This window comes from Conger conger, chromosome 3, assembly GCF_963514075.1.
Source record: "Conger conger chromosome 3, fConCon1.1, whole genome shotgun sequence".
Lineage (NCBI taxonomy): Eukaryota > Metazoa > Chordata > Actinopteri > Anguilliformes > Congridae > Conger > Conger conger.
The window spans coordinates 34495295-34763957 of NC_083762.1; the positions used below are offsets into that span (position 1 = coordinate 34495295).

General features: G+C 42.7%; 9 protein-coding genes and 1 long non-coding RNA gene across 13 annotated transcripts; 1 reads left to right on the forward strand and 9 right to left on the reverse strand.

The window, feature by feature from the left end:
• Positions 1–1730: 1730 nt before the first annotated feature.
• On the reverse strand, positions 1731–21107 carry LOC133123089 (granzyme-like protein 1). Its single transcript, XM_061233360.1, has 5 exons — positions 21017–21107; positions 20461–20608; positions 3252–3396; positions 2547–2801; positions 1731–1974 (listed from the first exon to the last, which is right to left on the reverse strand). The coding sequence occupies exons 1-5, from the start codon at positions 21069–21071 to the stop codon at positions 1828–1830; spliced, it is 750 nt and encodes a 249-aa protein (XP_061089344.1). The 5' UTR covers positions 21072–21107; the 3' UTR covers positions 1731–1827.
• A 10135-nt stretch (positions 21108–31242) lies between these two features.
• gatd3 (glutamine amidotransferase class 1 domain containing 3) lies at positions 31243–37010 on the reverse strand. Of its 2 annotated transcripts, none has more exons than XM_061233732.1 (7): positions 36563–37010; positions 35885–35937; positions 35512–35625; positions 34591–34710; positions 34078–34170; positions 32968–33124; positions 31243–32205 (listed from the first exon to the last, which is right to left on the reverse strand). In XM_061233732.1, exons 1-7 carry the CDS (start codon positions 36677–36679, stop codon positions 32164–32166), a joined length of 696 nt encoding a protein of 231 aa, XP_061089716.1. In that variant the 5' UTR covers positions 36680–37010; the 3' UTR covers positions 31243–32163. The 2 variants fall into 2 exon arrangements, with proteins under 2 accessions (XP_061089716.1, XP_061089714.1); XM_061233730.1 differs by having other exon boundaries at positions 31243–32197; positions 36563–37008.
• Positions 37011–38933: 1923 nt separating this feature from the next.
• Positions 38934–52172, reverse strand: LOC133123339 (interferon-induced GTP-binding protein MxE-like). Its single transcript, XM_061233728.1, has 14 exons — positions 51973–52172; positions 51645–51828; positions 50723–50839; positions 50420–50609; positions 47905–48054; positions 46866–47020; positions 45088–45226; positions 44603–44801; positions 42870–42948; positions 42540–42662; positions 42272–42413; positions 41915–42073; positions 40992–41275; positions 38934–40240 (listed from the first exon to the last, which is right to left on the reverse strand). Exons 2-14 carry the CDS (start codon positions 51666–51668, stop codon positions 40007–40009), a joined length of 1995 nt encoding a protein of 664 aa, XP_061089712.1. The 5' UTR covers positions 51669–51828; positions 51973–52172; the 3' UTR covers positions 38934–40006.
• A 5509-nt stretch (positions 52173–57681) lies between these two features.
• On the reverse strand, positions 57682–78364 carry LOC133123457 (interferon-induced GTP-binding protein Mx-like). The gene is made up of 11 exons (XM_061233921.1): positions 78181–78364; positions 76006–76155; positions 74720–74897; positions 73331–73493; positions 72717–72791; positions 72417–72539; positions 72162–72303; positions 59328–59486; positions 58765–58927; positions 58306–58376; positions 57682–57887 (listed from the first exon to the last, which is right to left on the reverse strand). Exons 1-11 carry the CDS (start codon positions 78362–78364, stop codon positions 57682–57684), a joined length of 1614 nt encoding a protein of 537 aa, XP_061089905.1.
• A 7216-nt stretch (positions 78365–85580) lies between these two features.
• LOC133123340 (interferon-induced GTP-binding protein Mx3-like) lies at positions 85581–99314 on the reverse strand. The gene is made up of 13 exons (XM_061233729.1): positions 99141–99314; positions 98744–98938; positions 96759–96896; positions 96414–96568; positions 94680–94818; positions 93764–93962; positions 93555–93633; positions 93282–93404; positions 91211–91352; positions 88276–88434; positions 87582–87658; positions 87074–87349; positions 85581–86685 (listed from the first exon to the last, which is right to left on the reverse strand). Exons 1-13 carry the CDS (start codon positions 99172–99174, stop codon positions 86461–86463), a joined length of 1941 nt encoding a protein of 646 aa, XP_061089713.1. The 5' UTR covers positions 99175–99314; the 3' UTR covers positions 85581–86460.
• An 801-nt stretch (positions 99315–100115) lies between these two features.
• LOC133123342 (uncharacterized) lies at positions 100116–102958 on the forward strand. Its single transcript, XR_009708234.1, has 3 exons — positions 100116–100271; positions 100602–100828; positions 102382–102958. It is a non-coding gene; the product is annotated as an uncharacterized LOC133123342 (long non-coding RNA).
• A 2701-nt stretch (positions 102959–105659) lies between these two features.
• Positions 105660–126957, reverse strand: LOC133123458 (interferon-induced GTP-binding protein Mx3-like). Its single transcript, XM_061233922.1, has 12 exons — positions 126768–126957; positions 126540–126677; positions 120525–120679; positions 119543–119681; positions 117351–117549; positions 116997–117075; positions 113084–113206; positions 112324–112456; positions 111794–111952; positions 108985–109061; positions 106068–106277; positions 105660–105884 (listed from the first exon to the last, which is right to left on the reverse strand). Exons 1-12 carry the CDS (start codon positions 126955–126957, stop codon positions 105660–105662), a joined length of 1827 nt encoding a protein of 608 aa, XP_061089906.1.
• Positions 126958–163042: 36085 nt separating this feature from the next.
• On the reverse strand, positions 163043–186344 carry LOC133123708 (interferon-induced GTP-binding protein Mx1-like). Of its 2 annotated transcripts, none has more exons than XM_061234186.1 (14): positions 186280–186344; positions 178331–178395; positions 178000–178196; positions 177748–177885; positions 173382–173536; positions 172573–172711; positions 171535–171733; positions 171109–171187; positions 170604–170726; positions 170104–170236; positions 169600–169758; positions 166707–166783; positions 165964–166173; positions 163043–164277 (listed from the first exon to the last, which is right to left on the reverse strand). In XM_061234186.1, exons 2-14 carry the CDS (start codon positions 178378–178380, stop codon positions 164053–164055), a joined length of 1884 nt encoding a protein of 627 aa, XP_061090170.1. In that variant the 5' UTR covers positions 178381–178395; positions 186280–186344; the 3' UTR covers positions 163043–164052. The 2 variants fall into 2 exon arrangements, with proteins under 2 accessions (XP_061090170.1, XP_061090171.1); XM_061234187.1 differs by lacking the exon at positions 186280–186344 and adding an exon at positions 178918–179039.
• Positions 186345–189556: 3212 nt separating this feature from the next.
• LOC133123459 (hemopexin-like) lies at positions 189557–202801 on the reverse strand. The gene is made up of 7 exons (XM_061233923.1): positions 202733–202801; positions 196242–196331; positions 195302–195455; positions 194295–194507; positions 193410–193499; positions 193122–193252; positions 189557–189673 (listed from the first exon to the last, which is right to left on the reverse strand). The coding sequence occupies exons 1-7, from the start codon at positions 202799–202801 to the stop codon at positions 189557–189559; spliced, it is 864 nt and encodes a 287-aa protein (XP_061089907.1).
• A 26243-nt stretch (positions 202802–229044) lies between these two features.
• LOC133123407 (interferon-induced GTP-binding protein Mx1-like) lies at positions 229045–265685 on the reverse strand. 2 transcript variants are annotated; one of them, XM_061233872.1, is made up of 14 exons: positions 265605–265685; positions 249032–249096; positions 248701–248897; positions 248479–248616; positions 245169–245323; positions 244361–244499; positions 243393–243591; positions 243018–243096; positions 242461–242583; positions 241938–242070; positions 241431–241589; positions 233478–233554; positions 232795–233004; positions 229045–229607 (listed from the first exon to the last, which is right to left on the reverse strand). In XM_061233872.1, exons 2-14 carry the CDS (start codon positions 249079–249081, stop codon positions 229383–229385), a joined length of 1884 nt encoding a protein of 627 aa, XP_061089856.1. In that variant the 5' UTR covers positions 249082–249096; positions 265605–265685; the 3' UTR covers positions 229045–229382. The 2 variants fall into 2 exon arrangements, with proteins under 2 accessions (XP_061089856.1, XP_061089857.1); XM_061233873.1 differs by lacking the exon at positions 265605–265685 and adding an exon at positions 263574–263701.
• Positions 265686–268663: the final 2978 nt, after the last annotated feature.

Below are 268663 nucleotides of genomic sequence, written 5' to 3' on the forward strand. Positions count from 1 at the left end.
GGGTTTTAGCCATGGGAAAATTTAGATTTATGAACAAAACTAAAATAATATGAATATAAAAAATAAAAAATATGTTTTTTGTTAAAATAAATAAATAAAATAAATATATTTATTGTTTTTTTTAAATCTCTCTCTTCTCTCAAATTATTGGGGAGGCCAGGCCTCCTCCACCTCTATGGAGGAGCCTCCACTGGTATATATATATATACAGTACTGTGCAGAAGTCTTAGGCACCCTAGACTTTATTATATATGTTTTTATTTTTTTGTGTGTTACTATAAAAGAACACATTTGAGATTTCCAAATAGTAATTTTCCAAAAGATTAAATTTTACAGAGACATTGTTGTATTCAATGAAAAATGTATGTATATATATATATATATATATATATATATATATATATATATATATATATATATACACACACACACACACACACACACACACACGCGTAAATATCTGGTTTTAGTTGCATTAAATGAATTCCATGAGCATTCTAGTACTTGCATAGTGGTGTCATGATTTTGATAAAAAATTTAAAATAGAGAAAATGAGCGATCAACTCAGAATATTGAAATTAAAAACTGGATCACAAGTCTTTTTTTTTTTTTTACCAAAAAATATTTGCAGCTCCTCTACTGGGTGAGGGACACAGAAACAATGGCTGTATCTTAATTATCAGCAGTGCCCGAGGCTGGATACACAGATGAGTGAGAGAGAGAGATCATAATATAACTTCAGATAACAAATTAGCTAAGATAACATCCCCTTTCACGCCAATGCAGATGGAGCTGGAAATTAATCTACCCTCCCCCAGGTCAGCGGTGTGGCAACTTTCCTTTCACCGTAATGCAAGATGGAAACCTGCTGATGACACGACACACAGCAACACAACGTGGGCACATGAATTGAGCCTTGTTTTCATACTGACTTCTCAGCCCCACAGGTGTGGGGGACATTATCTTAACTGCAGGTAGCTCATTGTTCTTTTTAATATATAACACTTGTATGTGTAGCCTATTACAGAAAGGTATGCCATAATGCCAAGAGTGTAATAGCTCTTGGTTTTATAAATTGTTATTTAAAGTTTTTTTCATTTTAAATAAATGTTCTAAACCATGTTTTTTTATTTTATTTTATTTTTTATCATGATATGACAGTCTCATTATGGGGAGGAAGAAATCCAAGCAATTTTGTGAATTATTTTCAAATCAATCCACATTATTGTTCATCATCTATACGTCAGTTTTGACAAATGCATAAAAATGTAGTAAGTGTATTTCTTAAGACTAAAAATGACTGACCAATTACTTTACCATTATCAAAGATAAGCATGTCGGTAATGAAAGTCTTGTCATCTGCATCTGGTGCAAAATATATTTATATATGGATATATATATATAAAAAATAAGCATATGCTTAAATTTAGATCTGAAATGGGCCTTAAGTGATTTTGTTAGAAATGTAGACAACTAACTGAATATTTTAATATGACTATAACCTTTTTTTGCCAACGACTTACCAACACAAGTCAATGATGAAATATTACCAACCAGACAGGCAACCTACAAAAATCTGATGTAATACTGTTTACTTTGATGTGATCATTGTTATCGCTGTAAACTTTATTTTGTAATCATTTATAAATCAGTTTTATTTCTACTGAACAATCTTCTAAAATATGATTCCCTGCAGACATGAAAGTCATCAGAAGAAAAATAGAAAATGATTTAGATTGCAAAAAAAGTTTTAATAATAGTCAGAATATCTAAATCTAGAATCTAAAACTTGTATTTTAACTGTAAAAATAACAAGTGCTTGTTTTATCAGTTGCGCATGTTTTCTTCTATCCAGGGAATAAAGTATGACACTTTCATGTACACATTTGCAACCTTTTTGTCGCATGGCGTGTCAGTGAAGGAAGCTATCCCATGGGCTTTTCTGTTACAAATGAGAGGTCCTCCGGAGTCTCCCTGAAATCAACATAGCAGTTATTAGACTTTGTTGGAATGTTGTTCTGTACTAATCGAGTCACTGATAAAGGGCAAATCCAACCCAACTGGCATATACCAGCATGCTAAGTACATTCATGGACTGAACAATTCTGATTTGAGCATTCACACGAGTTCCATACAAGTCAGATGGCTGCCAATAAAATGTATTTCCACATACAGATGTGACTCCATGTGCTGTTCGCGCAATCCAAAAAAGTGATGCATATGAGGGGAATCATCAGAACTGGGTCAGCTGCTGTCTCACTCTCTCAGAAATAAATCAACCTTTAACTTAAAGTAAGTGATAAGTAACAATGTGCAACCTAACAGACAATTAAATCTATCTACTTTTGACCAGTAGCACAGCAGCAACCATTAATAACTTACTTAAAAGTAGTAAATGCATATGCTTCCCACTTAAAGTGTCATGGGTGATGCAAGAGGGAGACAATGGAGCAATTCAAGTAGCAAATGGGTTTGAGGATATAGCTTGAGATGTAGCATAGATCAATCTACAATTAACACGTTAAAAAACAAATCACACCGCTCACCTGACAGATTCCCTTGCCATCAAAATGTGTGCACATCATTCTGTTTCTAACAAAGTATTTCTTCCAATCATTTCGGCAATCATCGTTGCTCTGGACTCTGAGCGTCACATCGCGTAGGAAGTGTTCAGCCAGACCGTCAGGTTTTCTCCTCCCCCATCCGGACATCAGGCACTTGGTGTTTGCTGGCACGGTTTCCCCTTTCTCAGGCAGCGGAATGACGTTCACGTACTTGTTCAGAGTGGCATTGCGCTGGAGCTGTTACACAGACATGGCAGGATATACCGATGGGTTCGGTGGCACCGTCAGTTTAAATGCCTACGCTTGGGAATCTATTACACTAAATGGTAAATACAGATTACTATAAATTTATATTGCACCTTTATCCAAAGTGCTGTACAATTAATGCTTCTAATTCACTCATTCATACACACACTCGCACACCAACAGCAATTGGGCTGCCATGCAAGGCACCAACCAGCTTGGGGTTAGATGTCTTGCTGAGGGACACTTCGACACACCCAGAGCGAGATCGAACCGGCAACTCTCCAACTATCAGACGAATGCTTTTACCGCCTGAGCCAATGTCGCCCCGACACTAATATCCTGAAGTCAGTATCCTGAATATGCTCATAGAATTGAGGAGTGCATTATTATTATTATTATTATTATCATTATTATTATTGATTCTTATTTGTAATTATTTACCTTCAAAAGCATGATATCAAAATCCAATGGGGCTTTCTGATTGATTTGATGCTTGTAACTTTTTCTGACTGGAATCCTCTGTTGACATTTCTTCTCCATCCTTTGTAGGTTTTCAGCTCCTAGAACTGCTGTCACAGGTTCGGAGCTTAAAGCAAAAAAATTAAAGAAAGAAGATTTTAATAACTTCCAGTTGAGAAAACAGGAACAGTGAATGAAGCCTGGACAATGCAAGCGTAACCTAGGTGAACATAGGTTAAATAAATACATACTTGAACGAATAATAATAAAATACATCTGAACATTTCACCATGTTAAAATAAATATCCTGTCACTTTAACAAAGTGCAATTGTCCCAGCCAATCAGAATGGCTGTAATGTTTGCTCACGCGTGAATTCAAAAATTGACGAGATCTTTGGTATAAAAAAAAAAAGAAAAAAGGATGACAAGAGCTTCAGCTTGATTCTCTGAATGACAGGGAGAGGTGCATCTTGGGAGGACGGTAGTCTTGAGAACTGACGGACAGGGCGGCTTTTTCAAAGTTTTGTTTTGCTTTGTTTGTTTGAAAATTAATCGTGTTTGTTTTTGGATATCCTTTCCTCGGCGAGAAATAAGAAGCCGAGACAACGTTTTTTTTCTTTCAGTTTAGCAAGCTAGCTCTAGTCGTTCGGTTGGACTAATTAAAAAGTTAACTGTTGGCAACAATGCAATCTGACGATGAAGGTGGAGGGGATTGGGGAAATACTAAGAAGAAAGATAGGAAAAGAAAGGATAGGAACAATTTATCTCAGGAGAGAGAGGGAAGAGAATACCGGAGTGAGGAAACAAAAAAAGCAAGAAGTGAGATGAGTCAGAGTGAGGAGTATAAAGTCATATTTAAACTTAGGGAGGGACAAGCAGGTTTCAATTCATTTAACCCCATTGAGTAAATCGGCAGCTCAGTTGGCCAAAGCCATGGAACTAAAGGCGATTGGGAAAAAAAGAGTGGAAGCGATTGTCCCGGGGCACAAACCTGGCATGAAAGGAGTGATCTATGGAGTCTATCTAAAACTAGCAATGGAAGACTTAGTCAGAGACGTCCAAGGGGCCAAAGTTAGTGAAGCTGTAAGATTCAAAATAACAATAGACGGAAATAGACAAGAGTCTATAACATTTCAAGAGGAGGTTCTGCCTGAGAGAGTAACACTAGGATATGTGGTGTATAAAGTACAACCATACAGGAGACCTCCTCTGAGGTGTTACAAATGTCAGAGATATGGGCACATAGCAGCAGCGTGTAGGGGAGCGCTAAGATGTGGAAAATGTGGAGGTGAGCATCTATTTGCAGAATGTAAGGAAACCGTAGTGAAATGTGGAAGCTGTGGAGGGGGACATATAGCTGGAAGCTGGCTATGTGGTCAATATGAACAGGCTATGAAGGTGCAGCAATATAAAGAAAGTAACAAGGAGGTATCTTATGCTGAAGCGGTGAAAAGGGTTGCAGATACGGAAAGGGGAGTGGTAAGAGATGGGAGAGAAGGACAGGGGAGGCAGACTCCAAGAGGTTCTGATGATTCAGTGATTGTGGACAAATTTGAATTTTTAGCATTCATAGTGGAAGTAGTGTGGGCAACTAAACATGCAAAAAACAAATTGGATGTGGTAAAGGTAGTAGTTGAAGCTGCAAGTGAATTCCTGAAATTTGAGCAAGTGGAACCGGCTAACCTTCATACGTACTTATTTTCTAAAGAAAGAAGGGGAGAAAGCAATAGAGGAAGAAGAGTGGAGAGGAGTGAAGACGGATAATTATGTTTTATCTATTGCAATGGAATGCCCGTAGCCTGATAGCGAATGGTCAAGAGATTAAGAGATTTGTGGATAAATTTAGGGATAAACTGGAGGTAATATGTACACAAGAGACATGGTTAAAACCTTGTTTGGATTTTGTTATTCCAGGGTATGAGTGTTTGCATAAGGATCGAAAGGAAAAAGTATGAGGGGGCTGTGCAGTGTTTGTGAGAGAAGGGGTTCAATATAGACGGGTTGATATACAGGCAGCTCTTGAATGTGTGGTGCTGGAGATATGGTATTTAGGGGGAAGGATGTCTTTAATTAATTTGTATAATCCTTGTCGTCAGCTGAGTATGAAAGAATTAGATGAGATAATGGATCAGGTTCGGCTTCCAGTTGTATGGGTTGGGGATTTTAATGCACACAATCCACTGTGGGGTAGTGAGTCCCTGGATAGTAATGGTATAATTATAGAGGAGTTCTTGGATAAGCACTGTTTGGTAGTTTTGAATGATGGTAGGTCGACTAGGTTCCACTTAGGTAGGGATATTGTGTCATGCATTGACTTAACTTTTGTGTCAGCTGATTTGGCAAGAAATGGAGAGTGGGATTTGTTGGAAAGGAATACAATGGGCAGTGATCATATTTCTATTCTAAGTCGGTTTGGTAGAGATTTGAGAAAGGAGTTGGTAGACATGCCAAGCAGGATGGATTTCTCTAAGGCTAATTGGGAGAAGTTCAGAGAGCAGTGTTCACTATTTATGGGAGAGGTCAATAGTGAGGGTAGCTTGGATGAGTGGAATAGATCCTTTTGCTGTGCAGTAAGAAGGGCAGCTGACATGTCAATTCCAGAGAAGGAAAGACCTAAGAGGAAGAAAATAGTGCCTTGGTGAAACGAAGCATGTGATGAGGCAGTGCGGGCCCGAAATAAGGCCTATAGAAAACTGAGGAGGACTCCAGTTGAAGCATGTGTAGTAGAATAAAAGAGGTTGAGGGCAGAAGCAAGGAAAGCCATAAAGTCTGCTAAAAGAGAAAGCTGGAGGAACTTCTGTGGAACAATAGGGCCAGAAACCTCTATCATGCAAGTCTGGAGGGTAGTACATCGTATGGCAGGAATATATAGAAAGGTGTCCATGCCTGTCCTAATGGAGGAAGGTAGGGAAGCAGTAAGTAATGGTGAGAAAGCAAATTTGTGTGCTAAAACATTTCAAGAAGTGCACAGTTCAAGTAACATTGGGGAGGAAAGCTTATTAAGAAGGAATCAGATGACCATGCGAGAAAAGCACAAGCTAAAAGTAAATGAGGAGAACAGCGCTGTAGTCAATGTATTATTTACTATGGATGAAATGAAGCGAGCAATTAGATCAGGAAGGAATACTACTCCAGGAAGGGATGGATTAGGATATGAGCTTTTTAAACATATGGAGGAGAGGACACTAGAGGATATGTTATCAATGCTCAATAAGGTGTGGGAACTTGGAGAACTTGGTTCCGATATTGAAACCAGGGAAAGCAGTTGCTAGTCCTGGATCGTATCGTCCTATTGCACTTACGGCTGTGATATGCAAAATAATGGAAAGAATGGTAACTGGCAGGCTTGTGCATATGCTAGAAAAGAAAGGATATTTTTCTCCATATCAGAGTGGGTTTAGAGTAGGACGATCAACTATGGACTCAGTTTTAATGTTGGATATGGAAGTGAAGAAAGCCCTTATGAATAAGGAGGCAGTGGTCAGTGTATTTCTAGATATCGAAAAGGCATATGATTCATTATGGAAAGAAGGGCTTATGATTAAATTATATGATGCAGGTGTACGTGGGAGGATCCTAAATGGGATTCAGAATTTTCTGAGATCCCGTACTATGCAAGTGAAAGTGGGAGGGATGCTATCTGAGAGTGTTGAAATTGACAGTGGGAGGCCTCAAGGGAGTGTAATTAGTCCAGTCCTCTTTAATATCATGATCAATGATATTTTCAGTGAGGTGGGGGAAGGAGTAGGGAAGTCTTTATTTGCAGACGATGGAGCAATATGGAAGCGAGGCCGAAATGTGGAATATTTATTTAAACAAATGCAGGCTGCCCTTGATAAAGTTAAAATCTGGGCTGATAAATGGGGCTTTAAAATTTCTGTTACAAAATCAAAGTATATGGTCTTTGGTAGGAAGAGGAAAATAAATAATCAACACTTGATTTTATATGATACGCCAGTTGAAAGGGTAAGGGAGTTTAAATTCCTAGGAATATGGCTTGATGAAAGGTTGACATGGAAAGTACACATAGAGAAGACAGTGTCAAAATGTAAGAAGGTCATCAACATTATGAGGTGTTTGTCAGGTTGTTCTTGGGGAGCAGATAGATGCACAATGGTGATGATATATCAGGCAATGATACGGTCAGTTCTGGATTATGGATGTTTGGTTTATGGGTCTGCAACTGCAACAACTTTGAGGAAACTGGATGTAATACAGGCAAAAGCCTTGAGGTTGTGTTCCGGGGCATTTCGCACCACTCCAATCCCAGCGCTGCTGGTGGAAATGGGGGAGGCTCCGTTGAGACTGCGACGAATCAAACTAGCGCTACATTACTGGATTAAATTGAGAGGATTCGGAATATCCCTTCCTACAAACTCATTGTTGACTGAATATTGGGAATTCGCAGGTAGAGATGGTAGGATAAAGAAAGGTTTTGTAAATTCAGTAAGGGGGTGGGCAGAGAACTTAGGAGTTGAAAGAGTAGAAGTGGAGGCCCGTATGTGTTGGCCAGCAGTGCCCCGCTGGTTATGGCCTGAGCCCAACATAGACTTAAGACTTCTGGAAATATTGAAGAAGGAAGATGCTGGAGATCCAATATTAGTAGTAGGAAAACATTTGAAAGAGAAGTGGGCCTCTCATATTCAGGTGTATACTGATGGATCTAGAGACCCTGTTAGCAGAAGAGTAGGGTTTGGTATGTGTGTTCCTCAAATCCAGATCTACCAGGGAAGGAGATTACCAGATGGGATATCAATATATTCAGCTGAATTAATTGCTCTACTGTGGGCAGTGTGGTGGGTGGAGGAAGTGAGTCCCAGAAAAGCAGTTTTGTGCTCTGATTCAGCAGCAGCCCTGGTAGCTCTGGAGGGAGGAGGAACTAGTGCTAGACCAAATATTAGCCAGGAAATAATGCTAGGAGTCTATAGGTTAGAGAGAAGAGGGTGTAGGGTAGGATTTTTATGGGTTCCATCTCATGTAGGAGTTGAGGGCAACGAGGGAGCAGATAGAGCGGCAAAAGATAGTCTGACAAGGGAAAGAGTGGATGTTGAGGTGTCATTTGGATTAGAAGAATGCAAAAGCATGGTCAGGGAGGGGATGTACAACCAGTGGCAGAGGGAATGGGAGGAGGAGAGAAGAGGGAGGCATCTGTTTAATATACAGTCATCAATCACAGTGAGGAGTAGGGGGTGGATGAGTAGGGCAGATGAAATAAAACTGACCAGATTAAGGCTGGGGCATTGTGGAATAGGGAGTGGACTGGCATTAGTAGGCAAGCATATAAATGGTAATTGTGAAGAGTGTGGGGTATTGGAAACAGTCCTCCATGTGATGCTGCAGTGTCCACTTTATGCTGAGGAAAGAAGATAACTTTTTGTGGAGTCAGAAAAATTGGGAGTTGAGACTTTCTCATTGAAAACAATACTAGGAGAATCAAAACACCAGAGTCAGATCGCATGGTTCCAGGTTATAGACTTTCTTAACGCTACGGGCACTGTTTTGTTTTGTGGTCTAATGTTTGACCGGTGGGAGGCAGCAATGCACTGACCGTGCCTTGTCTGCCGGAAATCAAAAGAAGAAGAAGAAGAAGAAGAAGAAGAAGGTAAAAAAGAAAGACGCCATTGAAGTCGAACCTGTGAGCAACAAAAGGTTAAGACCTGAGACAAAACTGATTGTTGTAAACCTTTATTTTCCATTTTTGGAAGTGTTTCATGTTACCGTTCCGTCTATAGAGGTAGACCATGTTTTATTTGAACTACGATATTGGTTGTTTGACTGATGAATGAGTAGCCTAGAATTGCTGAAGCCGCGTTGCGCTCAACGAGAGAAGATGGCAAGCCCTTCCCAGTAGGAGAAGAACCACGGACAATCGTTGGCATCTCCCAGCTTCATCTGCATTCCGGAGAAGGACACACAAATAAAAGTTGTTCAAATAAAAGTTGTGGTAGGACTGCTAGATGCCATCATCATTATCTTGACTACGAACAAATTTATTTTTCTTTTGAGATATATCGCGGTAAGGGTGGACTTGTTCACTCAATACACGGATGGACTACACAACGTGGTCAGCTGTTAGCATAGGTTGATTGCACCGACTACAGTGTAACTTGAAATTTAAATTTAAGCTCGAATGCATTTACTACGGCTGAATGTTATTCTTGAATTGCTAAACTGTGAATACTATCTGTGAATGTTATCTTCACGATTGTTATTTTTCTTTCATTGCTATGCTTGCTGGTAATGCAAATGCATTTGATTGTGTGCGACAACTAAACTGAAGCTCACTGGTTTCATTAGCAGATAACTAGCAACTAGCAAAAGCAATACTTGACCCTTGATTTGAAAATAGGCCTGTTGAGAAAATTACAATAACTTCATGTTATTATATTAGATTGAAATAATATTTTGATTTAAATGAGAATTTGATTGAATTAAGATTTAAAACAAGATCTTTAGATATTAAGATAAGATATTAAGATAACTAATCTTAAACTAAGAGATTATGGAACTTAAACTGAGTTCACTCTTGAAATAGAAACCAAATACATATTTTAGAGAAACCTTAAATGTGACTTCAATTAAATATTTTCTCAAACCCAAATAGACAGAAAAGTGAAACTAATGCTAAGAATCATCTGATTCTATTCCTTAAATAGAATACATAGTTTACACTGGATAAATCATTTACACTGCATCCATTTGCATTTGGATGCAAATATTTTGAATATTTCTCAAATGTTGTATATGTAAAATGTTCAATGGTACCAATTTCTGGCTCTTTCTACTTCTAAATCTTTCTAAACTTCTGTATAAACAAGCCGGCATTTAAACTTACCTGATGGTCTGTGGTGTTATTTTGCTGTTAACTACTACTGCACCCTACGAACCTAGAGACTGGTCCTAACTTACTCTAGCTTAATTACAGCTTGTAGTAAGTGCTACAATTAAATGGCCAGCCAGCCAGGAGCAGTTTATTGTTAAAATATAGTAGATTATTAGCGATTTGAAGACATCTGATCACCCAGACCTTAAATTTAACCAAGTCCGGTCAAAATGTGGAAGTGGTAGAGACAGAAAATGTAAAAGTGCCTAACTCAGTAATTGTTAGTGGACTTACTGACACAGACAAAGACCAGGATGTCACTGACTACTTGAATAAATATGGATGCATTGCAAGAACACTCAGAGTAGATGACCCCGAATCCCCATACCACAAGAATGCCATTGTAGAGTATGAGACTGGAGATGCATTGAAAGCCGTTGAACTCAAGCTTCCATATGATTATGTGAGCCCCAATGAAGTGACATAGCGAATCAGTGCCCTGGCAAGTGAATATGTCCCCACTGTGACTGATAGTGCCACTGAGAGCTATTTCACTGAACTCCGTAGGATTGCTAAGCTAAGTGGCAGAACCCTTGAAGACGTACTGAGGCTACAACTAAATAGATCACCCGAGCTAGCTCAATCACCTGTGACTCAACCACAAGATGCCTCTCCGGCTAAGACAACAGTGCCTGCTGAATCTTCCAAACATGCCGCCAGAACCAGAGTGCACAGTCAGATTAAAGAGAATGAAGGCCCCATCACAACTGTGAGCTTTGCAAATCCTGCAGAGGTGCAACGTGTGATAGTAGAACACGTAGTGAGAAGTGATGCCCCAGTGTCATCGATGCATGCATCATTCAGACTCAGACAATTCTCTGGCAAACTCCTTGCCCAACTCACAAAATAGATTTTGACACATGGCGACATAGCGTTGAGCTCATTCTAAAAGATCCAGCTCTGTCTGACTTACAACGCTCAAGAAAGATCCTGGAAAGCTTAGTGCCCCCAGCGGCCAATGTTGTCAAACCCTTAGGCCCACAGGCCTTGCCTACAGCCTACCTTGAACTGCTCGACTCCGCATTCGGAATCGTACAAGACGGTGATGAACTGTTTGCTGTGTTCCTTAACACATTGCAGAATATTGGAGAGACACCCTCCCAGTTCTTACACAGGCTCCAGACAGTTCTCACCAAAGAGAGGCGGTCTATCTGCAAATGAAGCGGACCGTCACCTCTTGCGCCAGTTTTGTCGAGGGTGCTGGGATAATGTGCTGATAGCTGACGTGCAGCTTGAACGCAAGAGAGACAACCCACCTCCATTCTCAGAGTTGCTGATGCAGCTGCGCATAGAAGAAGATAAGCAAGCTGCCAAAGAGAACCGAATGAAGAAGCACCTTGGTGCATCAAAGCAGAAAGCCAATGTTCACCTCTTGGCAGCAAGCTCTCTTGAAACCAATGCATCAGTGGAGGATGACATCACTGAACTGAGGAAGTAAGTTGCTCAGCTGCAGAGTCAACTCACTCGACAAAAGACAAAGAAAGCAGAGGCCAGTGCATCTCCAGTTGAGGTTGCTGAATAAAAGAAACAAATTACAGAGTTGAAAAGCCAGCTCGCAAGCAGAAAACCACAGAAACCCCCAAATACAAAGGCCAATGTGGCACAATCCAGAGCAAAGCGCCAAACAAAGACCAAAGCGTCTGATTGCCCGTCAACTTCAAATCCAAGGCCTAGTAACAGACCAAAGCCATGGACCTGTTTTCATTGTGGCGAAGATGGCCATATTGCCCCCGCCTGCGACAATGAGCCAGATCTGGCATTAGTAGCTGAAAAGAAGATCCAGCTGAAAGAGAAACAGTCCTTGTGGGACAGTCAAAATGGTTCATCCTCTCCCCAGCGTTTAAACTGAAGTCAGCTCTCATTGCGGGACAAATGAGAGCTGAAGGGAGTGAAAACCGTCCCAACTCTAAATGTAAAGGTTTACGCAGGTTTCAGCCCGTATCTCTGCTTGCCTGAGGGACATCCAGAGCTGGATGGACAACCACCATCTAAAGCTCAACCCAGGCAAGACTGAAATGATATTCATCCCTGCTAAAACCTCTCCCCATCTGGATCTCTCCATTTCCCTCGGGGATACCACACTCACACCGTCACCCAGTGCAAGGAACCTCGGCGTGGTGATGGACAGCAGACTGTCCCTCTCCGAGAACATTGCGGCGGTGACCCGGTCTTGCAGGTTCTTCCTATACAACATACGGAGAATCCGCCCCTTTCTAACCCCCTACTCGACCCAGCTCCTGGTCCAAGCGATGGTTCTGTCCCGCCTGAACTACTGCAATTCCCTCTTGGCTGGCCTCCCAGCGTCCGCCATCAGACCCATCCAACTCATCCAGAATGCAGCAGCTCGTCTGGTCTTCAACCTTCCCAAATACTCACACGTCACCCCCCTGCTTACTTACCTCCACTGGCTGCCTGTCATGGCTCGCATCAAATTCAAAACATTGGTGCTAGCCTTTGAAGCAGTTAAAGGGTCTTCCCCAGCTTATCTACAAAAAATCATCAGACCCTACACCCCTGCCAGACCTCTTCGTTCAGCCTCCACAGGCCACTTGGCACCTCCCCCTCTCCGAACCTCCACCTCACGCTCATGACTACTGTCTGTTCTGGCTCCACGGTGGTGGAACGAACTCCCCATTGAGGTCAGAACTGTAGAATCTCTCCCCACCTTCAAGCGCAAGCTGAAGACACACCTCTTCAAGCAGCACCTCACCCCATCCCTCCCTACCTCCCTGTGAACCTTAATTGTTGTCTCTGTGACTTGCTTTGTGTATCGGTATTTTTAGTTGGCTAGGTAAGCAGTGTTTGGATAGTTAACTTTGGTCACTTTTGCTCGGTTTGTTTGTTTCTTTGTTCTCAAAAAAAATAAAAATAAAATAAAAAAAGGCTCTCGTCCTTATCTTTGTTGTACAGGTAGCAGTTGAAATTGTACTTCCCTCTAGGGTGTTTCAGCGAACTTATCCCTGGTTATGGGTATGCACTTTGTTGTATGTCGCTCTGGATAAGAGTGTCTGCCAAATGCCAATAATGTAATGTAATGTAATGTAAAGGAAAGAAGAAGTTTCCAAGCACGAGATCCAGCAATGTGAAGCTACCAAAAGGACTAGTTGGGGCTAAATACACAGCTTGTGTGCTCATAGATGGACAGACTCGTAACTGCATTCTCGACACAGGATCCCAAGTGACCACAGTCTCACAATCATTCTATGACAACTTCCCCGATTTGGAGATCCACCCCTTGAATGAGCTTTTGGAAGTCGAAGCTGCAAATGGTCAATCTGTGCCATATTCAGGATTCATAGAGGTAGACATCACCTTCCCCAAGAATTGTTTTGGCTCTGGGACTACTGTGCCAACTTCCAGAGCAAACACAGACCTCCAAGCTCTCTTCTACAGCTGCAGAGTTGTTCTTAAAGTAATGCAACAAAGAAACAAGCAAAAAGAAGACCGCAGCTTAGGGCTACTACAGCTACCAGGAAAAGATCCCACAGTTATCCCTGCTGGTGAAAGCCGTTTGATAGAAGCAATAGCTCATGTTAACGGCCAAGCTTCAGACCGATGGGTTGTAGTTGAAGGCCCCACATTGTCCTCCTTACCCGGAGGCATGCTTGTCACTAGTTGTTTACTTAGTCTGCCTGATAATCCATCCAAGATGCTGCCTGTGGTGATGCGTAATGAGAGCAAACACGACATAATCCTTCCAGCAAAAAGTGTCATAGCTGAAGTACATGCGCTGCAGGAAGTCGTCAAGAACCCGCACAGAACATTCAATACCGCACACCAAGGTAGTCCCCCAAAGTCCTCTGAAGATTTAAAGCTGAACTTAAACTTTGATGCCTCCCCACTTCCAGCTGAATGGAGAAAAAGAACAGAAGAAAAGCTATGTGCTATGCCAGAAGTGTTCACTCTACAGGACTCAGACTTTGGTCAAACAGACAAATTTAAGCACCAGATCAAATTGAGCAATGAGACCCCTTTCAAGCACAGACCACGACCCATTCGTCCACAAGACCTCGATGCAGTACGGAGTGAGGCAGGAATAATTTGTGAGTCAGAGTCACCGTTCTCTTCACCTATAGTAGTGGTCAGAAAAAAGAATGGAGATGTGAGACTCTGCATCGACAATAGCAAGTTAAATCTGCAGGCAATAAAAGATGCTTATGCCTTACCTATCCTAGAGGAGACGTTCTCCGCTCTACCAGGCTCCAAATGGTTCTCTGTCCTAGACCTCAAGTCAGGTTATTATCAGATTGAAGTCAACCTCAAAGAAGTCCTTGTCTTCTTCGATGACTTCATAATCTTTTCAGAAACTCTCGAACAGCATGAGACCCGTCTTCTCAATGTCATGAACCGTCTGAAAGAGTATGGCCTAAAACTGTCCATTGAGAAATGCAAGTTCTTCCAGACGTCTGTGAGGTACTTAGGACATATTGTGTCTCAGCATGGCGTTGAAACGGACCCCCAAAAGATTGAGGCCCTGAAGACCTGGCCTAGCCCAAAGAACCTCAAAGAGTTACGCTCATTTTTAGGTTTTGCTGGGTATTACCGGCAATTTATCCATAACTATTCTAAGATAGTTAAGCCGTTGAATGACCTCACTGCTGGGTACCCACCCCTTAGAAAGAGCGACAAATCCAAAGAGAACACCGGCCAGTACTTCAAAGCAAAAGAGCCTTTTGGAAAACGGTGGACTGACAGCTGTCAACATGCATTTGAATCTATCATTGACAAACTAACCACTGCTCCAGTGTTAGGATTTGCCGACCCAAAGCTGCCATATATGTTACACACTGATGCGAGCACAACTGGATTAGATGCAGCCCTCAGGAGCAGGAGGGAGTAATGAGTGTTATAGTTTATGCAAGCCGTGGATTATCGAAGAGCGAATCCCGTTACCCAGCTCACAAACTTGAGTTCCTAGCCCTCAAGTGGGCTGTGACTGAAAAGTTTGCTGATTACCTGTATGGGGTCCCATTCACCGTGCTCACGGACAGCAACCCGTTAACTTACCTGCTCACCACAACCAAGTTGGACGCAACAAGCTATCGATGGTTGTTCAAATAAAAGTGTGTTCAAATAAGAGTTGTGGTAGGACTGCTAGATGCCATCATCATTATCTCGACTACGAACAAATTTATTTTTCTTTTGAGATATATCGTGGTAAGGGTGGACTCATTCACTCAATACACGGATGGACTGCGCAACGTGGTCAGCTGTTAGCATAGGTTGAGTTAAGCTTGAATGCATTTACTACGGCTGAATGTTATTCTTGAATTGCTGAACTGTGAATACTATCTGTGAATGTTATCTTCACGATTGTTATTTTTCTTGCATTGCTATGCTTGCTGGTAATGCAAATGCATTTGATTATGTGCTACAACTAAACTGAAGCTCACTGGTTTCATTAGCAGATAACTAGCAACTAGCAAAAGCAATACTTGACCCTTGATTTGAAAATAGACCCGTTGAGAAAATTACAATAACTTGATGTTATTATATTAGATTGAAAATATATTTTGATTTAAATGTTAATTTGATTGAATCAAGATTTAAAACAAGATCTTTAGATATTAAGATAAGATATTAAGATAACTAATCTTAAACTAAGAGATTATTGAACTTAAACTGAGTTCACTCTTGAAATAGAAACCAAATGCATATTTTAGAGAAACCTTAAATGTGACTTCAATTAAATATTTTCTCAAACCCAAATAGACTGAAAAGTGAAACTAATGCTAAGAATCATCTGATTCTATTCCTTAAATAGAATACATAGTTTACACTGGATAAATCATTTACACTGCATCCATTTGCATTTGGATGCAAATATTTTGAATATTTCTCAAATGTTGTATATGTAAAATGTTTAATGGTACCAATTTCTGGCTCTTTCTACTTCTAAATCTTTCTAAACTTCTGTATAAACAAGCTGGCATTTAAACTTACCTGATGGTCTGTGGTGTTATTTTGCTGTTATTACTGTTTTAACTACTACTGCTCCCTACGAACCTAGAGACTGGTCCTAACTTACTCTAGCTTAATTACAGCTCGTAATAAGTGCTACACAAGGCTCTCTGCTTCAACTGGGTGTCACTGTAAATGTGCCGGCTAATTGAATTAATATATTAGTGTGCATTACAGTGTTTGTGTGAAATACTCCTGTAACTAAACTGTACCTACTGGCTTCTGGGGGCAAATAGATATCACAAATTATAGGAAACTCATGGCTGTAATTTTTGCCATAGTATTAAACCAGCGTTGCCAATAAATTCAGATTCTTTGGAAATACATTTTTTATTTGAAAAATGAACATTGGTTAATTCCATTGAATCGTTAATAAAACTTACTACTTCACAAGGCTTATGTCAATAACGGCATTATTTTTTCGTCAGTATTTTGTGCATATTTATCAAGGGTGCAAATAATTAATAATTCTGTACTGTACATGACTTGAATTTAACTCGATTTTTGTTCAAACAGATATCCTGCAGGTGTAAGGGAGGACCAAACGTGACCGAGAGGCGTTCTAAAAGTTACCCACCGGATGTGGGATAACCACTAATATGTTTTAGGGGTATCCCTAAAGATAAGGGATATGCCCTAGGGGAGGAAGGGGATAATGAGAAAGGGAATAATTAACAATTAACTCCCTGGCACCAACCAGAAGAACAATCAGGAGTCTAATCTGACTTGAGCAAGGAAATCAGAAAGGCAGGGGAACTCAACCTCACATCCTACTGATTACGGCAATAGTAAAACGAGGCGAGTAGGAAGAAGGTACACAAACAGCACCAGGGAGAAAACTATGCAGGCTCCCAACTGTGTCATAGTCTGCCTAGGACCGGGAACGGCAAAGTAATAATGAGAAGACGTACAAAATCCTGCCCTCAATTCAACTGACGAAGCATGATTACTTATACTGAGGCTAGAATATACAAAAAACATTGAAACTCTAATTCAATGAAAAAAGCAGGATTACTTATACAGAGGTAGGAAGCGACGGGGGTCTCAGTCTTTTACCTTAACCACTACGCTACAGGCCGCCCTGTAAGGAGGAGGTGACCTTCAGAAGGAGGTGACCTTCAGAAGGAGGTGACCTTCAGACGGAGGTGACCTGGCTGTAGCGGTGGAAAGCACCAGTCCAGCTGTGTGAGGCTGCAGGGGAACGTGGTCTCATGCCCAGGACAATAGCACATAAATAACATAAATACCTGAAATACCCCAGGTGAAATATGTAGACCTTTAACTGCTTTTTGGCTCGACAGCGGACAATTACCCCCATCAAGGGGACAAGGAACCCTGGGCTTATCGGCAAGTTCTCAAAGCTCTCCGCTGAGAGGAGACCATCTACACCACTTGACTTTAGGGAAGTCAAAAACCCATTGAGATTCACCTAACACTCACCTAGGCTCAACTGACCATGCAGGAGACTTACAAGTATGCTAACTAAATACACATACTGCTCCAAAGGTTGTCAAACACAGAACCCTAGGCTGCTGGCCAGTTTTTCTCAGCACTAAAAGTATGGGAGACTTGGTAGGAAGATAAGTACACGAACAGCCACAAGGATCTCCAACATAGAACTCCAAGCTATCAGAGGTTTGCAAAGCTCTCCATTAAGAGGGTGTTAACTCCAACACATGGATATTTATACTTGCATGCACTAAGACATTTGTGTGGTGTGTCTGACATTTTACGAAATAAAATGTGAAGGTGAAAGTGTGACAGACTGTCCTCACTACCCTAAGGTAACGAAGGGTTGCTGTGTGTTCCCATACCCTTCGCCACAACAGGTAAATGAGTATCGTCAGTTACATACCTCACATACTGCACACAGAAACGTGCAATGGAAAATTGGAGAATAACACACAATGTAATGTAATCTAATGTGTCAAAGAAACACGGGGCTTAAATAGAAAGACACGCAGCTGACCTTAATCGGTAGACCACACACAGAAGACAATTGGAATCAGTTGTCTGCATGAGGGTACTGATTACCCGAGCGCTGCTAATTGCCAAAGTGCATTTGAAATAACAGTAGTACATTTGTATAGATTTACTCATGTAGACATGAGACAAATAAAGTTACTGGATAAACAGCTGCCTGAAAAACACTTAGTAGTCAAAGAACTATATGCAAAATGTGATTTGATTTTAAAATGTCTTTGAGGTTAATGTTAATGTTGCTCTTTCCTTTTTTGTGCAAACAAAAAAGAAAACCCCATACACTTTGGGGGTCATGATACATATTTTGAACCTCTAGCTTGTAATCTAGCTGTTAATCGCGGATAACAATTAAAGTGATCCTTGGCAACTGTGTTTATATATGCAATCAATGTAGTAGTAAATTAGCCCCTTAAGGGTTTGCATTCATTCTGTTTTCAATGGCGCAATTTTCAATCACTATGGTAACAGGATATACTGTTTGAAAGTGTTAGAACTCACAGTTCTATCTATGTAACCTATTTAAGATGCCATTGAATTAGGGACAACAGTTCCTTATTTTGTAACATGTGGGTGGCAAAACAAGCATGGGGGTACCTCGCCTTCTCTGCATTTTGGAAATCCATATACTACACAAAATACGGTAATGTCAGTCTCCTTTTCACGGCAAGGGTCCAGCAAACCAAATGCATAATAATGCAGTTCTAAAAACTCAGAGAAATGCTGATAGAATGTTCATTGTTTGCTTAAAATTTCTCAGGAGGAATTATCATTAGTGTCATTAGCAGCATACTTTTTATACTTTTTATTTGACTAGGCTCTCTGGAACAAGAAGAGCCCACATACAAACTTCTCCATCCAGTATCCCCATCCGTGAGTACAACTTCAGCTGAACCTAGAGCCGGCTACTGGTATGGTATTTGTCACATCACGTGTTTGCTCTTTGTTTTTGAATTTTTTATTTTCATCTTACTCATCAATTTTTTAGCCCATTTACTTGTGTTTAAATTCCCGTATGTCCACGTCTTTACTTTGCTAGATTGTAATATTTCTTTGACTTACTCTGAAGCTCATTCTGACCGTCTGCTCTGTACTATGACCTGTTTCTCTTTATTTAGACTTCTGATCCCTGAAATTCGTTTTTCCTGTACCTCTCCCTCTCTGTATTACAACTTGTTTATGAACTTGCGTCCATGACCACCCCATTGCTTACCCCTGCTGTAACTGTCTGCTGGGGATAAAACTCTGCTTGTCGGGACTATGTATTAAAAGCTCCTGTTTTGTCTACATTGCGCTTGGTTTCTCTATTCCATTCTGAAAGTATTGAAGTAACGACTAGGAAGCATTTTAACTAATTACATTACTTTTCCAATGGTGTATAGTTTCTTAGGCATTCATAAAATAACAGCATTTTTTTTTGCCTGCATAACGAAATGCAGAATTTTCAATATGCGCACAAAAAGGTTTGTGATGACTACTTCTAAATAGAGGACTTCCTTTGGGGGACTTCCAAGGAATCTCTCGTCTCTCTAGCTTCTCAAATATTCTTGAGTGAATATTTCTGAGGAAGACAGTGAATACACCTTTGGCTCCACAATAGAGGTAATTTTCATCGTTGTGACCCAATATCAAATTTGATATTGTCACCAAATTTAAAAGGCCATTTGGCCAGTGTTTTGGCTCTGGCTCCACTGTGCACCACCACAATAGTCTGTATCCACTCCAAAAAAAAAAATCTTCTATTTTCACTGTGTTCTATTTTCACAGCTTCTGTAACTTTGATTTAGTAAAGGGTTACCTTTCAGAATACACCAGGATTGTGCCTGTGGTCAAAAGGGTTCAGGAATAGTAGCCATTTAATTTTGGCTATGTCATTTTCAAGCTTGTCTTAAGAAAAAGGGTGATACCTATGCCCCATAAATGTTAATAAATACCCCACAAACAATACCCAAATAACCTTATTGTAACCCCTCCCTAAGTATATTTAATATTTTCATAGTTTACTGTACTTTATATCTGTCTTTTGCCCTTCGGTTCTTTCTTTGGAATTTCTGTTCTCACACCCACATTATGAGGGGGCTTGAGAACATAATTGCAGTGCTGTTTGGACAATGTTAGCAGTACTCACCTAGGAGGAAGGTGCTATTTTCTCATTCTTTGCAATGTGTCATCATTGAACTAGTTTTTCACACCCGCAAAGTACCTGCTACTCAGTGGAAACTTTTACGTATGAAGCCATGTAGTCAATGCAAAACCTACTCATTATCTCCAGCTGCATGTACAATACAAAAGTTGTATGTTCTGTTCAACAAAGAGTAAGAACGAGAATGTAACTGCTGAATTATTGTTCAGAGAAAGGAACTGACCTGAAACAGTGGGCAGCAGTAAGGACAAAGTCCTCCCGGATGAGAAACCCCCCACAGAAATGACTTGTGTCTCTCTGAAGAGAGACCATGTAGGGCCTGGAGTGGGGTTTGGCCTTCCTCCCTCCGATAATACTGCTTTCAGAGGTTCCTGTGAACATGCAACTTCAGTTTGCCATGCTAGTATTGCAGTCTCCTTGAAATTATATGACAACTGACAAACTGTATATAAATAGGTGCTGTATTAATATGATTACATGCTGTATTGCAACATTTTAATGTTACATTGAAGCCAAAGTGATATGGAGCATCTGATTTCGATAGGTATATTTGAAAGTGCTTTAGAATTGTCGCTACAGATACTGTATGGAGTCACCACTCTTACTCATTACAAAATACAAAGCTACAGTCAATGACAGGCCATCCTGCAGGGCACTATGGGCCATCTGCATTCAAAGAGTGTCTGAACAGGAGTGTCTAACAGTATTCCTGTGTTGTTGATGTGGACACTATTGTGGACGCTCTTGTTATAGTGTTTGCTTGTAAGATGTTTGCTTACCTGTCGGAGAAAGCTGCAGCAGGAGATGCAGAAGCAGAAGAGCCTTCGCTATCATGATGAGCCACAGCAACGAAATACTGGTTGTGGTGAAGGGTCTGTAAGGCTCTTTTTATATTCACACTATTCAGGAAGGGGTGGGTAACTTCATTGAAAGCTTTTGCTTTGAGCCTACTAGCTACGTAAAGTGAAAGAAAAATGTGAGAACCTGAAATGTGGCCATGTGGGGTCTGGTAACAGCCATTTCCAAAATAAATTTTGAATGGATGCAAAACTCATTTTAAAAAGTAGTATTTCAAGATTATGTTTTTGTTATTTTATTTTAAACATTTTTATTTTATGTAAGGTTGTTGTGTCACTAGAGCTTAGAACTTGTAATCTAGGGAACCTAAGCTCTAGAGACAGCCCTTACTGAGCCAACCTATTCCTTGTATTCCTTGTGATACTCGAACTGCCACCTATTTAATAATTTGTTGTTAATTATAATTATTTGGTATTATTTGATTCCTGTTTCTGTTTCCTGTTTCACAAGAGTATAAAAATGCGATAACACGCATGCAAAATCACTTTGTCAACCATCAGCATGGGAAAAGCCAAAGAACTGTCAATTCAGAAGATGCAGATGTTAATTGACCATCACAACGTAAATGGTTAAAACATACCACTTAGCACTGCAAGGGCAATAATGAAAAAGTGTAAAACATATGGAATGGTTGCAAATTTACCAGCAGGAAGAGGATGGTAAGGAAGATGGGGAAGGAGGCCATAAGTAACCCAAGGATCCCAGTTTAAGAATTGCCAAGATTAGCTGTGTCTTGGGGTCACCAAGTCTAAAAAAAACAACCAAAAAACAACATACCAACAAACTCTTTGGAAGGGTGGAACAAAGACAGACCTTACTCCGCACAATAAACAAAACCAAGCATCTTGAGTTTGCCAAACCTCATTGGAATTACTGGAAATCTTGGCAGAAGATCTGGTTGCCTCTGCTAAGAGGCCAAAATTGTTCATAGGTAGATTGTCCCACAGGATAATGACTTAAAACATACATCAAAATCCACACAGAAATGGTAAAAACAACAACTATGTTCTGCAATGGCCATCTCAGTCTCCAGACTTGAATCCCATGAAAAACCTGTGGTCTGAACTGAAGGGGGGTATTCCAAGGATATCAATGATTCTTTTCAGGGGTGTTTGCACAAAGTAACCAGGGGTGCCAATAATTGTGGAACCTGTTTTTTGGGGGTAATATATATATCCATCCATCCATCCATCCATTATCTGAACCCGCTTATCCTGAACAGGGTCGCTGGAGCCAATCCCAGCATACATTGGGCAAAAGGCAGGAATACACCCTGGACAGGTCGCCAGTCCATCGCAGGGCACACACATTCACTCACACACTCATACCTACAGGCAATTTAGACTCTCCAATCAGCCTAACCTGCATGTCTTTGGACTGTGGGAGGAAACCGGAGTACCTGGAGGAAACCCACGCAGACATGGGGAGAACATGCAAACTCCACACAGAGAGGCCCCGGCCGACGGGGATTCGAACCCAGGACCTCCTTGCTGTGAGGCGGCAGTGCTACCCACTGCACCATCCGTGCCACCACATATATATATACGTATATATATATATATATATATACATATATATATAGATATATTTTTATTTATTTATTGTAAGACTGCACACTGCTTTACACATGTTGGAAAATAAAGCCTATGTCAATAACTATTGCTTCTGTGCATATTTATCAAGGGAGCCAATAATTCTTAACCCACTGTAGGCAAGTTTACTTGCTAGCTAGTCAGAATCTAGGGGAATACTGACATATGTGAATAAATGTCCAATTTTTGGTCAATGTAATGTCCACTTTCAGTAATCGATGGAAGTCACTTTCATGTTGTTTGTAATGAATTAGCTTTTCAATGACTTCCTGGTCTGATAGAATGGCCACCTGGTTTGATGGGGGTGAGAGAGAAAACACCCCCACCCCCTGTCCAACAACAATCCCAGTGTGTGTGGTGTATGTGCGTGTATACTCATGTTGGGGGGGGGCATTAGTCAACTTCATCCCCTCCACTGCCAAATGTATGTTCTTGCATCAAAACATACTGTACAGTGGGATGAAAATATTTGGGCATATGTGTAGCATGGTTAGCTCAGCTAGTTCACTAGTAAGCATGGTGAAGTGCAGTGAAAGCGAAGGCTGGTAGCAGGTTATCGCGACAACACTCCCCGATGACGTAACCCTCAAATTCGTTGAAAAAGAACGTTGTTGCCCTTGCCTAGAGGCGAGTTCGTCTTTAGCTGACTGGTAACGCATTCGTTCAACAAACATTTGGACAAGTGAGAGGCCGGGGTTCAAATCCAACCTCGGACTCAGGCAATTTCTCACCTGTTACATTGGTGCCATGACTCGGATCTGGGTGGGAGTAAAAAAATTAAATGGTTGCTGCGGAGTTTCACATGGAGGGGAAGTCAAAGGGGGGTGAGTGTAGCATGGTTAGCTCAGCTAGTTCGCTAGTAAGCATGGTGAAGTGCAGTGAAAGCGAAGGCTGGTAGCAGGTTATCGCGACAACACTCCCCGATGACGTAACCCTCAAATTCAAAAGAACGTTGTTGCCCTTGGCTAGAGGCGAGTTCGTCTTTAGCTGACTGGTCATGCGTTCGTTCAACAAATATTTGGACATGTGAGAGGCCGGGGTTCAAATTCCACCTTGGACTCAGGCAATTTCTCACCTGTTACAATAGCACAGGGGTGAGCCGCGGTGGTGCAACAGGCTAACAGACTTGCGGTTGCAGTTTGCTGCAGTTGCACACCGGGGACCGGGGTTCGAAGTTTGGCCGGCTCACGTGGGGCAGCAATAATTGGCTCGCTGCTCCAGAGGGAGGGACTTGGCAGGGTTATTAGATCGCCGCACAATAAGCACCTCGGGCGCCTCGGAATCACGGCAACCGGGCACGAGATGAGACGAGACGGCTTGAAGAAGGCGTGTCGTTCTCCTTCGGGCCGCCGAGGGACGGGGTACGGGCGGTACATTTAATACGACTACCTCCAATTGAATCAGACGAGGTACAATTGGCTACCAAATTGGGAGAAAAAGGGAAAAATCTGGAAAACAAATTTTTAAAAAAAACAATAGCACAGGGGCCACAGCTCGGGGTTCATAGCACAAGGGCCACAGCTCTGGGCTCATAGAACAGGGGCCACATCTCTGAGGTCATAGGACAGGGGTCACAGCTCTGGGCTCATAGAACAGGGGCCACAGCTCGGGGGTAATAGTACAGGGGCCACAGCTCAGGGGTCATAGGACAGGGGCCACAACTCTGGGCTCATAGAATAGGGGTCACAGCTCTGGGGTCATAGGCCACGTCTCAAGGAGGTCAAGGTGAGAGAAAGCTTTCCATTTTTATTCTATTCAGGGTTTTTTTTTTCGCATTTCACTTATTTTGCTCAATTTCAGTTTAAGGATATATTCTAGTTCCAATTCCAGGAGTGAAGATTCTGTCCTGGAAATCTATTCCAGTCAGAGGAAAACTTTCGGATGTGCCTCCACTTTGCTATAACAGCTTGCACGTTTTGATCTGCATTACAGCACTTTATTCTTTAGTCCTTGAATACAGTATGTTGAAGAATAATTGCAAACACTCCCAAACACTGGAAATGTTTAATCGGTCTCACTTAGCCATTCACAAAGAATTTTAAACACTATTGAATAATAGTTTATTGAACACAAAAGCTAGCTCTGTAGTGGGAATGCAGCTGGAGTGCATAACATCAACAGCAGAGAAAAGGACACTGAACAGGATGCTGGCAATCCTAGACAATGACTGCCACCCACTATATAACACACTAAACAGACAGAAGAGCATCTTCAGCAGCAGACTCCTGTCTCTGACATGCTCAACAGACAGGTTAAGAAGGTCCTTTGTTCCATGGGCTATTCAGTTATACAATACCGCACAAAACGGGAGGAGAGAATTGGACTTTTCAGCATGAGTGTCTTTCTGCTCCTTCCACCACATCACCTTGTCTACCATCCCCTATCCAATATCTGTCTGACTGTCCTTACAGGCTATATTAGCCCTTACTTTGTACTTTTGCACTACCACCATTGCACACATTCTACCATAGCACCTTATTTTTCATCTTCATGTGTGTGAGATATGTGTGTATATGTGTGTATGTATAAGCTACTGGATGCCTAAAATTTCCCTTGGGATGAATTATCTATCTATCTATCTATCTATCTAAAACACTGTATGTCAGATTGACCTGCAAAATAATAATAGTAGATAGTTCATCTGAGCTCATGTCCCTGTCCGCATACCACCACTAGTGAAAATGTTTTTATGACTCATAACCACAACCACAAAAATACACTCAGTCTCTAGAACAATGTAGAAAGAGTCAACAAAACCTACAAATATTTCCATGCAGGTCTTGCAACATTGCAATAACAAGTGGTGTGTACGCAATGGAAGACACTCACACATGCAAAAAAGTACACACATGCACACAGACAATACTAATATACAATGTACTCCATAGTGTTTGTGACAAGGACCCATCATTTACTTATTTGTCTCTATACTCCACAATTTGAGATATGTAATTTTAAAAAACATGTGATTAAAGTGCATATTGTCAGATTTTAAAATAGGGCATTGTACATTTTGGTTTCACCATGTAGAAATTATGTGTTTATACATTGTCCCCCCATTTCAGGGCACTATAACGTTTTGGACACAGCAATGCTATATAAGTGAAAGTAGTCACGTTTAGTATTCTGTTGCATATCCTTTGCATGCAATGACTGTTTGAAGTCTACCATTCAAGGAGGGGGGTGGGTTCAGATTGAGTGATTGACTTGGCCACTAAAGAATTTACCATTTTTTAGCTTTGAAAAATTCCTTTGATGCATTAGCAGTATGATTGGGATCAGTCTTGCTGTTGAATGAACCATCTGCCAATGAGTTTCAAGGCAATCGCTTGAACCTGAGCAGATTAGATGTGTTCTGCTACTACCATCAGCAGTTATATCATCAATGAAGATGAGTGAACCAGTACCTTTGGCAGCCATACATGCCCAGGCCATAACACCCCCACCAACGTGTTTCACAGATGAGGTAGTATGCTTTTGGCAGTTCCTTCTCTCCTCCATACTTTGCCCTGCTGTAAAATCCAGCTATGACCAGCTTGAAATGACCAGTTACCAGCTGTTTCAAAACAAAGCTTGAGCAGGCCAAACTATGTTGAGTATGGAGCTGATCTGAGCTGGTCAACCAGCTACCGGCTGTTTTTTTTCAACAGGGTGCTCTTGCCATTGTCAGGGTATCAGGAGTAGCCCTAGCTTGTCCCCACTATAGGTACAAGAATCCACCCACAAAAAACAACAAGGACACAGGGATAAGGTAGGCAGAGTCTTTATTACAATGTCAATAAAAAACAATGAATGCATGGACAGCCACCCCGCTCTCACCCCCCCTCCAGTCTCCACCAAACCCCCGCTTGTGTGGTACCCCCACCCACCGTCTGACCCCAGGCTGCCCGAGCCAAGCCCCAGCAGAGGGACTTTCCCACACTGCACCTCGACCCACTGCACCACACACTTGTAAATTTCCTGGTATTTACACCTGTATGTCTTAAACTACATAGAACATAGCACCTTTGGTGTCAAACATATCACCTTTGGTATAGCACCTTTGGAACATAGCACCTTTGGTATTTAATTTAAGTAAATGAAAGTAAGTAACATGTAATATTTAATAGCCTTTGCTTAACTGCATCAAGCCAGTGACCCATTGACATGAACAAACTGTTGCATTCTTCTTCTGTGATGCTTTTCCAGGCTTTTACGGCAGCCTCTTTCAGTTTGTTTTTTTCAGGGGTTTTTTTGCGTCAATCTCCTCTTCAGGAGGTGAAATGCATGCTCAATTGGGTCAAGGTCTGGTGATTGACTTGGCCAGACAAAAACCTTTCACTTTTTCTCCATAATGAAGTCCTTTGATGTGTTTCAGGTCATTGTCTTACTGCATGATGAAGTTCCTCCCAATTAGTTTGCACGCATTTGTCCATAAGTTGGCACAGAATGTTTTTGTAGACTTCTGAATTCATCCTGCTGCTACAATCATGAGTTATATCATCAATAAAGATTGGTGAGCCCACTCCAGAAGCAGCCATGCAAACCCAAGCCAAGACACTTCTCCACCATTACATTACATTATTGGCATTTGGCAGACGCTCTTATCCAGAGCGCCGTACATACCCATAACCAGGGATAAGTTCGCTGAAAGACCCTAGAGGGAAGTACAATTTCAACTGCTACCTGTACAACAAAGATGAAGACATTGTTTTTCAGGACATTCCAAGTTGTTGTATAAGCTATCCCCAATGCTTGTGCAATGGCTCTGATAGATTTCCCCTCTTTTTTAAGCTTCAAAATGGCTTGTTTAACAGGGTTAGCTCAGCTAGTTCACCTGTAGGCACTGTTTGAGGTGCGGTGAAGGCCCAGAACAGGTCACCACGACAATGCTCCCTGAGGTACCCCTTAAATTCAAAATGACTGACTAACCTTAATAAATGACTAACGTTGTTGCCCATGGCGAGGGGTGAGTTCACCTTTAGCTGATTGGCAATTCTTTGGACAAGTGAGAGGCTTGGGTTCAAATCCCACCTCGGACTCTAACTAAATCTCTAACTTGTTACACTTGCTTTTCTCCCTCTCTGGTCTTCATGTTGGTTAATCTTTTCTAACAATTAGAACACAGTCTTCACGGGCAAACCCCAAGTCTAAAACATTACACATTCAGAACTATTTATTGTTTAACCAATCAATCTAACAGGACACATCTGGGCAACAAGAAACACCTGTCAGTCGCATGTTCTTATACTTGTGCTCACCTAAGAATTGGGTGGCCTGATACAAAAGGTGATATGTTCTAAGTTGTTTAACATATCTAGATAAACATACCAGGAAATAAAATCAGAAATTGGGATCTATCGTCTCATGTACGTCCTTAGACCTCAAACTCAGTTGTCTTCAGTGTAAAGCAAAAACAAAGGAATTCACCTTGCTGTAATACTTTTGGAGGGGACTGTAAGTTAATCTTCATCTCATCAATCTAAAGTGTTAGATTGTATAAAAATAATATTTCATGAATTAATTCTTAAAAGGGCCTTTGTCGCAAAGCAGCTTTACAGAGAACCCGGGCCCCAAGAGTACGCCTAGGGCAACAGTGGCAAGGAAAAACTCCCTGGAAACAGGAGGAAACTTTGAGCAGAACCTGAACCCATCTGCCGCTGGTTGACACCGGTTTGTAGAAACAATGGTTTTAAACAGAAAAAATACATAATGTCCAATAACTTGAAGCGGAGATGAGGTTGAGGGATGGCAGGAACACCAATGGGTGGCACTGTCAGGCAAGGGGACAGCCTTGGTGCTACAGCCGAATCAGCAGTGACAGAAAGGTTGTACGGCTGGTCTTGGGCTGGAGCTCCGGGCCAGGAGGGGGTGCACAGGAAAAGTTGGGCTAGCGCTCTGGGCACCTGCTCAGCGGGGAGAAGAGGAAAGTTGTTAGTAACATAGTAATTGGTCAATCACAGCAGGAGGGAGAGGTACCTGCGTGCGATAAGTTGAACCCCGGTAGAATGTTGTACATGTGAAGCAAGTGCAATTTGATGATAGGTTATTTCTTGTTTGACGCATACGGGGTGGTGTGGGTTATGTGTTTATTTTCTGTTGGTAAGTACAGAACTGTTACTAAGGCCATCTTCGCTCAGAGCAGGAGGAGCATTACAGCAACTTCAGCAGCAATAACTGCAATCAAACGCTTCCTATAATAATCAATCTTGCACATTGGTGTGGAGAAATTTTAGCCCACACTTCTTTGCAGATCTTCTTTAATTCAGAAAAATTAGGTAGGTTTTTGAGCATGAACCGAGTCATGCCTACAATGCGGTGCCTTTTGGGCTAAGTAAAGAGAGAGTATATCTTTAAGTGTCAGAAAAACATACCAGTCAAGCTCAGACCAATATAACCATTATTCTAATATAAAATGTACCAATATTATCACAGCAAAGCATAACAAAGTGGACAATAACAGCGTGGACATTTTAAGCTAAATAGGGCTGCTACTATTCATGCGATGAACATGCTGGCAGAACACAAAGAGAAGGTGAACAAAAGACAATTTTTACATTTGAGAAATATATTTTTGAAAATATTATAATCAATTAATGTCCTCTATATTTAAACATAGCATAGTGGACATGTTTTGCTTCACTCCATCAGTCATACATTCTAAAAAATTGGAAAAGAGGTCAAATTAAACACAAATACTTACGTTGCTTCTTGTAGTTGTTTTCCCACCAAAAAATGTAGGTCACTTCCAGGAAGTGATGCAACTTGGTGAATAGTCCAGTATATTACAGGGAAATTGTGTGAGCATAACAGGGGAGACAGTAGATTGGGGGAGGCAATGAATTTCCCAAGTTTGGCCAGCTCTCGTGGAGCGGCATAATTGGCTTGCTGCTCCAGAGGGAGGGACTTGGCAGGGTTAGCGGATTGCCGCTAACAACAGCACCCCGGGCACCTTGGAATCACGGTCACGGTCATTTCTCCAAATTGGGAGAAAAAGGGAAAAATCTCAATTACAGTGGGCGCAATAATTATTTGATCCCTTGCTGATTTTGTAGGTTTGCCCACTTACAAAGAATGGAACTGTGTAGAATTTTTATCATAGGTACATTTTAACATTGAGAGACAGAATATCACAAAATAATCCAAAATAACATCATATAAATTTCATTAATTTTATATCATATTTTCACATGAAATAAGTATTTGATCCATAGAACAATAGGACTTAATACTTTAAAACCTTTGTTGGCAAGCACAGAGGTCAGACATTTGTTGTAGTTTTTCACCAGGTTTGCACAGATCTTGGGAGGGATTTTAGTCCACTCCTCTTTGCAGATCCTCTCCAAATCCTTAAGGTTCCGAGGCTGTCGCTTGGTAATTTGAAGCTTCAGCTCCCTCTACAGATTTGATGGGATTTACATCTGGAGACTGGCTAGGCCCAGGACCTTAATATGCTTCTTTTTGAGCCACTCCTTTGTTGCCTTGGCCGTATGTTTTGGGTCATTGTCATGTTGGAAGACCCAACCACGACCCATTTTCAGTGCTCTCACTGAGGGAAGGAGGTTGTCGCCCAAAATTTCCTGGTACATGGCCCCATTCATCCTCCCCTCGATACGGTGAAGTTGTCCTGTCCCCTTAGCTGAGAAACACCCCCAAAGCATAATTTTCCACCTCCATGCTTCACAGTGGGGATGGTGTTCTTGGGGTTGTACTCAGCATTTCTCTTCCTCCAAACACGGCGAGTCGAGTTGATGCCAAATAGCTCTATTTTGGTCTCATCTGACCACATCACCTTCTCCCAAGCCTCCTCTGGATCATCCAGGTGTTCTTTGGCAAACTTCAGACGGGCCTGTACATGTGCCTTCTTCAGCAGAGGAACCTTGCACGCGCAGCAGGATTTTAATCCTTCATGGTGTAGTGTGTTACTGATGGTTCTCTTCGTGACTGTGGTCCCAAGTGCCTTCAGGTCATTAACAAGCTCCTCCTGTGTAGTACTGGGCTAATCCCTGACCTTTCTCATGATCATTGATATCCCACGAGGCGAGATCTTGCGTGCAGCCCCAGACCGAGGGAGATTGGCGGTGTTTTGGGTAATGAGTTGAGATTAGGAGTGCTTCTTAATGGAAAACTAACTGGTCTGTGGGAGCCAGAATTATTGCTGATTGGTAGGGGATCAAATACTTATTTCATGCAAAAATACGATAATAAATTTATCTCCAGAGGTCAAACAAAATTTATATGTTGTTATTCTGGATTATTTTGTGATATTCTGTCTCTCAATGTTAAAATGTACCTATGATTAAAATTCTACACAATTCCATTCTTTGTAAGTGGGCAAACCTACAAAATCAGCAAGGGATCAAATAACTATTGCTCCCACTGTATTTTTTTATTTAAATGAATGAATTTCCAGCTACACTGAAAAAAAGCATTTTGAATTTTTTTTTATTCTGGGGTATATATCATTATGCTTTTATAGAGCCCATCGGATCTGATCATTCTATTATAGAGAATGGCTGTCACTTCAATTCAGGTCTATTGTTCTGCAGGACATCTGAACATTAGCAGCAAAACGCTTTTAGCCATTTGATCATTTTATTATATAGGCAGATCACACAGGTTGACTTTACATCATGTATGAGAATGCCTACAGAACAGAATACATAAGGGCATGAATTCAATCAAGATTTTTTCTTAACTGCAACTTACAAGTAAATGAGTGTTTTCCTCACAAACTCAAATTCAACAAATTCTTGCTCTTTTGTTCTGTTAGTTAAAGCTAAAGACAAACATTGACTGAATCCTAACCACATTCCCAGGCATTTCATTTCCAACCTGGCAACAAACAGGTCAGCACACCATGGGTTTAAGAATCCCATCAGGGTTTAGGTCTATATCTTATAACTAATAAGATCTGCTGGGATCTTTAATTACTCATCATGAGGCATATAATCAAACCCACCACTGCCATCATTAAGCTTAGTGTCCATTGTACTTTACAAAAAGATTGATATCACCACCTGCTGTACATTATGGAAAACTGCAGCACTGGAAACATCCATCATTAAACGTTATTGCCAAAATGTTTTTGTCTAAAAAAAACATCTCCATATTTTTCGTGTACAACAGATGTGTGGTTTACACAGCATTTACAGCACCAATTTATTTTCCTGTCACACATTCTCTGCAATAAGAAAGCCATTGCTTGATTTTATTTACATTGCCTAAAATGTAATGATTTGATGAGCTCTGAATTTTCAAATACCAGCACAATCTGAACTTGTAAAACAGACACATGAAGACAAATCGTGAAGAAAAAGAGAGGGAAGCCACATGGGCCGAACACGAGGGCAGGACCGGGGGAGTCGGCGTGTGCAGCGCGGCCCCTGGCCTCGTGCCAGCTCACTTCCCACACAGCTTCAGCACGTCCTTCACCAGGGCGCCGATCCCGTCGAAGATCAGGTGCAGCTTCGTCTCGCACATGAAGGCCGGCGATGTCACCACTTTGTTCTTCTGGTCAACGTGCGCCTCGTAAGCCGGTTAAGGAAACGGTTAAGGAAACAGCGCCCCACTGTGCGGCAACAATGATAGTTTGTACTGCACTTTTATGGCCGCGAGATCTCAAAACGCTTTACGGAGAATGCGCAAACTCCCCTAAACCACCGCAAATGATAAATGCCCACCTATGTAATGCACAGCGGCCACTTTGAGCCAGAATGCTCACCACACATTAGCTACAGTGAGAGGGTAATAGGGGTAAAGTGATTGGGGGTTTTAAACTAAGTTCAACTGGAGGAACACTACAGACTGGAGGAGGAGGAGAATTTGTCCATGGCCCTGGGGAACCCAAAAGACATCTCTACTCTAGGGAACTGGGAGGGTTTATTGAGTCGAGAAGGAAGAGTGGTGCCTACTGGCCACCTCCTCCAGCAGTTTTCCCAAGGGGTCCCATTAACCTGCCCAGGTTAGCTTCAGTACTAACCAAGACCGTGGTCACTAAGCATGAGTTGTACCCAAGCCCTGCCCCACTGCGCTTCAGTATTAACAAAGTCCAGCCCTGCTTAGCTGCTTTGCTGGGTACTCGTGCCTGACAGATGGATGCGTTGAAACATTTCAACCGGAGCTCGTTCATCTGCATCTGACGTCAATGTTACCGAGAGCACAGCCTGAACCTTGACCTGAAACAGGCCCTAGGGGCCTAGAATCAGTCAGAAACATGAGGGTGAGTGGGTCTGTTATACATGCATGCAGTTTTATAAATGGTGAACCACTTTGGGAGTGGTTACTCTGAGTGAGGATATGGTGACTTCTTTCACACAGTGTTTGGCCCCCAGAGCAGTGATGGCCTGGGCGGTGCCAGCGTACGGCCACTTTCCCCCGTCCTCCTCCTCATGGCCCACCGTCACTTCCACCCCTGGCAGGACCTTGGCTGCCAGCACTGGGGAGATGCAGCACAACCTGAAACAGGACACAACATATGTGGTCATAGCACAGCCTAGATAACTACACAACACAGACCAGTACAGCACACCTGGGAACAAGACACAACACAGGCTGGTAGAGTACAGCCGGGAATAGGACACAATACAGGCTGGAAGAACACAGCAGGGAACAGGATACAACATAGACTGGTAGAGGACAGCCTGGAAAACTACATGACACAGGCCAGTACAGCACACCCGGAAACAGGACATGACACAGGCCAATACAGTAAAGCAGGGAACAGGACACAACACAGGCTGGTAGAGTACAGCAGGTAACAGGACACAACACAGGCTGGTAGAGCCAGGGGCGCCGGTAAGAATTGTTGGCCCCCTAGAAGGTTTCACCACCAGGGGACGACAAAGCACAGTTTTTCATAAACATAGCTCCGCAGCAATAATAATTTTTGGTTATTGTGAGTGGGAAAAAATTCCTGTTGAAAAACAACATTTTCTGTGCACTTTCATGATTTCACTTGGATCTGTTTACATCTGGCATTCAACTGTTTTAGCAGCAGTTCTAGCTGCAACCTGTTTTGCTACTATCAATTGAAAGAAGAAATTAGATATGAAATCAAAACCAGATAGGGCAATGAACTAAAACAATATGAAATACATATTAGGGATATAAATGAGCAAACTTTGGGTCAATGTTCTTTACATATTCAATAGAGAACATGCAAAACATTAGCCGCATTGGAATTGACGTTCTAGAGATATTGGCTCTTAAAAAGGGGGTGCGTGGCACCCAAAAAGTCACTTGCAAGTGAAAATTGGGGCTTGTGTCGACTTTGACCCAAATGCAAACAAAATAAATGGTAGAACTTTGAAGGCTCCCCCTTAATGGTGTCCTTGGAGTTCTCTCAACCTTAGGGTGCCACTGGCTACAGCACAGGAAACAGGATTAGGGACACAGGCACAGCTGCTCACCCGATGGGCTTGCCTGCCTGGTGGAAGTCCTTCAGGACACGCGCCACATCATGGCTCACCTTGCAGTCCTTACCGTCCACTGCAAATGTGGACCTGCCAATCAAATCATCAACGTATCAGAGAGAGGGGAAAATGCAAGAGCCTGCTAATCCACTCAGGCATATTACACTTCGCTTTAAAAGTTTCAAAGAGAAGTCATACCACAATACACAGCCACAGTCTTTATCATACTAGTAAACCCTTCAAATATTTTCTGGGCTGCAAATTTCCATTTTACATGGAAATATCACATCTAATTCACAGCACTTTAAGCCACTCCTAGTCTTACTAGAAGAATGTACTGAGCGAAATCAACCAACAAGTGCTTCTACTGCTTCCACTGACCTGCCTCCAATAAGACTACGAATGCCCCCCAATTGCTATGCACTGGGAGAGTTCACTCTGGTTTAATGGGTGTCTGTGTGTTTGTCTGAAAACAAAGTGTCACTGGGGGGTGAGAGACAGCCCACTCACAAGTTTTTGGCAGCCCCAAATCCCCCAGGGAATATGACAGCGTCATGGTTGCTGGCGTTGAGCTGAGCGAGGTCGGCAATGTTCCCTCGCGCAATACGGGCAGACTCAGCCAGCACATTCCTGCAGTGGCCGGGGTGGGGTTGGGGGGCGTAGGATGAGGAATATATGAGAATACAGAAGGATAAATACAGGAAGGTACTGAAATAATACAGGGGGTATACAGTACTTCCCCACCTACACCCAAAATTGGTGGAAATTAAAGAATATGTTTCCAGCTGACTGGTTGTGGATTTGTGAACATAAGAAAACATAATAATGAGAACAGGACATTCACCCATCTAGGCTTGCAATTTATCTATAAATTACAGCATCAAGCACTGTATTAAAACCTTAAAATTATATGGTTCTAACTGACATTTTGACAAAGATTTGTTGGTTTCATAAATATGTTGTTTATAGGGCAATTTCATAGGATTTTGATATTGTACATTAAGGGTGTCGTTTTGATCTATGAAGAACTGCCCTGCATTTCAGTTTTGCTGATTTGTGAAAGCTTAGAAGAATATCTCAAAACGACTCAGATAGAATGCAGATAGAACCATATAATGAATTTTCTCCCCATCAATCAAGCTTAGATTTTCTTCCTGTTTGTAATAGCCGTAGAAAGGTATAAAGTCCAACATTAAACCCAGAAGAGAAGATTCTGAGATATATGTTATCAAACATACAAAAAGAGTCTCTGGGAAAACAAGCAGAGAATTCTGCTTAACAACAATGATCTCACACCTCAGATTTCATCTTTCATCAGTTATAAAAAGGCTTTGAAAATTGGACATTAGTGCCAAAAATATATAAATTAAAAGACTTATAACTCAGGGGTTGCAATTATAGGCCAGAAATCAAGGAGAAACCGTCCTTTACCTTGACTCCTTCTCAACAGGCTGTCCCTTGCTGTGGTCAATGACATGCATCTGGCAAATGTTAGGCGCATACATCAGCACATCTGCCCCACCCCTGCTCAGGTGCACCAGAATCCTGCATGCCCCCCACCACCAAAAAAGAAAAAACTTCTGTCAGTGCTCATTACTCTACTGTCCCACAAAGGAAGAGCTGAAAAATGTGCTGTACAGTATGTGTATGCATCATCATGGTCACACTACATTCATTTCGCTCTTATTCAAAGCAATAACAAAGATGCATGATTCCATTAAAATTAAATAAATATGAAAAAGAAAGACAAAACATGAGTCAGTAGGATAACAGTGTATTTTCCTGTGCCATCTATGGTACATACGCGGAGGCTTCGTGGATTTCTGTACCATCGTAGACTCCGCACCCCGACAGCACCTGCAGGCAGGAAACTCTGTGAACCTGCCTAAAACGTCTTGCTCAGTGTCAGAAAATATGCTAGATTCTTTCATCAAATTCTTTGCAATAAAAGGCTACATTTTACAAGCAATATTGACACATTTGGACATGAAATTTAGAAAACGGTCTAAAACACTGCGGGTGTTTAATCTTCAAAGACGTGTTGGGCAAGCAATTAAAAGTTGGCAAAGCTGTGGTTTGGGGTTGGCGGTCCTCCTCAGACTGCACAGCAACCCCGCAAGTCAATGCAAACTTGTTAACAAAATCTGTTATTAAACGTTAGTTTTCCATGCAACTTTACTTTGAAAGGTCTTGAATTATCTTAACTCGCCATTAAAAAATAAACCGTCTTTAGTCGCGAGTTAACATTCTATTCCATAAACTTAACGTAAACATGCCATCGGTTACAAGTTAGCTATGCAATGCAATCACATTTGATTCGGATAGCTTAGCAAGATATCCAGGCTGCTGTATTTCGATCTGACAGGCGTTTTGCATTCTCAATTTAATGTTACATCAACGTGCACAATGTACTCATGTAACTCAACTGCACTGAGATAGTAAATTGCAATGTAGCTACCTACGTCAGTTTTAGAATACTTACAACTGCTACTTTGGCGGCGGAACAATTGGCACTGTTGTGTAGTAAACCCACGCTCAGTGCTTTAGGTTTTATTAAAGAGAAGTAAGATTTGGAAGCAATCGATCTCACTGCGAACATCTTCCCGAATATTTCGTTGGTTAAATTAGCAAGAAGTGTTTGTTTTTTTGTGTGTGTGAAAAGCAGCGATTTAGCCGCACGTCAAACGTAGAGCGCCCAGTAACTTAAGCTAACCAGTCAGCGACCTGTCACTGCTGTGTCGCATTGCAACCGGTTGCAGCAAGGTCACAAATTAATTTTCTGAATAAAGCTAAATATAAATAAAATATCATACGCGCATGACATTTTACCGTATATACTCTCAAACTGAGACATTAAATTCAAATAGTTAAAAAGGTTAGATTGTGCCTTAGCTTGCTAGCGTAATTGACCTGGAAGATTTCTAGAAATAGCTGCGCCAGTCAGAATGTGGTCAGACAGCATGCGCAGTTTTGGTTACCATAAACCAGCGACAATACGCGCAAAATAAATATGTTAAATTGGTCATTCATAGGTTGTGACAAAAAGACAAGGGTCCAGTATTTTAAAACTTTGAATCTAGATCAGAATTATCCGGATTTTGAAATCCTATTTTTGCTATCCCAGATCAAACTGATCTGTTTTTTTAAACATATTTTTCAAATGGGATCATTCTGATCCAGATACCACAAGATGAGGATTACAGAATCTACATATGCATTCTTTGAATTTACTAACACAATGCAGGTTCGGCTCATTATAATTTGATTTACCGTTGAATTCTTCATTATCTACCACATTCCTTTTGCAGTTTGGAGCTGATTGATTCACAATTTAAAGACTAAATTGAGTCTTTAATTTGATCAGTTGTATTGCTTCTTTCTATGTAACTATTTGCAATATTACACAATACGCAGAACATGGACATAAGACTCTTATTATTCATGACTGTTTCAGACATGTTTCAGTGCCTTAAGAGGGTAAATAATCCCTCTAGACATGAAAATCACCTATATAACAGCATGTTGGAATTATGGGATTGCAGCGTGGTTAAAACAAAAACCAGCATACACAGGGAATTCCCAGGGCTGAGGTTGGGAATCACTGCTTTAAATTGTACTGATTGCATTTTATTGTATAAAATCCATTCTCTAACTTCCGCCCAGACACCACCATCATGTGCACGATCATTACAGCGAATCTTATGAACAGGGAAGGCAGCTGCCTGGGACTCCAATCACTGGTGGGAACTCCAAAGGCTGAGTTTTAGGAGTTTTGGGAAGCATGATGACAGTGGAAGTTGGTAAGAAGGGCCCCATTGGGGTCTCTGGGTGGCTCAGGCTGTAAAGATGCTCATTCAAAGATGCCCTGCAACTCTTGCCAGCTATGGCTAGTGGAGGTCCACATTGGTGAGGCAACAATTGGCTCAGCCTCGCCGGGGAATGATAAGGGGGTAAGCTGGCATTTTCTTCTTCTTTTGATTTTTATGGTGGTTGGCAAACTAAAAAGAGTGCATTACCTCCACCTATTGTATGCCATTGTCATCTCGACCCAAACCTGAACCCCGATTCCCCGAGTCTGAGGAGTCACGTGTCTGCCATTTCCATCTGACGTCAGCCAGACCAATGATCAGAATGAAGAAATGTGACCTAAGTGACTTTGACCGTGGAATGATTGTTGGTGCCAGACAGGGTGGTCTGAGTATCTCCGAAACTGCTGATCTCCTGGAATTTTACACACAACAGTCTGTAGAGTTTACAGAGGACAGTTACTCACAAAAAAATGTGAGTGGCAGTTATGTAGGCAAAATCACTTTTTTAATTAGATAGGTTAGGGAGAATGGCCAGGCTGAAAGGCAACAATAATAGGCTCAAATAATCTTGTGTTACCATGCTTTAAAAATGGTAAATGGTTGGCATTTATATAGCGCCTTTATCCAAAGCACTGTACAATTGATGCTTCTCATTCACCCATTCATACACACACTCACACACCGACGGCGATTGGCTGCCATGCAAGGTGCCGACCAGCTCGTCAGGAGCATTTGGGGGTTAGGTGTCTTGCTCAGGGACACTTCGACACAGCCCGGGCGGGGGATCGAACCGGCAACCCTCCGACTGCCAGACGACTGCTCTTACTGCCTGAGCCATGTCGCCCCCCTTTACAACATGCTTTACAGCAATAGTATGCAGAAGAGCATCTATGAACATACAACAGAAGAAAGAAGTCTAATAAGTATCTAAAAAGTGGTCACTGAGTGTATACCTGAGTGTACACTATCACAGGGGCCAGGTAATCAGTGCCCCATCAACTGATACCCAAGGCAAGTCATTTAAATAATAAAGCCTCACTTAGGTAACTTGTCACAGAACATTTTATTAAAGTATGAGTGTTACAATTTTCACTGTCAATTAAAAGTCAGAAACACAGCCTTCAAATGGACAGTTAAGGTGAAAAACTAATAATGAACATTCAAGTTAAAGAAACAGTAAGTCAAAGAAGCAATGTTTTGCTTCTATATATTGGTATAGAATGCTCAAAAGAGGTACAAAATTACTATAGAATGCTACTATACAAAATCTACACAACTATGAAAATATATTCTACATAAAGAACCAGAAGCAGACACAAGGAAGTGAAAAATGGCAGGTTTACTGACAAGGGGCAGACAGAGCATAATCGCAAACAGGCAAAAGATCAAAAACCAGGGGGTCAGTCCACAGACAAAAAAACAAAAGCTGATCCAAAAGAAGTCCAAAAATCAGGCAGGGGTCAAACACAAGAAAAACAGAAAACCAAAAACCAACTGGACAGAATGCCGCAAGGGCAAGGGCATGGGAACAAGGACGCTAGAACTGGGGGGAAGGGATACAAGGGCTCAGGACTCAAACAACAGGACAAGACAAACTACCAAGGTGCAACTGAAAAAGACAGGTAGAAATACACAGGGGAATGAGACAAACCAGGCGAGGCATGGGAGTGAGGGGGGTCTAACAAATAAACATCAGGTTAGACACATGAAAGAATAACGATACAATAACGAGGGGGAAATGAAAACGCGGACTGGATTCACAAAGACACATTTAATACAAACGGCTCCGGACTAGGGAGTAGACAATTGCACAGAATCAGAAGAAGCAGAGATACGGAGAGACAGGTGCGAATACTTCGCTGAAACTAAGCAAGTGATAGAATAGGGAGGCGGAGTTACGGAACAGAATTAAAACTGGAGATGCGTTAGTAAGTTAGTTACGTGATTTAAATGACAAATACCCAAAACTAGTAAATGTTACTTTGTTAGTTTGATGAACATTAGTGAGAACACCAGACATGAATATGAAAAAGAATACATTTCAAGAATAACAATGATAAACTAACAGACAGAACTCAGGAACATAACAGAAACATTAGTTAAGTGCCTGCTGTTGGCTAGATGAGCACAGACTTGGCAAGGAGCTGGCGGGCCTTCCTAAGCCGTTCCACACTGCCCATGAGGGCTTCCCTGTCCCGGGACTTGTTTGAGTCTTCTTGCAGAAGCCTGGTGATGACGTGGCCTTCTCCTAAAATCCCCATTGTGGCTATATGCAGACGGCCAACGTACTGGTCCAACAAGTGATACTGTATTATCAGAGGGACCTGATTGGCCAGTCGGTCAGAGGCAAGCTGCAACGTGCACAAACAAACAAAAATGCAGATGCTTTCTCAATAATTTGGAAAGCCTTTTCATCGTTATCCTCCAAAATAAAAACAAAACAAAACCAGACCATTCAATTTTTTTCTTCAATACCATAACAAAAGAATGTTTGGCATACTTTATAGGGTTTTTTTTTCCCGCTTTTAATGAAAATGGCCACACAAGCATTTTTATATTGTCTATACTCAGGCACTTCCAAATGATATATGAAATATTTTTTTCCATAAACATGGCTGAGCTCAAAGAACTGAAGCAGTAGGTATGATATAGAAATTATCATTCTAATTCCAATAACTGATTAGTTCATACTAGCCGATGCCAATTCCTCCCCATTTTATATTTGGGGTAATTCAAACTGCAACCAAGTTTCCACATAGTAAAGGCGCATTTGTATAACACAATATTTCCGCTTGCTTACTTTATTATTGAGCAAAGAGCATGATTCTATATGGCTACTGAGTCTGAACAAGCTTTGCTTGTGAGTTTGGTTGATAAAAAATAAAGAGGTTCTGATTACTGCAATTCACCTACTTTGTCACCATGACATTTTTACTAAATGTAGAGCATCAACGTAGCACAGCCTCTATGGTGCACATTCTCATATCAGCCCATAATTTCAGCAACAGTATAACCTCATTAGTCTATACCGATACATTTGTCAGAAGCAAACATTGACAAATACCATTATGACCTTGATATTAGTGTATCCATAATGTGTACCTTAAAATATGCGCTGACATGGTGTGCCATCTCCTTGAGGTCTGCATTCATTGCCAGCACAAAGGAAGTGCCCCTCTGTTTGACAGCATTCAGCTGGTAGCTGTAGAGACAGTCTTGGGAATACACCGTCTTCTCCATGCTGAACTGCCAGTGCAGTTTCTCCTCTGCATTCTTGTTCTCCTGCTCTCTCAGATCCTCCATATGTACCTTTGTAACCCTCAGTAGGTTAGGAAAAGCTTCAAAATGAGAGGTGGCTATCTTGTTCACATTGCACCTGATAATTTCTGGATTTTTACAATTGAAAATGAGAGGGAGAGAGAGAGAGGGGATTTTTTCAATTATTCATTGTCCTGTACAGGGAAATGTGTCTTGTAAAGTAAAAGGTAAAAAATAAGAAAATAAGAATTATGTCACAGAAATACAGCCTGCATATAATACAACACAGATAACAGATAATAATCTATACAGTCAGGTCCAGAATTATTGGCACCCTTGATAAATATGCACAAGAATACTGAAAACTAAACAGTTATTGACATATAGATTATTTTCCAACAAGTAACATATAGTGTGCTTTGTTAATGATGCAATGGAATCAAAAAATACTTTGATAAAAAAATATATATATATTTCCCCAAAAAGTAACCACCCCTTTCGTGCAACCACCCCTGGCAAAAATGAGGAAAGGAAAGATTGTAAGAATAGGTGTGTCTGTTTTCCTCAAGTAAGAAGGGAGGGAGACCCAGGTTTTGAAGTGGTGGGTGAATTTTCAAGGTGAATTGTTTGATGGTACATTTGCTCCATCCAATGAGATACTGAAAGTTTTTCTCCTATGAATTTTCCCATTTACTTTGGCTAACTAATCCTTCCCTCTCCCCCATAGCTAATGCACGGTGGATGCATGGACCCTTCCCCTTCCTCACCTGCAACATTCTTAAGGAGTAGAACAGCTGGCTCCTCCATATCCTGGATATGTTGCTTCACAATTCCCTCAAAGGTCTTGTAGTTGACAAATCCAGGCAATTCCTTCCCTCGGCGGGTCTGAGCGAACTCCTCCACTTCATCCCGAAGGTGTTCATCAACTGAGAGAGAGAAAGAGAGCGCGCTAAGGGTAGTTCAAGAAGTCATCAGCTAACAAAAAAGATTTTTGGAATGAAACTGGAAATGAAAGCAATTTAAATGCTAATAAGATCAATTTGCATGTTCAAAGCCAGGATCACATTTTCAATATCATTGATTAATTGAGAACGGGCTCAAGTAAAGATACAGTAGATGCTAACGTTTGTTGGCTTTCTTGTCAAGCTGTGTTTTCCACTTGCTGAATTCGGATCGGATTTTGGTAAACACCCTGGTGTTACCCTCTTCCACAACTTCCTCTGCCCGGGCCACTTCAAAGAGAAGGCTGTTGAACTTGGTAATTTTCTGCAAGACAGAAAACACAAGGATAATTACTAAGGAAGTGCTGTGTACATTTGTACAAACAGTAGTTCTAGGGTGCAGTCATGGTGTTCTGCTCAGATAGCCTCCTTACTTAGCTCTGTCACTCACCTCAATCAGGAAGTTAGTCATCTGCCCCTGATCCTGAGGCACTCCATCTCCCAGGTTCTTCAGCTTTCTCTTGGTTTGCTCCAGCTTCTTATCAATCTGTTCCTCCAGTTTTGGGAGGGATTTCTGGAAATTTTGTAAAATATCCAGGAAGAATGAACATGCAAAAATGTGTATTTCATGTGTATATGTATTTTAGAGGCAGCTAAAGGAATAGGAGTGGGAAAAATTTACAGAACCAATGAAAAGATGGGGCAGAAACAACTGTTTGCTTTGAAAGAGTGTGTGCTGCCCAGTGAGGTGGAGGCGGGGGGTGAGCAAACAACCACTCACAGCTATGTGCTCAACAAGCTCCTTGGTGAGCCTTTCTGCCAGATAGGGGATGGTGGCCTTCTGATTATCCATAAGCTTTCTAGATAATAGAAAATTAGGCATTTGGTGAGGGTGGTTTAAGGTTATGTTCCACTGAAAATGCATCTTTGGTCTTCCAGATAATTGAGGTTTGGTCTTCCAGAGGTATGGACTTGAGCAATACTTTAAAATTACAAATTTGAACATTTTGTAGCAGTCTATAATCTGTACCAAGTAAGATATCTTTATAAGTCTGTCAGATTCTAAATAAGACATGTTTAAAGATTGTTTTGAGACATTTTTTATCACCAGTACCCAAAAATTATGAAATTTCAGGACCAAACAATGAGATTTGTGATGCTGTACCCACCCCTAAAGCTTAAAACAACAAAATAATTATCTCAAAATACTCTCCAAGATATGAGGCAAAGGTTTGCAAAGGTTCATGATGGAGGATGACTATGCACTGAGATATAATTAACATTTGAATGATTGAATAACAAAATTAGTTATTTTTATTAGGGCTGAATTACATCACCTTGTAATGCCTATCACCTGGTTTGCATTTGTGATGGTGACAAATGGAAGATGGCCTTCAACACCCCTAGTGGCAACTATGAGTACTTGGTCGGCCTCACTAACGCTCCAGCGGTCTTTCCAAGTTTGTCTTCATCTACCTGGACGTCATTCTCATCTTCTCTGTCTCCCTTGAGGATCATGTCCGTCACAAGTTTCACCGCCCTACTGTCCAGTTCCTTGGTTTTGTGGACCGGTTTTCTGAATGCTTTCTGTATCATTCTGTACACTCATTGGTGCCAAAGCCCAGTTGTCCTCCGGCTTCCACCCCCAGACCAACGGCCAGACTGAGAGGATGAACCAGGAGCTTGAGAAGACGCTGCACTGTGTGGCGTAAAAGTCCCCATCTTCCTGGGTCGACTCGCCCCCTTGGGTGGAGTACACACATAATTCACTCCCAGTTTCCTCCAGGGGACTGCCTGGGCTACGCGCCACCCTGCTTCTAGGGACATAGAAGTTCCAGCCACCCTACAGCTGGTTCAGTGCGCCAAAAGGGCCAGGAAAGAGCCTGCACCATTCTGTTGCGCCACATGTCAAGATGACGAGGTTTGTGGACCGCCGCCGTCATCCCACTCCCTGCCGCAACTCTGTTGGCCAAAGGGTTTGGCTCTCCTCCAGAGACATTCCCCTCCGCACTGTCTGCCACAAACTTGCCCCCAGATTCATCAGCCCCTTTACCATCACCATCCTTACCCCATCTACCATCAGACTTTGCCTCTCACCTCCCCATACGCCGCATCCATCCAGTGTTCCACTTGCCCCGAGTTAAGCCCTATGTCACTTCCGGGCGTTTGTCGTGAAGGTTTACAGAGAGTTCCTTCATGGCTTGGTTTTTGATACGTGTTTTCTTTGTGACCGTATAAACACAGGTGTATGCCTTTCTAAATTATGTCCTATTAATTCAATTTGCCACAGCTGGACTCTGGAGTGCTACAGCAAAGGATCTGTAAACTTATGTAAATGAGAGCTTTTAGTTTTTGATTTGTAATAAATTTGCAAAACATTCTAAAGCATATTTTCACTTTGTCATTAAGGACAGAAATGGCAAAATTTTAAATTAAATCTACAACACAATAAAATGTGCAAAAAGTGAAGGGGGGTCTCAATACTTTCTGTAGCCACTGTAAAACCACACTCACCTGAAGTGAGGGTGGTCTTTAAAGAATGCCTTCTCCTTCTGGATGGCCTTCTCCAGGGTCAGGTTATCATTGATATCCTGCTGACCCCTGCACTTAACCATCATGTAGCCTTTCTTCAGGGTGACTACCAAATTGTTGACTGTGTGCACCACATTCTCCTCTGCCCCTTTGTCCACCAAGTCTGGTTTTGTCAGGACACCTGCAGTTTGGCAAAGACAGAGCACCTTAACTGCTAAACCTAAGTGTAAACAGACAACATACATAATATAAATGCCTAAGTAGATATCCAGTCACTTTGTGGGATAAAATAGAATTCCATAAGGTTATCATAGGTATCATCACAATGCCTATCATTTGTGCAGCAGAGACAAATCACACAATTCAATTATTTGAATTAATGCACAATGACCTGAGGGGAAAAAAATTTCTGCCTGATATCATAGTTCTTGCATCACACAGTACTGTGGTATGTTCTACTTCATTACCCAGAGTTCTCTGTCCACTTGGATCAACTTCCTTTGCCATTTTTAGAGCTTCTGTTGTGGCAATGTCAATGTTTGCTGGCACCACCACTAAACTGATGGTCTCCTGTTTACTGATGTAGTCACGAATCAATCTTTTAATCTGTAAGGGCATAAAAAATGGATACAGAGTTATGGGGAATGATGTTAGCATAGGCATGTGATACAACTCTATTGTAAAGGCCAGTTCTGTTCAAAACTGTTGATGGCAAGACAAGACAGTGAGATTTCATAAAGAAATGATAGCTGGGTCCCACTGCACAGTACTTCTGCTTATATTTTTGGGAGTTTTTTTTCTCTCCTGGGCAGGGAGCTCATGCCTAGATTGCCGGATGTCTGATAAAAAAAACGACAATGAATGAATTGATGCTGTAAAAGTGTTATGTTGTTCCCCGGTCTCCCTTGATCAGCGAGCAAATTAGCCTAATGAACTTCTTTGTCACTGGTGTTACCTAGAATATAAACAAAATGAAATGTTGAATAAAATAGGCAGCTCACAAATCTGGAGTGACTCAAGCTCACAGCCCAAGCCAGGTTTTTAAACTGCTGGTAGCTGATTGTCCAGATCAGAGCAGCTCTATACTGAACATGGTTTGACCAGTTTCAGCTATGTTTCCATAATAATAACATGTTATTTAGCTGACACTTTGATCCAAAATGACATACATTTGATTAGACTAAGCCGGGGATAATCCCCTGCTAGTGTGTGGGGATAATCCCCCTGGAGAAATGCAGGGTAAAGGGCTCAACGGCCCAACAGCTGTGCAGATATTTTTGGAGCAACACCTTTACCAGGGATTGAGCCACCAACCTTCCAGGTCTTAGTCCTTTACCTCAGCCGCTAGGCAACAGTCTGCCCCCCTACAGCTTATAACTGGCTGTTTTTTTAACAGCTGGTAGCTGGCAATTTCAAACCGATCATACCTGGATTTTACACCAGGGCTGAGAATGATTTTACACCGAGCCAAGCACGGGTGCGCGCAATGATTTCTGTTACAAATTACGAGATGGTGGGCAGAATGTATCCCTCAGTCACCATTGCCATCATTCTGTTGGTTGTTACAATCCTACCCAATTTTTTGTAGCTTTTCTCTATTTTTGGTGCATTCCGACAAATACTAAATATGGATTCTCTTTTAAGTTCTCAACACAAGCAAGTACACACACAGAACAATTCTGGAAGGCAAGGACAACTACATCAGTCTTGCTCAAAGCAGGTATGGGAACAGCATGTATATATATGTACATATATATATATATATATACATAGCAAAAAGTATAGCCGCAGGCAACAGCTATTTACCATTATTTCCCACCAGTTTGTTGGTCTCTACACTGCCCAGATTATGCAATCAATTGAGAAAATTGATAAAGACAATTAAGCAGGAAAGGCAAACTGAAACAGATATTTTGTTTGCTGTAGAACTACAAACTTTCCAGCTCAAACTTAATATTCAATATTCAAACACTATATTCTAAATGGCGTTATGAGTTCTGGCGCTCATCTCATCTCTCAAGCATGTGCAGCATGTAGAGTTAGTATTGGCTGTCAAGCCAAAGGTTGTAAGTGTGAATATGCCCTATATGAATAAAGGGACACCACTGCCAACATATCGCGATTAGTTTATCCCTGCGATTACCCATACCACAGCAAGTAAGACAGTCTGCCAAGATTTTTTCCAGAATCTTGCTAGTAACGACCAGATCAAAACTCAGTGCTCAATCCCTATCTCTCCCCTCACCTGATCGCCAATATCTTTCGGTTGATTACCCACAGCGACCCTAGCAATCCCAGGAAGGTCAATGAGAGTCAAATCAGGGACATCTGCGGACTTGATCTCCAGGGCGATCATTTCATTGCTGATCCCTTCTCCCTTCCCTGCGACAAGCACCTGAACTGCAACAAACGCAGTGTATATTAGTTGGTCGTTAATGTCTAGATATGAAACACAAGCAATGTTTCTCTTACTGACTCAGTTGTGCCACTGTATTCAGACAATGTATTACATGTTACTCATATACACCGTTTTACTAACATGCACAGCTTGTGCTTGCTGAGTGTTGATTTCTGTGTGTATATTATTTACTGAATTACTTAAATCAGTGTGAATGCACAACTGGAAGAAACAAAATACAAATTATTGCCAGATGAACTTAAATTATGTGTAAATCGACATTTGAGTCCAATAATCTGAAAGGCCTTTTTTTCACTTGCAGCACATCTAGCACAAATGATGATGTTGGCTTTGCTGTTGTGCACAGATCGCAGGCACCCAAACAACCAAAGGAGTCACTACTGAGCAGTGCAAAGGCAATACTATTCCAGCTGAAAGCCTCCTTCCCTGGATGTCAATACAGTGAATTAGCACACTGAACTCGACAAACAGATGGTACTCAACTGATTACAGGGGAGAACACAATGGTGGAGCAGGGCACATCACAGCTGGATGCTCAGTTCAGTTCAAGAGTCTCATTTTCTCTGTGCGTGTGTGTGGGTGTGTGTGCTTGCATGCATGTGCATGTCTGTGTGTGTGTGTGTGTGTGTGTGTGTGTGTGTGTGTGTGTATATGCATACACACATAGGTGAGGATGAATTAATTAGGCTTAATCTCAGCTATCAATCCATTTGCTATCAATTATTTGCTTGCTTCCCTTCTTGCTCCACATTAAAACACTACTGCTGGGACATATTATTGAGTTACCAGTTTTGTGTTGGTTCCATAAACTTCCATACCTTCATAAAACATCATTCCTCTAGTATCTAGATGCCGTGGTACTAACCATCTGCGACTACCTGTCCAACTTCTTCTGGAGTCTTGAGGGTACTTTTGTAAGCTTTGTTGTTAACTTTATAGGTTAGCACTCCTGCCCAAGGTTGGTCCCTCTTCACCTTCTTCAGTTTCAGAATCAGAGGGCAGCGGGTCACAATTCCTGTAGGCCACACAACATATTTAGCAATGCATAGGTGCCCTGGGCGTAGCTACTGAATTTTGGTATTTTCCAGACAAAAGAAACACACAGCTGAATCACTGAATCACTGACATACCGGCCCCAACCTCATCTGTTACAAGGCACTCTGTCTACATCTATCACCTTGTAGTCAGCCTATGAGAATTACAAAACAAAAAAAAACGTATAGCTAATGCTAGGTTTAGCAACAGTCAAATCAAACCACCAGCCAAAACAGACTTTTGGCAATCTCCCATGATTCATTGGATACAAAGAGATGGAAATATATTTCTCAAGCTCAAATGCAACCACCCAAAAAGTCTGTGTTACATTTTGCCCCATGTTTATTTTACAAATATCCACCAAGCTAAATTTGTGGAGCTAACTATGACTAATTTGTTTGTTGCTACCGATAGCGAACTGGTATTGTTTTATAACTTGATATGTAGTCTTCACTTGGATAATAAGCAATAGTATACAGAGTTTCAGTGATTTCTTGTCTGGAGTGCAATTTGGGCAGCTACATGTGAACAATCAGAATAAGCCCCCATGCCATTGGCTGTGGCAATTATAACCAATTTTCAACCAATGAGCTTGTATTATTGCACAGCTGTACAATGTTTTGGTACAGAGTGATGACCCGTCAACTGTCTATTTTGAAACCCGAATTTAAAGACTATAAACACAGGCAGAGGGTGAGTCAACATGTCACTGAGCCTTTTTCAATGATAGGAAGGGATTTACAATGGTGTTTTAACACAAAGATCTTACCTATTATACATTTAATGTATGGAATAATGTAGGCTACTTTATTTACTGCCATTGTCATATTTTGCATATTTTCAAATATCATACAGATCATACATATCGCAGAGGTATGTAATACTATATATCATGCAAAATCCATGTTGATGAGAAGCATAACAAAAATATTTGATTAATTAAATGTGACAGTTTTAAAATCTGAAAGTACTATATCATGTGAAATATTGATATTAGAGAATAGATAATCAAATGATGACAAGGACAAAATGCTTAAACTTAGCGAATCGCGTTGCATATTGTAACAGGTAGGATATGATCATCGTGTGCGGGTAAAGCATTGAATTATGTGACATACACTAAATCAAGTGAAGTACCTATAAAGCGATGTGAGTTGCATTTTCCTTTGTGCTCCACCCCTTTTTTACCTTGCCAAATGAAGAGTGCTTGACTGCGAGGTATGTAGACTCGTAAGATTCCTACTTTTACATTACATTACATTATTGGCATTTGGCAGACGCTCTTATCCAGAGCGACGTACAACAAAGTACATACCGATAACCAGGGATAAGTTCGCTGAAAGCCCCTAGAGGGAAGTACAATTTCTACTTCATGTGATTTTCTTACCCTTTGTAAAATATAGACTAACACTGGACATGATTGTAGGTTTGAGGTCCCATGAGGGAATCTGGCTTGACGTAAAGTCAAATACTGTAGTGCTGCAGGTAAGCCATTGTTGGGATACCCTAGATCATAGTTTACGTCTGCTTATTTTCATGTATTTTATTATCCAATGTTTATCTGCGTACGTAGATCAGGGTTTCAGGTAACTGTCTCCATGTAACATCTATTTGGCAGCCGGAATTAATCCCTGGTGGTCCATGGTGCACGCAGGGTGTGAACCAGTCATAGTTGTGATTTGTAGTAAATAGTTGCACTGTGTGGTGCGTGCACCATCACCGAGTGAGTGATTCTGTGCCTCATTGTTATTGTTATCGTTACAGTTACCCTTTACCCCACTATCATTGTGGTGTTGTGTTTCACGTGAACTTTCTTCACACGTCACTCCACTGCACCTTACGTAACTCCGGAGCTTTACTACTGATGGTGGGTGTATCTAGACCTGGTAAAATAGCCTGTCTTCACCTGCTGATAGTTTTAATCCCTTTAATGCTTCATAGAGATAATGTGTGTCAAAGATAATTTTCTACTATATTAAAATCATAGTCTATACCATTTAATGGGCCTAACTCCATTTCTTTCCACAGTGAAAATGTTAACCGAGCTACCTATGGGCTACCTGAAAAGAGTTTTTCATAAAGAGAAGCATTGTATAGTCTTGCAGTGTTCAAATTAAAAGACCGCAAACTAATTTTAACTGAGACGCTGATATCTTTTACTGCAATCTCTACTGTATGAATTACTTCCTTTCTCCTAGCTAGCATGGACTTGGAAGTGTAAGCCAACTTGGCATAGCTGTTTGTTCTGCCATTAAATAGATAGACAATATTTAGATACTCTTGACAGAAATTAATTGAGACCCTTAGTTTTTATATTTAATAGTGGGTGTGTGTGCACATCTCACCGTTCCCCCTGGGCAGTGCCACCCCAGACAGGGCCTCCAGTACGGAGCTCTTCCCAGAGCTCTGGTCCCCGATCACAGCGATGGCAGGCAGAGCCAGGTCTTCCTCTACCCCCAGTGAGCGCAGAGAATCGATGAGGTCAATGCAGGGACGCACCTTCTCCTCATAGTGCTGGTCCAGAGACATGCAGCTCTTTGTGCCATGGGGGAAAAGGAGCAAAATTCAATTCAGCAACACAGTCATACAATCAATGAACCAGGATGCTAATTCCTTACTATCCTAAAGACAAGCTGTGAAATACTTACTCTAGAGTTATCAGAAGTTGACTTTCGGTCCTCAGGAGCAGTGCCATTTGTCGCCACATTCATTTGCATTATGCCACTCTTTTTAGGCTTTGTCATATTGGCTGCGAAACTTGTGAACTGGGTAGAAGCAAACTCAAATTGTAGGTTAGGTTAATAAAAAATATTAACTTGAAGGTGCAATATGGAACTCCTGCAAACACGGTTTTAACCACTGAGCGGCCATCTATAGGCTACTGCAGGCTACACAAGCACATACGGTAAATGGGTCTGTTAATTTTCTAAATAAAAAAGTTAACATAGCATTTTTGTTGTAGCTTAAGTCATTTGTAAACTTGAGAAAACGATACACGATACGCGTTTTTGCTGTATTCCTATGCTAATTCATTTCATCAATCTGAATCATGAAATGTGTGTCCTGTAGCATCGATGAGCGAAATCGACCCTACTTGGAAAATAATCACCGGTCCAGCGATATTAACGTTTTCGCCGTTAGCGTGGATGATGCTTATGCTAGTTTACCGAAGCCAGCAGGCACGGTAAGCAAGCAAAAGCTTTATCGCCTCGGTAAAGAAAAGTTAAAATACTAACTCGCAACTAAATTATCACCCTTAACAAAAACAGTAATCACATCACTCATTTAAGCGTTAACATACAGCCCTGTCCGGTCTGTTTCAGAGACAGCAAAGCTAGCAATAATTTAATTTGTCTTAAATCGAAGGACTAAAACGGTTTAAACATAATCTTCCCTTATCTCGTTTATATTTATCTCCTACATTTTATTCGCTGAGTAGTGCATTTTTATTTACGCCTATTTATAAAAATAACATTTAGGCTAACCAAACTTTCCGCAAGTTTTACCAGCACATCGTCCCGCGTGATGACCAAGGTGCCGTTTAAATTCAGGCATTAATCTATAACTTACTTGCGCAGTCGCGATATTTTGCATCACTGATGGAAGGTGCTCGCTTCTTACTTCTGGAACTTTTCAGCAGACAGCAGCTGTCATCCTTTAAAACGTTGCAGTGGAAACGAAAGTAGTGTAGTATATGTTAGTTTCGTTTCACCGTCAATGGGCCGGCCAGCCTCCCCCACACTCCTATTCACTCCTATTTTTAACAAAAAGAAAATATACATTACAAGATAGGGAATCAAGTTTACAATTCATTCTTACCATACATGTCAGTGACTTAAGTAATTGGCAAAGTTATTAATGAGAACAGGAAAGGAGGGAGAGGTACCGTTCTACTTACATGAGTGTATGTGATATTTTCCCAAAATAATTACAAGGTTAACGATATCTGAAATACTTGCATCCAAGTTATCTTTAAAATATATTAGACTGAAGTAAGTAAATTAATGTATATTATCAATTTTCAAAGACAGCCAATTTTGGATATCAGACCAAAAGAATTTAGTGTATGGACAATTGAAAAATAGGTGGTCAGTACTTCTTCAGGGTATAGTGCTGATGCAATTTTAAAATGGGTTTCTTTGACGTTAGGAGCAATAGGAAATGATAAGTAAACTGAAAAGGCCTGTCTCCTTAAAGGGACCTCTATATTATCCTTTACATAGTTGAAGTCTCCAAAAAAAAAAAAGAAATAAGTTTTAATATTAGACTAATTATTCTGTTGTCACATTTTTTATCCATCAGATTCACTTCACTTACTTTAAGGGAAAGTAGAGAAGGGACTGTAAAATAAAATTGTATGCAGTTTTGTATCATATGACGTAAAGAAAATAAATTTTGTCATATCCTTTTCTTGAAATAGTGATATTATATTTTCTGATAAAATCTTCAAAGGATAGTAAGTGATAAATCATATATAAATCGTACACCCTTGTTATACTAATCAGCTTTACAAATTGATTACCTATTTATGGTAATAACCTATAGCTTAACAGGAATTTTAGATTCCTCAAAGTCACATTTAAGCAAAAAAACTTAATTAAATGTATTGTTTGGGATATGGTACCAGATAGAATGAGGATGACAGAGACACTACTTTTACTTACTTGTATGGGATTTAAAGGTACAATAGGTAATTTCGGTCTTCTGCCGGTCAAGAGAGGAATTGCAGCAACAAACACCCTCAAATCACAGCATGCCGTTTTGGAAAGTTGACAGTGACAAACGTAACAGAGCCTGCCGTCTTTTCGTAGTGTTCTAGTAAGAAAATGTTTGCCTAAAATGAAATGTTGACTTAAGTGTGCTACACAACAGTATTTATATGTTTTGTCTTTTTTTAAGTTTTTACTTTAGCTAACCAACTATATTATGGGCAAGCAACTTATTTGGCTATGGAACTAGCTGGCTATATAACTAAGATATGATAGTGTACCACAAACGATGCAACGTACAGTTTGACACAAATAAAGGTTTAGCTAAATACGCATGATTCAACACGTAAAGAGATAAAAGGAACATGTAGCTCCCCAAATTGCACTCCAGACAAGCGATCACTGAAACTGTATACTATCGCTTATTATCCAAGCGAAGAATACATATCTAGTTATAAAACGACACCAGTTCGTTATTACGGAGCCCCCAAAAGGTCACGGCGATTATTATTATTTTATTTTTTTTGGCGTTCCGTCGCAATATTTTGCATTCCCTCGCAATATGTTTTGCCTTACCTCACAATAGATTTTGCGTTCCCTTGCAGTAGTTTTGCGTTCCCATGCAACATCATCATATCATCTTAGGTGCCCAGGCAAGTTACTCATATAAACTGTGGACAGGCGGCCGATTTCAGGTAAACTTGTGTGGTTAGAATATCTAACGTAACAACCGAATGTCACCCAGCGTTGTTCTTTTAACCTCTTCGGGGGACCGCTAAGGTAAGGTACAACTTACGGGAAATGCACCCCTGAATATTTCGTCCACCACGGCAATTAATGTATAACCATCCATTTATAAAAACCTACATTTAAATTGCATGTTGAGCCATCTCGTACGCTTTTGTGGTAATTGAGTGGTAATGAGTTAACGGAAAAACAACATTTTTAAAATATAATTGTTTAGATAACGGGTGTCAGGTTTGTAAATAACAATGACTTACACATACAGTAGCTAAAAAGGACATGACATAGGCTATCACATCATCTCACCTGGATTAGCCCCATACAGCAAAACTGCACGAGGCATTTGTCCAAAAATCCTCAATCAAATATACCGTTATCTTTGAGGTCTGTCAATAGGGCTTTCCAGAACTCGTACACTGCTTTCGTAGAGATCCCCACCAGGATTCTATTCTTTGATTGGCTGTGCTAGCCCCCTCCAAATAACTGTCAATTCTTTTAGCGTGGGTGGACCAAAGTAGATGCTGAAAGTCCCGTACATGTCCATTTTCTGTGCCAAGGTCCCCTCTCACAACTTGCGGACATCCTTTAAGGCGCTCAACTGCTTCAACATAATACCCTCCGTTTACCTTGGGATCACTGTTGGTAGTATAGGCGTTGAGCCAGATGTAAATGCAGCCATTAACACAAATGCCGAAAGGCTTGAGTTTATCATAAGAGTCAATATGCAAGAAACCCAGTGAAATCCCTCTGGGATCCAGCTCTTTCATAATCAAGCGGACCTCCTCTTTTCTTACTCGTAGGCCATACTCTCTACATTTAGAATACATCCATTTTTATCCGTGCAGTTGCCCTGAGTACAGTAAATGGTCACAAATGAAACCGACAGCAGCATCCTGCAGATTACCGTACTGCTTTCTTCTGGTGAGACCTCTTGATCTAAGAATTAGTTTAAGTTACATCCATCCATCCATCCATCCATTATCTGAACCCGCTTATCCTGAAGAGCCTATCCCAGCATACATTGTGCGAAAGGCAGGAATACACCCTGGACAGGTCGCCAGTCCATCACAGGGCACACACATTCACTCTCACACTCATACTCATACTCATACTCATACTCATACTCATACTCATACTCATACCTATGGGCAATTTAGACTCTCCAATCAGCCTATCCTGTATGTCCTGCATGTCTTTGGACTGTGGGAGGAAACCGGAGTACCCGGAGGAAACATGCAAACTCTGCACAGAGAGGTCCCGGCCGACAGGGATTCAAACCCAGGACCTCCTTGCTGTGAGGCGGTAGTGCTACCCACTGCACCATCCGTGCGGCCGCTTGTTTAAGTTTACTTTCACTAATTACATAACCATGCCTATTGAGCAGTAGTACTATATCAGCATACTTAATGCCCAGTTGAAAGTAAAATTCAATGAGCTGATCCATACTGGGGCATTGCGCTGGGAGCAGCTGAGTGGAAATAAACATATGGCTCAGAAAGAATGGAAGAAGAAAAGTATTGTGAGGGAACTCAAAATATTGCGAGGGAATGCAAAACATCTTGCGAGGGAACGCAAAAAACTCATTCTCACCATGACCCTTTGGGGGCTCCGTACGTTATAGATATCTACAGAAGTTTCTGACAACTTGCTGGAGAGCATTCATAGTGTAAAGCAAGAAAATCCACTTCAAGTAACTGGTACAGCATTGCTATGCCTCTAGAATTTGTATGTGTGCATATTACCTGATTATTCTAACATTTCTGCTTTAGGATAGGATTCCCTCTCTACGTGCACCTGGCGGTCGAGCTGCACGTTCACGCCTGTTTTCCGTTCTGGTTCCTCAGTGGTGGAATGACCTGCCTACCACTGTCAGAACAGCAGAATCCCTCCCCCTATTTCGACGCAGACTCAAAACCCACCTTTTCAAACTCTACCTTAGTCCTCCCCCCTGACTTCCCCTGCCCCTCCTTTCTGATATCCCTATCCTTGTCTAACCCCCCCCCCAAAAAAAAAAAAACTTCTGATGACAACTATGTTTAGAACAGCATTTCCTGTGCATTTTGCTAGTTTCTGGATGTGATGCTCTGACTTATGGTAGAACCTATGCACTTGTAAATCGCTTTGGATTAAAAGCGTCTGCCAAATGACTAAAATGTAAATGTAAAATGTAGGATTGAACTATTTCCCTCAGCACATGTAACTGATACCATTGTGCTCAAGGAAAGAAGTACCAGTACAATATAAAAACTGATATTTACTGTGACCTTGACCTTTTTTCTGATTGTTTCTGTAATTTCCTTTGGTTATGGAATATCAAACCTATGCATGTGTCTTAATTAAAGCAGTGGACATTTGCAGTTATTGCTGCAAAAGGTGGTGAAACCAGTTAAGATTAAGGGGGCAATTACTTTTTCACAGGGATGAGATGGGTGTTTGATAACTTTTTTATTTATAAAAAATATTTTCTGTTTCCATTTTGGGCAGCACGGATGGGAGTAGCACTGCAGTGGGTAGCACTGCCGCCTCACAGCAAGGAGGTCCTGGGTTCGAATCCCAGTTGGCCGGGGCCTCTCTGTGTGGAGTTTGCATGTTCTCCCCATGTTCATGTGGGTTTCCGCCTGGTTGGATAACATGGTAAAAATTAGGAAGCGGGAAAATACTTTTTCACAGTCAATATCAGTTTTTATATTGTACTATTGTACTCCGGTTTCCTCCCACAGTCCAAAGACATGCAGGTTAGGCTAATTGGAGAGTCTAAATTGCCCGTGGGTATGAGTGTGTGAGTGAATGGTGTGTGTGCCCTGCGATGGACTGGCAACCTGTGCAGGGTGCATTCCTGCCTTTCACCCAATGTATGCTGGGATAGGCTCCAGCCCCCTGCTACCCTATTCAGGATAAGCGGGTTAAGATAATGGATGGATGGAGGTTTCCATTTTTCTAATATTGCATTTTGTCCAAAGATCTGTAACTGTAACCGTTCAATGTGACAAATATGCAATAGAGGAAATAATTTTTCACAGCACTGTATGTTTATAATTATGAATAAAAGCTACATTATGCATATACTCATGTCTTTGACTGTTTCACTTAAGATTGTAAATATCTTGAACAATTGGTATGGGCTGCCGCTCTCTGGGTAGGTTTTGGTGTCAGCCACGTTGTCGTCTTTAACCTTGTGTGCAAGTTTGTTACTGAAGAAGGGTTCTGTTTATTATGCTTTGTTGTAAATGGTAAATGGCAGGCATTTATATAGCGCCTTTATCCAAAGCGCTGTACAATTGATGCTTCTCCACACACACACACACACACACAGCGATTGGCTGCCATGCAAGGCCCCGACCAGCTTGTCAGGAGCGTTTGGGGGTTAGGTGTCTTGCTCAGGGACACTTCAATACAGCCCGGGCGGGGGATCAAACCGGCAACCCTCCAACTGCCAGACAACTGCTGTTACTGCCTGAGCCATGTCACCCCATGTTGTACCTTGATGCCTGAGGTTGCTCATGTTCGGGACCCTCAAGAATGTATTGCATTCACACACTCACACTCACACACATGCAAACACATCTTTTTGGTTACAGCTGGGTAGATGCTACACACTTTTCTTGTTGACATTGTTTTTATTGTATGCATTGTGGGTATACAGGGGTGTGGCTCTTATGAACAAAACTGGTTAAACAGGTTCCGCATATTGTTCCTTTAACAGAGGGTGAAAAAGAAGGTCATGGTCTCAGACAAAAGACAATATGTTGTACATCAAGTACTGCAGGAATATAATCCCAAGAGAGAACAACATTCAGATGGTCATTCCCCTTGTAGCAAACCAAAACATAACCCAAAGTATCTCCTGAAGCGAGACCAAATCATACCTGTCCTGTAAACTACGGAGTTAGCGTCAGTAGTACTATTCAAGGAGAATTCACAATGATCCAGAATGTAAAATGTGCAATGGTTCCACTTCCTCAAAAAAAATCATTAGTGCTGAACCACACCAAAAACCAGCACACTGCGGCCCTCCAAGACTGAATTCTGACACATGTAATCCAGAATCTACGGTGTGAATCTATGGTGTGAATGAGAGAAGAACCAGATATCAGAAATTTCACAAAAGAGAATAGCAGAATTATTTTGGTGGAATGTGTTTGAGGGGGTGGGGATTAGAACTTCATCAGGTAGTTGCGCGCCTCCGTCAGGCGCTTCAGCCGGCTCTGTAGAGCAGCCCTCTTGCTCCCGATGTAGTAGTCCTCCTTCAGCAGCAGCTCTGCGTTCTCCTTGTCCTGCAGCATCTGCAGCATCTCCCGCTGTAGCTGCGCAGCCGACTCCTGCAGCATCAGGTAGCGGATGACCGGCGGGACTTGGTCAGCTGGCGATCTGGGGTAAGAGTGGCACACGGTTAGGTGGGACCTGCTCTGCAATCCCAGTATAAGATGAGATCAATCAAAATGAGGTGAGTTTGGAAATAAAACAAGCAAGTGCCCATACAAACTGCCTAATGTATGATGTATGGAGCACAATCTCAAACGGGACACCGCTTTTATTCCTGTGAAAGACTTAACCTGAATTCCTCCTGTAAGATCCTGATTGAATGATGTACAAACAGAAAATGCTACACCCAAGCTGCCTTTGATGTAGACCCATGTACACAATAATTTTTTTGAGAGACAAAATAAAGTTCAATAATTGGGAGGTCATATTGTAAGTCATATTGTAAAATTACAGATTGTGTAGCATGAATGGAATAATTAATGGAATGCATGAAATCAGGAAAGCATTGGTGCCACCTACATGATAGTATGATTTGAGGTGGACCATCATTTCCTGAAGAGTGGCATTGCTGTCTGTGCTGTAGACATATGGAGGACGCTTTGTGACATATTAATAAATAAATTCTTAAAATAAATTTTATTTATTGATTTATTTATTTACCATTTTATTTATTTATTTATTTAAGGATTTATTTATTTAAGGATTTCATGCTCCAACATGCAAATAAGGGGGTGGGTTTCAGTTGGGCTAGCTGTTCTGATTGGACTGCAACTGATTGGACTGCAACTGAAACTGCAACTGAAACCCACCCCCTTATTTGCATGTTGGAGCATGAAATCCTTAAATAAATAAATCGTTAAATAAAGAAATCGTTAAATAAATAAATAAATAAATAAAATGGTAAATAAATAAATAAAATGGATTTAATTAAGGATTTATTTATTAATATGTCACAAAGCGTCCTCCATATAGACAGGCTTCTGGTTTTATGTTCTGGCACTGTTGGGAATGCGCTTCCTGCAACTGCCACATGTTGCTCGTCCTGCTCCTTCATCCTTATGTCATCCAGGTTGTGGCTGTAGGTGCTGTCCTGGGTGTAGACAACATTGTTTACCCCACCCCTTCTCTTTGAACATGCTGAAGTTGAAACGCCATTGGCTGTGGCAATTAGAACCAATTTTCAATCAATGAGTTTTAATTATTGTACAGCTATAGATGTTTTGGTAGAGAGTGCCGGCCCGTGAACTGTATATTTTGAAACCCGAATTTAAGGACTATAAACACAGGTAGAGCGTGAGTCAACATGTCAGGGAGCCTTTTTCAATGATAGGAAGGGATTTACAATGGTCTTGTAATAATATTTGAACACAAAAATCTTACCTATTGTACCTTTAAGAAAATCTATCAGCTAAAATGTATCAGGGTGATAAAGAATGCCATGAACAGTGGTTCTGAGGCCAGTGATGGGGCAAGGTCTAATATAATAAGGGCTCCCACTGTCTCAGACAGGACTAATAACATCATTAATAACAGTCACCTGTGACCCCCTTCAATTTCTTCACAACAGGCTCCTCCAGCTTTTTGAGATGGTCCTTCACCAGAATCTCAAAGGTCTTGTAGTTGATGAAGCCAGGAAGCTCCCTACCACGGTGCTTAACCTCATACTCATGCACCTGCTCCTCAATCCTCTGGTTGACTGCAGAGAGAGTTTACACAGCACGTATGATTTCTTCATTGGATAAACACATTTTTAAAAACAAGAAACATGAACATGAACATGAAGAAGTAAAGTGGCCTTATAAACATCATACTGTAAACCAATAACATACTGATGGTAACATATCACCGGTACAGTGACAGCATGAGTTTTTTGGAGGTGATAACACACAATGCCGTTTAGGACTAGTTTCCATTCTCAGTATGGGGCAATGCAATGCATATATACTGGCTAAAGTATGATATATAGTATGTCCTCTATATGCCTTGCTTCAGTTTTCCACCAATCAAGCAATATACAGTCCCCTCAAAAAGTATTGGAACACCAAGGCCAATTCCTTTGTTTTTGCAATATACTGAATACATTTGGGGTTGGGATAAAAAGATGAACAAAAGATGAACACAAGAACAAGTTAGAATTTCAGCTTCTGTTTCTTGGTATTTACACCTAGATGTGTTAAACTACTTAGCACCTTGGTATGACAACTTTGTTGGCAGTGTGGGTCATTGTGTCGAGGACCCGGCCCTAGGCCCCCCTGATGAGAGATTGACGGGGGATGGGTTAGGAAGGAATGCATTGTTAACCCCTCGCACACGCCATCGAGGTGGTAGTAAGCATGCCCGTAAGAGGAAAAATATGTGGTTCAGAGATAATGAGATAATGTCAGAAGAGGAGTCTGAAGTCGGGGGACTTAGATTTAGGGTTTTAAGGAGCAAGGTTAAAGTTCTGACTGAGGCCATGCATAGAATGAGTTCCAGCATAACCTTGGAGGAGATTCAACATGCTGAGCGAGCAGTCAGGGAATACCCCAACCCTATAGGGGAGGAGCACAATGCCTGGCTAAAGCAAAAAGATAAGGAAAACGGAAGGGATGTCAATACCGAAAGAATATTAAGAGGCTTTAAGGGCCTTCCTGATTATAATCTGATAATTTATTGGATAGATTCAAAGGACTGACTGTCGAGGAGTTGGGGGATGATTTACACTCAGCTATTGGCTGGATGTCCTTTGTAGTTCCCTTAAGGCGCCGCGGAGAGGGGCACCTGAAGAGTGTGTTGAGATGATGGAGGGCACTAACTTCTGGCTTGTATGAAGTCAAAGTTTGGAGAGAGTCCAAGGAGAGATTATGACAGGGAGACAAATACCAGTGATGAATAGGTTCATTAAAAAATTACATAAGAGCTAGTGTTTTTCCACTCGTATATTGAGATGGTGGAAATTCCCAACCGGAGGGGCATAAGATAAAGTATTGGGGAAATTTCCTTTGAGGTATGAGAAAATGACAGTGAGACAAACAGAAGTAATGAATATGGTCATTAAAAAAGTTGCATAAGAGATAAATGTCTTCCCACTCGATATATTGGGGACATTTCTTATCAAAAAAGGTACACTCTTATACGGAAAAAGGATATATAAGGAATAAGCTTTTAGACCTTAGGATAGCATCTTAGTATTTTGCTTCAGAAGATATCTATGGGCTGTTGAAGAGAGAGCAACGCAGGACAGCTGTAGTCAAGCTGGAGTGGCGCGCTCCCTCTGCGGGACGCGGGGTTCCTCCACGCTACAGAACACCTTCCTGCTGGACCCATGCAAGAACCTGAAGCCTCCCCCCCTAACCTCAGTGTCAGTGAGGAGAGGCATATGCTGTGGCTGCACTGCAAAACCCCCGACGTGTTCGAAGACATACCAGTGCACATCCCATACAACTGGCAGGAGAAGTACGAAGTGCAAAGTCACGTCTTTCGAAAGTCTGTGTCCTGATCCTGCCCCAGATTCCCAAACCAATGCAGCTGTTCAAAGAGCTCATCAACAGCAAGGAGGAGGGATCAAATCCCGCAGAAAACGAGATGGCTATATTTAGGGCATGGGTGGTAATTATAATCTATATTACTTGTAAAAGTAGGAAAAATAGTACATAGAAGCTCAACGTTATAAGTTTCCTTTCATTTTTATGTCTTTTATTTTTTTGTAAGATACTATATACGATATAAATAAGTAGTAGACTTTAGGGGTGTTCGTACCCATTGTATTAATGGAAGTTCAGTAGCTTTTATCTCCGTGAAGGGGGAGCCATAAGATAAGGTAAAGGCCAAAGAGGATGATGGGTATTTGAGGGGTGTACCTTGAATTTTAACATCATGGTGGAAAGGTAAATTAGAAAGAGCTAAAGGGGTATATGTAACTTGCATGTGATCAGCAAACTGAAAGATGATATATACACTGTAATCTGTATAACTCTATTCTTTTGATTGATAATAATAAGGTATATCTTACTATAATCATATGTGATAAAGATTCTTTTAGAGGAATACATTGAATACAGGACATCGAATACCAGATTTGCATCACACCCTTCACTTTGAGACTGGGCTGGAAGTTCAGTAGAACTTACCAGGACTACAGAACGTTCGGAGTACTTGAGTTCGCCCCCGAGACACCTCATGGTGAGGTACTGCTCGTGGGAACGTGAGGTCTGAGCTTGGCAAGGGGTCCGTGGCTCACGACAATTGTTTTGCTGCATGATGAAATTTCTCCCAATTAGTTTGGACGCATTCCTCTATAACATGGGTGTCAAACTCTGGCCCGCGGGCAATATCAAATTACTATTAGAGCTGGCCCGCCGGTATTAAGCGTATTAAGCGAACAGCGTATTCACCGCTAATACTACATATCCCATAATGCTCTGCTGTTGTTTTGGCGCGTCAATCAGGACAGGACCCAGACCTGCCCTCTCCTCTGTGTCAGTAGCGATCCGTGCTTCGGCAGGAAAGCCCCCGCTCACCCCGCCTCCCCGTGCCTCTCTCCCAGACAACGCCGCGACCTCATACTACAACTGTCACCGTGTTACCCCTTCCCAAAAATGTCGAAAAGAAAGGCAGAAAACAGAACTTTTCTGGACAGGTGGGAGGCAGAATATCTGTTTACATATGTAAAAGACAGACCTGTTTGTCTTGTTTTAGGGAGGGCAAAGTGGAGCTTTAGAATGTAGACCGCTGTGTGTGCACGTGAGCTCGCCAATACATTTCTCACAGAAAACGTAATTTGTCCACTTTTTTACTTCACAGTAGAGGTGATCAAACTTACAATAACTAAGTGCTAGTGTGTTCTAAGCCTTTACTGGTCCCTGTACGATGTTAGCATGATGTAGCTAGCATACGCGAATAGCACAAAGCCATACAATTTGCTTTTTAACGGCACTTGGTCATTCGAACGATATAAATAAAAGCATTCGATTAAGTTCGACGGCACCTGAATTTTCTGTCGTACCGTCCATAAATGGAAAAAATCCCACCATAGGATTTATTTAAATCTTTAAAAGTTATACATTTCGTCATTAATTCATCCTGTTTCTATCTGTGATTCGGCGTGATCGGACAGTTCTGTAGCTATGTAAATGACGTCAGAAGGATACAGCACTGTTATTTGCTACCTAAACTTTGACGCACGCTCGAGAGCGTTAATAATAAACTTAATAATAATAAACTTTATTTATAAAGCACATTTAAAACAACCATGGTTGACCAAAGTGCTGTACAAAACAAAACCAGGCAATAAAATTAAAGATAAAATGAAATAAAATGAAATGAGATAAAAAGAAATAAAATGAAATTAAATTAAATAAAATGAAATACAAGTACATCATCTGGATTCCACATTTATGTCTGACATAAAGGCCTCACTAAAAAGGTGGGTTTTTAACAGGGATTTAAAAATATCTATGTTTTGGGCATGATTGAAGTCTGACATGTCTATTGTCAAAATCCATTGAAACTATTAAAAAGTAACCAGGGACTTTGGACTTATAAGGCTGGACATACCGAGTACCCAGCAAAAATATTGACCTGGCTCCAGTCACACTTTTGACAGTTCGAACTGCCATCAACTGCCATGTATGAGCGCGTGAAGTAAACCAGTTAAAGCTATTGTTGCGTCACCATTTTCGATCTCCATAAATGTAAACAATGGAATGGCAGTGAAATCTGCCTGTTTTTCGGTGCCGTCGGGGTCCAGCATTTAACATTGATGGAACCGCCGTGTGCGCAGTTTGCTGTAAAACTCAGTGTACTCGGCGCTGAGTTTAGCCGGCGATTTGCCGACTTTGATGTACAGAAATGTAGATTTGAACTGCTTAGTAATCCCTTCGCAGTTGATATGGAAAACGCACCAACCAACCTCCAAATGGAGCTGATTGAACTCCAGTGTAATGACACGCTGAAGTCAAAGTATGATGCTGTTGGCGCCGCACAGTTTCCACAGTTCATCCCTGACACAATGCCTCAGCTCCGCACCCAAGCTGCTCAATTGCTCTCCATGTTTGGCAGCACTTATCTATGTGAGCAACTTTTCTCCTTGATGAAGATGACGAAAACATCTCACAGGAGACGTCTGACTGATGAACACCTTCGTTCGATACTGAGGGTTTCCTCAGCTCAGAGCCTGAGCCCAGACATTGATGAACTAGCATCCAAGAAAAGATGCCAGGTATCTGGCTTGGGCACATCAGATTAGATCAGTGCGTCGCAAACTGAGCAATAATTAACGTTTTCTTTATGCACTTTTTCTTGCTACTCCAAGGCCTGAATGGTTGATTCATTCATTGTTGTTATTTTATTTTCAAATTTATTAGCCTGTGGAAAAAGTTTATTTTGATATTTACCTCAGAAGGCTGCAAATAGAAAAGAGGCATACAATTTTTCCATATTCAGTGTTAAAGCAAAACTTGTTTGGGTCCATATTAAAAGGTTAATTTGTTCAATGTTGGCCCGCGGCTTTGTTTAATTTTAAATTTTGGCCCACTGTGTATTTGAGTTTGACACCCCTGCTCTATAAGTTGGAAGACAGAATGTTTTTGTAGACTTCAGAATTCATCCTGTTACATCAATAAAGATTTACATCAATAAATTGATGAGCCCACTCCAGAAGGAGCCATCCAAACCAAGCCATGACACTTTCTCCACCATGATTCACAGATGAGCTTGAATGTTTTGGATCATGAGCCGATCCCTTCTCCACACTTATGCCTTTCCCTCACTTTGGAAGAGGTTGATCTTGGTCTCAACAGTCCATAAATCTTTGTTCCAGAACTTTTGTGGCTCATCTCTGTAATTCTTTGAACGGTTGAGATACCTTCACCCTTGCCCTGTGGAGATTGTTTGTCACAGACTGATGTTTTGGGGTTTTTTCCTTCACAGCTCTCACAATGTTTCTGTGATCAAATGGTGTTGTTTTCTTTGGGCAACCAGTTTGATGTCTCCTAATCAGTATACCAGCGGTTTCTTTATTTTTCACATTCAAGTTGTTGTGCAAGCTATCCCCAATGCTATTCCCTCTTTTCTAAGCTTCAAAATGGCTTGCTTTTCCCCCTGAAGACAGCTCTCTGGTCTTCATGTTGGTTTATCTTTTCTAACACAAATGCAGTCTTCACAGGCAAAACCCAAGGCTAAAACCAAGAGTAGACATTCATAACTGTTTATTGTTGTCCCAATACTTTAGCTCACCTAAACAAAAGGCGATATGTCCTTAGTTGTTAAATAAATCTAGATAAAATACAAGGAAATAAAAGCTGAAATTCAGATTGCAAAAACAAAGGAATTGACCTTGCTGTTCCAAAACATTTGGAGGGGACTGTAGCTTTATCATACTGCTAATGAACATATAGAACCAGAGTACCACTAGGGAGTGATCCCTACCATAAGCTGTTTCGCCAGGGAAAACTCTCTCAGTCCAATTAGTGGTTTCGCTCTCAGAAGAAAGTCATCTCCCTCCCACTTGAAAGTGCACGCTATATCACTACCTCCCCCCACACTCATTGAGCACTTTATTAGGTATAATTACTTTTTTTTTTTTTTTACTTCTACTGCTGTAGCCTATCCACTTAGAGTGTTGTGTGTTCAGAGATGCTCTTCTGCATACTTGTAATGTGTGGTTATTTGTGTTACTGTCACCTTCCTGTCAGCTTTGACCAGTCTGGCCATTCTCATCTGACGTCTCTCGTTAACAATGCATTTCTGTCTGCAGAACTGCTGCTCACTGAATTATTGTCGTTCGTTTTTGCAACATTTTGCAAACTAGTGTGCATGAAAATCCCAGGAGATCAGCAGTTTCTGAGATACTGCCACCAACAATCATTCCATGGTCAAAATCACTTAGATCACACTTGTTCCCCATTCTGATGGTTGATGTGAACATTAACTGAAGCTCCTGACCCGTATCTACATGATTTTATGCATTGCACTGCTGCCACACAATTGGCTGATTAGATAATCGCATGAATAAGTAGGTGTAATAAAGTAAAAATGTTCCTAATAAAGTGCTCGATGAGTGTGTGTAATATATTAAACTTGTTCCCATTCCTCAGTTCTTCTCCAAGCGTCAGGTTGGTCATGTCCTGGGTGAAGGCAGTCACTTTCTGTAGGTGGGTAGGGGGCATGTATCATATCGGAGTATATGCTGAAAACATTCATCATAATGCAATTCTGTTTCTGAAGAAGATAATTGAAGAAAGTGAGTTATAGGAAAGCACTCCCACTCAGTAGCCATTGGGGTCTCTGGGGGCTCAGGCTGTAAAGATGCTCATTCAAAGATGCCCTGCAACTCTTGCCAGCTATGGCTAGTGGAGGTCCACATTGGTGAGGCAACAATTGGCTCAGCCTCGCCGGGGAAAGATAAGGGGGTAAGCTGGCATTTTCTTCTTCTTTTGATTTTTGTGGTGGTTGGCAAACTAAAAAGAGTGCATTACCTCCACCTGTTGTATGCCATTGTCATCTCTACCCAAACCGGAACCCCGATTCCCTGAGTCTGAGGAGTCACGTGTCTGCCATTTCCATCTGACGTCAGCCAGACCAATGATCAGAATGAAGAAATATGACTAAGAAAGTGACTTTGACCGTGGAACGATTGTTGGTGCCAGACAGGGTGGTCTGAGTATCTCAGAAACTGCTGATCTCCTGGCATTTCACACACCTGTAGGGTTTACAGAGGATAGTTACTCACAAAAAAATGTGAGTGGCAGTTATGTAGGCAAAAGCACTTTTTTAATTAGATAGGTTAGGGAGAATGGCCAGGCTGAAAGGCAACAATAATAGGCTCAAATAATCTTGTGTTACCATGCTTTACAACATGCTTTACAGGAATAGTATGCAGAAGAGCATCTCTGAACATACAACAGAAGACAAATAAGTATAAGAAAGAAGTCTAATAAGTATCTAAAAATTGGTCACTGAGTGTATACCTGAGTGTACACTATCACAGGGGCCAGGTAATCAGTGCACCATCAACTGATACCCTGGGCGAGTCATTTAAATAATAAAGCCTTACATAGGTAACTTGTCACAGAACATTTTATTGTATAAGTATGAGTGTGATGCCGCCGCTCATTGGCGTGTCCTCACGCGTCCTTATTGTGGCCGCACTGAACTTTTATATGCGTTTTTTCATAAATTATGGACTTGCGTTCATAAAGTGCATATGTTCCCTCCACTAGTATTCACTAGTACTGTGATATGTGTTACGTGTTCAGCTTGCGTGAGTATAAACGGATGGGAGCACACATGCGTTTAGATCTCGCCAAACATTTCACGCACATTCGTTCATTAAATCATTCACTCGGTTATGCAAAAGCTATGTTGTGCTCTGATAAAATATGCAGGTTACCCAAAAGATATGGGCCTTTGTACAATGTCTGTGAGCATTAGATGTTTATTTAATGTACAGTGCCTTGTTAAATGCAGTGATTAGAGACATAACTTCTTACCGCCATATCGGCTGGCTCTCTTCCTGGTGCTTCTAGGGAAGCGCGCTCCTGTCCTGGGACAGCTATATGGTTAGGTACGTTCGCGATCGGCGCATTTGCGTCTTCAGAAAAATCAATTATGAAGAGTTTACTCTGAGTTTAATGGCATGTGTCCATGTACTGTTGTAAACTTAAACGCCTGGTGTAGTGTTTGTGTAATAGCTACCTTTTTAAATGTTTAATACATATTAGTGTTGTGATATGTAAACACCCCTGTGTTTATGGAATGTCATGGTGTGTGCCAATTTGGGGGTGGTCATGTCTAGCTGTTTAAAATGAAGGCATTTCATTTGTATAGATCTCTATGGGGAAGGAACCAGTGCCTAGGTCCTCCTTATCCCTCAGTTGTGTGAGGTATGAGGTATTGTAGTCTATAGAGTTTATTCAAGTACTTTTGTTTGGCTGATGTAGCCATAGCTTTATATTACATTTTTTTATATTTTCCTTTATTTCCTTTTTGTCATTTTTCTGCATTTCCTGCATTTTGGATGCCTCAACACCTGGTGGTGGAAAAATAAATTCCAAGAAAAAGTCATATCTGCCTCACTGCTATCTTTTGTGCCAACCTAAAAGACCCTCGACACCCTACTATTTAACAATGAGTGTTACAATTTTCACTGTCAATTAAAAGTCAGAAACACACCCTTCAAATGGACAGTTACCAAACATTCCCCAATATTACTCAAGGTGAAAAACTAATAATGAACATTCAAGTCAAAGAAACAGTAAGTCAAAGAAGTCATGTTTTGCTTCTATATATTGGTATAGAATGCTCACAAGAGCTACAAAATTACTATAGAATGTTCCTATAGAAAATCTACACAGCTATGGTCAGGTCAGAGGAACCGGAAGCAGACACAAGGAAGTGAAAAATGGCAGGTTTACTGGTAGTGTCCAAATCTTCAAGTTGTCGAAAAACATCTTCACGAGAGAAAAGATGACACCACGGCAGCAAGTTCTTCAGGAAAATCCGACTTTATTAGCACACATGCATAAAACCGGATCAGTTCTCCAGAACTGAACCCCAACTGTCATTTTTACACCCATTTTATACACAGTTACTCCACCTACAACTCCTCTTCAAACCTCATTCTGGCAAATCACCCACACTGTTCTTATCGTAACTCCTCCCAAAGCTCCTCCCACAACGTCACTGTGGCAAATCGCCAACGGTCCTTATGCTCTGCCAACTCTGTACAAAGTTCAGGGCGTTCTGCCAACTACGAACAAAGTTCAGGACTCCCCCTGTCCTCACTTCACCCCGCACCTGCTCTTGGCAGAGTGGAAAACTACCAGACCTCATAAAGTTCTGGATGCCCCCCCTCTAACACACACGTCATCCATACACGTCACTCTGTATCTTTCGCTTTTATAAGACGAACTAAGCAGCAGTAATCATTGAAAATATACAGACATACTAAACATTTCATTAATATTCACTTCTAATATACCTTTCTAATATACAGACATACTAAACATTTGATTAATTATTCTCTTCTAAGGGAGTAAATGTACGTTTCATTCTTTGCATTCTTTGCTCTCATTTCAACAGTTGTCACTGTGGTTTCTTGCATTTTCATAGGCTTAGCTATAAATCATGTTCGAGGTTCATTTGATTTGATAACAAGCAGCGTACATGGGACATATTGATTATAAGTCACTTGCATATAGATACACTTCTGGCATAAAACATCGAGAGTCCCGGAGAAATCAGCTGTAAAGGCATATCTCGCTTTGCCCGTGTCCTTGACAGTTTGAGACGCCTCCCCCCCAGCTGACTGCTGTGTAATTCTAGCACAATTTAGCAGTTAATCAGTTTGAAACTATACAGGGTACATATCATACTTTAATATGGATATATTGATACACTTTTAGCATACATCATCGAGCGCTTTGGAGGAACCAGCCTGCTCACTAAGGTGGAGTCTGATTTTGACTTGTGATTGTTTATCATGCTTTTAGGAGGGAGATCTTTTGTTCTGTGAATTTTCCCCTACAGCAGATGAAGGGGCAGACAGCGTAATCACAAACAGACAAAAGATCAAAAACCAGGGGGTCAGTCCACAGACAAAAAAACAAAAGCTGATCCAAAAGAAGAGTCCAAAAAGCAGGCAGGGGTCAAACACAAGAAAAACAAAAAACTGGACAGAATGCCGCAAGGGCAAGGGCATGGGAACAAGGACGCTAGAACTGGGGGGAAGGGATACAAGGGCTCAGGACTCAAACAACAGGACAAGACAAACTAGCAAGGTGCAACTGAAAAAGACAGGTAGAAATACACAGGGGAATGAGACAAACTAGGCGGGGTATGGGAGGGCGGTCTAACAAATAAACATCAGGTTAGACACATGAAAGGATAATGATACAATAACAAGGGGGAAACGAAAACGCAGCCTGGATTCACAAAGACACACATGTAATACAAACGGCTCCGGACTAGGGAGTAGACAATTGCACAGAATCAGGAGACGTAGTGATAAGGAGAAACAGGTGAGAACACTTCGCTGGAACTAAGAAAGTAATCAGTGATAGAATCGGGAGGCGGAGTTACAGAACAGAATTGAAACTGGAGATGCGTTAGTAAATTAGTTACGTGATTTAAATAACAAATACCCAAAACTAGTAAATGTTACTTTGTTAGTTTGATGAACATTAGTGAGAACACCAGACATGAATATGAAAAAGAATAAATTTCAAGAATAACAATGATAAACTAACAGACGGAACATAACAGAAACATTAGTTAAGTGCCTGCTGTTGGTTAGATGAGCACAGACTTGGCAAGGAGCTGGCGAGCCTTCCTAAGCCGTTCCACACTGCCCACGAGGGCTTCCCTGTCCCGGGACTTGTTTGAGTCTTCTTGCAGAAGCCAGGTGATGACGTGGCCTTCTCCTAAAATCCCCATTGTGGCTATATGCAGACGGCCAACATACTGGTCCAACAAGTGATACCGTATTATCAGAGGGACCTGATTGGCCAGTCGGTCAGAGGCAAGCTGCAACGTGCACAAACAAACAAAAATGCAGATGCTTCAAGTCAATTGAGTCAATGAAGTCAACGTGCAAAAAAAATTCATAAATAAATAAAGCAGACGCTCCATTCAATTTTTTTCTTCAATACCGGAATACCCCAAGAATTTTACATAAACATGGCTAAGCTCAAAGAACTGAAGCAGTGGGTATGATATGAAATTCTCATTCTAATTTCAATAACTGATTAGTCGACTGTTCATACTAGCCGATGCCAATTCCTCCCCATTTTATATTTGGGGTACTTCAAACTGCAACCAAGTTTCCACATAGTAAAGGCGCATTTGTATAACAAAATATTTCCGCTTGCTTACTTTATTATTGTGCAAAGAATTCTATATGGCTACTGAGTCTGTACAAGCTTTGCTTGCGAGTTTGGTTGCTAAAAAATAAAGAGGTTCTGATTACTGCAATTCACCTACTTTGTCACCATGACATTTTTACTAAATGTACAGCATCAACGTAGCACAGCCTCTATGATGCACGTCCTCATATTGCCCCATCATTTCAGCAACAGTATAACCTCATTAGTCTACACCGATACATTTGTCAGAAGCAATCACTGACAAATACCATTATGACCTTGATATTAGTGTATCCATAATGTGTACCTGAAAATATGCGCTGACATGGTGTGCCATCTGCTTGAGGTCTGCATTCCCTGCCAGCTCAACGGAATCGCCCCTCTGTTTGACAGCATTCAGCTGGTAGCTGTAGAGACAGTCTTGGGAATACACCGTCTTCTCCATGCTGAACTGCCAGTGCAGTTTCTCCTCTGCATTCTTGTTCTCCTGCTCTCTCAGATCCTCCATATGTACCTTTGTAACCCTCAGCAGGTTTGGAAAAGCTTCAAAATGAGAGGTGGCTATCTTGTTCACATTCCACCTGATAATTTCTGGATTTTTACAATTGAAAAGGAGAGAGAGGGGATTTTTTCAGTTATTCATTGTCCTGTACAGGGAAATGTGTCTTGTAAAGTAAAAGGTAGTAAAAGTAAAATACAGAAATACAGCCTGCATATAATGCAACACAGATAACAGATAATAATGTATACAGTCAGGTCCAGAATTATTGGCACCCTTGATAAATATGCACAAGAATACTGAAAACTAAACAGATATTGACACATAGACTATTTTCCAACAAGTAACATATAGTGTGCTTTGTAAATGATGCAATGGAATCAAAAAATACTTAGATTTAAAAAAAAAATGTATTTCCCCAAAAAGCAACCACCCCTTTCGTGCAACCACCCCTGGCAAAAATGAGGAAAGGGAAGATTGTAAGAATAGGTGTCTGTTTTCCTCAAGTAAGAAGGGAGGGAGAGCCAGGTTTTGAAGTGGTGGGTGAATTTTCAAGGTGAATTGTTTGATGGTACATTTGATCCATCCAATATTTCTGGCAATTCCTTCCCCCGGTGGGTCCGAGCGAACGCCTCCACTTCATTCCAAAGGACTTTCTTAACTGAGAGAGACACTGAGAGAGAGAGAGAGAGAGAGAGAGAGAGAGAGAGAGAGAGAGAGAGAGAGAGAGAGAGAGAGAGAGAGAGAGAGAGAGAGAGAGAGACACACACACAAAGAGAGAGACAGAGAGACAGAGAGACACAGAGAGAGAGACACAAAGAGAGAGACAGAGAGACAGAGAGACAGAGAGACACAGAGAAAGGGATAGACAGAGACAGAGACAGCTATGGATAGTTCAAGAAGTCTTCAGCTAACAAAAAAGATTTTTGGATAAAGATTTCTCGAAGGAAACTGGAAATTACATTTTCAATATAATTGATTAATTGAGAAGGGGCTCAAGTAAAACTCAGCAGATATAGTAGATGCTCACGTTTGTTGGCTTTCTTGTCAAGCTGTGCTTTCCACTTGCTGAATTCGGATCGGATTTTGGTAAACACCCTGGTGTTACCCTCTTCCACAACTTCCTCTGCCCGGGCCACTTCAAGGAGAAGACTGTTGAACTTGGTAATTTTCTGCAAGACAGAAAACACAAGGATAATTACTGAGGAAGTGCTGTGTACATTAGTTCAGGGGTGCAGTCTGGTGTTCTGCTCAGATGTCCTCCTTACTTAGCTCTGTCACTCACCTCAATCAGGAAGTTAGTCATCTGCCCCTGATCCTGAGGCACCCCATCTCCCAGGTTCTTCAGCTCTCCATTTGTTTGCTCCAGCTTCTTATCAATCTGTTCCTCCAGTTTTGGGAGGGATTTCTGGGAAGAATGAACATGCAAAAACGTATATTTCACCATGTATTTTAGAGGCAGGTAAAAAAATTAAAGAACCAATGAAAAGATGAAGAATGTGATGGGGCAGAATCACTGTTTGCTTTGAAAGAGTGTGTGCTGCCCAGTGAGGTGGAGGCGGGGGGTGAGCAAACAACCACTCACAGCTATGTGCTCAACAAGCTCCTTGGTGAGCCTTTCTGCCAGGTAAGGGATGGTGGCCTTCTGATTATCCATAAGCTTTCCAGATAATAGAACATTTGGCATTTGGTGAGGGTGGTTTAAGGTTATGTTCCACTGAAAATGCATCTTTGGTCTTCCAGATAATTGAGGTTTGGTCTTTCAGAGGTATGGACTTGAACAATAAATTACATAAAATATGTAAATTATCTAATTTGCTTACTTTAGTGAGATATCTTTATAAGTCTGTCAGATTCTAAATAAGACATGTTTAAAGATTGTTTTGAGACATTTTTTATCACCAGTACCCAAAAATTATGAAATTTCAGGATCAAACAATGAGATTTGTGATGCTGTACCCACCCCTAAAGCTTGTAACAAAATAATGAGCTCAAAATACTCTCCAAGATATGGAGCAAAGGTTTGCAAAGGTTCATAATGGAGGATGACTATGCACTGAGATGTAATAAACATTTGAATGATTGAATAACAAAATTAGTTATTTTTATTAGGGCTGTAATGCCTATCACCTGGTTTGCATTCGTGATGGTGACAAATGGAAGATGGCCTTCAAAACCCCTAGTGGCAACTGTGAGTACCTGGTCATGCCTTTTGGCCTCACTAACGCTCCAGCTGTCTTCCAAATCCTGATCAATGACGTCCTGAGAGACATTATTTCCAAGTTTGTCTTCATCTACCTGGACGTCATCCTCATCTTCTCCGTCTCCCTTGAGGATCATGTCCATCACGAGTTTCACCGCCCTACCGTCCAATTCCTTGGTTTTGTGGACCGGTTTTCTGAATGCTTTCTGTATCATTCTGTACACTCATCGGTGCCAAAGCCCAGTTGTCCTCCGTTTTCCACCCCCAGACCAATGGCCAGACTGAGAGGATGAACCAGGAGCTCGAGAAGACGCTGCACTGTGTGGCGTAAAAGTCCCCATCTTCCTGGGTCGACTCGCCCCATTGGGTGGAGTACACACATAATTCACTCCCAGTTTCCTCCACGGGACTGTTCGGGCTACGTGCCACCCTGCTTCTAGGGAACCAGCCACCCTACAGCTGGTTTGATGTGCCAAAAGGGCCAGGAAAGAGCCTGCACCACTCTGTTGCACCACATGTCAAGATGACGAGGTTTGTGGACCGCCGCCGTCGTCCCACTCCCTGCCACTACTCTGTTGGCCAAAGGGTTTGGCTCTCCTCCTCTTCTCTACACTGCCCAGATTATGCAATCAAGTGAGAGAATTGATAAAGAAAATTAAGCAGGAAAGGCGAACTGCAACAGATATTTCGTTTGCTGCAGAACTACAAACGTCCCTCACCCACAAGCTCACACAAGCAATAAATGAAATCAAAAACAATGAACCTGTCGGAAGGCGTCAGCCGTGCACACAGCACCAGCAAGCTGAGCATCTTCCTTACCTTTTCTTTTAAATGTGAAAGAAACCCGAACCAGCACGATACCTGACTCATTAAGACACCGAGTCTACCGCGTGCATACCAGCTTCGTGCAAGAGCAAACAGTTGACACCAAAGCACCGACCGATTGCCAGCGAGTGCTTTAAACACCCACAGGAGGTAGGCTCCCCTGGCACTAATGAGGACCAGGTGAAAATAATAAATCCCTGCTGGCCACAACCGGTACTACCTCCCAACCCAGACAGATTGTTGCTCCGTGACAAGCACACATTATATTCCAAATGGCGTTATGAGTTCTGGCGCTCATCTCATCCATATCTGCAGCAGCTTTGCCCCTCTCAAGCATGTGCAGTGGTTGTGGACAAGTAGTGGTTGAAGCATGTAGAGTTAGTATTGGCTGTCAAGCCAAAGGTTGTAAGTGTGAATATGCCCTATATGAATAAAGGGACACCACTGCCAACATATCACGATTAGTTTATCCCTGCGATTACCCATACCACAGCAAGTAAAACATTCTGCCAAGATTTTTTCTGAATTTTGCTAGTAATGACCAGATCAAAATTCAGTGCTCAATCCCTATCTCTCCTCTCACCTGATTGCCAATATCTTTCGGTTGATTACCAACAGCGACCCGTGCAATCCCAGGAAGGTCAATGAGAGTCAGATCAGGGACATCTGCGGACTTGATCTCCAGGGCGATCATTTCATTGCTGATCCCTTCTCCCTTCCCTGCGACAAGCACCTGAACTGCAACAAACACAGTGTATATTAGTTGGTCGTTAATGTCTAGATATGAAACACAAGCAATGTTTCTCTTACTGACTCAGTTGTGCCACTGTATTCACACAATGTATTACATGTTACTCATATACAATTTTTTGACCGTTTTACTAACATGCACAGCTTGTGCTTGCTGAGTGTTGATTAGAAGTGGCCTGTAGCGTAGTGGTTAAGGTAAATGACTGGGACACACAAGGTCGGCGGTTCTAATCCCGGTGTAGCCACAATAACATCCGCACAGCCGTTGGGCCCTTGAGCAAGGCCCTTAACCCTGCATTGCTCCAGGAGAGGATTGTCTCCTGCTTAGTCTAACCAACTGTACATTGCTCTGGATAAGAGCATCTGCCAAATGCCAATAATAAATAAATAAAATGATTTCTGTGTGTATGTTATTTACTGAATTACTTAAATCAGTATGAATGCACAACTGGAAGAAACAACTTACAAATTATTGCCAGATGAACTTGAATTTTGTGTAAATCGACATTTGAGTCCAATAGCAGTCTAACAGTATTTCTGGCCTTTTTTTCACTTGCAGCACATCTAGCACAAATGATGATGTTGGCTTTGCTGTTGTGCACAGATGCAGGCACCCAAACAACCAAAGGAGTCACTACTGAGCAATGCAAAGGCAATACTATTCCAGCTGAAAGCCTCCTTCCCTGGATATCACTACAGTGAATTAGCCCACTGAACTCCACAAACAGATGGTACTCAACTGATTACAGGGGAGAACACAACGGTGGAGCAGGGCACATCACAGCTGGATGCTCAGTTCAGTTCAAGAGTCTCATTTTCTCTGTGCATGTGTGTGGGTGTGTGTGCTTGCATGCAGGTGCATGTCTATGTGTGTGTGTGTGTGTATGCATACACACATAGGTGAGGATGAATGAATTAGGCTTAATCTCAGCTATCAATCCATTTGCTATCAACTATTTGCTTGCTTCCCTTCCTGCTCCACATTAAAACACTACTGCTGGGACATATCATTGAGTTACCAGTATTGTGTAGGTTCCATAAACTTCCATAAACTTCATAAAGCATTCCTCTAGTATCTAGATGCCGTGGTACTAACCATCTGCGACTACCCGTCCAACTTCTTCTGGAGTCTTGAGGGTACTTTTGCAAGCTTTGTTGTTAACTTTATAGGTTAGCACTCCTGCCCAAGGTTGGTCCCTCTTCACCTTCTTCAGTTTCAGAATCAGAGGGCAGCGGGTCACAATTCCTGTAGGCCACACAACATATTTAGCAATGCATTAGTGCCCTGGGTTTAGCTACTGAATTTTGGTATTTTCCAGACAAGAGAAACACACAGCTGAATCACGGAATCACTGACATACCGGCCCCAACCTCATCTGTTACAAGGCACTCTGTCTACATCTATCACCTTGTAGTCAGCCTATGAGAATAATAAAAAAAAAAACGTATAGCTAATAGGTTTAGCAACAGTCAAATCAAACCACCAGCCAAAACAGCCAAAATTTGTGGAGCTAACTATGATTAATTTCTTTGTTGCTACCGATAGCAAACTGGTATTGTTTTATAACTTGATATGTAGTTTTCACTTGGATAATAAGCAATAGTATACAGTGTTTCAGTGATTTCTTGTCTGGAGTGCAATTTAGGTAGCTACATGTGAACAATCAGAATAAGCCCCCACACCATTGGCTGTGGCAATTATAACCAATTTTCAACCAATGAGCTTGTATTATTGCACAGCTGTACAATGTTTTGGTACAGAGTGACGACCCGTCAACTATATATTTTGAAACCCGAATATAAAGACTACAAACACAGGCAGAGGGTGAGTCAACACTGAGGATTTTTCAATGATAGGAAGGGATTTACAATGGTGTTTTAACACAAAAATCTTACCCTTTGTACCTTTAATGTATAGAATAATGTAGGCTTCTTTATTTACTGCCATTGTCATATTTTGCATATTTTCACATATCATACATATCACAGAGGTATGTAATACTATATATCATGCAAGATCCATGTTGATGAGAAGAAAAAGCATAACAAAAATATTTGATTAATTAAATGTGAGTGACAGTTTTAAAATCCCAAAGTACTATATCATCTGAAATATTGATATTAGAGAATAGATAATGAAATGACGACAAGGACAAAATGCTTAAACTTAGCGAAGACGCGTTGCATATTGCAACAGGTAGGATAAGATCATGGTGTGCGGGTAAAGCATTGAATGACGTACACTTAATCAAGTGATGTACCCATAAAGCCATGTGAGTTGCATTTTTCTTTGTGCTCCATCCCTTTGTTTACCTTGCCAAATGAAGAGTGCTTGACTGCGAGGTATGTAGACTCGTAAGATTCCTACTTCCCCATGAGGGAATCTGGCTTGACGTAAAGTCAAATACTGTAGTGCTGTAGGTAAGCCATTGTTGGGATACCCTAGATCATGCTTATTTTCATGTATTTTATTATCCAATGTTTATCTGCGTACGTAGATCAGGGTTTCAGGTAACTGTCTCCATGTAACATCTATTCGGCAGCCGGAATTAATCCCTGGTGGTCCATGGTGCAAGCAGGGTGTGAACCAGTCACAGTTGTGATTTGTAGTGAATAGTTGCACTGTGTGGTGCGTGCACCATCACCGAGTGAGTGATTCTGTGCCTCATTGTTATTGTTATCGTTATTGTTACCCTTTACCCCACTATCATTGTGGTGTTGTGTTTCACGTGAACTTTCTTCACACGTCACTCCACTGCACCTTACGTAACTCCGGAGCTTTACTACTGATGGTGGGTGTATCTAGACCTGGTAAAATAGCCTGTCTTCACCTGCTGATAGTTTTAATTCCTTTAATACTTAATAGAGATAATGTGTGTCAAAGATAATTTTCTACTATATTAAAATCATAGTCTATACCATTTAATGGGCCTAACCCCATTTCTTTCCACAGTGAAAATGTTAAACGAGCTACCTATGGGCTACCTGAAAAAAAGGTTTTCATGAAGAGAAGCATTGTATAGCCTTGCGGTATTCAAATTAAAAGACCGCAAACTAATTTTAACTGAGACGCTGATATCTTTTACCGCAATCTCTACTGTATGAATTACTTCCTTTCTCCTACCTAGCATGGACTTGGAAGTTTAAGCCAACTTGGCATAGCTGTTTGCTCTGCCATTAAATAGAAAGACAATAGTTAGATACTCTTGACAGAAATTAATTGAGGCCCTTAGTTATTATATTTAATAGTGGGTGTGTGTGCACATCTCACCGCTCCCCCTGGGCAGTGCCACCCCAGACAGGGCCTCCAGTACGGAGCCCTTCCCAGAGCTCTGGTCCCCGATCACAGCGATGGCAGGCAGAGCCAGGTCTTCCTCTACCCCCAGTGAGCGCAGAGTATCGATGAGGTCAATACAGGGACGCACTTTCTCCTCATAGTGCTGGTCCAGAGACATGCAGCTCTTTGTGCCATGGGGGAAAAGGAGCAAAATTAAATACAGCAACACAGTCAAAAGAAATCAATGAACCAGGATGCTAATTCTTTACTATCCTAAAGACAAGCTGTTAAATACTTACTCTAGAGTTATCAGAAGTTGATTTTCGGTCCTCAGGTGCCACTTGTCGCCACATTCATTTGCATTCTGCCACTCTTTTTAGGCTTTGTCATATTGGCTGCGAAAATTGTGAACAGAGTAGAAGCAAACTTAAATTGTAGGTTAGGTTAGTAAAAAAATTATAATATTCAAAATTCAAAACAACTACAAGAAGGAGGTTCTGTGTTCGTAGCAAAACGAACTTGAAGGTGCAATATGGAACTCCTGCAAACACGGTTTTAACCACTGAGCGGCCACCAGGCTACTGCAGGCTACACAAGCACATACGGTAAATGGGTCTGTTAATTTTCTAAATAAAAAAGTTAACATAGCATTTTTATTGTAGCTTAAGTCATTTGTAAACTTGAGAAAACGATACACGATACGCGTTTTTATTGTATGCCTATGCTAAGTCATTTCATCAATCTGAATCATGAAATATGTGGAAAATAATGACCCTAGTTGAAAATCACCGATCCAGCGTTATTGGCCGCGTTTCCCGATAGCGAACGTTCTTAAGGAGTTAAGAACGCTCTTAAGAAGGGTTCGGCTGAGAAGGATCCTTAAGTTACAAGTGTTTCCCGAACACCTTCTTAGTGGCTTTCTTAAGACTGCGCTTAAGAAGGGTTGAAAGAACGTTCTTAATGGGAGCTGTCCACCCCCTCAGTGCTGGATTCAAAACAATCGATGCCAGGCTAATCAATTGTTCCACATAATTACATGCTCCCAGATGAAGTTCTGATGTAACAAGTGGCGTCCTACAATAAAACAACACTGAGAATAACGCGCGGGGAAGTGAGGCGCCAGAACGCGATTATAATACTAATTGCGGGCTGAATCCACACTTTTCTTTTCTAATTTGCCATGCATAGGCTATGTAACAGGGTAGGAATTTCCTCATTTTCGGGGCAAAAAGGCCTTTGAGTGAAATAAGAGGATGTGGAGAATAAATTACTTGACTTTAAAGTTTTGATTTTAATATGAATCAGGGGTGAAAGTGGATTGAAATTCTTGCCGGTACTACTACCCCAACCATGGGGCACTTTGGCAAAGACAGACCCTATGAGACAGACAACAGAAAATTGGCTTGAAACCGGCTACGGTTTGCAAGCCTACGGCCTGGTCGCAAGAGTGCAAGAACCGGGAGAACAGCTGACATCCCGCAGGAGCCGCGAGTGAGGCCGAGGGAGGGAGGCGGAGCCCGGAACGGGACTCTTAGCTCGCTGGATTTGACATGGACTCTTTTAACACTGAGACATTTCAATCTGTTCTTAACTTGTGTTTTAGTAAGTATAATAAATCTTGTTTTTAACCTTCCGTCTGCATGTTGTTTTGGGTCAACAACTCCCCAGTAGAAATCATTGGAGTTACACTCCACACCCGTAACATTTCTAAATTCTTACTAATTCTTATTTTGTGTGCGAATCATGGCCAATTACACAAATATAACAATAATAATAAATGTTTAAACCGGAAATAAGGTGTTAAATAACTGTGGAAAGGGTGGAGATCTGATTTGAACCTGAGGCTTCCACACGAAAAACGGTAACATTAACCACTCCACCATCTACTGCCTGCCGACTCACGGAGGATTTACGCCGTAAATACACTCATCATTTGGGTGTGCCAGCTACAATTTTGGGTGGCACCGGCACACCAAGCCAGCACTGCCCGGGTGTGCCGGGCAGTGGGCAATAAGGCCACACATGTGTGGCCTTATTTTATATTTAATTGGTGGTTAAACTCCTGGATGTTTAGTTTAGGATTAGGTTTACACATTATTTTTTAGAGGCTAGTTGCCTACAGCCATAGCCTACTTTGGCCATTATAATTTAGCATGGCTGTGATTATTGTTTCCTAATAGGCTATATACATATTTTCCTAATTACGAACGTTAAGAACGTAACGTTACTGCGCACGAGTATCTAACTTTAGCCCTCACAATAAATAAAATACGTTTGCTTGATAACGGATCTCACAGTTTTGTTTATTTGACTCTTTTATTTGCACTGCAGATGCTGGTTGAGAAACGGTGTCTCATTCTCTTGTATGCAAATGCACAGTGATAAAGGAATCTTTACTCTTGAATCTTTAATCTGCCGTGCTCAATTTCATGTGTCAGTTGCCTGATGTGGCTGGATCTGCAAGCGTTTGATCGCTATGAAGCCTGTTAAGTTGGCCAGGTTTCCCGATAAAGAACGTTCTTAAGAGATAAGAAGGCTCTTAAGAACGCTCCGGACCCTTCTTACAAAGCCTTCTTACGAAAGATCATCTTAGGCTAAGAAGGTGTTTCGGGAAACACGTTTGCTTCTTTCGGGAGGCCTAAGAAGGTCCTTAAGAACGTTCTTAGCTTAAGAACGTTCTTAACGCGTTCGGGAAACGCGGCCATTAACGTTTTCGCCGTTAGCGTGGATGATGCTTATGCTAGTTTACCGAAGCCAGCAGGCACGGTAAACAAGCAAAAGCTTTATCGCCGCCGTAAAGAAAAGTTAAAATACTAACTCGCAACTAAATGATCACCCTTAACAAAAACAGTAATCACATCACTCATTTCAGCGTTAACATACAGCCCTGTCGGGTCTGTTTCAGAGACAGCAAAGCTAGCAATAATTTGAATTGTCTTAAATCGAAGGACTAAAATGGTTTAAACATAATCTTCCCTTATCTCGTCTATTTTTATCTCCTACATTTTATTCGGTGAATAGTGCATTTTTATTTACGCCTATTCATAAAAATAACATTTAGGCTAACCAAACTTTCCGCAAGTTTTACCAGCACATCGTTCCGCGTGATGATCAAGGTGCCGTTGTCGTGAGCCACGGACCCCTTGCCGAGCTCAGACCTCACGTTCCCACGAGCAGTACCCCACGAGGAGGTGTCTCGGGGACGAACTCAAGTACTCCGAACGTCCTGGAGCCCTGGTAAGTTCTACTGAACTTCCAGCCCAGTCTCGAAGTGAAGGGTGTGATGCAAATCTGGTATTCGATGTCCTGTATTCAATGTATTCCTCAAAAGAATCTTTATCACATATGATTATAGTAAGATATACTTTATTATAATCAATCAAAAGAATAGAGTTATACAGATTACAGTGTACATATCATCTTTTGCAGTTTGCTGATCACATGCAAGTTACATATACCCCTTTAGCTCTTTCTAATTTACCTTTCCACCTATGATGTTTAAAAATCAAGGTACACCCCTGAAATATCCATAATCCTCTTTGGCCTTTACCTTATCTTATGGCTCCCCCTTCACGGAGATAAAAGCTACTGAACTTCCATTAATACAATGGGTACGAACACCCCTAAAGTCTACTACTTATTTATATCGTATATAGTATCTTACTAAAAAATAAAAGACATAAAAATGAAAGGAAACTTAAAATGTATTACTTCTATGTACTATTTTTCCTACTTTTAAAAGTAATATAGATTATAATTACCACCCATGCCCTAAATATAGCCATCTCGTTTTCTGCGGGATTTGATCCCTCCTCCTTGCTGTTGATGAGCTCTTTGAACAGCTGCATTGGTTTGGGAATCTGGGGCAGGATCAGGACCCAGACTTTCGAAAGACGTGACTTTGCACTTCGTACTTCTCCTGCCTGTTGTATGGGATGTGCACTGGTATGTCTTCGAACACGTCGGGGGTTTTGCAGTGCAGCCGCAGCATATGCCTCTCCTCACTGACACTGAGGTTAGGGGGGGAGGCTTCAGGTTCTTGCGTGGGTCCAGCAGGAAGGTGTTCTGTAGCGTGGAGGAACCCCGCGTCCCGTCTGTTGGCCTCCAGGTGCAGTTCACGGCTCCAAGCATGTCGTAAAAGCCCTTTAACTCTTTCACCAGCTTTTCTGTATGATGAGGGATGCGCATGAACACCTCTTCGACATCAGTCCCACTGCCACAACTCTTGGGCTGAGTCCGCACCGCGTACGTCACTCCTCTCTCCATATCCATATCCTGGAGTGGTGCGCAGAGGGAGCGCGCCACTCCAGCTTGACTACAGCTGTCTTGTGTTGCTCTCTCTTCAACAGCTCGTAGATATCTTGCAAAATGGCAAAGTTCTAAGATCCCATCCTAAGGTCTAAAAGCTTATTCCTTATATATCTTTTTTGCATACAAAAGTTTACCTTTTTGATAAGAAATGTCCCCAATATATCAAGCGGGAAGACATTTATCTCTTATGCAACTTGTTTTTTAGTGACCATATTCATCACTTCTGTTTTTCCCACTGTCATTTTCTCATACCTCAAAAGAAATTTCCCCAACACTTTATCTCATGTGCCCCTCCGGTTGGGAATTTCCACCATCTTAATATGTGGAAAAACACTAGCTCTTATGTAATTTTTTATTAACCTATTCATCACTGGTGTCTGTTTCAATTTCATAGTCTCTCCTTGACTTCCTCCAAACTTTGATCTCATGCAATCCAGAAGTTAATGCCTGCCACCATCTCAATACTCTTCAGGTGCCCCTTTTTGTGGCGCCTTAAGGGATCTACAAAGGACATCCAGCTAATAGCTGAGTGTAATTCTTCATTTAACTCCTCCACTGTTAGTCTTTTGAATCTATCCGATAAATTATTTGTGTTATAATCAGGAAGGCCCTTGAAGCCTCTTAATCTTCTTTCGGTATTGACATCCCTTCCATTTTCCTTATTTTTTTTGTTTTAGCCAGGCATTGTGCCCCTCCCCTGTAGGGTTGGGGTATTCTCAGTCAGAACTTTAACCTTGCTCCTTAAAACCCTAAATCTAAGTCCCCCGACTTCAGACCCCTCTACTGACAAGTATGGCTGCTCATTATCTGTGAACCACATATTTTTCTTCTTACGGGCGTTCTTACTACCACCTCGATGGCGTGTGCGAGGGGTTAACAATGCATTCCTTCCAAACCCATCCCCCGCCAATCTCTCATTAGGGGGGCCTAGGGCCGGGTCCTCGACACCGTTTAAATGTAGGCATTAATTTATAACTTACTTGCGCAGTCGCGATATTTTGCATCACTGATGGAAGGTGCTCGCTTCTTACTTCTGGAACTTTTCAGCAGACAGCAGCTGTCATCCTTTAAAACGTTGGAGTGGAAATGAAAGTAGTGTAGTATATGTTAGTTTCGTTTCACCAGCCTCCCCCACACTCCTATTCACTCCTATTTTTAACAAAAAGAAAATTTACATTACAAGATAGGGAATCAAGTTTACAAAAATTGCAATACATTTATAATGACAACAGCGGAGTAAATAAAACAAAATGAATACGTAAAGAATTACATAAGCAGATGGATAGCACTAGGTATCAAAATTAGGAGACATTAAAATAGCAAGGACTTGGGCATAGATGTAAACAACCTTTTAGCTTTTTAATTCATTCTTACCATACATTTCAGTGACTTAAGTAATTGGCAAAGTTATTAATGAAAACAGGAAAGGAGGGAAAGGTACCGTTCCACTTACAAGAGTGTATGTGATATTTTCCCAAAATAATTACAAGGTTAACAATATCTGAAATACTTGCATCCAAGTTATCTTTAAAATATATTACACTGAAGTAAGTAAATGAATGTATATTATTCATTTTCAAAGACAGCCAATTTTGGATATCAGACCAAAATAATTTAGTGGATGGACAATTGAAAAATAGGTGGTCAGTACTTTCAGCCTCTGAACAACAGAAGATACAAGTATTGTAGGGAAAATTCATTGAACAAAAGATCTCCCTCCTAATCTCCCTCCTAAAAGCATGATAAACAATCACAAGTCAAAATCAGACTCAACCTTAATGAGCAAGCTGGTTCCTCCAAAACTTGATGATTTATGCTAAAAGTATATATATATATATATATATATATATATATATGTGTGTGTGATATATTGATTACAGGCCGTCTAGTGATATATTGATTACAGGCCGTATATATATATATATATATATATATATATATATATATATATATATATATATGTATACGGCCTGTAATCAATATCACATGTATGCTGCTTGTTATCAAATCAAATGAACCTAGAACATTTAATTACAGCTGAGCTTATGAAAACGCAAGAAACCAGTGTAAACTGTTGAAATGAGAGCAAAGAAAAAGCAAAAAAATGTGTCAGGCTGAAAAACCACACTTACTCACTTAGAAGAGAACATTAATCACATATTAAAGTATTGTAACGGCCCGGGGTTCTGTACCTGGGCTGGATGGGACCGGGTAGTCTGTGGCTACCCGATCGTGTTTAAAGTTTATTAGAAAATGTGTCTTAGGGCAATTTTCTATGTTTTCGCTGTGCACAGGGCGCAGCCATGTTAGAAACAGTGACGTTGTTCGCCTGTGCAGGGGTAAAGTGGGCGGAGTTATCTTCCCGCCATGTGTCATAATGTGGTGTTCAAACAGGTTGTCTGATCGGCTATTAAAAACAACAGTCGCCCGACCTGTTTGTCAGTCTGTGAATGTTTGCTGTGAAGAGCATTACTACAAGAGTGTTTTAATAAAACAAAGCTGCCAAGCGATTCGAAAAACGCCACTATTTCTCTGCCTCAGTCTTTGGAGCCTTCGCTCGCCACAGTATGATATGTAACCTGTATAGTTTCAAACTGATTAACTGCTCATTTGTGCTAGAAGTACACAGTGACCCATATGTACCCTGAGTTGAATAAAATGATGTGTATGCTTCAAAGAAACTTGGAAAAGTACATTATAGCACCATGTTGTGCATAAGTCATCTTTTTTCTTTGTTAGAAAGCAGCTGCCGGGTCCTGAACTTTGTATACAGTCAAGGACAGTTGGCAGAGCATGATGTCTGGAATACCTGGGCAATTGCCACAATGATGTTTTTACCTGTTTTTTGGAATGTTTTAGGAGGAGTCAAGATAAGAACAGGGCATATAATGGGTGTAAAAATGACATTTGAGGTTCAATTCTGCAGAATTGATTCGGCTTTGTGCACTTGTGCTAATAAGGTCTGATTTTCCTGAAGAGCTTGCTGCCGTGGTGTCTTTTTCCACATCTTTTTGGTTACTGGATTGTTTATATATTTTATATTATATGGTGACATCTTGAACAGCTGGGTAGATGCTACACACTTTTCTTGTTGACGTTGTTTTTATTGTATGCATTGTGTGTATACAGGGGTGTGGCTCTTATGAACAAAACTGGTTAAACAGGTTCCGCATATTTTTCCTGTAACAGAGTACGAGGGTGAAAAAGGTCATGGTCTCAGACAAAAGAAAATATGTTGTACATCAAGTACTGCAGGAATATAATCCCAAGAGAGAACAACATTCAGATGGTCATTCCCCTTGTAGCAAACCAAAACATAACCCAAAGTAGAGACCAAACCATACCTGTACTGTAAACTACGGAGTTAGTGTTAGTTGTACTATTCAAAGAGAACTCACATTGATCCAGAATGTAAAATGTGCAATGGTGTACATATGGTTCCACTTCCTCAAAAAAACTCCCAACACAAGAATCAGTTTTAACATCAACAAAAAGAAATACACCAATGACAGACATGCAATCCTCAGCTAAAACTAAAATCCAAAAGGAATTGTCCTGCTTGATAACTATCTATATTTCAACGGATTATTATTGACACATAATGGTACCATGAACACATCGTTATAATACACAATTAATAAACAGGAGTGAACAAGCAGGATATAAACCATTTACTGTACAACAGGAGTCTCAACTCCAGCCCTGGAGGGAGCCGCAGCGACTGCAGGAATGTCTGGTTCCTTTTCACTAGCAGCCAGCTAAGGCCTTGAGAGCAAAGGGTATAGTGAAATCATTAGTGCTGAACCACACCGAAAACCAGCACACTGCGGCCCTCCAAGACTGAATTCTGAAGCATGTAATCCAGAATCTACGGTGTGAATGAGAGAAGAACCAGATATCAGAAATTCCACAAAAGAGAAATAGCAGAATTATTTTGGTGGAATGTGTTTGAGGGGGTGGGGATTAGAACTTCATCAGGTAGTTGTGCGCCTCCGTCAGGCGCTTCAGCCGGCTCTGCAGAGCAGCCCTCTTGCTCCCGATGTCGTAGTCCTCCTTCAGCAGCAGCTCTGCGTTCTCCTTGTCCTGCAGCATCTGCAGCATCTCCCGCTGTAGCTGCGCAGCCGACTCCTGCAGCATCAGGTAGCGGATGACCAGCGGGACTTGGTCAGCCAGGCGCTGGCTGGCGATCTGGGGTAAGAGTGGCACACGGTTAGGTGGGACCTGTTCTGCAATCCCAGTATAAGATGAGATCAATCAAAATGAGGTGAGTTTGGACATAAAACAAGCAAGTGCCCATTCAAACTGCCTAATGTATGATGTATGGAGCACAATCTCAAACAGGACACCGCTTTTATTCCTGTGAAAAAGTTAACCTGAATTCCTCCTGTAAGATCCTGATTGAATGATGCACAAACAGAAAATGCTACAGCCAAGCTGCCTTTGATGTAGACCCCCATGTACACAATTATTTTTTTGAGAGGCAGATCGTGCTGATCGTCAAAAATTACAGATTGTGTAGCATGAATGGAATAATGAATGGAATGCATGAAATCAGGAAAGCATTGATGCCACCTACACGATAGTATGATTTGAGGTGGACCATCATTTCCTGAAGAGTGGCATTGCTGTCTGTGCTGTAGACAATGCTTCTGGTTTTATGTTCTGTCAGTGTTGAGACCACGTTTCCTGCAACTGCCACACGTTGCTCGTCCTGCTCCTTAATCCTTATGTCATCCAGGTTGTGGCTGTAGGTGCTGTCCTGGGTGTAGATGATCAGCTCCATCTTGAACTGGGTCCTCAGCATGGTCTCTGCCATGGCCTCTTTTTCCTTCTTGATGTCTTCTATCTTGGTCTGGGTATGACAAAACCATATGGCTATGCTGCTGAAATCTTACCCAATGGCAGAGCTGGAATTCTTAAGGAGTGGCCAATAGTGGTCCTAAAGAACACTTTCATGTGTAGTTCATTTTATTTAAACTCGCTCCTCATTTCCATTCTTCACAACAAGAGTGTAGAAAAGCCTGTGTTGGAAAAAAGTACAATGTACACTGTAAGGTTGAATCTGTACAATATATCTGCAGTACCTTGGCACTTTTCAGGAGGTTTGGGAATCCCATTAAGTTGCTATGAGCCAGCTGTAAGAACGCCTTCCTCACAATGTCTGCAAGAAAGAGTTTCAGTTATTGCAGGCTTATTCAACCCCCCCCCCCCCCCCCCAGGTAATTATTATATTGTGTTTGTGTAGGTCATATGAAAAATAGAGTTATGCAGTATGATTGAACTTAAAAGCACAATAGGTAATTTCGGACCTCTAACGATCAAGAGAGGAATTGCAGCAACACATATACTCAAACTACAACACCGTTTATCCCACCCCTTCTCTTTGAACACGCTGAAGTTGAAACGCCATTGGCTGTGGCAATTAGAACCAATTTTCAACCAATGAGTTTGAATTATTGTACAGCTATAGATGTTTTGGTAGAGAGTGCCGGCCCGTCAACTGCATATTTTGAAACCCAAATTTAAGGACTATAAACACAGGTAGAGGGCGAGTCAACATGTCAGTGAGCCTTTTTCAATGATAGGAAGGGATTTACAATGGTCTTGTAACAATATTTGAACACAAAAATCTTACCTATTTTACCTTTAAGAAAATGTATCAGCTAAAATGTATTAGGGTGATAAAGAATGCCATGAACAGTGGTTCTGAGGCCAGTGATGGGGCAAGGGCGGGCCCACTGTCTCAGACGGGACACAGTCATAATTAATAACGGTCACCTGTGACCCCCTTCAGCTTCTTCACAGCTGGCTCCTCCAGCTTTTTGAGCTGGTCCTTCACCAGAATCTCAAAGGTCTTGTAGTTGATGAAGCCAGGAAGCTCCCTGCCACGGTAATTAACCTCATACTCATGCACCTGCTCCTCAATCCTCTGGTTGACTGCAGAGAGAGTTTACACAGCACGTGTGATTTCTTCATTGGATAAACACATTTTTGAAAACATGAACATGAACATGAAGAAGTAAAGTGGCCTTATAAACATCATACTGTAAACCAATAACATACTTATGGTAACATATCACCGGTACAGTGACAGCATAAGTTTTTTGGAGGTGATAACATACAATGCAGTTTAGGACTAGTTTCCATACTCAGTATGGGGCAATGCAGTGCATATATACTGGCTGAAATATGTCCTACATATGCCTTGCTTCAGTTTTCCACCAATCAAGCAATATACAGTCCCCTCCAAAAGTATTGGAACGCCAAGGCCAATTCCTCTGTTTTTGCAATATACTGAATACATTTGGGGTTGGAATAAAAAGATGAACAAAAGATGAACAAAAGTTAGAATTTCAGCTTTTGTTAAACTACTTAGCACCTTTGGTATCACAACTTTGTTGAGTTGGCAGTGTTTTGCTGTATGATGAAATTCCTCCCAATTAGTTTGGACGCATTCCTCTATAAGTTGGCAGACAGAATGTTTCTGTAGACTTCAGAATTCATCCTGCAGCTACCATCATGAGTTACATCAGTAAAGATTGATCAGCCCACTCCAGGAGTTATGGAGCCATGCAAACCCAAAACAGATCAGCTTGAATGTTTTGGATCATGAGCAGATCCCTTCTCCACACTTGATCTCAACAGTCCATAGATCTTTGTTCCAGAACTTTTGTGGCTCATCTCTGTAATTCTTTGAACGGTTGAGATACCTTCACCCTTGCCCTGCGGAGATTGTTTGTCACAGTCTGATGTTTTGGGTTTTTTTCCTTCACAGCTCACACAATGTTTCTGTGATCAAATGCTGTTGTTTTCCTTGGTCGACCGGTTCGATATCTGCTCCTCAGTATAGCAGCGGTTTCTTTATTTTTCACATTCCAAGTTGATGTACAAGCTATCCCCAATGCTATTCCCTCTTTTCTAAGCTTCAAAATGGCTTGCTTTTCCCCCTGAAGACAGCTCTCTGGTCTTCATATTGGTTTCCCTTTTCTAACACAAATGCAGTCTTCACAGGCAAAACCCAAGGCTAAAACCAAGAGTAGACATTCATAACTATTTATTGTTTAACCAATAAATCTAACAAAACACATCCGGGCAACAAGAAACACCTGTTAGTCAAAAGAAACACATGTCCCAATACTTTAGCTCACCTAAAAATTAGGTGGTCTGAAACAAAAGGTGATCTGTCCTCAGATAAAAAATAAAAAAAATCTAGATAAAAATACAAGGAAAGCTGAAATTCAGATAGCAAAAACAAAGGAATTGACCTTGCTGTTCCAAAACATTTGGAGGGGACTGTAGCTTTATCATACTGTAAATATATTGCTGTATTGGAACATAAACATATCGCTGAACCAGAGTACCACCAGGGAGTGATCCCTACCATAAGCGGTTTAGCCAGGGAAAACTCTCTCAGTCCAATTAGTCCAGTTGTTTCGCTCTCAGAAGAAAGTCATCTCCCTCCCACTTGAAAGTGCACGCTATATCACTTCCTCCCCCCACATAAACTCATTGAGCACTTTATTAGGTATAATTACTTCTTTTCTTTTTTTTTACTTCTACTTCTGTAGCCTATCCACTTAGAGTTATGATATGTTGTGTGTTCAGAGATGCTCTTCTGCATACTTGTAACATGTGGGTATTTGTGTTACTGTCACCTAACCGTCAGCATGAACCGGTCTGGCCATTCTCATCTGACGTCTCTCATTAACAATGCATTTCTGTCTGCTGTATAATATACGCCGTATCCGTCATGTCCTAACGGACAAAGCCACCCAGCTCCTAGTCCAGGTGGACAAAGCCTCCACTGGCTTCCTATTGCTGCACGCATCCATTTCAATGCCCTAGTGTTGGCATTTCAGGCTGCTAAGGGGACTGCCCCACCTTACATACAATCCTTGATCACTCCCTACTCCCAAGCTAGACCACTCCGGTCTGCCAGCTCTGGTCGCCTTATGGTTCCCTCTCTACGTGCACCTGGCGGTCGAGCTGCACGTTCATGCCTGTTTTCCGTTCTGGTTCCTCAGTGGTGGAATGACTTGCCTACCACTGTCAGGACAGCAGAATCCCTCCCCTATTTCAATGCAGACTCAAAACACACCTTTTCAAACTCTACCTTAGTCCTCCCTCCTGATTACCCCCGCCCCTCCTTTCTGATATCCCTATCCTTGTCTAACCCCCAAAAAATTGCACTTATGATGACGACTATATGTATTTTCCTCGTTATGGATGTGATGCTTTGACTTGTGGTAGAACCTATGCACTTGTAAGTCGCTTTGGATTAAAAGCGTCAGCCAAATGACAAAAATGTAAATGTAAATGCTGCTCACTGAATTTAGTTTTTTGCAACATTCTTTGCGCCAAAATCCCAGGAGATCAGCAGTTTCTGAGATACTGCCACCAACAATCATTCCACGGTCAGAGTCACTCAGATCACATTTTTTCCCCATCCTGATGGTTGATGTGAACATTAACCGAAGCTCCTGACCCGTTTCTACATGATTTTATGCATTGCACTGCTGCCACACAATTGGCTGATGAGATAATCGCATGAATATGTAGGTGTAATAAAGTAAAAATGTTCCTAATAAAGTGCTTGTGAGTGTGTGTAATATATTCTTGAGATAAATTTGATTAAATTCCTATTATTTCTGGAGAAGAAGGAGGAAGAAAGAGAAGATTATTCCATAGGACAAGAAGAGCATGGCACACTCACAGGTGTCTCCAGAGTGATCAAGATGAGCCTTCCACTTTGCAAACTCTCTCCTCAGGTCAGAAAAGAGGTTAAACTTGTTCCCATTCCTCAGTTCTTCTCCAAGCGTCAGGTTGGTAATGTCCTGGGTGAAGGCAGTCACCTTCTGTAGGTGGGCAGGGGGCATGTATCATATCGGAGTACAGTTGCAATCAAAGTTATTCAACCCCCATTGCTCATTAAGTTTATTGGCAAAATATACAATTTCTCAGCTGTTTGCAATAAACAAATTACACAAGAACTGTTTAAGTAGTTCAATGAAACATAATATTACAAAATATTACAAGGGTTTTTATCCACATTCAACACAAAATGCTACTTTTAATCACTACTGCAGTCTCAAAATTATTCAACCCCTTCATGACAAGCATCTTCAGTACTTAGTAGAGCACCCTTTTGCTGTTATGACCTGCTGCAAATGCGACGCATAGCCAGACACCAGCTCAGCGTTCCTGAGGAATTTTAGCCCATTCCTCATGGGCAATGGCCTCCAGTTCAGTAATATTCTTGGGTGTGCGTTTGGCAACCGTCTTCTTCAAATCCCACCAGAGATTTTCTATGGGGTTCAAGTCAGGTGACTGTGACGGCCACTCTAGAATCTTCCATTTCTTCTTCTGAAACCAAGCCTTGGTGGACTTTGAGGTATGCTTGGGATCATTGTCCTGCTGGAAGGTCCAACGACGCCCAAGCTTCAGCTTCATCATAGACGGCATGAGGTTTTTTCCTAAGATTTCCTGATACTTGACTGAATCCATCGTGCCCTCCACACGCTGCAGGTTCCCAGTGCCAGAGGCAGCAAAGCAGCCCCAGAGCATCACTGAGCCACCGCCACGCTTCACTGTAGGCAAGGTGTTCTTTTCAGCATATGCTTCATTGTTCTTCCTCCAGACATACCACTGATCCATAGGCCCGAAAAGTTCCAGTTTTGTTTCATCGCTCCACAGAACAGAATTCCAAAACTTCTGTGGCTTATTTAGATGGTTTTCAGCATATTGGAGCCGACTTTTCTTGTGCTTTTGGGTCAGTAGTGGTGTACGTCTTGGAGTCCGGGCATGGAGCCAGTGTTCAGTATGCGCCTTACTGTGCAAACTGAAACCTCACTGCCTGCTGCCACCAAGTCTTGCTGCAGGTGTTTTGCAGTCACTCTAGGGTTTTTGACCACTTGCCTCCTCAGGAATCTGGTGGCAGCCGCTGATAGCTTCCTCTTTCTGCCATGTCCAGGTAGTGTAGCCACTGTTCCTTTAACTTTAAAGCGAACTATGCTTCCAACTGTATCTCTAGGAACATTCAGTGCCTTTGCTATCTTTTTGTTTCCTTTTCCTTATTTGTGCAAGGCTATGATCTCTTCTCTGAACTTTTTGGACAATTCTTTTGACTTAGCCATATTTCTAACATGCAATCAAACGTCATTCTCAACAAACCCCTAGCCAGTCCAGGTATTTATGTGTTTTATCTCAAGCACACCTGAACTAATTAGTTGCACCAGGTGTGCTTGAAACAAGGGGTTGGGTAATTTTGAGACTGCAGTAGTGATTAAAAGTAGCATTTTGTGTTGAATGTGGATAAAAACCCTTGTAATATTTTGTAATATTATGTTTCATTGAACTACTTAAACAGTTCTTGTGTAATTTGTTTATTGCAAACAGCTGAGAAATTGTATATTTTGCCAATAAACCTAATGAGCAATGGGGGTTGAATAATTTTTATTGCAACTGTATATGCAGAAAACATTCATCATAATGCAATTCTGTTTCTGAAGAAGAGAATTGAAGAAAGTAAATGAGTTATAGGAAAGCACTCCCACTCGGTAGCTGTCGGAGCTACAACAGGTCTCACCAAGAGCAAAAGTTGACTTCAACCTATTTTTAATAAAACAAGACTGCCTCTATACAAAGCTTACATTTTCACTTCTCACATTGCTGGAACTGGACATGGCCATTTGTGTCAGTTTAATGGTGGTGGGAGGAACATGAATATACTTATGAAACTGCAGCTAAACACCCCACCTTACCATTTCAAACAACAGATAACTCACGTCTATTAGGAAGTACATCCTCTTAGCAGGATCCTCAGGGGGTCCGCCCCCATACTTGTCCAACTCTGCATGGGTGTCTTCCAGCTTGACCTCAATCTGCTGCTCTAGCCGAGGCAGAGATTTCTAAAGACAATGAAAACACACGAGTAGTCATGATTCATTCACCAACAAATAAGGCACAGCAGAATGTCAGTGATAGAACAGAATTATAAAGGTTAGTCAGAAATGAGATCCTGTTCTTCTCTCTGGTGCAGCAGTGAGAGGACTCTTTACCTCAATGTGATGGACCAGCTCTAAAGTCAGCTTCTCTGCTAACTTGGGGATGGTGGCAAAGCCTTCATCAAACAGGGCACTGCAGAAAACAGCATGAAAGAAATTATAACTTAAGGAGACTAGACTACTGCTCGGCAGTGAACACTCAAGTAAACGGCTGAGTTTTAAAAATCTACATTCATAGGTATAAATTCAGCCAGATGACTGACCTGAAATGTGAGTGGTCTTGGAAGAAGGCCTTCTCCTTGTAGGTTGCCTCATTCAAGGACACTTTGTCCTTGATTTCCTTCTGACCTCGGCACTTGACGATCATGTAGCCCTTGGTCAAATTGATGACCTCGTTGTGAACAATGTCCACCACTGTTTCTTCTGTGCCCTTGTCAACCAGGTCTGGCTTGGTCAGGATACCTGCAAGCATTTGAAATTAAAACTTCTATAAATTAAATTAAATTAAAAATATGAGAAGGCTAAATGTAATGATGTGCTGCTTTTAATTGCTTTTGTCCGTCACGGAAAGAGCGTGTGCTTCTTCTGATTAGTTATCCTCCAAAACAATTGCAGAAAAGAAACAGGGAATTAAAGGGACTGCCAAAAAAGATTAAATCCCATGCAACTTCTGTGACAAACATCTAGCCATACAAATAATTACGCTTCTGGGAGAAATAAAAGATCTGTCTCTTTCGCAAAATGCGGTTTGTAGGCAGTCCCATTTGCTGATTGTGTAATGAGCTGTAGCCTTCGTAAATGAGACGTTAATTTCAGGTACTGAAATCAATCAGAGACTGCACCAGCACACTTTTGTCAGGCCACATTTTGCGCTGTGAGCTTTGTGAATCTGGCCCAATATGTTTATTCATGCAACGTCTGAATTGTATATTTTCGTTCTTATATTGGAACATGACATTGGCATCACCGTTTTGTGGTTTTATTATGTCACACTTTTTCAGATTCTATAAATATGAACCCAACACTGTATTCCAGGGTGCAAACAAGCTATACAGGTCAGAGGTGGCTCTGATTTTAGACCAGTGTTTCCATTTGTTCACTATCTGTGTGTCTGTGATATGCTCAATTGAAGAAAGGAAAGTAGCATACGCATGTGATGTTGTGTAAATACTTAATTACCCAGAGTCCTCTCTCCCTCAGGGTCCTCTTCCTGAGCCATCTGCAAGGCCTCGGTAGTTGCTATGTCAACGTTGCAGGGAACCACCACCAGGTTGATGGTCTCCTGCTTTTTGATGAACTTCTTGATCAGCCTCTTGATCTGAAAAAAAAAACACTTTTTCAATCATTTACCTGTTTGCAGTTGTAAGATGGAAATTATTATATTATTATATATTATTATTATATCTGGCATTATCACTCAGGGCTGGTCAGCCTGCTGGCTTCCTCTGGTATTGTGGCAAAATGTGGCTGTAAAGTAATTTAACCCAGGAGCATGCACCATTAACCCCCACTGTCTCTGCACCCATACGGGCAGGAGCCTGTGGGGGAAGACTCAGGCCTCCAGCCGTAAAACTCGTTACGACGGGGCAACATCCTTTACGGCACGGGAAGGTTTCAGAGGGCACGGCCTGTTGGGCCCATTATTCCCTTCGAACCCCCCTTTATTGCTCTCTCCCTCTTTACTCAGTCACTAAATGATGTGTACAGCATTGGATGTTTCATGACAAAGTCAGTTTAGATAATATTCATGTTTGGTATTATTCTGATTGTTTCAGTGCGACTGGTGCAATGGTTTTATTTCAGCAACAGCAAACCCTGGACATCATAACCAACCAGGAACCAGAGGAAAAACTGCGCTTCCTGGGGAGGCGTGGCTCCAAATTACAGATGGGTGACCCATTTTTAGGGTTAACATCAAAGGCCAGATTTTGGATTTAAGGACAGCAAACTAAGCAATCTGGGAGAATGCAATCAGCCTCCCGTGCACTCCGTGCACGTAATTTCTACGTACAGGGTGTCTGTAGCCAGACTCCCGTATGTAGCTTTTATTACCAGGTTTGACTTTTAAGACTCCGTAATTTGGTTTCCGTTATGATGTTTTTTGATTTGGAACTAGTATGTAATTACGTGTATGTAACCTGCCTGGTAAAATAAATTGTTAAAACTTGATCTGTGTGGTTTCGCTTACTGACACTCAAAGTTATACAGGGAATGCTTGGTTTACCCCCTCAAACTGGTCTAGGGAGGATGAATATTTACGCTTAATGTATCACGGCGTATAGCACCCGTAGACCTATGATGGTAAATCCCTCGCCTCCGCGTGGTAGTTCATTCATGTCGAGCACAGCCGTAGCTAGGTTGGTCTGCTTGGGTCCCTAGGCTGTAAACAGATATACCCAAGAGTAGCTATTCCTGCGACCTCTGTGATGACTACAGATAGCTAGTCAGTTCGTATATATATATATATTGGCCCTATTGTGGAGATTCTTGGTCAGCCCGGACCAGTAAAGAGCGGAAGCCAGAGTGGTACTCCTGTCTTTGTATCATGGTTTATTTATTGGCTGATCTAGACTCTCCGCATAGGGGCCACTAATTTTTAACCCTATTAGTATTCTTTCAGCAACACCAGAAGGACGAGCACGCTGATACCTTCAGCCCTCGCTAAATTCCGTTGTTGGGTTAGCGTGGGGTTTTACACAGTCCTCTCCAAAGTTCACCTGCATTGGTATGTCTTTTCAATCTCCAATCTCGATAGGCAATTGCAATACCGGTTCCTGTTTGAATCACTTTGCTGTGTCCTCCAGTATACTTGGAGAGGATACCCAATACTCTACCTCCTCTAATTCATAGATACAGAAACACAGCTGTTCTGGGCAGAACTATAGGTACGAGTTAGAGGGATGGAGCCCTCACCTGTTCTCCAATGTTCTCAGGCTGGCCCTTGACGGCGACTCTGGCGATACCTGGTAGGTCTATGAGCGTGAGGTCAGGGACACCAGGGGAAGAGATCTCCAGGCTGATGAGGTCATCACTGATCCCCACCCCGACTCCTGCCATCTCGTCCTGAGCTGGAAAACAGGGGTTTGGGGAGAGGGGCTGCTTACAAAATGTTTGTAAGGTGTGTGTGTGTGTGTGTGTGTGCATGTATGCATGCATGCCTGGGTGTGTGTGGACAATGCTGAATATCCAGAAAATATGTCTTTCTGGTCACTTTATTTTCCAGTTGACAGAATGGAGCAGAGAGTCCAACAGCCTCACCTTCTCTGATCCTCATCTCCACATCATCAGGATCATCAATCTCCTCCACTCTGTCATTGTAGCTGATTTTGGCATGCCACGCCTCTTCCTCTTTCAACCTCTTCATCTTCAACTCCAGAGGACATCTTGTCACAATACCTGTCGAGGGAGGGAGAGAAAAAATAACAGCCCTTTTCACAGAGGATGATATTAGCCACAGGCTACATTTCCTGAGTAATCTGGATCAATGTTTTAAAAACTTCATTTTTCCAATTCATAAAAAAAATCATTTTTACAAACTACATTTGAAGGCTTGGTTTTTAAAGACTTGAATTATGGGAAGCTACATTTCTGAAATGTGAATACAAAACTATCAAATACTGAGTGAATAAATTCAAATATAATAATTCCACAGTTTAAACATTCAAAGAATTCCATGGTGGCTTCATTAGCGTTATTCCCTACATTGACACATTTATTTTACATATAGCCTAAAATAAATGCTCAAATTCATACATCCCAATATAGATGTAAATACTTTCAAATCAGAGCTAACAGCGCACACTGTAACCTCATGTTCATTGGTTTGTTTCAAATCTAATGCGCTGGAGTATAGAGCCAAAACCCACTGAGACCTGAATAAAACTTCTTACTTGAAATGAAACAATGAATATAAGGTCACCTTTAATTTGAGGGTCCTTACATCCATATGGATGATTCATGTTGGAATTCCATCCATTTATACATAGTCCCCCCCATTTTAGGGAACGGAAAGTAATTGGACAGGTGGCTTCCCAGCAGTTTCTGATTAGTCAGGTGTAATCAATCGATTCGTTAGAAAGGATTCAGTATAAGACAGTTTTCAGTATACCGTCTTGAGGAGGACTGTTCTTGAGATGCTGGAACTACTATGTCTGGCACCAACAATCATACCATGGCCAAAGCCACGTAGGTCACAATGAGCGTACCTATTCTAATTGTAAAGGACCCAATTTCTGAATTAGTTCTAAAGAAAACACAGCACTATTGAGTAGTCAGGAGCTATAAATATTGCCTCATATTCTGCCTTATTTGAAGGACTTTTATGTTGAAATAATGTGTCCTACTCTAGCGAGTTCCTAGCGCGTACAAAGGAGAAGAAGAGAATGCAACAGTAATGTTAACAAAGACAGAAAGATAGCGATAAGATAAAGTTAAAGTTAAATATTGAATTGTTTTAGCACCCGCCGAAGAAGCACAAGGTCAGTGTTCATGATATAATACACGGTTAACATGTGTTAATGTCTTTTGAAATGATTTTGGACTGTAATAAGAACTTTCTTGCATGTGCTAAATTCATCAACCACGTAATGGTACCAAATGTTATGCTAGGTTAATTCATGACACTGGCTAGGTAGTTAATGCATTGTGTTTGTGCCCTGCCTATAGCTCTTACGGTGGTTTATTGGTTGACAACGGAAGGATTTAAATAAATCAAGAAAACCATCAGTTTAAGTCTTGACCATTTATCGGTGGGGATGCTACACTAATGTTTGGTTGAACAACAACTAAACCTCTTTACCATGTTATTGTCTAGATCAGGGCCAAATAATGTGCCATTGAGGGCTTAGAGTATTCCAACCAATCACTACACCAGTGGATTTCACTTCAACCAGAGAAGAGGAGACTCATTGGTGAAATTAGCTGGTGTAATGATTGGTTGGAATGAAAGTCTGCATAATCTCATCCTTCCTGGCACATGATGGGGCACCCCTGCTTTAGATATGAAGTCATACAGCCACATGATTAACTGTTTGGATTACTAATTTTGCTTTCACGAGCATGTCTATCGAATAAAATAGTCGGTATTGGCTTTTCCTCATTCATGAAGGTTATGATTGTGTTAGTACAGTTTGCATCCAACGCTGAAAAATAACTACTGTGTGTTCAGACCGGTTGTGACAATTGCATGCCGTGCGCCGTGCATGTACAAATGTATGCGTGCGCACGTGTCCGCGGACGCTCACCACTCCCCCTGGGCAGTGCCACCCCAGAGAGGGCCTCCAATACGGAGCTCTTGCCGGAGCTCTGGTCCCCGATCACAGCGATAGCGGGCAGAGCCAGGTCCTTCTCGACCCCGAGGGACCGCAGGGAATCAATCAGGTCAATGCAGGGACGCACCTTCTCCTCATAGTGCTGGTTTAGAGTGCTACTTACGTTAGCTGCGGAATGAAATGTGAGGAATATTAGCCTAATTATGGTACGATGTGGTACAAAAAATCCATGTTGGTTTAGGGTCCAAGATGTCAAGAATAAAAAGGCATTTTAACAAAACTACATTTTAGATTGTAAAATAAATATTTATTTGATGAATTGAAAAGAAAAAGCATTATGAATAATATAATTCACGTAGCATAAGCATACCTGCTTCAGTTTCCAGACCGGTCTCAGACATCATTTCTCGTGTAGTGCGTTGATACAAAGGCAGTTTCCCAGGCAGCGGTAGGCTTTTAAATGAGTTGACCAGGATGTTGTGCTGCGCCGGGGAAAACGAAACTCGCTGAAAAGTTTCGTTTCTGATAAAATTGCTGTAGAAGAGACGGGTTCTACAACAACAACCCCCCCCCCCCCCCCCCCCCAATGTTATCCTTCTGGACTACTTGGTTTATTGTGCACCTTTACGATGAGGCTAAATGTTCTTTCTGGTGGTTATCCTCACGGATTTAATATGATATCGTTATATATACGGCTATTGATAACAATGATAATGTTGTGGTGAAGATCCAGATATCTGGTTTAAGAAAGCACAAGCTCGTCTGAAATCATTTAACTATATCATACAATTCAATTGTCTGCCGTGACAAGCTTTTGAAAAACGTCGGTAAAATTATCTGCACTTAAAATTTTTCCGCGCGTCTACATTGTACTTTACGGTAAGTCGTGGCAAAAACGTGCACCAGGCAAAGTAATGACTCGCACTTTCAAGGATAATGATACTTATTTTATATAGCGTTTTCAATCATATGCTTTATATTGTACAAATACATAATCGAAAGAATAAAAAATAAGGAGCAATGATTAAAAAGCGGAATAAAAAACAAATAGCAGACAAAGAGAGGCCATATATTAAAAACAAGTTTGAAAAGGAGAGTTTTGATAGATTTTTTGAACGGGGGAAGTGAGGTGGAATCAGCTAAGGACATCAGCATCAGCTGATCAAAGGTTACTGGTGGGGGTTACCGGTGGAAGATGTTGGCAAGGTACGAGGGGGCAAGGTTATTGAGGGCTTTGTAGGTAGTAACCAGTATTTTATAGTGAATCTCTGGTATGGGTTTTATGTGATTTCTGGTATGGCACTTCCTCCAAATGTTTTTGTCTCTGTCCTCGGTCTCAGATGCCTACTGCGGGAAACATCCTGGACTAATTCCTCAAGTAGCCCAGCTGTGTGTCTACTTAACCAATAGGCCTGGTCTGCGGATTGCTCTGCCTCCTTCCTGCAAACCAAGCCCACCTGCCACTGCAACCAAATATTAAAATTGATTACTTTCTTCTACAGTATGTTAAACTATCCAATATTTTTTGATGCCTGGAAATGGGGGGACTATGTATAAAAGTTTCTATAATTTTTTAATGGTTCATCCAATATGGATGAAAATACCCGTAAATGTAAATTGAAGCTGACAGTCTGTGTTGTATCCTTTCAAACTCAAAATACCAGAAATGTGTTGATGTCCAATGAATAATGGTGCACAAAGTACATGCCATCAAGTCTATGCATTTTTATTGTTGGGATTTGGAATTATCTCCATTCATTTCAATACATAGCACCATTTCAAAATCTATCCATCCATCCATCCATTATCTTAACCCGCTTATCCTGAACAGGGTCGCAGGGGGGCTGGAGCCTATCCCAGCATACATTGGGCGAAAGGCAGGAATACACCCTGGACTCTCCAATCAGCCTAACCTGCATGTCTTTGGAGAACATGCAAACTCCGCACAGAGAGGCCCCGGCCGACGGGGATTCAAACCCAGGACCTCCTTGCTGTGAGGCGGCAGTGCTACCCACTGCACCATCCGTGCCACCAAAATTTAAATCAAACTGTTTTCAGGTAACTACCACATTTATTTGGCCAGCTGAAGCTATGTTTTGAAATGGCTACCAGCACTAGCTGGTTGACCAGTTCATACCCAGCTTGACCAACTCAATTTGTGCATTCAAAATATGATTGTTGTGCCACCTCACCTTCAGCTTTGGTTGTGCTCGTCCAGTTAGCCAGGCATATCATATTACGATTATTTACTTGTGTAAATTATATTGTTCACTGCACCTCTCACAGTAAAGCTTGGTTGGAGAAGCCATCCAAAGATCCATCCATCCATCCAACCATCCATTATCTGAACCCGCTTATCCTGAACAGGGTCGCAGGGGGGCTGGAGCCTATCCCAGCATACATTGGGTGAAAGGCAGGAATACATCCTGGACAGGTCGCCAGTCCATCGCAGGGCACACACACCATTCACTCACACACTCATACCTATGGGCAATTTAGACTCTCCAATCAGCCTAGCATGCATGTCTTTGGACTGTGGGAGGAAACCGGAGTACCCAGAGGAAACCCACGCGTACCCCCCGCGCCGAAGCCGCGGATAGTTAAGCTTAACTTTCCTTAACTTTTCCCATTCATTCTCAACGGAAGTTCTTATCACTTCGGATGCGATATATTCTTGGCCGCACGTTGATATCGCGGCGCTGTTCCGAGAAAAACCAATGACGTCCTTACTGTGCGGATTCCTTAACCCTCCCCATTCATTTTCAACGGAAGTTCTTATCACTTCGGATGCGATATATTCTTGGCCGCACGTTGATATCGCGGCGCTGTTCCGAGATAAACGAATGACGTCCTTACAGCCCGGATTCCTTAACTATTCGAAATCGCCTGGCGCGAATCATTTCCATGGGCTCCTTTTGGTAAGTCTATCTAGATAATTATTTTACTATTAACGGGTCCTCGAATGATATTTATGTTGTTGAGATATTCCCGATGTATTATTGTTATTTTGAATGTTCCAATCGTTCGTTTTTTTATGTGGGAAAATTACAGGTAAACGGGATAATGTCTCTGCATGTCTGTTTCTCAACGTCGTAGCCAGCTACATTAACATGCTATCACATTACGGTTTTAAAATATCACCGTCATTAATAGTATTGACAATTCGTATACACGTTTGATTCGTGAAGGTTTAGACATAAAATGTATTATTGTTGCTCTTATTTCATTGCCAATTGTTTATTGACATAGGCCTAACTTACTGTCATTCAGACATCTTGGTATATGTTCCTTTATTTTCCATTAATATATTATTATTATTGTTGTTGTTGTTGTTGTTAACTTGCCCATATTATGTAGTTGCCCAGCTAAGTACTTAAATAATAGAGCAGTTTCCACAATTATTATATTATACAATATTTACACCCATGTTACCTTAAATTATATGAATGTACAGTAAATACATATACTTATTGTTCTGTTTTTTCTTTGTTTAGTACAATAATGACTGTAATGCCAGGCATTACAGTATAATTAGGCACACAGTATAATTAGTACAGGTCTCTTGGTTACTTTCATACATTTCATAACTAATGTTACTTTTATATCTCCAGGTGATCAGCATGTGGAGGCGTGTATATTTTCTCCCAGGTAGGCTGCAGATGTACTTCCGAAGAGGTCTGTGAAGTCCTTGGCAAAATCGGAACAATACCAGTACTTCAGGAGACCCAGCCTTCACCTTCCCTCCTGCCCTGGCTATTCCAACTGCCCCAGTCCCAAGCCCAGTCTCCTTTAATACCTATGCATATCCACCATGCTAATATTGTTACAAACAACAATCTATAGTTATTCATTGATATTTTTGTTGCTGTTGTTGTGTTTATATGTTCATAAGAATTGTAATATGCAATGCCCTCCGTAATGCTTGGGACAAAAACATTAATTTAGCTCAGTACACCACAATTTTATATTCATAAACAAACGATTCAAAGTGCAAGTTCTCATATTTTATTGAAGGGTATTTTTATGCATTCTGGTTTCACCATGTAGACATGACAGCACTTTTTATACATAATCCCCCATTTCAGGGCACCATAATGTTTGGGACATAGTTATGTGATGTAAATTACAGTCATGTTTACTGCATATTTTCTGTATGCATGACTGGTTGAAGTCTGTGACCCACTGAGACATGACTGTGGGCTTCTGTGGACAGTAGTCTCTGACACACGCCTGCCTCCTGAAGGGTGTTTCTGATCGGTTGGACACATGTTTGGGGATTTTTCTTCATTATGATGAGAATTCTTCAGCTGTAGAGGTCTTACTTGGCTTGCCATGCCCTATGCCCCATTACATGTTCTCTCCTTAATGCTGTTCCAAACAGTTGATTTTGTTACACCTAAGGTTTGGCATAACAAAACAGACGTCTCATAATGGCTTCCTTGACATTCATTGGAACAACTCTGGCCCTCATGTTTAATGACAATAATACAAACCAAAGGCAAGAAAAAGCCTAGAAAAATATTATGTTTATTGTTACTATATATAAAACACACTTTAATTTCAATATGGTGAAACCAAAGTCTGTAAACATGCCCTTCATGCATTTTTGATTACAAATCTAAAATTGTGGAGAACAGAGGCAAAAAAAAAAGTCTTTGTCCTAAACATTACAGATGGCACTGTATATAACATTGTAATCTTTTTTTGTGTATGTAATAAATTGCAATAATTGATCTAATGTCAGTAGTGATGTAATGTCAGTTCTACATCTAAGTAGGTGTACAGGTGTTCCTAATAAAGTTCTCAGTGAGTGGATATTTTGGCAATTGTCTGTATCTGTGTGCATGGATAGTAGACAAGTTGTAAATATTGTTCTCTTTCAGTTGCCATAAAAACTTTTACCCAACATCCAACCAGCTGCCTACCTTTCATTTTATTTCCTGCTTGATATTATTAATTTGAATGTAAAGTTTGTCAGGATTAGAAGATATTAAATTATGTACTTCATTATCTGTCACGACCTGGCTCATTGGCCGTGACAAAGAGGGAGACGCACACTGACGCATTTAAAAAACAAGGTCAAATTTATTTGAAATAACCAGTTAACAAAAATGTGTAGTGTGAAAGTCAGTTGCATCAGTAGTGTGAGTGAGTGGATGTGTGAAAAGTATGCTGAAGCAATGTTGTCTGATGCAAACCCAAAAAGAACCAACAGGTATGTGGGAAGAGAGTTCCCTCCTTCAGGCAAGAGTCAGGTACATTTTAACATCTGGTCACAGGTGCTCCCAATTGCGCAAATGACCTGGTGCTCCGCCAACAAGGCACCTGTGAAGTAACGCCAGAATAAGTAGCACAGAGCAGGGGGCCGTAACATATCCCTAATTTTAACAATTTGAAACAAAATAAAAATAAAAAACATTTACAGAGTTACAATAACAGCCATTAAAAACAATGTACTTAAAACTAATTGCATATCCCATATTGTTCAGAGTGAACAGTGGGGGACAGCCAAATACCTTAATTGTATTTGAGATAACTATTAAGTAGAATGATGGCAGAAAGGATTTCCTATCCATAGTGAAATGGAGCTGGAGATCTAATGACACAACAAACATGATTATGGGACAATTCTACAAGGAAATAGTTTCCATTATTTATGTCATGGTTTGGCAAAGGGCGGATTCGAGTCGTGGTGACCATCGTAGAGCTCTACACCTACACACGGCTGGCCACACGGGGAGAACATGCAAACTACGGCCAACGGGGATTCGAACCCAGGACCTCCTTGCTGTGAGGCGGCAGTGCTACCCACTGCACCATCCGTGCCACCCATAATACATTATAACTATTTTATTTGATTATTGAAACTTAATTATTGAACTCATTGAAACTGATACACCACAACATCACTGTTAAATCAAGTTTTACAGAGTACATGGCCTCTATTTGACTCCTAATATGAATCTATAATATGAATGAATGAATGAATGAATGAATGAGTGAATAGTTTAATTATGTGTCATGCATCAGGATACACAGTCCACACTGGCTAACAAGATCCTTGTATACAATCTCACATGCAGTAAATACGTACACCAACCTCTATATACATGCCTGCCTCTTTTCTCATGCTTAAAAATAAAACTTGCAATTTTATGCACTTCATTTTGGAAAAGCCATTCCAGTTTAACATCATTACATTATATTCATTTCGCAGACACTCTTATCCAGAGCAACTTACAATAAAGTGCAAACCACACCCAGGGACAAGTGCGCTGAAAACCTGAGATGGATTTTTTTCACTAAAATAACATATTTTGCACAATAATAATTGATTGTATCATTATATCAGCATTACCTCTGATGCTAGCGCTTTTCCCAACCCAAAGACATTTTCCAATAATCTGTATACCCCTCTTAGGGGAGAAGATGCTTAGCAGTGGAAAAGTACCGGATTCTGACCTTCAGAAGAGGAGAAAAAGCAGAAGTCTAATGAAATGCAGTCAATTACTCTTCTTGGAAAAAAAAACCTTAACAGATGAAAGCCTGTCTCTGTCAATTGCTTTTGGACCAGACCACAGGACTGTCATACAATAATATTATATTGGTACTGTATGACAGGAATTTAGCCCGTATTAGGGCATTTCTTGTCATTACAATAAGCAACTATAACTCAATTACTCAATCTTTCATTTTCAAGGTAATCTATTTGATGAAATTAAAACATTATCTGTGACATCCAATGTGACTTTTCAGCCATTATGCAAAGTCTGGACTTTCCCACATTCTAAACAAATTTGAGAAATCATGAAGCTAGCATGGGAAATAAGCATGTGCGCAGATCTACGCACAAATAAGGTCGTTGTGATGCAGTGCCACCTTTTCTTCCTCAATGGAAACTGGAGAACTCTTTCTGGGCCCGCGTGAGACGCTCCAGGCGGTTCTGCATTTCGATCCTATAGCGGCTGAAGTCCGACTCCTCACGCAGGATCTCGTTGACATTGCCTCCATCCATCAGGTTAAGCATCTGTCTGCACAACATCTGGCCCGACTGCTTCAGCAGGAAGAAGAGGATCAACATCGGCACCTGGTCAGCCAGCCGCTGGACGACAATCTATAGACGCAGGAAAGGAAATAACTGACAATATTTTTGTGTATACATATAATTGAAGAAATTATGTTACTGCTCATTGTCTGAAGACTTATGTATATACAATCATTAACCATTTAAAAAAGAAGACTCCAGAGATGTCTACATACAGCTGCTATTCTAACAGTTGTTCTTACTCTCACCCACCTCATAGTAGGCCTTGAGCATGTCTGGGTAGTTGGACCTGCTGCCAAATGCTGCGCAGTTATCCTCTGAGGCCTCCTGGTTTGCAATGTCCTTCAGGGTTTTGTAGTAGATGCTGTCCTGTGTATAGACCAGCTGCTCCATTTCAAATTGTTCCATGATCCTCTCCTCTACCAGGGCCTCCTGTGTTGATTGTATGTTGTCTATCTTGTTCTGGGGACGGTGAGGAGAAGTTAAAATAGCAGGAGAAGGTGCAATCGGTTCATAGAAAAGACATTTTAAATCTGTTCTATGAACCGAAAACATTTTAAATCTCACAGCCTCACAAAATAACTACCCTGCAGTTTGACACCATTATCCAAAACATGTTACAGTCTGCAGTGCAGTGGCTCATTAGCACACTGACACAAGTAGCATGTCTAAATTATGGCAATACATTATGGTTTATAACACATAATGTTATTGTTTCATTCAATAAATGTTTAAAGGAGTAACATGGTAGTTATGGTGATTGAATGTGACACTTGCCAGTTGTCTTTAGGCAACAATCTTTTTTCTTTTTTTTTTTCAGTCATTCACAGGCAGGTCCATAAATATTTGGACATCGACACAATTCTCATCTTTTTGGCTCTATACACCACCACAATGGATTTGAAATTAAACGAACAAGATGTGCTTTAACTGCAGACTTTCACTTGAGGGTATTTACATCCAAATCAGGTGAACGGTGTAGGAATTACAACAGTTTCTATATGTGCCTCCCACTTTTTAAGGGACCAAAAGTAATGGAACGATTGGCTGCTCAGCTGTTCCATGGCTAGGTGTGTGTTATTCCCTCATTATCTAATTTACAAGGAGCAGATAAAAGGTCTAGAATTCATTTCAAGTGTGCTATTTGTATTTGGAATCTGTTGCAGTCAACAGCCGGAAGTCTGAAACGCATAGACATCACCAGACGCTGGGTTTCATCCCTGGTGATGCTCTGCCAGGCCTCTACTGCAACTGTCTTCAGTTCCTGCTTGGGGCATTTTCCCTTCAGTTTTGTCTTCAGCAAGTGAAATGCATGTTCAATCGGATTCAGGTCAGGTGATTGACTTGGCCATTGCATAACATTCCACTTCTTTGCCTTAAAAAACTCTTTGGTTGCTATCGCAGTATGCTTCGGGTCATTGTCCATCTGCACTGTGAAGCGCCGTCCAATGAGTTCTGAAGCATTTGGCTGAATATGAGCAGATAATATTGCCCGAAACACTTCAACAGAATTCATCCTGCTGCTTTTGTCAGCGGCGGCACGGATGGTGCAGTGGGTAGCACTGCCGCCTCACAGCAAGGAGGTCCTGGGTTCGAATCCCTGTCGGCCAGGGCCTCTCTGTGCGGAGTTTGCATGTTCTCCCCGTATCTGCGTGGGTTTCCTCCGGGTACTCGGGTTTCTTCCCACAGTCCAAAGACATGCAGGTTAGGCTGATTGGAGAGTCTAAATTGCCCATAGGTATGAGTGTGTGAGTGAATGGTGTGTGTGCCCTGCGATGGACTGGCGACCTGTCCAGGGTGTATTCCTGCCTTTCGCCCAATGTATGCTGGGATAGGCTCCAGCCCCCCTGCGACCCTGTTCAGGATAAGCGGGTTAAGATAATAGATGGATGGATGGATGCTTTTGTCAGCAGTCACATCATCAATAAATACAAGGGAACCAGTTCCATTGGCAGCCATACATGCCCACGCCATGACACTACCACCACCATGCTTCACTGATGAGGTGGTATGTTTTGAATCATGAGCAGTTTCTTTCCTTCTCCATACTCTTCTCTTCCCATCATTCTGGTACAAGTTGATCTTTGTTAGATGTTGTTTGGCAAACTCTAATCTGGTCTTCCTGTTTTTGAGGCTCAGCAATGGTTTACATCTTGTGGTGAACCCTCTGTATTCACTCTGGTGAAGTCTTCTCTTGATTGTTGACTTTGACACACATACACCTACCTCCTGGAGAGTGTTCTTGATCTGGCCAACTGTTGTGAAGGGGTTTTTCTTCACCAGGGAAAGAATTCTTCTATCATCCACCACAGTTCTTTTCCGTGGTCTTCCGGGTCTTTTGGTGTTGCTGAGCTCACCGGTGTGTTCTTTATTTTTAAGAATGTTCCACACAGTTGATTTGACCACACCTATATTTTTGCTATCTCTCTGATGGGTTTGTTTTGATTTTTCAACCTAATGATGGCTTGCTTCACTGATAGTCACAGCTCTTTGGATCGCATATCGAGAGTTGACAGCAACAGATTCCAAATGCAAATAGCACACTTGAAATGAACTCTAGACCTTTTATCTGCTCCTTGTAAATTAGATAATGAGGGAATAACACACACCTAGCCATGGAACAGCTGAGCAGCCAATTGTCCCATTACTTTTGGTCCCTTAAAAAGTGGGAGGCACATATAGAAACTGTTGTAATTCCTACATCCTTCACCTGAATTGGATGTAAATACCCTCAAATTAAAGCTGTAAGTCTTCATTTCATTTCAAATCCATTGTGGTGGTGTATAGAGCCAAAAAGATGAGAATTGTGTCGATGTTCCAATATTTATGGACCTGACTGTAAATGTATTTAAAAACTTATTTTTCTAAGCCTGAATTTCCCACTAAAAAAGTTCATCCAAACTGTCTGGCCATGGTAATGAGAACTCAAATGGCTATGATTGACACCCCGTGCCCCCACTTTCCACACATTGTTGTTTGATACCATGATTGATACATACTACCTCCATGATGCACTCATCTTGGGAGACTGAATTTTCACAAGCTAGCTAACTTGCTATCTAAACTATCGATAGCTAAGTTAACGATGATCAAAAATACTACAGGGCCAGGATTGGCTATACCTTTTCCAAGTTTATACAAGCATGAAACAGCATGTGATGCAATTTACCGATGAAACACACTGAAGATAAGGATAATTCACGAAGCAGGTTTTCACCACATCGTTGAACTGCTTCTGGACAGTGCCTGGTAATGAAACAAAAATAAAGGCAAAACATTGAACACAAAAGTAACATTTTCAACCCCCCACCCTGCAATCAACAAACCACCCATACATGTATAAAAATGTCTAGACATTTTTTCCTTTCCGATACCGATTCCGACACCAGAACTTGCGTATCGGCTGATACCGAGTACCGATCTGATACCTGGCATTAAACATTGCCAAAAATATATACCTACCTAGATAACGTTTAACTGCTTATGACCGCTAGGGGTCGTATCTTTTATTTTATTTTATCTTACGATATGATTCGAATGATCAATGTTTTCATCCCGCTTCCCTATGGCTTCTGCCAGATAGACTTGATTGGAATTAAATCTGTAAATGTGCTCTTGTTAAGAACTTTGGTCACGCAATATAATATGCAGGTCTATTTTACCATAGGCAGCTGGTCTAATGATTTAACTTTTACGGCAATACAGGTCTCTGTGCAATTTTATATATTTGTATGTAACGGTAAACATTGCCAATGCATTTTATATAGTGCGGGACAATAATGGTGGTGAGATTAACATGGTCCATTTTTTGCTAAGTAGCCAATTGATAATGTATTGCTTCATTAATTTGTATGTAGATATTGCATAGTGGAAAGCAATGTTCAGTTTAACAGTAGTTTGAATTGGTGCGTCAACAAATAAACACGGATGAAGAAATGCTATACAATAAGCCATAAGTGAACCAGTTACAGATTTAAAACACACAGAAATTATTTGATAACTATAGTACTTTAGCATTTAATTCCCTGCAGTGTTTGCATAAACCCTCTGAAATGGCTGCAGATTAGAATGGAAACACTGTATTGTAATATTCCGTGCAGTATTTGTCCAATAGTGTATTAGCTACTTTATTTATGTTTATGTAGATATAAAATAGTGGAAAGCTAAGTTCAGTTTTCCGGTAGTTTGAATTCATGTTCAGATTGCCGGTAGTTTGAATTTGCATGTCAATGAATAAACACGGATCAGTTTGATTTAAATTTTAATAGATTTTGAAATGGTGGTGGCACGGATGGTGCAGTGGGTAGCCCTGCCGCCTCACAGCAAGGAGGTCCTGGGTTCCAATCCCCGTCGGCCGGGGCCTCTCTGTGTGGAGTTAGCATGTTCTCCTCATGTCTCTGTGGGTTTCCTCTGGGCGTTCCAGTTTCCTCCCACAGTCCAAAGACATGCAGGTTCGGCTGATTGGAGTCTAAATAGCCTGTAGGTATGAGTGTGTGAGTGAGTGGTGTGTGTGCCCAGCGATGGACTGGCGACCTGTCCAGGGTGTATTCCTGCCTTTCGCCCAATGTATGCAGGGATAGGCTCCAGCTCCCCTGCTATCCTGTTAAGGATAAGCGGGTTACGATAATGAATGAATGTTGTTTGACCACCATTTCTGTTGTGCAACTTTGGCACCATCTGATTGTTGTAAGGAAATTGTACGCAAAAAACTTGTCTGAGGCTCATTTAAAGTTGAGATCTGCGAAATGAGATTCCCTGCTCTTTTTAGAATGTTTCATATACGTAAATTCCATGTCACAATAATGTTGATCTTGGGGTCTAAACATTTTTTTATACTCCTTTAAATGCACATTTTCAGAAAAGTAATGGTTGGCAAGTTATCCCACCCAAAGTAGATTACCTTTTAAAAACAACACCTTTCAATTAAAATTTCCACTGTACATTTACTGTCGTTCAGGTATTATCCACCAAACATTTAGCTGAATCAAATACAACACATAATAATAATATCACAGAAGAGTGAAGTGAGGTAGCCCATGTCTTTCTCCAACTACAACTTTGTTACACCCAGACATACACACACGCACAAGAGAGCAGGCAATGCTTTCTACAATAGCACAGTTGATTGGTCTGTGCTTATTCTGATCTGCCCACTGTCCAGTATGATAAAAAAGCTGCCTCATATCTCACTAGGTCATAGAGGTATGCAAGCCGCCTACCTTGCAAACCTAAAACCAGAAATAATACAGTAAAACCCTGCTAAAATGCAATATGTGGGGATCGCACTTAATCGGTTACTATGTGAACAAGTGGGAAAAAATATTTTCACTTATTGTCACCCGTGTTATTAAGACAAACTCAAAAGACTACATGTGAGGCAAATTGACTTTATTCTGTTTTGAATAATAAAAAAGGCACTCATACTCCTGTAAAGAGTTGGTTAAAATTCCTCTGCATCAACATAAAAGCCTGATATAGAAATGATAGGAAGCGTTGATTGCAATTATTGTTGCTAAAGGTGGTGCAACCGCAGGAGTGATACAGGAGTTTGATAACTTTTTCATACATAAATTAAATAATAATTTGAAAATGTGTTTTGTATTCACTCAGGTTCCCATTGGGAAATATTACATTTTGAAACCGTTATTAAGATTTGAAACCGTTCAGTGTTACAAATACAGAATGCAATAATGGAGGAAATCAGGAAGAGGGCAAATGCTTTTTCACAGTATTATGTATCTGAATTTTAGGTTATGTGTATGAAAAGCAGTATTTTTATAGGCTAAAACCGATACACATACTATTATTTAATAGTGTATGTATATTTTTGGCATGCATTATCCATGATAAATTATGACCCGAATTAGCTTACCAGAGGAAACGGGCTCATACACAGCAGAACATCATCCATCTGAGAGTGGATGCAAACCGATAAATGAAAGATATTGAACCCATAATTGGCCCTCCAGGAGCATTACCTCTGATGCTCTTCACCGCGTCTATAGCTGGCCCCTTGAGCTCCTCCACCAGCTTCTGGACAACTATCTCAAACACGCTGTAGTTGCTGAACCCAGGCAGCTCACGACGTCTGTGTTTCAGGTCGTACTCCTTCACGACTTCCTGCACCGTTTGGTGAACTAGAAGGATATAAAAAAAAAGAATTAAAAATACCATGAGCAATGTGTATTTTACAGGATTAGTACAGAAAGAAGGCTATTTTCTATAAGTGATGGCCGCAATGAATTTGCTAGTTTTACTTCATAACTAAGAGTGAATGAGACCTGCTGGATACTTATGTATGTATTTGTAAACATAGTATAACGCTCAATGTGCAGAAACTGCAGTTCTGATTAATTATATTTCATGTCACAACATGCAAGTTTCCTCTTGCCCGTTGTGTTTTTTTGACAGGGTAGATATCTGGAAAGATTCCGCTGGCACATGACAATGATGTTGCTGTAGTATAATGTAAATGTCTTTCTTTGTAAATAAGTCATAAAAGCCATACAACTCTCTTTGGCGCCATCCAGGTGATCTTTCCACTTTTTAAAGTCAGATCGCAGCAGGATGAACAGGTTCTCTTGCATGACAACCTCCCCATTGGACAATTGGCTTATCTTGCTGTTGAACTTCATTAGTGTCTGTGCAGCAAAGGGACAGGACATTAAATCAAAAATAAACAACACACTCTGCATTTTGACTGGATTTTGTCAAAATCTGTAATACATGTTTCAAAATCTATTTTTCAGTTTCCTATTCCCTTTATATTTATATTTTTAAGAAATGTATCAATCATGAGAACGGATTGAGCCAATGGAAGGTCACAATTTCATTGTAGACAGTTGTGTCTCATGCATTTATTATTTGTGAAGCTCCCATGTTGCACCATGAAGAAGTTAAATTGCTTTATATTTATATATAATGGCTTTACACATCCCACATAGAGAACAACAGTAATAATATGCATACTAGGTAAAAAAAACATGTTTCTGAAATTAGGGACTTGTAACTTGACCGAGCTTGTGAGACTTGACTTGAGACTTGCCCTTTATGATTGGAATTTGACTTGAGACTTGAAAGTTGAGACTTGAGACTTACTTATGACTTGCATAACAGTGACTTGGTTACAACTCTGGGTATTAGGGTGTGTGTGTGTTGTGCCTGTTCACAGATTACGCTGGTAGAATGGAGGTAGGGCAAAGGAGCAGGGGCTCGGGCCCTACCTCTTCACGTGCCTGAGAGGGAGAGTGACGTATGTGGGTACTTACATCGATGAGGTAGATCTTCCTCTGGAGGGGATCCAGAGGGGGCCCACTCTCCATCAGACCCAGCACCTTCCTGGTGTCCCACAGCTGCTGCGTAATTTTCTCAGAGATGAGAGGGAGGGATTTCTAGAGTAAAGGGAATGAAGACACCACACATGTTCTGATAATTACCATGAGAATGTCAAGTTATGATATGAACCTTCTCCTTGGTTATTTACATGACCCGCATATATTCAGTGAACACTTTTTTTATTTGGTATTTATTAGACTTATTGGTCTCATTGGTCTATAATTTAAACATGGTCTGTAATTGCACTTTCTGTTGCCTTTCTGTGTTATTGCAGTACCTTGGCAGTATCATTTATACATCCAAAGGTAGTTGGGAAAAATTGCAATTAAGGTTGGAAAGAAAAACATCATGCAATGAGCTTCTCCAGAACCTATGTTGGGATATTGAAAAGTGCATTTTTTCCACTAGCCGTGTGTACTCGAAGACCTCCAGGGAACTTAAGTATTGTTTCTGTGTTTTTTGCATGTGAGCAGTAGGTTATAAGGAAACCTTGTTAGTCCATCAGCAGTTGTAGATTTGTTGTCAAATTACTGCGTTACTTAGACCAGGTGTTTTGCATTTTCTGTCATTAGTTAGCAAATCTCGTGTGTTTTTTCACCAGCCGCCGGCAGTTTCACTCGGTTCTGTTATTCTGATTAGGTGATCAGAATCAGTTGGATACTTTGGACGCTGCAATTGTTAGGATAATTTTTAGATCGCTAGTTTGCATTAGTAATTAGCAGTTTATATATGCTAGCGTCGCTCCGTCCCATTTTGGAATGGTATGTTGTGTCAGCATTCCATTACGGTCTGCTCTCTCCCCTTCAGAATGCGCTTCCAGCGACGTGGCCCTCCACGACGACGGAACCCCACCAACCTATGCTACCCCTCACTGACCCCCTGTGACAACTTCACAGTTGCAGGGGGGCTATGGAACTGTCAGTCTGCCACACGGAAGGCTGACTTCATTACTGGTTATGCCTCCCTCCTGTCCCTACAGTTCCTTGCCCTCACCGAGACCTGGATTACACCAGAGAACACTGCCACCCCCGCTGCCCTCTCATCCTCCTTCTCCTTCTCACACACCCCCCGGCCCTCTGGCCGTGGAGGTGGCACTGGCTTGCTGATCTTCCCTTCGTGGAAATTCTCTGCGTTTTCCCTCACTGACCTATCCCTATCCACATTTGAATGCCACGCTGTCTCAATTACTCACCCTGTTAAACTTTATATTGTCGTTGTTTATCGTCCACCAGGTGCCCTGGGAAGTTTCCTTGATGAGCTTGACACTCTACTCAGCTCATTCCCTGAGGATGGCACCCCACTTATCCTCCTGGGAGATTTCAACAGCCACCTGGAAGCCTCCCAGTCTGCTGCCTTCTTACCACTACTTCACTCCTTTGACCTCTCTCTGCAGCACTCTCCCCCAACTCACAAGGCTGGAAACCTTCTCGACCTGATCTTTCTGAGGAACTGCTCCTCTTCTAACCCCACTGTTACCCCTTTACACAAGTCCGATCACCACTTCATTTCCTTCTCCATCCCCCTAGCCCCTCTACCTCCCTCCCCTTCTCTCACCCCCACTGTTTCTGTCCGATGTAACCTCCGCTCTCTATCACCCTCCTCCCTTGCCCCCAGAGTCACCGCTTCCCTCCCTCCTCTTGAATCCTTCTCCAAACTACCCACTGATTATGCATCTTCCGTGCTGCTTTCCTCTCTCTCCTCAGCCCTTGACTCTCTCTGTCCTCTTGTCTCCCGGCCTGCTCGATCCTCCCCTCCCAGCCCATGGGTTTCTGACCTTCTACGTTCCTCCAGGCCAAGCCTACGTGTAGCCGAGAGGAAGTGGAGGAAATCAAAAGACCCGTCGGACCTGTCTTCCTACCAGTCTCTCCTGGCGGAATTCTCCTCCGCTATCACCACTGCCAAAAGAAATTACTACAAAACAAAAATCCAGAACTCCACTTCTAACCCTCGTCAACTGTTCTCCATTTTCTCCTCTCTCCTCAGCACACCTCCCCCACCATCTCAGTCCTCGCTCACTGCTGATGACTTTACGGTATTTTTTGACGAGAAGGTTGCAGATATCCGCAGCACCTTCGCGACCACCACCACTTCTATGCCTGCCTCCATTTCTGTGTCTGCCCCCTGTTTCTCCTCTTTCTGTCCCCTTACAGATGCTGATGTGTCTCACCTCCTGCTCTCCCACCGCCCTACTACTTGTGCCCTGGACCCCATCCCCTCAAACCTCTTTCAGGCAATCACGACTGACATCCTCCCATTTGTCACCTCCCTTGTTAACTCCTCTCTGTCCTCTGGCTGCTTTCCCTCATCATTCAAGAGGGCCTACATCACCCCGCTCCTAAATAAACCCACTCTTGACCCCTCCTGCATTCAAAACTACCGTCCGGTATCTCTCCTTCCTTTTCTATCCAAATCCATTGAACGAGCCGCCTCCAACCAACTCTCTTCCTTCCTCTCTCAGAATAACCTGCTGGACCCCCACCAGTCCGGCTTCAGACCTGGCCACTCGACGGAGACTGCACTCCTCTCTGTCAACGAGTCCCTTCAGGCTGCACGAGCAACCTCTCTCTCCTCTGTCCTGATCCTTCTTGACCTCTCTGCGGCGTTAAACACGGTCAACCACTCCATCCTCTTAGCCTCCCTGGCATCTACAGGGATCTGTGGCACAGCCTTAGAGTGGATCCAATCTTATCTCTCTGGCCGGTCCTCCCAGGTGTCCTGGGCTGGAGGAGTGTCAACCCCTCGCCCCCTTGTTACAGGAGTCCCCCAGGGCTCAGTCCTCTCCATCTCACTAGGGGATACCACAGTGACCTCATCCCCTAGTGCAAGAAACCTTGGAGTGGTGATGGACAACAGGCTATCCTTCTCCAAGAACATTGCTACGGTGACCCGGGCGTGCAGGTTCTTCCTGTACAACATCCGGAGAATCCGACCCTTTCTCACCACCTACTCCACTCAGCTCCTTGTTCAAGCAATGGTCCTGTCCCGCCTGGACTATTGCAATTCTCTGCTGGCTGGCCTTCCAGCATCTGCCATCAGACCCCTACAACTCATCCAGAATGCTGCAGCCCGTCTGGTATTCAATGTTCCCAGACATTCACATGTCACCCCCCTGCTCAGCAACCTCCACTGGCTGCCTGTTATGGCTCGCATCAAATTTAAAACTTTGGTGCTTGCATACCAGGCAGTTAAAGGATCAGCCCCTGTGTATATTCAATCCCTTATCAAGACCTATACACCAACAAGACCCCTCCGTTCTGCCACTTCGTGCCGCCTGACGCCTCCCCCTCGCCACGCCTGCACTTCACGCTCAGGACTGCTGTCTGTCCTGGTCCCACGGTGGTGGAATGACCTCCCGGTGAATGTCAGAACGGCAGAGTCTCTGACCTCCTTCAAGCGCAGACTGAAGACCCATCTCTTCAGGCTACACCTTTCCCTCCCCAACTCACAATCACTGTGATTAGCCTTAGACCGTAATGGCACTTATGTATAGATATCGTTACTTGTATAGGTATTGTTGTTTTTTATTGGCTGTTGTTGTATTCTAGCTGCCAACAGTGGTATGCTAGTTTGAATGTTGATTGTACTCTTCAAGGGTTCTGAATTTCTGTATGTTTACACTAGGACTCAGAACTGTACTGTCCTCTCAGGTCTACTTTTGCACTTGTTCTTGTGATTGATTTGCACTTTGTTGTACGTCGCTCTGGATAAGAGCGTCTGCTAAATGCCACGTAATGTAATGTAATGTAATGTAATGTAATATTGAGACGAATATACTCTCAAATGCATCAGAGTGACTAAACATTGAATGTTGTGAAGCAGCTTGCCAGGATGACTGGCAAAACTCACTTTGATGTGATCCACCAGTTCCTGGGTCAGTCTTTTGGCAAGACATACTGTGCCGGCTTTCTCCTCATGCAGAAGGCCACTGTGAAAATAATCAGTTTCAGTTCCCAAATTAAAGCATATGGTAGAGGGGTGTGGACAGTTTTTTTCAAAAATGTGTTTGAACAAACTTCAAATACAAAACACAAGCTTCAATACCCATCATGATTTACCCAACATCATTTACCATCCTCTGCTCTTCCTCATCATGGTGAGGTATCTCAACAAGGCCACTATAGCCCTCATGTGGACATACTTTTGGTGAGCTAAATGGATGAATGCAATGTAATCAATGTACTTATTGTTCTTCTGTCATACCTGAAGTACTCATGGCGCCGAAAGAAATCTTTCTCTGCTCTGGTGGCATCAGACAGGGAGATCTTGTCATCAATCTGCTTCTGGCCCCGGCACTTGACAATGATGTAGCCCTTGCTGAGTGGGATCACTTGGTTTCGGACAATTTCTAGAATATTCTTCTCTGTCCCTTTATCAACCAGGTCTGGCTTGGTCAGAATTGCTTTTCAGAGAAACAACAAAATCAAACAAAAGTATAGTACAGGTGACAATGGCCCTTTCACTGTGTTGTCAGAGAGTCACATGACTAAAGAAATACTCCAGAAATACTGACAGTGGAGGTTCATTTTTGTTCTTCAAGGATCAAATTTCCTAAATGTACCCTGAAAGTACAGCAATGTTCTCTTTAGTTACAAATGAGTACTTTTTCCAAGCAAAAAAGGAACAAATTAATTACAGTGCTGGCTAGATTTTTTGAACCTATAGGGTACCACCCCAGCAACAAGCATTTGTACCTTTTTAGGCACTTTTGTACCATTATTTTAGAGAGAGTGGAATGCACTCTGCATTTGTTCCTGAGAAAAAACATACATACATTTCACACAAATATGAAACTTCAATTATATATACATATTGTGGTGGCCCGATCAGGAATCGGTACACCACTGGAGTGGAACGGCCCATGTGCCGGCGCCAAGTACTAGGACATGTCATTAACCACGTGTATTTCCCCAGTTCATATTTAACAGAGCCGGCGAGGAGAATCAGCACCATGGCCAGCGACACGGGGAAAGATGCGTGAGGAATGCGAGGAAGGAATCACTAACATTTCTCATTGGACAGGCGCAGCCGTATCAACTCCAAGAGAGAGAGAGAGACCTTACAAAAGGCGGGGCTGAGTACGGAGGGAGACGGATGCGAAGCCCAGCGATCAGAGAAACAGCCACTAACGCGAGTGATGACAACACGGTGGAGCCGCGGGTCTTCGGAGGCTCGGAAAAAGGCGTGGGCGGAACGGACCACCCACAATCACCGACGGAATTTTTTGGCCAGTGACTTTTTTCGTTTTGCTGGGAAAGCAAGTTTTGTTTGGGACTTTGTGAAAGTGCCCTCAAGGCACACCACAAAACAGCCTCAATTCTTCAAGGTATACTTGCATGCAGTTTTTGAAGGAACTCGGCAGGTAGGTTGTTCCAAACATCCACAGCCACAGTTCTTCTGTGGATTTAGGCAGTCTCAAATGCTTCTGTCTCTTCATGTAATCCCAGACAGACTCGATGATGTGGAGATCAGGGCTCTGTGGGGGCCATACCATCACTTCCAGGATCACATGGTTCTTAATCACATTAGCTGTATGTTTGTTGTCATTGTCCTGCTGCAGAATAAATTTGGGGCCAATCAGATGCCTCTCTGATGGTATTGCATGATGGATAAGTATCTGCCTGTACTTCTCAGCACTGAGGAGACCATTCATTCTGACCAAATCCCCAACTCCATTTGTAGAAATGCAGCCCCAAACTTGCAAGGAACCTCCACCATGCTTCACTGTTGCCTGCAGACGCTCATTCTTGTACCGCTCTACAGCCGTTCGGTGAACAAACTGCCTTCTGCTACAGCTAAATATTTCAATTTTTGACTCCTCAGTCCAGAGAACCAAATATTGATTCGATTTAGAATTGTCTTCTGTTCTCTCTTTTTCTTTGAGATGTAGGTTATCCAATAAACAAACAACAGGCATGCAAGAGTGGCACTATTTCCTCTCCACATCTGCAGGATACTAGCCTTTGCCTAATTAATCCTGGCTATCGATAGCTCTAAGTATAAGATGTCAGATATAAGATATAAGATATAAGATTTGCTGTCATTATACCTGCTAATCAAAGTTTATTTACTTTCTCTGTTGTTTGAAAATTGGAGTTTAGATTAATTGACATTTTGGTAATGTAAAAAATTTCCATTTCTTGGCCAACTCTATTTGCAGATTTTTAAAAATCTAAAATGTAATTATTAGTCAAAATAACTCATTTTGACTGAATCCAGGCCAGTATTTTTAAAACAAAATATTTACTAATAATGCAATAAGCAGGGGTGGGGGTGGGGTTCGGTATGCTGGGACAGAAAAAAAATGAAGAAAGTGAAAGTGAAACAGGAACACTTGAAAAGGACACAGTAAGATAGTTCTAAAAATGGACAATCAGTTTTCTTGCTTTTCTTACCTAGAGACCTTTTCCCGTCAGGATCAGCTTCCTGTGCCATCTTCAAAGCTTCCGTTGTTGCTATGTCAACATTACATGGAACCACAACTAATATAATGGTTTCAATCTTCTGAATAAAATTCAGGATGAGAGTTTTGATCTGAAATTTAAAAACAGTAAACTGTAAGCCCTTTTCAATTCATAGTCCCTCCATTATGAGGCTGAGGAATAAGGAAATAAACAGTGACAGACATAGGCTACACAAAAAGCTTACTGAGACAAACTGTTTGGAACCTCTCTAAGAAGAAAGAGAGCGCTGGTTTATGTTTGGAATCATTGTCTTGCTGTGGGATGAAGCACTGTCCTATGAGGTTGGAGGCATTAGATTGAATTTATAAGATTCTGCTGCTGCTATCAGCAGTTTCATTATCAATGAAAGCAGGTTAGCCAACACCTGTGGCAGCTATACATGCCTGAACTATAACACCCCAGCTTCGGTTATTGGGCAGTTCCTTTTAGCCTCTACATTTTGCCATTACTCTGATATAAGTCAATCTTGGTCTTATGTGTCCACAAGACCAGAACTAGAGGTTCACATCTTGCAGTGCAGCCTCTGTATATCTGCTTTTGAAGTCTTCTGCAGACAGTAACTGACACATCCATGGCTGCCTCCTGAGGATTTTTTCTGATCCGTTGGACAGGTGTTTTGGGGTTTTTCTTCATTATGGTGAGAATTATTCGGTCATCAACCGAATCACAGAACTCACTAGTTCTGGCTGTCTTTTAATGATGTTCCAAACAGTTTATTTTGGTAAGCCTGAGGTTTGGTCTATGTGACTGACTTTGGCTGTTTGTTCTCCTAATTTCTCAGCCTCATAGTAGCTTACTTGACTATCCTTGACACAACTCTGGTCCTCATGTTCCAAAATGCTGAAAGGCATTCAAGACTAGATTTTTAAAAAAGTATAATTAAAAATATATAATAACCTTGCTCTACACTCACCTGATCTCCAATGTCATCTGGCTGACCTTTAACAGGAACCCTGGCAATTCCAGGGAGATCAATCAGGGTGAGATCACACACATCAGGAGAGCTAATCTCCAAAGAGATGAGCTCATCACAGATTCCCACCCCTGCCCCAGCCAGCTTGTCCTGCGCTGTGAACAAAGAAGGGAACGTGTATTATTTTTGTACTGTTCCCAAAATTGTTGCTTAGGGTGCCTCATTAGAGGGGTCCAGGTGACTTGTCCATCATGAGTTATATCATAAATAAAGATTAGTAAACACACTCCAGAAGCAGCCATGCAAGCCCAATCCATGACACTTTTGCCACCTTCACAGATCATCTTTTATGTTTTGGATCATGAGCAGATCCATTCTTTCTCCATATTTGGCCTTTCCATCACTTTGGTAGAGGTTAATAAACTTAAGTTTTTGTGGCTCATCTCTATACTTCTTTGCAAATTGTAATCTTGCCTTCCGATTCTTACTACTGATGAGTGGTTTGTATCTTGTGGTATTACATTACATTATTGGCATTTGGCAGACGCTCCTATCCAGAGCGACGTACAACAAAGTGCATACCCATAACCAGGGATATGTTCGCTGAAACACCCTAGAGGGAAGTACAATTTCAACTGCTACCTGTACAACAAAGATAAGGACGAGGGCCCTTTTCTTTTCTTTTTTTGAGAACAAAGAAACAAACAAACAGAGCAAAAGTGACCAAAGTTAACTGTCCAAACACTGCTTACCTAGCCAACTAAATACCGATACACAAAGCAAGTCACAGAGACAACAATTAAGGTTCACAGGGAGGTAGGGAGGGATGGGGAGAGGTGCTGCTTGAAGAGGTGTGTCTTCAGCTTGCGCTTGAAGGTGGGGAGAGATTCTACAGTTCTGACCTCAACGGGGAGTTTGTTCCACCACCGTGGAGCCAGAACAGACAGTAGTCGTGAGCGTGAGGTGGAGGTTCGGAGAGGGGGGATGTGCCAACCGGCCTGTGGAGGCTGAACGAAGAGGTCTGGCAGGGGTGTAGAGTCTGATGATTTTTTGTAGATAAGCTGGGGAAGACCCTTTAACTGCTTGGAAGGCTAGCACCAATGTTTTGAATTTTATGCGAGCCATGACAGGCAGCCAGTGGAGGGAAGTAAGCAGGGGGGTGACGTGTGAGTATTTGGGAAGGTTGAAGACCAGACGAGTTGCTGCATTCTGGATAAGTTGGAGGGGTCTGATGGCAGACACGGGGAGGCCAGCCAAGAGGGAATTGCAGTAGTCCAGGCGGGACAGAACCATCGCTTGGACCAGGAGCTGGGTCGAGTAGGGGGTGAGAAAGGGGCGGATTCTCCGTATGTTGTATAGGAAGAACCTGCAAGACCGGGTCACCGCCGCAATGTTCTCGGAGAGGGACAGTCTGCTATCCATCACCATGCCGAGGCTCCTTGCACTGGGTGACGGCGTGAGTGTGGTATCCCCGAGGGAAATGGAGAGATCCAGATGGGGAGAGGTTTTAGCAGGGATGAATATAATTTCAGTCTTGCCTGGGTTGAGCTTTAGATGGTGGTCGTCCATCCAGCTCTGGATGTCCCTCAGGCAAGCAGAGATACGGGCTGAAACCTGCGTATCAGACGGCGGGAACGAGACGAAGAGTTGGGTATCGTCTGCGTAGCAGTGGTAGGATAGCCCATGTGCAGTGATCACAGGGCCAAGGGAGCGAGTGTAAAGAGAAAAAAGAAGCGGGCCTAGGACTGAGCCCTGGGGAACTCCTGTGGCGAGGGGCCGAGGTGTCGATACCGAACCAGCCCAGGCAACCTGGAAGGAGCGACCAGAGAGGTAGGACTCAATCCAGTCCAGGGCTGTGCCACAGATGCCCGTTGCTGACAGGGCAGACAGGAGGATGGAGTGATCCACAGTGTCGAAGGCAGCAGAGAGATCTAGAAGAATGAGGACAGAGGAGAGGGAGGCTGCTCGTGCGGCATGGAGTGACTCACTGACGGAGAGGAGCGCAGTCTCTGTCGAGTGGCCCGATCTGAAGCCAGACTGATGGGGGTCTAGCAGGTTGTTGTTAGAAAAGAAAGAAGAAAGTTGAGTAGAAGCGGCTCGTTCTATAGTTTTAGAAAGGAAAGGAAGAAGAGATACCGGGCGGTAGTTCTGGATCCAGAGTAGGCTTTTTTAGCAGCGGAGTGATGTGGGCCCTCTTGGAGGATGCCGGAAAACAGCCGGAAGACAGGGAGGAGTTGACAAGGGAGGTGACAAATGGGAGAATGTCAGGTGTGATAGTTTGGAGAAGAGAAGAGGGGATAGGGTCAAGGGCACAGGTTGTAGGGCGGTGGCAGAGCAGGAGTTGAGAAACATCAGAGTCTGTAAGGGGGGAGAAAGTGGAAAAGGAAGGGATGGGCCTAGAGGGGGGGAAGGGCACAGTGAGGGGGGCGGTGGTAGTAAAGGATCGATGGATGACTGTGACCTTCTCATCGAAGAAATCAGCAAAGTCATCAGCAGCAAAGGAGGACTGAGGAGGAGGAGGTGGTGCATTGAGGAGAGAGGAGAAAATAGAGAAAAGTTTCCGGGGGTTAGAACCGGAGTTCTGAATTTGTGTTTGAAAGTATTTTGCTTTGGCGGCAGTGACAGCGGAAGAGAATGCCGCCAGGAGAGACTGGTAAGTCGTGAGGTCTGAAGCATCTCTGGATTTCCCCCACTTCCTCTCCGCTGCGCGGAGGCTGGCCCTGGAGGTACGGAGAGTGTCAGATATCCAAGGACTGGGAGGGGACGTGCAAGGTGGCTTTGAGACAGGCGGACAGAGAGAGTCAAAGGCGGAGGAGAGAGATGAAAGGAGGGTGGCAGATGCAGAGTTAGTGGGGAGTTTGAAGAAGGATTCAAGAGGGGGGAGTGAGGCGATGACAGTGCTGGCAAAGGAAGAGGGTGAGAGGGAGTGGAGGTTACGGCGGGCTGAGGAAGTGTGGGTGGGAGGAGGGGGAGGAGGATGGGGAGGAAGTGGTGATCAGATGTATGCAGAGGGGTAACCGTGAAATCTGAGCATGAGCAGTTCCTCACAAAGACAAGGTCTAGGACATCGCCCGCCTTGTGGGTTGGAGGAGAGTGTTGCAGGGAGAGGCCGAAGGAGTGGATTAGCGGTAGGAAGGCAGCAGCCTGGGAGGCTTCTAGGTGGATGTTGAAGTCTTCAAGGAGAATCAGCGGGGTGCCATCCTCAGGGAAGGAGCTGAGAAGGGTGTCTAGCTCATCAAGGAAGTTTCCCAGGGGCCCTGGAGGACGGTAGATAACTGCAATGAAAAGGTTAGTAGGATAGGATACTGCAACAGAATGGAATTCAAAAGTGGATATGGACAGGTCAGAGAGGGGGAGAACAGAGAATTTCCACAAGGGGGAAATTAAAATACCAGTACCACCGCCACGGCCGGAAGGCTGGGGAGTGTGCGAGAAGGAGAAGGAGGATGAGAGGGCAGCGGGAGTGGCGGTGTTGTCAGGTGTGATCCAGGTCTCTGTGAGGGCAAGGAATTGTAGGGACTGGAGGGAGGCATACGCAGGGATGAAGTCAGCCTTCCGAGTGGCAGACTGGAAGTTCCATAGTCCCCCTGTGACAGCAATGTCCTCACAGGGGGTCAGCGGGGGGTAGCTGAGGTTTGAGGGGTTCCGACGCCGTGGAGGCCCACGTCGCAGGGGGGGTCTTCGAGGGAGAGAGCAGACTGGGATGGGGTGAAACATAACATCACAAACGGGGACGGAGCGACGCTAGCGTCGCTCTGACACGCCTATTTAAATTGCCTACAATTGCTCACAAGCAATATCAAATCAAAGCTAATCTACTGATAAATTCCACAGCTATTTCAGCTATTTGAGACAAATGTTCAATCACTCTACAGGTATGCAACCAGTAGAAGTGATTAACAGGTAGTAGACAAACAAACTGGCTCAAGCCCTAACCCTTGCTGTTCGAATGAGCAATTTAAAAATCAACGTTACCGCGTCTAGAGGAAAGTCCGCAGCGATACTAAGTGGTTTCTTTCTTTTTCAGGACATTACATGTTCTGGTACAAGCTATCCCCAATGCTTATGCAATGGATTTGTTCAATGTCCCCTCTTTTCTAAGCCTTAAAATGGCTTGCTTTTCTCCCAAAGGCAGCTATCAGGTCTTCATGTTGGTTTATCTTTTCTAACACAAATGCAGTCTTCACAGACAAAATGAGCAAGGCCCTTAACCCTGCATTGCTCCAGGGGAGGATTGTCCCCTGCTTAGTCTAATCAACTGTATGTCGCTCTGGATAAGAGCGTCTGCCAAATGCCAATAATGTAATGTAATGTAACAAAACCCAAGGAGCTAGGAAATAAAAGCTGAAATTCAGTTTATCTGTCATCTCATGTGCATCTTTTGACCTCAAACTCAATTGTCTTCAGAGTACAGCAAAAACAAAGGAATTGACCTTGCTGTTCCAATACTGTATATTGGAACAGTATATGATTAATGATTTTATGCATAATGTGTCCAAGGTTTTACACCTTAAAACTGGGAAAGTACAAGAGAGGAGCAGATACTGGGAAAATACAAGCTTAGGAAATTGGAACATTCCAGCCAGGCAGTGCCACATACAAGCAATGTATACTGTATATGCACTGGAAAATTTTACTCCCTGATGAGTCACCGTCATCGTCACCACACCACCCTGTACTATTCACATGTAAACAGCTGAAGCTAATGCATGTGGTTTCAATAACTATACTGAATGCAAATAATTAGCCTCTATACACCACTCCTTTTCCGGTAATCCGTGCCCCGACAATTGACATTATAAAACGTCTCATTCCAAATATAATGCAATATAATTGCTCTTGAACATTAGCAAAGCTCAATAATGCACATTTCAATCCAGTGCTTTAGCCAGTTGTTTACTGTGCTTGGCTTTTACATTATATTAATGGCATTTGGGAGACACTCTTATCCAGAGCAATGTACAGCAAAGTGCTTACACATAACCAGGGATAAGTGCACTGAAAGACCCTAGAAGGAAATACAATTTCAACTGCTACCTGCACAACAGAGATAAGGACCAGGGCCTATTTGATCATCGGATCATTTGTATTTTTATTTTTTTATTTTTTTAAATTGTAGTACCGTCCATCCATCCATCCATTATCTGAACCCGCTTATCCTGAACAGGGTCGCAGGGGGGCTGGAGCCTATCCCAGCATACATTGGGCAAAAGGCAGGAATACACCCTGGACAGGTCGCCAGTCCATCGCAGAGCACACACACCATTCACTCACACACTCATACCCACGGGCAATTTAGACTCTCCAATCAGCCTAACCTGCATGTCTTTGGACTGTGGGAGGAAATGGGAGTACCCGGAGAACACAGGGAGGTTCTCGCCAATCAGGATTCAAACCCAGAACTGTCGTGAGGCAGCAGTTCTACCCACTGCACCATCCGTGCTGCCTCGTAAAACCGCAACACGCAAATGTATGAGCAAACCGCTTACCTAGCCAAACACTGCTTACCTAGCCAAACAAAACATCCTAATACAAAAGTAAATACAACAATTAAGGTTTACAGGGAGGTAGGGAGGGACAGGGAAAGGTGCATCCTCAGTCTGCGCTTGAAGATGGCAAGAGATTCTGCTTTTCTGACGGGAAGTTCGTTCCACCACTGTGAAGCCAGAACAGACAGTAATATTGCATATTGAAACATCAAAAGGTACATTAGCCAGCTGTGCCAAGACATTATAAGAACTCCTTTAGCTCATAATGTCGGACTACAAAGAAGGCATCAACCCGTTGCCCCACATTACTGGTGTGCTTTGGCAGAGGCTTCTGAGAAAATTAGTGGTCCATAGACGCCCATTATATCACACTAAATCTAGAAAATGTGTCACATCTCAGCAAAACTATGGACGATAGATGTGGATGACTGTAATGTGGTAATTGTTGAACACTCCTGATCGCAAATAGATTTTTGAGTTGTCTTAACTGGTAAGAATGTACAATAATAAAGAAAATAGCACTAACCACCAGTCACGTACTCTTCCACCAGTGATGGGTCATCAAACTCGATTAATTCATCTTTGTAGGAGATAATGGCCTTCCACTGGATCCCTCCTCTCAACTTTCTCAGCTTCAGCTCAAGAGGACAGCGGGTCACAATTCCTGGAGAAGAGGTGAAGAGAATTTAAAGACATGGGATCCATGTTTTTGTGTTTGTGTGTGTGTGCATGTGTGTGCTTGCACACATCTCACCGCTCCCCCTGGGCAGTGCCACCCCAGACAGGGCCTCCAGTACGGAGCTCTTCCCAGAGCTCTGGTCCCCGATCACAGCAATGGCGGGCAGGGCCAGGTCCTTCTCAATGCCGATCGTCCTGAGGGAGTCAATCAGGTCTATGTAAGGCCGCACCCTGTCATCCAGGTGGCTGTGGAACACTCCTTCCATCGGTTGACTGAAAAAGAAATACGCAGAAATAAATTGATAAAAGTGACCATTTCTACAGTGGCAGAGAAAATCAGCATTCTAGAACAATTTTGAAAAGAATTTGTTGAGGCAGGACAGGGAAAGCAAATTCCCCTCATCAGTCTTCCGCATCTTCACAGATTTCTGTCTTGTCCATTGGTAAAAAAAACTAAATCTGAAATGTAAAGAACATGATAGCTATCTGCTCGCTCTCAACAAATATAATTGAAAAAATCCCTTTTGAATATTCAGAGATAATGACTATATATGACCAATGGAACAAATTGTAGCTGAGCAAAAATAGTATTTTATTTACATTTGGGGAAAAGGGTTTGTCTGCTTGAAACATTTTCATAAAATTTCCATTCCATTCCAAAGTGTAATTTCCTTTACCAGAAAAGTAAAGCATCAAAGCAGAAATTATTCTACTCATTCAGAAATTATTTGTGCAATGGACACAAGCTAACACTTGATTTGAGTTGCAGCCTTACGTTGCTGCACACCCTACAGTTAAAATGGCATTTTAGCTGGAGAGCATTAGTTCTGACATTCAAACAAATCGACAAGCTCAACTGAGTAGTTCATTAATTAATGAAGTAATTATGTGACAAATACAGTACCAAGTAGTGTAAGAAATGAAGTAGAAATACTTACTGTAACGTTATGGTTGGCATTTATATAGCGCCTTTATCCAAAGCGCTGTACAATTGATGCTTCTCATTCACCAATTCATACACACACTCACACACCGACGGCGGTTCGCTGCCATGCAAGGCACCTACCAGCTCATCAGGAGCATTTGGGGGTTAGGTGTCTTGCTCAGGGACACTTCGACACAGCCCGGGTGGGGGATCGAACCGGCAACCCTCCGACTGCCAGACGACTGCTCTTACTGCCTGAGCCATGTCGCCCCTGATACTAACGTTAATTTCTTTTTATTTTTTTATTTTTTTTGTAGGCTACTTCAATCAAGTACATATCTATCTATGTAGCCTGCCGGATGTTGGACGATGAGAGAGGGAAACGCAGAAAGAGGCCGGAGCTGGAATATACTGTAAATGTCGGGTCTTCCCTTGCAGACTGCCGGACTTAACGGCACATTCTAGAAAATCTACAATGAATAAAACCAGCAAGGGGCTCATAAGGACTTCCTGGGAGTCTTTCAGAGAGTCTGCTTGGCAGCAGACTTCACTGGACTTTGCCAGTGGGATTGCAATAGTCATAGCACTAAGGATGTGACGATATGAAAAAAGTCAAGGAATGCCAAAAGAGAGAAAGGTCTCCCAAATGTATGTAATAGCCAACATAATTCATGAGACCAAAATGTATACTTTATTCACAGACATTGATTTCTTTATTTTTTATTTTAAGTCATTTTAAAAGACATCGTATCCGGCAAGAACTGAGGTCCGAAGTCCAGTCTCCTTAGCGCATTTCGTATCACTGTGCCCTCACAGTCCGGCGCTCTTGCAGACTTCACGTAATGACGCTGACTACTTCAGTCAACGTCAAAGTAGACGACCTCCGGTAATACCAAAGTCTGCTGGTTTGATGGCGCTGGAGTAGGCTAAGATGATTGCTAAATGTAGGAAGGTTTTGGGGCCATGTATCGAACAGCGTCATCACGTAGGCTACGCACTGCTACATAGGATATAGCCACAAAACCATGAACAAACATATAGCCGGTTTTTTAAACATTACTCCAGAGAAAATAAACCTAATTTATCTCTTGCAATGCCCAGTCAAGATGTGGCTCACTTAACCCTGCAGAGTTTAATTTGTAATTAACATTTTTAGAAAAAAGTAGCTACATGTTTTTAAAACATGAAACTACATGGTCTTGGCTTATTTTATGTGTGGCACATATAAAAGAACACATTTTCACTGAGTAAAAATGTCTACAACACATCCCCCCTGCGTTTAGGTCTCCTGAACAGTATATTACAGTATGTTCTGACCAGGATGGATCCAGCAGACCACACCCAGCTGTAGTTCATACTGGTACACCGTGGAGCTGCGTTGGGCCGCAGCAGCAGCAGTTGGATGCAGTCTCCCAACATCTGCAGACCATCACCAGCTGCTTGGCCAACCTGACGACCACGCTCCACCCGGCTCCACCCAATCCCAGTTTACAGCCACCTACTGCTCCACCCGCTCCGAGTACTCCACCCACACCAGTACGAGAACCTTGCCTACCCCCTCCCGAGAAATGCGCCGGTGAGCCAGGAGGATGCAGATGGCGGACATCATTACACAACTGACGGGGCATGCCAAGAAGTGGGGAATGGTTGCCTAGGAGGTGGGACTCCCCTGCGTGCAGATTTCCAATCTGTTCGCTGAGGAGATGAAGTGGGTGTTTGATCGCTCCAAACACGGCCATGAAGCAGCCCGAGAGCTCCTACACATGCACCAGGAGGGATGCAGTGTGTTAGACTTTGCGATTGATTTCCTGATACTAGCGACATCTTGTGGATGGGAAACTGTATGACACTTTCCTCAATGGCCTCGCAAAGCGGATTAATAATTAGCTGCTGACCCGGGAACTGCCAGAAGATTGCAGTGGCCATCCGGGGGGATATGCATCTCCGGGATCGCTAGGGCTTCTGGAGTCTGGGTCACTCAAGTCGGTCAAGGTTCGAAAACTCCAGAGCCGACAGCTCTCCTCCTTCCTGGAGAACCCCACAAGATTTAATTTTACGCTCGCTTATCACCCTGGTCAGAAGAATGTCAAACCCAACGCCCTTTTCAGAAGATACAAGCCTTCCAGCAGGGAGATTGCATCGGATACTATTCTGCCAACCAGTTGTTTCATCAGTGCCATTCGACTCGAGATCGAGGACATCGTGTATAGCACCCAGAATGGTGAAGCTGGTCCAAGTAACTGCCCTGAGAACCGATTATACATTCCTCCTGTGGCCAGGTCTAAAGTTCTACAATGGGGACATTCATCCCTTCTTTCCTGTCATCCCGGGATTGCATGCACCTTCATCCAAAGAAGGTTCTGGTGGTCGGGCATGAGGTAGGATGTTGTGGAATTTGTCGTTGCCTGTTTGGTCTGTGCTAGAGGTAAACCTTCCCATTCACCCCTGTCAGGCTTATTGCAGCCACTCCCCATTCCTCATTGCCCCTGGTCACACATTAAACTTGATTGTCACAGGTTTACCCCCATCCAACACCTTCACCACCATCCTCACAATCGTAGACAGATTTTCTAAGGCTGTTCACTTCATTCCCCTCACTAAACATCCCTCGGCCTTGGAGACAGCTAAATTACTTACCCAGCACATCATTTGATTACACGGCATTCCTTCCAACATACTCACTGATAGAGGTCCCCAGTTCACTGCACTTTTTTGGAAAGCATTTTGCACATTAATTGGTTCCACATCTAACAGCCAGACCGAGCAGGCCAACCAGGTCATCGACACAGTACATCGACAGGCATTTATGCGAAAGGAACACTTGTTCTTGGAGTCACTTGTTGCCTGCATCAGGACCGGGAAAGCCAGCCGGCTCAACCTACAGTGTGCTCGTGCCTGGATGAATGTGGCAGCCAACCAATGTCGAGCCAAGGCACCGCATTGGACAGAGAGTTTCTCACCACCAGAGACACCCCTCTCCGCGTTATAACACGTAAGCTGGTACCCAAGTACATTGGCCCCATCCCGATAGTTAAAATCCTTAGCCCCTCCACCATGCGCCGCACCCACCTTTCATGTGTCATGGATCAAGCCAGCTGTTACCCACCCCCCCGTCCCACCCCTGAACCCTGTCCCACCCCCGACTTATCGATGGTGGAGAGGTGTAAACTGTGCAGTGTATCATATGGATGTCCGTTGTTGGGTTCGTGGCCTCCAGTATCTGTTCGACTGGGAGGGCTCCAGTCCTGAGGAGAGAAGTTGGATCCCATCAAGATTCGTTCCTCCCAGGTGACCTGGGCTGGAAGAGTGTCAACCCCTTGCCCCCTTGTCCCCCAAGGCTCAGTCCTCGGTCCCCTCCTCTTCTCCATTTACACCAGATGTCTTGGACCTGTTATCTCTGCTCATGGCATGTCATATCATTGTTATGCCGATGACACCCAACTCTTTCTCTCCTTCCCCCCATCTCTACCCATATCCAGACATCCAGACCTGAGAGAGACATCCAGACCTGGATGGGCAACCACCAACTAAAGCTCAATCCAGGTAAAACGGAGATAATCTTCATCCCTGCTCTAACCTCTTCTCCGATTTTTCCATCTCACTAGGGGATACCACAGTCACTTCATCCCCCAGTGCAAGAAACCTCGGAGAGGTGATGGACAACAGGCTGTCTTTCAGAACATTGCTACGGTGACCCAGACATGCAGGTTCTTCCTGTACAGGAAAATCCGACCCTTCCTCACCACAAACTCCACTCAGCTCCTTGTACAATGGTCCTGTCCCACCTGGACTATTGCAATTCTCTGCTGGCTGGCCTTCCAGCATCTGCCATCAGACCCCTACAACTAATCCAGAATGCCGCAGCCTGTCTGGTATTCAATGTTCCCAGACATTCACATTTCACCCCCCTGCCCCCTGTTAGGGCTTGCATGAAATTAAAAACTTTGGTGCTCGTGTACCAGGCAGTTAAGGGATCAGCTCCTGTATATATTCAATCACTTATCAAGACGTATACACCAGCAAGACCCCTCCGTTCAGCTACTTTGGGATGCCTGGCACCTCCCCCTCACCGCACCTGCACTTCTCGGTCATGACTGTTGTCTGTTCTAGCCCCACGGCGGTGGAATGACCTTCCTGTGTCAGAACAGCAGTCTCTGATCACTTTCAAATGCAGACTGAAGACTCATCTCTTCAGGCTGCACCTTTCCCACTCTACCTCACCACCATGATTAGCCTTGTATATGACATAGATTATAATGCCACTTATATATAGTTATATATAGATATTGTTGTATTGTATTATATATTGTATTGTTGTACTCAGGCTATTCTAGCTGCCAACCCTGGTATGCTAGTTTAAGTTGATGTATTCTTCAAGGGTTCCAATTGTATCTGTACGGTAACACTAGAACTCGGAACTGTACAACCGTACAATCGTACTGTAGGGTCCTCTTCACACTTGTCCCTGTGTTCAATCTGCACTTCGTTGTACGTCGCTCTGGATAAGTGTCTGCTAAATGCTTTGCAATGTAGTAATATAATGTAAAAAAACTTTCTTTTCTAAGCATGACAGGTTATTGTTGACAGATGCCTGGCTAACGATGAGGTTACATCGACAGCTGAAATGTCTTTTAAGAATTTAAAATGACAACTGACATCAGCCCCAACTTTGGGCCTTCCAACATGAAAAAACCTTATCCATGGCTGTTCAAGACCCAGACCCCCACGCCACTCCTGCCCGGAGAAGCCCCATCTCCAGCCCCACAGTGTGGGGTAACAGGAACAGCTACTGGAGAATTAAGGTTGGAACATTCGCTCTAGTTTCTGAAGCCACTGATAGTGGGGAAATAGAGACACCTGCTGGACAAATAAAGGTGGAACATTTTAGTTTATATTCTCTCTGCAGTTTGCAATGGAGACAGATTAGGACATTCAATTGAACACCAGTAAACAAAGACTGGATTTAGTTTAGGTTGATTTGTGATGGGAACTTTCAAAGTTAAATTGTATTTTCTTTTCTAACTGAATTGTGAATACAGTGATAAGAGTGTTTTGTTTCTTTTCTTAAATGGTCGGTCAACTGGATTGTGGTCTAGAAAAAAACTAACCGTTAGGATTAAAGCAAACACTTCTGGATTCAAAATAGGCCTAAAACTTGATCATTGAAATTATTCTAAAATATTGTTGAACTCAACATTAGGGTTTAACCGAAATAGATTTGAACCTAATCTAGGATTTCAAAATCATAGATAAAACTCTCATAGAGGGAACTTAAATAGAGAAACCCTAGGGATTAAAATAATCTAATTTAAGATTTATAGGGAACACCTTTTATTTTATTTTGGGCAAATATTTGTGTGTTGTGTGTGTTGTGTTGGGTATCTTACTTACTGTTCCTTTAGAGCCTAGTTATACTGGTCCTTAACCTTTTGCATAGCATAGGTGTTACAGTTTCATGTTTGTAAAGTTGTCATCCCACTGTTTCTCTGTACGGCTGCCGATGAGCATCTGGTGTTTATAAGATAACGTTAGCTGCCAACAACGTTTGTGAAGGACGAGCAATACAATTACAATTAATTCAGGTTTTGTTTTTTGTTAACTTCCTCCATGACACTTTGAAACTTATGTCGGGCGTCTCTGTGTCGCTGTCATTGACTGTGCTAAGCACCTGAAAATCCTGGACACATACGAAGCTGGCAAACTGAGTAAACCGGACTGTCAATCGCTCTCGAGGGTGCGTGAGCTGAAGGAATGTGGTGCGCAACTACCTTGTGCTTGGTGCCAATTCCTCTTTCATAACAAAAATAAAGAGTGTAATTTGTGAAGGTTAATAACGTCTCAGCACCATTTGTTACATTACATTTAGGAACGAACACTGGATACGCTGTCTACATTTCATTAAGCAATACTAATTAATGCAACATTCGAAAATGCTTAGATTCCGAGAAATTTCGTTTCATTATTTCTTCCAGGACAGATAACAAAAATCCGGGACAGTCCCGGAGAATCCAGGACGGGTGGCAACTCTACCTGTAAACGGACTGTAGGATCTGGGTTATCCTCCCTTTTAAGAATCGGAGAAATCACAATCCGTTGTGTTCCAGATTACATTTGGCATTACAGTCACAAACACAACACGATTTCGGCATAGTTAACGAGATAACTGTTTCTACACAGCTCTCATGAAATGTATTCTTACCGTGAGAAGTCCCGACCTGTTTAGATTCCGGCAGATGTGCATGCAAGCTAATCTTCGTTTTGGTCGCAGATAAAAAATAAATAAATAAAAACACAGGCTCAGTGCCCGGTTGCGTAAAACATCTTAAGTGTTTCCCTTAACTGTGACACTAAGGGTTGATTTCTCCTGAGCTAAGGGAATTACCTGAGTGTGTTGCATATAAACCCTTAGACGTTTTTCTTAGGTAATGGAAACAGTTAAGCGCTTTGCTTCAATGGTTGACGTTTTACTGTAGCGAAATTCACTGCTGTCACGCCATCTGCACTTCGAAAACCGTCGGTCACGCTCTCCGCACTTGAAATCTAGGTGCGCATCTACGTTGGTAACTCGTGTTTCGACGACAATATACAGATAAAATCTCCACGACTCGCTCGGTCAATACTCCAAATGATAACATTTGGTTATTGTAAATAACTTAAATTTGTATATGTAAATCATATACAATACGCTGCACCTCAGGACCCACCACTAGGTGCCACACCGTGCATATCGATTTTGTGCGTTTTTACAGTGGGTATTTAGAATTATCCATCCATCCATCCATCTATCCATCCATTATCTGAACCCGCTTATCCTGATCAGGGTCGCAGGGGGGCTGGAGCCTATCCCAGCATACATTGGGCGAAAGGCAGGAATACACCCTGGACAGGTCGCCAGTCTATCGCAGGGCACACACACCATTCACTTACACACTCATACCTACGGGCAATTTAGACTCTCCAATCAGCCTAACGTGCATGTCTTTGGACTGTGGGAGGAAACTGGAGTTCCCAGAGGAAACCCACACAGACACGGGGAGAACATGCAAACTCCGCACAGAGAGGCCCCGGCCGACAGGGATTCGAACCCAGGATCTCCTTGCTGTGAGGCGGCAGTGCTACCCACTGCACCATCCGTGCCGCCTATTTAGAATTATGGAATGGCAAAATATTCACTTTTGAATTCAATACATTACACAATTAAAAAATCCATGAATAAAAAATCTAACTGTTTTCAAGAAAAACCATGCTATTCTTGAAGATCACGAACCATTATATATACCTGACATTGATTATGTGAATTTTAACTGTAGGAATTTCGAATTATGGGCAATTCAATACATGGCACTATTTAAAAATCTATAAAAATTTGTATTCAAACTGTTCTATTTCCTTATTAGCTTCACTTTAAGCTCTTTGGGAATTGGATTTTATCCAATCTCAAGACTGAAAAACGATCTACGCAACGCCATCTTGATGGCCAATCAGGCTTTAGCGACCAAATTTGCATACGGTGGCTATATAAGTGACATCGTTCTTTCTTCTCAAATTTTCAGCGCAAGGTTAGCAACCCAGCTGGAAACTTACGTTTCTGCCACGCCAAAGTGCTTCGTCTGAGAGCAGAAATGCGCCGCTATGAGGAAAGAGCTTTTTTTCCCGACTCGAAGGCCCTCGCCAGACGATGTCGAGCTTGAAGATTTTGCCATGAAGCAGTGCCAAGGGTGTGACGCAGCCGTGGAGGGTACAGACCCTCACACTTCTTGCGTTATGTGTCTCGGCAAGACCCATGCTCTCGCGGCCTTAACTAAGGTGACCTGCACTGCCTGCGCTGCTCTCGGGGCGCAAGAGTTACTGCTCCAGGCAAGCATGCACCGCAAAGATGCCAGTTGGGCTGACTTCCCGGAGCCTTTTGCCATGCACTCCCAGGATGACAGACTGAACCTTCACGAAGGCAGGGTTCCGTCTGACATGGTCCATCTAGAAGAGGCGCTCCTAACCCTCGCGAACAGCTCTGGGGACGAGGACAAGGACCTCCTTCTCCACTCTAGCAATCAGGAGATCCTTCCAGAAGATAATTTGGAGCCTTCCGGTTCTGTCGCTATCCCAACAGCGACGGGTGAGTTAGAGCACCACCCCTCCCTGTTGAAAGACTTTCCAGCCGTGATGAAAGCTGCGGCAACCAGAGCAGAGCTCCCCTGGGCCCCTCCTCCTGCAGCTCCCCTGGCCCCCTCTTCCTGCAGCTCCCCTGGGGCCCTCCTCCTGCAGCGCCTGTAAACCAGCTGGTGGCTCCAGTGTACAGGCGCAACACATCGAAGCATGGTGTGCAACCAACCCCTGTGTGCCCGTCTGTATAGCACTATGTGCAGTTTACCTGGGATAAGCCTTTCTCTACAAAAGCCCGGTAGTGTCTTTTTCGTCTTTCACGGTGGTGTTAGGCCGACAAAAGCTGCAGACGGAAGGGGTTCCGCGACTCAAAGACTTTTTGGCTACTCATCTCCTCGCCCCCACAGCAAGGTGGAGCACAAGGAAGCCTAACCTTCCCACTCGGTCTGGGCAGATATCAGCTGCCTTGTCTGAACATTCATTTATCTGCGGTTCCCAAGGCGCCGATGCAACAAACAATCTTGCTATCCTAGCGATAGCACAGATGAACTTGATCGAGTCCCTCACTCCCTCCCTCACAGATGATGTTTCTGCAGAGCTAAGGAAGAACGCGGACGCAATCCTACACCTCACCCAGGTGTTGGCATAGGATTTTGGAAGGATTATGGGCTGGAGTGTAGCATCTCTCAGGCACTTATGGCTGGCCAACTCGGCACTTCCCGAAGCGGACAAGGTCCTCCTCCTTGATGCCCTAGTCTCTCTCGACAGTCTATTCGGTCCAGCGGTGACTGAAGCAATAGCGAGGTTTAAACGACTGGATGAGGAGAGACCCACTCTGCAGAAGCACCTGCTTCTTGCTTCAGAAGCAAGACACCAGGATCGCCTTTCATGGTCTAAGAATCACCGCACTCCTGTGTTGTCATCCCAGCTCTCAACTGAGGAGCAGCCCGGTGGCCGTAGAGAAGCTACCACTATTGCTAACGGCAAGGCTTGGACGAAGCTGTTCAACCCTGCTGCAACCAGGGCCCATCGACCTCAATCAAAAGCCCAGAAGCATTCCTGAATTGTGGCGGGAGAGTGTCGTAGAGGCGATCTGGTTGAGTGGACTGGACACCCCTCCTCTATCACGGACTTTGCTAGCGCCTACTCGGGAGCGAGTTTTGCAGTCACAAAGCACACTCCCCCCACTCTTACACAGACATTCCCCTTGCCCTCTGCCACAAAGCTGGCACTCAGAAGTACTTGGACTCGGAAGTGCAAGCTAACGCCATGGCTCAGTACTGTAATCAGAGTGGGCTACGCGTTACAGCTCGCTGTTGCCCCTCCTCCTTTTGAAGGAGTAAGGGTTTCTCTTCAGCACAAATTAACCTGTTGCCTACCACTGGCATGCTAGTGGTAGACAGGGTTTTCGGCTGGTCTCGAGAGGCTTCTCAGAGCTTTGTGTCCCTTCTTAACTCTCTTTTTTTCCTCCCTTTCCTGGCTCCTTTGCTCCTCTTCTTTTTCCACCTGGTTTTTCCTTCTAACCTGATGGGCTGCGAGTTTTGTTCCCAGTACGTGGCTTGACCGCGGCTGGTGCGGGCTCGCAGTTCACGGACTCCCCCGAACAGCTGTACCTGGAGTGAGGAGAGAGTACCGACCTTCAGGTACCCCAGGGCCTTTTGGGAGGAAACAACCAAGCAGGTGGCTGGAGAGAGCGGAGCGAAGGAGCTGATGCCAGAACAGTGGAGGAGAGCTGCCGTTGCCAGAGCCTGCCGCCAGAGGGAGCCGGAACCAGAAGAGCCTCGAGGATCCAGGAAGCCAGCCAGGAAGCCCGGGGTTTCACCACCTTTCCTGGACTGAGGCGGCGGCGAGGATCCTCGAGAGCCATCCAGCGGAGGCAGAGAGACGCCTTGAGGCCACCCTGCCAGAAGTCTCCCGCCATCCGGAGGAAGAGCACCACTGCTGCAGAACGCTTTCCTGCCGAAAGCCAGAGGAGAGTACAAGAGCTTCCCGGAGAGAACGCCCAGAAGGGTTGCTCTCCAGGCCTGCACCTGGAGAGCAAGGATGAGGCATGTGGAGCAGGCAGACAGCGAAGACAGCGGCGCCCTTTGGATCCGGACCTGTTTCTGCATACCGGACCAACGCCTGGCGCCTCCCCCACAGGAAGTGAGGTTCACTAGCGGCCGGGGCGTTTAACCATCAGCTCCCCCTGCATGTTCGGTCCCCCTGGGAAAAGGCCATCAACCCTCAGGTGTGTTTTTCTCTGCCTACAGCTGGAATGGCGACGGCGGCTCAGCCAGGAGTGCGGCGCCACAATGCCGTCCGGCTAACCCTCCTGAACAGCGGAGAGGGGGGCAGCAGTGACAGGGTAGGCCCCCTGGTGGAGCAAGGGGCGAATGGCGCACCTGTAGAGGGCGCCACCGAGCCAGTGTCCACCAGGGGGGAAACCAATGCTGCTGCCCCAAGTACCAAAAGCCAGAAGAGAGTGACAGGTATGACCCACCTGGAGTTTAGCCGGGCAGTGCTTCAGCGAGCCATGGGCTTTGTGCCAGGCGACCTGGACTGCCTGGTGAAAGTTCCAGGAAATGCTGATATTTTTTAAATCAGCTTCAAGAATGCTAATGTCCTGGAGAGGTTCTGGAACCTCTATAGAGAGTTGAAGGACAGGTCTCCTCTCAGTAACTTTCAAGTCGAGCCCCTGTCCGACATGTCCGACACGGAAAACAAAGTGATCACTGTGCAGTTTTTTAATGAAACTGTACAGGACCACGATGTGAGTACGTGGTTGGGCAGGTATGGAAAAGTACAATCTGAAGCCAGGAGGGTCCTGGATGAGAACGGAGTCTGGACCGGGGCCAGGAAATAGCTGGTCCAACTCAAGCCTGACCCCTCTGCAGTTGGGGGGGTATGTCACATCCCCAGCACCATTACGCTGGGGAGACACCGGGGCGTGGTGTTTTATTACAGCTTGCCCAAGCTGTGCAGGAACTGCGGCGAGTTGGGTCACTTGGCCGCAGCCTGCACAGTGGTGAAGTGCAAGTCGTGTGGCAGCGAGCACGAGACCAGGGCATGCCGTGATCTGAGGCCCTGTAATCTCCGCGGGGTGAGGGGGCATCTATTTTGTGATAGCCCTCTCTCGTACGCAAACAGGGCCCGGAGCACCGTCATCGACGGTCCCCCCGCTCCCTACCCCTCTTACACCTACAATCTTTGGAAACACACTCACTTCCATCCCCATTCACCCTGTCAACATCCAAAAAGGGCAAAAGAATGCGTTCACCAAAAGCAACAGTTAATCACAATCTTCCCACTCAGCCTACAAATCCAGCAATAGTACGCCAAACTAAATTAGCCAAAAGAGCCGTCACAACAAATTCTAAAGAAACCCCACAAATCTCTGCCAGGCCAAATTCCCTTCCACGCCCAAATAAACCAACCCCACCACCACCATCATCCGCCTCTCAGGGCCCACTAGGGGCTGGGGGGAAGCCTGGGGTAAGAACATCTGCCCTCACCTCTCCAGGACGGAGCCTCCCAGGGAGTCGGGAGGGGAGGCCTATGGGGGTACATGGTCAGGGGGTGAGTAGGCGCCAGAGATGTGACCAAGTCCCTCTTATCCAAGTCACAAGTAAGTCTCAAGTCATTTGGTCCAAGTCTCAAGCAAGTCCCAAGTATTTTTTTCTTGGGCAAGTCAAGTCAAGTCAAGTCACAGGTTATGTCAAGTCAAGTCAAGTCGAGTCCTTGGTTACGGCAAGTCAAGTCCCAAGTCGAGTCACTCCCGCAACGGTGACACAACAATAGCTTTTGCTGGTTTACTTCACCGCTCATACATGGCAGTTGGTGGCAGTTCGAACTGTCAAAAGTGTGACTGTAGCCAGGTCAATATTTTTGCTGGGTACTCGGTATGTCCAGCCTTATAAGTCCAAAGTCCCTGGTTACTTTTTCATAGTTTCAATGGATTTTGACAATAGACATGTCAGACTTCAATCATGTTAACGCTCTCGAGCGTGCGTCAAAGTTTAGGTAGCAAATAACAGTGCTGTATCCTTCTGACGTCATTTACATAGCTACAGAACTGTCCGATCACGCCGAATCACTGATAGAAACAAGATGATTCAGAAAATGTATAACTTTTAAAGATTTAAATAAATCCTATGGTGGGACTTTTGCCATTTATGGACGGTACGACAGAAAATTCCGGTGCCGTCGAACTTAATCGAATGCTTTTATTTATATCGTTCGAATGACCAAGTGCCGTTAAAAAGCAAATTGTATGGCTTTGTGCTATTCGCGTATGCTAGCTACATCATGCTAACATCGTACAGGGACCAGTAAAGGCTTAGAACACACTAGCACTTAGTTATTGTAAGTTTGATCACCTCTACTGTAAAGTAAAAAAGTGGACAAATGACGTTTTCTGTGAGAAATCTATTGGCGAGCTCACGTGCACACACAGCGGTCTACATTCTAAAGCTCCATTTTGCCCTCCCTACTAACTAATATCACCTGCGCCTATTTAGGAATCAGTCTGTTTGTTGTTTGCAACTGAGAGAGGGTGAGTCAGGGTGCCAATATTTCTGTTGACCACTAAACGCTAACACTAACATCTAAGTCCAAATGCAATACCATCTATGCAGAGCAATGTTTTGTCGTAGTATCAATAAACACTCTTTAACTGCAGCTACGGACTCATGCTCGTTCTTGGACTCGTGTCAGACAGATCTCCCTGTACTCGCCCTCTCAGCGGCTTATAGTTGGTTTTGATAGTCGCATCACAGCCACTAAATTAATCAGCCTTTCCTCCTCCACGACACCGTGTCCTACAGCGCTTTCAAAGCGCGGGGCAGGAGGTAAGTAGAAACGGCTTCTGACAAACGTTTAGTACAAGTTATGTTTATTAAATGTGTTATTTAATGTGCATTTGGTGTCTGTGGTCTGTTTTGGGAGCTGGTAATGGAGAGTATTGGGGGTGCAATTGTGTGGGGGCAGCATCACGGTCGGGTGCTGTGGCGGCAACAGAAGGACACACGAAGAAGAAGTAATGCTCACTGAGCATACCCACAGTGTTCAGACTAAAATAACCGGTAACTTTTTGAAGCAACAAGGATTCCGATCAGAGAGTAGAGTAGCAGTCAATACAAACAAATTTAGCCCAATGTATGGGATGTCCCGGCTAATACGGGATAGTTGGTAACTCTTGGCGGCGTTCCAGGACTTTTTTTTCTCCCCCTGACGCGACGGAACAGCAGCCTCTTTTTGTATCGGGACCTCCTGATTTACAAACTAAGCACTGGTTATTTCATTTTATCTGGCTAACGTTAGCTAACATGAGCCACCCCTCACACTTACCGATCCGAATGAGTCCTCAAATGACGAACAAAGTTTGATGTTGTACTCTGGCTGTCAGAAATCGTTGTTGAGCAGGTCTTGCATTCAGCAGTTCGTTTTTTTCCATCACATTTGAAATTTTTAAATCCAAAAGTGATGACTCTTGGCACAGTCGCGGTCGCCATGATCAGATCACATTCACATGACAGGGCAGTCATCCAATCATGACCATGCCATTCCCAGTGTACGCGCTCGCATACCGGTAACCTTGACAACTTGAACATTTGAATAATATTTAAACTGAAAACAAAATGAACACAAACAAAGTCATTTGAGTCATCATGTCTCAAGTCACATGAAGTCTCAAGTCTTTAACTTCCAAGTCCAAGTCGAGTCTCAAGTAAATTATTTTCTGTCAAGTCAAGTTGCAAGTCGTCAAAAAGGTGACTCGAGTCGACTCGAGTCCGAGTCACAATGACTCGAGTCCACATCTCTGGTAGGCGCCACAATAACCTGGACACAATTTTCTCCACAATAGATCAAATGTGCCATAAAATTTCCAGTAACAATTCCGGTCCACCAGACACACACCAAAAATAAAAATATTTATGACAAATACAATCACTTTAACAACACTCAACACTCACAGCAACCCCGACACACAGACAAACGTTCAACGGTTTTCTCCATTCTTTCACAGATCCCCCTCGGACGTCGTCCTGCTCCAGGAATGTGGCATTCCATTCCGGGAGTTGGATAGAGTTCTGGGGGGGAGTGGAGAATGGGAGACTCTCTCTGGTCTGGCTCAAACATCGCCAGAGCTGATGGGGTTGGCATGTTGACGAAGAACCCCTTTGTTAAAATTACAGCACGTAACATTGTGGAGAATGGGTGAATCCTCGTCACCGATTTCGATGTCGGGGGTTCCCCACTCAGGGTAGTCAATGTGTACGGCCCCACCAGTGTGCCCAAGAGAGTCTCCCTTTTCAGAAAATTACCTCCCATATTACACACCACAATGCCTGTCGTCGTGGGGGGAGATTTCAACTGTGCTCTAAGAGATGAGGACCGCAGCAAACCTAGGCCGGATTGCTCCAGTACCTTGCTGCGGTCCCTCTTAGAGGACGCCGGGAGTGCCCTCTGCGACGCCGGGGGTGCCTCTCCTCCCCAGCACACCTTTGTGAGTTCCTCTGGCTCCTCCTCCTCCAGAATTGACATGTTTCTGCTCTCCCCAGGCCTGAGGGTTCACAGCTATTCCACCAAGGCAGTGCACTTCTCAGGCCACCACATGGTAACCGTGTCCCTGGTCTGGGAGAAATCTATAACCGTGGGTAAGGGGCTCTGGCCCCTTACATCAGCCATCTCCAAGACCCCCAGGTGCGATTCTCCTTCTCGAGAAGATACCTGGAGTGGGTGAGTCTGAAATATCTCTTTGACTCCCTGGTGGAGTGGTGGGAGATGGTGAAGGAGCGAGTGCGGGGCTACTTCTGAGCAGTCGGGCGGAGGAAGGCGAGGGAAAGGAGGGCATGTTGAACTCCAACGCCTTAGCCTCCTCCAGAGCCTCACCACCCTCTACCGGGAAGAGTGGAAGAAACAGACCTTCCGCTCCAAACTCCAGGGCCTCGAGGAGGATGAGAAGTACACGCAGTTCTCCTTTCACAGGGCGCTGACCAAGACAAATAACATCTTGTCTCTCTATAACAGCAGAGGTGTGGTGGTGTCTGAAGAGGCTGAGGTCCGGGAGGTGGCCAGGGAGTTCTACGAGGGCCTTTATAGCGAGAGACCCTCAGACGGGGCTCTCATGGACACCTTCCTGGGCTGCCTGGACAGACGCCTGGGAGATGAGCAGATGGAGGTGGAGTTGAGCATAGAGGAGCTCACCAGGGCTGTGCACTCCCTGAACACACACAAAGCTCCAGGCCCTGATGGAATCCCAGCTGAGTTCTACAAGGCTCACTGGGATCTCCTGAAGGAGGACGTGGCGGAAGTGTTCAGGGCTGCGTACAGGGAGTGGCAGTTCGGTGCCTCACTGAGACAGAGCTCAGTAGCTCTTGTCCCAAAGAAGGGGGACCTGAAGGACCTCCGTAACTGGAGGCTGATCAACCTCCTCTCAGTCGACTATAAGATCATGGCGAAGGCGCTGATGAGGAGGTTCCAAGGCCTGATAACATCGGTGATCGGACCAGACCAGACCTGCAGTGTGCAGGGGAGGTCCATAAATGACAACCTGCTCCTTGTGAGGGATTTAATTATCCACTCCGAGGAGCGGAGGTCTCCCTTGTGCCTTCTCAGCCAAGATCAGGCGAAGGCATTTGACCAGGTGAGTCAAGTGTGCTTGGAGAGAGTGCTGGAGAGAATGAACATTCCTGGCCCCCTCCTGCGCTGGACAAAAATGTGTCTGACAGAGATAACGGGCAGAGTGGTTGTTAATCGGCAACCCTCTGCCCCTTTCGCAGTCAGGTCTGGTGTCAGGCAGGGGTGCCCTCTCGCATCTCTCCTGTACGTCATCTACCTGGAACCGTTCCTCCAGGCCATCAGGGCCAATCCAGGTGTGGTGGGCTATCCACTCTCTGGAGCTGGGGGGGAGCAGTTGAAGGTGATGGCGTACATGGATGACATTTCCATCGTCGCCACAGATAGTCGGTCCATTGCTTCTGCCACCAAGGTGTTGGACGACTTCTGTATGGCCACAGGCGCCCTGGTCAACAGAGACAAGAATGAACTGTTTCTGTCTCCACATTGGAGTGAGGAGCTGATCGTTTCCTTCCCTGTGTGTAGGAATACCATCAAGCTCCTGGGGGTGACCTTCCAGGCTGATGGAGGAGGGAGAATCAGCTGGAAGGGAGCCCTCTGCCACGTCCAAAACAAAATCCGGAGCTGGAGTCCCCTGAAGGCAATAGTCCTACCCATTCTGATCTATGTGGGGAGGGTGTTTCCCTGAGACTAAGCTAATTACCCAGATGGCTTTCCATTTTGTCTGGGGGAGTAACATGGAAAAGCTAAAACGCGTCACCCTCCTCAAGGAGGAGCGGAATGGGGGGCGTGCGGTCCCAGACATCGTAACCATCATTATAGTGCAGGGTGTTGTGGGAATTTTAATTTATTCTTGTAAGAAAACACTCAGAGACAAAGACAGTAACTATAATTCAATCTTTACTATGCATAGGGACCAAGTTACATGCAAAAACAAGGACAGAGGTTTCTCTCCTTTGTCTGGATATATGTATGCGTGGAGCGCAGCAAATGTACGCCCCTTTTGATTAAACATTCCCAATGATCAATATTCAAAGACAATACACCACTTTTCTCCTTACTACAGATAGTTTATTAATAATCCCCCTTCAAGGTACTATTTATGCAGATATGTGTCGCACCTGCGCATTCCCTGCGCGTGAGAAATTTATCTTATCTTGTTTTGACTCCCTATGTCTAGGGGGAAGATAATCTCCACGGTAGCCTCCATGGCGAGGACTTATGTTTTTGCTACCGCAGGCTCACAGGCACCAAGACAAGATAATACAGAACACACAGTTTTATGGCCGTAGCCTTGGAGGCCCACAGTACAGAAAGGGAGAGACATCTCAACTCACACAGTTACAGAAAATAATATCCATTAGCACAAAGCAAGTTATGATACTTTAATAAGTGTGTATGCTCTGGATCACTCCAGCATAAGCAACTAATAATAGTATAAGCAATTAATAATAGGATAAGCAATTAATAATAAAATAATCACATGAATATATAATTTCAACAACATTTCCCTTCTCTTTTTAATTGATTATCCGCTAACATGCCACTTCTCTCGATTTTCGACATGTGCTTCAATCACAGGAAAATACTTTATCGTTGAAACAGGTCATTTAATCCTATCACATCTTGATATGATTTCTCCGACGTGTCAGATTGAGCGGTCACTTCATTGACGTCCTGGAACACAAACATCTGATATTGCGGGTTAGCACTCAAGATTTTTGATATAAATCCTTTAATTATAGGAACCCCACAGCAGCTGCAGAAGAACAGTACTGCGAATCCTGTTACTATGAGGGTCAGTACAGATGTTATTGCTGCTTTCCACCCCCCAGAAATGAGCCACTGCCACCAGGAGTCATCAAGTACGTAGTCGTTTTGTTGTGCATCCGACAGGTCTTTCAAGCGCTGTAAAGCCTGATCTATTTCTCTGTTTGCTGGTATGTAAGTGCAACACGAGGTTCCCACGATATGACACACTCCCCCCTGCGCGTGATCTCTCAATTGTATATAAGCACATACCCCTCCCCAGTTTGGCGGTAATGCCACATATCCGATGTCCACACAACCAGTACCAACTGTCCACGGCTCTCGTCCCATTCCAATGTGGTGCCGATGGGTTACATAGCGTGCCATTTGGACTGTTCTCTCTAGCATTTGGACTGTTCTCTCTACCGGTGGAAAAGGACTGTTCGTCTATGAGCGGATATCCACAGAAAATCAGTAGTTTCCCCTGACACCCCCGGGTTACTCCCACAAATTCAGTGCCATTTCCCTTGACACAACGCCAAAACGTTTGCCCTGATTTATACTGGACTACCATGAGTGGAATGTTAGAAGTCATATTCCCCAATTTCAGATATCCATTTTTATCGGTACAATATTTTAACCCAGAATCCATTATCAGGTCGAGTGGGGGTGTACTGGGATCCATTGATGTTAATGTACTACGAGCAGTGGATACCGCAATAGTGCACTTTACCGTACCATTCACACTTAGCGTAGGCCCTGCGGCCTGTATCACCTCTAGCCTGGGTGTCGATATAGGGGCCGGCAATTGTGTGCACACATAACATTCAGTGCAGTTTGCAGAATGCAAACACTGGGTCTCATTCATGAAACGTGAGCTGAACGAATTTGTGTGTAAAATGCGAGTAGAGGGAAATTTACGGGTTTTAGGCATTCATCAATATTTTAGTAGCTCCGATCTTTTCGTAGCTACTAACAAAATCTACACCTGCTGCTGACCACGCGTAGTGCTTGTGTAAATTCAAGAATCCACATAAATAATGCTTGTCACTATTGGAAATTTACGTTTTTATTCATATTGCGCTCTGTTATGTAAACAATACGCAGATGCCTTTGAAACACATGATATGAACATGACAATTAAAAATATAATACATTTAGTTAAATTAGTTGGCAATTAGCAGGTTTAAGATCCAGATTAGGTTCATGATTGTGAATTATCTATGAAAATCAACTCAATAGATTACACATTATTTGTGATGCATTTGCTTACATAAACCGGAAAAACTTTCATTCCGTTAATGTGCAACTGATCTGTGAGGCACACGCTGCTACTCAGGCTGTTGTGGAGCGCACAAACAGGGTCTTGAAGGCAAGATGGATCTGCCTGGACAATAAAGGTGGTACCCTTCTTTATGCACCCGTGAAGGTGTGCAAAATAATATTAGCCTGCTGTGTCCTGCACAATGTGGCCATTAAACAGGACCTTCCCCTGCCTGAAGTCCCCAATGCAGAGGAACGACTGCCTCCGGAACCAGCTCTTGGGCCTTGAAATGCGGCTGCTATACAGACACGCCAGCGACTTGTAGAGCAATTTTAAGGTAAGTGTTGCTAAGACTGAATAAGCTGTGCACATTTTAGGCCGACAAGCTTTGCAAAAAGTTAGTTTCATTTGTATTTTGTTTTATATTTATATACAACATCCTGTTTCAGTAGGCTACCTCAGTTCATTTTCAGGTCATGCTCTTTAAAATGTATACAAATAGGCTATATTTAATTATCAGAGTAAAAGAGAGTAGCTTGATTATCTTGTAGTAAATAAGTGTTTTCCCAGGATAAACACAGACATCACACAATACTGACAACATAACACTTTATTGTTGAGGACGCAAAAGTGCCTTGCAGATTTCCTTCAAGCTGGTGTTAATTTCTTGGAGGGACGTGTTGATTTGGTTGACTGCTGTAAGTAACTTTCTTGATTCCTCAGGACCTCATCCGTAAGGACAGCCGGATCACCTCTTTGGCCTCGGTACCTGGGTGCAGCAGGAGCAGCAGCGGCGGCAGCAGGTGGTGGAGCCACATTATGGGAGGAGCACTTGCCAGCTAGAAATATGAGACAACGTTTGTTTTTTTTCGTTTTATATGTGGCTCTTTTTTCATTTGAAAGAAACATTAAATAATTATTATTATTTTTTTTTTCTTTCTCTCTCTTTCCTTGTTTGCGCCATGATGACTGACAGGTCGACTGGATGCGTCTACACCACCTTATATGGCGATCATTGTCTATTCATGGGCGGGGATTTATGCTAATTGCTGATTGCCGGGAGCGCGCTTTCACTTTACGATGGATTGGCATTCATGATCATATACACGAGTTTACGATCAGATCTGAGTTTCCGGCGGCGTTCATGAATCCGGAGTAGGTTTTTAGTAGCGTGGACGTTTATGTGCAAATCTGCACATAGACTTACTAACGTTTCATGAATGAGACCCACTATCTTTAACTGTTGGGCATACGGACTGTTATCACCCCACGGATTCAGTAAGTCGAGACCGCTGTTTGCTGCAAAACGGGTTGTAGTCGGTCTAAATATTCCAGACAGGATTAATCTTTTTTCTGTCTGCAATCTGAAATACGCGCATAATTACAATGCCCATGAAAGAAATCGCGTATACGACCTAACAATGCCATTAAGGGTCGCCAGTACACATCATTGATCAAATCAGCAGGCCTCTCTCGCCATAAATGCCCTGCCACATTTGCGGCAGCGGCTGCGTCAGCGCCATTTGTCCCTCTACCTTCCACTGCCCAGTTTCCCGCAACCTGACACCACTGTTGTTTCAATAGCAAACGCAGACAACGCTCTACTTCAGAAGCATCTAGCCGATAACTTTTGATAAAGGGTTCAAAGCACATATGAAACGCCTGATATCCTTGCTGTGGATGGGGTCAACCCTCCATAGCTGCACGCATATCTCCGACCGTCCACGCACGATACACCCACTGTGTTCCGCCAGCAGCTGCTGACGCTTCTATTTGTGGGGCTAATAGCCCCATGGGATGAAATTCATCCTCACTACTATCATCACCCAGCTGTTTTGCTTTCCGGGAGAGCCCCTTATTTATTGGTGAGCGTTTACTAGGCTCTCAAGGCTTTTTATATGGTCTAGGTGACACCAAATCAATGTAAGGTGGGGAGCTATGTTTCCCCGTTTGCGCAGATGCCTCCATCTTGACAAGTTCTGACAATGAGGGGTACAGACTAGAATTCTGCGCAGGCGCTGCAGCTGCGCCTTGATTGACGGGGAGCTGAACTCCCGCCTGAGGCAATTCGGGCAATGGTGACACAAGTACCGCATTAATATCTTCACCATCTAACTTCTTTTTAGATTCTTTTGAAAACAACTGCAATTGCTCCTTTGCCTTATCACTTTGCCGCTTAGATTTCTGATACTCAGCTTCCTCATGCCAATGAAAAGCTGCCTCATAACCAAACTTTTTCAACAACTTTTTTTCATCACCTGCTCGCTTCATTATATCACGTACCAGTTTACTCGTATGGGCAGGCTTCAGCAGCCCACTAAAACCAAATTCCTTTACCCAAAATGATTCCCATTTCCCCGAACCATTATGCCGACGTTCCACACTCTCCCCAGTCATAGTCAGAGTCACGTCATCAGTCCCATAACAGTCTTTACAACAGTTCCAACAACATCCCCCTTTACTGTTAGTGCGTCCCATCTTTTTTGTTATTTTTTCTCTCTGTCCCACATAAACACAAGCCGAATTCAGGGATACCGTCACTCACCCGCCTGCTCCTCTCTTTTGGAGAAACTCCCGACTGGCCTCCTACTTAGCCCAAAGAGCCTTGTCATGCTCCGGCTGAGGTCTTTAGCTATATCGTCTCGCAGACGACCCGTGCACGGTTTGCAGTCAGCGCTGATTCTCCAGGGAGTGCAGGTGAGGTATTGGTATCCCGGACGAGCCCCCAATGTTGTGGGAATTTTAATTTATTCCTGTAAGAAAACACTCGAGACAAAGACAGTAAATATAATTCAATCTTTACTATGCATAGGGTCCAAGTTACATGCAAAAAAAAAAAGGTTTCTCTCCTTTGTCTGGATATATGTATGGGTGGAGCGCAGCAAATGTACGCCCCTTTTGATTAAACATTCCCAATGATCAATATTCAAAGACAATCCACCACTCTTCTCCTTACTACAGATAGTTTATTCATATCTTATCTTGTTTTAACTCCCTATGTCTAGGGGGAGGATAATCTCCACGGTAGCCTCCATGGCGAGGACTTATGTTTTTGCTACCGCAGGCTCACAGGCACCAAGACAAGATAATACAGAACACACAGTTTTATGGCCGTAGCCTTGGAGGCCCACAGTACAGAAAGGGAGAGACATCTCAACTCACACAGTTACAGAAAATAATATTCATTAGCACAAAGCAAGTTATGATACTTTAATAAGTGTGTATGCTCTGGATCACTCCAGCATAAGCAACTAATAATAGTATAAGCAATTAATAATAGGATAAGCAATTAATAATAGGATCAGCAATTAATAATAAAATAATCACATGAATATATAATTTCAACAACAAGGGTCTGGCCACCCTTGTCCAGAACGCAGGGAAGGTGGGTAAGGCCTCTGGTACCTTTGCCAGGTACTATGCCACCCCCTTCCTCAGAGCAATGGGCTTGGGTGTGCTGGACCTCACCATACCCTATAGCTGGGACCCCCCCTCATTCTACCAAGCCCTGAAGGACGGGTCTGCCCAGGGCTGGCCTAACCTTGTGGAGCTACAAAATGATCATGGCTTATTTAAGATCTGGCCAAATTGTAACACCTTGTTTGTTCATCTGTCTCCCTAACCAGTTTCCTGCCAAGATCCTCCCTGATGGCTGAAGGTGTTCTCTACGGTCCGCCGGGGGGATGCAAGACCACCGAGCTCCAGCATCAGTGGAGGATCATCAACACCGTGAAGCAGGTCCTGTGGGAGACAAGGAACATCAAGGTCTACCAAAAGACATCTGTAGACCTGGTCACTCTCCAGAGGAGGATTCAGAACAGGACAGCATTCTTGTGGACATGCACTGCAACAAAAACCTGGCGAGAGAGAAGTGGGGGGTGGATCATTGGAAGGAATTCATCATATAGTACCCCAAGGGACACAGAAGGGATACAGAAGCCTCTCGGGACAGAAAATCTGATCAAAATTTACTTTGTTACTTTGTTACTTTGTATTAGATATTGATTTTGTTTTGTAAAGTTTTTCTTATTTTATTATCTTTTTTTCCAACTCTTTTTCTTAAAGTTTGCTTTCATTCTTTTGATGTCTTTGTTTCATTAGTTTAAGTGTCTCTTTAAAAGATTATTTTGATTTATCAAGTGTGTTTTAAAAAAGAAAAATGTTTCTAAATTGTAAAGAATTTCAAAAATAAGCAATAAAACCACATTTTGTCGGAGTAAGGGAAACGAATATGCCCCCGCATTTAAACAACGTACTTTCCCAAGAGATAGAGGCTCTCTTGGCAAAAAGCGTGATCTGCCTAGTCCCCAAACACGATGAAATGCGAGGGTTTTATTCTCTTTATTTCCTAGTCCCAAAGAAAGACGGCGGTGTGAGACCAATATTGGACGTGACAGCACTGAACTGTCATTTGGTGAAACAACGTTTTCAGATGCTAACACACAAGCTTTTCTGGGAAAAGCGTACAAATTCGGTCTGTCCCTAGTACCCCGCACCTTCGAAATGGTGGCGCGCGCTGCTTTCGCCCCGTTGCGACAACGGGGCATACGTGTTTTAACGTATCTGGATGACTGGCTTGTGTTACCCCCTTCCAGGGAGTTGGCTGTAAAACACACTGAGATGCTGATAACCCACATCGAAGGATTGGGTTTGATCATCAATCGCGACAAGAGAATTTTTACCCCAAGCCAGTGTGTTCAGTACCTAGGGCTCCGGCTGAGACTACGCTCGCTGATTTCTCCCATTTCTCACGATTTCTATGTGCCTGTTGTGTTTAATGGCGGCAGCAACCGGCGTAGTTCCGTTGGGATTGCTACGCATGAGACCGGTGCAATTCTGGCTCAAGCGAATGCATTTCGACCCAATGAGAGACCACACAAAGCTGTTTCGCATTCCGCAGTCGGTTGTGAGAGCACTCTCGCACTGGCGAAATGGGCGAATGCTGAGTGTCGGTGTGCCAATGGGTGCTATCTCCACTCATGTCCCTGTATACACAGACGCCTCCACCAAGGGGTTGAGCGGGATGGCGAGCGGGCTGTGGAACCCTCCTCTGCCTCATATCAATGTGCTGGAGATTACAGCAGTATGGCTTGCATTACAACGTTTCGAACCCCTTCTTCGGGGCAGACATGTTCTAATCAGATAGATAGATAGATAGATACTTTATTCATCCCGAGGGAAATTTTAGAAGCGACAACGAAGCGACAGTCGCTTACCTAAACCGACAGGGCGGCACGAAATGTCCACATCTACACCGGCTGGCGGTGAGGATCTGGACTTGGGCATACCCGCGAGCTCGCTCCTTATGGGCGCTATACGTCCCAGGGCAGCTGAACTGCGGGGCAGATCTCTTGCCTCGGGGCAGTCCCTCCTCCCTAGAGTGGTGTCTTCACCCACTCATGGTAGTGGAGGTGTGGTCACGCTTTGGAAAAGCGAGAGTGGATTTACTCGCCTCCCGACAGAATGCGCATTGCCCATTATGGTTTGTAATGACAGCAACAGGCTCACCCCCACTGGGAGTGGACGCGCTAGCCCAGCGCTGGCCCAAGGGCCTCCTCTATGCCTTCCCTCCCTTTGGTCTGATACCACAGGTACTACTCAAAGCGAGAGGAGAAGAAACCCCTGATTTTGATCGCGCCAGATTGGCCGATATCCCTGCTGCTGACCGGCATCCCGTGGCGACTTCCCCAGTGCCGGGACCTCCTGTCACAGGGGGCGGGGACCATTTTTCATCCCCACCTAAGCAGGCTACGCCTCACAGCCTGGCCCCTGTTAGGTGCAGGCTTGTGAACATGGGATTGAGCGAGGCAGCTGTAAATACTATACAGCATTCTCACACGCTCAACTATAATGGCTTACAAAGGCAGATGGGAGGCCTTCGAGACTTGGTGTCTTGAACGCTCTCAGGACCCCCTAGTGTGCCCGGTATCCGTAGTGCTCAACTTTGTGCAGAGCCTACTTGATAAGGGGTTATTTTTGTCCACATTAAAGGGGTACGTCTTCGCAATTTCTGCATGCCATACTGGCTATAGTGGCTCTCTACAGTGGCTGCCCACCCCCTGGTAAAGCGTTTTATCCAGGGCGTCCGGCGTCTGAAACCCGTGGCCCCACCCCGTGTTCCACAGTGGTACTAAAAGCCTTGTGTAGCCCTCCTTTCGAACTGCTGGAGAGCGTTGAGTGGAGAGCTTTGTCCCTTAAGGTGACGCTGCTTACTGCGCTAGTTTCTGCTAGATTTATGCGGCTTGTCTGTGCACCCGGACTGTCTTTCCTTTTCAGGATCTGACAGAGTTGTGCTGAGACCGAACCCTGCGTTTACCCAGAAGGCTATCACCACGTCCTTTCACTCACGGGTATTGGACCTGGTGGCTTTTAAGCCTCCTCCTCATGACAATGAGGAGGATGCTATGCTCCATAAGCTTTGCCCAGTGCATGCTCTGTCGATATACGTACGACGTTCGCAGCCTATTCGACAATCAGATCAGCTATTTGTCTGTTATGGCGCAGAGCACAGAGATTTCCCCATTGGCTTACTGACGCAATCAACTGGGCGTACGAGTGTATGGGCTTGCCCCTCTGGCGGCGGTTCGCACCCACTCTACTCGAGGCATGGCAGCTTCTCGGGCACTTTTTCAAGGGGTCAGTGTGCAGGACATTTGTACAGTGGCGTTTGCCATGCGCCTTTGTACGTTTCTATCTGCTAGATGCATCGACACCGTTGGTTGCATATGCAGTCCTGAGCTGCTGCTCAAACACATTATGTGCGGCGCCTCTATGAGGTGGCTAGAAGCGTGCATGTTTATATTGACCATCTCCCGGCTTGGGTATTCAGTAACTGGTTTACATGAACCGAGCACTGGGGATGGTTGTGGCTCCTCGGTTTATACAGTCCCCCCTTTTTTCATGCATGAAAAAGGGCTGGCTATTGAGGGGAGCCCCCTCTTGATTGGTTATCACTGCCATCACCTGTTGTTCTGCATCAGGGGGCTGATGTTGACGACAGGGCATGGGCTATAGGGTTCCCATAGAGCTTAAAGTAAAGCTAATAAGGAAATAGAACTTCCAGCGGTACCCATTGTTCTATGAGTTATTAGCGAGCTTTAAGCTTCCCAGGCCCTGTCTCTTTCCTTCGCTGAAAATTTGTCTCGAAGAAAGAACGACGGCCTGCGATTTCGCTTATATAGCCATATATAAGCTTAAGCTTATATATGCAAATTTGGTTGCTAAAGCGCATCTTTGCCCTGATTGGCTATCAAGATGGTGTTGCGTAGATCTTTTTTCAGTCTCGAGATTAGATAAAATCCAATTCCCATAGAGCTTAAAGCTTGGTAATAACTCATAGAACAATGGGTACCGCTGTACCCGGAAGTTTTCAGGAAATACCAGGTAGACCTTGAAGAGCACCATGTCAGGTATACATGCTATTGACTGTGTGAAAAAAATTGCAAACTCCAATTCCAAATTCCAACGGTAAAAAGTCACGCAATCAATGGTTTCTGTACCTGGCATGGTGTTCTTCAAGATCGAATAGGTCTCTTCTGAAAACAGTTTAATAAATTTGCCATGTATTTAATGCAATTACGATCTTGGAGGAGTTTGCAATTCCATAATTCCAGATTCCTACAGTAAAAAGTCATGCAATCAATAGCATATATACCTGGCATGGTGCTTCTAAATCTGTACATGGTATTTCCTGAAAATAGTTTGACTTACATTTTGTATAGATTTTTAATTAGTGGCATGTATTAAATACAATTGCTGTTTTGGATGAATTTGCAAGTCCATAATTTAAAATTCATACAGTAAAAAGTCAGTGGCATGTATACCTGATGTGGTGCTCTTCAAGGTCTACCTGGTATTTCCTAAAAACAATTAGATTTATTTTTGTATATACAGTACTGTGCAAAAGGTTTAGGCAGGTGTGAAAAAATGCTATGAAGTAAGAATGCTTGGGATAGGCTCTAGCCCCCATGTGACACTTCAGGATGAGCAGATTTAGATAATGGATGAATGGATGGATGGAAAATGCAAAGTGAGTGAACAGAAGAAAAATCTAAATCAAATCAATATTTGGTGTGACCACCCTTTGCCTTCAAACCAGCATCAATTCTTCTAGGTTCACTTGCACAATGTCAGGGATTTTGTAGGAAAATAGTTGCGTGTGATTAACCAATTATACCACACAGGAGCTAATGATCATCAATTTAATATGTAGGTTGAAACACAATCATTAACTGAAACAGAAACAGCTGTGTAGGAGGGTTAAAACTGGGTGAGGAACAGCCAAACTCTGCTTCCAAGGTGAAGTTGCTGAAGACAGTTTAATGTCAGAAGTCATACACCATGGCTAGACTGAGTACAGCAACAAGACACAAGGTAGTCATACTGCATCAGCAAGGTCTCTCCCAGGAGAGAAATTTCAAGGCAGACAGGGGTTTCCAGATGTGCTGTCCAAGCTCTGTTGAAGAAGCACAAAGAAACGGGCAACGTTGAGGACCGTAGACACAGTCGTTGGCCAAGGAAACTTAGTGCAGCAGATGAGACACGTCATGCTTACACCCATCTACTGTGCGGATAGGTCTGGTCAGAAGTGGTCTTCATGGAAGAATTGCGGTCAAAAATCCATACCTCCGACGTGGAAACAAGGCCACTCAACTATGCACGAAAACACAGGAACTGGGGTGCAGAAAAATGGCAGCAGGTTCTCTGGACTGATGACCAAAATTTGAAATATTTGGCTGTAGCAGAAGGCAGTTTGTTTGCCGAAGGGCTGGAGAGCGAAACAAGAATGAGTGTATGCAGGCAACAGTGAAGCATGGTGGAGGTTCCTTGCAAGTTTGGGGCTGCATTTCTACAAATGGAGTTGGGGATTTGGTCAGAATGAATGGTCTCCTCAATGCTGAGAAGTACAGGCAGTACCATCAGGGAGGCATCTGATTGGCCCCCAATGTATTCTGCAGCCGGACATCGACCCCAAACATACAGCCACTGTCATTAAAGAAGAACAAGGAGTCCTGGAAGTGATGGTATGGCCCCCACAGTGTAAGAGGAGAGAATAATCTCTCGGCAGTGCCAAAATAAAGCAACCCACAAAAACTGGGCGAACTCGTAAGAAACTAGAAGGAAAGGCAAAGACCTAGCTAAAGACCTCCGTTCCAACCAATGAAGTGGAAACAGAGGGAGCTGAACTAAGGAATACTTCCAGTACCCACACTAAGGAACTCAAAGGAAGCAAAAAATAACAAACGTAAAGGGGTTTGACAATAACAGCAAGGATATTGTCAGGAACACAATAGCGAGAGAGAACGCTATAGCACCGACTTCAGAATGTGGCAAAAAGACACTGAAGCGCCAAGCTACAGCCAGAGAGCATATACATAGCCCCCCCACAGCTGGTGTGAATGATGAGTGGGAGGGTCGTCAGGTACATGTCCATGAAGAAACTAAAAGGAAAATCGGATAAAAGGACAATATCGTCCCCACGGTGAAACTAACACCCAGGCAGTAATAAAAACCTGACACACAGAGCCCTGATCTCAACATCATCAAGTCTGTCTGGGATTACATGAAGATACAGAAGCATTTGAGGCTGCCTAAATCCACAGAAGAACTGTGGCTAGTTCTCCAAGAGGTTTGGAACAACCTACCTGCCATGTTCCTTCAAATCCTGTGTGCAAGTATACCTTGAATAATTGATGCTGTTTTGAAGGCAAAGGGTGTTCACACCAAATATTGATTTGATTTAGATTACATTTAGCCCCTCCGAGGAATCGCCACCTTAATGTGGTGAAGGGGTTTGTGTGTCCCGGTGATCCTGGGAGCGAGGTTGTCGGGGGCACTGTTAGCCCCCAGTAGGGTCTCCCAAGGCAAATTGGTCCCGGGGGAGGGGCCGGACTAAGAGGGATTCAAAGACTCCCATGATACGGCCACACAACGACCCAGTTACCTCGCCCGGAAAAGGGAAACCGGGGCCCCCTGCTGGAGCCAGACCCGGGAGGGAAGCTTGTCGGCGAGCGTCTGGTGGCCGGGCCTTATCCCATGGGGCCCGGCCTGGCACAGCCCAAACTGGTCACGTGGGGTCGCCGCCCTGTGGGCTCACCACCTTCAGTGGTCAGCATCGGAGTCGGGTGCTTTGCCCAACGGGCAGTAGGCAAAGGCGGGGATCCGGGCGTGCTGATCGTCGGCATCGCAGACTGGTTCTGGGGACGTGGAACGTCACCTCTCTGGTGGGGAAGGAACCGGAGCTAGTGCGGGAGGCGGAGCGGTACCAACTAGATATAGTTGGGCTCACCTCCATGCACAGTACTGGTTCCAGAACCAAACTCCTGGAGAGGGGCTGGACTCTGTTCTTTTCTGGAGTTGCTCAAGGTGAGAGGCACCGGGCGGGTGTGGGGATACTCACAAGCCACCGGCTGAGCGCCACTGTGTTGGAGTTCCACCCGGGGAACGAGAGGGTCGCCTCTCTGCGACTACGTGTCGCTGGGGGGAAAGCTCTGACTGTCATTTGTGCTTATGCACCAAACGGCAGTTCAGAGTATCCGGCCTTCTTGGAGTCACTGGGCGGCATCCTGGAAAGGGTGCCACCCAGAGACTCCATAGTTCTGCTGGGCGACTTCAACGCTCACGTGGGCATTGACGTTGAAACCTGGAGGGGGGTGATTGGGAGGAATGGCCTGCCTGATCTGAACCCAAGCGATGATTTGTTATTGGACTTCTGTGCTGGTCATGGATTGTCGATAACAAACACCATGTTCGAGCATAGGGTAGCTCATAAGTGTACTTGGTACCAGAGCACCTTAGGCCAAAGATCGATGATCGACTTTGTGATCGTATCGTCAGACCTGCGGCCATATGTCTTGGACACTTGTGTGAAGAGAGGAGCAGAGCTGTCAACTGATCACCACCTGGTGGTCATGTTCAAAGTCTCCATTGCAGAGGCGGCAAGCAGGAGCTGTGGCCAGAAGGTCATCGGTGCCTGTCGGGGCGGCAACCCAAGAACCCGCTGGTGGACACCAGCAGTGAGGGAGGCCGTCAAGCTGAAGAAGGAGGCCTTTCGGGCTTGGCTGGCCTGGGGGTCCCCTGAAGCAGCAGACAGGTACCGGGTGGCCAGAAGGGCTGCGGCTTCGGCAGTCGCTGAAGCAAAAACCCGGGTATGGGAGGAGTTCGGGGAGGCTATGGAGAAGGACTTTCGGTTGGCCTAGAGGAAGTTCGGGCAAACCATCCGACGACTCAGAAAGGGAAAGCAGGGCTTGTCTCAGGCTGTTTTCAGCAGGGGAGGAGAACTGCTGACCCGGACTGGGGATATAGTTCCTGAACCCGAACAACACGTCCTCTGTGGAAGAGGCAGAGCCCAAAGACTCGGGGGAATCTGCACCTATATCCCTGGCGGAAGTTGCTGAGGTAGTCAAAAGGCTCCTCAGTGGCAAGTCGCTGGGTGTAGATGAGATGCTGAAGGCTCTGGACATTGTTGGGCTGTCTTGGCTGACACGCCTCTTCAGTGTCGTGTGGAGGTCGGGGACAGTACCTGTAGAGTGGCAGACCGGGGTGGTGGTCCCCATTTTCAAGAAGGGGGACCGGAGGGTGTGCTCCAATTACCGGGGTATCACACTCCTCAGCCTCCCTGGGAAAGCTCACTCTAGGGTGCTGGAAAGGAGGCTCCGACCGACGGTCGAACCTCGGATTCAGGAGGAGCAATGTGGCTTCCGTCCTGGCCGTGGAACAGTGGACCAGCTCTTTACCTTGGCAGGGTTGCTGGCGGGGTCATGGGAGTTTGCCCATCCAGTCCACATGTGCTTTGTGGACTTGGAGAAGGCTTTCGACTGTGTCCCCCGGGGAACCCTGTGGGGTGTACTGCGGGAGTATGGGGTACCGGGGCCGTTGTTATGAGCCATCAGGTCCCTGTAGAACCAAAGTGAGAGCTATGTCCGCATTCTCGGCACAAAGTCAAGCACGTTTCCTGTGGGTGTTGGACTCCGCCAAGGTTGCCCCTTGTCACCGGTCCTGTTTGTGGTATTCATGGACAGGATCTCAAGGTGCAGCCGAGGTGAGGAGAGTGTCTGGTTTGGTGACCTCAGAATCGCATCTCTGCTTTTTGCGGATGATGTAGTTCTGCTGGCTTCATCGGACCGTGACCTTCAGCACTCACTGGAGCGGTTTGCAGCCGAGTGTGAAGCGGCCGGGATGAGAGTCAGCACCTCCAAGTCCGAGGCCATGGTTCTCTGCCGGAAAACGGTGGATTGCTTCCTCCGGGTTGGGAACGAGTCTTTGCCCCAAGTGAAGGAGTTCAAGTATCTCGGGGTCTTGTTCACGAGTGAGGGTAGAAGGGAGCGTGAGATCGGCAGGCGGATCGGTGCAGCGTCAGCAGTAATGCGGGCGTTGCACCGGACCGTTGTGGTGAAGAGGGAGCTGAGCCGGAAGGCGAAGCTCTCGATTTACTGGTCGATCTACGTCCCAACCCTCACCTATAGTCACGAGCTTTGGGTATACAAGCGGCCGAAATGAGCTTCCTCCGTAGGGTGGCCGGGCTCAGCCTTAGAGATAGGGTGAGGAGCTCTGACATCCAGAGGGAGCTTGGAGTATAGCCACTGCTCCTTTGCGTCGAAAGGAGCCAATTGAGGTGGTTCGGGCATCTGATCAGAATGCCTCCCGGGCGCCTCCCTTTGGACGTTTTCCGGGCTCGTCCAACTGGGCGGAGACCCCGAGGGAGACCCAGAGCCCGCTGGAGAGATTATATATCTCTCCTGGCCAGGGAACGCCTCAGGATCCCCCAGGAGGAACTAGAATGCATTGCTGGGGAGAGGGACACCTGGCATACCCGGCTTTGCCTACTGCTACCGCGACCCGACTCTGGATAAGCGGGTGATGATGGATGGATGGATGGATGGATTACATTTAGATTACGATAAACATTTCTAATTTTGAAAGCATTCTTATTTTACCACATTTTTTCACATCTGCCTAAAACCTTTGCACAGTACTGTATATAGAGATTTTTAAATAGTGCCATGTATTGAATACAATTGCCCATAATTCCAAATTACTGTGGTAAAAATTCACATAATCACATAATCTTCAAGAATAGCATGGTGTTTCCTGAAAACAGTTGACAGTGAATATTTTGCGGAAGAGTTTGCCATTCCATAATTCTAAATACCCACTGTAAAAATGCACGTAATCAATATGCACAGTGTGGCACCTAGGGGTGGGTCCTGAGGTGCAGTGGGCGGGCACAGCTGAAAACCAGACACGTGAGTCAGCAATTATCAGAAAAAATGAATCCTTTTATTTTTTCTGTTCTTTCCTTTTTTTTTTCCACAGGGTATTGGTGAAAGCGCCCCCCCTCAGGGCAAGGATAGGGAAAAACGGGAGAAATAAAAGGGGCCGTTCAGGCAAAATCAACAAAAGTTCTTCCCGGACCAGGGTATGTTCCAGGGCCTCCTTTTTCCTTCCCTCTTGGGCCACGTCAGGGCTGGGGGAAAGCACAGAGGTACAGGGTAAGTTCAAGTGGGGCTTTATTAAGCTCACGTGTCCGGCGTCAGGTTTCAGGTTTTTGGGGTTGCCGTCTGGGAAGGTGGGGTCTCCTTCAGGGCCGGTTCCTAGGGTCTGTACAGCAGAGCGTAGACGGTCCGTCGTCTGCAGGGCTGGCTCTCCTCTCTCTGGCTCTCCTCTCTCTGCCTTTCCCTCTCTCTGGATAGGTGCCAACTGACTCCGTTCGTAGCCGGGCCTTAAATATCTTCCCCTGCTTGTTAGGGAAAAGGGCTGCAGCTGGGTTAGTATTTGTCCACAGGGGTTCACTCACGTGCGCTGTCCGGGGTCCTGGACTGCAGGTAGAGGGATTTCTCTCCAGGGTGCTGATCTCCCCATCACCTCTCAGGAAGAATATACTCCTTCGCATACCTCTCCCAATGCATAACGCTTGCGTGTCTGCATTGCGCGGACCCTTCCGGGGTTCTCCACCCACGTGGCACAACATGCAGGAGCAGGGGTGCCACAACAAATGCATGCAAAGGTGGTTTTCATGAATATAGTGGAATTCTTTTAAAAAGAAAAATAATTACTATTTTGGAATATTCAATGTTATTCCTGTTTAAAACAACCAAATTGTATCATTTGGAGCAGTGAACAAGCGAGTCGTGGAGATTTCAGATGTATATTGTCATCAAAACACGAGTTACCGTAAAATGCAATGTAGATCCGCATTAGGATTTCAAGTGCCGATAGTGTGACCACAGTTCCAGGAGAGTGAGTGACCTCTCGTGTAGGACACCTGACTAACAGAAAAGAAGCATTCCTCATTCAACCTCTTCATCATTGAACTGTATCATACAATTCAATTGTCTGCCGTGACAAATATTTGAAAATACCACTCTCCAAGATCCACTGCGGGAACGCCATTTGAAAAACGGCGGTCAAACTATCTGCACTTATCTACAATGTAATTTACAGTTAGTCGTTTGTGCCGCAAATTTACAGTAGAGAAAGTAATGATTTGCACTTTCAAGAAAAATAATACATTTATTTTATATAGCGCTTTTCAATCATACACTTTATATAGTACAAATACTATGATGCTTGGTCTTTATGAAGGGGCTAAGGAGACCAGCATCAGCTGATCAAAGCTTACGGTGGGGGTACCGGTGGAGGATGTCAGCAAGGTATGAGGGGGCAAGGTTATTGAGGGCTTTGTAGGTAGTAAGCAGTATTTTATAGTGAATCTGCTGTTGAATTGGGGGCCACTGGAGGTTCTGGAGAACAGGTTTTATGTGATCTCTGTTACGGGTTTTATGTGATCTCTGGTACAGCACTTCCTCCAAAAACATTTGCAGAATACTGTTGCAGTAATTGAGTCTGGAGGAGATGAATGCATGGATGAGTGTTTCAGCAGCAGGAATAGCGAGGAATGGGAGGAGATGAGCGATATTTTTTTAATGACAAAAAGGCTGTTCTGACTATGTGATTTTAGATGAATGTCAAATGAAAGGGTGGGATCAAAAGTGACACCAAGGTTACGGATTTGAGGGGATGTGCAGACAGTGAAGCCATCAATAGCAAGTGAGAAGTTGTGAGTGGATTAGATGTGAGAGAGTGGTCCAATACTAATGATTTCCGACTTACTGGAGTTGAGTTTGAGGAAACCAGTATCAAAGTTTGTATCCAAGATTTGAATGTAGTGAGAGGTGGTTTGGGTGGAAATGTAGAGCTGGGTGTCATCGGCATAGCAGTAGAATCTGATTATCTGACCTAAGGGAAGCATGTAGAGGATGAAGAGGAGGGGACCAAGCACCAAACCTTGGGGACACCATGGGAAACCAGAGCTGTGCAGGATCTGCAGTTACAGACGTGGTCAAATTTGTTGGTACCCTTGCAGCTCATTGAAATAATAATAATAATTGAGAGAAAAGAACACCATACCTACAGTGAAGCACGGAGGAGGCTTGGCTATGTTTTGGGGCTGCTTTGCTGCGACTGGCACAGGGTGCCTTGAATCTGTGCAGGGCAGAATGAAATCTCAGGACTATTAAGGTATTTTGGAGCGAAACATACTGCCCAGAATCAGAAAGTTCTGTCTCACTCGCCGAGCATGGGTCCTCCAACAGGAAAATGAACCAAAACACACAGCTAAACACCCAAGAATGATTAAGAAAACAATGGACTATTCTGAAGTGGCCTCCTGATCTAAATCCTCTCTAACATCTATGGAAGGAGCTGAAACTTGCAGTCTGAAGAAGGCACGTTAAGAAAACCAAAATCGTAACAGCAGCTTTTCAGCGTCAGTTGCCGTTCCACGAATACAGCTCAAGAACTCAGCTCTCTCGTATACGGCTCTCTCTCTGGCATCTCTGTCCTCGGTCTCAGATGCCTTACTGCAGGAAACAGCCTGGACTAATTCCTCAAGTAGCCCAGCTGTGTGTCTACTTAACCAATAGGCCTGGTCCGCGGATTGCTCTGCCTCCTTCCTGCAAAACAAGCCCCACCTGCCACTGTGACCAAATATTAAAATTGACTACTTTCTTCTACAGTATGTTAAACTATCCCATATTTTTTGATGCCTGGAAATGGGGGGGACTATATACAAAAGTTTCTATAATTTCTAAACGGTTCATCCAATATGGATGAAAATACCTGTTAATGTAAATTAAAGCTGACAGTCTGCACTTTTTTGTCATTGTATCCTTTCAAACGCAAAGTGCTAGAGGACAGAACCAAAATACCAAAACTGTGTTGATGTCCAATGAATAATGGTGCTCATGGTACATGCCATCAATTCTATGCATTTTTACTGTAGGGATTTGGAATTATCGCCATTCATTTCAATACATAGCACCATTTAAAAATCTATTAAAATTTAAATGAAACGGTTTCCAGGTAACACAACCACATTTATTTGACCAGCTGAAGCTATGTTTTGAAATGGTTACCCAGCTTGACCAGCTCAATTTGTACATTCAAAATATGATTGTTGTGCCACCTCACCTTCAGCTTTGGTTGTGCTCATCCAGTTAGTTATCAAATTAAGATGTAAATCACGTTCTTCACCGCACCTCTCACAGTAAAGCTTGGTTGGAGAAGCCATCCGAAGATAAAACATAACTATTTAATTTGATTATTGTGTGACATTAAATCTTTTGGTTGCTGGTTGTAGTTTCCTCATTGAAACTGATACATCACAACAAGTGTTAAATCAACATTTACAGAGTACATGGCCTCTATTTGACTGCTAATATTAATCTATAATATGAATGAATAAATGAATGAATGAATGAATGAATGAGTGAATAGTTTATTGTCAGGTGTCATGCATCAGGATACACAGCCCACACGGCTAGCAAGACCCTCATATACAATCTCACATGCAGTAAATACATTCACCAACCTGTCCATATACCATGGTTTACGATCATACCTATAGGCATTCCTAAATATGCACATACATATACATACAGTAGTGTGCAGTGATGATTATACACCACCACGTTTGTCTAAAAGGGGTCCTAATATATTACTTCTTTAAAAAAAAAGTTTAAAATGTTTTGGTGAAAATGTATTGAACAATACTATTGTAGGCAATGAGAACAAAAAAATCATTCCCACAACATTGGGCTAATAAACAGAAACACTGAAAACGGAAGACTTTTGCATAGCATGAATGCAAATGATTGTTGATGCTAATCAATTTTTTTAAACTGGTTTGAAGCAACAATATTCTGCAAAATGACTTCTGATGGTCAGTTGTTCCAGTATTTAAGGTAACACAAACTTTGAGCAGTGTCACAGTGTTAAAACATGATGGCACGACGGAAGGAGCTCTGTTTCCTTATTTTCATCTACAGGAACCAATATTACATGAAATAAATATTTGAATAGTACTTGGTTTCTGTTTAAGTGTATAATCATTACTGCACACTACTGTATACTCACAAACATGTACACATATGTATTGTAAGGGTAATTTTCTCAATTGATTCTTAATTGGCAATGTGTGTTAACATCAATCATGTGGTCTTCTTTATTGTATTAGTGGCTGTCCGAGAATAATAATTTCCTCATGAAATGCAGTCAATTACTCTTCTTGCAAAAACACACCTGAGCAGATGAAAGCCTGTCTCTGTTTAACTCAATTTTAACTTAATTTTCAGCCATCATGCAAAGTCTGGACTTTCCCACATTCTACAGAAATTTGAGAAATCATGAAGCTGGCATGGGAAATAAGCATGTGCGCAGATCTATGTACAAATAAGGTTGTTGTGATGCAGTGCCATCTCTTCCTCAGAAGAAACTGGAGAACTTTTTCTGGGCCAGCGTGAGACGCTCCAGGCGGTTCTGCATTTCGATCCTCTTGCGGCTCAAGTCCGACTCCTCACGCAGGATCTCGTTGACATTGCTTCCATCCATCAGGTTAAGCATCTCCCTGCACAACATCCGGCCCGACTGCTTCAGCAGGAAGAAGCGGATCAACATCGGCACCTGGTCAGCCAGCCGCTGGACGACAATCTGTAGACGCAGAAAAGGGAGGAAGAGATATTTTCCGGGATTGTAAATTGACAATATTTTATATAATTTGCGTATTTACAGTACTGTGCAAAAGTTTTAGGCAGGTGTGAAAAAATGCTGTAAAGTAAGAATGCTTTTAAAAATAGAAATGTTAAGTGAGTGAACAGAAGAAAAATCTAAATCAAATCAATATTTGGTGTGACTGCCCTTCAAACCAGCATCAATTCTTCTAGGTACACTTGCACAAAGTGTAGGCCTAGAGTCAGGTGTGTGATTAACCAATTATATCAAACAGGGGCTAATCATCAATTTAATATGTAGGTTGAAACACAATCATTAACTGAAACAGAAACAGCTGTGTAGGAGGGTTAAAACTGGGTGAGGAACAGCCAGACTCTGCTTCCAAGGTGAGGTTGCTGAAGACAATGTCAGAAGTCATACACCACGGCAAGACTGAGCACAGCAACAAGAGACAAGGTAGTTATACTGCATTCGCAAGGTCTCTCCCAGGCAGAAATTTCAAGCCAGATAGGGGTTTCCAGATGCTGTCCAAGCTCTGTTGAACAAGCACAAAGAAACGGGCAACGTTGAGGACCGTATACGCAGTGGTTGGCCAAGGAAACTTAGTGCAGCAGATGAAAGACACATCATGCTTACTTCCGTTCGCAATCGGAAGATGTCCAGCACTGCAATCAGCTCAGAATTGGCAGAAACCAGTGGGACCCAGGTACACCCTACTGTGCAGAGAAGTCTGGTCAGAAGTGGTCTTCATGGAAAAATTTTGGCCAAAAAGCCATACCTCTGATGTGGAAACAAGGCCAAGCAACTCAACTAAGCACAAAAACACAGGAAACGGGGTGCCGAAAATGGCAGCCGGTTCTCTGGACTGATGAGTCAAAATATTTGGCTGTAGCAGAAGGCAGTTTGTTGACCGAAGGCCTGGAGAGCGGTACAAGAATGAGTGTCTGCAGGCAAAATTGAAGCATGCTGGAGGTTCCTTGAAAATTTGGGGCTACATTTCTGCAAATAGAGTTGGGGATTTGGTCAGAAATAATGGTCTCCTCAATCCTGAGAAGTACAGGCAGACACTTCTCCATCATGCAATACCATCAGGAAGGCATCTGATTGGCCCCAAATTTATTCTGCAGCAGGACAACGACCCCAAACATACAGCCAATGTCATTAAGAACTATCCTCAGTGTGAAGAAGAACAAGGAGTCCTGGAAATGATGGTATGGCCCGCACAGAGCCCTGATCTCAACATCATGGAGTCTGTCTGGGATTACATGAAGAGATAGAAGCATTTGAGGCTGCCTAAATCCACAGAAGAACTGTGGCTAGTTCTCCAAGATGTTTGGAACAACCTACCTGCCGAGTTCCTTCAAAAACTAAAAATAAACTATTAACATTTCTATTTTTGAAAGCATTCTTATTTTACAGCATTTTTTCATACCTGCCTAACACATTTCCACAGTACTGTATATAATTATGCCCAATCCTGGACCATGTCTGCTTTTAATTAAAAAATAATACATTTAAAATAAATATATTCAGTGGAAAAAACACTTTCTGTTACTGCCCATTGTCTGAAGACCCAATATACAATCACAAACCATTTTTTTAAAAAGACTCCAGAGATGTCTATATACAGCTGCTGTTCTAACAGATGTTCCTACTCTCACCCACCTCGTAGTAGGCCTTGAGCATGTCTGGGTAGTTGGATCTGCTGCCAAATTCTCCGCAGTTATCCTCTGAGGCCTCCTGGTTAGCAGTGTCCTTCAGGGTTTTGTAGTAGATGCTGTCCTGTGTATAGACCAGCTGCTCCATTTCAAATTGTTCCATGATCCTCTCCTCTACCAGGGCCTCCTGTGTTGATTGTATGTTGTCTATCTTGTTCTGGGGACGGTGAGGAGAAGTTAAAATAGCAGGAGAAGATGCAATCGGTTCATAGAAGAGATGCCAAAAACATTTTAAATCTCACAGCCTCACAAAATAACTACCCTGAGGTTTGACACCTTTATCCAAAATGTGTTACAGTCTGCAGTGCAGTAGCTTGTTCGCACACTGACACAAGTAGCATGTCTAAATTATGGCAATACATTATGGTTTTATAACGCATAAAGTTATTGTTTCATTCCATACATTTTTAAAGGAGTAACATGGTGATTGAATGTGACACTTGCCAGTTGTCTTAAAGTATTATTCAGTCATTTAAATGTATTAAGAAAATGATATTTCAAAGCCTAAATTTCCGACTATAAAAGTTCACCCAAACTGTCTAGGCTTGGTAATGAGAACTCAAAAAGCTACTATCAATAGCTAAGGTAACGATGGTCAAAAATAGCACACCTTGTGGCTCTACAGGACCAGCATTGGCCACACCTATTCTAAGTTTATACAAGCAAGAAACGGCATGTGATGCTATTTACCGATGAAACACACTGAAGATAAGGATAATTCATGAAGCAGGTTTTAGCCACGTCGATGAACTGCTTCTGGACTGTGTCTGGTATTGAAACAAAAATGAAGGCAAAACATTGAACACAAAAGTAACATTTTCAACCCCCCACCTTGCAATCACGAACCACCCATACATGTATAACAATGTCACAGGTGCAATCCATGGAATTTCACTGGGGATATAGCGTATCTTGGATAATATGAAAGAACTATGAGACAAAGAGGATATGACATGAATATGACATGAATATGTGTTTAAATCTAAACTATTTTATTTTTTGACCACCATTTCTGATGTGCAACTTTGGCGCCATCTGATGTGTTGTAAGGGAAATTTTATGCAAACAAAAAAAACACGAATAAAAGAAATTGATGCTGGAGGTTGATTCTGCTACTCATTTAAATGCACATTTTCAGAATAGTAATGGTCGGCAAGTCCATTTTTTTAGCAGGTGCAAGAGGGTCAATGATTTTTAACCCAACCCAAAGTAGATGACCTTTTAATAACAACACCTTTCAATTAAAATTTCCACTGTACATTTACTGTTGTTAGGAATGTCAGAGGTTAACGTGAACTGTTTTTCCCAGTCGGATGGTGCTAATTTGTTCATTCTAAAATTATGTGAACGCAGCATTGGGCTTCATTGCCATGGCTTTACATTACATTTACAGCTTCATTAGAAGATTTCAGGCATGGCCTCACTTTGTTTGAGGCTTGTGACACCTCCTTCTGGCTCTCTGCAAGGACAGTGAAAACGTAGCTATAAGCTATTGCTGTCACCCCCTGGTAGGAATCCATATAACGACATCTCCTATGATTTGCCAATGCGTTCCTCCAGCCAAATACAGCAGCAGCTTGTTGAAATAATCACGACGGGCTTAGCAAATTAGCTAGTTCAATAATATAAATACAGATACATTTCATAAAAATACATGAAAGAAAAGTTGCTAGCGAAGTAATAATATGTACACATAATCTATGGTTGGCGGAGCTGAAACGGTTGCCTTGCAGACATCACTGTGGGAAGGAAAGTGCCAGATGTGAAACCATTTTCTTTTTACCTGTTGCATAGTGCGTGTTACTTGAGAAAGTACAACAGCTAGGCTATATTGCCGAGCTTTAGTCTTCCACAGCTTTGACAATGAAACTGTTTACACTATGGAAATAACATACACTGATCAGTCAACCACCTGCTGAAACCAGTTTTCTTGATGAAAAATGCTTTAAACTGTGTACACTTGTTTATAAACACTTAATATTTCATTATATGATATGCGTACTTATATAAGCAAATAATCATAAGTGAATTGCATTCAAAAGTTTAATTTAAATGGAAGTCTTGTGAGCTTTATGTATATATATATATATATATATATATATATATATATATATATATATATTTATATATATAAATATTTATGTTATTTTATTGTCCAGTCTCACCACGTTTTTATGTTTTATTTCTTGTTACGTTTCATTTTCATGTCATGTTACGTTTCATATTTAGTTCTTGTTACGATGTATTTTCTATTCCTCTCACGTCACGTTATATAGTTTATTCATGTCACAGTTTTGCAAAATTGTTATGTCACGATTTATGTTTCATGTTATGTGGTTCTGTTCATTGTTTAGCATACACTTTTTCGTGTCTTTCCGCAAACCTTTCTCTCTCCCTTGCTGTCGCTCACGCTTCCCTAATTGTTTAATTTTCCCGTGTCAATTTACTAATCTACTAATGTTAGATCAGGATTGGGTAATACTAACATTCTAACCTGTTTTCCTTACGTTTCCTGTGCATGTAATTTACTAATTTACTAACGCTAGGGCAGGATAGGTTTATTTATTTCAATTCGCATGCTGCTCACAAGCCAATTATCTGACCTGTCTACTCCTGCATAAAGTTCAGTTTCATGTCATGTCTTTGCGAAATTGGTGCCTCCTGTTAGTCAGTGCACGTTTGAGTGGTTTTGGCAAGCAATTGTCTACCTGTTACGTGCCAAGCCTGTTTATTGACCAAATATTATTGACTTTTGTTTTGTTGACCACTGCCTGCCTGTACCACAAACTCTTGCCTGCTGTCTTTGTGCTTTTGCCCCGCAGAGCGGACTTCGGTCTTGACTCTTGCACCGCCTTCGACTCCGAGCCTGCCTACCGTCTGTCTGCACTTCTGCCCCGCTGACAGCTTTCATGGTTCCTGGATTTTTTGCATGGTTTACCGATTTTGAGACTGCCTTCTCCCTCGGTACTGTACTTTGGTTTTTGGCTGGATTACCCGTATATGAACTTTGCTTGTTTTCTTCTACGTTCATTGGACAATCCCTTATTAAAGCCCTGACGGGGCTTCATCACGCCTTTGTTTGAAGTTGCTTGAACTTCAATATCAGCTTCAAAGAAGCTTTTTTTTCTTTTTGACTCCCTTTAAAAAGCTGAAATTCAATAGTGTTTTAGGGGCGTCAATTTATTCTAATCAAATAAAAAAACACAAGCTACATGTGAGGAAAACTGATTTTTCTCTTTTGAATAATAAAAATGACACACATACCCCAGCAAAGAGTGGGCTAAAAGTCCTCTGCATCAACATAAAAGCCTGATATAAAAATTATAGGAAGCGTTTGATTGCTGCTAAAGGTGGTGTAACCAGTTATTAAGTTTAAGGGGGCAAATGTACATCTGAATTTTAGGTTATGAGTATGAAACTGTGTTTTTATAGGTTAACACCGATACACATATTATTTAATAGACGTGTATGTATATTTTTGGCATAAATTATGACCCAAATTAGCTTACCAGAGGAAACGGGCTCATACACAGCAGAACATCATCCACCTGAGAGTGGATGCAAACCGATAAATGAGCATTACCTCTGATGCTCTTCATCGTGTCTATAGCTGGCCCCGTTAGCTCCACCACCAGCTTCTGGACGACCATCTCAAATACACTGTAGTTGCTGAACCCAGGCAGCTCACGACGTCTGTGTTTCCGGTCGTACTCCTTCACGACTTCATGCACCGTTTCGTGAACTAGAAGCATGTAAAATTAAAAATACCATGAGCAATGTGTATTTTACAGGATTAGTACAGAAAGAAGGCTCTCTTCTATAAGTGCTATAATTTGCTAGTTTTATAGCCATAGACAAGTTTCAAAATATCTATTTCAAACATAGTATAAGTGTTCAATGTGCTGAAACTGCAGTTCTGATTTATGATATTTAATGTCACAAACATGCAAGTTACTTTTTGCCAGTTTTTTCTTTTTTACATATCTGGAAAGATCCCTCAGGCACATCACAATAATGCTGCTGCAGTGTCATGCGAATGTTGGTTAAATCTAAGTCTTTCTTTATAAATAAGTCATGAACTCCATACATCTTTCTTTGGTGCCATCCAGGTGATCTTTCCACTTTTGAAAGTCAGATCGGAGCAGGATGAACAAGTTCTCTTGGATGACAACCTCCCCATTGGATAATCGGTTTATCTTGTCGTTGAACTCTGTTAGTGTCTGTAGAGACAGGAAATTAAATACAAAATAAACAACTGCATCTGCATTTTGACTGGATTTAGTCAAAATCTGTAATCCATGTTTAAAAATCTACTTTTCATTTTGCTATTCCCTTTCTATTTAGATTTTTGAGAACCTTTAAGGACTTGAACTTGACTTGAACCAAGCTCAGTGAGTTGGGACTTGCCCTTCATGATTGGAACTTGACTTGAGACTTACTTATGACTTGCATAACAGTGACTTGTTTACAACTCTGGCCTGTTCACAGATTACGCTGGCAGAATGGGGGAGGGGGGCAAAGGAGCAGGGGCTTGGGCCCTACCTGTTCACGTGCCTGAGAGGGAGAGTGACGTATGCGGGTACTTACATCGATGAAGTACATCTTCCTCTGGTGGGGATCCAGAGGGGGCCCACTTGGAATCAGACTCAGCATCTTCCTGGTGTCCCACAGCTGCTTCGTAATTTGCTCAGAGATGAGAGGGAGGGATTTCTAGAGTAAAGGGAATGAAGACACCAGACAGTCACACATGTTCATTACCATGAGAACGACACACTCTTGCAAAGTTACGATATTAACTTTCGTATACGTATTGGTCTTATTGGACAATTTAAATATTTAAATATTGTTTTTTAATATTTTCTTTTAATTGCACTTTCTGTGTTATTGCAGTACCTTGGCAGTATCATATATATATCCAAAGGTAGTTGGGAACAATTGCAATTCAGGTTGGAAAGAAAAGCATCATGCAATGAGGTTCTCCAGGACCCATTTTAGGATATTGAGACAAATAAACTCTTGGTGTCAAATGCATTGGAGTGACTAAACATTGAATGTCGTCAAGCAGCTTGCCAGGATGACTGGAAAAACTCACTTTTATGTGATCCACCAAGTCTTGGGTCAGTTTTGTTGCAAGACACTCTGTGCTGGCTTTCTCCTCATGCAGAAGGCCACTGTGAAAATAATCCATTTAAGTTCCCAAATGAAAACATATGGTACAGGAGTGTGGACAGTTTTTAAAAAAATGTGTTTGAACAAACTTCAAATACAAGACATAAGCTTCAATACCCATCATGATTTACCCAACATCATTTACCATCCTCTGCTCTTCCTCTGGCCACATGACCGCTTTACCTCTAGTCTACTGTAAAAGCTACCAGAAATCCAGAGGTATCCTGTTCATGCTCATCATGGTGAGGTATCTCAACAAGGCCACTATATCCCTCAAGTGGACATACTTATGGTGAGCTAAATAGATGAATGCAATGTAATCAATGTATTTATTGTTCTTCTGTCATACCTGAAGTACTCATGGCGCCTAAAGAAATCTTTCTCTGCTCTGGTGGCATCAGACAGGGAGATCTTGTCATCAATCTGCTTCTGGCCCCGGCACTTCACAATGATGTAGCCCTTGCTGAGTGGGATCACTTGGTTTCGGACAATTTCTAGAATATTCTTCTCTGTCCCTTTATCAACCAGGTCTGGCTTGGTCAGAATTGCTTTTCAGAGAAACAAAAAAATCACCATGAGTTAATTTCCTCAGTATTCGAGGATTAACATAAAATCTTGAGGAAAACATCAGAGTATAGTTCAGGTGACAATGGCCCTTTCACTGTGTTGTCAGAGAGTCACATGACTGTAGAAATACTGCAGAATAAAGTGGAAGTTCATTTTTGTTATTCAAGGATCAAATTTCCTTAACGTACCCTGAAAGTTCAGCAATGTTCTCTTTCGGTACAAATGAGTACATTTTCCAAGCAAAAAAGGAAGAAATTAATTATATTGATGGCTAGGGGAACAATTTCATGTACCTATAGAGTACTGGCCTTGCAACAAGCATTTATACCTTTTTCGGCACTTTTTGTACCATTCTTCCAGAGAGTTTGGAATGTACTATGTATTTGTTCCTTAGACAAAACATACATAATGTAACCAGTGCGTGATAGAAAGACTACTGTATGCGGAGGGTACTATTATAGTAACATATTTTCTTTGCTGTCATTATACCTGCTAATCAAAGTTCATGAACTTTCTCTGTTGTTGAAAATTGGAGCTTATATTAATTTACATTTAGGTGATTTCTGATTTCTTGGCCAACTTTATTTGCAGATTTTTTTAAATCTAAAATGTAATTATTAGTCAAGATCACACATTTTGACTGAATCCAGGCCAATATTTAGTAATAATGCAAAAATCCGTTTTTTTAGTATTTTTTTTCCAGTATGCTGGGGGAAAAAAAATTAAGAAAGTGAAACAGGAATACTTGAAAAGGACACACAAATCTGAAAACAGTAAGGTAGTTCTACATATGTACAATCAATCTTCCTGCTTTTCTTACCGAGAGTCCTTTTCCCCTCAGGATCAGCTTCCTGTGCCATCTTCAAAGCTTCAGTTGTTGCTATGTCAACATTACATGGAACCACAACTAATATAATGGTTTCACTCTTCTGAATAAAATTCAGGAGGAGAGTTTTGATCTGAAAAAATAATAATAATAACAGTAAACTGTAAGCCCTTTTCAATTCATAGTTCCTCCCATTATGAGGCTGAGGAATAAGGAACAGACATAGGCTACACAAAAAGCTTACTGAGACAAACTGTTTGGAACCTCACTAAGAAGAAAGAGAGCACTCTTTTATGATTGGAATCATTGTCTTGCTGTGGGATGAAGCACTGTCCTATGAGGTTGGAGGCATTAGATTGAACTTATAAGATAATTCTGTATACTTCAGAATTCATTCTGCTGCTGCTATCAGCAGTTTCATTATCAATGAAGGCAAGTTAGCCAGCACCTGTGGTAGCTATACATGCCTGAACTATAACACCTCAGCTTTGGTTATTGGGCAGTTCGGTCATCAACTGTACAGATCTTCCATGGCTCACCAGCCCCATTACAATCACAGAGCTCACTAGTGCTGGCAGTCTTTTAATGATGTTCCAAACAGTTTATTTTGGTAAGCCTGAGGTTTGGTCTATGTGACTGACTTTGGCTGCTTGTTTTCCTCATTTCTCAGCCTCATAGTGGCTTACTTGACTGTCCTTGGCACAACTCTGGTCCTCATGTTGCAAAATGCTGAAAGGCATTCAAGACTAGATTAAAAGAAATAGTAGAATTAAAAATATGTAATAACCTTGCTCTACACTCACCTGATCTCCAATGTCATCCGGCTGACCTTTAACAGGAACCCTGGCAATTCCAGGGAGATCAATCAGGGTGAGATCACACACATCAGGAGAGCTAATCTCCAAAGAGATGAGCTCATCACAGATTCCCACCCCTGCCCCAGCCAGCTTGTCCTGCGCTGTGAACAAAGAAGGGAACGTGTGTTATTTTTGTACTGTTTCCAAAATTGTTGGTTAGGACTCAGGTCACACAGGTGCATCATAAGGGTTACATCATAAAAATAGATTAGTAAACACACTCCAGAAGCAGCCATGCAAGCCCAATCCATGACACTTTCTCCAGCTTCACAGATCATCTTTTATGCTTTGGATCATGAGCAGATCCATTCTTTCTCCACATTTGGCCTTTCAATCACTTTGGTAGAGGTTAATCTTTATCTAATATGGTCCATAAAACTTAGTTTTTGTGGCTCATCTCTATACTTCTTTGCAAATTGTAATCTCGCCTTCCGATTCTTACTACTGATGAGTGGTTGTATATTGTGGTATAGCATCAATATTTCTGCTCTCCAAGTTTTGAGTCGAAAAGGCAAAGAAAATAATCAAAAACCAAAGAAACAGAGGCAAGCTCTGAAATCAAAATAAAAGGGTGTTGTAAGAATCAGGCATACTTAAATCTCGGCACTGAATAATGATCAACGTTCTGACAACTAACACTGCAGAGACTTTTTAAATACATGAGGGAAGGTGACAATCTTGGTGGGTCTCGGGAGAAAGGTGGGTTAAACAAATAGACAACAGGTGGGAAATATAATGGGGTAATGATACAATAACAGGGGGAGATGAAAATGTGGACTGGATGCACGTAAACACACGTAAAACATACGGCTCCAGATTAGGGAGTAAATATTAGCATCGAGTGAAGACGTAGTGATAGTAAGAGACAGGTACGAACACTTCGCTGAAACTAAGCAAGTAATCAGTGATAGCATAGGAAGGCAGAGTTATAGAACAGTGTGGAAGACTATAAGATTACGTTAGTCAGTTTGTAACGTGATTAAATCTAAACTACCCAATTAAAGTGACTGTTAGTTTGTTCGTTAGACAGACAGTAAGTGTATTAATCGGTTCAGCACTGTACAATATCTAAATTAGAAGTAGTTAGTAAGAATAGTCCTTTACAACATTTAACTATCGAGAGAAGCCGGAAGTAAGGAATGCGAGGCTGGAAGACAGGTTGAAAACTACCAAAACCACCCAGTGAAGCACGCAGACAGGGGAGTGACTCGGGCTCAGAAACAATCAGTCGCAGACATGACAGGGGCTCACGAATGCAAGGACTGTAATGGGAAAAACAACCAGATATGAATAAATGACCAATAAATAACAAGAATAAACAATAATAAACACTAAGACAGACAGAATAGACTCATAACAGTTTCTTTTTCAGGACATTCCATTGTGTTGTACAAGCTATCCCCAATGCTTGTGTAATGGCTCTCATTGATTTCCCCTCTTTTCTAAGCTTCAAAATGGCTTGCTTTTCTCCCAAAGGCAGCTCTCTGGTCTTTTCTAACACAAATGTAGTATTCACAGACAAAATCTAAGGAACTAGGAAATAAAAGCTGAAATTTGAATCTGTCATCTCATGTGCATCGTTTGACCTCAAACTCAATTGTTCAGTGTACAGCAAAAACAAAGGAATTGACCTTGCTGTTCCAATACTTTTTGAGGGGACTGTATATGATTAATGATTTGATGTGTAATGTGTCCATGGTGATGCAGTTTTACACCTTAAAACTGGGAAAGTACAAGAGAGGAGCAAATACTGGGAAAGTACAAGGGTAAGAAATTGGTACATTCCAGGCAGGCAGTGCCATATCCCAGCAGTGTATACGGTATGCGCACTGGAAAACTTTACTTTCTGATGAGTCATCATCATCGCCACCACAGCTAAACAGACCTTGGCTGAGTTACTGAAAATTAACATGGCTGGGCTAAGATTGGTACTAAAACTAAGCAGGGTTAGGCTTGAATGGACTGAAGCTAAGCAGCTTGGTAATTAATTATATACAGTGCATCAGGAAAGTATTCACAGCGCTTCACTTTGCCCACATTTTGTTATGTTACAGCCTTATTCCAAAATGGAATAAATTCTTTTTTTTCCTCAAAATTCTACACACAACACAAGTTTTTTTGAAATGTTTGCAAATTTATTTAAAATAAAAAACTAAGAAATCACATGTATATAAGTATTCACAGCCTTTGCCATGAAGCTCAAAATTGAGCTCAGGTGCATCCTGTTTCCACTGATCAACCTTGAGATGTTTCTACAGCTTAATTGGAGTCCACCTGTGGTAAATTCAGTTAATTGGACATGATTTGGAAAGGCACACACCTGTCTATATAAGGTCCCACAGTTGACAGTGCATGTCGGAGCACAAACCAAGCATGAAGTCAAAGGAATTGTCTGTAGACCTCAAGACAGGATTGTCTCGAGGCACAAATCTGGGGAAGGGTACAGAAAAATTTCTGCTGCTTTGAAGGTCCCAATGAGCACAGTGGCCTCCATCATCCGTAAATGGAAGAAGTTCGGAACCACCAGGACTCTTCCTAGAGCTGACCACCCGTCTAAACTGAGCAATCGGGGGAGAAGGGCCTTAGTCAGGGAGGTGACCAAGAACCCGATGGTCACTCTGTCAGAGCTCCAGCGTTCCTCTGCGGAGAAAGGAGAACCTTGCAGAAGGACAACCATCTCTGCAGCAATCCACCAATCAGGCCTGTATGGTAGAGTGGCCAGACGGAAGCCACTCCTTAGTAAAAGGACTTTGCCAAAAGACACCTGAAGGACTCTCAGACCATGAGAAACAAAATTCTCTGGTCTGATGAGACAAAGATTGAACTCTTTGGCGTGAATTCCAGGTGTCATGTTTGGAGGAAACCAGGCACCGCTCATCACCTGGGCCAATACAATCCCTACAGTGAAGCATGGTGGTGGCAGCATCATGCTGTGGGGATGTTTTTCAGCGGCAGGAACTGGGAGACTAGTCAGGATTGAGGGAATGATGAATGCAGCAATGTACAGAGACATCCTGGATGAAAACCTGCTCCAGAGCGCTCTTGACCTCAGACTGGGGCGACCGTTCATCTTTCAGCAGGACAACGACCCTAAGCACACAGCCAAGATATCAAAGGAGTGGCTTCAGGACAACTCTGTGAATGTCCTTGAGTGGCCCAGCCAGAGCTCAGACTTGAATCCGATTGAACATCTCTGGAGAGATCTGAAAATGGCTGTGCACCGACACTCCCCATCCAACCTGATGGAGCTTGAGAGGTGCTGCAAAGAGGAATGGGCGAAACTGCCCAACGATACGTGTGCCAAGCTTGTGGCAGCATATTCAAAAAGACTTGAGGCTGTAATTGCTGCCAAAGGTGCATGAACAAAGTATTGAGAAAAGGCTGTGAATACTTATGTACATGTGATTTCTTAGTTTTTTATTTTTAATAAATTTGCAAAAATTTCAAAAACTTCTTTCATGTTGTCATTAGGGGTGTTGTTTGTAGAATTTTGAGGAAAAAAATAAATGTATTCCATTTTGGAATAAGGCTGTAACATAACAAAATGTGGGGAAAGTGAAGCGCTGTGAATACTTTCCGGATGTACTGTTGCAACTTGACCATTCTTGGATTGTTTCTGAAGTGGAGTGGGGCTTGATTAGTACTATAATGTGGCACTTTTTATGTGCACAGTCTACATCCTACAGAAAAGAAACAACAGCAAAGCACAACACTATAAAAAACAGTTACTTCTGCATGCATGTGGTTCCAATAACTATACTGAATGCAGCACCTTAATCTAATTGGCCTCTATAGAGTACTACTTTTCTGGTAATCTGTGCCCAGACAATTTATATTAGAAAACCTCAACAGCAACGTCTCATTCCAAATATAATGCCACAGTTGCTTGTGAACATCAACAAAGCTCAATAATAAACATTTTAATCCAGAGGTTTAGCCAGTTTTCTATTGCACTTGGCTTGCATATTGAAACATCAAAATGTTCATTAGCCAGCTGTGAACTTTAGTTTGTGGAATTGTACCAAGACATTATAGGAACTCCTTTAGGTCGTAATGTCGGACTACAAAGAACACGTTGCCCCAAATTACTTCTGAGAAAATTAGTGGTCCATAGAGGCCCAGTATATCACATTAAACTGCATCTCAGAAAGTCATGAAATCTAGAAAATGTGTCACATCTCAGCAAAACTATCTGAATGGATAAATGTGGATGACTATAATGTGGTAATTGTTGAACACTCCTGATCGCAAATAGATTTTTGAGTTGTCTTACCTGGTAGGAATGTACTATAATAAAGAAAATAGCACTAACCATCAGCCACATACTCTTCCACCAGTGATGGGTCATCAAACTCGATTAACTCATCTTTGTAGGAGATAATGGCCTTCCATTGGATCCCTCCTCTCAACTTTCTCATCTTCAGCGCAAGAGGACAGCGGGTCACAATTCCTGGAGAAGAGGTGAAGAGAATTTCAAGACATGGGATCCATGTTTTAGTGTGTCTGTGTGTGTGTGTGTGTGTGTGTGTGTGTGTGTGTGTGTGTGTGCTTGCACACATCTCACCGCTCCCCCTGGGCAGTGCCACCCCAGACAGGGCCTCCAGTACGGAGCTCTTCCCAGAGCTCTGGTCCCCGATCACAGCGATGGTGGGCAAGGCCAGGTCCTTCTCAATGCCGATCATCCTGAGGGAGTCAATCAGGTCTATGTAAGGCCGCACCCTGTCATCCAGGTGGCTGTGGAACACTCCTTCCATTGGCCGACTGAGAAGGAAATAAGCAGAAATAAAAAATGATAAAAGTGACCATTTCTACAGTGGCAGACAAAACATCAGCATTCTAGAACAATTTTGAAAATAATTTGTTGAGGCAGGACAGGGAAAGCAAATGCCCCTCACCAGTCTTCCACTGCAGCACTGGCATCTTCATAGAATTCTGTCTTGTCCATTGGTAAAAACTAAATCTGAAATGTAAAGAACATGATGACTGTCTGCTCTCACCGTTTTAATTGCAAACTGACTTTATAAATATTAATTCAGAAATTTAATCCTGAAATATTGACTGTGCTGGACAGCAGATGTTCGAAACTTGTGCATTCGCTTGTGGAAGAATTACAACAAATTAAAAAATATATTGAAAAAATCCCTTTTGAATATTCAGAGATAATGACCAAACATGACCAATGGAACAAATTGTAGCTGAGCAAAAATAGTATTTTATTTACATTTAGGGAAAAGGGTTTGTCTGCTGAAACTCATTAAATGTGTCCATTCCAAAGTGTAATTTCCTTTACCAGAAAAGTAAAGCATCGAAGTAGAAATTATTCTACTCATTCAGAAATTATTTGTCCAATGGACACAAGCTAACACTTGATTTGAGTTGCAGCCTTATGTTGCTGCAGCCTTATGTTGCTGCCAATTAATTAATGAATCATTCTGACAAAAACACGACCAAGTGGTATAAGAAATAAAGCAGAAATACTTACTGTAACGTTCCTTAAGTTTTATTTATTCATTTATTTATTTTTATTTTGGAATCTGTAGGCTACTTCAATCAAGTATATATCTATCTATGTAGCCTAGTAGCGTACTTTCATTTTTACTTAACTTGGACTACATTTTGAGAATACAATTGACTACTTTCTCTCAGTTACAATTTCCCAGACCACCTTTGTTACTGGCTAACGTTACATAATAAAGAATATCTACACCCACTGAGCGATGCACGGATGTCCGACGATGAGAGAGGGAAGCGGAGCTGGGATATACTGTAAATGTCCGGTCTTCCCTTGCAGACTGGCAAACTTAACGGGCGCTTTCTAGAAAATCTACAATTAATCAAACCAGCAAGGGGCTCATAAGGACTTCCTGGGAGTCTTCCAGAGACTTCACCGGACTTTGCCAGTGGGATTGCACAATAGTCATAGCACTAAAGATGTGACGATATGAAAAAAGTCAAGGAATGCCAAAAGAGAGAAAATAATAACAGAATCAGGGCGGAAAAAAACAACCAAAGAAGGTCTCCCAAATGTATGTAATAGCCAACATAATTCATAAAACCGAAATGTATACTTTATTCACAGACATTGATTGATTTATTTTTTATTTTAAGTTATTTAAAAGGGCGTCGTATCCGGCAAGATTACTGAGGTCCGAAGTCCAGTCTCCTTAGCGCATTTCGTATCACTGTGCCCTCAGCCCGACGCTCTTGCAGACTCCACGTAATGACGCTGACTACTTCAGTCAACGTCATAATAGATTACGTACAATAATATCAAAGTTCGCTGGTTTGATGTCGCTGGAGTAGGCTAAGATGATTTCTAAATGTAAGGGTCCGTTTTGGGTTTGGGTCCGTGTATCGAACGGCGTTATCACGTAGGCTACGCGCTCCTACATAGGCTATTGCCACAAAACCATAAACAAGCATATAGCCGGTCCTTAAAACATTACTCCGGAGATATTAAACCTAATTTCTCTCTTGCAATGCCCAGTCGAGATGGGCTCACTTAACCCTCCGGCCTTCAATTTGTAATTTACATTTTTATCTTTACGAAAAAGTAGCTAGCTATTTAGGCTATTTTTAAAACATGAAACTACATCACCTTGCTTTATTTTATGTGTGGGACATATAGTAGAACACATTTCAAATGTATTTTTACACTGAGTCTACACATTTATATCTGAAAATTGAACAGAATGCGGTTTTAGAAGAATGTTGTTGGCGCTTTTCGTCGATAGACTGAATGTAACCTATTCGTTCGTTACAAATAATGTTAATGTCAACTATATGACATTATAGCATTTTAGCTAGCTAACAAACAGTGCCACTTACTGGGCGAACAGGGTTTTGAATAATTTAATCATGAATGGCATACATTTTATTCGGGCAGTTACTATATTATAATGCACAATGGAAACGTTTTTTTTGTGTGTTTTTTTTTATCAGCGTGGCAAAACCAAGAAGAGCTGTTCTTTAATTTGAGTAGCTCCTGGACCGCGCCATCGTCTCTCACAGTTTAACTTGAGAATGAATACAGGTTTGTGTTTAATAAAGTTATGGAAAATGCTGGTCGTGAAGCATTGTGGTTCGTATCCACATATAGTGACCACAGTGGTTCACTCGACTTTATGGTGCATTGCGGGCTATTTCTAGTGCCCATTGTTTATTTTTTATTCAGATATTAGAACAAGATGGCTGATTGCAAATCTAGTTTACTAGTTAGTGGAAAGTGAGCCGTTTCGGACACAGCCTAAGAGTTCACCACTGTGTTACACTCCTGTCTGATTAAATATTATTCAGGTGTATTGGAGGTCACGTTAGTTAATGTACTTGTCTGGGGATCCACCCCTGTTTCCCCAGACAAGGTTCATATTATATAATTATTATCAGTAGACTATGTGTACTATGCGAGTTCCACTCAACTGATACAGTCGACTACGCTTGCAGTGCCAGTGGCTATACTGTTGTCGTCAGTGCTAGGCTACGTACCTAAATAAACTGATACAATATATCAGTCCAATTATTGCGATTCGATTACTCTCATATTCCGCAGTTATTTATTTCACAAGAAATAGTGGCTGACATTTAAAGGGACACTCGTAGTCATTCGTTGTAAGCAAATTAATTGATTTGCTTTCAGTGCATTTCCCCAAAATGAAAGATTGATTGATAGATAGATATGTAATAAACCTGGTTCGTTCGTGGGCTGGATTTTGGATGCAAGGTAGCCTACTAACTGATTATTACCAATACTAGTATAGTAGGCTGCAGTACGCCCTTATTATTATATACAGTGCATTTAGAAAGTAATTAGACCCCTTCACCTTTTCACATTCCACGTTACAGCCTTATTAAAAAATAATAAAAAAATTAAATACTAATCAATCTACACACAATACCCCATAATGACGAAACAGGCTTTTCGATTTTTTTTTCCACGTTTATTAAAACTGAAATGTCACATTTACAGAAATATTCATTTTAATGCAACTGTAGGAGCTGTACCACTAGAGGGCAACTTTCTCTCACAATAAAATTATCTGGGGTGCGTTTCCCGAAGCCTTCTTAACGCTACGTCGTTCGTAAGGTATACCTTAAGCTCTAGCTTAAAGTTTCAGCGTGTTTCTCGAAACGTTCTGAGCTAAGTATGCCTTCTGTACGTCGTACTTTCGTTGGGTTGGTCTAGACCACTCTTAGTCAAACCTTAGCGATGCTGTCAGCTCACTCCGCTAGTGGCCACCACTGTTACGACCGCAAGCCTCTGAAATCAGCTGTTGCACTTAGTTACATCTCGATCTGTACACTAATAATTCTACAGTGGTAGTTGGCTAATAATATTACTAAAATACCACATTAATGGGACTGGTTTCATGCAAATTGCACATTACGAAGGATGTATGTTGCACTTTATTGAACATGTTGCCTAATTGTCTTTTAAATAATATTAAAATAATGTTCAGCGCCACATCTAACAATATGTAAGTGATAGTTCGGGGAACACACGTAGAAAAGTGAACAACTTTAGTGAGGTATACCTTAAAGTCTTCGTAAAGCGCTAACAGACACCGTTATCGGGAAACGCACTCCTGATCTTCCTACCAAGTTCAATGCTTCCAACGCGACATGCGGAAACACTGTTCCATTTTCTAATAATGTTTCTGACAGTGGAAAGAGGCACTTTTACAGAGGTTTTGTAGCCTTCTCCTATTTGGTAGAGGAACCCATGGTTGTTAACACCTGACAGAACAGCCACTGCAGTTGGATACTTTAGGAGTTACTTTCGAATAAAAAGTTCCGTCCTATGAATTATACTCTCTTAACTCATTGAAGCCAATTCTATAATATGAATCCAAAAGGTTTCCCAAACATTTTTACATTTTAACATTTAAAAAATAATTTATAAACCGTAAAATGAAAATAAAAAGCAATCTTTGTTTAGATTTTGCAGAAAGGTCACATGTTTAACTAATTTAACCATTGAGAGTTCAGGTTAATTCTAACAGACATTTAAACCAGGAGTACCCAAATTTTTGCATCCCACTGTAAAAAAGCAGACATTTATGGAGCCAATAATGTGGCGTTTTTAAGTTGTAAGCCATTTGAATTTCCCTCCAGGCCTCTCTTTCCCATGGTCGCTATAACGATTTTGGTAAACTTTGGTAAGTTAAATAGATGTTGGTGTTCACAAATCAACTTTGTCTTACATAGTTTAACAGTAAATTGAGAAAATATGATTGTTGCCATTTGGCAACTCTGTAACACAATGGAAAAATAGGTAGGCTATGTCATCATATGCCGATGGAATTAAAGTAATGGATTTCCCCATTGGGATTTTTTCATAGATAATGGCATAATTTGATTGCAGTTATCTATTAATTTGGAATAATGGAATTGTTCAGCATAATATACTTGTTATGCATAAATAACGCATTTACGATTTACAGTACTGTGCAAAAGGTTTAGGCAGGTGTGAAAAAATGCTGTAAAGTAAGAATGTTAAGTGAGTGAACAGAAGAAAAATCTAAATCAAATCAATATTTGGTGTGACTACCCTTCAAAACAAGCATCAATTCTTCTAGGTACACTTTCACAAAGTCAGGGATTTTGTAGACCTATATTCAGGTGTGTGATTAACCCATTATACCAAACAGGGGCTAATCATCAATTTAATATGTAGGTTGAAACACAATCATTAACTGAAACAGAAACAGCTGTGTAGGGGGGTTAAAACTGGGCAAGGAAAAGCCAAACTCTGCTTCCAAGGTGAGGTTGCTGAAGACAGTTTAAAACACCATGGCAAGACTGAGCACAGCAACAAGACACAAGGTATTTATACTGCATTAGCAAGGTCTCTCCCAGGCAGAAATTTCAAGGCAGATAGGGGCTTCCAGATGTGCTGTCCAAGCTCTGTTGAAGAAGCACAAAGAAACGGCGACATTGAGGACCGTCGACGCAGTGGTCGGCCAAAGAAACTTAGTGCAGCAGATGAGACACATCATGTTTACTTCCCTTCGCAATCGTGTCAGGGAGCAGGGACGGAGGACCAGAAGCGACCGAATATGGAATCTTCAAGTTGCCTCCAGAACGTGTGATAACCACTAAAATAATCTAGGGTTCTCTCCAATACAATCTAGGGAAACCACTAGAGGAGAAAGGGGAAAACGGAAAACTGGACAGAAACTCCCTAAAATAGTACCAAAAACCTGGTAGACAAGTCCATTTTGACTTAATTGATGAAAGAAAAATAATAAAGAAAACCTGATACGGTTACCCGAATACAGGGTAACACGCCTTTAAGCCTCTAATGAAATACCAGCCTTAAAGGCTATCTCTACCTGACTCCATGTCTGAAACACAATGTAACACTCAATCACAGAGCAGAGGGACAGTGAGTCTTAAATAGGGTAGGGCGCACAATAAGAGATAATTGGTCAGTAATTAGACTGCACCTGGAAACTAATTAACCAAGGCAGCAATCTGCATGTGTGAGCCCGAAAAACGATACTGCCTGGAAAATGAGTAGGAAAACCCTGACAAATCGGAAGATGTCCAGCAGTGCCATCAGCTCAGAACTGGCAGAAACCATTGGGACCCAGGTACACCCATCTACTGTGCAGAGAGGTCTGGTCAGAAGTGGTCTTCATGGAAGAATTGCGGCCCAAAAGCCATACCTCTGACGTGGAAACAAGGCCAAGGGAGCGAACTATGCACGAAAACACAGAAACTGGGGTGCAGAAAAATGGCAGCAGGTTCTCTGGACTGATGAGTCAAAATGAGTGAAATATTTGGCTGTAGCAGAAGGCAGTTTGTTCGCAGAAGGGCTGGAGAGCGCTATAAGAATGAGTGTCTGTTGGCAACAGTGAAGCATGGTGGAGGTTCCTTGCAAGTTTGGGGCTGCATTTCTGCAAATTTCTGCAGATCGGTCAGAATTAATGGTCTCCTCAATGCTGAGAAGTACAGGCAGATACATATCCATCATACAATACCATCAGGGAGGCATCTGATTGGCCCCAATTTTATTCTGCAGCAGGACAATGACCCCAAACATACAGCCAATGTCATTAAGAATTATCTTCAGCGTAAAGAAGAACAAGGAGTCCTGGAAGTGATGGTATGGCCCCCACGGAGCCCTGATCTCAACATCATCGAGTCTGTCTGGGATTACATGAAGAGACAGAAGCATTTGAGGCTGCCTAAATCCACAGAAGAACTGTGGCTAGTTCTCCAAGATGTTTGGAACAACCTACCTCTCAAGTTCCTTCAAAAAGGGTGTGCAAGTATACCTAGAAGAATTGATGCTGTTTTGAAGGCAAAGGGTGGTCACAGCAAATATTGATTTGATTGAGATTTTTTCTTATGTTCATTCACTTCTTCTGTTCATGCATTTTGTCAATTGATAAAAATAAACTATTAACATTTTTATTGTTGAGAGCATTCTTATTTGATAGATATTTGCATTAGCAAGCTGGTGTACAGGTGTACCTAATAAAGTATTTCTGGGAGAATTTAGCTTGCATGCATGTAGGGTTTATTCAAAAATACGCGTCAATTTTAGGGTAATTGTCCTACTGAACCCGACAGAAAAATGATTTAGGAGAAACAACCCTTGAATTGATCCATCCATATCTGCTGCATATGATATTATCTGACAACAGCATGATGGCTGAGGCTCAGTTGACACCTTTGACCCTTGATGACTTAAAGCTAATAGAGTGTTCTATACTATATCAGCATAATTTACAGTTGAATCTAGTCCCACCCCCCAATTCCCATAGAGATCAAAGAGTTTTAATATCACAACGTGAAAATAAGATATCCAGACTGTGATGATAATGATAGGTCACAGACATCAGGAAGTCATGGCATGCAAAGGATATGCAACCAAATATTTAAAAAATGACAATTTAATCTCTGATTATGTTAATTTGTCCAATTATTTTTGAGCCCCGAAAATTGGGGGGAGACTGTATAAAAATGGCTGTAATTCCTACACCGTTCACCCAATTTAGATGTAAATTCCCTCAAATTAAAGCTGAAAGTCATATTCATTATTTACTTCCAACTCCAATATCCTGTGGTAGACTTCTAAAATAACAATAACTTTGTCAATGTCTTGATATATGGACCAGATCCCTCTACACTTTCCTATTAATCCCTTCCGCTTTTATTCTTAAATCCCTTTTCAGTTAACGTTAATCTTTAACACTAAAATGTCATGCTCGCTTGGGGAATACAGTTATCGATCACATTTACAGAATTATTGGCACCCTTGATAAATATGCACAAGAAATACTTCAAATTAAAAAATAATACCGTTATTGAAATAAACTTTTCCAACCTGTGAAAAATAGTGTGCCTTATTAATGATTCAATGGAATCAACCAGTTTTTTGGAATCAACCAAAAAAATGATGCCACAATTATTAGCACCCCTGGTTTAATGCTTTGTGCAACCACATTGTTTTCCCATGTTTGAACATGACATATAGATAATTATGTTTTGTTGATTATACGCAGTGTTTTTTTTCTTTTTCTTTTCTTCTGTCTTATTAAGAATGCCAATAATTCTGGAACCCACAGTAAGGGCTAAATCAATGTTAATGAAAGATAAAATATGTGAAAATAATATGCAAATACAGAATAATCATATCAAAATGCTACAAGATCACAGGTGGCTGAATAGAGAAATAATGTATTGCATTACTGTACTGCATACCACGATGGAGTCATATAAAGCTTAAATTACAAAGTGTGAACTGGATAGATGCTGCTGTAGCCTGTTGCCTATAATTTAAATATTCTGTTTTCAAAAAGAAACATCATATACATCACTTGAATTGAATCCTTACTTGTCCTCTGGTGCAGGTTTTTGAGCAAGTTGCCTGATTAGATAGAGATGTCTTCAAAGCCTGATCTTCTCTGTGCGGCAGAGAGGAAGTGAAATGTGTTTTATGAAAGAGAAATGGAGAAAGAGAAAATGAAAGAGGGTTAGGTGCATAAATTAATTGCTTGGGAAAGTACATTTTTGAGTAATTTATTTATCGTAAATGACATGAAAGGAAGTCAGAGAAAACCCAACACATTGCATCATGTTATTCTATACGTGTTGCCTACTTTTCTCTACTCTCTTATGGTCAAAGAAAAATTAAGCAGTAAAAAATGTTTTTCAGGGCTTTTGGGACATGCGTTTTGTTTCATGCTCTCTCATTTTAAGAGGGAAAAAAATCTGAAAATCTATACAAAACACCAGAAACTATACAAGTGTGGTATATGTATTCTGCCTGTGGGAAACTTATGTTTGCATTTTGGAAGAAAGAAGCAGTACAATATTTGCTTGCAATTGCAGTAGTCCTCTCGTTGGAGAGGAAAGGTGCAAGATGTTTTTGCTTCTCTCCAGAGAAGCAATTTCCCTTCGTAACGGTAGATCCGTGATTAAATCTTGCCTCAGCGTGTACGATCACTGGTTCGATTCCACCTTCATACTTTTCATTAAAGTTTCACGTGTAGCCTAGTTTTTGTTTTTGTTAGGGATTCATTATCTAATATGTTTTTTTAACGCTCCCCGCTATAATGGAATTATTTTTAGGAGGTGATTGACGTTTATTTTTCCCATTTATGTCTTTGATTCATGCTGTGACAGGATATAGCCTTGCATTCCCCTCCCCCCAAACTTATAGCCTACATTTTAAGTCTACTGGACACCGTATCAGAAAACATCATACTTTATTTCATATGGGCTCCCTATGTGCATTTTACATCTTGGGCAGAGGAACAGTATACGCAAATCTTTGAACTAGTCCTACATCTTTCTCAATGACCCACGACATGCTGTCGATCATTAATTGTCAGATACATTGTACCTATAGAATGCAACTAATTAATTGCCCAGGAAATAAGACACTTTGCAATTTGTTCACATTATTTATTTTAACCTTCATTTAACCAAGGAAAACCAAGTGAGTAATGCTCTTTTCCAGCAGTGCTATGGGATACATAACAATGCGCATATCATATCAGTAGCCTACAAAATATAGAAAAAGAAGAATCACAATCACACAATGGCAACATAAAGGTAAGAAGTTGACAAAACGGAAAGAAAAACGGAATGCATTACAAGAAACAAGAGCCTGTATACGGGTAGGGCATTTTGCACAGTAAGAATGAGTTATAGGACAGCGCGACCATGAAGTGCCTGAGCCTCAAAGTGTTTTGTTTTGTTTTTTTATCTAAAGGGGTGACTATAGTCTTCTTTTTTCAAAAACATCCGTCGTATAAACACATTTGTAGACTACATTTGCGGGTCAGGCACTTTTTACACCACGGTAAAAAAAAAAAAAAAATGTACGTGCGTCGGACCTTGCGTGTCGAGTGTGCTGTGACCAAGACGAAGATAGCAATTATCTTGCATGCACATCTGCCGGAATGTAAACAGTTCAGGACTAACTACAGTTACAATTGTATTAGACGTACAATAACATCAGAACAAACATCTTAAGGTTGGCTTGAAAATCACCTGCCATTCTAATTGTCAACGTAGATCACAAGATTTAGTAGTCTAAGCAGCTTAAGCAGTTCAGAAACAAACAAGCAAATATACTGTCATTCATTTGAAGACGACACTTGAAAATCATTCATTGGACCAACACAATGTCAATATTCGTTCTGATTGTTGATTGGTGAGGGCGGTATAAGCTTACCTCCGTTGGCTCGTCATTTTATGTGTTTTAGCCAATAAGGAGTTAGTAGGGCGAAAAATATAAAACAAGCGATTACATTGACTTGTATGAGAGGGCCCGCCCATTTTGAGGCTAAAACCAAGCGTAGGCATTCAGAACTATTTACTGTTTAACCAATCAATCTAACAGGACACACCTGGGCAACAAGAAACACCTGTCAGTCACATGTTCCGATACTTTTGCTCACTCAAAACAAGGTGGTCTGATACAAAAGGTGATATGTTGTTTAACAACTCTAGATGAAAGTACAAGGAAATAAATGCTGAAATTCGGATCTGTCATCTCATGTACGTGTTTTGACCTCAAACTCAATTGTCTTCAGTGTATAGTAAAAACAAAGGAAGTTTTGCAGGGGAATGTATTAGATTAAAATACATGAGCAATTTTTCTGAATTTCCCCTACCAACATTCTTGTGGCAAAAACAAGCCTGCCGACACTCAGGGTATGGTCATAATAAATTGCATAGAATGACAACTAATTTTATATTACATAATTTTTATTTGTTCATTTGTTTGCCCCATATAAAGTAAATATTGATTCTGAGAAATCTAAACAATATCATACACACTGTAGAATTATTGGTCAAGTATTTATTTTATTGTCAAGTAACAAATGTTTGGTAGATATACACAATTTTAATTGTTGAGCTTCCTGATGATTATGAGAAACAAGGGTTCAGTTCTGGGAATCAGAAAGATTCCAAACACGAGTACAGCTGTCTGGCCCAGGAGTCTGCTGTAGTGTAACACAGTGGGAATCCTCCTGCCAGAGGAATGATATTTTATTAGATGCAACACCCATTGTGCTTGGGCACCAGCCAATGGAAAAATGCAAAATAAGCAGGAACAGAAAGTGAAAGAAAGCAAAGCTGCATGAGTGATTTTTGGTTCTTCCTCTTTCCTGCTTTACCCCTTGGGGTCAAATCTGACCCATTTTCAAATTCAAATGTGTAATAAATCAAGTTTTCAAGGTATCCTCAAAAACAGCAATATAAACACAATAAAATCAATAATTGCCATTTTATTCAATTCTGAAGGTCTCTAAAAAAATGGTTCAATCTGTGGTGTTATGGGTCAAATTTGACCCAGCAGAGAATATTGGCTCTTGAGAGTATGGCATGCAGAATTGAACAGTTGTGTGTAGTTCTGTGGATCAAATTTGACTGAAACATCCTTGGGTCTAGACACCCCACCTCTCCCCTTCCTCCCCAGGAACAGAATATAGACCATATCTCCAAGCTAGTAATCCGGCCAAGGGTAGCAAGGATAAGCTATCTCTACGCCCACATACTATAAAAACCTAACCCACAAAATCTGGTACTGTCTAAATCCAGAAAGTGGAGATGGCAGGGAACTTGAATTCCCCCAATTATTTAGCCAAATTTGTCTGTCAGGAACAGATATAGGGCTCGGAGGAGGTAGGGCAGAACAGGATCAGGGCGAAGAAGCGAGAAGCAGGCAGAGAAGCAGGCAGGTCAGAGGAGTGGACAGGTAACAGCAACAGGAACTAGGAAACAGAAGCAAGATAGCAGGATACGAGCATGAAGGAAGGCACAGGACAAATCTGGTCCCAAACAGAAGAAAACATACAGACTATAACTAACTAGGAGAACATAAGCTTCAGGTGCATGCAGTGACACATAAGGGAAAACATATCAGGAAGTGGGGTGGTTTGGTAATGAATAGGGTAAACCGAAAGACGGAACTCTGAAAACACATAGAAACTGGGAAGTCAGGAAATAACTGGGACAACAAGACATGGGACGTGACAGGAAAACATGAAACAGAACATGGAACTCAGAGAATACATAAAACCAGGAAATGAGGAAATCCTTGAATAAATACTTTTGGATTACTTCAAAATCAACACCACCTAGAACTTTGGAGTTTCCAGGTCCATAACTGAAGAAACCCTCATCTGACTGTGTAGACTTCACACTGCTGTCGTCGGACTCATCGCCTGGGTTGCCCCTGAAACCAACATCACACACATTTCCTCTCTATCAGCTTCTGCCAGCCACCACAAACGGAACTGTGGCATAGTTGTTGTTGCAATTATTACATCCTGAATGTTAAAAAACTGTGCCAAGCTTTTGTCTATTGCTGCCAGGATGATACCAATGACAATGAAAGCATGTTCCAGCTCTGTTCTCACATAGCTTAATTTTCAGTGTAAGTAATCTTTGGACTGCAGGGTATCAGCAGTCTGCAATGCATTATATTCTGAGTTACAATGAGTTTCATTTTCCCTATGTCTTCCACAGCTTCAGCAGCCAATGTGATCAGTGGGCCTTGTTCTATAAGGCAGAGCATTTGGCCATTGCACTGTAGTACACTTTGCGCTTTGGCCCCTGTGTCAAAGCTTTCACAAGATCCTTGGAGGCTATCAGGTTTATTGTGTGTGATGCACATCTGTGGTGGGATGGTAGAAAGAGATACAGGTCTTCATCTGTCTCTTCAGCGAGAATAGCATCCACATCTTGGAATTCACCTTGGACATCTGCATCATTGTGGTCGTCACTTGCTGTTGAAAACTAATCTTTTACAAAATTACTCCCATTATCCATGACAGTCGCTTCAACTTTATCTTTTGGAGGGACTGCTGCTGTTTGAACCTTCCATCTTGATCCAACACCGTTTTTGTTTCCCCCACCACAGAGTGGTGCACTCGTCTAAGAAACCCTGTATGTCAAACGCACTTTTCATGAGTTGATAGCATTAGCTATCATGAAAAAATTAAAATTGCTATATTTTAAAGACATAATAAAAAATGTAATCAAGTAATCCTTGACAATATAACTATAATCTAATTGCACATTTTTTTAAATGTAATTTGGGCTGATTATCATTACTTATTTTTTCTAATCTGATTACATAATCCTGATTACTTGTAATCATACTACCCAACCCTGAGTACATCTTATATTACTAAAGTATAAAAGGTTCATAGCTTGGAATAAGTGACAATTGGTAATGTAAAAGTGAGTTATGGATTGTTCTTAATACACGTCACAAATAAAGTGACCTTGATCTCCTATGCTGGAGGATAACCATCCACCATCCATCCAACTGCATCCAAAAATATAGTTAGTTAATGGGAAAGAAATGTGCTATTGTTTTCTCTTACAGCATTTTGTGAAATATGTGAACCATTTATATTTGAATTCAAATTCAAAAGAAAAGACAAATATAAAGAACAAAATTGTTTTATAATAAATAAATAAATTCTACTGAGAGCCACCTGTGAAATGCAGCATAAGTTGCATAATTTCCTCCCCAGAGGGGCACCAGAGAACTGCTAATTTCCTCCCCAGAGGGGCACCAGAGAGCTGCTAATTTCCTCCCCAGAGGGGCACCAGAGAGCTGCCAGTGAGGTGTAGAGATGCGAGGGTGAACAGACAGAATGAATAAACATATTTGAGCAAGCTATTCAGAAAGCGTGCAAAAACAATGAATAAATAAACCAACATAGTACTGAGAAAAATAAAACAAATGTTGTTTTGCGTGGCTCTCAACTGTCTGTCCCTTTTGGAATAGACCCACTGTCTCAAATGTTGAAAACCCCTGCATTACACAATGGGGTTCTCCCAAATTGCATCCTATAAGCAAGTCCCTCCTAAAATTGTTTCAAGATACCAACTTCAGCATCGCCTGAGATGGACTGAAACCACACCACTGCACTGACAGGGCAGCCCAACAAATTTGATAAAATTTATATGCGGGCGGGAATATAGATTATAAGGGAATGAAAAAATGAATAAGTATTGTTCCGCATCTGAAGATACTGTGTTGAGACAGACTCAATTCTCTATAATCGTTCCCTTCAATTCGCTATAATCGTTCCGACGATTTCTGTGTTTAAAAAAAATAATTATATTAAGGTGGCCCGGGAATTACGTATAACAAGTGACGAATAAGAAACCACCCATCCATCCATCCATTATCCTAACCCGCTTATCCTGAACAGGGTCGCAGGGGGGCTGGAGCCTATCCCAGCATACATTGGGCGAAAGGCAGGAATACACCCTGAACAGGTCGCCAGTCCATCGCAACACACACACACACACACACACACACACACACACACACACACACACACACACACACACACACACCTATGGGCAATTTCGACTCTCCAATCAGCCTAACATGCATGTCTTTGGACTGTGGGAGGAAACCGGAGTACCCGGAGGAAACCCACGCAGACACAGGGGGAGAACATGCAAACTCCACACAGAGAGGCCCCAGCCAACGGGGATTCGAACCAAGGACCTCCTTGCTGTGAGGCGGCAGTGCTACCCACTGCACCATCCGTGCCGCTGGTGAGAGAGATGATGATTGATAATTTATAATTAGTATTAGTATTAGTATTAGTATTAGTATTAGTATTAGTATTAGTAGTAGTAGTAGTAGTAGTAGTAGTAGTAGTAGTAGTACTATGTTTCAATATGGGGGTTTCCGTTAAGATTATATTATATATCAGGCTATCAGTCAGAATTCTTCTTCTGGTGTGGACTGCAGCATCAAGCTCATCCTAATTAACTAATATTATGAGTTAATTAATGTCATGAGTGGGTAACAACAGGTGTGCATGTTGTTAATGGCCTGAGAAGTTGAATGATGAGTGAGAGCAGGCGAGAATGCAGGTAAATGTCAGTACCTTGTATGATGTGCACTGTGTTCTCACCTACACACACAAAGGCAGAATCCACAGAGCCTTAACTCCTCTTTCAGGGGTTTTGGATATCCCTCAACAAGAGTGTAGTATGCTTCTGTTTTGTAGATATAAACCGCATCACCCTAAATACAGACGATGAAGACTGTATTAGCTCTGTGATACATTTGAACACACACATACAGAAACATGCATAGACATAGAGACACCCAATTATACGGACATGTTTTCACTCTCTGTCTGTCATTCTCACTGTACTGTAGCCTCTAGCTGAGCTCACCTTGATTATATATAGCTTGCCATCATAGAAGAAGACTGCATCCACATTGCTGTCCACCTCTTTCCAGTAGCTGCTGATGGGGAAGGCATGCCAGCCATCCCGCTGGGAGTCCAGATGTAAATACAGTTTGCCTGACCAAGATGAGTGGTTTATTTCAGTCTGTTCACCAAATCACCCAGCAACTATTTCTGTGTATGAGAACATTTTCAATGGAGCCTTTCTCCATTGATCTTGATCCATTGAGACAGCGAAAAAGAGAGGCAGCCAGAGAGTGAAACAGTGACTCACCTCTAAAAGCGTAGGCCTTTCCTTTGTCATCTGAGGTCACGGCATCCAGGTGAGCAGTGGTGTTGCAGTCTACATAATCCCCACCGTGGCCTACAGAATTACAATAAGGTTCATCTTTAACCCACAACCTTACAGCAGTAAGAGCTTGACCAGGTTAAGATCAAATAAACCTGTATGGCACTTTTTATAGAAAATTGTTCATGAAATGATGCTTTACAGCCTTGGAGAAAAAGAATGAAAGCCCAACGAGCACATGCGATAAAAAAACAACTTCCCAATGGAGAGAAAAATGGTGGCAAGAAAAAACTTTATTGGGAGGTTGACTTTATGGTACTATGAGCCTGAACAGGATTATCATAACTATGTGGTAATAACAGTCTCAGCAGACTGCTCATAAACCTATGATACGATGCACCTGGCAAGCTTTCTCCCCTTTATGTGCGGGCATGCAGATACTGATGAGAGTGCTGAACGTTAACATAATGTTCATGGCCGGTGGCCTCTGGAACTGCCAGTCGGCCGTCCAGAAAACAGACTTCATATCTGCTTATGCCTCCCATCTCAATCTCGACTTTCTTGCTCTGACAGAAAGGTGGCTCTCACAAGAGAACACAGCCCTTTCCTCTGCCTATTCTTTTACCCACACACCCCGACCCACTATGAGAGGAGGTGGCACAGGTCTCCTAATCTCATCCTCATGGCGATCTTGTCTTCTCTTCATCCTTCTCCTTCTCGGGAGAAGAATCCCCCCCGGCCCCTTAGCTCTTATGATATTTTTGGGCTAGAGCTGCTCTTCATGCATGTTTTGCTCTTTATGTATTTGGAATAAAAGCGTCTGCTAAATGACTAAAATGTAAATATAATAAATATAATCTGTCCACGTACCAAAGTTCTCACACTTCATGAAGTAATTGCGGGCATCCTTGGGGTATTGTGGTTCCACATCTCCTGTTAGAGGGTGGAACCTGGTGAAGTTGTGTCCATGGAAACAGTAGTAGCGTTCCAGCCAGCGGTATGCAGAGGTGCAGTGTGGGAGGAGAGGCCACTTCTTTGGCTTCACAGTCTTGCTGCTCATGCCATAGTAGTACAGGTCATCTCCTAGGAAACAAGAGAGGAAAACATACAACCTGCTTTTATTTTTTTTTACCTTTTAGTAGTATTCACCTTAGGTTTTCTCAGCTGGATAAGTCAGATTCTGCCCCCTGGAAGGACAAACTCTGTTGAGTCAACAATGCTTTTTAGTTTAAATTCAGTGTTCTACAGTAGATTCTATTTTATGGAATTGAATTGGTTCTACCAGTTATTTCCCTTATCTCAAATATGTAATATATTACATAGCACTCCCAGCAGTTCAACACATTCAGATTAAGCTTTTTATGGTTTTATGCCTCTGTCCTTTGCCCTTGTTCTAAATGTAATTCATATGCATTTTGAATTTGTACTTCTGGTTTTGGTTTGCAATGTTTTTAGTTACCTGGCACTGATGGTGATCTTTACTGAACTCTGGTCTGGTATTGATCCCAATCTGGTACTATTGCTCATTTTATTCAGAAGAATTCCCCAGATAGGAGTGTCTGGTAAGATTTTATTACCCAAATTATTTGCAATATGCGATGTTTCCTGAAAGGCTCTTGTATCCTTACCCGAAACATTGTTGTCCAGTCTAACTGAGCAGGAATATTTGTTGTTTAGGGGGAGTGTAAGATGACTGTAGTGTGGATTGGTTTAGCATTGGTTTAGCATTAAGAGTCTGTATGTTCTATTAGATTGTATCGGTTGAGAATGTATGCTCACTCTTGAAGATGGTTCATTTATTTTGGATTGGTTGAGTGCATGTTTAGTGTTGAATGTGTGTTTTGTCAGGATGTTTTGATGGGGGAACATGCCCTCACCCTTGAAGAAGATGATTGTCTCTTCTTTGCACTCCTTTTTGGGGCACTCAACAGCAGCATCCAGGTGGTCAGGGATTCCCGGAAATACATCCTGGATCTCTTTTGGATAGCCTGCTTCCAGGCTGTGGTTGTAGTACTTGAAGACCTTGTTGTTCTGCAGTGAAAGTGCCAAGAGATGAGTGTGTGATATTTTGAGTCAAAGCTCAACATAGTAATACTGCAGTGTTAACTAATTTTGCATCTCTTTATGCAAGTTGGATGGGCACAAAACATCCAAAGTATGTGCCTGAGACCAGAAAATGTAAGAAAGAGAAAAACTTGCCCCACTCTCCCCTACTTTATATTGATTCCATTTATCACCATGCTCAGTTGCTATGCGATCACTGCTTGTATCCAAAAGAGAGAATGAATCATCTGGCTACAGGGTCAGTTACTCGACCCACCAAGCCTGCAGACAGTATGAGCAAGGAAACCATTTTCATGAACGTATCTGAAGGATATTGAAAGATTCCTTAGGAAGGGATGGCCTCCAGTAAAGTTACCAATCTCATAAAACACTGTAGAAGGTCAATTGGTTGTGTTCTTCAAAAGGGAGGGTGCACAAAGTATTAGACACACTATTGTGAGTATTGTATATGTGACACCTATCTATTTGGGAAGAACTAAGACTTTCAGCAACTGTGTTAGTACATAGGAATATTAATTGTCCCATTTAGAGCATACAGTATAGCTAATCACCTGTATTGTTATTTTCTCTGCTCCATTTTATCAAGGTTGAGAATTATTTTGGCACCTCAAAAAATAAATGCATTAATAAGTAACTGTTGACTTATTAATGAATGTTGACAGATTCCACTCTAGTGTTAAGGACGAGCATAAATGATGGGATCTAGTCCAAATTTTAGGATTTTTGCGAGCCTGGATATGTAGCGGTACTCACGTTGGGGCAGCACAGCTGAGGGCCACAGCCAGGAGAAGGCACAGTGTTTGAGTGAGCAGCCTCATACTGACTGTCCTCTGGGTCCAGAAGCTGAAGCGGCGAGCAGGAGAAGGTGCCTGAATCACAGCTGGACCAGGCCTTTATACTGGAGACCTGAGTGGGTGGCTCATTGGAACATCCTTGATGGAGGGGGCTGTTACGGGCACTGTTTACCCAGTGTGAGTGTGTGGTTGCTTGGGAGGATGGGATGCTTGGGAGGATGGGAGTAAATGTATACAAAAGTCAAACTACACAAAGATCACACCAGACACCATTTTTTTCTTGGCCTCATAGTGGCTCCTTGACTTTCATTGGCACAACTCGTGTTGACAAACTTTTGTTATTCATTATTTCTATATGCATTCATTCTGTAAAAAATGTTAACAAGAGCCAAAATAAATTACTACTACTACTACAAACGGCAATAACAGACCCCAAAGGCAATCAAAAGTTCAGAATCAAGACTGGACACTGAAAGCTTTCTTATAGCTGCACTAAGGAAGCGATTGACCTGTGCTCAATACAGAGCCAAAAGAAAATAATTTGTGCTTTGAATTCATATGCAGTAATATAGTGCAGAAATAAAGATCTTAGATCTAGAGTATACATTTAACAATGTCTTTCCAATACCTGTGTGGCTCTTTTGACGCTTGTACTTGATTTAAAAATTGTTCACTGTTTACTGTAGGCATACAGTACATAATTAATAGACATACATGGTTCATTTGTAAGTTTGGGGTAAATTATTATCTGAGATAGGTGTTGAGGGAGGTGAATCTAGTATATTTTACCATAGTGGCACTGTGGAGTTTAAACCTCTCTTTGCCCTTATCCGAGAAGGACCAGTGTGGACAAATATTTTTGTTTTAACCCAGCACTATGATACATGACTCTCTTTATCAAGGTATTGGTTGAAGACCATGCTTAGTTCATTTGATTAATTAGGTGTCCTTGTTCAAAACAAAAACATGCACCCACACTGGCCCGATTGGCCACGGACCCCTTGCCGAGCTCAGACCTCACGTTCCCACGAGCAGTACCTCACCATGAGGTGTCTCGGGGACGAACTCAAGTACTCCGAACGTCCTGGAGCCCTGGTAAGTTCTACTGAACTTCCAGCCCAGTCTCGAAGTGAAGGGTGTGATGCAAATTTGGTATTCGATGTCCTGTATTCAATGTATTCCTCTAAAGAATCTTTATCACATATGATTATAGTAAGATATACTTTATTATAATCAATAAAAAGAATAGAGTTATACAGATTACAGTGTAAATATCATCTTTTCAGTTTGCTGATCACATGCAAGTTACATATACCCCTTTAGCTCTTTCTAATTTACCTTTCCACCATGATGTTTAAAAGTCAAGGTACACGCCTCAAATACCCATCCTCTTTGGCCTTAGCCTTATCCTATAGCTCCCCCTTCTGGATGTTTAAAAGAAACTATTCCTAGAATATTTTATTTATCTAACTATAATAACTTCTCTACATTTTTCTACCTTATATAGTACCTTAATGAGAAATAAAAGACATTAAAATAAAAGGAAACTTATAATGTATTACTTTTCCTACTTCTACAAGTAAGATAGATTATAATTACCACTCCAGCTTGGTTATAGTTGTTCTGCGTGGCTCTTTCTTCAACAGCTCGTAGATATCTTCTGAAGCCAAATTCTAAGATCCTATCCGAAGGTTTAAAAGCTTATTCCTTATATATCTTTTTTGCATACAAAAGTGTACCTTTTTGATAAGAAATGTCCCCAATATTTCAAGCGGGAAGACATTTATCTCTTATGTAACTTGTTTTTTAATGACCATGGGTCTCATTCATGAAACGTGAGCTGAACGAATTTGTGTGTGAAATGCGAGTAGAGGGAAATTTACGGGTTTTTGGCATTCATCAATATTTTAGTAGCTCCGATCTTTTCGTAGCTACTAACAAAATCTACACCTGCTGCTGACCACGCGTAGTGCTTGTGTAAATTCAAGAATGCACATAAATAATGCTTGTCACTATTGGAAATTTACGTTTTTATTCATATTGCGCTCTGTTATGTAAACAATACGCAAATGCCTTTGAAACACGTGATATGAACATGACAATTAAAAATATAATACATTTAGTTAAATTAGTTGGCAATTAGCAGGTTTAAGATCCAGATTAGGTTCATGATTGTGAATTATCTATGAAAATCAACTCAATAGATTACACATTCTTTGTGATGCATTTGCTTACATAAACCGGAAAAACTTTCATTCCGTTAATGTGCAACTGATCTGTGAAGCACATGCTGCTACTCAGGCCATTGTGGAGCGCACAAACGGGGTCTTGAAGGCAAGATGGATCTGCCTGGACAATAAAGGTGGTACCCTTCTTTATGCACCCGTGAAGGTGTGCAAAATAATATTAGCCTGCTGTGTCCTGCACAATGTGGCCATTAAACAGGACCTTCCCCTGCCTGAAGTCCCCAATGCAGAGGAACGACTGCCTCCGGAACCAGCTCTTGGGCCTTGAAATGCGGCTGCTATACAGACACGCCAGCGACTTGTAGAGCAATTTTAAGGTAAGTGTTGCCAAGACTGAATAAGCTGTGCACATTTTAGGCCGACAAGCTTTGCAAAAAGTTAGTTTCATTTGTATTTTGTTTTATATTTATATACAACATCCTGTTTCAGTAGGCTACCTCAGTTCATTTTCAGGTCATGCTCTTTAAAATGTATACAAATAGGCTATATTTAATTATCAGAGTAAAAGAGAGTAGCTTGATTATCTTGTAGTAAATAAGTGTTTTCCCAGGATAAACACAGACATCACACAATACTGACAACATAACACTTTATTGTTGAGGACGCAAAAGTGCCTTGCAGATTTCCTTCAAGCTGGTGTTAATTTCTTGGAGGGACGTGTTGATTTGGTTGACTGCTGTAAGTAACTTTCTTGATTCCTCAGGACCTCATCCGTAAGGACAGCCGGATCACCTCTTCGGCCTCGGTACCTGGGTGCAGCAGGAGCAGCAGCGGCGGCAGCAGGTGGTGGAGCCACATTATGGGAGGAGCACTTGCCAGCTAGAAATATGAGACAACGTTTGTTTTTTTTCGTTTTATGTGTGGCTCTTTTTTCATTTGAAAGAAACATTAAATAAATCAGGCGGCACGGATGGTGCAGTGGGTAGCACTGCCGCCTCACAGCAAGGAGGTCCTGGGTTTGAATCCCCGTCGGCCGGGGCCTCTCTGTGCGGAGTTTGCATGTTCTCCCCGTGTTTGTGTGGGTTTCCTCTGGGTACTCCGGTTTCCTCCCACAGTCCAAAGACATGCACGTTAGGCTGATTGGAGAGTCTAAATTGCCCGTAGGTATGAGTGTGTGAGTGAATGGTGTGTGCCCTGCGATGGACTGGCGACCTGTCCAGGGTGTATTCCTGCCTTTCGCCCAATGTATGCTGGGATAGGCTCCAGCCCCCCTGCGACCCTGATCAGGATAAGCGGGTTCAGATAATGGATGGATGGATGGATGGATTAAATAAATCTTATTTGAAAAATGTTTAATTTACATTGGCTGCAGACTGACTTATTTTTACATTACATTACGTGGCATTTAGCAGACGCTCTTATCCAGAGCAACGTACAACAAAGTGCAAATCAAACACAAGAACACGTGCAAAAGTGGACCTGAGAGGACAGTACAGTTCCGAGTCCTAGTGTAAACATACAGAAATTCAGAACCCTTGAAGAGTTGTTTGGAGCTGTACAGTATAAAACAGAGCTTTAGGCTATTAAGATTCAAATAATTTGAAGACGATGCATACAAAACTGCAGTGGGCTATACGTTATCCATATCCTTTCTTGAAATGAATGTTAAATAGCTCTACATTCCGACACTGATATCCATTACGCACCATATCGCACAATATGACATTACTGGTTTCCCGTTTCCACTTCATTCAATCCGAAGAGAAACCCCCACAAATGTTCTGTTTGTTTGGTGGGACTGTATGACCTAGGTTAAACTATACTAACCACTAAGCTATCAGTGGTGGTTTTCAGAATGTATTATGATACAACAATTATCACCTTACCATCTGGGTTTGATGTTGTCTCCAGTGGAGGCATGTTGGTGTCTCCGTCAGGTATAATTCCTGACAGAGAGGTCTCCCCAATAATGCCAGCGATGCGCTCGTCAGCAGGTGATATTTGTGCCTGTGAGCCTCCTCCTCCTGTGGCTGATGTTTTTTTTGTGCGCTTATGCGTTTCTTTGCCTCCAGTTTCATGTCAAACCATTTACGTTTAACCTCGGATATGGTTCTATTGTCTACAGAGGCAACATTAACAGCATCTGTCACCTCCTTCCAGGCCTTCGCTTTGCCTGTCCCTGTCACAACACCACTACTGATAGAAGAAAATAAAATATTTTTTACCCAATAAAATATATTTCACCCAAGATTATTTCGGAAATTTTATTTTATTTTTTTTATTATTTTTTTTCTTTCTTTCTCTCTCTTTCCTTGTTTGCGCCATGATGACTGACAGGTCGACTGGATGCGTCTACACCTCCTTATATGGCAATCATTGTCTATTCATGGGCGGGGATTTATGCTAATTGCTGATTACCGGGAGCGCGCTTTCACTTTACGATGGATTGGCATTCATGATACACATGTGTTTACGATCAGATCTGGGTTTCCCGCGGCGTTCATGAATCCGGAGTAGGTTTTTAGTAGCGTGGACGTTTATGTGGAAATCTGCACATAGACTTACTAACGTTTCATGAATGAGACCCCATATTCATTATTTCTGTTTTTCCCACTGTCATTTTCTCATACCTCAAAAGAAATTTCCCCAATATTTTATCTCTGTGTCCCTCCGGTTTGGGAATTTCCACCATCTTAATATACGAGTGGAAAAACACTAGCTTTTTTGTCTTTTTTTAAGGAACCTATTCATCACTGGTGTCTGTTTCAATTTCATAGTCTCTCCTTGACTTCCTCCACACCTTGATCTCATGCAAGCCAGAAGTTAATGCCTGCCACCATCTCAATACACTCTTCAAGTGCCCCTTTTTGTGGCGCCTTAAGGGATCTACAAAGGACATCCAGCTAATAGCTGAGTGTAATTCATCATTTAACTCCTCCACTGTTAGTCCTTTGAATCTATCCGATAAATTATTTGTGCTATAATCAGGAAGGCTCTTGAAGCCTCTTAATCTTCTTTCGGTATTGACATCCCTTCCGTTTTCCTTATTTTTTTGCTTTAGCCAGGCATTGTGCCCCTCCCCTGTAGGGTTGGGGTATTCTCAGTCAGAACTTTAACCTTGCTCCTTAAAACCCTAAATCTAAGTCCCCCGACTTCAGACTCCTCTACTGGCAAGTATGGCTGCTCATTATCTCTGAACCACATATTTTTCTTCTTACGGGCGTTCTTACTACCACCTCAATGGCGTGTGCGAGGGGTTAACAATGCATTCCTTCCTAACCCATCCCCCGTCAATCTCTCATCAGGGGGGCCTAGGGCCGGGTCCTCGACAGGGTCTCCAAGCAGACACACCATGCCCAATATCTTATCTGTTCTTCACTTACACTGAAAAACAGCACAGTTAATTTATTTATTCTGGGTCTCTAGATTCAAGCCAAGACTGAATCAATATTTGTCCTTAACTTTGCTTTCCAAATAAATGTTTTTTTTTCTTCAACAAACAAATCACATGATTGGTTAAGACAGGCTAATATCGAACTCATGAACTATGATTTTTTTCTTAAAACTTTTACACAGCATGACTTGACTAGTTGCCACTGAAATGTACAATAATATACTGTCAATAAAATAACCTGCTTAATATTGTTCCTCAATGTACCACAGGAGAAAGATTGAATCTGAGACTTACCCCATTTATCAGTATCACATTTCTCTTCTCATCAATCCCCTCTTCAAGAGAAGTTGGATCCCATCAAGATTTGTTCTTGATAGAAGTTTGATTGTGGACTTTCATGCTACCAATCCCGTGACACCTGTTAAAACGCATTCAGCGGGGGATCTCTTTTCTCTTACTTCCTGCTTTTCCTCTGTTCATGTTTGTAGATAGTGTCAGGGGTTGGGAGGTCGAGTTTCCGAGTTTCCCACTCAGGCCTCCCTGCTACCTAGCCCAGCCCCAGGAGGGGGGAAACCCCACTCAAAGGGGAGGTCAATTAACACGCGCAGGGTCTCACACATACTCACACCTTTCACTCCCACACACAACACCAACAAAACAAAAAAAAAGGATTTTAAGGAGGCAATATAGTTGGCCCCCACCGCCGTGTTGTGCCTCTACATCGCAAAAAAAGAAAAAAAAGAACACTCAAAGCCCCCCAAAAAATCTGCTGTCTCACGCTGTCCAATATAGTCTCTAGTCAGCTGAGCTGCACCCCGGACCACTCTGCCGTACACTGCACACTGGGTCTGCTGCCCTCAGAGTCCTCACTGTGCTACTGATGGGGAGTGAGCTGGCACTGGCTCCGGTACTGGTCCGCCCGTTGTGGTGCAGCCGCATGGGAGACTCACAGTTCCCTCTGCCCTCGTCAGGGTGTGTGTAGTCTCCCCTCGCTGCGTTGCTCCTTAGAAAAGTTGCGCAGTTGTTGCCACGGCACCAGCACCGCTCAGCCAGGCACCGCTTACTAGCGGTATCTCATGTGTAGCATCCTTACTTGTCTGGGCCAGCCAGCTAACCCCCGCCATTATGTGAGACAGCCTAAACAAAAAAAGAAAACCAAGAAAGAAAACCCAGAAACAACAAATTGATGTAAGGCGGAAATGATTCAAATCTGTCATTGTGCACTGGTCAGCTTGCTGGCTTCCTCTGGTTCATTGCGGACCAATTTGAGTGGTCGACATCAAAGGCCTGATTTTGGATTTAAGGAGACCAAACCAAGCAATCGGGGAGGATGCAATCAGACTCCCGTGCACACCGTGCACCTAACTTCTATGTACAGGGTGTCTGTAGCCAGACTCCAGTATGTAGCTTTTATTACCAGGTATGACTTTTAAGACTCCGTAATTTGGTTTCCTTTGTAATACTTTTATGTATATTTTATATGGAACGAGAGTGTAATGATGGATGTTACCTGCCTGGTAAAATAAATTGTTAAAACTTGATCTGTGTGGTTTCACTTACTGAGACTTAATGTTACACAGGGAATGCTTGGTTACCCCCTCGAGTTGGTCTAGGGAGGATGTAAATTTATGCTTAATGTATCACGGCGTATAGCACCCGTAGACCTCTGATGGTAAATCACTCACCTCCGCGTGGTTGTTCATTCATGTCGAGAACAGCTGTAGCTAATGTTGGCCTTCTTGGGTCCCTAGGCTGTAAACAGATATACTCAAAAGTAGCTATTCCTGCGACCTCTGAAATGACGGCAGATATCTAATGAGACGTGAGACGTGAGACATGCTTGTGAGACGTGAGACGTGAGACGTACTCGTGAGAGCTTGTGAGACGTGCACATAACAGCCGTGACATGTGGCGGAACCAGCAGAGGACTGCTCAGAAGAGTAAATCTCAGTACAGGATTCCTATAGCGATCAAGTCAAAATTATGAATAAGACATCTACCAAAGGTAGATAACTAATCTAAACTATTATTCTAAAAGGAGTCAGATATAACGATAAAACATTGAAATGTACTTCTATGCATGGGATCTGGACAGATGCCCAGGAACACCTAAGGCCATGTAAATATGCCAGTAGATGGAGGAACTAGGATGTAGCAGAGTGTTTGCGAATGTGTAGAAGATTGATGTAAAAGATGTATTGAACAGAAGAAGGGGTTTGATGCAAAGCACTATACTGCAGTATGGTGGGAGATACAAAGTGCCTTACTCAGACACAGGACGAAATGAGGCACTGGTGAAAAGCCAGCGAGAATGAAAGGAAAACTGCATGTAGCTGGAGTAGAGATTGTGAATACGAGGAGAAATGGTACAGTGAAAATAAATTGTGTTCTACATTGTTTTTGTAGGACAAGATTTGTGCACATTGCCTGTACAATTGAGCTCAGCACAACAGCCGTTTAGTACCATTTTGGGAAAATGCACCCCATGTGTCTCTGTATAAAGCCACAAACAAAAAAATGGAAGGACACAGGACCTTGGGTTAATTTAGGTGTTGACTACAGACTGGGAAGAAACAGCAGAACTCACAAAATATTCTCCCTCTCTGCGTGTTACTGCACACCAGTTTGGCCACAAAATTTCTAAAGCAACAGGGAACTGACAGAATCTGGGTGATTCTTGGTCTTCCTAAACCCTTCTCACCCTTCTCATGTCAATTACTCACCCCGTTAAACTCTATATTGTGGTTATCATCCTCCAAGACCCCTGGGAAGTTTCCTCGATGAGCTTGACACTCTACTCAGCACCCTACTGATCTTCCTGGGAGATTTGAATATCCACCTGGAAGCCTCCCAGTCTGCTGCCTTCCAACCACTTCTCCACTCCTTTGACCTCTCCCTGCAGCACTCTCCCCCAACCCACAAGGCTGGAAACCTTCTAGACCTGATCGTTGTGAGGAACTGCTCCTCTTCTAACCCCACTGTTACCCCTCTATACCCTTGCTCCCCTGCCTGCCTCCCCTCCTCTCACTCTCACTGTCTCAGTCTGCTGTAACCTCCACTCTGTCACCCTCCTTGATTGCCTCTAGAGTCACCGCTTCTCTCCCTCCTCTTGAATCCTTCTCCAAAATACCCTACATCTTCCACCCTGTTTTCCTCTCTCTTCAGCACTTGACTCTCTCTGTCCTCTTTTCTCCAGGTCTTCTTGATCCTTCCCTCCCAGACCATGGGTTTCCAACCTTCTATGTTCCTCCTGAGGAAGTGGAGGAAATCAAAGGACCTATCGGACCACTCTTCCTACCAGTCTCTCTTGGCAACATTCCCCATCACTATCACCACTGCCAAACAAAAATTCATATTTCCACCTCTAACCCTCGTCAACATACCTCCCCCACCATCTCACCCTCACTGCTGATGACTTTGCAGTGTTCTTTGACAAGAAGGACGTAGACATCCGCAGCACCTTCCCAACCACCACCACCCCTACGCCTGCCTCCCTTTCTGTACCTGCCCTCTGTTAGATTTCGGTGTTTTCAAGATGTAACTGAGCTAAAAAGTTGACACGCAAGTTCTGCTCCTATTCAAATGCATATCCCCACAATCACCCTGTTTTCCCCCACTCTATTTACATTTCCTTTCCTGGCGTTGATTTGAGGTCTAGGTGCCGACAACCATTTGTCTGCACAACCATTTGGCCTAACCAGGAAACCTGTCAATAGACATTATCATATCTAAAGGAGTGTTTTGTCACCATGGATGAAGCACTTCCTTTCAGATACTGATATAAACTCTGTCATTCCCAGTAAAGATTGTGTAAGATTGGTGAAAGCTCAGGAGAACGTGCACACTACCTGGAACCACGAATAAAGAGCTGAAACTTGTCTTACACCCTCGAATTTCAAGTAACCACTCTTTCTTTCCTGAAACGCGATTTGAAGTACCTGCAGCGAAACAGTTATAGTATTGAAGAAGAAACAAGAAGTTCTTCACCTCTTTCTCTTTTTTTCTCACCCCTTACTGGTGCTAATGTGTCTCACCTCCAGCTCTCTCACCGTCCCACTACTTGCGCCCTCGACCCTATCCCCTTAAACCTGCTTCAGGCAATCAAACCTGACATTCTTCCATTTGTCACCTCCCTTGTTAACTCCTCCCTGTCCTCTGGCTGCTTTCCCTCATCCTTCAAGAGGGCCTACATCACCCCACTCCTAAATCCACTCTGGACCTCTCCTGCATACAGAACTACTGTCCGGTATCTCTCCTTCCTTTTCTATCCAAATCCGTTGAATGAGCTGCCTCCAACCAACTCTTCCTTCTTCTCATAGAAGAAGGACCCCCACCAGTCCAGCTTCAGACCTGGCCACTCGACGGAGACCGCACTCCTCTCCGTCAATGAATACCTACCTCTCTCCTCTGTTCTGATCCTCCTTGACCTCTCTGCAGCCTTCGACATTGTCAACCACTCCATCCTCCTATCCTCCCTGGCATTTACAAGGATCTGTGGCACAGCCTTAGACTGGATTAAATCCTTCAAACACAGACTGAAGACTCATCTCTTCAGGCTGCAGCTTTCCCACCCTACCTCACCACCATGATTAGTCTTGTATATGCCATAAATTATAATGCCACTTTTATATAGTTTTATATAGATATTGTTGTATTGTATTATATATTGTATTGTTGTATTCAGGGTATTCTAGCTGCCAACCGTGGTATGCTAGTTTAAGGTGATGTATTCTTCAAGGGTTCCAATTCAAGGGATCTGTATCGTAACGCTAGAACTCAGAACTGTACAACCATACAACTGTACAACCGTACTGTAGGGTCCACTTCACACTTGTTCCGGTGTTCAATCTGCACTTCGTTGTACGTCGCTCTGGGTAAGTGTTTGCTAAATGCTTTGTAATGTAATAATAAAATGTAAAAAACTTTCTTTTCTAAGCATGACAGGTTATTGTAGATAGTGGATGCCGGACTACTTGGCCCATGCCCTAAATTTCTCTGCTAACGATGAGGTTACATAGACAGCTGAAATGTCTTTTAAGAATTTAAAACGACAACTGACATCAGCCCCGACTTTGGGCCTTCCTGACATGAAAAAACCTTATCCATGGCTGTTCAAAACCCAGACCCTCACGCCACTCCTGCCCGGAGAAGCCTCGTCTGTGGCCCCCGAGCCGCTTCTGCCCGGAGAAGCCCCGTTTGCAGCCCCTACACTCCAGGTTCTGGCCCCTTCTCAGGCTCCGATCCCGGCACATACGCCATCTTGGACTCCAGGTCCCTGCAGGTCCAGAATGAGGGTGTAACCCACCCCTGGATGATGTTGGTGCTCTAGATATAAGCTAGGTTTGTAAGGAGTAAGGTATGAAGTAAGTACAATAACCACGACCACACATGATTTCAAGGTTACCACTTTTACTTTGCAACCTTGTATGTAAATTATGCAACAACATATACACATGTACAATATACAGAAAATAATAAACGGCCCATAATAATAAAATGTTGTGAATGTCTCTCCGTATGAATTTTAAAGTGTCCAATGTCTTGAGTCGAAGGTGGAATCCGAATCTGACCCATTGGGGTCAGATCTCGTCAAGTCAGTTCGGTCTCAGAGCTCTTTGAATCTGAGAATGCCTCAGGATGATGTGCAGGTATGTGTGTCACTGTGCCACTCAGTCTGACTGGCACAGTCCTAACCACAAGGCAGATGGTGGTCAAACTCCTGTTCTAGTTGGTTGATCCGCAATCCTGGAAATCCAAGTTGGGTGGCTCGCCATCTATTGAGATTGGGATCGTCCCTGTGGTAGTTCTTGATGGAATCAAAAGACGTGGTTCTCGACGGAATCAAATGACGTGATCCTCGACGGAATCAAAAGACGTGGTCAAAAGACCTGACCTATACAGAAACAGGTTCAGCTCTTCTCCATTCTGTTTGTTGTGCAACCTAATCACTCACTCTAAATTCAACAATGTCCTGCTGAGCACAATACATTTATGTAAATATCAATTCAAATACATATTATCAAATTATATTCAACATATTGCTAAATGGTGACCATAACCATGTATGGGGACTGTATAGAGAGTAGGCTAATCAACATTCTATGAATTTCCTATAAAATGCCTTTGGAATGAATTGACCTATTTTAGCCTATGTTATAACTTTTAAGTTGGTTAGCGTATGTTCTAACTTTTAAGTTGGTTAGCCTATGTTCTAACTTTTAAGTTGGTTAATAGGCTGACTATGAATCACACAACAACAGCCAATTACGCAGTCTTAAGCTATAAAACATAAACATCGTCATATTCTGCGAAAATGTTTACAAGCAGTATTTTAACTTAAGCAATTAGCTGGCTCTTGCATCTCTTGAACCAGAACTTGTATTGGAATAAATCATAAATCATTCTAAATTAAATATCTGTACTTACGGCCAATAAGTAACGTCACGAAAATCCACTTATTCTGTTAGATAGCTAACGTTACCTTTGTTCAATTAATTATTTCATTTTATCTGTGATCGCATGAGACCAACATTAAGTTGCAGTATACATTTTCATAATAGCAAGCGTCAGAAGTGAACAGCTATAAAACATTGCAAATCGACATCTACTTTAGGAAGCAACAATTATTGAGGATTTCAGTGCTACTGTATGTTTTCACCAAGTCGGCGTTAGTGTCCTTTTGTTAATAGGAAACTGCAATCCAAGTTTGTTACGGCAGCCATTAAAATTAAGCATAACATCGTCGCATGATAGTTAGCATGTACTGATGGTCTTAAAACGATCCACCGTACTAACCTGGAGATCTAGCAATGAAAGTTTAGCTTAGTTTTAGCTTACCGAGTCTCAGCAAGGCACATACAAAAGAAAGGGGAGCGTGTCTATGTTCCCACAGCTCTGTGCCCACATCCCTATGTTCCCACAGCTCTATGTTCAGTTGACTTCACACTCAGCAGGCTGCTTGCATGGGACCTGAAGAAATCCAGTGTGTGTTTGTGCAATTTAGACACAGTACACGTTCAATTATCTATAAGTTTTTAATGAACAAGCAAACAAGCGAAATAAGAAAAAAAAAAAAATACACTATTTATGCAGTTCACTTAAAACTGGAAAGGGCTGTACATCAGTTTTTTTCTACCTTTTATGAGCCAGGAACAGGCATCTGCAAGTGCTGTCCTTTGAGGACTATTTTGACATCTAAATATATAAAGTTCAGTTTACACGATCAATAATAAACATTTAATTTTGAAAAAAAAATTAAATCTTAGAAATGTGGGAACATAGGGCTGTGGGAACATAGGGATGATGTCACGTTTCAGGTCTGTCTTGCCATGTTTTATGTTTATTCATGTTATCTTAGTCACGTAGTGTCTTATCATGTATTGTGTTAGTCTAGGTTCGTCATGTTGTTTAGTTATGTTTCGTTACGATTTATTTTCTTGTCATGTCTAGTTATGTTTCGTACGATTATATTACCTTGTTATGTTGAGTGGTTATCGTCTTAGTTTCGCTTTGTGTTATGTTTATTGTTACGTTAACTGGTCGTTGTTTATGCATACAATTTTACATGTCTTTCCGCAAACCTTGCGTTCCGCCTTTTCTCTCTCTCTCTTTCTGTCATTCACTCCCTAATTGTTTCCATTTGTCTATTTACTAAAACTACTAACGCTAGATCAGGATTGGGTAGGAACTAATAAACTAATCATGTGTTCATGTTACCGTACGTTTCTCGTGCATGTCATTTACTAATTTACTAATGCTAGGGCAGGATAGGTTTATTACTAACGATTACTAATCACCTTGTTAAACTTGTCATCCATCGCACCTGTTTTCCATTTTCTTGCTACGCTCTAACTAATTGTCTACACCTGTCTACACCCGCATTTATAGCCCAGTCGCGCAACTGTTCTTCGCGAAATTGTCTGCCTCTGCTTACCACGCAACTCTTGAGCATTTACTGTTTTGATTACACGTTACGATCCAAGCCTGTTACCGACCATTGATTATTGATTTCTGTTTTGTGACCATCGTTTGTTTTTTTGACCACATTCTCGCCTACCGTTTTTGTACTTTTGCTTCGCTGATTGTTTCATGGTTTCGACTCCCGCTTCGCCCACGACTACGCCTCTGCCTGCCGTCCGTCTGTTCATCTGCCCCGCTGACAGCTCTCCTGCTACCGGACCTCCCTGCACGTCTACCGACTACGAGTTTGCCTCTTCCCTCGGCACCGTGCTTTTTGTTTGTTTACTATTTGTTTGGCTGGATCTACGTGTATGGACTTTGCTTGTTTTGACTACGCTCCTGGGATTCGTCCCGAATAAAGCCCTGAGGGGTCTTTATATTACTATTGTTTCTGAGTCGTGCATTTTGGGTCCAACCCCCACGCACCCGTCTCAGAACAATTTCACCACAATGGACCCTGCTGACTCTACTGCCATGTTCCACGCCCTCCAGGAACAAGGAGCCATCATCCGGCAGCATTCACAAGGAATCTCCGAACTTCACCTGGAGATTTGTGAACTGTGTGCGGAGATGAAGAGGTTCGCCATCGCAGTCCTGCCACAACCATGGGAGGAGCCTTCCCACCCACCCACATTCCCAGCGCTCAACCCCACAGGAACCTGCCACTTCCGAGAGCCCCAACAACCCCCTCCAGAGAGGTTTGGTGGAGAACCTGAGAGGTGCAAGGCTTTCCTACTACAATGCGACTTCGTGTTCAAGCAACAGCCCCAGACCTACAACAGCGACGACCGTCGGATTGGCTACGTGATGGAGCTACTCAAGGGGAGGGCGTTGGACTGGGCTACGGCGGTGTGGTCCGGGGATTCATTCCCTCCTCTTTACCCAGTCTTCGCCGATGAGATTTGGAAGGTCTTCCAACACGCATCCAGCGACCAGGAGCCATCCCAGAGACTGATTGCTCTGCGCCAGGGACGGAAGACCGCGGCCTCCATTGACTTCCGCACCCTCGCGGCGGCTACTAGCTGGAACGATGCGGCGTTGGCGAATCTCTTCCTGGCCATCACCCAGTTCGACCAGCTCGTATGCACCACGATCCACCTGGACAACCGTGCCAGACAACGTCGGTCGGAGAGACCGATCCTTCCTGGCAACCATTACCCCAGGCCAAGTCCTCGACTGGAGGAACAGCAGTCTGAGGGATTCGAACCCATGGACCTGTCCCGGGCCGGTACGAGGATCTCTACCGAGGAACGAGCACGCCGCAGAACCACCGGTTCGTGCTTCTACTGTGGGAGGCCGGGTCACACCCAGGCTCGGTGCTCCTTCAAGACCAGGAGACCTGTGGAAGTAAGAGCTGTCGACAGACATGAGGGGTCTGACAGAGACAACCACCATTCGGCCTCACCAATGCTCCTGCTGTCTTCCAGGCCCTGGTTAATGACGTTCTTCGGGACTTGTTGGGCCGCCATGTGTTCGTCTACCTGGATGACATCTTAATTTACTCCAATAATGCCAAGGATCATGAGAACCACGTCAGGCAAGTGCTACAGAGACTTCTAGAGAACAGATTGTTCATCAAGGCGGAGAAGTGCGTCTTCCACTCCGACACAGTTGAGTTCCTTGGATTCATCCTTGAGAGGGGACGGATCAGGGCGGATCCCAAGAAGATTCTGGCGGTCACCGACTGGCCCACACCCACCTCACGTAAGCAACTCCAGCGCTTCTTGGGATTCGCCAACTTCTACCGAAGGTTCATCTGATCCTATAGCCAAGTGGTCTCCCCTCTAACCAAGCTCACGTCCCCTGCGGTGCCGTTCCGGTGGAGCCCCGAAGCTGAGACGGCCTTCACCAAGGTCAAGAGACTGTTCTCTTCCGCTCCCATCCTGGTTCACCCCGACCCCACCCGCCAGTTTGTGGTTGAGACGGATGCTTCCGACTCGGGGGTGGGAGCTGTGCTCTCTCAGGTGGCGGCCGCGGACAACCGACTACACCCCTGCGCTTTCTTCTCCAAGAAGCTGTCCCCGGCCGAGAGGAATTATGATGTCGGAAATCGCGAACTGTTGGCAGTCAAACTGGCGTTGGAGGAGTGGAGACATTGGCTGGAGGGGTCCGAGAAGCCGTTCATCGTTTGGACCGACCACAAGAACCTGGCATACCTCCAGACGGCCAAGAGGCTGAACTCCCGACAGGCCAGATGGGCACTATTCTTCGGGAGGTTCAACTTCTCACTCACCTACCGCCCGGGTTCTAAGAACGTTAAGCCTGACGCCCTTTCTCGCCAATTTAACACCTGTCCTGAGCGTGAGGTTCCTGAGAACATCCTTCCGGCCTCCTGCACCGTGGGGTCCGTCACCTGGAAGATCGAGTCGGTGATCCAGAGGGCTCTACGGGAGGAACCCGATCCTAGGCCCAACCCCGGATTACGCCTATACGTTCCCGCAGCCGCTCGGACACAGGTGCTGCAATGGGCCCATTCATCCCTCCTTTCCTGCCACCCCGGCTTTACCCGCACCTTGGCGGTGCTGAAGCGGAGATTCTAGTGGAGCTCCATGATCCCTGACACCAGGCGCTTCATCAAGGCATGTACCACCTGTGCCAGAAGCAAGGCCTCCCACCAAGCCCCGGCTGGTCTACTCCAACCTCTGCCTGTGCCCAGCCGATCCTGGAGCCACATCGGCGTGGACTTCGTTACCGGACTTCCCCCTTCCGAAGGTAACACCACCATCCTCACTGTGGTGGACCGATTCAGTAAGGCGGCCCACTTCATCCCCCTGCCAGGGTTACCCACTGCCCAAGAGACTGCGGATGTACTTATCAAGGAAGTGTTCCGCATCCATGGAATCCCCTCAGACATTGTTTCTGACCGGGGCCCACAATTCATTTCTCAAGTGTGGAAAGCTTTCTGCCTGGCCCTCGGTGCCACAGCCAGCCTCTCATCCGGCTAGCACCCTCAATCCAATGGGCAGACCGAGAGGGCCAACCAGGATTTGGGAGCCGTGCTACGTTGTGTCTCTGCCCAGAATCCGGCTTCATGGAGCAAGATGCTCACCTGGGTTGAGTATGCACACAACACCCTTCCATGCGCCGCCACCGGAAAGTCTCCATTCGAGATCTCTCTAGGCTACCAACCTCCATTGTTTCCCGACCAAGAAGCTGAGATCGCTGTTCCCTCCCTCGCCACCCACATGAAACGATGTGCCAAGATTTGGAGGGACGCCAAGGCCGCGCTCTTATGCACGGCAGATCGTAATCGGCGTTTTGCTGATCGCCACCGCACTCCAGCTCCGGCCTACAAACCAGGTGACTCCGTCTGGCTGTCCACTAAGGACATTCCCCTCCAAGCCACTTCCCACAAACTGCAACCCTGCTTTATTGGTCCCTTTAAGATCCACAGAATCATCAATCCTTCCTCTGTAAAATTGTCACTCCCTGCTTCCCTTAAGATTCACCCCACATTCCATGTCTCCTGTATTAAGCCTGTATCCTCTCACCCCATATGTCCCCCAGATCCCCCACCACCTCCCCCCCGCATTATTGACAACCACCCTGCATTTACTGTTAAAAAACTCTTGAACATTCGTAAGAGGGGCCGTGGGGTTCAATACTTGGTTGACTGGGAGGGCTATGGCCCTGAGGAGTGTTCCTGGGTCGCTCCCAGTCTCATTCTGGACAAATCGCTCATCAGAGACTTCCATCGTGACCACCCTGATAAATTCCAAGGACCGCCAGGAGTCGGTCGTTAAGGGGGGGGGCCTGTCACGTTTCAGGTCTGTCTTGCCATGTTTTATGTTTATTCATGTTATCTTTGTCACGTAGTGTCTTATCATGTATTATGTTAGTCTAGGTTCGTCATGTTGTTTAGTTATGTTTCGTTACGATTCATTTTCTTGTCATGTCTAGTTATGTTTCGTACGATTATATTACCTTGTTATGTTGAGTGGTTATCATCTTAGTTTCGCTTTGTGTTATGTTTATTGTTACGTTAACTGGTCGTTGTTTATGCATACACTTTTACATGTCTTTCCGCAAACCTTGCGTTCCGCCTTTTCTCTCTCTCTCTTTCTGTCATTCACTCCCTAATTGTTTCCATTTGTCTATTTACTAAAACTACTAATGCTAGATCAGGATTGGGTAGAAACTAACAAACTAATCATGTGTTCATGTTACCTTACGTTTCTCGTGCATGTCATTTACTAATTTACTAATGCTAGGGCAGGATAGGTTTATTACTAACGATTACTAATCACCTTGTTAAACTTGTCATCCATCGCACCTGTTTTCCATTTTCTTGCTACGCTCTAACTAATTGTCTACACCTGTCTACACCTGCATTTATAGCCCAGTCGCGCAACTGTTCTTCGCGAAATTGTCTGCCTCTGTTTACCACCCAACTCTTGAGCATTTACTGTTTTGATTACACGTTACGATCCAAGCCTGTTACCGACCATTGATTATTGATTTGTGTTTTGTGACCATCGTTTGTTTTTTTTGACCACGTCCTCGCCTACCGTTTTTGTACTTTTGCTTCGCTGATTGTTTCATGGTTTCGACTCCCGCTTCGCCCACGACTACGCCTCTGCCTGCCGTCCGTCTGTTCATCTGCCCCGCTGACAGCTCTCCTGCTACCGGACCTCCCTGCACGTCTACCGACTACGAGTTTGCCTCTTCCCTCGGCACCGTGCTTTTTGTTTGTTTACTATTTGTTTGGCTGGATCTACGTGTATGGACTTTGCTTGTTTTGACTACGCTCCTGGGATTCGTCCCGAATAAAGCCCTGAGGGGTCTTTATATTACTATTGTTTCTGAGTCATGCATTTTGGGTCCAACCCCCACGCACCCGTCTCAGATGACCCCAAAGAAAGATGAAACCGGAGTTTCCACTGCAGTGTCCTTGCGTTCTGTTTAGGTTCTCTTCGGCTTCTTTGGTGGCGATAACAACGTTTAATATAAAGTGCAACGGAGCGAATATGGAAGCCGGTAATAAGGCTACGGGAATTCAATGCGTTTGCAGCATTTAGAAAAGACAGTTAACCTGCACGCACACCATTTTCTTCACTTAACTATTCAATACAACACTTTTTAAATAGTTTCTCGATCGTTCTGCTCAACTCTGTATTCACGTTTTTTCACCAACAAGCAACAATCTGATTCAACCGGCTCAAACTGGTTCATGCATGTCTAGCTAGAAAACGTACTTCCTGCTTTCTAAAAATAAAAGTCCTTCATTTTCTATGAAGGTAAAAACATCTGAAATCAATGAGTAGCTCAGCTATACTGCAACTGGCATAATATGAAATTAAATCACCCATAAACCACATGAAAATATATTAAATAAAGATCATGGTTAATCTTGTTTAACCATTCATTCTGTAAACCCAAATACTTCACTGGGTTACAAGGGCCTGTGCTGCCCTGAAGCCTCCGGCTCCTATGGGTCCCATGGGTCCCATGAGACCCCCCCCCCAGACCCTGTACATGTACAACTGTAACTGTACATCGCTCTGGATAAGAGCGTCTGACAAATGCCAATAATGCTCTGTTCTAGCCTGTGTTCTGTTTTTTGTTCTGTTCTAGATTTCAGTTTTATGACTCCTGCCTGGCCTTTTTTTGACTGTCTCTTCGTATCATGTTCCTGTTTCTTGGATTATGCTCCGATGTACTCCCATGAAACCTCCGGCTCCCCTTAGACCCCGTGCCCACCTATGCAACTAACTCCTGGTGGCGCTATGCTAAGTGGACTGCAACACACACTCTAACCATTCCTGTTATGTTTGCGCGCACATGCCTCCTGCTCCATTGATTTTGTCAGACTAATTGACTGATCTCTCTGTTCCATTGAATTTGTCAAACTCCCCAATACTCGATAGCATTTGTTCTTTACTGGAGAGGGCATTCCAGTAGTGTTTAAACATAACCTCAAGTTTGGAATCTGTTCTAGGTAATGGCACAAATAAGTTAGGAGATAACTAACCCCCCCTTTAAAACAACCCCCCTTCAAAGAATGTTTTGACTGTCTGTGTAGCACTTGTTGCCGAAACATTACCAAGGTTGTTGATGTGTGTAGAAAGGAGATGTCATATGCAATCTCATTACTGTGGAATAAAAAACAGACTGCACTTTGTTCTGGTTTAGCATCCTCTTCTTGCATTGGGACCCAGGTGTTATCTGATTTGTATTGGCTTGTGGGCACTCTTTATTCAGCCCTCCCCACTGAGTTTGTGCCCTCATTGCTTTATATGATTCCACATTTGTAATTCATGGTTTGTCCTCACTTAGTCATACCACACAAAGCATTTATAATAATCATTTACAATATTATTGATAGCAGTGATTTTTATGTATGTTAAAATATTCATTAATGATGTCACTGTCAGGTTCTGTGTTTTTCTGTATCTGTTTTTGTCTAAGTTCTTCGCGTTTTCATTCCCTCTGTGACCACCGTAGTGGTGACACTGTCTGTCTTCCCATGCATTCCCACTCATTCATCTCACCTGTTCTTCATTTAGTGTCTCCGCCTCCCATTCCTTATATGGATTTCCTTCCTGTCTTTCTCGCTTGCCTCTCACCTGTTTCTCGTTGTCTGTTCAGTTTTGTATTTATACCTGTCTTTTTCAGCTTCCCATTGCTCGGTTGTCTTCTCCAGTTTCCTTAGTCTGCCCTTGTATTCCATTTTACTGTTCTTTTTTTTTTGGCTCCCTGATTTTTGGGATCTTTTGGTTTTTGTTTTTCTGCCAGGGTTTCCTATGCTTTTCGTCACCCGAGTCTGCGATTAGTTGCCCCGGCCCGAGTTCTTGAGTCTACATCCGTAATCAGTACATTGTTAGTTGCATAATCACCTAATTGATTTGTAGAACCTGCACAGCTAGACCAATGAGGGAATAGCTGGAGGTGAAGGGACGACGTGTTCTTTCCTGGCTGTTGAATGAAAGATTTTAATTATCAAACTCCGCACACGAACAGAGCACAATTATGTTTAGGAATATACTGGGTCTGTTGCCACGGGTCGGATATGGATTGACCGGCCCCATATCCCGCTTACAACTGGCCTGAAACAGATCAGTAATATTCCTAATATTCTCCGTTCGTAAACGGGGCCGTTTTGAAAGCTTAGTGGTTACTCTCGTTCCACTCGTTGATCTGACTCCATTTAAGATATATAATTTAGAAATTTAGGTTTGGAATTTACGCGAACCTCAGGAGTGATTACACTCGACTCGTACCTGTGCCACTATTACTCAATATATGTTCTCGCGATTTAACATTATTGCTGAATATTTCAGTTCGGTGTAGAACTCAGAGGCTGAGGGTCCAGTCAACACAATACATGCAACACTGTCATGATAGTTGCGAGCCCAGGTCGGCGCAGCATTAACTGGGCTCCTTAGAGCTAATTCGACAGGAACCGGCGCATTAACGCCCATGGGTTCCCTTCGCGTCCAATCACAAGAGCCATGCCTAACCGACCCTTTACGTTGGCAGAAACTTGCTGGCCTCACAGCTTAGAACTATCACATGGGTACCAAGCTCTCAGTTCGGTGTAGAACTCAGAGGCTGAGTGTCCAGTCAACACAATACATGCAACACAGTCATGATAGTTGTGAGCCCAGGTCGGCGTAGCATTAACTGGGCTCCTTAGAGATAGTTCGACAGGAACCGGCGCATTAACGCCCATGGGTTCCCTTCACGTCAAACCACAAGAGCCTTGCATAGCCGACCCTTTACTTTGGCAGACACTTGCTGGCCTCACAGCTTAGAACTATCACCTGTACCACGGGACTGCCGATCGGTCAGTCCTTGGTCCCCATTGTCCCCCTCAATATTCAGTTGTAATTTAGGCTGAAAAGGTACAAGATGAATTAGAGTCATGGAGATCACGCAAGTTACAAACAAAATAATTTATTTCCAGACGGGTAGGCAGTTAGCGTAGAATAAAACAGTCAATTACAGTCAATAGACAAATTAAAGATAAATAGAATAGAGTGAAATCTTACCCAGCCTGCTTTCGCTACACACATATACAAAGTATGCACAGTGTGGGAAATCGAGTGCGATCTTCCCGATACTTACATACACGCATACCTACATAAAACATGTTGTGTGGGAAGTCGAATACGATCTTCCCCTGCTACACATACAGACATACATACATACACAAGACATGTTGTGTGGGAAGTCGAATACGATCTTCCCAGATTGGTCTGTCTCCCTTGCTTTTATGCCAAATCACACATTTGAAACCAGGCGGCAGTGCCATAAATCAACCTGGAGGGGTGGTCAAATCTGGAATTTAGACCCCCACCGTTGGGGGTTGTTGAGTACGGAAAATGAGATGATTACCAGGAGAGGACGTGTAGGTTTTCCCTTGAGTTATTGAAACTATGGTTTATTAAAATCCATTTGGTATGAAATGTATCTCATCTGATTCCTTGACTTTACTGGATCACATCCATACCAAACAGATTATCCTAATGTTTTGTTATGGTGCAGTTATCATGAAACCTCCCTCCTGTGTATCAATTTTACATGTAATTCCTGTTATTACTACAATGGGCATATTGCAATACAACAAGGATCACATGGGCAATGTTTACAATATTGTACCGGGTCTATTGACCATCTAAACAACAGTTTTGAGGTTTTCATTCAAGAGAGTAGTCCCTGGGGTAATGACCGCAGTGCCCAAAGGAGGGCACTGTGGTACTGCCCGGAGTCTTTCCCCCTGGAAGTGACCAGGTGTGGGGTCATAAGATGTTAGGCACATTCTTTTCCCGGGAGTTTTAATGGCCCACATGGCCTAATTGCCCGGGAACCGCTCATCCACCCACCATATATCTCTCCTTTATCATCTTGGCGTCACTGGTCTGGAACTCCTCAAAAGGTACTACAAACAGTATTGTCCTTTGTCCCTTTTGACACACACCAGAACCCCCACCTCACAAATGGCCGAGTCAACCCCCAGCTCACAGGCTCTTCACAGATGGCAGCCCTTCCTGACCTTAACCACTATGCTACAGGCCGCCCCATCATATCTATGAATGCTGTAGTTGGGAGTTTTCATGATAACTGCATTATGCTGTAAATATGTCTTTGTGCCTCTCATGGTAATATACCTTTTGGATAAACCTGATTTTGGTGAATGAAAGGAAAGGAGACATCCCAGACTGTTTGGTTTCTTCTCCTTCTCTCCGAAATCCAGGCCTTAGTTCTAAAAAGTGAGTCACCCATCTATAATTTACAGCCAGGCCCACCCGGCAGGGGGCTAAAACACCTGGCTTCTACAGAGACAGCTTTTGCCCAGTTTCCCCTCGGCTCCTGAATGGTTGTGATATCAAAGGTAGACTGTTACAAAAACTAGACCATTACACCAGTCGCACTGAACCAATCAGAATAACACCAAACATCACTATATTCTGACCTGGGATTATCATGAAACATCTTTATACCATCTCCAATATTCCTGTTCTGGAATGTGAGAAAATCCTTCTCTAGCTCTCCCCCACAGGCATGTGTGCCAATGGTGGGGGCTAACAATGCTCCAGGAGGGGGAAGTCAGCAAGCTGACCAGCGCATGAGACCAAATGTTCCTTATGACTGGCTTACAGATTCATACATGATTACAATGTTTATTGGGGGTTTTTTTTTCATCGACAACTTATGATTCCAGTGGTTAATGGAGTGCTATGTGTGTGCATCTGCCAGTATCCATAATTTCTTCCTTGTTTTTGTCTCCGCCCCTGTGGAAGTGTGTATAAGAGTCTTACTATGTCTGATTCAAATCAGAGAGCTGGTAAGGTAATCTCTTTGCAATTAAATACCAAAGTTAAATTCAAGTATAGCTATTGTTGTTTTACTGGGATCTGTTTCATCAGACGATGTTCACCTGTGAAATGTTAAAAATGGCATTTTTCCCTATTATACGTTACAGCCTTATTCTAAAAAATAAATTCCTCATCAATCTACACACCACACCCCATAATGACAAAACAAGCTTTTTCAAAATTATATAAAAAAAGAAGGAAATATCACATTTACATCAGTATTCATTTTAATACAATGGTAGGAGCTGTACCAATAGAGGGCAACTTCACCACTTTCTGTCAAAATAAAATGATCTGATCTTCCAACCAAGTTCTGTGCTGCCAATGCAACAAGCGGAAACACTGTTCCATTTATCTTCCATTTTCTAATAATGTTTCTGACAGTAGAAATAGGTAGTTTTACAGATGTTTTGTAGCCTTCTCCTTCTTGGTAGAAATGAACCATCTTGATTCATTCTCAACTGTTTAGAGGAACCCATGGTTGTTACCCCCAGACAGAACAGCCACTGCAGTTGGATACTTTAGAAGGCAATAGAATAAAAAAGTTCCGCCCTAGAATTATACTCTCCTGATTCATTGAAGCCCAAACCAATAAATCACCTGGGTCTGAGCCTTAGTGATCATCTTTTAAAAAAGCAACCAAGAATAATCCGAAAAAAAGTTTCCCTAACTTTTTAACGGGGCTTTTACATTTTTTACAATAATTAATGAACCGGAAAAGTGAAGATAAAAAGAAATTCAGTTCAGGTTAATTCTAACAGACATTTAAATTAGGGGTACCCAAATTGTTGCACCCCACTGTAAAAAAGCAGACATTTATGGAGCCAATAATGTGACATTTTTAAGTTGCAAGCCATTTGAATTTCCTTGCGGGCCTCTTTTTCCCATGGTCGGCATAATGATTTTGGTAATCTTTTGGTAAACTTGTAAGTTAAATAGATGTTAGTGTTCACAAATCAACTTTGTCTTACATAGTTTTACAGTAAATAGAGAGAATATGACTGTTGCCATATGGCAACACAATTGAAAAATAGGTTGGCTATGTCGCCATATGCCAATGGAATTGTAGTCATGGAATTTCCCATTGGGATTTTTTAATAGATAGTGGCATCATTTATTAGATTACAGTTATCTTTTAATTTGGAATAATGGAAGTATTAATTTGAATATACTTGTATTTAAGCATTACTAACGCATTTACGATTTATATTCCTTCGGTTAAGAAAAATTAACACATTCATGTCATATGGAAAGGGCAAGAAGAACAGTACAACATTAGTTCTTCCATGTGACAGCAGTCCTGTATTTTAATGCTTTTAAGGACAAGGGATAAATGGCAAAATTCACTTATTTTGGGTTTGTAGGAGATCCATGTGTATAAATATATTGAGACATGCCTTTAATTAGAAAATAAATTAAATATTTAATTAAGTTAAATATTTCAAGCCTTTTGTTGTTTTAATCTTGATGATTACAGTTTAATATTAGAATATTACATAAGACCAATCAAAAAAAGGATTTATAATACAGATAATGTCGACCTTCTGAAAAGTATGGTAATTTATGTACTGTATGACTTATGATGCTAGCTAATGTAACGTTAATGTTAAATGTCAGCAATCTAACTAGTTTTACAACAGGCAAGGTCGGATTTAACGTTTCATGTTTGTAAAGTTGTCATCCCAGTGTTTCTCTGTACAGCCGCCGATGAGCATCTGGTGTTTATAAGATAACGTTAGCTGAGGACAAGCAATACAATTACAATTAGAATTCAGGTTTTGTTTTTTGTTTTTTTCCTCCAGTTTCTGACACTTTGAAATGTATTGTTATGTACGGCACTGAGGACCCAGACGCAGACCAGGGGTTAATCCAAAAATGTTGTTATTTATTCAAAGTTCGAAAGCCAAGAGATCCAAGACAATGCCAAAAACAGAAAGCAAAATAATAGTGAGTAAACAGGCAAAAGGGTCAAAAATCCAATAAGTCAAGAGGGTGAAAGTACACTGTAAAAAATTACTGTAAAAATACGGCCAAATTCTAACAGTAATGTACAGTTTTTCTTAAGTACAGTACAATACTGTAAAATGCAGCGCTTTTTTGGCCCCAAAAGCATGACTTGCTGTAAACAGCATGCTACTGTGAAATTTTACAACTATACAGTACAATACAGTTTTGTTTTTGTTTTTTTAAACCAGAAGACAGTTGATTTTTAGCCCGCCCAAATGCGCCCATAACTGTGGACATTTTTCCCAAAGAGTTTTTTTCACCAACTTTGGTGAAGTTAAGTGATTTGTTTTGCTATTTATACAAAATGTGAAGAGTAGAAACTGCAGCCACGACGGAGAAAAGGCTTTCATCGTTGGAAACCCCTCTTTAGTTCGGTGAGTAACTAAAATATTATTTCTGGAGACTGCACTTCACTGAGTAACGTTAGACCTAACGAAAAACCCAACAGGTAACGCAGCTGGCTAGCTCACACTGTTTATTGTACGCAGTAAGCAGTAACATTAACTGTATATTTCCGTTCATCTTCTGGAGGAAAATCACATTCAGGTTCAGTTAGAATGTTTGGCGAATATTGTATATTGCAGATCTAGGCTACAATAAAACAGCCGGATAGCCAAGTACCCTTACTTCAGCTAAATAACGTTACCCGCAATTTCTGACTTTTTCGGTCATTTGTTGAAGCACAGTGCTATTGTTAGCTAGCATAATAGAGCAAAATCAAAATATTTGACAGGTAATCTGTTCCCTCTGTTTCATTAACTCAACACAATTAATTTCAAACATGGACTAAAAATCCATAAATTTGACAGAGGAAAATTCTTCTAAGTTTCAGGTGAAACGGCAGGAAGCTGTATTCAGCACTGGATGGTCAGCCTTGAGGGCCACATCATATGCAAAGGGATCCAGCCCACCTTCTTGACGGGGCACCTTCTACACCTTTAATCTCCAGTACCAAGAAGAGGCAGCATGCACACTCAAATTCATCCAGAGGTTAAATACTTTCAGTATAACCTGTTTTTTTCTTACCTTTTCAATGACATGCTATTGCACATCTATACATTTGCTGCCTTTTATTGTGTTGTTAATCTGAGTTGAGATACACAACTTGATTTTTACACAGTGTCTGAAGAAACTCTATCATTTTTCAGGCGCTTTGTTGGAATAAACCCTGAAAGAGGCACCAAGGCTGGACGGGGCAAAGTCTTATCAAAGAAAACTGGCAAAGTCACCAACAAAAAGACAACAACAGTCAATCCACATGTATCCACTCTGCGGAGGAGACTCATGGACTTTGAGTGGGACTTCATTTACAATGGTGAGATTACTCAATCCCATTACTCATATATCCATCCATCCATCCATTATCTGAACCCGCTTATCCTGATCAGGGTCGCAGGGGGGCTGGAACCTATCCCAGCATACATTGGGCGAAAGGCAGGAATACACCCTGGACAGGTCGCCAGTCTATCACAGGGCACACACACCATTCACTCACACACTCATACCTACGGGCAATTTAGACTCTCCAATCAGCCTAATGTGCATGTCTCTGGACTGTGGGAGGAAACCGGAGTACCCGGAGGAAACCCACGCAGACACGGGGAGAACATGCAAACTCCGCACAGAGAGGCCCTGGCCGACGGGGATTCGAACCCAGGACCTCCTTGCTGTGAGGCGGCAGTGCTACCCACTGCACCATCCGTGCCGCCTGCCATTACTCATATATATTTATCAAAACATTGTCTCATTCCTATAATTCTTTCTCCCTCTCAATCCCACCCTTCTTCTCCCTTCCTCTCTCTCCCTTACAGAGAAGAAAGAAGTCTGAATCCCTCTTCCATTCTGTCACTCTGATATTATTTTTTATTCTCTCAATCATTCTTTTACTTATGACATCTCTTATTCTCACACCTTGTATTCTTTCTGTCATTCTCTCTGTTATGTGTGTTCTGTTTCTGAAACTACACATACAACTGTTTGAATGTTCCAGGCTGGGATGTTTTGGCTGGCTGAAGGGTTAGTTCAGGGCTTGGGATATTTTTTTCTTTGGATTTTTATGTTCATATGCTCTTATCATAATGTGGACTATCCACATTATGATAAGAGGAAATGAGGGGCACACACACTGATTTTGTATGTGACAAGTTGCAATGAAAGTTATTTTGGAACTCATCTCTCTTTAACTGTTTTTGATAGACAGCATTATATTGACAAAACTTTTTTTATTTAATGTTCTTTTTTTTTATCACTGATATGCCTTAGGGCTGGGCAATATATTAATTATATTCAGATGTTACATGATATAGGGCAAGATCATATCTGAGAGTTTTGTTGTAATTCTATGATGTAGCTCAACTGTCTTTAACTGTGGGTACTCCACAAAGCAAGGTTAGAAAGTTTGCCAGATGACTTTAAAAATGCTATAACTTCTGAAATTTGGTTTGTTAGCATGAACTTAAATTGTGAATCATAATTTAATCATATTCAAATAGCTAATTCAAATTTTGCTACACTGTCACGATAATGTAATCTTTTCACACTTGCTGTATCTGGCTAACTTTCTAATCCTGCTTTGTGGAACATTCCCCTGGTTAAAAGCTGCTTAACAGCAAATGATGTGGTTTTGTCAACTGAACTATTCTGTTCTGGTCACCTGGTTTAGTTGTCTAAACACTGTTTCATATTTTTCAATATATTGTTCGTCAAAAAAGGTGATATACAGTAGCTGATCATGTCAATATTTCTGAGCCTAAGTGCCTCGTACTTTTATTGCACTATTTTCAGCAAAAAGTTAAAGGCATTTTGAGAGAGAAGGCTCTGTCTCAGGTTTTTGTTACCACTTGTTTAACATGCAATTGTTCTGCATGTGAAGTTTTCAACTTTATATTAAAATAAAAAGTAAAGTGCAATAAGAAGCTGTGGGGTTTTTTCTCTCACATTTAAGCACATTATTGAAAAATCAGTGAATTAGCTCTGTTCTTCATTCACAAAGAACATTTTGTTATGGTTTGCATTCTGTGCTTGTATCCAGCATTGGACAGAGATTTTGTGAAGACTGACAACCAGTAAGGTCTATTATAGCCTTTTCCTTATTAAAAGTGCCTTTAATCGTATATAGTGTGACTATTCCTATGTGTATAACCAATCAGTATTAATTCAGTATTAATTCAGGTTAAAAATAAAAAAAGGTTTATTAAAATGTATGTAAAAAATACATAGTCAGTTAATTGTCAAATACTGTGAAAGAAACGGTTCATACTGTATTTTTCATTAACAGTACAAAACCGTAAATTTCAGTGACAGAATAAAAATGTTAATTTTACAGTAACATAATGGCAACCCTGCTGCCAGTTGTTTACTGTTTTTTTTACAGGACAAGTTTTATCAGTGTATAATAGGGCGAAGGCAAAAATAGAAGTCACTAAAACAAAGCAGATAATCAAAAACCAAGAAAGCAGATGGGCAAACAAAGCAAGTCAAAGTCAAAGGGGTGTCTTAAGGAATCTCAAAAATAGGCGTATATCGGAATTTGGCTCTATAAATGATCAGCGTTCTGTCAATGGGTGAAACGGAGACCGAGGTTTAAATACATAAGGGAAGGTGACAATCTAGGCGGGGCTGGGGAGAAGGTGGGCTAAACAAATAGACAACAGGTGGGGAAACATAATAGGGTAATAACATCATAACAGGAGGGAGACGAAAACGCGGACTGAATGCAAGTAACCAAACATGTAAAACATACGGCTCCAGTTTAGGGAGTAGGCATAGATTGAAGACGTAGTGATAGGAAGAGACAGGTGCGAACACTTCACTGAAACTAAGCAAGTAATCAGGGATAGCATAGGGAGGTGGAGTTATAGAACAGTGCAGAAACAGAGATAAAGAGAGAAAAAGAGATTGCGTTAGTGAATTAGTTCCATGAATAATTCTAACTACCCAATAAAAGTGACTTTTAGTTAGTTCGTTAGACAGACAGTAAGTGTATTAATCGGTTCAGCACTGTACAATATCTAGATTAGTAGTAGTTAGTAAGAATAGTGCTTTACAATATTTAACTACCAAGAGAGCCGGAAGTAAGAACTGCGAGATTGGAAGAAACGTTGAAATCCCGAAAACTACCGTAAACACCCGAATAGTCGGACACGCAGACAGGGGAGTGACTCGGCTGGTAAACATTCAGGCGCAGACATAACAGGGCATAACAATGAGAAACTGGAATGGAAAACAATAACCAAGGATGTATGAAAATGAATAAATAACAAGAATAAACATTAATACAAACAAGACAGATACAGAAACATTACACTTATGTCGGGCGTCTCTGTGTCACTGTCACTGACTGTGCTAAGCACCTGACGCCACCCTGTGAATTGGGTTGCCACCTCAGTCCTGTAAAAATCCTGGACACATAGGAAGCTGGAAAACTGAGTAACCTTGTGCTTTGTGCCAATTCCTCTTTCATAAGAAAAACAAAGTGTGTAATTTGTGAAGGTTAATAACGTCTCTGCACCATTTGTTACATTACATTTAGGAACTCTGTCTACATTTCATAAAGACATTTCGTTTCATTATTTCTTCCAGGACAGACAACAAAAATCCGGGACAGTCCCGGAGAATCCAGGACGGGTGGCAACTCTGTTGTGTGACAGATTACATTTGGCATTACAGTCACAAACACAACACGATTTCGGCATAGTTAACGAACTAACTGTTTCTACACAGCTCCCGTGAGAAGTCCCGATCCTTTTACATTCCGGCAGATGTGAATGCAAGCTAATTGCTATCTTCGTTTTGGTCACAGATAAAAAAAAACACAGGCTCAGTGCCCGGTTGCATAAAACATCTTAAGTGTTTCCCTTAACTGTGACACTAAGGGTTGATTTCTCCTTAGCTAAGGGAATTACCTGAGTGTGCTGCATATAAACCCTTAGACGTTTTTCTTAGGTAATGGAAAAGTGCTTTGCTGCAATGGTCGACGTTTTACTGTAGCGAAATTCACTGCGGTCACGCCATCTGCACTTCGAAAACCGTCGGTCACGCTCTCCGCACTTGAAATGAAGGTGCGCGTCTACATAACTCGTGTTTCGACGACAATATACAGGTGGAATCTCCACGACTCGCTCGGTCAATACTCCAAATGATAACATTTGGTTATATAAAAGAACTTTAATTTGTATATGTAAATCATATACAATACACTGCACATCAGGACCCACCCCTAGGGCATGGTGCTCTTCAAGATCGAATAGGTCTCTTCTGAAAACAGTTTAATTAAAAAAATTTTATAGATTTTTGAAAAGTGCCATGTATCTAATGCAATTACCATCTTGGAGGAGTTTGCAATTCCATAATTCCAAATACCTATAGTAAAAGGTCACGCAATCAATGCTGTCTATACCTGGCGTGGCGTTCTTCAACATGTATGTGGTCTTTCTTGAAAACAGTTAGATGTACATTTTTATAGAGTTTTTTTATAGTGCCATGTAGAGAATATAATTACAATTTTGGAGGAGTTTGCAATTCCATAATTCCAAATTCCTACATTAAAAAGTCATGCAATCAATAGCATGTAACAAAGTGCATACCCATAACCAGGGGTAAGTGCGGTGAAAGACCCTAGAGGGAAGTACAATTTCAATTGCTACCCGTACAACAAAGATAAGGACCAGGGCCTATTTAAAAAAAAAAAATTTTTAAATCAACAAATAAACAAACAAACAACAAAGCAAAAGTGACCAAACTTAACTATCCAAATACTGCTTACCTAGCCAACTGAAAATACCGAAACACTACGTAAATCACAAAGACAACAATTAAGGTTCACAGGGAGGTAGGGAGGGATGGGGAGAGGTGCTGCTTGAAGAGGTGCGTCTTCAGTTTGCGCTTGAAGGTGGGGAGAGATTCTACTTACATTTTGTATTGATTTTTAATTAGTGGCATGTATTGATTACAATTGCTATTTTGGATGAATTTGCAAGCCCATAATTTAAAATTCATACAGTAAAAAGTCACGTAATCAGTGGCATGTATACCTGACGTGGTGCTCTTCAAGGTCTACCTGGTATTTCCTGAAAACAATTAGATTTTTTTTGTATATACAATACTGTGCAAAGGTTTTGAGCAGGCGTGAAAAAATGCTGTAAATAAGAATGCTTGGAATAGGCTCCAGCCCCCATGTGACCCTGTTCAGGATAAGCAGATTTAGATAATGGATGAATGGATGGATGGAAAATGCAAAGTGAGTGAACAGAAGAAAAATCTAAATCAAATCAATGTTTGTTGTGATCACCCTTTGCTTTCAAACCAGCATCAATTCTTCTAGGTTCACTTCTGTTCATGCATTTTGTTAATTGAAAAAAAAAAAAAAAAACTATTAACACTTCAAATTTTGAAAGCATTCTTATTTTACCGCATTTTTCACATCTGCCTAAAACCTTTGCACAGTACTGTATATATAGATTTTGAAATAGTGCCAGATGTTGAATACAATTGCCCATAATTCCAAATCACTGCGGTAAAAATTCACATAATTGTGAATTGTGCAAGTAACCCATGGGGTAAAAGTACGGCTTATAAACAGAAACACTGAAAACATCTTCTTCTTCTTTTTAAATTGAAAGGTTAAATTAGTTTTTGACTTTTAGTTTTTGACTTTTGCATAGCATGAATGCATGTTTGAAGGCTCATTCCATGATTGTTGATGCTAATCAATTTGTTTAAACTGGTTTGAACATTATTCTGCAAAATTACTTCTGAGGGTCAGTTGTTCCAGTATTTAAGGTAACACAAACTTTGAGCAGTGTCACAGTGTTAAACATGATGGCACAATGGAAGGAGCTCTTTGTTTAATTATTTTCATCTACATGAAACAATATTACATGAAATAATATATATATAATATATATAATATAATATTTGAATAGTACTTGGTTTATCTTCATTGAGTTAAGTGTAAATACACATATGTATTGGAAGGGTAATTTTACAATTGATTCTTAATTGACAATGTGTGTTAACCTGAAGACAATCATGTGGTTAAAAATAACCTTTTATTTTGAATCCTTATTACTATTAGACCACTTTCTGAATTAAGTGCTTACTAGGAGTCTTTCTCTGTCTCTCTCCCAGCAGACAGCCTTTGACCTTAATGTCTCTGCTTCTCCTGGAAGGGGGTAGCTAGCACATTCTGGTCTTACAGCAAGATCAACAAGGGGTATTCAGAATACAAAATACTGATAAATGTTAGTGGCCAGCTTCATGTCTTTTTGTTTTGGTAAAGCCCCCCCTTCTGGAAAAGTGTGTCTAAGAGTCTTGCTATGTCTGATTCAAATCAGAAAGCCGGTAAGCTTTCTCACTTTCTGTCATTTCTTTGCAAATAAATACGAAAGTTAATTCAAGTATAGCTATTGTTGTTTTTACTGGCATGTTTCATTTTTCCCTAACAGTATACACCTCCATGCAAACCAATATACATAGGCACATATTCTTACCCTACCCCTACTATAAGCAAACACACAAAACCATATATAATAAAAGTTTAGCTTGCCTCTTTTTTAATGCTTAAAAATAAAACTTCATTTGGAAAAGCCATTCAAGTTTAACAATCTTCTGACCACATCATTACATCCCACATTCTACACAAATTAGAAAAATCATGAAGCTAGCATGGGAAATAAGCATGTGTGCAGATCTATGTACAAATAAGGTCGTTGTGATGCAGTGCCATCTTCTCTTCCTCAGACGAAACTGGAGAACTTTTTCTGGGCCAGCGTGAGACGCTCCAGGCGGTTCTGCATTTCGATCCTCTTGCGGCTGACGTCCGACTCCTCACGCAGGATCTCGTTGACATTGCCTCCATCCATCAGGTTAAGCATCTCCCTGCACAACATCCGGCCCGACTGCTTCAGCAGGAAGAAGCGGATCAACATCGGCACCTGGTCAGCCAGCCGCTGGACCACAATCTGTAGACGCAGGAAAGGGAGGAAGAGATATTTTCTGGGATTGTAAATTGACAATATTTTATATAATTTGTGTATTTACAGTACTGTGCAAAAGTTTTAGGCAGGTGTGAAAAAATGCTGTAAAGTAAGAATGCTTTTAAAAATAGAAATGTTAAGTGAGTGAACAGAAAAAAAATCTAAATCAAATCAATATTTGGTGTGACTACCCATCAAACCAGCATTCATTCTTCTAGGTACACTTGCACAAAGTCAGAGATTTTGTAGGCTTATAGTCAGGTGTGTGATTAACCAATTATACCAAACAGGGGCTAATCATCAATTTAATATGTAGGTTGAAACACAATCATTATCTGAAACAGAAACGGCTGTGTAGGAGGCTTAAAACTGGGTGAGGAACAGCCAAACTGCTTCCAAGGTGAGGTTGCTGAAGACAGTTTAATGTCAGAAGTCATACACCATGGCAAGACTGAGCACAGCAACAAGACACAAGGTAGTTATACTGCATTAGTAAGGTCTCTCCCAGGCAGAAATTTCAAGACAGATAGGGGTTTCCAGATGTGCTGTCTGTTGAACACACACAAAGAAACGGGCAACGTTGAGGACCGTAGACGCAGTGGTCGGCCAAGGAAACTTAGTGCAGCAGATGAAAGACACATCATGCTTACTTCCCTTGGCAATCAGAAGATGTCCAGCAGTGCAATCAGCTCAGAATTGGTAGAAACCAGTGGGACCCAGGTACACCCTACTGTGCAGAGAAGTCTGGTCAGAAGTGGTCTTCAAGGAAAAATTTTGGCCAAAAAGCCATACCTCTGACGTGGAAACAAGGCCAAGCGACTCAACTATGCACAAAAACATAGGAAACGGGGTGCCGAAAATGGCAGCAGGTTCTCTGGACTGATAAGTCAAAATATTTGGCTGTAGCAGAAGGCAGTTTGTTGACCGAAGGCCTGGAGAGCGGTATAAGAATGAGTGTCTGTAGGCCATGCCTCACGAGCAGCCTCCCTCTCCTCTGTCCTCATTCTTCTAGATCTCTCTGCTGCCTTCGACACTGTGGATCACTCCACCCTCCTGTCCGCTCTATCAGCAACGGGCATCTGTGGCACAGCCCTGGACTGGATTGAGTCCTACCTCTCTGGTCGCTCCTTCCAGGTTGCCTGGGCTGGTACTGTATCGACACCTCGGCCCCTTGCCACAGGAGTTCTCCAGGGCTCAGTCCTAGGCCCGCTTCTTTTTTCTCTTTACACTCGTTCCCTTTGCCCTGTGATCACTGTACATGGGCTATCCTACCACTGCTATGCGTACGATAACCAACTCTTCATCTCATTCCCACCATCTGGTACACAGGTTTCTGCCCATATCTCTGCTTGCCTGAGTGACATCCAGAGCTGGATGGACAACCACCATCTAAAGCTCAACCCAGGTAAGACTGAAATGATATTCATCCCTGCTAATACCTCTCCCCGTCTGGATCTCTCCATTTCCCTTGGGGATACCACATCACCCAGCCATCACCCAGTGCAAGGAACCTCGGCGTGGTGATGGACAGCAGACTGTCCCTTTCCGAGAACATTGACCCGGTCATGCAGGTTCTTCCTACACAACATACGAAGGATCCGCCCCTTTCTCACCCCCTACTCAACCCAGCTCCTGGTCCAAGCGGTTCTGTCCTGCCTGGACTACTGCAATTCCCTCTTGGCTGGCCTCCCAGCATCCGCCATCAGACCCCTCCAACTTATCCAGAATGCAGCAGCTCGTCTGGTCTTCAACCTTCCCAAATACTCACACGTCACCCCCCTGCTTACTTCCCTCCACTGGCTGCCTGTCATGGCTCGCATCAAATTCAAAACATTAGTGCTAGCCTTCCAAGCAGTTAAGGGGTCTTCCCCAGCTTACCTACAAAAAATCATCAGACCCTACACCCCTGTCAGACCACTTTGTTCAGCCTCCACAGGCCGCTTGGCACCTCCCCCTCTCCGAACCTCCACCTCACACTCACGACTACTGTCTGTTCTGGCTCTACGGTGGTGGAACGAACTCCCCGTTGAGGTCAGAACTGTAGAATCTCTCCCCACCTTCAAGCGCAAACTGAAGACGCACCTATTCAAGCAGCACCTCTCCCCATCCCTCCCTACCTCCCTGTGAACCTTAATTGTTGTCTTTGTGATTTACTTTGTTTCGGTATATTTAGTTGGCTAGGTAAGCAGTATTTGGATAGTTAAGTTTGGTCACTTTTACTTTGTTGTTTGTTTGTTTATTTGTTTGTTCAAATAAAAAAAATTAAAAAAAATTAAAAATTAAAAAAATGTAAAAAAGATAGGCCCTGGTCCTTATCATTGTTGTACGGGTAGCAATTGAAATTGTACTTCCCTCTAGGGTCTTTCAGCGCACTTATCCCTGGTTATGGGTATGCACTTTGTTGTACGTCGCTCTGGATAAGCGCGTCTGCCAAATACCAATAATGTAATGTAATGTAATGTAATGTTGGCAAAAGTGAAGCATGCTGGAGGTTCCTTGCAAATTTGGGGCTGCATTTCTGCAAATGGAGTTGGGGATTTGGTCAGAATTAATGGTCTCCTCAATGCTGAGAAGTACAGGCAGATACTTCTCCATCATGCAATACCATCAGGAAGGCATCTGATTGGCCCCAAATTTATTATGCAGCAGGACAACGACCCCAAACATACAGCCAATGTCATTAAGAACTATCCTCAGCGTGAGAAGAACAAGGAGTCCTGGAAGTTATGGTATGGCCCCCAGGGAGCCCTGATCTCAACATTATCGAGTCTGTCTGGGATTACATGAAGAGATAGAAGCATTTGAGGCTGCCTAAATCCACAGAACTGTGGCTAGTTCTCCAAGATGTTTGGACCAACCTACCTGCCGAGTTCCTTCAAAAATGAAAAGTATTAACATTTCTATTTTTGAAAGCATTCTTATTTTACAACATTTTTTCATACTTGCCTAAAACATTTCCACAGTACTGTATATAATTATGCCCAATCCTGGATGTGTCTGCTTTTAATTCAAAAATAATACATTTAAAATAAATACATTCAGTGGAAAAAACACTTTCTGTTACTACCCATTGTCTGAAGACCCAATATACAATCACAAACCATTTTTTTAAAGACTCCAGAGATGTCTATATACAGCTGCTGTTCTAACAGATGTTCTTACTCTCACCCACCTCGTAGTAGGCCTTGAGCATGTCTGGGTAGTTGGACCTGCTGCCAAATTCTGCGCAGTTCTCCTCTGAGGCCTCCTGGTTAGCAATGTCCTTCAGGGTTTTGTAGTAGATGTTGTCCTGTGTATAGACCAGCTGCTCCATTTCAAATTGTTCCATGATCCTCCCCTCTACCAGGGCCTCCTGTGTTGATTGTATGTTGTCTATCTTGTTCTGGGGATGGTGAGGAGAAGTTAAAATAGTGGGAGAATGTGCAATTGGTTCATAGAAGAGATGCCAAAAACATTTTAAATCTCACAGCCTCACAAAATAACTAGACTGAGGTTTGACACCTTTATCCAAAACATGTTACAGTCTGCAGTGCAGTGGCTTGTTCGCACACTAACACAAGTAGCATGTCTAAATTACGGCAATACATTATGGTTTAATAACGCATCACGTTACTGTTTGGTGATTGAAGTATTATTCAGTCATTTAAATGTATTTAAAAAATTATATTTCTAAGCTTAAATTTCCCACTATAAAAGTTCACCCAAACTGTCTAGGCTTGGTAATGAGAACTCAAAAAGCTACTAGCTAAGGTGACGATGGTCAAAAATAGCACACCTTGTGGCTCTACAGGACCAGCATTGGCCACACCTATTCTAAGTTTATACAAGCAAGAAACGGCATGTGATGCGATTTACCGATGAAACACACTGAAGATAAGGATAATTCTTGAAGCAGGTTTTAGCCACGTCGATGAACTGCTTCTGGACTGTGTCTGGTAATGAAACAAAAATTAACGCAAAATATTGAACACAAAAGTAACATTTTCAACCCCCCATCCTGCAATCACCGAACCACCCGTACATGTATAACAATGTCACAGGTGCAATCCATGGAATTTCACTGGGGATATAGTGTATCTTGGATAATATGAAAGAACTATGAGACAAAGAGGATATGACATAAATATGACATGAATATGAGTATAAAAAATCTAATCTATTTTGTTTTTTGACCACCATTTCTGATGTGCAACTTTGGCACCATCTGATGTGTTGTAAGGGAAATTGTATGCAAAAAAAACAACACTTGTCTGGTGCTCATTTCATTAAAGTTGAGATCTGCAAAATGAGATTCCCTGCACTTTTTAGAATGTTTCATGTATGTAAATTCCATGTCACAATGACAGTGATCTTGGGGTCTAAACATCATTTAAATGCACATGTTCAGAATAGTAATGGTTAGCAAGTCCATTTTTTTTAGCAGGTGCAAGAGGGTCAATGATTTTTAACCCAACCCAAAGGAGATTACCTTTTAATAACAACACCTTTCAATTAAAATTTCCACTGTACATTTACTGTTGTTTAGGAATTATCCACCAAACATTTAGCTGATTCAAATACAACACATAATAATAATATCACAGAAGAGTGCAGTGAGGTAGCCCATGTCTTTCTCCAACTACAACTTTGTAATCACACACAGGCACACAGACATACACACACACACAAGAGAGCAGCAGAGCTTTCTACAATAGCTCAGCTGATTGGTCTGTGCTTATTCAGACCTTACCACTGTCCAGTATGATTTTTAAAAGAAAAAATACCTCATAACTCACTGTTGTGTTATGATAGTTTATTCATATACAGTGATATGCTGTCGCCTCCTGATGGCCATCTGCGAGGAACATGTTTAGGGGAGTTGAATAAAGCTACGCCTACCGAATACATGTCTTCATACCGAGCGTTCTTATTTTAAACGTAAGGCCGACCTAACGTTACATGGTGTCAGAATACTTCGGTGGATTGGGTGAATTAATCATCAAAGATGTTTCACAAGCAATAACCGGAGAGAACTCACGGGAATTCTAGTCAGTTTGTGTATTCCAAGTTCAAGCTAGCTAGGAGCTAAGCTAAATAGCTAACGAACGCGGCAGGACTAGCTGACCTGCTAACGGCAACAATGGAGCGGTTTCAAGTTCCCCCACCACCCAAGTTCGACTTTACAAAGCCAGAGCAGTGGCCCAAGTGGATTCGAAGGTTTGAGAGGTTCAGGATTGCATCTGGTCTAGAACTACAGCCAGAAGAAAATCAGGTGAACACTTTCATTTACACTATGGGTGATGAGGCGGAAGATATAATGACGTCGCTTCGCCTGTCGGAGCAGGAGGCGAGTGTATATGCCAGCGTAAAAGAAAAATTTGATGGACATTTCGTCAGGAGGAATGTTATTTTCGAGCGAGCAAAATTCAACCAGAGACGACAGGAACAAGGAGAGACTGTTGAAAGTTTCATAACAGCGCTTCATTGCTTGTCTGAACATTGTGGCTACGGACAGCTGCACGACGAGATGATCCGGGACAGATTAGTTGTGGGTCTGCGTGACAAAAGACTGTCAGAGCAACTTCAGATGGATGCAGAGCTGATGCTGGAGAAAGTGGTGACGCGTGTACGTCAAAGTGAAATTGTGAAAAAGCAACAAGACATGTTGAAGAGCAATTTCAAAGTAGAGGCTACAAATGTGGACAGTGTTCAAATGAAACAGAGGTTCAACACAGGCAAAGAAAGGCAGTAGAAGATGCAAGCTAGAACTAAACACAAAAACACTCATCAGCCTCAGCCAGGTAATCAGCCAAGGTGCAAGTGGTGTGGTGGAACACCAGCACACAGCAAGATGCAGTGCCCAGCTAAAAACGCAGCATGCAACCTATGTAATAAAAGGGGACATTATGCAAAAGTGTGCAGGTCAGGGACTATTAATGAAGTCAACACAACTAATGATGAGAATGAGGATATAGCATTCCTAGGCATAGTTAGCTCAGAATCTGCAGACACACCATGGTTAATCACACTGAAAGTAGATGACTATGATGCAGTATTCAAAATAGATACAGGTGCAGACGTAACAGTGTTGTCAGATGAGGTGTTTAAGAAGGGACCATTTCAGAGCCTGGAGCAGACGAATAAAATCCTGCAGGGACCAGGTCAGACCCCCATTGGAGTGAATGGAAAATTCACAGCCACACTGAAAACAGAGAGTAAGTGCACAGTACAGGAAGTCTATGTAGTTCCGGGTCTGAAGTTTAGTCTATTGGGACGTCCAGCTATCCAAGCACTAGGTTTAGTGGCCAGAGTAGATTCTGTGTCCCTGAACTCTAGAGAGCGAGTGAAGCAGCAGTTCCCTAAACTATTCAAAGGGTTAGGAAAACTGGAGGGAGAATACGAGATTGAGCTTAAAGAAGATGCCAAGCCGTTCTCCATATCAACTCCACGACGTATCCCACGGCCTCTCATGTCCAGAGTCAGAAAAGAACTTACCTGCATGGAAGAGCTGGGTGTGATTTCGAGAGTTGAGCAACCCACAGACTGGTGTGCTGGTATGGTTCCAGTACCAAAACCAGGCAGAGATGAGGTGCGCATTTGTGTAGACTTGACCAAACTGAACCAGTCAGTCAAGAGAGAAAGACACATGCTCCTGTCAGTCGAGAACACACTTGGGCAGCTAGAGGGTGCCAAAATCTTCTCGAAAATCGACGCAAACTCTGGGTTTTGGCAAATTCCCTTAGCCAAAGAGTCAGCCCTCCTCACGATGTTCCTCACACCTTTTGGGAGATTCTGCTTCAACCGCCTATGTTTCGGCATATCCTCTGCACCTGAACATTATCAAAGGAGAATGTCCCAGATACTGGAAAGTCTGGATGGCGTACTATGCCAAATGGATGACGTGCTTGTGTACGGAGACACACAGGCGCAGCACGACACACGACTGTTTGCAGTGTTAGAGAGGCTGCAGGAGGCAGGTGTCACGCTGAGAGGAGAGAAATGTGAATTCTCAACAGACTGTGTCAAATTTCTCGGACAGATCATAGATGCAGCGGGCGTGAGAGCAGATCCCATCAAGGTGAAAGCAGTGAGAAACATGGAGCAGCCCACAGACACGGGAGGAGTGAGATGATTCCTTGGAATGGTGAATCACCTGGGCAAGTATCTCCCTCATCTTGCAGAAAAGACTCAGCCTCTCCGGGACCTGTTAAAGACAAAGAATGTGTGGATGTGGGGACACGACCAACAGAAAGCATTCAACAGCATCAAGGAGGAGCTGAGCACCCCACCAGGGCTAGCGCTCTACAACGCAAAAGCAGAGACAGTTGTCTCATCAGACGCCTCATCATATGGACTGGGAGCCGTGTTACTCCAGAGGCAGGATGACGGCCAGCTCAAGCCAGTCGCATATGCATCCAGGGCACTCACCGACACAGAGAAAAGGTATGCCCAAATAGAAAAAGAGGCCCTAGCCATCACGTGGGCGTGTGAGCGATTCTCAGACTTTCTGGTGGGAGTCACGTTCCACATCGAGACGGACCACAAGCCCCTGGTGCCGCTACTAGGGTCCAAAAACCTTGACGAGCTTCCGCCACGCATCCAGAGACTCAGGATGAGACTGTTGGCTTTCTGTTACTCCATCTCACATGTGGCAGGCAAGAACTTAGCCACAGCTGATGTACTGTCAAGAGCACCGTTGAGAGAGAGAGAGCAGTTGGAGCAGGAGAGAGAGGTAAATCTGTATGTGAACATGGTCCTGTCAAGCTTGCCAGCCACAGATAAAAGGCTGCAGGAAATTCAAGATCATCAAAAACGAGATGAGATACTGAGCCAAGTGAAAAGGTACTGCCTTGAGGGCTGGCCAGACAGATTCACAATAGATCGAGCTTTCCTTCCTTACATGCAGTTTGCTGGAGAGATAACAGTTGAAAACGGACTACTACTAAAAGTGTGTAGGTTAATTATTCCCAAGTCACTACAAACCGAAATCCTACACAAACTGCATGTAGGGCACCAGGGGATAGCAAAATGCCGTGAAAGAGCAAAACAGTCAGTCTGGTGGCCGGGACTGAGTGCACAGCTTCAGAAAGTGGTTGAGGACTGTGACGCATGTGCAAAGGAGAAAAGCAACTTCAAAGAGACATTACTGCCAACAGAGTTCCCAGACAGGCCATGGGCCAAGGTCGGTGCTGATTTATTTCAGTGGAGTGATGACCAGTACCTACTGGTTGTAGACTACTTCTCCCGTTTCATAGAAGTGGCTAAACTCGCATCAACAACCTCAGCAGCAGTGGTGGAACATTTCAAGTTCATCTTCGCCAGGCATGGCATAGCATCCGAGGTAATGACAGACAATGGTCCCCAGTTCTCCTCGGAGTGCTTCAGACAGTTTGCGGCACAGTGGGGATTCACACACACCACGTCTAGCCCCAGATATCCCCAGAGCAATGGGGAAGCAGAGGGTGCTGTGAGGACAGTACATAACAAAACTCAAAGAGGAGGAACAGAACAAGAGACAGAGACAAAGTAAGAACTTCAACAAAAGACATAGGGCTCACGATCTGTCAAGACTGATTCCAGGTGATCATGTCTGGGTAAAGGACACAAAAGAAAAAGGGACTGTGATGAGACAGGCGGATGCACCAAGGTCATACATCATTGACACACCCAGAGGGACCCTATGTCGGAACCGGAACCACCTTGTCACAACGCCAGTGGCTCCAGCAACGCAGATCATCCTGCCAGAGCAACCTGCTAGTCAGCCAGCGAGTCCATGCCGACCAGAGCAGGGGCCAGCTCAGCCACACAGCCCTGAGCGTATAAAACACTACCCTGCAAGAGAAAGAAAAGCTCCAGAGTACCTGAAAGACTTGTGCCTAAATAGCAGGTACTCCTGGTAAACTGAGTGATTTCTATGGGTCAGAATAAAACCCCACACTCAGCAGAAGGATTGGGCAGTCTACCCCACCTTCTTAGTTCAGTTTAACCAAGTTCTACTGTTCACAGGATACACATTTTGGTTAATAATAATTCAGTTTGAATAAGAGAAAAGTCAAAAGAAAAACAGTAAACTTTAATTTAGATGAAGTTACAGTATGTACAGAAGTAAAATGTTTAAATGGTAAATAACATTTCGTTAATAGCTGAGATATCAGTACAGTTCTGTACTTAGAAAGGGGGATGTTGTGTTATGATAGTTTATTCATATACAGTGATATGCTGTCGCCTCCTGGTGGCCATCTGCGAGGAACATGTTTAGGGAAGTTGAAGGCCAACGTAAGGCCAACCTAACGTTACACTCACTAGGTCATATTTATATTCAACTCCACTCCATTGACATATTAAAATAATTTAGGCACTCTAAATAAAATAATAATGATAATTATATTATATATATAGATGGAATAATAAAATAACAAAACACGATTCGATAATATGAAAGATTTATTTCAAATACGATTTACGTTGCGAGCCTATGTGAGATTGCGCTATGGCAAGGTTAATTGAAAATAATTTACCTTCCAGTCACTATATGAACAAGTGGGGGAAAATATTTTCACTCATTGGGCCTTATTCATCAAATCTGACCTCAATGAAATTCACCATAAACCCATTTTATGATTTATCAAAGCTTTCGGATGGTCTCAGATGTTCGTATTGTGCGCGGAAATTAAAAAACACAGTTGTAAATCGTGTTTTGTTCTTTTATTATTCCATTAATTAATATCTTATATATATATATATATATATATATATATATATATATATATATATATATATATATATATATATATATATATATATATATATATATGTTCATATAAATTCCATAAAACACGTATGGGGCATGGCGTAGCCTACTACGCCTATGAAACATTGATCTATAATGGTTGAACTTCAAGTTACACCTGAACATAATGGCTGGCTATAGAAGTGGCATGACATGTGGCTGATTTGTTTGCGAGTTCAGTTTTTTGCCTCGCATTTAATACCTGAGGTTAACGTGAACTGTTTTTCCCAGTCGGGTGGTGCTAATTTGTTCATTATAAAATTATGTCAACACAGCATTGGGCTTCATTGCTATGGCTTTATATTAAATTTACAGCTTCATGAGAAGATTTGAGGCATGGCCTCACTTTGTTTGAGGCTTGTGACACCTCCTTCTGGCTCTCTGCAAGGACAGTGAAAACGTAGCTATAAGCTATTGCTGTCACCCCCTGGTAGGAATCCATATAACGACATCTCCTATGATTTGCCAATGCGTTCCTCCAGCCAAATACAGCAGCAGCTTGTTGAAATAATCACGACGGGCTTAGCAAACTAGCTAGTTCAATAATATAAATACAGATACATTTCATAAAAATACATGAAAGAAAAGTTGCTAGCGAAGTAATAATATGTACACATAATCTATGGTTGGCGGAGCTGAAACGGTTGCCTTGCAGACATCACTGTGGGAAGGAAAGTGCCAGATGTGAAACCATTTTCTTTTTACCTGTTGCATAGTGCGTGTTACTTGAGAAAGTACAACAGCTAGGCTATATTGCCGAGCTTTAGTCTTCCACAGCTTTGACAATGAAACTGCTTACACTATGGAAATAAAAATACACTGATCAGTCAACCACCTGCTGAAACCAGTTTTCATGATTTAATATTGTAGCGTCCCTGTTTGGGACTTGTTATTGCAGCATTAGCGCTGCCAGCCAACGGGAGTGACGTGGGTCGTGTGGGCTGGGGGAGAGAGAGCGCGTGCGTGGGTGAGGGGATGTGTTTTCGGGTCGGCGTAAGTCCAGTTGTTGTTCTTCTGGGTGATCTTCAGAGTGCGCATATTTGTGTGGCTTCTCGACAATAAAGTTCTAAAAGATAACCACAAGCTCACGTCTCTGCCTCCGTTTAAACCGGACCGTTACACTATGCTTTAAACTGTGTACTCTTGTCGATAAACACTTAATAAGCAAATAATCAAAAGTGAATTGCATTCAAAAGTTTAATTTAAATGGAAGTCTTGTAAGTTTTATGGGTGTCACGTTTTATGCTTGTCACGTCAGGTTTCATGTTTAGCGATTGGGACTTGGCAGAGTTAGTAGATCGCCGCACAATAAAGCACCTCGGGCGCCTTGGAATCACGGTCACGACCATGAGACGAGACAGCTTGAAGAAGGCGTGTCGCTCTCCTTCGGGCCGCTGGGGGTTGGGGTGTGGGCGGTGTATCTAATACTAATCTAATCTAATACGGTGTATCTAATTGAATCAGACGGGGTACAATAGGCTACCAATCTGAAATGTCTACCTGTTACGAACCACGCCTGTTTATTGACCAAAGATTATTGACTTCTGTTTTGTTGACGACTGCCTGCCTGTACCACGAACTCTTGCCTGCTGTCTTTGTGTTTTTGCCCCGCAGAGCGGACTTCGGTCTTGACTCTTGCGCCGCCTTCGACTCCGAGCCCGCCTGCCGTCCGTCTGCACTTCTGCCCCGCTGACAGCTTTCATGGTTACTGGATTTTTTGCATGGTTTACCGATTTCGAGACTGCCTTCTCCCTTGGTACTGTATGTTTTTTGGCTGGGTTACCCGTGTATGAACTTTTCTTGTTTTTTTCTACGTTCATTCGACAATCCCTTATTAAAGCCCTGACTGGGCTTGCATGAAAATCTGCGTTTATAGGTTAACACCGATACACATTTTATTTAATAGACTTGTATGTATATTTTTGGCATAAATTATGACCCGAATTAGCTTACCAGAGGAAACGGGGTCATACACAGCAGAACATCAAACCGATAAATTAAAGATATTAAACCCATAATCGCCCCTCCAGGAGCATTACCTCTGATGCTCTTCATCGTGTCTATAGCTGGCCCCGTTAGCTCCACCACCAGCTTCTGGACAACCATCTCAAACACGCTGTAGTTGCTGAACCCAGGCAGCTCACGACGTCTGTGTTTCCGGTCGTACTCGTTCACCACTTCATGCACCGTTTCGTGAACTAGAAGCATGTAAAATAAAATAAAATACATTTTTAAATAATTAAAAATACCACGAGCAATGTGTATTTTACAGGATTAGTACAGAAAGAAGGCTCTCTTCTATAAGTGATGGCCGTAATGAATTTGCTAGTTTTATAGCCAGAGACAAGTTTCAAAATATGTATTTCAAACTGAAGTGCTGATTAATGATATTTAATGTCACAAACATGCAAGTTTCTTCTATTTTATTTTTTTTTTTACATATCTGGAAAGATCCCAATGGCACATCACAATAATGCTGCTGCAGTGTAATGCAAATGTTGGTTAAGTCCAAGTCTTTCTTTGTAAATAAGTCATGAACTCCATACATCTTTCTTTGGTGCCATCCAGGTGATCTTTCCACTTTTGAAAGTCAGATCGGAGCAGGATGAACAAGTTCTCTTGGATGACAACCTCCCCATTGGACAATCGGTTTATCTGGTCGTTGAACTCTGTTAGTGTCTGTACAGCAAAGAGACAGGAAATGAAATACAAAATAAACAACTGCATCTGCATTTTGACTGGATTTAGTTTTTAAAAAATCTACTTTTCAGTTTGCTATTCCATTTATATTTATATTTTGAAGAACCTTTAAGGACTTGAACTTGAACTTGACTTGAACCAAGCTTAGTGAGTTGGGACTCAACTTGAGACTTGCCCTTCATGATTGGAACTTGATTTGAGACTTGAAAGTTAAGACTTCAGACTAATTTATGACTTGCATAACAGTGACCAACTCTGGCCTGTTCACAGATTACGCTGGCAGAATGGGAGAGGGGGGCAAAGGAGCAGGGGCTCGGGCCCTACCTCTTCACGTGCCCGAGAGGAAGAGTGACGTGTGTGGGTACTTACATCGATGAAGTAGATCTTCCTCTGGTGGGGTTCCAGAGGGGGCCCACTTGGAATCAGACTCAGCATCTTCCTGGTGTCCCACAGCTGCTTAGTAATTTGCTCGGAGATGAGAGGGAGGGATTTCTAGAGTAAAGGGAATGAAGACACCAGACAGTGACACATGTTCTGATAATTAACATGAGAACGACACTCTTGCAAAGTTAGGATATTAACTTTCTCCTTGGTTATGATCCAGATACACTCAGTGAGCACTTTATTTATTAGGTATTTATTATACGTATTGGTCTTATTGGTCGACAATTTAAATATTGTTTTTTAATATTTTCTTTCAATTGCACTTGCTGTGTTATTGCAGTACCTTGGCAGTATCATTTATACATCCAAAGGTAGTTGGGAACAATTGCAATTCAGGTTGGAAAGAAAGGCATCATGCAATGAGGTTCTCCCGGACCCATTTTAGGATATTGAGACAAATAAACTCTTGGTGTCAAATGCATTGGAGTGACTAAACATTCAATGTTGTGAAGCAGCTTGCCAGGATGACTGGCAAAACTCACTTTTATGTGATCCACCAGGTCTTGAGTCAGTTTTGTTGCAAGACACTCTGTGCTGGCTTTCTCCTCATGCAGAAGGCCACTGTGAAAATAATCAGTTTCAGTTCCCAAATGAAAACATATGGTACAGGAGTGTGGACAGTTTTGTTTGAACAAACTTCAAATTCAAGAAACAAGCTTCAATACCCATCATGATTTACCCAACATCATTTACCATCCTCTGCTCTTCCGCTACCAGAATTCCAGAGGTATCCTGTTCATGCTCATCATGGTGAGGTATCTCAACAAGGCCACTATATCCCTCATGTGGACATACTTATGGTGAGCTAAATGGATGAATGCAATGTAATCAATGTATTTATTGTTCTTCTGTCATACCTGAAGTACTCATGGCGCCTAAAGAAATCTTTCTCTGCTCTGATGGCATCAGACAGGGAGATCTTGTCATCAATCTGCTTCTGGCCCCGGCACTTGACAATGATGTAGCCCTTGCTGAGTGGGATCACTTGGTTTCGGACAATTTCTAGAATATTCTTCTCTGTCCCTTTATCAACCAGGTCTGGCTTGGTCAGAATTGCTTTTCAGAGAAACAACAAAATCACCATGAGTTAATTTACTCAGTATTTGAGGATTAACATAAAATCTTCAGGAAAACATCAGAGTATAGTTCAGGTGACAATGGCCCTTTCACTGTGTTGTCAGAGAGTCACATGACTGTAGAAATACTGCAGAATAAAGTGGAAGTTCATTTTTGTTCTTCAAGGATCAAATTTCCTAAACGTACCCTGAAAGTTCAGCAATGTCCTCTTTAGGTACAAATGAGTACGTTTTCCAAGCAAAAAAGGAACAAAATAATTATATTGATGGCTAGAGGAACAATTTCATGGACCTATAGGGTACTGGCCTAGCACTTTTTGTACCATTCTTTCAGAGAGTTTGGAATGTATTATGTATTTGTTCCTTAGACAAAACATACATAATATAACCAGTGCGTGATAGAAAAACTACTGTATGCGGAGGGTACTATAATAGTAACATATTTTCTTTGCTGTCATTATACCTGATAATCAAAGTTCATTAACTTTCTCTGTTGTTTGAAAATTGGAGCTTATATTAATTTACATTTTGGTGATTTATGATTTCTTGGCCAACTCTATTTGCAGATACATTTTGACTGAATCCAGGCCAATATTTAGTAATAATGCAAAAATCTGTTTTTTTGGGGGGTTTTTTCTGTATGCTGGGACAAAAAAAAATTAAGAAAGTGAAACAGGAATACTTGAAAAAGACACACAAAAACAGTAAGGTACGTATTGTACATACATAGAACTCTCGGCTTTTCTTACCAAGAGTCCTTTTCCCCTCAGGATCAGCTTCCTGTGCCATCTTCAAAGCTTCAGTTGTTGCTATGTCAACATTACATGGAACCACAACTAATATAATGGTTTCACTCTTCTGAATAAAATTCAGGAGGAGAGTTTTGATCTGAAAAAAATAATAATAATAACAGTAAACTGTAAGCCCTTTTCAATTCATAGTCCCTCCATTATGAGGTTGAGGAATATGGAAATAAACAGTGACAGACATAGGCTACACAAACTGAGACAAACTGTTTGGAACCTCACTAAGAAGAAAGAGAGCGCTCTATTATGATTGGAATCATTGTCTTGCTGTGGGATGAAGCACTGTCCTATGAGGTTGGAGGCATTAGATTGAACTTATAAGATAATTCTGTATATTTCAGAATTCATTCTGCTGCTGCTATCAGCAGTTTCATTATCAATGAAGGCAAGTTAGCCAGTACCTGTGGCAGCTACACATGCCTGAACTATAACACCCCAGCTTTGGTTATTGGGCAGTTCGGTCATCAACTGTACAGATCTTCCATGGCTCACCAGCCCCATTACAATCACAGAGCTCACTAGTGCTGGCAGTCTTTTAATGATTTTCCAAACAGTTTATTTTGGTAAGCCTGAGGTTTGGTCTATGTGACAGACTTTGGCTGTTTGTTTTCCTCATTTCTCAGCCTCATAGTGGCTTACTTGACTGTCCTTGGCACAACTCTGGTCCTCATGTTCCAAAATGCTGCAAGGCATTCAAGCAGTAGAAAAATAGTAGAATTAAAAATATGTAATAACCTTGCTCTACACTCACCTGATCTCCAATGTCATCTGGCTGACCTTTAACAGGAACCCTGGCAATTCCAGGGAGATCAATCAGGGTGAGATCACATACATCAGGAGAGCTAATCTCCAAAGAGATGAGCTCATCACAGATTCCCACCCCTGCCCCAGCCAGCTTGTCCTGCGCTGTGAACAAAGAAGGGAACGTGTATTATTTTTTGTACTGTTTCCAAAATTGTTGGTTAGGACTCAGGTCACACTGGTGCATCATAAGGGTTACATCATAAATAAAGATTAGTAAGCACACTCCAGAAGCAGCCATGCAAGCCCAATCCATGACACTTTCTCCAGCTTCACAGATCATCTTTTATGTTTTGGATCATGAGCAGATCCATTCTTTCTCCACATTTGGCCTTTCCATCACTTTGGTAGAGGTTAACCTTTATCTAATATGGTCCATAAAGCTTAGTGGCTATACTTCTTTGTCAATTGTAATCTCGCCTTCTGATTCTTACTACTGATGAGTGGTTTGTATCTTTTGGTGTAGCATCAATATTTCTGCTCTCCAAGTCTTCTTCAAGCAGGTGAATAAGACACCCTCACCCCTGCCCTGTGGAAATTGTTTGTCACTGACTGATGTTTTGGGGTTTGTCACAGCTCTCAGAATCAACTGCTGTTGTTTTCCTTCGACGACCTGTTTGATGTCTGTTGCTCAGTACAGCAGCACTTTGTTTCTGTTATGTCTGGTACTGAGGACCCAAAAGCAGACCAAGGGATAATCCAAAAACATTGTTTATTCAGTCCAAGGTTCAGAGCCAAGAGATCAACAGACAATGCTCAAATCAGAATGCAAAAGCATAGTCGAAAAAACAATCAAAGGTCAAAATCGAGGGAATCAGAAAAACAAAGGTACAAAAGGACTGAGGCAGAAATTAGAGTCGAAAAGGCGAAGAAAATAATCAAAAACCAAAGAAACAGATGGGCAACCAAAATAAGAGGGCAAGGAAAGCTCTGAAATCAAAATAAAAGGGTGTTGTAAGAATCAGGCATACTTAAATCTCGGCACTGAATAATGATCAACGTTCTGACAACTAACACTGCAGAGACTTTTTAAATACATGAGGGAAGGTGAAAATCTAGGTGGGTCTCGGGAGAAAGGTGGGCTAAACAAATAGACAACAGGTGGGAAACATAATGGGGTAATGATACAATAACAGGGGGAGATGAAAACGTGGACTGGATGCACGTAAACACACATGAAAACATATGGCTCCGGATTAGGGAGTAATTATTAGCATGGAGTGAAGATGTAGTGATAGTAAGAGACAGGTACGAATACTTCGCTGAAACTAAGCAAGTAATCAGGGATAGCATAGGAAGGCAGAGTTATAGAACAGTGTGGAAGACTATGAGATTACGTTGGTCAGTTAGTAGCGTGATTAAATCTAAACTACCCAATTAAAGTGACTGTTAGTTTGTTCGTTAGACAGACAGTAAGTGTATTAATCGGTTCAGCACTGTACAATATCTAAATTAGAAGTAGTTAGTAAGAATAGTACTTTACAACATTTAACTATCGAGAGAAGCCGGAAGTAAGGAATGCGAGGCTGGAAGACAGGTTGAAAACCCTGAAACCACCGAAACCACCCAGTGAAGCACGCAGACAGGGGAGTGACTCGGGCTCAGAAACAGTCAGTCACAGACATGACAGGGGATCACGAATACAAGGACTGTAATGGGAAAAACAACCAGATATGAATAAATGACCAATAAATAACAAGAATAAACAATAATAAACACTAAGACAGACCGAACAGACTCAGAAACATAACAGTTTCTTTTTCAGGACATTCCATTTTGTTGTACAAGCTATCCCCAATGCTTGTGCAATGGCTCTGATTGATTTCCCCTCTTTTCTAAGCTTCAAAATGGCTTGCTTTTCTCCAAAAGGCAGCTCTCTGGTCTTCATGATGGTTTATCTTTTCTAACACAAATGTAGTCTTCACAGACAAAACCTAAGGACCTAGGAAATAAAAGCTGAAATTTGAATCTGTAATCTCATGTGCATCTTTTGACCTCAAACTCAAATTATCTTCAGTGTACAGCAAAAACGAACGAATTGACCTTGCTGTTCCAATACTTTTTGAGGGCACTGTATATGATTAATGATTTGATGTGTAATGTGTCCAAGGTGATGCAGTTTTACACCTTAAAACTGGGAAAGTACAAGAGAGGAGCAAATATTGGGAAAGTACAAGCTTAGGAAATTGGTACATTCCAGGCAGGCAGTGCCACATCCCAGCAGTGTATACTGTATGCGCACTGGAAAACTTTACTCCCTGATGAGTCATCGTCATCGCCACCACACCACCCTGTACTATTCACATGTAAACAGCTGAAGCTAAGCAGACCTCGGCTGAGTTACTGAAAATTAACATGGCTGGGCTAAGATTGGTACTAAAACTAAGAAGGGTTAGGCTTGAATGGACTGAAGCTAAGCAGCTTGGTAATGAATTATATAGCAACTTGACCATTCTTGGATTGTTTCTGAAGTGGAGTGGGGCTTGATTAGTACTATAATGTGGCACTCTTTATGTCTACATCCTACAGAAAAGAAACAACAACAAAGCACAACACTATAAAAAACTGTTACTTCTGCATGCATCTGGTTCCAATAACTATACTGAATGCAGCATGAGACAGTGTGGGAACCTTGCTGTAAGACAACATAATTAAAGGGCCAGTTCATTTGTGTAATATCTATACATCAAGATGTGACTTTTTTTTAAGATGCAGTTCACCTTAATCTAATTGGCCTCTATAGAGTACTACTTTTCTGGTAATCTGTGCCCAGACAATTTACATTAGAAAACCTCAACAGCAACGTCTCATTCCAAATATAATGCCACAATTGCTTGTGAACATCAGCAAAGCTCAATAATACACATTTTAATCCAGAGGTTTAGCCAGTTTTTTATTGCACTTGGCTTGCATATTGAAACATCAAAATGTTCATTAGCCAGCTGTGAACTTTAGTTTGTGGAATTGTACCAAGACATTATAGGAACTCCTTTAGGTTGTAATGTCGGACTACAAAGAACACGTTGCCCCAAATTACTTCTGAGAAAATGAGTGCTCCATAGAGGCCCAGTATATCACATTAAACTGCATCTCAGAAAGTCATGAAATCTAGAAAATGTGTCACATCTCAGCAAAACTATCTGGATGGATAAATGTGGATGACTATAATGTGGTAATTGTTGAACACTCCTGATCGCAAATAGATTTTTGAGTTGTCTTACCTGGTAGGAATGTACTATAATAAAGAAAATAGCACTAACCATCAGCCACGTACTCTTCCACCAGTGATGGGTCATCAAACTCGATTAACTCATCTTTGTAGGAGATAATGGCCTTCCACTGGATCCCTCCTCTCAACTTTCTCATCTTCAGTGCAAGAGGACAGCGGGTCACAATTCCTGGAGAAGAGGTGAAGAGAATTTCAAGACATGGGATCCATGTTTTAGTGTTTGTGTGCATGTGTGTGCTTGCACACATCTCACCGCTCCCCCTGGGCAGTGCCACCCCAGACAGGGCCTCCAGTACGGAGCTCTTCCCAGAGCTCTGGTCCCCGATCACAGCGATGGTGGGCAAGGCCAGGTCCTTCTCAATGCCGATCATCCTGAGGGAGTCAATCAGGTCTATGTAAGGCCGCACCCTGTCATCCAGGTGGCTGTGGAACACTCCTTCCATTGGCCGACTGAAAAAGAAATAAGCAGAAATAAAAATGGATAAAAGTGACCATTTCTACAGTGGCAGAGAAAACATCAGCATTCTAGAACAATTTTGAAAATAATTTGTTGAGGCAGGACAGGGAAAGCAAATGCCCCTCACCAGTCTTCCACTGCAGCACTGGCATCTTCATAGAATTCTGTCTTGTCCATTGGTAAAAACTAAATCTGAAACGTAAAGAACATGATGACTGTCTGCTCTCACCGTTTTAATTGCAAACTGACTTTATAAATACTAATTCAGAAATTTCACCCTGAAATATTGACTGTGCTGGACAGCAGATGTTCGAAACTTGTGCATTTGCAAATTAAAAAATATATTGAAAAAATCCCTTTTGAATATTCAGAGATAATGACCAAACACGAACAATGGAACAAATTGTAGCTGAGCAAAAATAGTATTTTATTTACATTTGGGGAAAAGGGTTTGTCTGCTGAAACTCATTAAATGTGTCCATTCCAAAGTGTAATTTCCTTTACCAGAAAAGTAAAGCATCGAAGTTGAAATTATTCTACTCATTCAGAAATTATTTGTCCAATGGACACAAGCTAACACTTGATTTGAGTTGCAGCCTTATGTTGCTGCAGCCTTATGTTGCTGCTAATGAAGTAATTAATTATTCTGACAAAAACACTACCAAATGGTAAAAGAAATGAAGCAGAAATACTTATGGTAAGGTTATTTAAGTTTTATTTATTTATTTATTTATTTTTAATTGGAATTTGTAGGCTACTTCAATCAAGTATATATCTATCTATGTAGCCTAGCGTACTTTCATTTTTACTTAACTTGGACTACATTTTGAGAATACAATTGACTACTTTCTCTCAGTTACAATTTCCCAGACCACCTTGGTTACTGGCTTTGTTATTATTTACATTATAAATAATATCTACACCCACTGAGCGATGCACGGATGTCGGACGATGAGAGAGGGAAGCGGAGCTGGGATATACTGTAAATGTCCGGTCTTCCCTTGCAGCCAGGAAACTTAACGGGCGCTTTCTAGAAAATCTACAATGAATAAAACCAGCAAGGGGCTCATAAGGACTTCCTGGGAGTCTTTCAGAGAGTCTGCTTGGCAGCAGACTTCACCGGACTTTGCCAGTGGGATTGCACAATCATCATAGCACTAAAGATGTGACGATATGAAAAAAGTCAAGGAATGCCAAAAGAGAGAAAATAATAACAAAATCAGGGCGGAAAAAAACAACCAAAGAAGGTCTCCCAAATGTATGTAATAGCCAACATAATTCATAAAACCGAAATGTATTGTAGCATGTCACAAACCAGACAGAGGGGTTCTCGTTACCGCACTTTAATCTCTTTAATCACTAGGCACATTTCCAAAACAAGAACAGTTCACAACCAGCTCAAAACACACAAGACTCACTCACGCTCCCTGTGCCCCTCCTCTTCCTCCCCCTGACCCCAAAACAATCCCTCCCTCATCAACGTCATCAACAGTCTCTTAAAGTAACAGTAACAGCTACTAACCAGAACTCAGTCCGTTACACTACCTCCCCCCCACAAAGTCACTTGCCCCGAGTGACCACTCAAAGTCTCTCAGGTATCTTGGAGGTCTTACTCTCCTCCAGGCCCGCCTGGGCGGGGAGGGGTGGGTGGGCGACAGTCCATCGGGGGGGAATTTGGGTGGGGAGGGGCGGGGGGGTGACAGTCCATCAGGGGAGGAGTTGGGTGGGGTGGGGCGGGGGGTTGATAGTCCATCGGGGGGGGGGGAATTGGGCGGGGCGGGGTGGGGGGGGGTCGGGTTGTCAACCCGGTTACCGCGCCGTTCACCCCCTTCTCCTGGGGGGGTGCCCGTGCCCCGGTAGGGGGCCAGTCTATCTCGATGCAGGGCGACTCTCCTACCTCTTGCCGGCAGCTGGACCCTGTACACGACTTCGCCCAGTCTCTCGAGGACCCTGCAGGGCCCCATCCACTTGCTGTCCAGTTTGGGGCACCTGCCTTTCTTTCTCTGGGGGTTGTAAACCCAGACCAGCTCCCCGGCGGTGAAATGCTGCCCTTTGGTGTGCACGTCGTAATTTCTCTTCTGTCTCGCCCCTGCGCTCCGTAGCTGATTTCTGGCGAACTCGTGGGCACACTCCAATCGATCCTGCAGCTTCCGGGCATATTCAAGCCCCGGGGGGTCCGCCGGGAGGTCGGGCGGCCTGCCCAACATCATCTCAGCCGGGGTCCTAATCTCCCTGCCAAGCATGAGAAGGGCGGGGGAGCAGGAGGTGGAGTCTTGCGTCGCAGACCGGTACGCCATCAAAACGAGGGGGACATGCGCGTCCCAGTCTCGCTGGTGTTTAGCCGTCACTATGGCCAGTTGCTGTCCCAGCGTGTGGTTAAATCTTTCGACTAGTCCGTCGCTTTGAGGGTGGAGGGGTGTGGTGCGAGTCTTGTGGGAGCCAAGCCTTTCGCACATGGCCGCAAACACGCGGGATTCAAAGTTTCTGCCTTGGTCGGTGTGAATGACCTCCGGGACCCCCAGTCTGCTGAACATCCCCTCCACCAGCGCATCTACTATCGTCTCTGCTTCTTGGTCTGGCAGGCAGTACGCCTCCGGCCACTTAGTGAAGTAATCCATGGCAGTGAGGATGTGTACCTTTCTCTGAGCGAGGAAACGGCCCGAGCACGTCAATCCCCACTCTCTCCATGGGACAGCCTGTCGGAAACTGCTGGAGTTGGCAGTGAGATGTGCCCGTGGGGCCTTTACGTGCTGTGCAGCTGTCACAGCGGCGGCAGTAGTCCCCCACGTCCCGCCCATGTTGGCCCCAGTAGAACCCCTGACGTAGGCGGCGGAGCGTTTTGCTGACCCCGAAATGATCAGATCCAGGGGCTCCGTGGACTGATTGTAGCACCGTTTCCTGCAGGGCCCTGGGCACGACCACCTGCCACAGCGTCTCCCCTGTGGCCGCGTCTTTCCACTCCCTCTGCAGTACACCATCACACAGATGCAGGTTAGGAAACATACTCCACAGTCCCTTTGTAGCCCTTGAACACAGGCCGATTTCTTCCAACCGGGAGCACGGGTCTGATGTCAGCGTCCTCTTCCTGTTTGCGTCTCCACTCTCCAGTGTCGATAGCTGTTAGGGCCGCTGTTGCGCATCTCACTCCTTGTCGCAGCTGCTCCTCCTCCCGCACCTCTCTTCTTTCACAGTAGCGACAGCCGTCAGCGGCGCAGGGCCGGCGGGAAAGCGTGTCCGCGTTCCCATGCTGTCTACGCCTGTAGTTCCTCGATCCAGCGTGCCAACTGACCCTCTGGCTCTCTGAAGGTCATGAGCCACTGCAAGGCGGAGTGGTCACTCCTGACTGTGAAGTGGAGGCCCCCGAGGTAATACTTGAAGTGTTCGACAGCCATGACCACGGCGAGCAGTTCCCGCCTGGTGACGCAGTAGCGGCGTTCGTGCTTATTGAGTGATCCGCTGTAGTACGCCACCACCTTCTCCCCCTCCGAGGTCACCTGCGACAGCACCGCCCCCACGCCGACATTGCTGGCGTCCGTGTCGAGTATGAAGGGCAGGGTGGGGTCGGGGGGGGTGAGGACGGGGGCCTCCAAGAGGGCCTTCTTCAGCGAGGTGAATGCTCTCTGGCACTCGTCTGTCCAGATGAACTTCTCCCTGGGCCGTTGCAGCCGGAACAGGGGTGCGGCTATTGTGGAGAAGTCCCTCACAAATCTCCTGTAGTAGGAGGCTAGTCCTGTGAAACTTTTCACTTCGGAACCGGAGCTGGGGGTGGGCCAGTCTTCCACCGCCTGCACCTTTTCATGCGTGGTGCCGATGCCGCCAGAACCCAGCTTGTGCCCCTGAAATCTGACCTCCCGTCTCATGAAGCGGCATTTCTGGGGGTTTAACTTCAGACCTGCTGCAGTCACCCTCTCCAGTACGCGTCTGAGCGCCCTGAGGGCCATCTCAAATGAGTCTCCATGGGCCGGGATGTCGTCTAGATATATGACACACTCCTGACGGGGGATCCCAGGGAGCACGTTGTCCATCAGCCTCTCGAACGTGGCGGGTGCATTGCAGAGGCCGAAGGGAAGAACTTTGAACTGCCACAGGCCCCCGTGTGTGACGAAGGCGGTTTTGGGTCTGGCATCGGGGGTGAGGGGGACCTGCCAGTATCCACTGCGTAGATCCAACGACGTGAACCAGGAGGACCCTGCCACCCCATCGAGGGACTCGTCGACTCGTGGAAAGGGGTAGGCGTCCCTCTTGGTCACGCCATTGAGGCGTCTGAAGTCCACGCAGAAGCGCCAGTCGTCCTTTGTCTTCTTGGGGACCATGACGATTGGAGCGGCCCAGGGGCTGGTGGAGGGTTCAATGAGTCCAGCACGCTGCATGTTCTGTAACGCCTTCTCCGCCGCTGCCTGTCGAGCCATCGGAAGACGGCGGGGTCTCATCCTGATGGGCGGGGCATCCCCTGTGTCGATGCTGTGTTGGGCTAGGTGGGTCTGGCCCACGTAATCCTCTGATAGGGAAAAACTATAACTACTAAAAAAACTACTAAACTCTAATAACAGCTGCCACAGCAGGCCCTGTTCAACGTGAGACAGTCCATCACAGTTCCCCTGCCACACCTCCCTCACGACCAAGACCCTCTCTCCGTCTTCTCCCCCCCCACTACCAGTCGGTGCAGCGGGTGTGGGGTGCGGTTGCACCTCTGTGGTGGTGGGCGGGGTATGGGGCAGTATTGGGTGTCTATCCGGGATGCAGACGGAAGTCGTGTTGGCCGCTGCCTCGGTTGCCAGGACTGCAACGGTGGGGGCCGGGGAACGTTTCGGCTGGGTGGGTTGTCTAGTCATTTGCACTACGTGTCCGTCTGGGAATTTGAGTGTCCCCCTCTTGGTGCTAATCACACAGTCCAGTTTTTCGAGTACGTCCAGTCCCAATATGCAGTCTTCTATTTCCGCTACCCATATTGGGCAGTGAAGTCTCTCCCTCCCCACCTCCACAGTCTCTAATGTCTCCCCCACCATGGGTGCCCGGTCCCCAGTGACTGTCTGTAATCTCACCATGGTGGGTAAGACTGTGGTCCCGCTCCCCACCGCGTCGGGTCTCACCAGGGTGGCTGATGAACCCGTGTCAACCAGTGCGGAGCAGCATATCCCCCAAATGTCACCGGGGCGTACCAGCAGTTTCCTGTCCCCGTCCGGCCCAGCATAACGACTTGCACCTGCTGGCCGCCCTCACCCTCCCCTGTTTGCAATGTCCCCACCTGGTCGTGTTGTGTTGTCTCCCCGCCTGTGCAGGGTCGGTTTGCTTGCAGTGCCAGTGGCTATACTGTTGTCGTCAGTGCTAGGCTACGTACCTAAATAAACTGATACAATATATCAGTCCAATTGTTGCGATTCGATTACTCTCATATTCCGCAGTTATTTATTTCACAAGAAATAGTGGCTGACATTTAAAGGGACACTAGTCATTCGTTGTTGTGACCAAATGAATTAATTTGCTTTCACTGCATTTCCACAAAATGAAAGATTGATTAATAGATATGTAATAAACCTGGTTCCTTCGTGGGCTGGATTTTGGATGCAAGGTAGCCTACTATCTGATTATTACCAATAATAATATAATAGGCTGCAGTACGCTCTTATTACTATATACAGTGCTTACAAGTAATGAGACCCCTTCACTTTTTCCACATTCCACGTTACAGCCTTATTCTTATTTAATAAATCCTTATTTATTAAAACTGAAATGTCAGATTTCCAGAAGTATTCATTTTAATGCAACTTTCTCTCACAATAAAATTATCTGGGGTGCGTTTCCCGAAGCCTTCTTAACGCTACGTCGTTCGTAAGGTATACCTTAAGCTCTAGCTTAAAGTTTCAGCGTGTTTCTCGAAACGTTCTGAGCTAAGTATACCTTCTGTACGTCGTACTTTCGTTAGGTTGGTCTGGACTACTTTTAGCCATACCTTAGCGATGCTGTCAGCTCACTCCGCTAGTGGCCACCACTGTTACGATCGCAAGCCTCTGAAATCAGCTGTTGCACTTAGTTACATCTCAATCTGTACACTAATAATTATACAGTTGTAGTTGGCTAATAATATTACTAAAATACCACATTAATGGGACTGTTTTCATACAAAGCATAAAATTGCACATTACGAAGGATGCATGTTGCACTTTATTGAACATGTTGCCTAATTGCCTTTTAAATTATATGAAAATAATGTTCAGCGCCACATCTTACAATATGTAAGTGATAGTTTGGGGAACACACATAGAAAAGTGAACAACTATACCTTAGAGTCTTCGTAAAGCGCTAAGAGACACCGTTATCGGGAAACGCACCCCTGATCTTCCAACCAAGTTCAATGCTTCCAACGCGACATGCGGAAACACTGTTCCATTTTCTAATAATGTTTCTGACAGTGGAAAGAGGTACTTTTACAGAGGTTTTGTAGCCTTCTCCTTCTTGGTAAAAATTAACCATCTTCATTCTGATCTTCAACTGTTTAGAGGAACCCATGCTTGTTAACACCTGACAGAACAGCCACTGCAGTTGGATACTTTAGATGGCATGGAGTTACTTTCGAATAAAAAGTTCTGTCCTAGAATTATAGGGAGCCTCACCACCCTCTACTGGGAAGAGCGGAAGGTCCGCTCCAAACTCCAGGGCCTCCAGGAGGATGAGAAGTGCACGCGGTTCTTCTTCCGCAGGGCACGGACCAAGACGAATAACATCTTGTCTCTCTTTAACAGCAGAGGTGTGGTGGTGTCTGAAGAGGCGGAGGTCCGGGAGGTGGCCAGGGAGTTCTACGAGGGCCTTTACAGCGAGAGGCCCTCAGACGGTGCTCTCATGGACACCTTCATGGGCTGCCTGGACAGACGCCTGGGAGATGAGCAGATGGAAGCGGAGTTGAGCACTGAGGAGCTCACCAGGGCCGTGCACTCCCTGAATACACACAAAGCTCCGGGCCCTGACGGAATCCCAGCTGAGTTTTACCAGGCTCACTGGGATCTCCTGAAGGAGGACGTGGCGGAAGTGTTCAGGGCTGCGTACAGGGAGGGGTGGTTAGGCGCCTCACTGAGACAGAGCTCAGTAGCTCTTGTCCCAAAGAAGGGGGACCTGAAGGACCTCCGCAACTGGCGGCCGATCAACCTCCTCTCAGTCGATTATAAGATCATGGCGAAGGCGCTGATGGGGAGGTTCCAAGGCCTGATAACATCGGTGATCGGACCGGACCAGACCTGCAGCGTGCAGGGGAGGTCCATAAATGACAACCTGCTCCTCGCGAGGGATCTAATCATCCACTCCGGGGAGCGGAGGTCCCCCTTGTGCCTTCTCAGTCTCGATCAAGAGAAGGCATTTGACCGGGTGAGTCATGTGTGCTTGGAGAGAGTGCTAGAGAAAATGAACATTTCTGGCCCCCTCCTGCGCTGGACAAAAATCTGTCTGACAGACATAACGGGCAGAGTGGTTGTCAATCGACAGCCCTCTGCCCCGTTCGATGTCAGGTCTGGCGTCAGGCAGGGGTGCCCTCTAGCATCTCTCCTGTACGTCATCTACCTGGAACCGTTCCTCCAGGCCATCAGGGCCAATCCAGGGGTGGTGGGCTATCCACTCCCTGGAGCTGGGGGGGAACGGCTAAAGGTGATGGCGTACATGGACGACATTGCCATCGTCGCCACAGATAGTCGTTCTAACGCTTGTGCCACCAAGGTGTTGGACGACTTCTGTGTGGCCACTGGTGCCCTGGTCAACAGGGACAAGAGTGAACTGTTTCTGTCTCCACATTGAAGTGAGGAGCTGACCGTTTCCTTCCCTGTGCGTAGGAATACCATCAAGCTCCTGGGGGTGACCTTCCAGGCTGATGGAGGAGGAAGAATCAGCTGGGAGGGAGCCCTCTGCCACGTCCAAAACAAAATCAGGAGCTGGAGTGCGCGGCCCTTGACCATGGCGGGTAAGATCCTTGTCCTGAAGGCAATTGTCCTACCCATTCTGCTCTATGTGGGGAGGGTGTTTCCCCCAGACAAAGCCACCGGGAAGCTAATTACCTGGATGGCTTTCCGCTTTGTCTGGGGGAGCACCATGGAAAAGCTAAAATGTGTCACCCTCCTCAAGGAGGAGCGGAATGGGGGGCGGGGGGTCCCAGACATTGTTAACATCATTATGGTGCAGGGTCTGGCCACCCTTGTCCAGAATGCAGGGAAGGTGGGTAAGGCCTCTGGTACCTTTGCCAGGTACTATGCCACCCCCTTCCTCAGAGCAATGGGCTTGGGTGTGCTGGACTTCACCATACCCTACAGCTGGGACCCCCCTACGTCTACCGAGCCCTGAAGGACTTTGCCTACAGGACAGGTCTGCCCAGGGCTGGCCTAACCTCATGGAGCTATAAAATGATCATGGCTCATTTAAGATCTGGCCAAATTGTAACGCTCCCAAGGGGGGGGCCAGACCTGGACCTGCAAGTCATCTGGGCAAATGTAACACATAAAAGACATTGCCTGGATGACAGCCCATAGGTGTCTCCCCACAAGCACTTTTATGTATCGCCGGCACTTAGCCCTGACCGAACGCTGCCCCCATGGATGCACTGACTCAGAACACATTCACCACCTGTTCTGGGAGTGCTCCGTGGCCAGGCGGGTCTGGGGCCTTGTTTGTTCCTCTGTCTCCCTGAGCAGGTTCCTGCCGAGGTCCTCCCTGATGGCTGAGGGCATCCTCTATGGTCCACCGGAGGGATGCAAGACCACCTTGCTCCAGCGTCAGTGGAGGATCATAAATACCGTGAAGCAGGTCCGGTGGGAGACGAGGAACATCAAGGTCTACCAGAAAACATCTGTAGACCTGGTCACTCTCTGGAGGAGGATCCAAAACCTCCTCCAGGACGGCATTCTGGTGGACATGCATAGCAGCAAGAACCTGGCTAGAGAGAAGTGGGGGGTGGACCGCTGGAAAGAACTTATCATATAGTCCACCCCCCCAAGGGACACAGAAGCCTCTCAGGACAGTAAAACCTGAGCGAAATGGACTTTCCTTTTTCACATTCCTTTGTCTTTTAATCCACCTTTGTTTCTTTGAATTGCATATTGATTTTTTGTTGGGTATTCTGTTTTTTTTGTGACCATTTTTGAATCACTTTTTGTTTGTTTGTTTGTTTGTTTCTCATTCATTTTGATGTCTTTGTTTTCTTTGGTTTAAGTGTTTGTTTAAAGGATTTGTTTGTGTTATTGAGTGTGTTTTAAAAACAGAAAAAAGATTTTAAATTGTTAAAGAAATTTAAAAACCAATAAAACTACCTGACTCATTGAAGCCCTAACGAATAAATCCCCTGGGTCTGGGCCTTAGTGATCATCTTTTTATAAAGCAACCAAGAATAATCCAAAAGGTTTCCCAAACATTTTAACATTTTAAATATAATTTATAAACCGTAAAAGTGAAAATAAAAAGCAATCTTTGTTTAGATTTTGCAGAAAGGTCTCATGTTGAACTAATTTTAACCATTTAGAGTTCAGGTTAATTCTAACAGACATTTAAACCAGGAGTACCCAAATTTTTGCATCCCACTGTAAAAAAGCAGACATTTATGGAGCCAATAATGTGGCGTTTTTAAGTTGTATGCCATTTGAATTTCCCTCCAGGCCTCTCTTTCCCATGGTCGCCATAACGATTTTGGTAAACTTTGGTAAGTTAAATAGATGTTGGTGTTCACAAATCAACTTTGTCTTACATAGTTTAACAGTAAATTGAGAAAATATGATTGTTGCCATTTGGCAACTCTGTAACACAATGGAAAAATAGGTAGGCTATGTCACCATATGCCAATGGAACTACAGTAATGGATTTCCCCATTGGGATTTTTTCATAGATAGTGGCATAATTTATTTGATTGCAGTTATCTATTAATTTGGAATAATGTAATTGTTCATTAGAATATACTTGTGTTTATGCATAAATAACGCATTTACGATTTACAGTACTGTGCAAAAGGTTTAGGCAGGTGTGAAAAAATGCTGTAAAGTTAGAATGTTAAGTGAGTGAACAGAAAAAATCTAAATCAAATCAATATTTGGTGTGACTACCCTTCAAACCAGCATCAATTCTTCTAGGTACACTTGCACAAAGTCAGGGATTTTGTAGACCTATATTCAGGTGTGTGATTAACCCATTATACCAAACAGGGGCTAAGCATCAATTTAATATGTAGGTTGAAACACAATCATTAACTGAAACAGGAACAGCTGTGTAGGAGGGTTAAAACTGGGTGAGGAACAGCCAAACTCTGCTTCCAAGGTGAGGTTGCTGAAGACAGTTTAATGTCAGAAGTCATACACCACGGCAAGACTGAGCACAGCAACAAGACACAAGGTAGTTATACTGCATTAGCAAGGTCTATCCCAGGCAGAAATTTCAAGGCAGATTGGGGCTTCCAGATGTGCTGTCCAAGCTCTGTTGAAGAAGCACAAAGAAACGGCGACATTGAGGACCGTCGACGCAGTGGTCAGCCAAGGAAACTTAGTGCAGCAGATGAAAGACACATCATGTTTACTTCCCTTCGCAATCGTGTGAGGGAGCGGGGACGGAGGACCAGACGCGACCGAATATGGAATCTTCAAGTTGCCACCAGAACATGTGATAACCACTAAAATAATCTAGGGTTCTCTCCACTATAATCTAGGGAAACATACCTTTAAGCCTCTAATGAAATACTAGCCTTAAAGGCTACCTCTACCTGACTCAGTGTCTGAAACACAATGTAACACTCAAGCAGAGAGCAGAGGGACAGTGAGTCTTAAATAGGGTAGGGTCCACCTACCTAAGAGATAATTGGTCAGTAATTAGACTGCACCTGGAAACCAATTAACCAAGGCAGCAATCTGCATGTCTGAGCCCGAAAAACGATACTGCCTGGAAAATGAGTAGGAAAACCATTGGGACCCAGGTACACCCATCTACTGTGCGGAGAAGTCTGGTCAGAAGTGGTCTTCATGGAAGAATTGTGGCCAAAAAGCCATACCTCCAACGTGGAAACAAGGCCAAGCGACTCAACTATGCACAAAAACACATGAACTGGGGTGCAGAAAAATGGCAGCAGGTTTCTATGGACTGATGAGTCAAAATGAGTGAAATATTTGGCTGTAGCAGAAGGCAGTTTGTTTGTTGGAGAGTGGTATAAGAATGAGTGTCTGTAGGCAGCAGTGAAGCATGGTGGAGGTGCCTTGCAAGTCTGGGGCTGCATTTCTGCAGATTTCTGCAGATTGGTCAGAATTAATGGTCTCCTCAATGCTGAGAAGTACAGGCAGATACATATCCATCATACAATACCATCAGGGAGGCATCTGATTGGCCCCATTTTTATTCTGCAGCAGGACAATGATCCCAAACATACAGCCAATGTCATTAAGAAAAAAAAAAAGAACGCATTTATGTTATATGGAAAGGGCAATAAGAAGAGTGCAACATTAGTTCTTCCATGTTACATTACATTACATTATTGGCATTTGGCAGACGCTCTTATCCAGAGCGACGTACAACAAAGTGCATACCCATAACCAGGGATAAGTTCGCTGAAAGACCCTAGAGGTAAGTACAATTTCAACTGCTACCTGTACAGCAAAGATAAGGACAAGGGCCATTTCTTTTTTTTTTTTTTTTTTTTTGAACAAACAAACAAACAAGAGCAAAAGTGACCAAAGTTAACTATCCAAACACTGCTTACCTAGCCAACTAAAAATACCGATACACAAAGCAAGTCACAGAGACAACAATTAAGGTTCACAGGGAGGTAGGGAGGGATGGGGAGAGGTGCTGCTTGAAGAGGTGCGTCTTCAGCTTGCGCTTGAAGGTGGGGAGAGATTCTATAGTTCTGACCTCAACGGGGAGTTCGTTCCACCACCGTGGAGCCAGAACAGACAGTAGTCGTGAGCGTGAGGTGGAGGTTCTGAGAGGGGGAGGTGCCAAGCGGCCTGTGGAGGCTGAACGAAGAGGTCTGGCAGGGGTGTAGGGTCTGATGATTTTTTGCAGATAAGCTGGGGAAGACCCTTTAACTGCTTGGAAGGCTAGCACCAATGTTTTGAATTTGATGCGAGCCATGGCAGGCAGCCAGTGGAGGGAAGTAAGCAGGGGGGTGACGTGTGAGTATTTGGGAAGGTTGAAGACCAGACGAGCTGCTGCATTCTGGATGAGTTGGAGGGGTCTGATGGCGGACGCTGGGAGGCCAGCCAAGAGGGAATTGCAGTAGTCCAGGCGGGACAGAACCATCGCTTGGACCAGGAGCTGGGTCGAGTAGGGGGTGAGAAAGGGGCGGATTCTCCGTATGTTGTAGAGGAAGAACCTGCAAGACCGGGTCACCGCCGCAATGTTCTCGGAAAGGGACAGTCTGCTGTCCATCACCACGCCATGTGACAGCAGTTCTGTATTTTAATGCTCTTAAGGACAAGGGAAATTGCAATTATTCACTTATTTTGGATTTGTCCAAATATACTGAGACATGCGTTTAATTAGAGGAGAAATTCATAATTTCTTTTTTTACAATTTTCCATTGTGGTAGCCTACAGAGTTGCCATATGGGGAATAAATGAAGATATCTCTGAGCTATTTCATGTCATAAAGACTTATGAAAAAAAAAGATTCCATAGTAAGAACATAATGTGTAACAGAGGGTGTTCTGCCCTTTAATAAAATAAAGGCTGTGTTCTCACTGCCACGTACTACCACTTTAAATTAATGTCGTCATGCTGGCAGGCAGTGGTTTATTCTCTCTTCTAAAACTCTTGCATTTACAAGGTAGATCTTTACTTAAAAGAACCTAAAATACCAAGTTGGTTGTGCCTTCGGCAGCATTGCTTGTACGTGTACTTGTTCCTTACATATTCATTGTATAATTTATGAGAACATTTAGTTTGTACAATGTGCATGTACAATTTCGCTAACCGCTAGTATGATGTTAACTCGCCTGTCAGTTGATCTCTATGTAAAATAGCATAGATTGTAGTTAATCTATCAAGCGTGGCTATTTCTATCTTTTTCTATTTTTAGCTAACTGTTTTAACACAAGCTAGCTAGCTAAGTAACTTTGCCATTTAACTATGCAGTATAATGTGCTAAAGTCACAGCAGTTTTGTGTCAGAGCAGGTTAATTTGTCCCCTATAAATGATTGCAGGATTAGATATTTGCATTAGCAAGCTGGTGTACAGGTGTACCTAATAAAGTATTTCTGGGAGACCTTAGCTTGCATGCATGTAGGGTTTATTCAAAAATATGCGTCAATTTTAGGGTAATTGTCTTACTAAACCCGACGGAAAAATGATTGAGGAGAAACAACCCTTGAACCCTTGATCCATCCATATCTGCTGCATATCTGAGAACAGCATGATGGCTGATGCTCAGTTGACACCTTCGACCCTTGATGACTTAAAGCTAATAGAGTGTTCTATACTGTATCAGCATAATTTACAGCTGAATCTAGTCCCACCCCCCGATTCCCATAGAGATCAAAGAGTTTTAATATCACAATGTCCATCCATCCATCCATTATCTGAACCCGCTTATCCTGAACAGGGTCGCAGGGGGGCTGGAGCCTATCCCAGCATACACTGGGCGAAAGGCAGGAATACACCCTGGACAGGTCGCCAGTCCATCACAGGGCACACACACCATTCACTCACACACTCATACCTATGGGCAATTTAGACTCTCCAATCCGCCTAACCTGCATGTCTTTCGACTGTGGGAGGAAACCGCAGTACCCGGAGGAAACCCACGCAGACACGTGGAAAACATGCAAACTCCGCACAGAGAGGCCCCGGTGTCGAGGACTTGTGGGCAGAGGAGGGGGGCTTGCTCCTACAGGGGAGGAGCATAAGGCCTGGTTAAAGCAAAAAGATGAGGAAAACAATGTGGACAATTGGGAAATGAAAGAGTATGAGGAGATGGAAAAATGTAGGAAAGATAAGGAAGAAGGGAGGGATGTTAATACCGAAAGAAGATTAAGAGGCTTTAAGGGCCTCCCTGATTATAGCGCTGACAATTTGATGGATAGATTCAAAGGACTGACTGTGGAGGAGTTAGGAAGTGAGCTACACGCAGCCATAAGTTGAAAGTCCTTTGTGGATCCGTTACGGCGACACACGAAGGAGCATCTAGAGAAAGTGCTAAGATGGTGGAAACTCCCTACTGGAGGGGTATATGAGATAAAGTGTTGGGAAACTCCCTTTAAGGTATGGGGAAACGACAGTGAGACAGATTACAGTGATGATGAATAGGCCCATTAGATGGGTCGCGAGAGTTAGTGTTGTGCCACTTGGTACAACAGGTACTTTCTGTGCCAGTTTCTTATCAGTATAGGTACATTTCTGTCCAAGTTTCAGGATATATAAGGAGTGAGCTTTTAGACGTTAAAAAAATGTACCTCTTAGGATTTCGCTTAACAAGATATCTACGGGCTGTTGAGGAGAGAGCAACGCAGGACAACTATAATCAAGCTAGAGTGGTGCGCTCCCTCTGCCTAGTGATGTGTATCTGCAATCCCCCAACCTGGAGCCCACCAGAGAAATTGAACAGCAGTACATGTAGCGTTCAATACCACATTACACTAACAGCTGGGCAGGCTGGTGACCTGGAGTCCCGCACGGAGGAATCTACGCATTACCAGGAATGTTTGGATATGGAGAACGGAGTGACGTACGCGGTACGAAGTGCAGGTGAAGGCTGTCTCCAAGGACATCTGCGGCATTGGAGCCAGTGACTGGAGCAAAGTCACGTCTTTCGAAAGTCCGGGTCCTGATCCTGCCCCAGATTCCCAAACCAATGCAGCTGTTCAAAGAGCTCATCAACAGCAAAGAGGAGGGATCAAATCCCGCGGAAAACAGGACGACGCGAGATGGCTATATTTAGGGCATGGGTGGTAATTATATTTTGTATTACTTATAAGGTAGAAGGTAGCATTGTTAGGTGATTTAAAAGTTGTAAGTTTCCTTTCTGTTTCATATAATTCTATTTTCTGGTAAAAGTATTAGACTTTAGGGGTGTTCGTACGCATTGTATTAATAGGAGTAGTAGCTATTATCTCCGTGAAGGGGGAGCCATAGGATAAGGTAAAGGCCAAAGAGGATGGATATTTGAAGGGTGTATCTTGACATTAACATCTGGTGGAAAGGTGAATTAGAAAAACGAAGGGGTTATATGAACCTTATGTGAATCACGTAAATGCACCGGTATACGGTTGAAAGAATATAAAGCAATGTATGTGACTAGCAAACTGAAAGATCATATTTAACATGTGAACTGTATAATTCTATTTACTTGACTACAATAAAATATGCTTAATCATAATTATAATTGAGTGGAATTGAGTCAACTAGAAAAACTACAGTGAATACAGGAGATCATATAACAGCGTTGCTTCACACCACTTCACTTTGAGACTGGGCTGGAAGTTCAGTAGAACTTACCAGTTCTCCAGGACTTTCGAAAGTACTTAAAGGAAAAGAGAGTTTGTCTCCAAGACACCTCCTCGTGGGAACATGAGGTCTGAGCTCGGCATGGGGTCCGGGTTTCACAACACCAGCTGACAGGGATTCGAACCCAGGCCCTCCTTGCTGTGAGGCGGCAGTGCTACCCACTGCACCAATATCACAACATGAAAATAAGATATCCAGACTCTGATGATCAATGATAGGTCACAGACATCAAGAAGTCATGGCATGCAAAGGATATGCAACCAAATATTTTAAAAATGACAATTTAATCTCTGATTATGTTAATTTGTCCAATTATTTTTGAGCCCCGAAAATTGGGGCTCAAAATGGCTGTATGTATGAAAATGGCTGTAATTCCTACACCGTTCACCCAATTTAGATGTAAATTCCCTCAAATTAAAGCTGAAACATATTATTACATACATATTATTTACTTCCAACTCCAATATCCTGTGGTAGACTTCTATAATAACAATAACTTTGTCAATGTTTTGATATATGGACCAGACTGTAATACATCCCTCTACACTTTCCAATTAATCCCTTCCGCTTTTATTCTTAAATCATTACATTCCATGCCCTTTTCGGTTAACGTTCAACTTTAACACTAAAATGTAATGATCACTTGGGGAAAACAGTTACCGATCACATTTACAGAATTATTGGCACCCTTGATAAATATGCACAAGAAATACTTCAAATTAAAAAATAATACCGTTATTGAAATACATTTTTCCAACCTGTGAAAAATAGGGCGCCTTATTAATGATTCAATGGAATCAACCAGTCCAAGAAAAATGATGCCACAATTATTAGCACCCCTGGTTTAATACTTTGTGCAACCACATTGTTTTCCCATGTTTGAACATGACATATAGATAATTATCTGTTTTGTTGATTATATGCAGTGTTTTTTCCGTTTTTTTTCTTCTATCTCATTAAGGGTGCCAATAATTCTGGAGCCCACAGTAAGGGCTAAATCAATGTTAATGAAAAATAAAATATGTGAAAATATTATGCATATACAGAATAATCATATCAAAATGCTACAAGATCACAGGTGGCTGAATAGAGAAATAATGTATTGCATTACTTTACTGCATACCACCATGGAGTCATATAAAGCATAAATTACAAAGTTTGAACTGGATAGATGCTGCTGTAGCCTGTTGCCTATGATTTAAATATTCTGTTTTCAAAAAGAAACATCATATACATCACTTGAATTGAATCCTTACTTGTCCTCTGGTGCAGGTTTTTGAGCAAGTTGCCTGATTAGATAGAGATGTCTTCAAAGCCTGATCTTCTCTGTGTGGCAGAGAGGAAGTGAAATGTGTTTTATGAAAGAGAAATGGAGAAAGAGAAAACGAAAGAGGGTGAGGTGCATAAATGAATTGCTTGGGAAAGTACCTTTTTGAGTAATTTATTTACTGTAAATGACATGAAAGGAAGTCAGAGAAAACCCAACACATTGCATCATGTTATTCTATATGTGTTGCCTACTTTTCTCTACTCTCTTATGGTCAAAGAAAAATTAAGCAGTAAAAAATGTTTTTCAGGGCTTTTGGGACATGCATTTTGTTTCATGCTCTCTCATTTTAAGAGGGGAAAAAAAATCTGAAAATCTAAAACACCATGATCTTAAGTGTGGTATATGTATTCTGCCTGTGGGAAAGTGATGTTTACATTTTGGAAGAAAGAAGCAGTACAATATTTGCTTGCAATTGCAGTAGTCTTCTTGTTGGAGAGGAAAGGTGCGAGATGTTTTTGCTTCTCTCCAGAGGTGCAAACTGGCCCATCGCAATTTCCCTTCGTAACGGTAGATCCGTGATTAAATCTTGCCTCAGCGTGTACGATCGCTGGTTCAATTCCACCTTCATACTTTTCATTAAAGTTTCACGTGTAGCCTAGTTTTCGTTTTTGTTAGGGATTCATTATCTAATATGTTTTTTTAACGCTCCCCGCTATAATGGAATTATTTTTAGGAGGTGATTGACGTTTATTTTTCCCATTTATGTCTTTGATTCATGCTGTGACAGGATATAGCCTTGCATTCCCCTCCCCCCAAACTTATAGCCTACATTTTAAGTCTACTGGACACCGTATCAGAAAACATCATACTTTATTTCATATGGGCTCCCTATGTGCATTTTACATCTTGGGCAGAGGAACAGTATACGCAAATCTTTGAACTAGTCCTACATCTTTCTCAATGACCCACGACATGCTGTCGATCATTAATTGTCAGATACATTGTACCTATAGAATGCAACTAATTAATTGCCCAGGAAATAAGACACTTTGCAATTTGTTCACATTATTTATTTTAACCTTCATTTAACCAAGGAAAACCAAGTGAGTAATGCTCTTTTCCAGCAGTGCTATGGGATACATAACAATGCGCATATCATATCAGTAGCCTACAAAATATAGAAAAAGAAGAATCACAATCACACAATGGCAACATAAAGGTAAGAAGTTGACAAAACGGAAAGAAAAACGGAATGCATTACAAGAAACAAGAGCCTGTATACGGGTAGGGCATTTTGCACAGTAAGAATGAGTTATAGGACAGCGCGACCATGAAGTGCCTGAGCCTCAAAGTGTTTTGTTTTGTTTTTTTATCTAAAGGGGTGACTATAGTCTTCTTTTTTCAAAAACATCCGTCGTATAAACACATTTGTAGACTACATTTGCGGGTCAGGCACTTTTTACACCACGGTAAAAAAAAAAAAAAAATGTACGTGCGTCGGACCTTGCGTGTCGAGTGTGCTGTGACCAAGACGAAGATAGCAATTATCTTGCATGCACATCTGCCGGAATGTAAACAGTTCAGGACTAACTACAGTTACAATTGTATTAGACGTACAATAACATCAGAACAAACATCTTAAGGTTGGCTTGAAAATCACCTGCCATTCTAATTGTCAACGTAGATCACAAGATTTAGTAGTCTAAGCAGCTTAAGCAGTTCAGAAACAAACAAGCAAATATACTGTCATTCATTTGAAGACGACACTTGAAAATCATTCATTGGACCAACACAATGTCAATATTCGTTCTGATTGTTGATTGGTGAGGGCGGTATAAGCTTACCTCCGTTGGCTCGTCATTTTATGTGTTTTAGCCAATAAGGAGTTAGTAGGGCGAAAAATATAAAACAAGCGATTACATTGACTTGTATGAGAGGGCCCGCCCATTTTGAGGCTAAAACCAAGCGTAGGCATTCAGAACTATTTACTGTTTAACCAATCAATCTAACAGGACACACCTGGGCAACAAGAAACACCTGTCAGTCACATGTTCCGATACTTTTGCTCACTCAAAACGAGGTGGTCTGATACAAAAGGTGATATGTTGTTTAACAACTCTAGATGAAAGTACAAGGAAATAAATGCTGAAATTTTGATCTGTCATCTCATGTACGTTTTTTGACCTCAAACTCAATTGTCTTCAGTGCATAGTAAAAACAAAGGAATTTTTGCAGAGGAATGTATTAGATTAAAACTTTTTCTGAATTTCCCCTACCAACATTCTTGTGGCAAAAACAAGCTTGCCGACACTCTGGGTATGGTCATAATAAATTGCATAGAATGACAACTAATTTTATATTACATAATTTTTATTTGTTTGTTTGTTTGTCCCATATAAAGTAAATATTGATTCTGAGAAATCTAAGTAATATCATGCACACTGTAGAATTATTGGTCAAGTATTTATTTTATTGTCAAGTAACAAATGTTTCGTAGATATATTTGCAATTTTAATTGTTGAGCTTCCTGATGATTATGAGAAACAAGGGTTCAGTTCTGGGAATCAGAACATTCCAAACACGAGTACAGCTGTCTGGCCCAGGAGTCTGCTGTAGTGTAACACAGTGGGAATCCCCCTGCCAGAGGAAGGATATTTTATTAGATGCAACACCCATTGTACTTGGGCACCAGCCAATGGAAAAATAAGTAGTAACAGAAAGTGAAAGAAAGCAAAGCTGCATGAGTGATTTTTGGTTCCTCCTCTTTCCTGCTTTACCCCTTGGGGTCAAATCTGACCCATTTTCAAATTCAAATGTGCTTTTACTAAGGAGTGGCTTTCGTCTGGCCACTCTACCATACAGGCCTGATTGGTGGATTGCTGCAGAGATGGTTGTCCTTCTGGAAGGTTCTCCTCTCTCCACAGAGGAACGCTGGAGCTCTGACAGAGTGACCATCGGGTTCTTGGTCACCTCCCTGACTAAGGCCCTTCTCCCCCGATTGCTCAGTTTAGACAGGCGGCCAGCTCTAGGAAGAGTCCTGGTGGT

What these genes read in the sequence shown, in the direction of transcription:
- LOC133123407 (XM_061233872.1), bottom strand. Translation starts at nt 249,081, where the DNA reads ATGGACAAGACAGAATTCTATGAAGATGCCAGTGCTGCAGTGGAAGAC. An exon ending in CAGATGACATTGGAGATCAG is followed by an intron (nt 244,500 to 245,168) that starts GTGAGTGTAGAG and finishes TATTTTTTTCAG; the next exon opens with ATCAAAACTCTCCTCCTGAA. An exon ending in GGAAGATCTACTTCATCGAT is followed by an intron (nt 242,071 to 242,460) that starts GTAAGTACCCAC and finishes TTTGCTGTACAG; the next exon opens with ACACTAACAGAGTTCAACGA.
- LOC133123339 (XM_061233728.1), bottom strand. Translation starts at nt 51,668, where the DNA reads ATGCAAAATATCGCGACTGCGCAA. An exon ending in AGCTTGTTGAGCACATAGCT is followed by an intron (nt 42,663 to 42,869) that starts GTGAGTGGTTGT and finishes CAAAATTTCCAG; the next exon opens with AAATCCCTCCCAAAACTGGA. An exon ending in ACTCCTTAAGAATGTTGCAG is followed by an intron (nt 41,276 to 41,914) that starts GTGAGGAAGGGG and finishes GTAAAAATCCAG; the next exon opens with AAATTATCAGGTGCAATGTG.
- LOC133123089 (XM_061233360.1), bottom strand. Translation starts at nt 21,071, where the DNA reads ATGATAGCGAAGGCTCTTCTGCTTCTGCATCTCCTGCTGCAGCTTTCT. An exon ending in ACTGCTGCCCACTGTTTCAG is followed by an intron (nt 3,397 to 20,460) that starts GTCAGTTCCTTT and finishes TTTTGCTTTAAG; the next exon opens with CTCCGAACCTGTGACAGCAG. An exon ending in TTGATATCATGCTTTTGAAG is followed by an intron (nt 2,802 to 3,251) that starts GTAAATAATTAC and finishes TCTGTGTAACAG; the next exon opens with CTCCAGCGCAATGCCACTCT.
- LOC133123459 (XM_061233923.1), bottom strand. Translation starts at nt 202,801, where the DNA reads ATGCGGCTGCACCACAACGGGCGGACCAGTACCGGAGCCAGTGCCAGC. An exon ending in CTCAGCTGTGCTGCCCCAAC is followed by an intron (nt 195,456 to 196,241) that starts GTGAGTACCGCT and finishes CTTTCACTGCAG; the next exon opens with AACAACAAGGTCTTCAAGTA. An exon ending in GACAATCATCTTCTTCAAGG is followed by an intron (nt 194,508 to 195,301) that starts GTGAGGGCATGT and finishes CTTGTTTCCTAG; the next exon opens with GAGATGACCTGTACTACTAT.
- LOC133123458 (XM_061233922.1), bottom strand. Translation starts at nt 126,957, where the DNA reads ATGGAAGGAGTGTTCCACAGCCACCTGGATGACAGGGTGCGGCCTTAC. An exon ending in GGAAGAGTACGTGACTGGTG is followed by an intron (nt 120,680 to 126,539) that starts GTTAGTGCTATT and finishes CTTTGTTCACAG; the next exon opens with CGCAGGACAAGCTGGCTGGG. An exon ending in GGAAGATCTACCTCATCGAT is followed by an intron (nt 112,457 to 113,083) that starts GTAAGTACCCAC and finishes TTTGCTGCACAG; the next exon opens with ACACTAATGAAGTTCAACAG.
- LOC133123457 (XM_061233921.1), bottom strand. Translation starts at nt 78,364, where the DNA reads ATGTCTCTGGACCAGCACTATGAGGAGAAAGTGCGTCCCTGTATTGAC. An exon ending in AGAGGAGAGATAGGGATTGA is followed by an intron (nt 73,494 to 74,719) that starts GCACTGAATTTT and finishes ATTGGACGGTAG; the next exon opens with GGCGGTGAAACTCGTGATGG. An exon ending in TGACAAGAAAGCCAACAAAC is followed by an intron (nt 59,487 to 72,161) that starts GTGAGCATCTAC and finishes CTCTCTCTGCAG; the next exon opens with TCAACCAGAGGATTGAGGAG.
- LOC133123708 (XM_061234186.1), bottom strand. Translation starts at nt 178,380, where the DNA reads ATGGACAAGACAGAATTCTATGAAGATGCCAGTGCTGCAGTGGAAGAC. An exon ending in GGAAGATGTACTTCATCGAT is followed by an intron (nt 170,237 to 170,603) that starts GTAAGTACCCGC and finishes CTGTCTCTACAG; the next exon opens with ACACTAACAGAGTTCAACGA. An exon ending in CACGATGAAGAGCATCAGAG is followed by an intron (nt 166,784 to 169,599) that starts GTAATGCTCATT and finishes TTTCAATACCAG; the next exon opens with ACACAGTCCAGAAGCAGTTC.
- LOC133123340 (XM_061233729.1), bottom strand. Translation starts at nt 99,174, where the DNA reads ATGATGTCTGAGACCGGTCTGGAAACTGAAGCAG. An exon ending in AGCTGGTCCATCACATTGAG is followed by an intron (nt 93,405 to 93,554) that starts GTAAAGAGTCCT and finishes CATTGTCTTTAG; the next exon opens with AAATCTCTGCCTCGGCTAGA. An exon ending in GGATGTACTTCCTAATAGAC is followed by an intron (nt 91,353 to 93,281) that starts GTGAGTTATCTG and finishes GCCCACCTACAG; the next exon opens with AAGGTGACTGCCTTCACCCA.
- gatd3 (XM_061233730.1), bottom strand. Translation starts at nt 36,679, where the DNA reads ATGTTCGCAGTGAGATCGATTGCTTCCAAATCTTACTTCTCTTTAATA. An exon ending in CCGCCGCCAAAGTAGCAGTT is followed by an intron (nt 35,938 to 36,562) that starts GTAAGTATTCTA and finishes TCCTGCCTGCAG; the next exon opens with GTGCTGTCGGGGTGCGGAGT. An exon ending in CAGGCAGGCAAGCCCATCGG is followed by an intron (nt 33,125 to 34,077) that starts GTGAGCAGCTGT and finishes GTCCTGTTTCAG; the next exon opens with GTTGTGCTGCATCTCCCCAG.